The sequence below is a fragment of the Vulpes vulpes genome, chromosome 10 (genome assembly GCF_048418805.1).
Source record: "Vulpes vulpes isolate BD-2025 chromosome 10, VulVul3, whole genome shotgun sequence".
Classification (NCBI taxonomy): domain Eukaryota; kingdom Metazoa; phylum Chordata; class Mammalia; order Carnivora; family Canidae; genus Vulpes; species Vulpes vulpes.
Window position 1 is genome coordinate 24355004 of NC_132789.1, and position 239558 is coordinate 24594561.

General features: G+C 42.4%; 3 protein-coding genes and 1 long non-coding RNA gene across 4 annotated transcripts; 1 reads left to right on the top strand and 3 right to left on the bottom strand.

The window, feature by feature from the left end:
* Positions 1-14377: 14377 nt before the first annotated feature.
* LOC140594160 (uncharacterized) lies at positions 14378-63417 on the bottom strand. Its single transcript, XR_011994692.1, has 3 exons — positions 63055-63417; positions 20304-20441; positions 14378-18782 (listed from the first exon to the last, which is right to left on the bottom strand). It is a non-coding gene; the product is annotated as an uncharacterized lncRNA (long non-coding RNA).
* Positions 63418-63502: 85 nt separating this feature from the next.
* On the top strand, positions 63503-148886 carry HORMAD2 (HORMA domain containing 2). The gene is made up of 11 exons (XM_025985976.2): positions 63503-63625; positions 71304-71391; positions 78047-78188; positions 80584-80647; positions 81476-81512; positions 85697-85717; positions 86672-86698; positions 91874-91941; positions 95337-95488; positions 95658-95911; positions 148678-148886. Exons 2-11 carry the CDS (start codon positions 71341-71343, stop codon positions 148780-148782), a joined length of 921 nt encoding a protein of 306 aa, XP_025841761.1. The 5' UTR covers positions 63503-63625; positions 71304-71340; the 3' UTR covers positions 148783-148886.
* Positions 148887-209357: 60471 nt separating this feature from the next.
* LIF (LIF interleukin 6 family cytokine) lies at positions 209358-215896 on the bottom strand. Its single transcript, XM_072723154.1, has 3 exons — positions 215716-215896; positions 213707-213885; positions 209358-212973 (listed from the first exon to the last, which is right to left on the bottom strand). Exons 1-3 carry the CDS (start codon positions 215732-215734, stop codon positions 212563-212565), a joined length of 609 nt encoding a protein of 202 aa, XP_072579255.1. The 5' UTR covers positions 215735-215896; the 3' UTR covers positions 209358-212562.
* Positions 215897-230752: 14856 nt separating this feature from the next.
* On the bottom strand, positions 230753-235089 carry OSM (oncostatin M). The gene is made up of 3 exons (XM_025985974.2): positions 234620-235089; positions 232861-232994; positions 230753-232325 (listed from the first exon to the last, which is right to left on the bottom strand). Exons 1-3 carry the CDS (start codon positions 234651-234653, stop codon positions 231750-231752), a joined length of 744 nt encoding a protein of 247 aa, XP_025841759.2. The 5' UTR covers positions 234654-235089; the 3' UTR covers positions 230753-231749.
* Between the last annotated feature and the right edge of the window lie 4469 nt (positions 235090-239558).

Here is a 239558-nt window from a genome sequence, read left to right on the forward strand (position 1 = left end):
CTAGTGAAGATGTACAGAAATTTTTTTCTTTATTTTGTTGATATGCTCGCTGTTGATTTCTATGTTAGCAAAGCATATTCTAAGACTTAAAAAGGTACTGTGGCAGATTTGAAGGAGAATGAACAAGATGGTGCCAGAAGATCTGTTAAACAATATCCAGCTATCGAATATACTGAAATGGGAATCAAGGGTATACCCTTGAATAAGATCACAGGCTATTGAGAAGACTGATCTACTTTGGCTTCTGTGCATGAAGCTAGGAGGCTCCATGTTTGCTGAAGTTAACTCTACCCCTGACTTTGTATTGATCTTTTAAGAATGAGGGCTGATTTGAAGCTGTTGTAGGATTTCATTTAGCTAGTGCCTGTTCGAGTGACCTGGCCCCAGGGCTGCAGCTGTTCCCTACCCTGAATTCGTAGGGGACAGACTAACAGCACAGTGAAAAATGGGCTGTAGATTGTGGGACAGTGACTGACTCTCTGTTTGGAGTTCTGAATAACATGGCAAGAATCCCAGGTGTTTAATACCTAGTCACATTTTCTAAGGACATTTGTTCTAAGTTGAGGTTATTGACAAGTATCTTGAGGGCTGGCATAGAATATGTGAGAGGGCTCTAGCAGTAGGAGGTGGCCTCTGCCTTGTAAGCCTCTGCCTCTTACAACACAAGGCCTGCTGTCTGTCCCCGGCGTGTAACCCTTTTTCCTTTCCTCCATATGCAGAGTTCACTGCTGCACATTTTGCAGAATTAGCAGTTGCCTCCCCTGTCGAACAGGCCTCTTCTGAGCTGGGCCTGTGTTCTGAGGCTTAAGGGGAAGAAGGTCCCCCTGACATGGGAATCACTAGGTTTTTAAATGTTGCTGTTGTATTTTATCTACTACTTCTGTTCTTTTCTAGCGTACCTGAATTGGGTCACCTTTTCTTACAGTGCTCCTAGCAGTTGCATTTCAGTTGCATTTTCAAGTGAAATTTTTACATTGGTATTTAAGATTGGCCTTTAACTGTTTCCCGATTGGTTTATAAGTTTTTTTTTTTTTTTTTAATGCAAACGTAACCTGTGAGGCTCTTATGCTGTTTAAGAAACATGCTGTGTGTTGCTGCAGACAGTAGTGCTTGCCTATTGTAACAGCATTGATTTTGCTGTGGTCTCAGTGACCCTGTAAATGAAATAAATGTGTCCTCTTCACTCACAAACAGTTGTTTAGCCCCTGGATTGTGGTTGCCACCGTGTGGTTCTCTAGTCAGTGCCAGGGATGAGGCAGCTCAGCCCTAGTTGGTCTAGGAGAGGGAGGGGCCTGGCCAGGAAGGGGCAGCTGGGCTCTCTGTTTCAGAGGCAGGGGACTTGAAATCCTGACCCCTAGATGTGGAAGGGACCTTCAATCATCTAGTTTCTTCGTGGTTTTCATGCTATTTTGTGAGGTCTTTGGGGGTGGTGGGGGTGTGGTCCTCAGGCCCATTCAGTATTAGACTTCTAAATAAAATATGATTTGAAGAAAGGTTTTGGTGCTTAAAATAAAAATCTGAAAATGACTGATTTAATCCAAACTCCTGGTTTTTTTGTTGAGGGAAATGAAGCCTCAGGGAGCCGCAAAGACTTACCCATGGTTGTCAATGAATTAACAGCAGACCTTGAATAAGAAACACTCTCCCCGACTCCACCTGCACCATCTCCCAGTGCTCTTGGGCTTCCAGAAGACAACTTTAGATAAATATTTATGTTAACCTGATTCTCTTTGAGTTAAGCCAGAAATATTAGAAAAGAGCTTAGTAATTGCTACCAAAAAGGCTTAAACTATGAGCCTGCCTCATCCTCCTAACCCAAATCAAACAGTTTTGAAATTATAATCATTGTTTTTTAGCCTTTCAAATATATAAATGTTACTAGCATGAATTGTCTGAGTTCAAGTAATAACATTGTCTTAACTCAGTGCGGTGTGAGAGCATTTTTACTACAAATAGGTTAGTTGTGAACTGTCTCAGCCTCCAATTTATTTCTGAGTTTGACAAAGAAAAAAATCCTTATCATATATAGGTAAGTGGTTGCAAATGGTAATAGTCACAGCTTGTCTGCAATCTCTGGTTACTGACAAGTGAAGTAGATGCTTGAAAAGAAAGGATTAATAGAAGAATATTCAACACCTTCTTTCAATCCTTATCCTCTGTGTATCAGAAAGAAACACCCAAAGGTTGTAAATAAGCACTCCTTATTCTGCAGTGAGAGCCACTAGCATGGAGTTGCAGCCAGGCATGGCGACCCAGCACCAGGCTAGTGCCCTCTGCCATGCCCACCCTGAGACGCACAGCTGTGGAGGCCTTACAGAGAGCTTTCAGGCAGTCTAAGCTAGTGTGTGTTTTACATTTGAGTATGCATATTAGAGCTGGGTTTTATTTAATATTTAAGATATTTGAAGCGTTTGTTTGCAGAGAACCCCTAAAGCACTGCCACAGAAGCCAGTTTCAAAACCACTAATTTGGTGAGAGAACCTGAGTTTCAGAGCCCACAGACCTAGGCTTGGAATCCCAGTCTTGCAGCACCAGCTGAGTTGCCTGTGGGTGAGTGAGAAACAGCATTTCCTCATCTAGAGCAGAGCACTTGCCAGAAGAGGGGGGTGAAGGTGGTTGCTTAGTAAATGTTCCCTTCCCCACTGTTCATGGGATGAGATGGCATTTGTCTCTGGCTGCTGGCAGATACTCAATGTCTGGTAGACATTCTGTTTCACCATGTATTAAGTCTAGAAGACAACTGGCCCCACCCCAGGTCTTCCACCTTGTAAAGGTAAAATTTTGACCTTGAAGCATTCTGATCTGAGTTTTACAAGAAATCGCAAATGTATCATTACTCAAAGACTTTAAAGTTCGTATATATATTTTATTAAAGCATTAAAATTTTCTAATGGATGCAGCTGCACTGATGCATTAAAACTATATAAAAGCAGTGGAGGGGGGCTGAGAAAGAAAACTGCTTGTTGGGGTTGAGGTGGCATCTAAGAATTCCTGAGCCCTGTGGAGACTGATATGGCCTCACTTTGCAGAGATTTCTGACTCAAGACAACTGTAAGATGCAGGCCAGCTGTCCAGGCTGAGGAGCAGAGGAGACAGAGCCAGGTGGCATTTAACCTCTGCAGTGCAAGTGTATGAGGCAGAGGTCTGGCCCCAGGTTGTGTTGCTCTATCTGGCAAGAGAGCCTCCATGAGGACCCTAGAGCCCAAGGTTGGAAAATGAAGCAAAGATCTTGTGTTCATATGATTCTCCCTGGCATCTAAGGAGCCCAGGGTAGCTGAATATATTTAAGGCTTTGTCACCCACGTTAAACCAGATGAGTTTTAGTTGTAAATGGTTCCCCTGCTATACTTTGCCATTTGGAAAGTCAATCCCTAGACTGACAGTTCTTCCAAGTCACCAGAAGGTGCTGTGACCAGCTAGCATACATTCTTTACTGGGGCGGCTCCCACTCTTGAAGTCCCCATCATCCCTTGGAACAGGACAACCTCCGTGCTCTGGCAACGCTGGGTATGATTCTTTCATCTGACTTGATAAACCCATTGCTGCCTCAGAGGCTCCTCCTGCCCCTGAGACATTCTCAGATGTCCCTGAGTACTAGCCATGCACTCCAGCCCCAGCCCCAGCGCCTTACCTCTGGAAACACTTCCCCAGGAGGCAGCCTCCTGCTGGCTGTTAACACCTCTGCAGTTAGCCTGCAGGGGCTTTGTCTCCCAGTCCTTTCCCTGCTTCCTAAGTAGTGGTATTCCTGAAGGTCAGTTCTCTGCCCTCCTTTCATGCAGACTTCCTTAGAGACTTCTAAATCAAGGTATTTAGAAAGGAGACCTTTTATTAACCACAGTTCCTTGTGAGTCCTTCAGGGAGGGAGCAAAGGCCATCTTCCCCCCAGGAGCCTGGGGAAACTGCTAGAGCATCAGGTATTCCCACTAAAAACTGTTTTCAAGGTCGTGCCTTGTTTACAGGCCCTCCACTCAACCCCCCCCAACCCTCCCACCCCCCCACCCCCGTGCAGCTCTGAGGCCTTAACTCAGGGACTGTCTCCTAGGCCTGAGGGCTCTGCTAACCCAAACTTGTCAAAAGGAGGGCCAAAGGGAACAGCCTGCAGCACCTGGCCTTGCTTTTTGTCCTCTGCTCTGGTGGTTCCTTACCAACCAGTCAGTGCTTGGAGCTGGGGTGAACATTGGTGCCAATTTGCCCTTCCTCCTCCACTCCCAAGTAAGTTAACCTCTTGGCAGCCACCTTCTCTGGGACTGGGAAAAGCTCCATCATGCATTCTGGTTTTGAAGCTCAGTTTTAGAAAGTTTCGAACCATATCAGACAGGAATAAACCAGAGCACCCAACACCACCTTACACAGCTTCTGTATGCTACTTGAGGGAATGCCAGAGGAGTGGCAACAGGGACCTCTGCCTCTCCTTAACAGGGCATCCATCCCCTGATCACCCTTGACACTCTCCTGCCCTCCACCCAGCCCTGCCCTCCCGAGCACTCCAGACTTGGAGATGACTGCCAATGTCTGAAAAGCCCAGACAGAGCTGAGGACAACAGCCTGGGTATATGAGGTCATCTAGTCACCGTCATTGCTGGGGACCCTCACTATGGGTCTTTGCTTCCAACAGCTCTGTATATACTAGGACTCATTAATTTAACAAGTAGTTGAGGGGTGTGGGTCTGCACAGGCTTCACTGGTGACTCAACCATGCATAACCACCCCCACCATCCCATGAGATGATGACATGGCATTTCTGTCTTGGCACTGTTTGCCTTAGGAGTGTGCCGTCTGTTAGGGAAGATGAGGCAGATAAAAATAAATTAAAAGGTGCTCATTATCCAAAAAGAACTGAGACTTGAAAAAGTCTGAGTCAACCTACTTAAAATGAAGACTAGAGTTACATATAATAAGCAATGGAAAAGGTTTGGTTGGATTTCTTGCAAAATGAATACTAAAACTAGTATCTCGGGGCGCCTGGGTGGCTCAGTAGTTGAGCATCTGCCTTTGGCTCAGGGTGTGATCCCGGAGTCCCACATCGGGCTCCCCTCAGGGGGCCTGCTTCTCCCTCAGCCTTTGTCTCTGCCTCCCTCTCATGAATAAATAAATCTTGGGCAGCCCCGGTGGCGCAGGGGTTTGGCGCTGCCTGCAGCCCGGGGTATGATCCTGGAGACCCAGGTTCGAGTCCCATGTCGGGCTCCCTGCATGGAGCCTGCTTCTCCCTCTGCCTCTCTATGAATAAATAAAAACAAAATCTTAAAAAAAAAATCTTAGAAAAATATCAAAGTACAACTGCAACTATGGGCTAATTCTTAGAACAAAATTGTATTTCCCTCCTAAAATTATATGATTGTATAACAGGACACCATTTCCCTGGGGCAGTCATTTCTGCTAAAGTTTGTCAAGGAGTTCTTCAGTTTTCCTGAAAGCCTCTTAATCTGTTAATTCTCTGATACTCAAATCACCCCACTGAAGTACCTCACTGGTTCCGTGAAGCTCTTCATTTGTTAATGGACCTAACCTTCAACTTCTCACTTGCCAATGACTGCAATCATTTGAGTGGTTTCCCACCAATACTTCCGTGACTTTATGACAGTCTACATTCTAAAACTTAAATTGTACTCTGGCACCATTTCATTATATTGTCACTGTCAGAAGTTCACGACTTCTCACAATTGTTAAGTAGGAGATGAGAGAGATGGACTATGGTGGGGGGAAGGGGAGGATGTTAAGCAGGGAGATGTTTAAAAACACAACAGGACCCAAATGGAGTCACCTGTGCTAAGCCTAAGCCCCATGTCAGCAAATCCCGGTTTGCTAACTAACCTAATTGCACCTCTGGCTCCCCAGGCAGAACCTTTAACCAGTTGGCTTGGAATTACCTCGTCAGCACTGGTGAGAAAATCCACTTGATAGACCCCTTCCAATTCTGTTAGAAAGGCCATCTTCCTGAAATAATGCATTCCTTACTAGTCATTCCCCTTTCCCACCCCATTTCTGCTTTTTAAAAACCTTGCATTTTGTACAGCCCTTCAGAGCTTTCTATTGCTGGAGGGGATGCTCCCCAACTCATGAGTCATTGAATTAAAGCCAACTTGATCTTTGAAGTTACTCAGCTGAATTTTTGTTGTTTAACAATGTCTAAGTGGAAAGTAATTTTTTAAATGCTCAGTTGTTTACAGAATACTTTTCATGTCTGATGACTTTAGCTTTCCTCTACAACTTTAGAGGACCACTTAGATATGACTCAAAGGAGGAAGAAAGCCCATCAACATGTCTGACCAGAGAGCCGGGTCTGAAGGGGCAGCCCTGATGTCAACCAATGTCAATACTGGGTCAGCATGGGCTGAGGCAGGAGGGCAGGTCTGGGGAACTGAGCTAGAGTGCGTGTGATAGCAAATGAAATACTTGTTAAAAGAAGCCAGGAAGTATATTTCAGATTAAACAAACACTGGTCTCAATTCTAGAATTATTTGGGGTTTCTGAACAGAGAGCTGACCAAGATGATAATAATTAAGATTTATTATGGGTCAGACACTGTTTAAGTATTTCAATTAACACATTTAATTCTATCCACCTGGCAAGGTCAGTACTATTATATCCTCAATTGAAAATAAGGCAACTGAGCCAGCATTGCTGAAAGACCCTGGCCCAAGGTCACGCAGCAAATAAGCACCAGAACCATGGTTTGGGGCTGGGCCCTTTGCCTCTAGAGACCACATTCCCAGCCACTGCCCTACTCAGTCTCTCCTTAATCAAAGCCAGCTGGGAGTGGGTGGTAGGAGGATGAAGCAGTGGAAAGAACAGTAAGAGGCCATGTGCATGATAAAAGGCCTAAATGGGGCACCTGGGTGGCTCAGTTAGTTATCATCTGCCTTGGCTCAAGTCAGGTCACGAACCCAGGGTTGTGGGATTGAGCCCCCACATTGGGCTCCCTACTCAGAAAGGAGCCTGCTTTTCCCTCTCCCTCTGCTGCTCCCTCTGCTTGTGCTCTCTTTCAAATAAGATCTTAAAAAAAAAAAAAAAAAAAAAAGGCCTAAATCAGAGTAGAGAAGGCTCAGGAGTAATTCCAAAGACACCCTTTAATACTAGTGCTATTACACTGGATTTACAAAGGACTGTTCATTTCTAAAATCTAGAATCTTATTACATACAAAGCAGTCCATGTTGCAAGAAGGAATTAGCTACTTATTAAAATTTACTAAATTTCTTAAGAGGAGCTTCCTCAACTGTAAGACTTCCACCTCTAGCACAGAGACAAATCAGCATTTAAGATCACTGGCAGCACACGGACTCCATCACAGGTCACAACTCTTAGCTTGAAGAAGCTACAGTCAGGTGTCTGTCTGGGTGTGTGTAGTCCCAGGCTGCCCTGACCCAGATACTGTGGAACCTGTGTTCTGGCCCCTTAAGTTCTTATTTAAGGGTGTCACTTTGACCGCTCCACTCTGCTTTAGTTTTTCATCTCATTATGGGGATGTTTGTCCAATCAATCCACAAGGCTGTTACTGTTCCATGAGAAAACAGATCATGTTTTACAAATCTAGTTGCCCTGCCCAAATGTCTACTCTGACCGACTCTCCACACCTTACCAGCTTTCCAGTGTTGTCCAAAGTTGGAGGAGGCAGGAATCCTGAATGTTTTCCATGCAGCCTGCCCTGCTCCAAGGCAATGGCATATCTCCTCTGCCAAAGAGAGGAGAGGTCAGGTCTTTCCAGTGTCTTGGTAGAGACTCCTGGCCATGTCTAGCCAGGAGATCCCCAACATGAACTACCTCGTATTCAGCCACTATGGTTAGGAGTGTTGCCAGGGACAAGTTTTCTGGCTAGGGTGGAAACTCTTCCCTGGGCTTCTGGGAGTCTCAAAGAGATGGGCTCCATGGGGCAACCTCACTCCCAGGAGAGGTGAGGGCTGGGTGAGCAGTCAGTAGTGCTGGCTGGGCCCTTTCCTTTAGGACTCTGGCTGCTTTATATATTTATATACTCCTGTGTTGGGTACATATTTACAATGGTTATATCTTGCTGGATTGATCCCTTTATCATTATGTAAAGCCCTTCTTTGTCTCTTTTTACAGTCTTTGATTTAAAGCCTATTTTATTGGATACAGGTATTGCTACCATAGCTTTTTGTTTGTATCTGCATAGAATATATTTTTCCATCTCTAAATTTTCAGTCTGTGTCTTTAGGTCTGAAGTGAGTTCTGGTAGGCAGCACATAGAAAGGCTTTCAGGTTTTGTTTTGCTTTTTCATCCATTCCATCACCCTATGTCTTTTGATGGAAGACATCTTTTGATGGAAGCATTTAGTCCATTTACATTTAAAGTATTTTCTGATAGGTATGTTTATTAGCATTTTGTTCATTGTTTTCTGGTTGTTTTGTAATTCTCCTGTTTCATTATTCTCTTGCTCTCTTCCCTTGTGATTGGATAACTTTTTAGTGTTATGTTTGGATTCCTTTCTCTTTAGTTTTTTTGTGTACTTATGATAGATTTTTGGTTTGTGGTTACCATGAAGTTCATATATAACATCCAGTGTATGTACTCTAAGTTGATAGCCACTTAAGGTTGAACACATTCTAAAAGCATTACATTTTTACTTCTCCCTCCACATTTAGTTTTTGATGTCATATTTTATGTTTTTATTTTGTGTATCCTTAATTATAAATATAGTTGATTCTCTTTAAGATTTTATTAATTATTTTGAGGGAGAGGGAGAAAAACAGACTCCCCACTGAGCACAGAGCCCAAAGTGGGGCTCAATCTCATAACCCTGAGATCATGACCTGAGCCAAAATCAAGAGCTAGACCCTTGACTGACTGAGCCACCCAGGTGCCTCTAAATATAGTTATTTTACTACTTTTGTCGGTTAACCTCATACTAGCTTTTTTTTTTTTTTTTTTTTTCATACTAGCTTTATATATGGTTGGCTCACACTATCTTTACTATATGTTTGCTTTTGCCAGTGAGATTTTTTTTCTTTCATAATTTTCTTTTAGTTATGGCCTTTTCCACTTAAAGAAGTCCCTTTAACATTTTCTGTAAGGTCAATTTACTAGTGGTGAACTCCTTTAACTTTTGTCTAAGAAACTCATTATCTTTACTTCAATTCTGAATGATAAGCTTCCTGGGTATTCTTGGTTGTAGGTTTTTTTCCATTCAGCACTTTGAATACATCTTGCCATTGCCTTCTGACCTGCAAAATGTCTGCTGAAAAATCAGCTGATAATCTTTTGGGCATTCCTTTGTATGTAACTAGTTGCTTCCCTCTTGCTGCTGTTAAGATTGTCTCTGTATCTTTAATTTTGGACATTTTAATCATTATTTGTCTTGGTGTAAACTTCTTTGGGTTCATCTTCTTTGGGGCTCTCTGTGCCTCCTGGACCTAGAGGTCTGTTTCCTTCCCCAGGGAAGTTTTTGGCTAATATTTCTTCAAATAAGTTTTCTGCCCCTTTCCTTTCTCTCTCTTCTGGGACCCCTATAATGTGAATGTGATTATGTTTGATGTTATTATCTTCATTTTTAAAACTTTTTTCTGGGGCGGCTGGGTGGCTCAGTTGCTTGAACATCTGACTCTTGATTTCAGCTTAGGTCATGATCTCAGGGGTCTTGAGAATGAGCCCCACGTTGGGCTCCATGCTCAGTGCAGAGTCTGCTGAAGATTCTCCCTCCCCTTCTGCTTGTCCCCCACTCTCTTTCTCAAGAAAATCTTTTAAAAAATTTATTTTCTTTTGGCTGTTAAGCTTGGATGACATCTACTACCGTCTTCCAGACTGTCAATCCATTCTTTTGCATTATCTAATCCACTGTGGATTCCCTCTAGTGGATTTTTCACTTTAGTTGTTGTATTCTTTAACTCTGATTTTTAAAAAGAAATTTTTTACCTCTTTATTAAAGTTCGCACCATGTTCATCCATTCTTCTCACAAGTTCAATGAGCACTTTTATCACCACTGCTTTGAATTCTATCAGATAGATTGCTTATCTCTAGTTGACTTAGTTTTTTTCCTGAGGTTTTGTTTTGTTCTTTCATTTGGAACATCACCCTCTGTTTTGCCTGACTCGGTTTCTTTACCTTTTTTTTTTTTTTTTTTTAAGATTTTATTTATTTCAGAGGGAGGGAGAGAGTGAAAGAGAACATGTGCACAAGCAGGTGAAGAGGCAGAGAAGAAGGAGAAACAGACTCATTGCTGAGCAGGGAGCCAGACGTGGGGCCCAATCCCAGGACTCCAGGATCATGACCTGAACCAAAGGCAGACACATAACTGACTGAGTCACCCCAGGACCCTTTTTTTTTTTTTTAGATTTTATTTAGTTATTTGAGAAAGCAGGCATGAGTGAGGGAGAGGGAGAGAGATAAGCAAACCCCACACAGAGTGTGGAGTCTGAGGCTGAGCTTGATCCCATGACCCCAAGATCATGACCTGAGATGAAATAAAGAGTTGGATGCTCAACTGACTAAGCCACCCAAGCAACCCACTCTCTCTGTTTGTTTCTATTATTAGGTAAATCAGCTACATCTCCTGGTCTTAAAGGAGTAGCACGTAGAAGCCATTCTGTGGGGCCCAGAAGTGCAATACCCTGGTTACTAGACCACACATTCCAGAGTTGTCTTGTGTGGGTTGCATGTGCCCTCCTGTAGTGGCTGGGCTGCAACTATTGCAAGCATGCTAGTGGGCAGGCAGGGCTGGCCCAGGGCCTGGCTGGCTGCAATGCCCTGCTGTGGTTGCTGCCAGGTGCACTGATGTGCAGGACTTGACCCCAGTGTGGCTGGATGCAAGGCCCAGCTGTGGTTGTTGTGAATGCACTGGTAAGTGGTGCCACAGTCTCCCCATCCCCTGCCTCCCCAGGCAGGAGCTGCTTCAGGAGGGTGCTGGTCTGGCTGAGGCTACCCACTGGGTGGGACAGGGTTGTAGCCACTTGGTAGTGGGGAGCACCAGTCCTAGTCAGGACTGCCTGCCAGGACAGGAGCTATTAAGGCAGGAGGGTACTGGTCCTGGCCGAGGCTGCCCATTTGGTATGGCAGGGCAGGGCAGGAGCTGCTTTCAAGGGATGTCTACCAGGGGAGGTCTGCAAGGGACTTCCAGGGCAAGGTGAGCAGTGCTAGCAAGGTGAAGAGTGTCAGAACTAGCACCTACTAGCATCAGGCCAGCTAGACAGAGGGAGGGAAAGAAAAGTGGTGCTCGCTAGTGCTTCTGTTCTCAGAAAAACTCCCTACAGATCCTTGCTCTTCCAACACACACCCTAAAATTAATTAGTCAGGGGTACCTGGCTGGCTTAGTAGGTAGAGCATGAGATTCTTGATCTGAGGGTTATGAGTTTGAGCTCCATGTGTGGTATAGAGTTTACTTAAAATAAAAAATTTAGTTAAGATTTTATTTATTCAAGAGAGACAGGATGAGCAGGGGGGAGGGGCAGAGAGAGAGAGAGAGAGAGAGAGAAGCAGATTCCCTACTAAACAGGGGGCCTGAAGCAGAGCTCGATCCCAGGACCCCAAAATCACAACCCGAGTTGAAGGCAGAGGCTTAACCGACTGAGCCACCCAGGTGCCCCTAAAAAATTCATTTTGTTTTGTTTAAAGATTTTATTTATTCATTCGAGGGAGAGGGAGACAGAGAGAGAGAGAGCCCATGCAAGCATAAGCTGGGTGGAGGTGCAAAGGGAGAGGGAGAAGCAGACTCCCTGCTGAGCAGGGAGCCTGATGTGGGGCTCAATCCCAGGACCCTGAGATCATGACCTGAGCCAAAGGCAGAGAGGCTTAACCAACTGAGCCACCCATTCTCTCCTAAATAAAATAATTTTTAAAAATTAGTCAATAAATGTTCTTCTCATACGACACAGGCACTTTTCAAATGGCTGCCTCTGTGCTGAGTCTCAGTTTGTGCATGGGCCCTTTAAAAGTGGAGTCTCCATTTCCTACCACCCTCTGGTTCTCCTGGAGTTTAGCCCTGCTGATTGTCAAAGCTCCTTAAGTTAGCCACCACTGATTTTTTTAAAGCCAGATGTTATGGGGGTTCCTCTTCCCAGTGCAGATCTCCACAGCCAGGGGTGCCTGATGGTGGGAGGGCAGAGTTTGAACCCCTCATTTCTGAGGGAAGATTTCTGTGCCTGTGATATCCCTCCCACTGGTGATTCACTATACCAGGGGTCTGGATTCCGACCAGGACATGTCTTTGCCACTTCTATCCTTCTCCATGTGGCTTTTTATTTATATCTTTAGCCGTGGAAGAGCTGTTCTGCTAGTCTTCAGATCATTTTCAATAGAGTTGTTCTATATATAGGTGCAGCCTTGGTGTGTCCACGGGAGCAGGTAAGCTCAGGATCCTCCTACTCCACCATCTTGATCCAGTCCCTAGATTTCTTTTTTTTTTTCCCCCTAGATTTGTTTCTTATAGAAGAGATCTGCTATGATGAATCACCCCCAGTGCCCTTAAGTTTAACTTAAATCTGGTAGGATACTCTTGGTCTCTTATTTGTTGATGTAATGTGGTCACCTATCCTCTTACTTACAGTTAGTGGAGAACATTATGGGGATCCCAAGCCTGGGAACGTTTGATTATGTATGAGGATACCAGTCAAATAACAAAATATGACTTTCCACTCCATGTCAGGCCTCTCATTAGGCAGAATAAAACAGAATCCTTAGCCTAATGGAAAGGACAGTTGAAAGAAGACAGATAAGTTTGATGAATGTTGCAGAACAGTCTGCACTTCTGGGAAACTATACGGAGTCTGGCAAGTCAAGAGAGAAAGGGACCTAAGGAATTAATGTTTAAACTAAGGCCTGAAGGAGGCACCTGGATGGCTCAGTCATTTAAGTGTCTCCCTACAGCTCAGGTCATGATCCCAGGGTCCTGGTATTGAGCCAGGCATCAGACTCCTTTTCCCTTTCCCTCTGCCACTCCCCCTGCTTGTGTTCTCTCTCCCTCTCTCCCTCTCTCTCAAATAAATAAATAAATAAATAAATAAATAAATAAATAAATAAATAAATAAATAAATAAATAAAGTTTTAAAAAGTAAACTAAGGCCTGAAGGATGAGGGAAAGAAAAGGAAGGTTGCTGATTCATCAAGTACATACTGTATGCTAAGCCACTTGATTCATTTCATTTAGTTCTGACAACAGCCCTTTAAGATAGGTATTATTGTCCCCATTCTTCAGATGAGGAAACTGAGGCTCACAAAGCTGAAGAGACCTATCCGAGTCATGTTAACTACATGTGGCAGAATGAAGACTTTAATTGTAGTCAGCATGATTTAAAAGCCAATCTAGGGGATCCCTGGGTGGCGCAGAGGTTTAGTGCCTGCCTTTGGCCCAGGGCGCGATCCTGGAGACCCCGGATCGAATCCCACATCAGGCTCCCTGCATGGAGCCTGCTTCTCCCTCAGCCTGTGTCTCTGCCTCTCTCTCTCTCTCTCTCTCTGTGTGACTATCATAAATAAATAAAAAAAATTAAAAAAATGTTTAAAAAAAAAAAGCCAATCTAGTTATAAGGCTATTGTCATAGTCATGGCCAGAAGAGATAATGGCATCACTGGATATAGAGAGAAGTGGATGTGTAGACTCAAGAGGGACAATGCAAGTAGGATTGATGGGATTCAGTAAGTGGTGTTGAGATAAAGAAGGGGGAAATCAAAGATGACTCCTGGTTTCTGCCTTGATCAACTGGGTGAATAGTGATCCACCCAGATGGATCATCTACGAAAATGGAGAACAGGGAGAAGTTTAGAGGGAAAGAATCATTCATCTAAATTTGATATATTCCACTTCAATTAAAAAAAAATTGGTTGATTAAATGAAAACAAAACATGGAGAGTTCCATGCCTAGAAATTCCTTCTCATGCCTCCTTGATTCTAGTGTCCTCTATACCCATTCATCACCCCTTCCTTCTAATGTCCTAAGGTACCCTGATTCTTTTCTGATTCTTGGTCCCTCTGATATCCAAACTCTAAGCAGATCATGACTGAGGATCACCAAGAGAATGTTGTCCTTGGTTACACCATTCACTCTCACAGAAGTGGCCCTATGGCTGTCCTATGCTTTTGCCTGATCTTTTATGACACTTCCTTCTCTACTGAGGTTTTGCCAGGGAGGAGCTGCTCATGTGGCTGAACATCTTCAGGCAAAGCCCCCTCATCATCCTAGCACTCAAACCATTCTGTGTGAGCAGCCTCTGCCTCCCCATACTCAGAAAGGCCTGCCCCTGCTTTAATGGTCTTCTGTTGTGGCCTTAAAATTCCTGTACTTAATGAAGGGCCCACATGTTCATTTTTGTACTGGCTCCCACATATTATGTAGCTGCTTCTGTCTGTACATCTGCATCATGGGAGACAGGGAGTGGCATCCTTTCCTATCTTTGGGAATGAGCCTCATTTCCAACCAGGAAGACAAACTGCTTTTTTTTTTTTTTTTTAATTTTATTTATTTATTTGAGAGAGAGAGAGAGCTTGAGCAGGAGGAGGGGCAGAGGGAGAGGGAGAAGCAGACTCCTCGCTGAGCAGGGAGGCCCACGCAGGACTCGATCCCAGGACCGTGAGATCATGACCTGAGCTGAACGCAGACACTTAACTGACTGAGCCACCCGGGCACGCTAGGAAGACCCACTGCTTTAAATCAGAGGGAGATAGAGGGGGAAAAAAACCTGACTTGTTTCTATGAAATACATGTTTATGTGCAGTTTTATGTTTCTTCCTGGGTAATAATTTAGGAGGGAATCTTGGGAACAGAATACAGAAATAACAAATTATGGGCTATTGAGTGTGGTTAATTAGTTCTTTATAGCTTAGGCAGAGGCATGGCAGAGTTGCTCTGGCATACAGTTACAGGTAGGGACATGGGCCTGTTTAAATACAACTTAGGGTCTCTCAGGAGGTGGAGGGAAGAGCAACTGTGCAATCCCATCCTGGCTTTCAAAACTGAAACCTCCACCAAGGCCTCTCCTCCAGTGAGATTATGTTCTCTCACAAGCCTAATCACTCAGTAATTAGGGACCCTTTACCTGAGATCCCCTCGGCTCTGCAAGTGTGGAGGCAGTCTATGTGCTACTCTCTGGGCAGCATGCAGCAGCCTCTGGGCTGTAACTGATACTTGTGCCCAAGAAGTCTCCAAGTTGGTATCATCTGCCACTCAGGCTCCAAACAGCTGCAAGTCCTTGCTCACTTCAGTAAACAGGTATAAAAAAACAAACAAAAAAACAAAACAAAACAAAAAAACCCTGAACCAAAAAAGTTGCTTAGATTCCTTGCTAAATAGGATGGAGAAATGCTCTGCTGCCTATTACCATAGCCCTTTGCATCCTGATGAGCTAATGCATGAAGCACTATGACCACTGTGGAAAGTCTTCCACTGTTGCTTACTGACAGTAGTCGTATCAAAGACTCAATAGGCACAGAATAGAGAAAATATAATCTGCCATGAAATTCCTTGTTCCATAGCCAATATCAATTCAAACTGGTTGTCAAAGGCTTTTAGAATGTACTAGATTATCCCATTTGATCATATAAATTCTGTCCTCAGGAAGCTTAGCTGACATCCCTTGATTCACAAAAAATTTTGATTTCCTTAGTCTGATATCTGTGTGCTTCCTATTCTGACATCAACTGGCCTTTCCAGCTTTAGCTCCCCAGAGCCTGCATCCCAGCCACACCAAATTATTCTTTACCCCTACATACTTTCTCCTTCTTTTATTCTTATCTTTTATTCTTATCTGTCTCTTTCCCTCAACTTTTACATTTTTGTTTGTTGAGTGCCTACCCTTGCTAGGTCTGAGGAATACAAAAGGAGGAAAGCAGGGCGAGTCCCTAGCCTTGGGGCCTTATAGTCTTAGTGAATCCATGAATTATGCAAACCTTCATGGCAAAGTTTAAGGGCTATGGAGGAATGGAAAGGGGGCTCCAAGGGCCCACATCAGGGGATTGGTCTGGTCTGAGCATTAGGAAAACTTTCTTAAAGAAAATGATTTTATTTTTTTTAAAGATTTCATTTCTTTATCTGAGGGGGCAGGGTGAGCAAGTGTGCACAAACATGTGAACAGGGGAGAGGCAGAGGAAAAGAATCCCAAGCCGACTCTGTGCTGAGAGCGGAGCCCAACACAGGGCTCAATCTCACAACCTCAGGATCATGTCCTGAGCTGAGGTCAAGAGTTCCCTGGTTGGCTTTCAATAAAAGACCAACCCTTCAAGCCTCCAGTGGCAACCCTGTCAGTAACCCCTCTCACTCCTGAGAGCTTTTTCTGTATCCTTGCTTAATAAACTTCTATCACTTTACTCACTCTCCTTTGTTCACAAGATTCATTCTTCAACTCCATAAGACATCAGAGTTGTTTTTATAAAGAAGCTTCTGGAAGGGATGCAGGGCACTTGCCAGGCGATCAGATCAGAAGGGAAGGGAGTGCAATAAAGAAAAGTGTTTGAGTTGTAGAGAGGGGAGAGGCTAGACCTCTGTCTTGCACAGTGGGAAGGACAGTGGTGTCATCTAGTGGGGTCTGTGTGTCCTGGGAAAGTCTGGTGGCTCATTTTGAAGAAAGCTCTCTGAATGTTGTGCTTAAAGAGATGTTTGGGCTGAAATTGGATGTGTGACAATCGAGGCAGAGTTGATGGCATTGGAACAGTGGATGGGAAGGAGCTTGCCCAGCCAGATAGAAGAGGAGGCCAAGAACTAACCTGAAGACCAGAGAGAATAAATAGAGCTGGCAAAGAGGATCAAAAAAGAAAGAATGAGGATGTGGTGTCAAAAGAACAGGGAAGAGAGTACAAAGGACTAGCCCCAAAGGGCAAGTGAGCCTCACAAAGGGGAAAAGAATGTCAAAAAGAAGAGTAAATTCGAAGTCCAGAAGGCAGAGCACAGGTGTCCCTGGAGCTAGAGCTTCAGGTGCAGGTGGGACTAGAAGGTGGCTGGGGGAGAGGTGGCAGAGGAGGCCTGGAGGCCAGTGGAGCTGGATCAAGTGGGGACTCCGTAAGGAGTTTGGATGCCATTCTGAGCGACAGTAAAGGGTTGTTAAAGGTTTGATTTTGTTTGCCTTTTTATTATTATTTTTTTATTGTTAAAGATTGTACTTATTTATTTAAGAGAGAGGGTAAGTGAGAGAGAGAGAATATGAGAGCACGAGCAGGGTTAGGGGCAGAGGGAGATGGAGCGACTCTCCGCTGGGCGGGGAGCCCAACCCAGGGCCCCATCCCAGGACCCTGGGATCATGACCTGAACTGAAGGCAAATGCTTAACCAGCTGAGCCACCCAGGCACCCAGTTTGTGTTCTTAATTAGAAACAAAATGCATGCTCCTTGTAAATAAAATAAGAACCACTCTCCACCAAAACAAACTCTGGATCACCAAAGAAATGTATATATTAACAACTCAAAGTTCCTTCTGCTAAATCCCACTCCTCAGCTAGCACTTTGTTGTTATCATTCCAGACTTTCTGCCATTCACAAATATCCTTAGTTTTGTGAAAACAGGATCATGCTACATATAATTTTTGCAACTTCCCTTACACAATCAGCGGTAATGTGGGGTTTCCTTCTGGGTGGATACAAGAAGATGTGCCCCACTCGTCCCAATGGCTGCACAGTACTCCACAGCCTGGATATACCCTTGGTTACTATTGCTGTATAACAAACTGCCACAAAATTAGCAGGTTAAATGATACAAAGTTGTTACCTCACAGTTTCCGTGGGTCAGGAGTCTGGCACAGAGTGGCTGGTTCTCTGCTCAGGGTCTCCCCAGGGCTGTCCTCTCATCTGAGACTTAGAGTCCTCTTCCAACCTCTTTCACATTGTTGGCAGAATTAACTTCCTTGCAGTTTCAGGACTCGAGTTTGTTTCCTTGCTGGCTGTCAGTCAGGGTCACTCAAGAGCCTCGAAGCTTCCTTGATTCCTTACCATGTGATCCCCTCCATCTCCAAAGCCAGTAACAAATGCACCTCATGCTTCACACTTCTTTTAGGAAGAGCTGAGTCCTTTTCAGGAGCCACCTGATTAGGTCAGGGCCACTCAAGATAACCTCTCTTTCTGAAGGTCAGCTGTGCCATCTGACAACCAAATTATGAAAATAGAATCCATCCCAACCCAAGTTTCACCCATACTCCAGGGTGGGGTCACTGGGGCTTCATCATAGAATTCTGCCAACCACAATACCATACAATCGCCTTCTAATATATGGACAGGTAAATTGTTTCCCATATTTTGCTTTCTGCAAACAACTACAATTATAGTTTTTGCATATGTTTTGTATGCTTTGTAAATGTTTTTGTTGGGTTTTAAAACGTGACATTTCTGGGTTGAGCAAATCACATAATTTTTTAAAAATGTGCATAGATTTATGTAAGAGAAATGAATTAAGAGAATTAAGCCCTTTGGGGCTTAATGTGTATCAGTCCTTTTAAAAATAAACTCCACTTGGACTAATTTTCTACAGCCTACTTTTTATGTGTGATTTCTCATGATGTTTAAAACTAACATTTTATTTTAAAAAGTTTTAGATTTACGGAAAAAGTGAGCAGAAAGCACAGAATTTCCATGTACCCTGCACCTAGTTTCCCTATTACTAATATCTTATATTATACTTAACTAACGACAGTCCCAACTTTATTCAAATTTCCTTAGTTTTTCTCTAATCTCCTTTTTCTGTCCCAAGATCCCATGGAGGATAGCACCTTACATTTTATTCATCACATCTCCTTAGGTTCTTCTTGGCTTGTTTCTTAGACTTTCCTTGTTTTTGATGACTCTGACAGGTTTGAGGTACTAGTCAGGTATTTTGTAGAATGCCCCTCAGGATTTGTCTGATGTTTTTCTCAGGCTTAGACTAGGGTTTTTAAAGAGAAAGCACAGAAATAAAGTGCCATTTTCATCACAGTCACTCAAGGGTACATACTTTCAACATGTCATTATTGATGTTGGCTTTGACCACCTGGCTGAGGTAGTGTTTGTCAAGTTTCTCCACTGCAAAATGACTCTTTTTTCCCTTTCCATACTTCCAATGTTGGAAGGAAGTCACTATGTGAAGCCCACACCTACAGAGCAGGAAGTTATGGTCTACCCCACTGAGAGCAAAGTATTTACATAAATTATAAAGAGTTCTGTATAGGGGATTTGTCTATTCTCCTCTTTTTTTTATTTATACAATCACTGATTAATAGAAGTATGGACGCATGCATATTTACACTTTGGATTATACTCCTTTAAGGCTGAAATAAGGATTCTGCTTGGATACTATTAGGCTTTTGCACTGATGAATAATAATATTTCTACATGTGACAACCTCTACAGTTTCTTTGACATTCTATGGTGTAGTATAAAAAAAATTTTTTAGGGCAGCCCGGGTGGTTCAGCAGTTTAGAGCTGCCTTTGGCTCAGGGCGTGATGCTGGAGACCCGGGATTGAGTCCCACGTCGGGCTCCCTGCATGGAGCCTGCTTCTCCCTCTGCCTGTGTCTCTGCCTCTTTGTGTGTGTGTGTCTCTCATGAATGAATAAATAAAAAATCTTTAAAACATTTTTATTCATTTGAGAAAGAGTAAGAGCACGAGTGGCAGGGGGTGGCAGGTGAGGGTGAGGGAGAAGCAGATTGCCCTCTGATCAAGGACCCTGACCTGGGGCTCAATCCCAGGACCCCAGGATCATGACCTGTTTTGAAGGCAGACACTTAATCAACCGAGCCACCGAGGCACCCCAGTATATACTAACCCACGTGTATGTGTGTGTCTCTGTGTGTGTATGACATGTATAAGTATTTATACTATAAAAATCACACATAAATATTACTATATTCAACCATCTCTATATTGTTTTTAATATTCCTTTGGTTTAGTATAAAATGTTATAATTCTGTTAGCAAATTTAGTTCCCTAAGTGACTACAGTTCCTTTCTGAGACAAAGTATACATTATCATCCATCACTGTGTAAGTCTAGCAGTATCCAAACGTGCAATTAACCATATGTTGGCCCTAAAGGTCTAGTATGTGGTTTGACTTTGTGGAAGAAAAGTCTTCCCTGTTTTACAGGACCCCTATATTTCTTCCTTTTTCTACCCTGAGAGAGAGCCACTTAGCATAAGTCATAGAAATATGTGCTGGGAGCTACCAGTATCAGAAACATTAAGAGAAAGGTTTTTTGGTCCAGCACATGGTCTACTCTGAAGAACTGAGGCCCCAGGATTGTTTCTACAGTCCAGAGTAGACCAGAAACCCAGGGTGGGATGGGACAGACATGGACAGAGAAAGGGGAAGGCAACCTGGAAAAGAAATGGGTATCCAGGAATCCTCTGAAGGTGACTCTAAAGACAGACCAAAAAGTAACCAAATGGGGAAGTGAAGAAACAGTTTTACCATGAGCAGGGATCCATAAGTGCTGGAGAACGCTTTTTCTTTCTGGTGATGAACAGTTCCTTCTAGATGTGACAGGGCAACATGGCAGAGTTACAATTCCATTCTGCAGTATCTTGGATAATGAACCTCCAACTGTGTCTAAAAGGATTTTTGACATAAAAGAACAATTTCTTCAGTTTTCAGGGTTTTTATCTGGGTTTCTTTCAGAGACTTTTAGCACTTATATTTATCCTCTAAAAAAGACAAACCCAACCCATTAAATGCCAGTATAAAGATTTCAGTAAAGGTGAATGAAGACCAATTGTACTGGTTTAGGAATAAAACAAAATAAGTAAAACCCTTCTTTTCATGACTATAGGCTAATCTGACAGTATCTTTAACCACTTTAGTGATTTTCCTTTTAATAACCTTTTTTTTTTTTTGCTACAGAAACAGTGTATATCATCTTAAAGTTTTGTAACACCAATAAACAAAATGAAGAAAATGAAAATTACGCATAATTCCAAGATCCAGAAACAATCATTATTTATATTTTTGAATAGCCTTTTTTCCCCTGTGGACATATACATAAATATAATTAATTAAAATTGAATCATGTTTTATATAATGTTTAGTATGAAACCTGCTCTCTCACATCTAGCACTATATTATGAATATCTATGCTCACTTGGACTTGCCTTTCTCCAGTATGAAGAAGCTGGATCTAAACATGGAAGGTACATGGATTGAATTCTTATTTTTAATAGGCATTGCCAAACCATCCTCCAAGAAGCTGTGCTGTATAATATTCCCACCAATAATGTATGCACATTTCCTCTCATTAATATCAGCTAATGATTTTAAATCTTTCATTTGGAGAGATGGAAAAAAGGTAATCTCACTGGTGTTTTAATCTAGATTTGTTTTATTACTTGCCCCTTCCCACCTTCTAAGACCATTATCCTTTCTTTGCTTAGTTTTGGTTTCTTCCACATACTGAACTGATTGCCTCCAGAAAAATTTCTACTTACTTTTTTATTCATTCTTTGACAGATCTAACTATAAATAATCTGCATCTATATTCATAAAGGATATTGGTCTATAAGTGTCTTTTTCTATAATGTCTTCATCAGGTCTTTATAACAGGTAATACTGGCCTCACAAAATGAATTTGGAAGTGTTACCTTCTTCACTCTCTGATAAAATTTGCATAAGAGGGACATCTGGGTTGCTCAGCAGTTAAGCGTGTCTGCCTTTGGCTCAGGTGTGATCCTGGAGTACCGGGATTGGGTCTTGCATCAGGCTTCCTGCATGGAGCCTGCTTCTCCCTCTGCCTGTGTCTCTGTCTCTCTGTGTCTCTCATGAATAAATAAAATCTTTAAAAAAATTTTTTTGCATAAGAGCAGTGTAACTTCTTGTTCAAAATTTTGCTAGAAATTATCAGTAATGACTGCTTTTTATTTCTGGTATTTGTATTCTATAACTGAGGTTTCCTTCCTTGGTCCATCAAGCTGGAGCTTAACAGTTTGGTTATTCTTTTTACAAAGGACCAATTTATAGCTTTGATAATTTTCTCTCTGGTTTGTTTTCTCTATATTAATTTCTGTCATTTTCTCCTTTCTGCTTATCTTGGATTTACTTCCTTTTTTAGTTTCTTAGGCCATTGATATTAAGCCTTTCTTATTTTTCAACATAGCCATTTACCCAGCTTTACTGAGATATAATAAATATATAACATTGTGTAGCTTCAAGGTGTACAATGTGTTGACTTGATACACTCATATGCCGCAAAATGATTATCACTACATTAGCCAACACCTTCATTACCTCACATAATCACCATTTTTTTGTGATGAGAAAATTTAATATCTACTCTCTTAGCAACTTTTAAGTTTATAATCAAGTATTAATTATAATTACCATGCTGTACATTGGATCCCAAAACTTTATTCATCTTATAACTGGAAGTTTATACATTTTGACAAACATCTCCCCATTTCCTCCACCGCCCCCCAACCCCTGGCAACCACCATTATACTCTTCTGTTTTTATGAGTTTGGCTTTTTTAGATTCCACATATAAGTGATATTATATTTGTCTTTCCCTGTCTGACTTATTTCACTTTGTATAATGTCCTTTAAAAGCCCACCCATGTTGGGGCTTCTGGGTGGCTCAGTTGGCTAAGAATCCAACTTTTGGTTTTCGCTCAGGTCATCATCTCATGGGTCCTGGGATTGAGCCCTATGCTGGGCTCTGTGCTCAGAATGGAGTCTGCTTGGAGATTCTCTCCCTCTACTCCTCCCCTCTCTTTCTCTCTGTCTCAAATAAGTAAATTAAATCTTTAAAAAAAGTCCATCCATGTTGTCATAAATGACAGAATTTTCTTCTTTCTCATGGTTGAACAATATTCTATGCGTGTGTGTATATATACACACACAGACACACACACACCACATGTTATCTGTTTATCCATCAATAGACACTTGGGTTTTTCCATTATCTTGCTATTGTGAATCATGCTGCAGTGAACATGGAAGTGCAGATATCTCTTCCAAGATCCTTATTTCATTTCCTTTTGATACATACCTCAAAGTGGGATTGCTGGATCATATCATACTTCTATTTTTTTTTTTTTTAGGAAACTCCATACTGTTTTCCACAGTGGTTGAATCAATTTACATTCCCACCAACAGTGCACAAGGGTTCCCTTTTCTCCACATACTTGCCAACACTTGATATTTCATCTTTTTGATGACAGCCATTCTAACAAGTGTGCAGTGATAGTTTAGTTTAGATTTGCATTTATCTGATGATTAGGGTTGTTGAACATCTTTTCATGTTCATGTTGGCCATTTGAATGTCTTCTTTACAAAAATATTTATTCAAATCCCTGATCATTTTTAAAGTTGGAAAAAACACACAAAGTGGTTTTTTTTGTGTGTGTGTGCTATTGAATTGTTTATACGTTTTGGATACTAACCTTTATCAGACACATTTGCAAATATTTTTTCCCATTTTATAGGTTGCCTTTTCATTTTGTTGATTGTTTCTTTTGCTATACAGAAAGTTTTTAGTTTGATGTAGTCTCACTTATTTTTACCCTTGTTGTGTTTTTGGTGTCATATCCCCCCCCCAAAAAAAATCATTGCCAAGACTATTATCATGGGCTAGTCAAGACTAGCCCCTATATTTTCTTCTGGAAGTTTTATGGTTTCAGACCTTATGTTTATGTCTTTAATCCATTTTGACTTAATTTTTATGAGTGATTAAGAGAGGGGTCCAATTTCATTCTCCAGTTTTCTCAATACCATTTATTAAAGAGACTATCCTTTCCTCATTAAGTATCCTTGGCTCCCTTGTCAAATATCAGTTGACTACATATAAGAGTTTATTTCTGGGCTCTCAATTCTGATCCATGGGACTATGTTTCTATTTTTATACCACTACCATGGTGTTTTGATCACTACAGCTTTGTAGTATAATTTGAAATCAGGAATTGTGATTTTTAGGATTGCTTCTATTTCTGTGAAAATTACCATTGGAATTTTGATAGAGATTTCATTGAATCTATAGATGGCTTTGTGTAATATGAACATTTTAACCATATTAACTCTATGAACATGGGATATCTCCCATTTATTTGTGTCTACTTAAATTTCTTTCATTGAAGCCTTACGGTGTTCAGTGTATAGATCTTTCACCTCCTTGGTCTAATCTATTCCTAAGTATTTTATTGTTTTTGATGCTATTGTGAATAGGATTGTTTCCTTTTACAGACATTTCAGTGTTAGTGTATAGAAACACAACTGATTTCTGCATGCTGATTTTGTATATTTCAACTTTACTGAATTCATTGATTACTTCTAATAGATTTTTGGTGGAATTTTTGGAATTTTCTATATAAGATTAGATCATCTGCAAACAAAGACAATTTTACTTCTTCCTTTCAAATTTGTGTTTATTTTTTATTTCTTTACTTTGCCTGATTACTCTGGCTAGGACTTCTAGTATTATGTCAGATAGGAATGGGAAGTGTGGACACCACTGTATTGTTCTTGTAGAAAAAAAAAAGCTTTCAACATTTGACCACTGAGTATGATGTTAGTTGTGGGTTTATCATATGTGGCCTTTATTATGTTGAGGCATGTTCCTTCTATACCCAGTTGGTTGAGGGGTTTTATGATGAAAAATGTATTTTGTCACATGCTTTTTTCTGCATCTAAGGAGATGATCAATTGTCTAAGAGTATTCTCTAGGGGCTCTCGGACTGCAGCCAAGTGTAGCTAGAGCTAGTTCACAGGCTGCTGCAAGGTACAAGGCCAGGACTGAGGTTTATATACGTATTACCTAATGTACAGATGGGCAGGACTCCTCCCAGGTCCTTTGGTGTACAGTGCTGGATCCCATATCTCCCATAAAGGCATTTTTTTCCATGGATGGATGCTGAATTAGTGTTGGGAGGATGTACGAAAATGAAGGACATCTTATTTCACCATGATGCCAATGTCACTCCCCTATATATTTAATAATATATTTTACCTCATTTGACACTGATAAATGATATGATCTATGTGACTCACAATTGACTAGAGACTCTGATTGGTTTCTCTTAGCTTTACACCCTCCTAGATCTGTTCAGGCATACCACTGCCCTTTATCCCAGACTTATTTCCTTCTTACAACTTCTTATATGGCATACCAGATTGATCTGTTCTTAGGAATAGGCCAAGCTACCTCTCTGTGTTCTCTAAAGTGGCTGCTCTTTCTAAACCAAAAGCTCTACAAAAGCAGATATTACATGTAACATTATTCTATAGATTAAATTCCTTAGGGGAGCGTGGCTGGCTCAGTCAGTAGAACAAGCAAGTCTCAATCTTAGAGTTGTCAAGCCCCATGTTGGGTGCAGAGATTACTTTAAAAAATTAAAAATTAAAAACAAATTCTTATATCTGCACAAGCCCATGCAGATCCCCCCCTCTTAAAGATTTACTTATCTATGTCAGAGAGAAAGAGAGCAAGTACGAATTAGAGGAAGGGCAGGAGAGAATCTTCAAGCAGGCTCTCCATTGAGTGTGGAGCCCGATGCAGGGCTTGATTCCATAGCCCATGAAATCATGACCCGAGCTGAAACCAAGAGTTGGACACTTAACTGACTGAGCCACCCAGGTTCCCCAAGGCCCTTCCTTTTGCCTTGTTACTAATGACTTATTACTGTTATATATAATCTTCCTGTTTCATACTTGGAGAGCCCTCATTATTCACTGATCCACTAATTCTTGGTGTGCCTACTTGTATTTTAGCAGTGTCAAACTAAAGGATCAAGATATCTTCCAAACAAAAAGAATTATCTCCTTCTGTTGGATCTAGGCCCTAAGGCATTCTCCTGCTCACCGATGAACTCAAGGATATTTTCCTATGTTTATTGGTCATTGTGAATTGGTCATTTTTATTCTTATCTTTGCCCATTTTTATTGGGTTGTCTTAGTTTTATTGGATTATTAAAAATAATATATTGGAGTTACTCCTTATTAAGTATAATGTAATCCCAGGCTGTCACTTGTTTAAACTTTATTTTTTTAATGGTATCTTCATCAGTTACTAAGGTATTGTTTTTAGCCTTAAACCCATCCTTCTACATTCTGCTCTGCAATGCTGGGACTGATATTCTGCAAAACTACAGCTCTCTTTTTAGCCAGCTGGCTTCCTGACAAATCCCACCAATAGCACTAGAGAGAGACAAGAATACAAGAGTAGGGAAAAGGGAATTGCTCCTTCCTGATTTGCCTGCTACTTCTGTCAGTGTTGCTCTAGGATTGGTTCTTTACCATGAAGGTAGCACTCAGTTCCAGTTTCCAAGCTCGTGTAGCAATCTCAGAATGAGACTTATTACATCTCTTTAAAAAATTACTTTAAAAAATTAAAAATTAAAAACAGCCAGGTAATACTCTGTGATAGACAGTAGAATATCAAAGATCTCCGTGTCCTAATCACTGGAAGTGTTCAATATAGTATCTTACAGTGCAAAAGGGAATGTGTGGATATGATTAAGTTAAAAACCTTGAGATGGGAGATTATTCTGAATAACCTGGATAGGTGGGCCCAATGTAATCACAAGGGTCCTTTAAAAGGGGAGGAGGAGGCAGAAAGGTCGGTGTCATAGTGGTGTTATGTATGAAGGATACAAATGGCTACTGCTGGCTTTGAAAATGAAGGAAGGAGTCATAAACCAATGTGGGCATCCTTTAGAAGCTGGAAAAAACAAGGAAATGGATTCTTCCAGTGAGTCTCCAGAAAGCAATATGGCCCTGCTGACATCTTGATTATTTTGCTTAGTGAGATCAATGTCAATCTGTGTTAAACTTCTAACCTATACAACAGTAAGAGAATAAATCTGTTTTAGCCATGAAATTTGTGGCAATTTCTGGTGATTTGTTACAATAGCAATAGAAAACTAATACATACTCTAACATCAGAGGTCTAGGTTCCAGCTCTTGTTGGGACCTCTTCCAAGCTTCTAGGTACCCATAACTCCAAACTCTTCCCTTGTTTTCCCAGCTCTATGGATGGTAGCTGTTTCCTGTGGGCACTATTTCCATAACACTTCAGGGTTTCCCCTCTGCCTTTTGAGACTTTCATACTTTTTTAATGAACCACCTGGAATGAGTTCTTCCTGTTAAAATAATTAGTATGGTTGCTGTTTTTCTGACTGATCCAATATCTACTACAAAGCTTTGCTACTTTTATTATAATCACATCTCTTAGAATTTTCCTCCTTTATGCCTTCCAGGTTTTGTGATTTACCAAAGAATTTCTCTATTGCAAGATTTTTTTAATTTCATTTTTTCCAATTATATATATAGGTATAGCTCTATATTTTATACTCCCCTTTGAGCAAGGAGCCGGGTGTGGGGCTTGATCCCAGGATAATGGGATCATGACCTGAGCCAAAGGCAGACGCTTAAACAGTTGAACCACCCAGGCACCCCTAACTTTTTTTTTTTAAGATTATTTATTTATTTATTTATTTATTTATTATTTATTTGAGAGACAGAGTGGGTTGGGGGATGGGCAGAGGGAGAGGGAGAGAAGCCCAAGCAGACTCTGTACTGAGCACAGAGCTGGACTAGGGCTTGAACTCATGACCCTGAGATAATGATCTGAGCTGAAACCAAAAGTAAGATGCTTAACCGACTGCACCACCTAGGTGCCCCGGGGCCCATTCTTGATTTTGGCTTACATCATGGTCTCTGGGTCTTGGGATTGAGCCCTGAGCTGGGTTCCATCTTTAACAGGGAGTCTGCTTCAGGATTCTCTTTCTCCTTCTGCCCCACTTCCTGCTCACTTGGCTGTCTCTAAAATAAATAAATATATCTTAAAATAAGTCCCTCTGTTGTTTTTTGTAAATCTGTCAATGATTTTTGAAAAAAAATTTCTTTATCAACTTAATGAAGTTTCTTTCTATTCCCTAAGGGCACCAAGTTCTAATCTGGTTGCACCATTAATCACTGGCTTTGAGGAGGACATGGTCCCCGCTGGACCTCAGTTTCTTTATCCACTATGTGCTGGGCACCATTATCTCACAAAACAAAGTAAGTGTTAATATTTGTCATCACTGAAGTGCTTTACATAGAGGAATGCGATGGTTAGATCTGTGCTTCAGAAAAATCATTCAGGCTGCAGTATGAAAAATGGTTGGCTCTTTCTTCTCATCCATATTTGTCAAGAATTTTACCAATCTTTTAAAGGCCAGTTCAAATTTTCCTTCTTCCACGAGTCTCCTCACTATCATACCCAACTTCTTAGTCAGAATTCTCTTATTTCTCCCCATAAAACCCAGAGCTACTTAGTGCAAGTGTCAAAAGGCAGGCCACCCCAAATGGGCCACTTTGGCATGAGTTACTTTGAGTTAAAAAGTGATCAAAAGCCAGCAGGTTCAGGAAAAGCTCTTTACCTCCCCCCTCAAACTGCGTAAAAAGAATTTAGATCAAGGACCTGCTGCTCCAGGAAGAGAGATAGGCTATTATCATAGGTAACTACATTATTAAATGAACTAGGACTGGCAGACAGAGAGGAACCCAGTAAGGCCTATTTGATCAAAGTCCTCTACATCCCATTGTTTACCAGTGGCCCAGCAACCATTTGTTTACCAAACATTTACTCTTTTTCATCTTCCTGCAAATTACATTCCTTCCCTTTGAAGTCCCAGACCCCTATCCCTTTATCCTTAGTTCAGAATGACATATATACTTCATTCTGCCTGATTGTCTTGGAGTTTTATAGTTGGGTAAATTCCTGGTATATATGAAATTAAATTTGATTTTCTCCTGTAACCTATCTCATATCAATTTGTTTTTTAGTCCAGCTAGGACAATGAAGGGCAGAGGAAATTCTTTCTCTTGGACAAATGCAAACCCCTTGAAATTTGGAATCAGGTTTTCATCCTCACATGCTCCACAGGGATAGGTCTATAGGAGGACTTAATAAATAAATGTGCAATTATCCATGTACTACAAAACCATTTTAGTAGGACAAAGAAGGAATAAGTGAGCCACTCAATACTTGTTTGGGATTCAAGCCTTCTTTTGATACGGAGTTTATCCTCAAGCTTCAAGATTAAGCACTGCAGGAGTGTTTTCCCCTAGCTCTGAAAGGTTCCAACCTGCCTGGAGTGCTGATGTTGAAGTGATCATCTGGGAAACAGGTCCTGAGGCCAGTCTGGTTTATTGTCACAGGCTTTAATAATAACCTGCAAGTCTGAAGCCTGAGAGCTTCCTTTTCACCTTGCACAATACACTGAGAGCTTTGCCTTCAATGGACTATTGATAGATGGGAATAAGTGACAATGACCTGTTCGTCTCTTTCCTTCTGGAAGTTTTACCCATTAAATTTATTTTTCCAAGATCTATGTAATTCAGTATTAAGGAAATAAAATGATTGTACTGACAACACTTTGCTGCCTGAAGATCAGTTCTCCTGTTTCATAATTTAAAATGACTTCTAGGAAAAAAGTCATATATACAAAATATCCATTATTATCTAAGAAAAGACTATAAATTTTCTATGACTTCTATAGTGTAACGAACAAGGGGCCTAAGTAATCCAGAGATTTCCTAAATAATTTTATTTTTTATTTATTTTAAAGTTATTTATTTATTTATTTATTTGAGACAGAGAGAGAGGCAGAGACACAGGCAGAGGGAGAAGCAGGCTCCATGCAGGGAGCCCGATGCAGGACTTGATCCCAGGTCTCCAGGATCCCGCCCTGGGCTGAAGGCGGCATTAAACCACTGAGTCACCGGGGCTGCCCGCAAATAATTTTAGAAAAAGATTTTGCTAGGTATTTAAAAAATTATTCTCAGGGTTGCCAGCATGGCTCTGTTGATTAAACATCTGCCTTCTGCTTAGGTCATGATCCCAGGATCTTGGGATCAAGCCCAGGTCTAACTCCCTGCTCAATAGAGAGGCTGCTACTCTCTCCCAGTGCACCACCCCCCTCACCCCCCCAACATACACACTGCTTATGGTCTCTCTCACTCTCTCAAATAAATAAATAAAATCTTGGGACGCCTGGGTGCTCAGTGGTTGAGCATTTGCCTTTGGCTCAGGGCGTGATCCTGGGATCTGGGATTAAGTCCCACATTGGGCTCCCTGCATGGAGCCTGCTTCTCCCTCTGCCTATGTCTCTGCTTCTCTCTCTGTGTGTCTATCGTGAATAAATAAATACAATTTTAAAAATTTTAATAAATAAATAATAAAAGATTATTCTGAAAACAAGCTACTGACTCTGGGAGCATGGTGAGTGTGGTGAGCAGTCTCTCTGAGTGTGGTAATCAGACAGACTGAGGAGGGCCTTGAAATAACTCTCTGGGGTGATAGTAGTATTTTATAATTCAACGTAGAATACCTATGTGAATATGTCTGTCAAAATTCACCAGAGAGTGAAATCACAATTTGTCCACTTCACTGGACATGATTTTTTTTTTTAATTAACAGAAGTCCTTGTCTTCTACAGACAATTCTCATTCTCCTGACCTAATTTTTTTAAAGACTTAATTAAAAAAAAATTTTTTTTAATTTAGAGTGGTTTTAGGTTCACAGCAAAACTGAGAGGAAGGCACAGAGATTTCCCAAACATCATTTGCCCTTGCACATGCACAGCCTTCCCTATTATCAATATCACTCACCTGAGTGGTACATTTGTAATAACTGATAAACCTAATATTGATACATGATAAACACTGAAAGTCTATGGTTTACATTAGGGTTCACTCTTGGTTTTGTAAATTCTATGGGCTTGGACAAATGTATAATGATGTGTATTTACCATAATAGTATCATATAGAATGTTTTCACTACTCTAAAAATCCTCTGTGCTCTACCTATTATTCACCATGCTGCTCCCACCCCATCCCCCACTCACCCCTTTGGCAAATGTTTCACTGTCCTCATAGTTTTGCCATATAGTTGAAATCATACAATATGAAGCTTTTTTTAGTTTGGCTTCTTTCACTTAATAGTATGCATTTAAGTTTCCCCATGTCTTTTCATGGCTTGATAGCTCATTTCCTTTTAGTGCTGAATAATATTCCATTGTTTGGATATACTACAATTCATTTAACCATTCACCTACTAAAGGGCATCTTGGTTGCTTCCAAGTTTTGGCAATTATGAATAAAGCTGCCGTAAACATCTGTGTGCAGGTTTTCATGTGGATATAAGTTTTCAAGTCTTTGGGTATATTGTATATGAATTTTACCTTTAAAAAAACCCTATAAGGGGGATCCCTGGGTGGCGCAGCGGTTTGGCGCCTGCCTTTGGCCCAGGGCGCGATCCTGGAGACCCGGGATCGAATCCCACGTCAGGCTCCCGGTGCATGGAGCCTGCTTCTCCCTCTGCCTGTATCTCTGCCTCTCTCTCTCTCTCTCTGTGACTATCATAAATAAATAAAAATTAAAAAAAAAAAAATTAAAAAAAAAACCCTATAAGGGCAGTCCCGGTGGCGCAGCGGTTTAGCGCCGCCTGCAGCCCAGGGTGTGGTCCTGGAGACGGGGGATCGAGTCCCACATCAGGCTTCCTGCATGGAGCCTGCTTCTCCCTCTGTCTGTCTCTCTCTGTGTCATTCATGAATAAATAAATAAAATCTTAAAAAAAAAAAAAAGCCCTATAAGCAAATATTACGCTCTAGTTAAATATATGCATGAAATGTTAAGGGGTGAGGTGTATTTATTATGTCTGCAAATTACTTTGAAACGCATCAAAAAATAAGATGATTTATGAAATGGATAGAGAGATTGATAAGTAGATATATATGTAATAATGCAACTATAGTAACATTAATTATAAAATCTAGGTGTAAGTTTATGGGTATTTGTTATAAAATTCTTTCAACTTTCTAATATGTTTGAAATTTTTCATAATAAAATTTAGAAAAAAATCTGAAGTATAATGTCTCACTCCCTCACATTAGATGCATTTCAGAAAGTCAGCAGTATCTTGCTAACAGTCATCTGGCTGTATCCAGCAGCTCTAAACTGTAACTAAAAACACATAAGAAAGCAAGGGAGTGCCAAGTTAAGGTCCTTAATGAAGCACTTACTCTGGAAAGGACAGTGATGTGAACTGGTATGAGACAGCTATGGTTATTCAGTCACTGCCCCAAGGTGCTTCCCATACAGTCCCAGGGTGACCTGTTAGTTGAAAGATGAAACAGTCTCATTCTAGAAGCAAATTATGATGATAACTATGCTGAGGGTGGAGTAATTAAGGTTACCTTGAAATGGAGCTCAGCTCCTGCCATGCTCATGTGTTCCAGTGTTTTCATCTACCTGGCTATTGGAATATGGCCTCCACACAGAGGGGCAGGGCAGAGAGGAAAAAAAATGATCTCATCTCCATAGCTATTGAACCTAGAAAATGTAGGGGAGGCAGGGGACAGAACTGTGAAATGAGAAAGATACTAATGAAGCTGTATAATAAGTAGTAGCTAAAATGAACCCCATTCTAAACTTGGATATTTCACTTCTTGTCTAGCAACATGCTAAAGAGGCAGCATAGGTGGCCAGGTCAGAGCAGCGGCTCCTAATGTATAGTGAATGGGGCACTCCAGGGGCTCTGAGACTCAGAGGATCATGAGGTCAAAACTATTATTATAAGCTGTGATTTGTCTTTCTACTCATTTTCTCCTATATGTGTACAGCAGTTTCTAAAAGGCTGCATACATGATATTTTAACAAATTAGTTGCAGAAGCAGCTTTGAGAATCCATCCAGCTATCTTCTTTAAGCCAGACATTAAAGAAAGTTGCAAAGATGTAAAACAATGTCACCCCTATAATTTTTTTGTTTTAGAAAATAGTCATTTTTATAAAGACACTTTTAATATGTAATGTGTTATTATTTTTAAATGAGTTAATATCTAAAATTGCTCCATTTCAATTTCTAATATGGTAAGATATTATAGATATAATTCACATAAACCAAGGCTCTTGGGTGTCCACAGTAAATTTTTTTTTTATTTAAAATTTTTTTTGGGGCACTTGGCTGGCTCAGTTGGTAGAGTGCAACTCTTGATCTCAGGGTTGTGAGTTCAAAGCCCCATGTTGGGTGTAGAGATTACTTAAAATAAAAATCTAAAAAAAAAAAAAAAGAGGGGCTCCTGATTGGCTCAGTCAGTTAAGTGCCTGATTTCAACTCAGGTCATGATTTGAGGGTCCTGGAATTGAGCCTGGGTGGAGCGTCACACTCAGCAGAGGGTCTGCTTGTCCCTCTCCCCCTGCTCCTCCCCCCCAGTAATGTGCATGTGCTTTCTCCAATAAATAAATAAGATCTTTAAAAAATTAAAAATAAAATATTTTTTTACTAAGGTATAATTTATATACACAAAACACACAAATATTAGACATGCAGCTTGATTTTTACATACATATATATCATGTAACTTCCACCTAGTTCAGGATATAGGCCATTTCCATCACATTGGAAGGACTCCTTGTTCCTCATTTAATCAATACCTATTTCACCAGAGGTAACCATTATTCTGATTTCTATCATCATATGAATGGAATCATATAGTATGTATCTTTTGTGACTTGCTTTTTCCTTTCAGCATAGTGTTTTTGAGATTCATACATATCATTCTCTGTATTAACAGTCTGTTCATTTTTATTATTGATGGTAGTAGTCCAGCAATATTCCAGCAGTATTCCAGGGCACATACGAACTACTTTTCTTGACCATATGCCTGCCTGTGGAATTGTTGGATCCTACAATACATTTATGTTTGGAATTATAAAAAAATTGCCAAATAATAACGTATGAGAGTTCCAGCTATTCCATATCCTCAGCAACATTGGATAATGACTGTTTAACTTGTTTTTACCCATTCTACTGAATGTGTTACTGTGGTTTTAATTTGCATTTCTTTGATATTATTCTGAATACCTTTAAATATGTTAATAGGCCACTTGAATATCCTTTCATGAACTGCTTGTTCAAATCTTTTGCTAATTTTAAAAACAAATGTCTTATTTATTGATTTGTAGTTCTTCATATATTCTGTATTTGAGTTCTTCAGTCTATTTATTTTCTTAATGATATCATTTGATGATCAGATGTTCTTAATTTTAATTAAGTCCAATGTATCAATTTTCCTTTTTTAGTTTAGTTTAATTTTGTGACTAGATTAAGAAATCTTTACCAATCCCAAGATCAGGAAAATATTCTTCTATGCTTTTATTTGGAAGTTGAATGTTTTAGTTTTTTAATTTAATCTATGATATACTTGAATAAGAAATTTTGTGTATAGTTTGAGAGTCAGGCTTCATTTTTCTCCATATACATCCAGCTGTTACAACATCATTTACCTATGTAATTACACTGGCACCTCTCATAAAAATCAAGAGAGTACACATCTATGGATCTATTTATATACTATTCTGTTCCAGTAGTGTATTCGACTCTCCCTCTTCCAAAACTACAGTTTTATAGTAAATTTTGAAATATGCTAGTTACGTCCTCCAAGTTTGTTTGAAAACCAGTAACTTTTTACTTAAAAAATCTTTTTCTTTACCAAGATTTCTTGAGTATTCTAGGTCCTGGTGTGTCCAGATACATTTAGCTCAATGATTTTTCAGAATAAAGGGGTCCTAGCCAAAAAGTTTGAGAGCTATTAAAGATGGGCTCAAAACTATAAAACATTAAAAGACAAAAAGGAAAAGATCTGACTCTGTGTTAGGCAAAGTCTTCTTAGGGGATAAAAACAGAAACCATTAAAAACATTGATAAATTGTCTCTAAAAGAGAGAGTATTCATCAAAAATACTTTCAGGAAAATGAAAAGACAAAATACAGACTGGGAAATAATAATAGCAAAACACATTTAGGATAAAGGACTTGTATCCAGAACATTGTAAAGAATACTCGTAATTCCATAAAAAGAAGACAAACTGCCCAATTAAAAAATGTATAATATATTTGAGCTACACCAAAGTAGATATAAAAATGGCAAATAAGCATAAGATGCTCAGCATTACCAGTCATTAGGGAAATAGGAACTAAAAGCACAATGAGTTACCATTGTATACCTAGTAAATGGCTAAAATTTTAAAAGATTGAAATATTAAGTGGTGGTGAGGATAAATAACAACTGAAAATCTCATACTTTAGTAGAAATGCAAAATGGCAAAATCATTTGGAAAACCAGTAGGCAATTTCATATAAATATACTCATACCATGTAACACAGCAATCCTGCTTTTAGGTATTTACTCAAGAGAAACAAAAACATATGTCCACACAATCACCTGAACACAAATGTTAACAGCAGCTTAATTCACATAATAGCCCCCAACTGGAAACAATCCAAATGTCCAACAATTGGTGAAAAGAAAAACAAATTGTGGTATATCCATACAATGGAATATTACTAGGTAATAAAAAGGAACAAATTACTGATACATGCAACAATATGGATCACAAAAGCACTGTGATAGGTGAAAAAAAGAAAAAGAAAGAAAAGGCAAACACAAAAGAATACATATCATATAATTTCATTTATATGACATTTTGGAAAAGGCAGAATTAAAGGAATAGAAAACAAATCAGTGATTGCCAGGGGCAAGGGATGGGGAGGGTGAAGAGACTTTCCTGAAAAGTAGCATGAGGAAAAGCTTCAGGGTGAAGGAAATGTTTTGTATCTTGATGTGGTAAACATGTGTCAAAACTCACCAAACCAGGATGCCTGGGTGGCTCAGCAGTTGAGTGTCTGCCTTCAACCGAGGGCATGATCCCGCAGTCCTGGGATCAAGTCCCACATCAGGCTCCCTGCATGGAGCCTGCTTCTCCCTCTGTCTGTGTCTCTGCCTCTCTCTCTGTGTGTGTCTCACATGAATAAATAAAACAAAACAAAACAAAAAACCTTACCAAACCATATAGTTATAGTGAATTTTATTGTATATGGATTATACTTCAACAAATCTAACTTTTAAAAATAATTTAATTTCAACAATTAAAACAAAACACAAAAAAGTATTCCCTTTAAGTATAATCTGATACAGAATGCAAAGAATAAGATACAGAATATGTTGGGTGAGGTAAACTGGAAGCAATAAGAAGGAAAAGAATATCTCCTACATGCATGATTTCTACCACTTAGATTTAGAAGGCTGGAGAGGGCCATGCTAAGGTCCCAAGGCATGATCTTACTTATCTATGAGTTTTTGTACTTCCTTGCCCTTAGCAAATGATAGGCATCCATTAAACATTTGTTGAAATGAACTTGCTTGGTGCTGAGAGACATGTGGCCTTATTGCAGCAGTGGGTATGACAGATTGGCTAGCTCAACAGGAATTTTCCCCAGGACGCTCTCAGTTTCAAAAATGCACGAGAAGGATGCACTGAACTCAGAAAAAGCTGTTACACTCATGGTTATGGTTTATTACAGTGAAAAGACACAGATTAGAATCAACAAAAGAAAGACACGTAAGGCCAAGTTTAGGAGAAACCAGGGGCAAGCTTCTAGCTGTACTCTGCCAGTTTCACAGATAGCACTTAATTCTCCCAACAATGGTGTGTGACACACATGCAAAGTGTTGCCAATCATGGTAGCTCACCTAAGCCTTGATGTCTAGAATTTTTACTGGGAGTTAGTCACATAGGCATGCCTCACTTAACCTTAACTAACAGTATCCAGCCCCACATAGGTCAAACTGATATAGTGTGACCCAGGGTTTCAGGTACACAGAAAAAAGTGTTCATAATAAGTCACATTGTTAACATGATCTATCTGGTCAAACTGATACAATGTGACCCAAGGCTTTAGGCATACAAAAGCACTCTTACTAGGCAGGATATTCCAAAAGCTCAGAGATTATATTCCAAGAGCTGGTGAAAAGCCAGTCCTTTCTTTAGAATGTGTAGGACTGGAATAATGCATACCTGCTGTGTTAATACTCAGGGGATGGACTATATCAAGATTTTAAAATCAGAGTTCATGAATAGGACTGATGAATATACATACAACTCTCCCAAAATTTGTATTTTGTATTATATATATATGTATTCTTTTCCTAGAGGGACATTTCAGTTTTTATCAGATCACCAAAGATCCCACAACTCAAAAAAGTGCTGACATCACTCCAGCATCTGGAGTGATGTCAGCAAGATGGTGGAATAGGAAGCCCCAGATCTTGTTCCCCCACAGAGACACTGACTTAACAATAATTTATGGTCCAGAAAGCCTTTCCGAGAACTACAGAAACTAGTTAAAAAGTGACAGTACACCAGGCAAGCACAAAGCCAAGAACAGTTGCACTGAAGTGGATAAGAAAAAGCCATTACATTTCACTGACAATAGCCCTTACTCCAAGCCAGTATAGCATGGTGTGATCAAGAGAAAACACCCAACTTACAGCTTCTTCTTTGGGAGGTAAAGGGATGAGTAGAATATGTGTTCAATATTCTGGCTTTTGAGGGTTTGCCTGTGGGACTGGTTTCTGTCTTGCCTGACTTAGAATGCTGATAGGGATCTGGCATACTCTGGATGCCTGAAGCCACTGAGGACAAAGGAGAACTCAGTGACTTATTGCAGCAAAAGAGTACCTGCAGTACCACAGAAAGATATCAGAGAGAACTTAAATGGCTGAAAAAGAAAACAACAAATCTCTCTAATTGGGAAATTGCATGTGTAAACTCAAAGAATATGCATCCCCAGAAAAGGCTTGTAAAGCCCCTGGAGTCTCTACCTGAGCTGATTGGTGAAGTTCTTCCCTGTATAAAACAAGTCCAAAAGACTAGGTTGTTGTTTTTCAAATGCTCAAATCTTAGCAAAAAATTTACAAGACATATAAAGAAACAGGAAGTGTGGCCTAATCAGTGGAACAAAATAAGTCTCCTGAAGCCAACCTAAAACAATGGAGATCTATTAATTACCTGACAAAGAATTCAAAACAAAAGTATTAAGGAACTCAATGAGTTACAAGAGAACACAGATAACTAAATGAAGTCCGAAAAGTAATAAACAAAGTGAGAATATCAACAAAGAAATGCAAAGTACAAAAAAGAACCAAATTCTGGAGCAAAAGAATAACAAAAAATTCATTAAAGGAGTTTAACATTAAACATGATCAAGTAGAAGAAAGAATCAGTGAATTTGGAGATAAATCACTTGAAATTGAGTCAGGAACTTTCTTTCTTTCTTTCTTTCTTTCTTTCTTTCTTTCTTTCTTTCTTTCTTTCTTTCTTAATTGAAGGGGGAAAAGAAAGTAAAAAGAACCTAAGGGACTTATGGAATTCCACTAAACAGGGTAATATATGCATTATGGTAGTCCTAAAAGGGAAAAGTTGAGGGAAGAACAGAGTTTATTCTAAGAAATAATGACAGAAACTTCCCAAATCTGAAGAAGGAACTGTACATGCAAATTTATGAAGCTCAAAGGACTCCAACAAAGATGAACTCAAAGAGGTCCACACATAGAAATGTAACCAAACTGTCCAAAGTCAAAGACTAGTAGGAGAAAATCTTGAATGCAGCAAGAGAAAAATCATGAACAAGGAAGTTCACATAAGAGTATCAGCAGATTTCTCAACAGAAGACCTGCAGCCCAGAAGGGTGTGGAAAGATATATTCAAAGTACTGAAAGAGACGGACACTGAGGGGGGCACTTGACAGGATGAGTACTGGGTGTTATACTATATGTTGGCAAATCGAACTCCAATAAAATAAAAAGTACTGGAAGAAAACAACTGTCAAATAAGAATATTATATCTGAAAACTCTCCTTCAAAAGTGTAGGAATAAGAAAAAAATTCCCAGATAAATAAAAACTAAGAAAATTCATCACCACTAGATCTGCCTTATAAGAAATTCTAAAGGGAGGGGCACCTGGGTGGCTCAGTCAGTTAAATATCCAACTCTTAGTTTTGGCTCTTACAACTGTGAGATCAAGCACCATATTGGGGTCCATGCTTAGCATGGAGTTGGCTTAGGATTTTCTCCATCTCCTTCAGCCCCTTACCAAACTTGTGCTCTCTCTCTCTCTTAAATAACTAAGTCTTTTTAAAAAAGGAAATACTAAAGGGAGTTCTTCCAGTTGAAACAAAATGATGTGAGACAGCAAAATAAAAACACAAAAATATAAAATTCTCTGGTAAAGGTAAATATACAGACAAATACAAAATCCTGTAATACTGTAATGGGGATGTGTACTCACTTTTAATTCTGGTACATAATTTAAAAGGTAAAAGTATAAAATATCACTGTAACTACAAAACTGTTAATGGGCATAAAACAGAAAAAGACATAATTGATGATATAAAAAACAGAACAGGGAAGGAGATAAAGGAAGAGAGCTCTTGTACATGATTGTAGTAATTAGTTTAAAATATACTGTTATAAGATGACCTATACAATCCCCAAGGTTACCACAAAGAAAACACCTACAGAAGATACACAAAAGAAAATGAGACAGGAGTCAAAGAATATCACTACAAAAAAATTAATGAAATACAAGAGAAGGCAGCAAAAGAAGAAAAGCAAGACAAATAATTACAAGGTATGTAGAAGACAATTAAGTAGGGATGCATGAGTGGCTCAGTTGGTTAAGCACTGGACTCTTGATTTTGCCTCACATCATGAGATCAAGCCCTGTGGTTGGGCTCTGGGCTCATTGTGGAGTCTACTTTAGATTCTCTCCCTCTCCCTTTGCCTCTGCCCCTCCCCTGGCTCAGCATGCATGCACATGTGGTCTCTCTCAATAAATAAATAAAATCTTAAAGAAGACAATTAAATACATGACCATAAATCCTTCCCCATCAGTAATTATTTAAATATAAATGGATCAAATTCCCCAATCAAAAGATATAGCATAATTGAATGGATAAATTAAAGACAAAATAAAACAAAAAATAAGATCCAACAAGAGATTCACTTGAGATATAAGGACACAGACAGACCAAAAGTGAAAGGATGGAAAAATATATTTCATGAAAATGGTAACCAAAAGAGAGCAGGTCTGGCTACACTTATATTAGACAAAATAGATTTTAAATAAAAAACTGTCATAAGAGACAAAGAAAGACATTATATAGTGATATTGGAGCAATTCATCAGGAAGATATGACAGTTACAAATATATATACACTTAACACCAAAGCACTCAAACATATAAAGGAAAATTGATGAAACTGATGAGAAAACCAGACAATAACATAAAAGTAGGGGACCTCAACATCCCACTTTCAATATTGGATGGAGTGACCAGATAGGAGATCAACAAAGAGACAGATGGCCTTGAATGACACAATGGACTAATTGGACCTAACAGACATACAGAAAACTTTATCAAAAAACAGCAGTTACACTTTCTTTTCAAGACCATATGGAACATATTTCATGATAAATCACAAAACAAGGCCACAAAACAAGTTTTAAAAAATTTAAGAAGACTGAAATTATACCAAGTATCATATCTGACCCCAATGGAATGAACTAGAAATCAACAACAAGGGGATCCCTAGGTGGCTCAGCGGTGTGGCACCTGCCTTGGGTCCAGCTATGATCCTGGAGTCCCGGGATCGAGTACCACATCAGGCTCCCTGCATGGAGCCTGCTTCTCCCCCTGCTTCTCTCTGTGTGTGTCTATCATGAATAAATAAGTAAAGTCTTTAAAAAAAAAAAAAAGAAAGAAATCAACAGCAAAAGGAAAACTGGAAAATTCACAAATATGTGGAAATTAAACAAAAACACTTGAACAACCAATGGGTCAAAGAAAAATCACAAGGGAAATCAGAAAATATCCTGAGACAAATGAAAACAAAAAAGGTTAAAAATTTGATAAATAATTAAATGATTACAAGAATGGTCAAATACAAAAGAAAGAACATAAGATTTATAATATATTGATCTAGGTTTGAATCTCCAACTTTACCCCTTACCAGCCCTGTGGCCTTAAATTTTGTTTTTTAATTATTTTATTTATGATAGGCACACAGTGAGAGAGAGAGAAGCAGAGACATAGGCAGAGGGAGAAGCAGGCTCCATGCACCGGGAGCCCGACGTGGGATTCGATCCCGGGTCTCCAGGATCGCACCCCGGGCCAAAGGCAGGCGCCAAACCACTGCGCCACCCAGGGATCCCAGCCCTGTGGCCTTAAACATTTTAAGCTCTCAGCAATTCCATTTCCTAAACTATTTACAATGGGATAATCATGGGGCACCTGGCTGGCTTAGTTGGTGGTGTGTGTGACTTTTGGTCTTGGAGTTTGAGCCCCATATTGGGTGTAGAGATTACTTAAAATCTTTAAAAATAAATAAATAAAATGGGATAATCATAATTCATAAAGCTGTTGTAGGATCAAATAAAATATTAAGTAGGACCTTATAATGTAGAAAGCTGGATATAACACTATTCTTTGCCCTCTTTGTTGCCTACATTGGCACTCAGTGTTACCCTAGTTATTGCACTGCTCAGGTGCTCCAGGTCATATGTTTCAGCTTTAAAACATCACTTCTGACCCACAAGGCCTGTTTTAATATGGTTGTTAAAGTTTATAGTACAAAAAGGAGGACATAAAGCATTAAGCCTAGATTATAATATGTGATTAACTCCTCGTTTTGCATTACTATGTAGTCTGGTCAGGTCTATAAACTTTTAGTTAGGCCTTTCCTCATTAGTGAAATGGTAGAATCAATCTGTGCCTTGCCTATCTCTGCAGGTGGTTGTGCTGTCTGAGAACATTTATGGGAAAGCATGCTTAAAACATGATTATAATTGGGGCGACTGGGTGGCTTATTCAGTTGAGGGTCCAACTCTTGGCTTTGGTTCAGGTCATGACCTCAGGGTTGTGAGACTGAGCCCCACATCAGGATCAGATCTCAGCATGAAGTCTGCTTGTCCCTCTCCCTCTACTCCTCCCTCCTCCCTCACGTTTTCTCCCTCTGTCTCAAATAAATAAAATCTTTTTTAAATAAAATAATTTTTTAAAAACCCTAAAAATGATAGAAAATTTTGTAAAAAATATATCAGAAATACACCTAGTGCACAAGGATTAACTTTTTTTTTTTTTAAAGAGATAAGAGAAGTGGAGTAGAAGGAGAGACAGAATCCCAAGCAGGCTTCATGCCCAAGATGGAGCTCAATGCAGGGATTGATATCACAACCCTGAGATCATGACCTGAGCTGAAATCAAGAGTCAGATTCTTAACCAACTGTGTCACCCAGATGTGCCACCCCCCTTCACCCACTAACAAGGATTAACTTTAAATAGACATCTTCAAAGAGAATATAAGTTGGTTTCTTCAGTAAAGACCAGCGTCACTAAGAAGTTCAAAGACACAGTGACAGCATTACTGAGAATGTTTCATAAGACTAGTTTCTTATGATAAATAAATCTTAAAAAAATAAAATTATTTGAGAGGCAAAGAAAGAGCACAAGTGAGGGGTATTGAAATGGAAACAGACTCTTAAGTGGACTCCACACTGAGCACAGAACCTAGCGTGGGGCCAGATCTCAAAATCCTGAGATCAGGATCTGAAACAAAACCAAGAATTGGATGCCCAACCAACTCTACTACTCAGGTGCCCCTAATTTTACATTTCTTAACTGAGAAATCTTTTATATTTCTTACCTATTACCATTTTAAGACTTTAATACTCTCAGACTCCTAGATTACACTTAACCTTCTCACTCTGAAGAGATGAACTTTGAAAAAGAAAGAAAATTTTTATGTTCTCTCTTACGTGTCTTCTATCATTTGAACTCTATCTATACATCCCTAGGACCTTCCATAATGTCTCAAAGGATAAATCCCCCAACCCATTCCTATGTCAGATATTCCTGAACTAATTCTCTCCCTCTTCCTCTAGGACTTTATGCTACAAGTCACTCCCCAAACCATTCTATTGGCAGTCACTCTTTTGCCACAAGATTCTTCTCATTTACAAATATGTCTTATCCAACCTAATCATCCTTGAATGTTTTTTGGAAAAATTTTACTTGGTTAGGGAAAAGACAATGATTAAACCATATTTAGAAAGAAAACCAGTAGTGGAGTAGTTTAAATCAGAAAGATGGTGAACTATAAATGAGTTGTTCAGTTTAGATGTTTTTTACAGTAATCAAGGTAAGAAATAACTGGGACCTGAGCTACAGAGGTGCCATAAGACTGAAAGGAGGGAATAATAATAATTTAAAAATGCAATTAAAATGGACAGACTTTGGCACATGACTGAATGTGGGACAGAGGGACAGAAGAATAAAATAAAATAGTTTTAGAGCAGAGACTTCTATAGTCACACATACCAAAGAATATAGATTTTATAGAATTAGTTTAGGAAAGTCACTAAATAAACAAGTAGTAACAACAAACTCTAATGGGAGGGGAGCTGGTTGCCACACTTAAAATTACTTAAAATGTCTACTTTTCACACAAAAATTGCAAGACATGAAAAGAATTATGACCCTTATATACACACAAAGCAGTCAACAAAAACTGTTCCTGAGGAAGCCCAGGCATTGTACTAGACAGACTTTGAATCAGCTCATAAAATGGTTCAAAGAACTAAAGAAAACTATAAACTAAAGAACTAAAGGGAAGTATGAGAATGTTTTCTTACCATATGGAGAATATCAATGAAGGGATAGAAATTTTATATACACACATATAGTCTCTCTCTCTCTCTCTCTCTCTCTCACATACACACACACACCCTAAATAGAATTCTGAAGTTAAAAAGTAAATAGCTGACATGAAAAGTTTACTAGAGGGCTCAACAGCATTTGAGCTGAGAGAAGAATCAATGAACATAAAAACATATCACTTGAGGTTATCTGGCTGACCACCAAAAAAATAAATCAATAAACAGAACCTAAGAGTACTGTGGCACACTTAAAGTATACTAATATATGCATAATGGGAGTCCCAGAAGGGGAAGAAAAAGAGAAAAAAGTATTCAAAGAAATAATGGCTGAAAAAGTCTCAAATTTAATGACAAACATGACATCTACACATCCCAGAAGCTCAACAAATTCCAAATAGGCTAATTTCAAAGAGATCTATGCTTAGACACCTCAAAATCAAACTACTGGTAGACAGAGACAAAGAGAGAATCTTTTTTTAAAAAAAGATTTATTTATTTGTTCATGAGAGACAGACTGAGAGAGAGAGGCACAGACACAGGCCGAGGGAAAAGCAGACTCCCCACAGGTAGCCCGATGCAGGACGCAATCCTGGATCCCGGGATCACGTCCTGAGCTGAAGGCAAGTGCCCAACCGCTGAGCTACCCAGGCGTCCCACCCCACTTTCAATAATAAACAGAACTAGACAGAAGATCAACAAGGAAAAAGAAGACCCAAACAACACTAGAAACTAACTAGATTTAAGAGATATCTAAAGAACACTCTGCTCAAAACAACACAACACACATTCTTCCCAAGGGCACATGGAACATTCTCCAGAATAGACAGTATGTTAGGTCATAACACAACTGTCAATAAACTTAAAAGGATTGAAATTACAGGAAGTATGTCCTCTGACTATAACAGAATAAGAAATAAATAACCAAAAGGAAATATGAGAAATTCACAAATATGTGGCAATCACACTCCAGAATAACCAATAGGTCAAAGAAGAAATCACTAGGTAAATTAGGAAATATTTTGAGGTTAATGAAAATAAAAACACAATGTACCAAAATTTATGGGATGCAACTAAAAGCACAGAGGAAAATTTACAACTGTGCTATATTAAAAAGACCTCAAATCAGTGACTTAAACTTACACCTTAAGAAAATAGAAAAAGTGCAAACCAAACCTAAAGCAAGCAAAAGGAAGAAAATACATATTAGAGCAGAAATAAATGAAATAGCAGAAAACAATAGAAAGAAAATAAATGAAATAAAAAGTTGGTTTGTTGGGATGCCTGGGTGACTCAGCAGTTGAGCCTCTGCCTGTAGCTTAGTTCATGATCCTGGGGTCTGGGGATTGAGTCCTGCATCAGGCTCCCTGTGAGGAGCTTGCTTCTCATTCTGCCTCTCTCTTTATGAATAAATTAAAATCTGACTGAGCCAGCCAGGCGCCCCCAAAGATTTTATTTTTAAGTTATCTACAATAAATTAAAATCTAAAAAAAAAAAAGTTGGTTCTTTGAAGAGATCTACAAAATCGACAAATCAATTAGGAAGGCCAAGGAAAAAAAAGAGGTAAGACTCAAATTACTAAAATTGAAATGAAAGAGGGATATTATTAGCAATCTTACAGAAAGAATTATAAGAAAAAAATAAAATAAAATAAAAAAGAAAGAATTATAAGATAATTTTATAAACAAATGTATGCCAGTAAATCAGATAACCTAAATGAAAAAAAGATCTATTAAGACCCAAACTACTAAAACTGACCCAAGAAGAAAAAAGAAATCTGAATAGGCCTATAACAAGCAAAAAATTCAGAAAACTTCCCAAAAGAAAAGCTCAGAACCAGGTGGCTTCACTGGTAAAGTGTACTGAACCCACAAAGAGGAGTTCACAAACTCTTACAAAAATATAAAAGAGGAGAGAACATTTCCTAGTATTTTTTAAAATTAAAAAAAAAGAACATTACAGATTGATATTCCTTATGAAGATGAAAAAGTCCTTAAAATGTACTGACAACCTAAAACCAACAACATATAAGGATTATACATCATGGCCAAATGGAATTTATCCCAGGATTGCAAAGTTGTTTCAATATATGAAAATCAATCAATTTAATATACATCATATTAAAAGCCTAAAAAAACAAAAACTACATGATCATCTCAAGATACATTTAAAAAGCATCTGAAAAAAAATAAAATAAAAAGCATCTGACAAAACTCAACAATCTCTCATGATGAAAACATTCAAATAGAATAAAAGGAAATTTCATTAACCTGATAAAGGGCATCTATGGTAAACCCCAGTGAGCATTATACTTGATGGTGAAAGACTGGATGTGTTCCTCTAAGATCAAGGCAACACAAAGATGTCCACCCTTGACCATTCTATTTAGTACCAGAGGTGGGGTACCTGGGTGACTTAGTTGGTTAAATTAAGTGTCTGTCTTCAGCTCAGGTCATGATCTCAGGGATCTGGGATTCAGCTCCGTGTGGGGTTCCCCACTCAGCAGAGAGTCTGCTTCTCCCTCTCCCTTTGCACCTCCCCCTGCCATGCTCAATCTCTATCAAGTAAATAAATAAAATATTTAAAAAACCTACCAACTAACAATAAAAATCAGTACTGGAGGCTACATCCAGGCATTATGCAAGCAAACAAAATAAAAGGCACCCAGATTAAGAATAAGCAAAATTATCTCTATTTGCAGATTATATAGTCTTTATATAAAAAGCCACAAAAAAAATCTGAGAATTAATAAGCCAGTTCAGCATGGTTCCAGGACACAAGATGAATACATAAAAGCTAATTATATCTCTATACACTAGTAGTGAAAAATAGGCAAATAAAACTCAGAAAACAATTCCACTTACATTAACATTGTTATAAACTGAATTGTGTTTCCCCCAAATCATATATTAAAGTCCTAACCTCCAATCTATTTGGAGATGAGGACTTTAAGGAAATAATTAAGGTTAAATGAGGTCAAGGGTTAGGCTCTAATATAATAGGACTAGTGTACTTAAAAGAAAAAAAGAGACACTAGAGATTGACCTCTCTCTACACAGGCAAAGAGGAAAGGCCACATGAAGAAATAGAGAGAGGGTGGCCCTGATGGCACCTTGACCTTGGTCTTCTGGTCTTCAGAATTGCGAAAAAATACATTTCTGTTATTTAAACCACCCAGTCTGTGGTTCTTCTGTTATGGCAGCCCAAGCAGGTGAATAGAAGCATCAAAAAGAATAAAAAACCAAGGAATAAATTTAACCAAAGAAGTTCAAGACCTGTGCATCAAAAACTATTAACATCATTGAAAGAAACTGAAGATCTAAATAAGTGGAAAGATATCCTTGTTCATGGATTAAAATGTCAATATTCCTCAATCAACAGATTCAATGCAATCCCTATCAAAATCCCAGTTATCTTTTGTGCAGGAATTGACAATTGATCCTAAAATCAATGCAAGGAACCCAGAATAGTCAAAACAATCTTGAAAAAGAATGAAGTTGGAAGGCTCACTCTTACCTGATTTCAAAACTTATCACAAGGCTACAGTAATTAGGACAGTGTGGTAGTGGAAAAAGAGCAGATATATATATATCAATGGAATGAACATGTGAGCACATAATATAAACCCTCACAATTATGGTCAATTATTTTTTTTTGTCAATTAATTTTTGACAAAGATGACAAGAAAATTCAATGGGAGACAGAATAGTCCTTTCAACAAATTATGCTTGGATAAGTGGATATTCACATACAAAAGAAGTGAAGTTAGATCCCTACCTCACATTATATATGAAAATTAACTCAAAATAGGCTGAAGATATAAATATAAGTATAAAATTCTTAGTAAAAAGCACTGGCATAAATCTTTGTAACTTAGATGGAAATAGTTTCTTACATAGGACAACAAAAGCAAAAAAAAAAAAAAAAAAAGGACAACAAAAGCACAGGCAACAAAAAAACAAATCAAAACCTTTTGTGTGTTTAAGGACATCAAGAAACTGAAGACAACCCAGCGAATATAAGAAAATATTTCAAAATCATATATCTGATGAAAGACTTGTATCCAGAATATATAAAGAACATTTACAGCTCTACAATAAAAAACACAAATAACCGAATTTTAAAGTGGGCATAGGATTAGATGTTTCTCCAAAGAAGAAATACAAATGGCCAGCAAGCACATGAAAATATACTCACCACCATTAGTCATTAAAGAATTGTGAATAAAAACCACAATGACATATCATTTCATATCCATTAGGGTAGCTATAAAAGAAAAAATGAGTTGGGGGAGGGGTGAGGGTGGAAATGACAAAGCAAGGATGTGAAGAAATCAGAATCCTCATACACTGCTGATGGGAATGTAAAATGGTGCAGCTGCTTTGGAAACAGTTTGGCAGTTCCTCAAAATTTAAACACAGAGTTACTATACAATCCAGCAATTCCACTCCTGTGTGTATACACATGAATTGACTATAACACTATATTAGTTTCAGGTGGATAATATAGTGATTTGACATTTCTATATATTACAAAATGCTCACCATGGTAAGTATAATTACCATCTGTCACCATACAAAGTTATTATAATATTTTTGACTATATACTGCACTTTACATTCTTGTGACATATTTATTACTGGAAACTTCTACCTCTTAATCCTCTTTACTTACTTCACTTCACCCATTCCCCAACCTTCTTTCCCTCTGGCAACTACCAGTTTACTTTCTGTATTTATGAATCTGCTTCAATTTTGCTTTGTTTATTTATTCATTTATAAATTCCACATGTAAGTGAAATCACACAATATTTGTCTTTCTTGGATTTATTTCACTTGGCATAATATTCTCTAGATTCATCCATGTTGTTGCAAATGGTAAGATTTTATTCTTTTGGTAGATGAGAGGGGATGATGGCAGCAGAATAGGAAGATCCTAGGCTCACCCTGTCCCACAAATACAATTAAGATAATGATGAAATCATCCAAAGTAGTCCAGAGATTGATTTGAAGACTGGGAGAACTCCCCAACTAAAGGTAGAGAAGAGGCCACATTGAAGAGAGTAGAAAGTGCAGGGACATGGCTTGGGAGAGAAATGAACTGTGGCCACTGTGGTTGGGAGGGAGCTGTGGTTAATGAGAAGGGTGAGAGATAGACTAGCACACAGGGAAGTGCACAGGGAAAATAAATCCCCATAGCAATTGGCTTGCAAAGTGAGAGGGCCCAAATTTAGTGAGTGCTAAAGCCTCTGCTTAAAGGCTGGAGTTTGAAAGGTCAGTGTGCTTAGCTCTGGGAGAACTCAGAGGACATTGGGGCTGCTCTGGGAGAAAAGGCAGGGCAAACAGCCCACAGACATACAGCATACAAACAATGATCTGAAAGGCACTGGGGGCACAGAGAGGGAAGGTTAGTTGCTCACCTTGGAGCATGTCCTAAAGGCAGCATTCACAGAGAGACCCCTCTAGTAACAAAGGAACTGGCCAGCGTCATTTCCCTTCCCCTCCCCTTGGCATAAGCACAGGACCATCTATTGGATCCAGCACAGCAGACACAGCCTATCTAATTTGCTTGCAAGCCCCACACCTCCCATGCTCCAGAAGAACCACCCTTCCTAGTCACATTTGCCTCAGTCCCAGTGCAGGAATTCCCCTCCCCAAGAAGTCCAGCCAAAACTCCTGCCAACACCATGTCTCTCGACCCTGGCAGTGGCAGTAGTGATGAGTCTCATTTCACAAGCAGACCAGGAGCATAGTTAGTTAAAAGATACTACACTCAGACCAGGGACCAAACACTGCCTACAACAGGCAAAGAGAGCCTCTGCAGATGACTGGCCTGAAGGATAAAGTGCCCAGGACACAACAGCAGAGCATGTGCAGCAGAGATCAGAGACACTCCTGGAAGTGCCAAGTACTGGGGAATAGGAAAAACTACACTGCAGGATCTCTTCTTCATAGAGCCATTATCCTCAAGAATAGAAGACGGAGCTGACTTTTCTAACACAGAAACAGGCATAAATATTTAGATAAAATGAGAAGACAGAGGAATTTGTCCCAAATGAAACAGGACAAGGCCATGGCTAGAGATCTAAGTGAAACAAATATAAGTAACATGCCTGATGGAAAATTTAAAGCAATGATCACAAGGACACTCACTGTAGGTGAGAAAAGAATGGAGAATGTTAGTGAGACCACTAACACAGAGGTAAAGAATAACATAGCAAAGATAAGGAGCTCAATAAATGAAATGAGAAACATGATTGATGGAAGACTGGAAGAAGTAGAGAAACAAATTAATGACAGAAGACACAGTAATGGAAAGCAATCAAGCTGAACAAAAGAGAGAAAAAAGAATTATGCAAAACAAGAATAGACTTAGGGAACTCAATGACTCCATCAAACATAATAACATTCAAATTATAGAAGTCCCAGAAGAAGAGAGAGAAAAGGAGGTAGAAAATTTATTTGAAGAAACAATAACTGAAAATGTCCCTAATTTGGGGGAAGAAACAGATATCCAGGGGGCACTTGGGTAGCTCACTGGTTGAGCATCTGCCTTTGGCTCCTGTCATGATCCTGAGGTCCTGGGATCAAGTCTCACACCAAGCTCCCCAGAGGGTGTTTGCTTCTTCCACTGCCTATGGCTCTGCCTCTTTGTGTCTCTCATGAATAAATAAATAAAATCTTAAAAAAAAAAAAGAAATAAAAGAAACAGATATCCAGATTCAGGAGGAACAGAGAACCTCCAACAAAATGAAAAGCAAATCCAAACCAAAACATATCGTAATTAAAACATTTCTTTTTCTAAAGATTTTACTTATTTATTCATGACAGAGAGAGAGAGAGAGGCAGAGACACAGGCAAAGGGAGAAGCAGGCTCCATACATGTAGGGAGCCCAACGTGGGACTCGATCCCAGGTCTCCAGGATCGTACCCCAAGCCAAAGGCAGCACTAAACCGCTGAGCCACCAGGGCTGCCCAACATATCATAATTAAAATGGCAAAATATAGTGATAAAGAAAAAAACAGTAAAAACAGCAAGACAAAAGAGGACCGTTATATACAAAGGAACCTCCATAAGGCCATCAATGGATTTTTCAGCAGAAGCTTCCCAAGCCATAAAGGTGTGGTTTTATAAATTCAAAGTGCTGAAAGGGAGAAACATGTAGCCAAGAATACCCAGCAAGGCTATCATTTAGAATAGAAGGAGAGATAAAGGATTTCCCAGACAAAAACTAAAGGAGTTCATGACCACTAAACCAGCTCTGTAAGAAATATTAAAGAGGATGCTATGAGTAGAAAGACCAAAAATGACAGTATGAGGGTAGGAAACACAAAAGTAGTAAAAAGAAATATTTCTGTAAAAAAAATCACTCAAAGAACTCACAAAATAAAAGGATGTAAAATGGAACATAATATATCTAAAGTGTGAGGACAGGAGTGAAGAATAGGTTCAAACTTAAACGACTATCAACTTAATACAGACTACTAGATGCAAAAGATATATACAAACCTAATGGTAACCACAAATCAAAAACCACTAAAAAATATGCAAAGAATTAAGAGAAAGAAATCTAAATAGATCACTAAAGAAAACCAGCAACCATAAAAAGAAGATATGAGAGAATCAGAGAACATCTTTAGAAACAACTACAAAACAAGTAATAAAATGGCAGTAAATACATATCTATCAATAATTACTTTGAATGTAAATGAACTAAATATTCCAATCAAAATACATAGAGCGACAGAATATATTAAAAAAAGAAAGAAAAACAAGACCCATCTATATGCTGCCTACAAGAGACTCATTGTAGACCTCAAGACACTGGCAGATTGAAAGTAAAGGGAATGGAGAAACATTTATCACACAAATGGATGTCAAAAGAAAGCTGGAGTAGCAATACTTACATTGGACAAAGTAGACTTTAAAACAAACACTGTAACAAAAGATGAAAAAGGGCACTATGTCATAAGTAAGGGGACAATCCAACAAAAAGATATAACAATTATAAATATTTATGCACCCAAAGTGGGAGCACTCAAATACATGAAGTAGTTCATAACAAACATAAAGGAACTAACTGATAATAATGCAGCAATAGTAGAGAACTTTAATACCCCCACATATATCAATAGGCAGATCACCTAAACAGAAAATCAACAAGAAAACAATAGCTTTGAATGACACACTAGACCAGATAGATTTAACAGATATATTTGGAATTTTCCATCATAAAACACCAGAATACACATTCTTTTCAAGTGCACACAAAACATTTCTAGAATAGATCACATATTAGGCCACAAAACAGGCCTCAACAAATTCAAAAACACTGAAGTCATATCATACATCTTTTCTGACTAAATACAATGAAACTAGAAGTCAACCACAAGAAAAAAATCTAGAGCTTTTCATAATATTCTTTTATTGTTTGTATGGGGGTTAAATAGTATGCTACTAAACAACTAATGAGTCATCCAGGAAATAAATACATGGAGGTTAAATAACATGCTACTAAACAACTAATGGGTCACCCAGGAAATTAAAAAAGAAATAAAAAGTACATGGAAACAAATGAGAGTGAAAATACAACAGTTCAGAAGCTGTGGGACACAACAAAATAAGTTCTAATACAGGACTAACTCAGGAAGTTAAATAAATAAACAATGTAATCTTATACCTAAAGGAGCCAGAAAAGAATAGCATATAAAACCAACAGAAGGAAGAACATAATAAATCAGAGCAAAAATACATGATATAGAAACAAAAAATACACTACAAATACAATGAAACCAGGAGCTGGTTCTTCCAAAAAACCAAATAAATAAATAAAATTGATAAACCTCTAGGCAGACTTACCAAGAAAAAGAAGAGGAAGGACCCAAATAAATAAAATCACAAACAAGAGAGGAGAAATAATAGCATACTCCACAGAAATACAAACAATTGTAAGAGAATGTTATGAAAAGCTATATGCCAACAAACTGGACAACCCAGAAGAAATTGAAAATTCCTAGAAGGAATGTCTGGGTGGCTCAGTGGTTGAGCATCTGCCTTTGGCTCAGGGCATGATCCCGGGGTTGAGGGATCAAGTCCTGAATCTGGCTCCCTGTGAGGAGCCTGCCTCTCCCTCTGCCTGTGTCTCTGCCTCTCTTTCTGTGTCTCTTCTGAATAAATAAATTCCTAGAAACATATAACCTACCAAAACCTAGGTAGTAAGGAATAGAAAATTTGAACAGACTGATTACTGGCAAAAAAAAAAATCTTTCTTTCTTTCTTTCTTTCTTTCTTTCTTTCTTTCTTTCTTTCTTTCTCTTTTCTTTCTTTTCTTTCTTTTCTTTTTTTTTCTTTCTCTCTTTCTCTCTTTCTTTTAATGAGAGACACAGAGGCAGAGACATAGGCAGGGGGAGAAGCAGGCTCCCAAAGCAGGACTTGATTCCGGGACATCCCGGGATCACACCCTGAACACTCAACCACTGAGCCACCCAGGCTCAGTGAAAGAAACTGAGTCAATAATTAAAAAAACTCCCAGCAAACAAAAGTCCAGGATCAGACAATTTCACAAGTGAATTCTACCAAACATTTAAAGAAGAGTTAATATCTATGCTTCTCAAATTATCCCAAAAAAATAGAAAAGGAAGGAAAACTTCCATATTCATTTTATGAAGCCAGCATTACCCTGATAACAAAACCAGATAAAGAGACCATAAAGAGAACACAGGCCAATATCTCTGATGGACATAGATGCAAAATTCCTCAATAAAATATTAGCAAACCAAATCCAACAATACATTAAAAAAATCATTCAAAAAAAAAAGAAAAAGCATTCACCACAATCAAGTGGGATTTATTCCTGGATTACAAGGGTGGTTCAATATTCACAAATTAATCAATATGATACACCACATCAATAAGAGAAAGAATAAGGACCATATGATATTTCAATAGATACAGAAAAAGCATTTGACAAAGTACAAGATCCATTCATGATAAAAATCCTCACCAAAGTAGATTTAGAAAGCACATACCTCAACATAATAAAAGCCATATATGAAAAACATACAGATAACATTATTTTTAATAGGGAAAAACTAAGAGTCTTTCCTTGAAGGTGAGGAACAAAGCAAGATGTCCACTCTCACTTTTATTCATCATAGTACTGAAAGTCCTAACCTCAGCAATTAGACAACAAAAAGAAATAAAAGGTATCCAAATCAGTAAGAGAGAAGTAAAACTTTCACTATTTGTAGATGACATGATACCATACATAAAAACCCAAAAGACTCCACCAAAAAATTGCTAGAACTGATACACAAATCCAGTAAAGTCAAGGATACAAAATTAATGTACAGAAATCTGTTGCATTTCTATATCCCAATAATGAAGCAGCAGAAAGAGAAATTAAGGACTCAATCTCATTTACAACTGCACCAAAAATAATAAGATACCTAGGAATAAATCTAACCAAAGAGGTGAAAGACCTGTACTCTGAAAAGTATAAAACACTGATGAAAGAGATTGAAGACAACAAAGAAATGGAAAGACATTCCACGCTCATGGATTAGAAGAAATAGTTAAAGTGTCATATTACCCAAAGCAATCAACAGATTTAATGAAATTCCTATCAAATTACAAACAGCATTTTTCATAGAACTAAAACAAAAAAAAAAAATCCCAAAGTTTGTATGGAACCACAAAAGACCCCAAGTAGCCAAAGCAATCTTTAAAAAGAAAAGCAAAGCTAGAGGCATCACAATTCTAGACTTCAAGTTATATTACAAAGGTATAGTAATCAAAACAATATGGTACGGTATACAGACACATAGGTCAATGGAACAAAACAGAAAAATCCAGAAATAAACCCACAATTATATGGTCAATTAATCTTTGACAAAGCAGGAAGCAATATCCAATGGGAAAAAAGATGGTCTCTTCAACAAATAGTGTTGGGAAAACTGGACGGCAACATGCAAAAGAATGTTGCTTTCTTATCTCACACAGAAAAGTAAATTCAAAATGGATTAAAGACCTAAATGTGAGACCTGAAACCATAAAAATCCTAGAAAAGAGCACAGGCAGTAATTTCTGTGAAATCTGCCATAGTAACTTTTTTCTAGATAGGCCTGCAAAGGGAAACAAAAGCAAAAATAAACTACTAGGATTATACCAAAATATAAAGGTTCTGCACATCGAAGAAAACAATCAACAAAACTAAAAAGCAACCTACAGGGGAAACTGGGTGGCTCAGTCGATTGAGCAGCTGGCTCTTGATTCTAGCTCATGTTATGATCTCAGCTCCAAGCTCAGCAAGGAGCCTGCTTGAGATTCTCTCCTTCTGCCCCTCCCCTTGCTTTTGTGCTCTCTCTCTAAAATAAATAAATAAATCTTAAAATAAAACAAAAGGCAACATATAGAATGGGAGAAGATATTTGCAAACAACATATCTGATAAAGGGTTAGAATCCAAAATATATAAAGAACTAAAACTCAATACCCAAAAAAACAATTAATCCAATTTAAAAATGGGCAGAAGACATGAACAAACATTGTGCCAAAGAAGACATCTAGATGGTCAAAAAATACATGAAAAGATGTTCATCATAATTTCCCATCAGGGAAATGAAAATCAAAACTACGATATCACCTCACACCTGTCAGAATGGATAAAATCAACAACACAAGAAACAAAGGTGTTGGAAAGGATGTGGAGAAAAACGAACCCTTTTACACCCTTGGTGGGAATGCAAACTGGTGCAGCTACAGTGGAAAACATTATGGAGGGTCCTCAAAAGTTAAAAATAGAACTACCCTATCATCCAGCAATTGCACAATTGAGTATTTGCCAAAAACAAAACAAAAAAACCAAAAGAAACAAACAAAAAAACAAAAAAACCCCACTAATTAAAAGCATACATACACTTTTGTTTATTGCAGCATTATTTACAAACTATGGGAGTAACCCAAATGTCCATTGATAGATGAACAGATAAAGATGTGGTATATGTATACAATGGAATATTTTTTTCCTACTCTTCTACTTTTATTTTTTTTTTATTGGAGTTCAATTTGCCAACATATAGCATATCACCCAGTGCTCATCCCGTCAAGTGCCCCCCTCAGTGCCCGTCACCCAGTCACCCCAACCCCCCGCCCACATCCCTTTCCACTATCCCTTGTTCGTTTCCCAGAGTTAGGAGTCTCTCATGTTCTGTCATCCTCACTGATATTTTCACTCATTTTCTCTCCTTTCCCCTTTATTCCCTTTCACTATTTTTTATATTTCCCAAATGAATGAGACCATATAATGTTTGTCCTTCTCCATTTGACTTATTTCACTCAGCATAATACTTTACAGTTCCACCCACGTTGAAGCAAATGGTGGGTATTTGTTGTTTCTAATGGCTGAGTAATATGATGGAATATTATTCAGTCATAAGAGAGAATGAAATCTTGCCATTTGCAACCACATGGATGAAGCTAGAGAGTATAATGCTAATAAGTCGGTCAGAGAAAGACAAATACCACATGATTTCACTCATTTGTGAAATTTAAGAAACAAAACAAATGAGCAAAGGGGGAAAAAGAGAGAAAGAGAGAGAAACCATGAAACAGATTCTTAACTACAGAGAACAAACATGGTTACCAGAGGGAAGGTGGGGTCATAGGTGAAATAGGTGACGGGGATTAAGGAGTGCACTTGTCGTGATGAGCACTGGGTAATTAAAGTGAAAACTCTAGGGATCCCTGGGTGGCTCAGCGGTTTAGCGCCTGCCTTTGGCCCAGGGCATGATCCTGGGTCCCAAGATCGAGTCCTGAGTCGGGCTCCCAGCATGGAGCCTGCTTCTCCCTCCTCCCGTGTCTTCCTCTCTCTCTCTCTGTGTCTATCATGAATAAATAAATAAATCTTTTAAAAAAATGAAAACTATTTTTAAAAAATGATTTTATTTGAGAGAACATGCAAGAGAGCCCATGAGCAGGGGGTGGGAAGGGGCAGAGAGACAGGGACAGCAGATTCCCTGCTGAGCAGGGAGCCTGACATAGGGCTTGATCCCAGGACCCTGGAATCATGACCTGAGCCAAAGGCGGACACTTAACTGAATGAGCTCCCCAGGTGCCGCTAAAATAAAAACTTTTTAAAAAGTATTTTTTTATCCTTTTTTCCACATCCTTACCAACACTTATTGACTTGTCTTTTTGATAATCACCACTCTGACCCATGTGAGGTGATATTTCCTTATGATTTAGATTTGCCTTTCCCTGATGATTGGAGATGTTGAGCATCTTTTCATGTGTTTCATGGCCACCTGTATATTTTCTTTGGGAAAATGTATATTCAGGAGGATTATTCTTAATAGCCAGAAAGTGGTAACAAGTCAAATGTCCATCAACTGATGAATAGGTAAATAAATAGGTAAATAAATACAATGGACTATTATTCAGTCATAAAAAGAAATGTACTGATACGTGTTATAACATGAATATCATATTTTAACTTTTATACTAGATGAAAGAAGCCAGACACAAAAAGCTATATATTATGTGATTCTATTTATGTGAAATATCCAGAATAGTCAAATCCAGAGAGGAAAAAAGTAGATTAACAGTTGACAGAGTTTGAGGAGGGAGAAATGGGGAGTGACTGCTGAGCATGGGGTTTCTTCTTGAGGTGATAAAAATATTCTGGAATTAGTGGTGATGATTATATCACTTTATACTAAAAACCATTGATCTGTACACTTTAAAGTGGTGAATTTTATGTATATGTAAATAAAACGCACATTTAAAAAAAGAGGATGCTTTCCTGTATGTACACTATATTTGATTAAAAATTTTAAAAAATATAATGATTTCAAATCAGAATAAAGGGATAATACTAACAACAAAAATAGGAAATTTGCAATGCATCTTTTGAAAGATCAACTCCATTATGCACAATTTGAACACATCCAGTATATCACTAAGATATTTGGGATTTTTTTCGACAACATACGTGCATTCATTCAATGTGTGTTTACTGAACATGTCCTATGTCCAGGCAGTCTTCAACAAATAAAGAGGGAGAGATGTCCACAGATTATTGATAAGGTTATATTTTGAATTCTCCCAATGCACCTTACTATAGTAAATCTTTCTGTGCTGTGCACTAATGTGACCGATGTTAATGTAGCCCCTGGCACATTTGAAAATATGGCTTTCACAGCAATCTGGCTTTCTGGAATAGTTTCCTTAGGTGTAAGTCATAGAAAATCTCTAAATGATGTCATCTAGAAATTCTTTCTCCTTTCGATCTTTAAAAGCTAAGTAGGTGGGTGTCTGGGTGGCTTAGTTGGTTAAACATCTGCCTTTGGCTCAGGTCATGATCCCAGGGTCCTCAGATTGAGCCCTGCATTGGGCTTCCTGCTCAAATGGGAGTCCGCTTCTCCTTCTCCCTCTGCCTGCTGCTCCCCCTGCTTGTGTGAACGCTCTCCCTTTCTGTGTCAAATGAATAAATAATATACATATATACATATATATTTTAAAGTTAAAAAAAAAAGCCAGGTAGGTAATTTTCCTATAATACCTTATTTACTTTCCAGTTGTTAAACCTTTTTCTTGGCAGAAAGGAATTACTTTTTGTTTCTTTAATGAGGGAGATGTTAGAAGAGCCTGCCCTGGGTGCACCTGGCTAGCTCAGTCAAGTTAGTAAAGCACGTGACTCTTGATCTCAGAGTCATGAGTTTGAGCCCCATGTTGGGTGTAGGGATTACTTTAAAAATAAATAAATAATTATTTTTAAAAAATAGAAGCCTGCCTCAGATGCCTTATATTTGCATTCACTTTGCACTAAGATTATAAGTATTCTGAATCTTAAATTAAGGACCTTCTCAACCAGAGGTCATTAATAATTACACATTTCATATATCAGTGGGTTGGTATAAACTAAAGGAAGAAAAAAAGTCTCTCATAGGGCTGAGACTGCACTGGGGTCTCATAGGAGTTCTAAACAATGTTTTTTTGGTTACTGTCATTTTCCAAGCATCGAAATGTGTAGAAAGTAAAGGGCTTTAACATATAGGCTGTCAGTACTGTGGTAAATTTTGAACATCACCTCATCTCAGATCTCTGTGCAGATGTACCACTGCTAAATCATGGAAAGATAGTCTAAAATCAATTTCATTTGAAACCTTTTCTATTAAATGATAAACATTAGGAGGCATAACATCATTTTACATGTCACCAAAACTTCAGAGTCAGCAGAAAAGAGAACCAAGTAGCCAAATGAAAATTTCTATAACGTTTCAGAATTATTACCTTCCTTGACATCATGTCTTAGGGCACTCAAGCAAGCAGGAGCCTGTCACTTACAGCCCCTGTCATTTCCTGTTCCAGTTCATTAAACCATACTTTCCCCAGAAATACACAATCCACATGATTCTTCTGCCAGTCAGAAAAGATCAAAAGATGCAGAAATCGATATGCAACTCTGAATGGGCAGGAAGGCCATAATAAATTGCCACCTACACATGGAATTATATTTTGTAGAATGACAGTGTGTGGGCAGAAGCAGCACAAGCTTATGTTAAGACCTTAATGTTGGGCTTATTTTATATTGACAGGCTTACTGCATACTGACTGGCTTCTCTTTGGCTGCCAAAAAATTAATCACATTCAAAAGCTAAAGCCCAGTCAGCGATCCTTTCTCTTTGCCTTTCTCTCTAAAGATTACCCTTTAGTAATAGAGACTGGGTGGCTCAGTTCCTTGAGCACCTGATTCCTGGTTTCGGCTAGGGCCATGATCTCAGGGTCTTGAGATCAAGCCCTGCGTGGGCTCTGCACTCAGCAGAGCTGGAGATTCTCTCTCTCTCCCTCTCCCTGTTGTGTCCCTCCTCCAACCCCATTCCTCCACCCCCAGGTGCATGCACACAGGATCTCTCTCAAATAAATAAACAAATCTTTAAAAAAATTAATTTAAAAATAAAAAATAATTACACTAATTAATTGCCCTAATATAGCCAGTTTCACATAGAGGCCTGATTCAAAACATCAGTTTTCTAAATCATTTTGTCTCTCTTCTGAGTGATACTTAAGATTCTAGGATTCCAGAATCACATTCATAAACATACTTATCAATACCACTGCTTCCCCCTCCCCCAAATATGTCACATGGTTAGTACATGCCCCAGTCAAAACCAGAATAAAATTACACTCTAATGTGGAAATGACAGCTTGAAATAATGCAGCTGGCACTCTCCTCTTAACCATGAATGAGAGACATTTGGGATTGCTAAGACAACATTTAGCTTTCAGAAGCATGCTGCTACCAGGAATGGAAAGAAAGGATCTTACACCTTCTTTTTTTCCCTAGTTCTAAAGTGGTGGGCAAAATGCCTACTTCTATTGGTTTGAAGTTGTCTAGCCATTGCCAAAGAATGAGCAAAGCAAATTATATACACATGCTCTCCTCCTAAAATGCTACCTCCTTTGTGAAGCTGTCTTGATTCATTATTTAGAATTTATATGGGATGCCTGGGTGGCTCAGTGGTTGAGAAGCTGCCTTTGACTTGGGGCATGATCCCGGGGTTCCAGGATCGAGTCCCACATCAGGCTTCCCTTCCTGCATGGAGCCAGTTTCTCCTTCTGTCTATGTCTCTGTGTCTCTCATGAAAAAATAAATAAAATCTTTAAAAAAAAAGAATTCATAGCTTTCTTCTCTATGTTCTATCTTATAATTTATACCTCCATTAATATTTGCATTAATATTTTCTATGAGTAATGTGTTTACTCTTAATAAACTGTAAACTTCCACAGCTCGGAGACCAAATTATTATCTCTCTGGTCCCCAAAATGCCAAGCAGAGTGCTTTAGAAATGGCAGGTGCAAAATAAATGCTTGATGAATAAATATGGTTGGTGTTAGCTTTATGATGTCTAGAAGTTATGATTTTAAGAGTTCTAATAAAAGTTGAAGATAGGGTAAAGGAGCCGCCCTTCTTTTCTCTGTATTTGTATCATGACTGTGTACACTAAAGATGGAAATGCATCTAGAGATGTTCTCTTGAAAATATATATTATAGGGGCACCTGGGTGGCTCAGTGGTTGAGCATCTGCTTTGGCTCAGGTCGTGATCCCAGGGTCCTGGGATTGAGTTCTGCATCAGGCTCCCTGTAGGGAGCCTGCTTCTCCCTCTGCCTATGTCTCTGCTTCTCTCTTGGTGTCTCTCATGAATAAATAAACAAAATCTTTAAAAAAAAATACATTTTATATTCGATATGTCTATTTTTGACAACCTTTGAGTAAACCATCTTTCAGAGAAGACTTCCAAGCATAAACTGAACTTGATGGGGAAAATTCCAGTCAGACAAATGGTTATCTACTTCCCGTGATGAAGAGTGGTGTTAGATGTTGCAGAAAAAAACTGCAAAATCCTAACAGCTGAGAGCATGATGCTGCAAGGCTCTACTAACCAGGTGCTGCCTAATATGAATTGATCTAGAAGAGAAAAAGAAGGAACCCTGAATTTAACTGAGAAGGAAAAATGGTCTTTAGTTCTCAAAAAAACAAGAGTTTAACTAGAGACTGATTAATGAGGAGAGGCAACTATTACAGTACCACAGAGTAAAAGTACACAGTACTTTACACAGTACTTTACAAGTACACAGAGTAAAAGGAAACGTGTCTAAAGAGAGAAAGGTAATGAAAGTCACCTAAATAAAAGTCCCCTCCCCCACTCTATTTTAATTTGTTTTGCATGTTATTTTACTACTGGATACAGGGTTTGGTCAAACTTTAACAACTGCTTATTTGGAAATTTCTACACAATGATCAATTTCTCCCACTATGTACATCTTTTCCATCCAAAACAAATAGGATACTTTGCTCTGACAGGGACAATTTCCAGTCTCTTATTGAAAGGTACAAGGAAAGATGGGTAATTGTTTGAATATCTTACAGAATTTTTGAGTTCTTTAGGCCATAATCCCTTGAGGTAGATTTAATCAAAAGATGAAAAGTACAAGCTCAAAAGCTTTTAGTTGACAAGAAACAAGTCTTTGGCTTCGGATTTTTGTATTTAAGTTGTAAATCAGCTTCACAGAAAAGTAATCAGAAACTACACTGGTCAGAGATTGGAAAGAAGCATTGAAATGAAAGGTACAACCATGGGTTGTACTTGTGACCTGGTCTCTTAACAAGTGTGGTGATCTTGCATGAATTACTTAAAACTCTCATCTGTAAAGTAAGGGACTAGACTGATAATTTCTAAAGCCCCCGTGGCGCTATCGATTTTTAATCCTCTAATATTGTTCCTTAAGTCATAGATTGGTTCATTCAATTATATGAATACCTTCAATGAACATAATAAAGGACAGTTTCTGCCCTCAAGGAGTGTATAAGTCATGGGAAAAGTGAAGTCTCTACCCATAGCTTCTAGGTGCTCATTCATCCACTCAAATTCTAAACAAAGGTCACAAGGAGCTCAACAAGAATGAGAATGGAAAGGAGAAGGAGAAACTCCACAAAAGCTCTTAGAGGAAAAAAAGAGTATTGTCTCAGTCCACCAAGTTTTATTGAGTGATCCCTGTCTGCTAGGCACTGTGCTGTGTGTTGAGCTATAGGGATCCTGGAGTGACCCAGACAGATCAGGCCTCTAATAAAGCTTACTTGCATTCTCCGTGGTGAAGAAAAACAGATTAAGAAATAAATGAAATCCAGATTGTGATAAATTTTAGGAAGGAACAATGGTAACGAGAGAGAGAATAACTGTGTGTGGGGGGGGGGGGCGGGTGAGATGAACTTTCATTAGCATAAGGTAGAGGAAGAAGGCTCTTTGGAGACAATGAAGCTGAGACGAGGGCAGATGAGAATGACAGAACAGAGGGACTAGTGGTCCCTCCATTGGGAAGTGGGTAAATACTGACGCCGAAAGGGCTGGAGCAGAGAGACCATCTGCCAGGCTGGAGCTTACAGAGCAATTTCTTCTGGAAAGTTCAGGATTAAAGTAGTTCTCAACCAAGGGTGGTTTTGTCCCTCAGGGGACACTTGACTACATCTGGAGACATTCTGGGTTGTCACAAATTGGCAGGGAGAAGAATGACCGCGGAGGTTTAGAAACCCTGAAATAAAGAACTATCGCAGCCCAATTCATGGTTTTAGCCATTTCATTATGTTATTAACTCATGTTTTTACCAGCTTGGATCTTTTTTTCCTTTACTGCAGAAACAGAAAGTAAAACAGGTGTCCAGAGGTCCCATGCTTCATCCGCTCCCAAAGAAATCCCATCGCAGAGGTTCAAGGGGGACTCCACGAACCTTCGAGAAACTCCACAAGGCAGTGGAATACGACTGAACGCGCGACGACAAATCGATGTTGAAAATAACGCAAAGTTGGATCGATCGATGCCAGGGAAGAAGTGAAGATGCCTCAAGGGGTGACACCTCTGTCGCTGGACCGCTAGCTCCCGCTGCCGGCTTCTGTGAGGACACCCGTACTCCAAGCACCTAGGCTCTAGAGGCTTCTCCCCGACACCGCCCTAAGCTGGTCTCACGCCTCTCTGTCCTGGTCCCCGTCCCAGGCTCGCATTCAGCCCGCGGTCCTTCCGGCTCTAACCCGGCCCCGCCCCATTGACCCCAAGTCCCTCTGGGCCCGCCAGGACCTCCGCGCCGCCGCCTCACCTGGGACAGCAGGCGTCTCCTCAGCGAGCTCCACGGGAGACTGTCCTCGACGTACCGGTTGCCCAGGTGCAGCGGCCCCGCGCGGAAGGACCCGTCGGGGTCCGTGGGCGGCGCCGCGAGCCCAGGGCGGGTCCCTCAGGCCCGGGAGCGCGGGGCCGGCCCTCAGAAGGGCAAGAAAGTCGGCAGCAGGGACACGGCGCCGGCGACGGGAGGCCGTGTGGCCTGAGAACCAGCGGGAAGGAGGCCCGCCCCAGAGGACGCCGGCGCTGAGGGGGCCGAGCCCGTCAGGGGTCGGTTAGCGGCCGCTCACCCCTTTTTGCATATTCATGAAGCCGAACGAGGCAGACCGCCCAGGCAAGCCTCGGAGAAATCATGAATTATTCATGAGGCAGCGTCTCGCCCCGCCCCCAAAGGGCCTTATTGACTATTCATAAGCCTAAGCGGGTTTGGGCCGGAAACAGCCGTTGGGTACTCACCCTCTTGAGAGAGGCGTCGACAGCTGAAGTGAGGGCTGTCCAGACGCAAGGTTTCCGGAGAAAGACAGTGCTTGAGCATCGTCAGTTTTCCTAAGGTTAGGTTAATTTTTTTTTCTTTTCCTTTTCTTTTTCCTTGAGGCTTTAAGTTTGATTTGAAGGTATTTTGCAGAGGCCCGAGGTTCTCTGAGGAGAAGCGGGAAGGCTGGCACTGAGGAAGAAGACTGAGGGAAGCTTCTAGATTAACACCCCACCCTTCCCTCTACTCTCGCCCTCAGCGCTCGAGTTTTGAAAAATTTCACGTACAGCAGGAAGGGAGGACGAAAAAAAAAAAAGAGTGGGGAGAATTTTTCTGCGAACACCCGCATTCCCGCTATCAAGGTAGCTCTTGAATTCAGATTTCAGTGGAAAGAAGCAATGAGTCTTGGTGAGGAAGCGGCAGGGGTAGTTAGCGAGTGGCCCAGCACTGGAGTCAGGCTAACGACGTCTGTGTATTGCTGGGGTTTGGGAATGGAGTTTTGGGGTGACGTTGGGTAGGTCGGGTTTTCGCCAGCCATGGAGGTGTTCCACCAGGATCCATGCGTGGCGCAGAGCAAGAGGTGACAGAGGTGGGGATGGGTCCCCACGGAGTCATCTTGGCTCCTTTGCCACCTTTTCCAGGACGTGCCGTTTAATCTCTGTGGACTTTAGGTCCCCGAACAGTACAAGGGCGAAAGTGTCTTGAAACGCAAGATTAGCCAATCACCGACATGTGTTCAGATGTGCAGAGCATGGGACGGAGTGTTTTCACTTCACTTGGCTGGTGAAAACAAAGATAAAGTTCGGTCCTTGTCCCTAAAAGAGTTTTTTATTTAATTAGGCTGATAGTCTCATATCTCCCCCATTGGATCATCAATCTCTTGAGATGTGAGTGGTATTTTACATCTTTGCAATCCTACATGATGTCTGGTACATTGTAGTCACCCAGTAAAGTTAGAATGAATGAATAATTGACGTAGCCCGAAGAAGATATTAAAAAACCAAAAGAGCATGAACAAATATCCGATTAATATAGTGGAAAACCATTTACTCTGAGTGAGCGTGGAAAAGGGGAATTATCAGAGCCAAATGGAATTTGTTAAAATGGTGAATAATAATTTATGGAAGCAAACTCTGTGAAGCCTCTGAATAACTGGGTGACCTCTGAAAAACTAAGTTATTTTGTTGGACTAAATTTTCCTCTTCTTTATAGTTTTACATTTTACATTTAAATCCATGACCCATTTTGAATTATATTTGTGTGCAGTGTGAGATTTAGACTGAGAGTTTTTGTTTGTTTGGTTTGGGGGGGGGGGGTTGTTTTTGCGTTTTGCCTACAGATATCCTGTTGTTCCAATACCATTTGTTGAAGAGACTATCCTTCCTCCACTAAATGACTTTCCTTTTCTTTAAAATTAAGGGATTAGATTATCTTTAGAGGACATGTCCTTTCCCTTCCAAATCTATGATGTTGAGCCCATTTATGTCAAAATGTACTTCCTTTGTGTAAAGCCATCCTTCATATCAGGCAAGAAAGCTCATCTAGTTGTATTTTAGAATTCAGCTATTAGATATTGTTCATTTGATATAAAGGGAATTTTCTTGTTAAAAAAATGGTTTTGGAAGATTGGGAAAGATGGGTGGAAATCATTAGGAAATCAACTGTTATTGTCTTTGTGCAAACATGATAAAAGTGGTTTTTACTTCACTCAGAATGGCCAAAGTGGGGGGGGGGGGAGCCAAGAAGTGGCTTAGGCTTTAATATACTGAGCAATAGCTGGTTAATCATTATTTAAATCTTGGATTCATTCGTAAAAGGGTAAAATAGTAAGCAATTGTATCAATATTTTAAATAGGGCAGTTGAGATGTAAGTCAAGAGGTTAGCCTAGTATGAGTCTTTTTATCTGAGAAAGTACATCTTGCCCTCTCAAGATCATAATTCTTGTCACAGAGTGAATATATCAAGTATAAGAGTGAATGATATTGATGCCCTGTGACATTTCAGATATTTGTGGGTCAAATATGCAAGCAAATATATAACTGAAAGACATTTGAAAGTTAGAGTTTTGTTCATAAAATCCATAATTATTATGAAATCTCTCCTAGGCTTTTAGATAATGAGTTAGAACAAGATGATTAAAAAACATCAGAATTATTCTCTTCGAGTGCATGATCTGTAGTGTCATACCTCCTGGGGCTGTCAGCTTGTGAGCTTTCAAAATTAAGCAGAGTTTGTACTTGAATAGGAGACTTCCACAAAACACCTGCTCAAAGAGAAAATAACAGTAGCAAAGGAATAATTAGAGGTTGAAAAGAGCCTGGCTATTAAAAAAAATCATTTAGATATGTTTTGCCTTTCTAAAGCAAGCTCATTCTAGAACAACAGAAAAAGACACTACTGTATTTAGAAGTAAGCAAGCAAGCTCCACAACTAGGAAAGCAGTGGTAGTGCATCATTTTAAATGGAATGCAAGCAAAAAGGAATTTCATTTTAGGGAGTCATTGTAGAAAAACTCCTAAATTGTGAGTAAAATTTTCTTAAGTTTTATTCTCAGTCTGCCAGTGTTTGTTTGACCCTGAGTAAGTGAGTTGATTTCTCTGGACCTTGATTTCCTCATCTAGAAAATTAGATGTTTGGACTGGATGACATTTAAAGTTCCTCCTATCTCTAATATTCTGTAATTCTTTTCTAGATACTTAATTCTTTCTCGTTCTTGTAGTACTTCTCTATTGACCCAGCAAATATTTATTGAGCATCTATTTTGTTCCAATACTGGAACAGTGCTGAGGTGCTGAGGATTCAAGAATGAGCTGAACCAGACATAAAAGGTGACATATTACATGATTTCATTTATATGAAATGTCCAGAATAGGCAAATCCATAGAGATGAAACATAGATTAGTGGTTGCAAGGGGCAAGGGGGAGGGGAGAGTGGGGAGTGATTGGTAATGGGCATGGAGTTTCTTTTTGGGAAAACAAGAATCTTCTGGAATTAGTAGTGATGGTTGCAAAACTATGATATACTAAAACCCATTAAATTGTACCTTTAAGGAAACCTTTAAAAAACAAAGAATGAGCTAGACAGACACAACTTTACTTTCATGTTAGCTTACAGTGGGGTGGGATGGATACATAAATGTAACCGTGATACTGTATATATTACAATGGGCACATAATCCAACTTGGTGGTGGTGGTCAATCAGGGAATAGTTCCTTGAGAACACTATACTAAGCCAGATCTAAGAAATAAGTAGGAATTGAGAATGGAGGAGAAGGTTTCAGGGAGAAGGAATATTACAAAAGCCTGAAAACTGAAGAGAATATGGTTTAGGGTAACTAATGTTAGTAAGAACAGTAAGAATACTGATGCATAAAATTGTGATGGAAAATGGTGAGAGATGGGACTAAGGAGGCATGAGCGAGATATTGAAGCCATGGTAAGGAGTTTGGATTTTATCCTGAGGGCAGTGGGGAGCCTTTGAAGAATTTCAATCTATGGAGTTACATAATCATGTTTGCAATTTAAAAAGAAAACTCAAAAAAAAAAAAAGAAAAGAAAAGAAAAGAAAACTCAGACTGCAATACAAGGGAGAGAATGGAGAAGGACAGGATCAGTGACAAGCAGACTGGTGGTTATAGCAGTCTAGGCAAAAGATGAGGCTAATCTCATCTAAAGCAGAGATAACAATAACATGTGTAAAGTGAGGAATGGACACATTTGATAAATTTCTTTTTTTAATGATTTCATTCATTTATTTATGAGAGACACAGGGAGAAAGGCAGAGACATAGGCAAAGGGAGAAGCAGACTTCCTGTGGGAAGCCTGATAAGGGACTCGATTCCAGGATGCTGGGATCACAAACTGAGCCAAAGGCAGACGCTCAACCACTGAGCCACCCAGGGGCCCCAATATTTGATAAGTATTAAGGAGACTGGATGTGGAAGTGAGGCAGGGTTAAGGTTGAGTTATAGTTTTTAGGCATGAGCAATTAGGTATTTGATATAATTCACTGAGCTAGGGAACAGAAACAGGATTTTGGGGGAAAATAACTGACATTTAGGTGTGTTGGGAACATCAAAGTGAAACTGTCTTATAGAGGTATAGATCTCTAACTCCCCATAGAGATCTGGACTCCTGACATATAAGAATTATTAGAATAGATATAGTAATTGAAACAATGGGACTGTATTTGTTCATCCAGGGAGTATGTTTAGAAGTAAGGGGGGGAAATGGAGCTCCTGAGCACCACACACTAAGAAATGGGTGAGGGAAAAGTCTGAAGTAGATGATGAGAAGGAACAACTGGAAGGCTGGAAGAAAACTAGAAGTTCAAATACTAACATAAGATTTTTAAAAATAAACATGCTTTGTTACTTATAATGAAATATTTGTCAGACAGTGTTCCAAGTGCCCTATAAGTAATGACTCATTTAGTCCTCAGAACAGATCTATGAAGCAGTTACTATTACTATCCTTATTTTACAGATGGGGACACTGAGGCACACAACTTGCTCAAGATGAAATGGCAAGTTAATTGCAGACTAAAATTTGATTGTAGGCAGTGTGGCTCCAGAAGAGTGTGTGTACTTAACCATTATACTATGTATGCTCTCCAGATGAACACATGCTCAGATAAACACTATAAGAGCCCTGAGAAGTTGGATTTATTGTCTTTATTTTATAAAAAGGAAACTGAGGCCCAGGATGACTATGTGATTTAACCAAGTCACAGAGCTACTAAGTAGTTGAACAGAATTTGGATCTAGATTCCTTAACTCCAAAGCCTCTTTCTACTACATTGTACTGTTGGTTCTTTCTCTCTTTATACACACACACACACACACACACATATATATAATTTAACTTTACTTACTTTATAAATGTTAATTCCTCAAGTATTTACCAAATGCTAATAGCGACTAGTTTGAATTCTTTTTCAAAAGCAAGTGCCCTGATTGTCTCAGAGTTTTCAGTGATAGTATCAGATTAATCCAGGTTATCTGGGGATCCCTGGGTGGCGCAGCGGTTTGGCGCCTGCCTTTGGACCAGGGCGCGATCCTGGAGACCCGGGATCGAATCCCACATCAGGCTCCCGGTGCATGGAGCCTGCTTCTCCCTCTGCCTGTGTCTCTGCCTCTCTCTCTCTCTCTCTGTATGACTATCATAAAAAAAAAAAAAAAAAAAAAAAAAAAAATTAAAAAAAAAAATCCAGGTTATCTGTACATTCCAATATAGATGTAATAATGCATTATATTCTAATTGGCTGATGCTTTTTTTCAGGGCTTGATTCTCTAGAAATGCCATCAGAATGTCTTACCATCATAGAAAAAAAAATTTCAAAGTTTATTTATTTAAGTAATCTCTATACCCAGTGTGGGACTTGAACTTACAACCCCAAGATCAAAAGCTACATGCTCCACTGACTGAGTCATCCAGGCACCCCATAGAGAAATTGAAAAAAAAATTAATGTAGTGGGGCCCCTAAGTGGCTGCTGGTTAAAGGCCCAGCCCTTGATCTCAGCTCAGGTCTTGATCTTGGAGTCTTGATTTCAGAGTCATGAGTTCAAGTCCTGTGTTAGGCTCCACATTGGACATAGAACCAATTTTAAAAAAAGAAATCAATGTAGAAATCTAAAAATTCTTCTTATTGTGATATATTGTCTCTAAGGCTAATAACTACCCCAGTAGGGAGTCGTTTACATGGTTTAATGGGCCAGAACTCAAGTTTGGACTCTTGTAGTTACATATTTTGCTCATTTTATTTCTTCAAGTTTTAAGGGAAGCAATTGATGTGTTGAGTCAGATTTGAAGGTTATACACAGAAATGAAGGCTATATTCTGAAGTCAACAAAAGATATCTTGGAATCTTTAAGGACTGAAGAACTATTAGGTGGTTTTCAGTATCCTATAAGATATTGTAGAAGAGTGTCCCCTAGTGCTACTCTGAAGAAGTAATTTGAGAGAAATTAAATACTGCTTGTTTATAATCTCTATCACCATCTTGTGGCAGTGTCCTCAAATAATTCTGCCTTCTTTTATTTGCAAAATCAACCAGGATCTTGCATTAACGTATACACCAAAAAAGGTCACAGGCTATCCTGGGTGATCCAGAATGGAATTACTTTAAATGGGCTATTTTATAAATATCTTGGTCAGAATTCCATAAAATGTTGAAAAGAAGCCCCAGTAAATTAAATTAAGGACTTAGGGGGAAAAAAGGGAAATTTGCTTCTTTTTTTAAGCTAGTGAAGCAATAGGAGTGAAAACTAGCTGTATCTTTTTACAATTTAAAGTCCTTCTGTTTTAATTTTTTATTTGTTTATAGTAAATTCTACCCCTAATGTGGGGACTCAAACCTGTGATCCCAAGATCAAGAGTCACATGCTCTACCCACTAAGCCAGCCAGGTGCCCCAAAACCAGATGTATTTTTAATGTTAATGTTTTTTATGGTGTTAAAATACACATAATACAAAATTTACCGCTTCACCCATTCTCAAGTATATAATTCAGTGCCACTAAGTGCATTCATGGTGTTATACAACCATCACCCCATCCATTCCTAGAAAATTTTCATTATCCTGAACAAAAACTGTGTACTTTTTAAAAACCCGATTTTTTCCACCCTTCAGCTCTTTGTAACCTCTATTCTTTCCGTCCCTATGACGTTGACTACTTTGGGTACCTCTACTTCATATAAGTGAAATCAGGCAATATTTGTTCTTTTGCGTCTGGCTTATTTTACTTAGCATAATGTTTTCAAGGTTCATCCATGTTGTAGCATGTATCAGAATGTCATTCCTTTTTAAGGCTTCTGTATATCATTGTATTTACCACATTTTAAAAAACCCATTCAACTGTTGGTAGACATTTGGGTTGTTTCCACCTTTTAGATATTTTAAACAATACTGCTGTGAACATTAGTGTACAAGTATCTGAATTCCTGCTTTCAGTTCTTTGGAGTATATACCTAGAAGTGGAATTGTTGGATAGTATGGTAATTCTGTTTAACTTTTTCAGGAACTGCCATACTGTTTTTTATAGCAGCTGTATGATTCCCACCACAATGCACAAGGGTTCCTATTTCCCCACATCTTCACCAACATTATTATTTTCCATTTTGGGGGGATAGCCATCCTAATGGGTATGAAGTGTAAACTTCTACTTTTGAGTTACCTTTGAAAACCAATAACAGGGGCACCTGGGTGGCTCAATGGTTGAGCATCTGCCTTTGGCTCAGGTCATGATCCTGGGATCCTGGGATCCTGGGATGGGTCCAGCATCAGGCTCCCTGCAGGGAACCTGCTTCTCCCTCTGCTTATGTCTCTGCCTCTCTCTGTGTGTCTCTCATGAATAAATAAATAAAATATTTTTTAAAAAGAAAGAAAGAAAACTAATAACTCATAAAGTTAATTCAAGAAATGTTTTGAGCCCCTGCTATATACAGAACACAGTTGCACTCTAAGGAAATAACAAGGATGAATAAAATATATTGTATCTTTAGGTGATTTACAATTTATTCTTCTCCTTCACATGTATTTGGGAACAAGCAAATCAACTTAAATTCTCACTGGGTGGTTGAAAAAACTAATCCAGAGATCTTATGCCAAATTTATGGAAAATGAGTAGTGGAGATAAAAATGTTTATTAAACTAATTTTCCAAAGAATACAGTCAAATGCTAATTATGTAGTTCTTTAGAAAATTCACAACAAATATTATGTCAGGCAAAGTCTAATTTTTTTCCCACCCCCACAGGTCTGACTTGTTAAAAGAATCCTGGTACATTACTACAATGGCCACTGCTCAGCTCTCTCACTCTATCAAAATTCATAAGGCATCTAAGGTAATCACTAAGAATTAAAAGAAAATCAATAACTATTTAGTGAGTTCAGAATCATGACTTTAATCTTTGGTGTTTTTTTAAAATAGCAGTTTTGTCAGTTAATTGGCACATATTTTATCAGAATATGTCTACACTTTAACTGCCTAATCGACTGAGGATGTTCAAGAAATTAGAATACATTCCTACAAAGTAACTTAATGGATGCTTGTTTCATGTTTATGTGTTTAGGTTTTCTAGAGTAAAAGAAATCAGAAACAAAAAAGATGTTTAAAGAGAATGATTTCTTGTTAGACATTTACTATCAAGCAGTTAGGAAATTTCTGATATGCACTGTGATGTAATTATAAGGACGGAGGAGAGGGGAACACCTGGTGGCTCAGTGGTTGAGCATCTGTCTTCCACTCAAGGTGTTATCCCAGGATCTGGGATCAAGTCTGGCATTGGGCTCCCCACAGGGAGCCTGCTTCTCACTCTCCCTTTGCCTATGTTTCTGCCTCTCTCTCTGTGTGTCTCTCATGGATAAATAAATAAAATCTTTAAAAAAAAAAAAACTGAGGAGAGAACACTGACAGGAACTTGGAGGCTGGGCCCCTGGAGAGCACGCCAGAGTCAAGCAACCCTCCTGAGTTCATAAGGGCAGGTGTATCTTGCCCCATGACATTCATTAATGAATCATTCACTTATTAATTGAGATCTCAAAATTCTATAATATATATACATACATATGTGTGTATGTGTGTGTATATATAAATACTATACACACACACACACACATATATATATAATGGTGTTATTCTCTGAGAGAATAAAATAAATCTTTATCTTCTAGTTTAGAATCTGATAAGGGAAATGGGATTTAGAGGAGTTAAGCCAATACACAAAGCAGTATATGTATTACACATATGTGAAAAAGAGTAAAGCAATATAAATTACGTGAATTTAGAGACTTTATATAGACTTGAATGGTTTGTGTATTACTCATGAAGGAAATGTGACTTAAGATAGACTTTGAATAATAAAAAGGATTTGAATAGAGGAGAGAGAAGAGAATTCTATGAGGAAAAACTATCAATATGCTTTGGCTCAAAATGAAAAATGATCATGGTATATTTTAGAGAATAATGAAGAACCCATCCTTACTGGAGTTGAGAGACATCATGTTGGACAGAAGTAGGAAACAAAATTGAATGGGAACTTTGGAAACAAATTAATATGGATCGTAAAAGCCAAGCTGAGGAATTTATACTTTATTTTTCAATCAGTGGACAGTGGGTTTGATCAGGAACGTGAATAAAATTGTTTTAGGAATATTCAGCTGTAGTAAAAAAGGACAAGATTCAAGTTGAAGAAGAATTAGTGCAGAGAGAAAGCAGTCATCTTTCTGGGTCAAATTCAATATACTCACTGGATTCCTGATCTGATTTGATTTCCTAAGTGGGCTTCTTTCCTGGAGCAGCGGGGAGAATGCTGAACTGGGTATATGAATTGCAATCAGCTTGGGTGTTATTTTTCTTACTGTAAATTAGCAAATTAACTTTTGATATAAACAGTTCCTTGTAGTTTGGACTGCAGGAACTACTTTTCCCAGTAAATTTTAAGTGACTGTATGATTTTTCTATTTAATACTTAAAGCAATAATAATAACAATTATAGAAGTTAACATTTATTTCAGACTTACATGTACTGGGCACTGTGCCAAGGGCTTTATATTATTATTTCAATTAAGCCTCACATTAAGGAGGATGCTGAAGTACAGAGAAGTAAAGTAACTTGTCTTAGGTAGTGTAACTTGACAGCTAAGCTGTCAAACATCACTTATATCATTAGCACACTATATTGTTAAAATAACTTATAATAATATTTTCTATTATCAAGTCATAGTATTTTTATGTATTAGACTTTTACAAAAACATTGATGATCACCCTTAAAGTATTAGATCAGTTGAGCTAAAGTATTAGATCAGTTGAGCTAAGAAAAAAAAAAAATCCCTGGAGTAGAAAAATAATAGAACTCTGGAGGGATTTTCCAACTATTGATCTTCATTACTACAAATGGCCTTTTAGAGTCTATATTAAAAATAAATGTCTTTATACTTTCAGGTTATTTAATTTTACAAATGGTTATTACTCTAGTACCGCCTCTGAGTTTTGGCAAGTTTTCAATTAATTATTATATATGCATGCCATGCCAGCTATTACCCAATTACTCAAAAGAACCTTAATTTCTCAGGATCTGTGGGTACAAAAAACAATTTTCTATAAAATTTTACATGCACATGCATATACACATGCACACGACATTCACACCTAATTCTCCTTCAGCTTCAATTTTTCCTACATCTACTATAGCTTAACATTCCTAAAACAATTACTTTACTCACTCACCTGATCAAACTGAGTTTCCATTGATTGCAGAATAAAGCATAAATTCCTTAACCTGGCTTTTAAGATCCATACTGATTTGTCTTCCAATTTCCTTTCATAGATGCAAGAGTAATAATTTTATTATATATTTTTAACAACTGAATATGATATAGTTTGATCATTCATTGCGACTATATGTATACCAAAGAAGAACAAAGCTTATATAGCAAAATCATGACTAGAATGTCTTTGGAATACAGATATAGAAAGCTTTTTTAGGGGGTGCTTGGGTGGTTTCATCAGTTAAGCATCCGATTCTTGGTTTCAGCTCAGGTCATGACCTTAGGGTCCTGAGATTGAACCCTGTGTCAGGTCTGCTTGAGATTCTGTCTTTCCCTCTTCCTCTGCCCCTCTCCCCTCAAATAAATAAATCCTTTTTAAAAAAATATTTTATTTATTTATTCATGAGAGACACACACAGAGAGAGGCAGAGACACAGGCAGAGGGAGAAGCAGGCTCCATGCAGGAAGCCCGATGTGGGACTCGATCCTAGGACCCTGGGATCACACCCCAAGTCAAAGGTGGACACTCAAGTGCTGAGCCACCCAGGCATCCCAATAAATAAATCTTAAAAAAAAAAAGCTTTTTGGGGGGCACATGGCTGACTCAGTTGGAAGAGCATTTAACTCTTGATCTTGAGGTCATGAGGTCGAGCCCTACATTGAGTGTAGAGATTAATAAATACATTAAAAGAAAGACAGAAAAGCTTTTGGTCATAATTGGTGAATTACTGAAAACTACATATGAAACTAATGATGTACTATATGTTGGCTAATGGAATTTAAATTTAAAAAAGTGTTATGCTAAAAAAAGAAGAAGAAAAAAGCTTTTGGGAGTTCTTCATTAAAGGCATATTTGTGGGTCATACCTGCCTCTAAGTAACAGAATTATTAAAATTTCAACAGTAGAAACTGTGTAGTATAGTAAAAAAGACCTCTGAATTTGACTAAAATAATCAGAGACTTAACCATCCTGACTTCTGACAGCATAAAAGTGGTAGTTTCACCTACTTTTGTATTTTATATAAGTGAAATCGGTAGTAATATTTTTTATCTGGTTTATTTTGCTCAGATTTATGTGTGAGAGTCATCAGTATTGTTAAGAACAGTTATAAAAAAAAAAGAACAGTTGTAGATCATTCTCATATCTGTATAGTATTCCATTATGGGGATATATTACAATTTGTTTATTCATTCTTTTGTTATTGGGCATTTGGATAGTTTCCATTTGGGGTCCGTTACAAATAAAGCTGTTATAAACGTTCTTTGGTGAGCATATGTATGTATATCTGTCAGGTGTATACCTATGAGTGAAATATGGATCATAGAATATGTGTATCTTTAGCTTTAGTGGATACCACTAAGCATATTTTCCAAAGAGGTTGTACCCATTTAGTATGCTCCTGTAAACAGTATTTAATAAAAGTTTTGACTGATTCACATCTTTATCAACATTTGATATTTTCTGATTTTTAAAAATATTAGCTGTTTTGTTAGGTATGTAGTGTTCTTGTGGTTTTATTTTATTTTTTTAAATATCAGGGAGAAGCTATTCTTTTTTTTTAAAAAAAGATCCTATTTATTTGTTCATAAGAGACAGAGAGAGAGAGAGAGAGAGAGAGAGGCAGAGACATAGGCAGAAGGAAAAGCAGGCTCCCTGCAGGGAGCCTGATGTGGACTCGATCCTAGGACTCTGGAATCAAAGGCAGATGCTCAACAACTGAGCCACCTAGGTGCCCCTCATTGTGGTGTTAGTGTGCATGTCCCTAACAAAGTTTGAGCACTATTTTTTTAGGGCAAGGGAGGGGCAGAGAGAGAGAGAGAGAGAGACACTCCAGATCCAGCATGAAGCCTGACACAGGGCTCGATCTCACAATCCTTGAGATCATGACCTGAGCTGAAATCAAGCATCGGATACTAACCCACCTGAGCCACCTTGGCACCCCATTTGAGCACTGTTTATTGGCCATTTGGATATCCTGTTTTGTGGAGTGTTTATTCAAGTCTTTTATCCATATTTTTCTTTTTGAGTGTCTATTTTTTTCTTAGTGAATTTTAGGAATTCTTCGTATATCCTGGATATGAGTCCTTTGCAGATGCAAGTATTGAGAATTCTACTCTGAAGCGAGTTGCTTCTTTGAAAGCAAAAGAAGATTTTTAAAAGATTATTAATATAATCTAATTCATCGATATTTGGAAAATACTTTAAAATTAAAATGTATTGACACAATACCAGCTGGAGTTCATGAGACATATTTTGTGTTTAAATTAAATAAGAAAGCAAAAAGCAGTCTCAGACTAACTGTGCAAAAATGATCAAAATTTTATTTTTATACATGTACACAGTAAATACTGAATGTGACAAACATGTTGAAATGGTAACTCAAGATGCAGAACAAACTCTCAGCAAATATTCTGTATTGTATTTAGTAGACATTTTTTTAAAAGATGTATTTATTCATTCTAAAGAAAAAGGGAGCAGAATGGGGAGGGACAGATGGAGAGGGAGAGAGAATCCCAAGCAGATTCCGCATGGATCCCTATACTGGGACTTGATCCCATGACCCTGAGACCACAACTAGAGCCAAAGCCAAAAGTTTGACACTCACCTGACTGTGCCACCCAGGTGCCTCTAGACAATTCTTATATACTGAACTAAAATTCATGCATCTGTCACTGTCTTATGACATTCCTAATATGGCATATGATTTCTTAGGGCAGACCTTCCAATCACTTAAGAATAACTATAAATTTTTCAATATATCATACACACATTATAAAATTTAGAAGGAAACTATTGTTAACATCCATATATTTTGTAGAAAGTTATCTGACATTTTATAGAACCTTAGTATTCTACAGAACTCTAGCTTCAGCAAAGCACAAAAGTATGGAGATACATGGTAGTAGAATAGTAAATGAATAGTGGTTCCACATAGCTAGAGTGAGGTGCATAGAAAGGATAGGGAGTAGGGGCAGAGAAGAGGGGGTGGCAGATGTGGCAAAAGAGCTAGGCAAGGATAAGACTTTGATAGTTCGCAAATCCAATACTGATACTTGAACTCTATCCTGCGTGAACACTGGTCATGTTGTAATACAATTTGTATTTTTAAAGTTAATAATGATGGTGATACGAAGGACAAGAATGAATGAGAGTTGTTGGCAGGGAGATCAGGGACCACAGCAGTAATAAAGGGAAGAAATGAGTATGCCCTGAGTCAAGGCAGTGGCAGTGAGAAGGGAAAGGAAAATATACATTTGAGGATTCCTTAAGAGAGAATTATAGGATTTAGTGATTGGAAATGGGATATGAAGGAAAAAGAGAAGCCAAAGATCCCCCTATTTTTAGCCTGAATGATTGGAATGGAAGCTGATTGATTTGTCTGACAATAAAATTTGGGATCAAGTGTCAATTAAAGATGATTGAGATAAACTGAGTATGAGCGGTCTACAAAGTGGTCTAGATACAGATGTTCACAGAACAGAAACATAGAAGTGGAGCTCAGAACAGAAAAGAAGACTTGAAGTCTCCTCTGTGTAGGCTATAGCCAAAGCAGTTAGACTAGATGAGATTACCCAAAAAGCAAGAACTGTGCAAAGAGAAAAGGACTAAAGATAGAATTTAAAGGGCAGAAAAAACTGGAAGAAATAAAAGAGACTGAGATAGATATGGAGGGATGGATGAAAAATCAAAAGAAGACAGTGGTATAGCAGCTGAAAGAGAAGAGGGAAGGTTTGGGCAGAAGTGTCAAACACTGCAGAGAAGTTACACAGTAGGAAGGACAGAAGAGATCAAAGATAGGATGTATCTGATAACTTTGGAGAGAATAGTATAGAATGGAGAGTATAAAAGACAGATTGCATTCTGAGGAGTGTGTGAAAGGGAAGGAGATTACGTAAAAAAAAAAAAAAGCAGGGCGGGGGAGGAGATGATAGTAATATTCCAATTTTGCCTCAAACCCATGGATCATCGTGAAATAAATTATATTAGTCTTGAATTACTTGGGTAACTTTCCCTGCCTTTCTGCTCTGCTTTGCCTATGGATATCAAATTTAATGCAATTTTTCAAAGCTGTGTTTCCTTTTGATTACCTTTAAAAGTATCAGATTTGAAAAAAAAAAAAGTATCAGATTTGAAGTCTTGAAAAATCTTTCTATCCTGTCTGTGGTAATGGCATGATGGCTGAATATATTAAAGAATACTAATCTTTTTCATCTTTTTTTTCCCCCAGGAAACAGTTTTTCCATCCCAAATCACTAATGAGCATGAGTCATTGATAATGGTGAAGAAGCTTTTTGCTACTTCTATCTCATGTATAACATATCTAAGAGGCCTGTTTCCAGAGAGCTCTTATGGAGAACGCCATTTGGATGGTAAAGTTTAACTAAGTAGTTACCTTGGCTGTTGCAGTCCTTTCCTCTACTTGGCAGGAATAAACCTTTCCTTTCTCACAGAGTGTGCTAATTCCAAGTCATGGCTTGTTCTTCAAGATCAATTTGCTAATTCATTTTCCATTTTAATTTCAGTATGTTTAGTGGTTTTACTTATAGGAATCATTAGTTCCTGGCTAGATACCAAATGACAGACTGAGAAGAAAAGAAATCTGTATAGACAAGCCCAGTAATTCTTAACCATACCTATAAAAGCAACAGCCAGATAAAAATCTATTTGGGTGGCTGTAGATTTGCGCTATTTTGTGCCTCAGTTGAGTTTGTTCTTTGAGGTATACTTTGGCACTGAGGCAGTTTAATGGAGTCAGGTGAAAAACTCTTCTTCCTGTTAACACATACAAATATGCTGAAAGAAAAGCATATTCGTGCCAAACCCATTTGTCGATTTGCATGATTATTCTAATCAGTTCCTTTCTTTTCTCAATTGCCAGGTCTCCTAACTTTACTCCTTTTTATTTCTTGTGTCTTACACTGATGATCTTATTTCCTAATATTACAAATTGTTTTGGCTCCTTTCCTTTTCTTGTACTGAAAGAAAAAAAATGTACCTAGGACTCTTCAATTTTTTAGAATCTTATCATTAGCCTAAAAAGCTGGATTGTGGTAACTTCAGAAAATCTTGCTGATTTGTCACTAAAATAGGAACTATCATTTGGGAAAATAAATGTAGAGAGCTATAAGTTTCCTTGTAAGATCTTATTTTTCAAAATCTAACTTTACTTTAAATTCCTCACATCTGTATTTAATGATATACCTTGGTCTCATTCCAATTGAATTTTCTTAGCATTTCATCCCCTATACTAGCATCAATGAAATGCATGTATGCTGTAAATCCAAAAGCATGACGTTTTCAGTCATGACAACTTCATTTGTATTATGTCTTCTTTTGGTCTATAGAATATAAATCTGTAATAGTGAATACGTTTATAGGTAGCACTTGGTTGCATTTCTCCTTGTTTGGAACAGAATTGGAAAAAACTGGAAAAAGATATGTTTGGGGTAACTAATTAAGGGCTTATTATGTGCCCATCACTACCCTAGGCATGGTGCGGGGGGCGGGGGGGGGGAGGTGGATGTTAAAAAAAATTCAACTAAGTATATTTGAAGATCTAATTGGTTTTATTCAATGATTCATCAATAGTGCAGCAACCAATCTAGCAAAAAGAAAGGAGCTCTGAGGAGCATTACAAATTGATAGACTGTTATAGGCAGAAACAGAGTGGGACAAGGAAGTCATTAGTAAAAGAAGAGAAAGGTTTATTTCAGGCAAGGTCACCTTCCTTGGGTGGGGGGGAAGGGTGGGGCCCTACCACGCTGATTACCTCACTAGTATTGATCAGAAAATACCAGATTGACTGGTTAAAGATTACATTCCTGCAATTAAGTCTTGATTTGCTCCTTGTGGGGAACAAGTGACTCAATTTTAGGCCGGCCCTTCCTTCTTCTTTCCTTCTTTCCTTCTTTCCTTTCTTCTTTCCTTCCTTCCTTCCTTCCTTCCTTCCTTCCTTCCTTCCTTCCTTCCTTCCTTCCTTCCAATAAAGGTAATACTATTACCTTTATAGCTTTATTTTTTGTGATAGTTTTAGTAGAAGTTATAGGTCTCCCTCTCAGTGTTTGGTCTTAAAGTAACATACATCATAAAAATGCTCAGTACTCCTATGTCACTCTCCTTTTGGTGATCTCTAAATATTATACCAACATGTGGTAATTTTCATGTACCTCAACAGAGGTAGAGGAACATCAGTTTTAGGATAGGAAAACAATATTAAAAGGTGAAGTAATATGCAAAGTCATATGTGAATCAGTGATCAATTTGGACTGATCTAAGCCAAGACTCTTTAAATATGATTTTCCTGTTCTCTAACTATAGTAAGGTAGTTGAATTTCAGTTGGAAATTAATATTTGAGAATAATCCATGGGAAAAATCTTATCTTTATTTTCATTTAGAGGGGGAGAGAAATATGAGAGAACTAATTTGAGATTAAGGTACATGTTTTAAATTGGTTAATGGAGATGGTCTCAATAGTCCCTTATGACTACTTGGAATTTAACAGAAGCAGAGAAGTGACAACAAGTCAGTTGTGTTGCATTGTAGAAGGGGAGACTGCTAGACTATGATCAAAATTAGACTAAGCTAGTTTTCAACATAGGATTTATTTTTAAAGTAGGTATTTAGAGATTCAAAATGTTTTTATAAGTTATAAAATTAAGATATATAAATAAAGTAGTTAAAGGAAATACCCTTGTTTAGCATGGACAATTTTAGTACAGTAATCATTTAGTAGAGGAAAATAGCCTGTGTTTCTATTTTTGTAGACCTCAGTTTAAAAATCCTTCGAGAAGATAAAAAATGTCCTGGGTCACTGCATATTATCAAATGGTAAGTAACTGAAATTCCACAAAAGTTGAACAACATTATTTTTGTCATGGCTGAAATTACCCATAAGACTTTATTTGAGGGATCCCTGGGTGGCTCAGCAATTAAACGCCTGCCTTCGGCCCAGGGCATGATTCTGGAGTCCTGGGATTGAGTCCCATGTCGGGCTCCCTGCAGGGAACCTGCTTCTCCCTCTACCTGTGTCTCTGCCTCTCTCTCTCTCTCTCTCTGTGTGTGTCTCTCATGAGTAAATAAATAAAATCTTAAAAAAAAAAAAAAAGACTTTATTTGGTAAGATCATTTCCTTAAACCCTTCCTTTCTTATTTTCTTTCCTTCCTTCCTTCTTTCATTCCTTCCTTCTTTTTTTCACAATTTCCTGGAAATTTAAAACAATTATTCAATCTAATTTTAAGATACTGACTTAGTTTTGTTTTTGAAGAAAATGAACTTGCATAAAGAAAAATAATTGTATTCTTGAAACAAATATAGCACTGTATGTCACCTTCAATAACAAAAATTTTAAAAAAAGAAAAATATCCATCAAAATTTGATTACTCCTCATATGCATGTCAGTATCCTAAACATTATGGCAGACAAAAAGGAATGTAAGATGGGGTTCTCTACCTTAAAATTGTTTACCTATTACCTGTAAAGATCTAACAACATATTAAATGACACTGGGAGATTTCAAAAAAGCTCAAATGGGAAAGGTAAAATGATTACCTACTTAATGTACTTAAAAACAAAAATTATAAATCAGTTCTGTACTTGGAATTTTTTTGGCTTTTACATCTGGCCCAAATTGACATCAAACATTTATTTCTTGACAGGATCCAAGGTTGTTTTGATGCTTTGGAAAAGAAATACGTAAGAATGTTTTTAAATTTACACCATAATTAAAGACTTACCTTTTATACCTTAAAAAAAAGTTTAGCTTTTATTTTGTTGTTGTGTATTAACAGCGCACTAGTGCCTACATTTGCATTTATGAAAGTTTCTTTTTATGTCTTTGCTGTCTTGTTGATGTCTTGGTTTCATCGATTAGAAAGGAAACCTTCATTTTTCTCTTTTACATACTCATATCTTTTTGACCACAGAATTTCCTCTGAAGTCACTGGAAAAGATCCAGAGGATGTGGGACAGGGGAGACAAGAATCTGGCATTTAGCACATTGAACATGTTCAAAATAGTTGTGATTCAGTTCACAGATATGAAAGGAAAAAACGGACTTGAATAATTAGTTTTTATTCTATTTTAATTATTTTATTAACTATGTTTGGTTCATGTATATAACCTGTTCCCTCAAATAGCTAGTATTGTACCTTGGATTTTTAAAAATGCAGCTTGAATTTTAAGTGCATTAGATCTTTCTTGCTGCCCAAGACAGCTATGAAGGGTGTAAAAATTAGAGGCTCTAGTCCTAGTTGAAGAGACAAAATGTATATAAGTGAACCTTCTACCACTGTTTCCCCTCTTCCTTCCCATCCAAATCTTCTTTTAAATTCTTCTCAATTTGGGGCAGTCCTGGTGGCTCAGTGGTTGACACCGCCTGCAGCCTGGGTTGTGATCCTGGAGACCCCGGATTGAGTCCCACGTTGGGCAATCTGCATGGAGCCTGCTTCTCCCTCTGCCTGTGTCTCTGCCCCTCTCTGTGTCTATGAATAAATAAATAAAATCTTTAAAAATAAATAAATAAATTCTTCTCAATTCATATTCCCTTAAGAAATTTTGAGGTGAATAAGCCTTATCTTGGATTATTTAGTTGCACTCATACATTTCCTTTTACAATAAACAGTTATTTTTTTTTATAATTCATTCAACACTGACCTGGGAAACTGAGAGATACAAAATTAAAACAGATATGGGTTGTGCACACAAGGATCTAGACCATGGCAGAAGATAAATGATATTTATATGCCTGGCTGATAAACACTGGCCCGGCTGTGCCTGTTATTAAGTTATTGAAATACTTTATATCAGGTGATAAATAGCTGTTTTGCGAGGACCCTTAGTGACCTCCACCATTGTCTCCCCCTCACCTCACCATTGTCTCGTTTGGGATCTCCCTAGTCCTATCCATAATCTAGCAACCAAAGGGTTAGCATCTGGCCCAGAGGAGCTTCCAGGAACCCAGCAACCAAAGCTAAGTTGGCATCCTTTCTGATTGGCCAGTACCTGTGCCATTTTGGGCTGTTAAATACTGATTTTTTTTTTCCACATCAGTTTGATATTTTTACATAAAAATGTAAAAATTTTTACATTTTTATATCAAAATATCAGATATTTTGACTATAGCTCTATCACAAATATAAATACCCGTAATACTCATTAGAAATATATACATGCTAAAGAAAAGATACTGATTGTGTGCAATACAAGTGTGGAAAAGGAGAGGTTGTATTTCGCAAGGAACATGAGGGAAATCTTTGGGAGAAAATGGCTTTTGAACTTTGAAGGCCCTTAGTATTTGGACAGGTTTAAATGGAGAAAGTCATCACCAGCATACAAACGCTACTCATTCATTCTCCTTCATCCATTCATTTAGCAACATTTATTGAGCATCCATCATTGAGAGGCAGTGCAAAATAGTTAAGAGCACAAGTTTTGGAATCAGTCTAAAGGGAATCCCAGTTCTGGATTTAACACCTGTGTAATCTTGGGCAAGTACTTACCTCTTGGTACCTTAGTTGCTTTATATACAAAGTGGGGATAAAAGCAGAACTTACCTCTTAGGGTTTTTTGAGAATTAAATGAACTAATCTAAAGCACTGATTTTCAAATGTTAGTTTGCATTGGAATCCCCTGGAGGACTTGTTAAAACACACATTGTCAGGCCCCACCCCAAAATCTCTGATGTGAGACTTTTCCATTTCAGATAAATTCCAGGTGATATTGAGACTGCTGGTCTAGGGACCATACTTTGAGAACCACTGGTCTAAAATGTTTAGAACAATGTCTAGCATATAATAAACACTATGTAAATGTTAACTCTTTTCCCCTTTCCTCCCTGTCTCCCTCCCTCCCTTCTACCCTCTCTTTGTCTCTACTTTTGTTCTTTCCCTCCTTTCTCCTCTCCTTCCTTCGTTCTCTTCCTTCCTCTCTTCATTTTTTATTTGATCTGTAACAGACATTGTACCTAAATACTGGATGAGATAAAAATGAGGGAAAGGTGTGATCCCTCCACTCAAGGAGTGTCATTTCTTAAATAATTACAATGTTACATGTGCTAAAATAGCAATGTGATGTAAAAAAGATTATCTACCTAGTTTGATGGATTTATTTTACTGAAATGACTACCTGTATGACTGAATTAATTAAATTTACTGTGTTGGGAGATTAAATGACAACACCTTAGATGGATGACTTAGCCTCTTAGTGGTATTTATATTTGTTTTTCAGTTGTTAGTCTCTTGATTTCCTACTAGGAAACAATAAATGTGTTAAAAATAGTTTGAGTAAAGTCAAATTGGAGTATCTAAAATGTTCTTCAGTAGAAGATGATGATTATTTCTAGTGAAATTTTGGGAGATTTTACCCTCTTTCCTTTGTAATTCATATTATGCTCAAATTCTTTAAACATGCATGCATTTTTAGATTGTTATAAAGAAGAGACTATATTGTACAAAGCCTCCTAATCTGTCTCTTACTCCCATTTTCAGTCCCCTACCATTCCAACTCACTATCCACACTACATTCTTTCAGAAATCTAATAATATCAATCTGTTGCCTGAAAATATTCCAGGGCTTCTAAAATAAAGTTGAGAGTCCTTCACAGAGAACCTGTATGATCTAGTTTCTACCTGCCTTTCTAAATGTCATCACGCTCACTATTGCTAGCCATTTTAAAGCCACACAAGGATCTAGGACATGCCAAGTGCCTTTTCCCTTTATATGGGTTGTTGCTTTTGCCTGCAAAATTGTCTTCCCTGTCCATACCATTTACATGGCTAGCTCCAATTTATCCTTCAGGTCTCACCCTAAATATCCTTCAGGTCTCAGCCTACTTTCTTAGAGAGGTCTTCCTGGAACACACACCTCTACCCCAGCTTAGATTGTCATTTTGTTTCATGTTCTCAAGTGCCCTGTGCTACTTTGTCATAGCAATTAACACAATTGTAATTATGTACCTATCTGTTTGCTTTTTTTTTGTTTTTGTTTTCTCTCCTGTTGGTCTTCATGTTCCCTGAGATCGGGGGCCATGTCTATTTTTGAATGAATGAATGAATGAATGAATGAATGAATGAACTATTAGTCATATAATATAAATTAGAGTTTTACTGTGTAGTCTTAAAATCAATTGTATGCAGTAACGAAAATAGCCACACAGTGTCACTAAAGTTTTAGTCCTTTGGGTGAGAAAGGTGAATAATTTGATATAAAATTATGGATTGGGACCTTTAAAATTTTTTATTTATATATTTAGTTTTAAAATTTTAACTAGGTTTCATGACCAACATGGAGCTTGAACTCATGACCTTGAGATTAAGAGTCATATGCTCTAACAACTGAGCCAGCCAGGCACCTCTGGTCCAGAAATTTTCTAATTTGTATTCCAGTTTTAAAATTTTTATCAGAAGCTAGATTATATCTCTATATATTGGATTACTTTTTCAAGCAGAGAGAATCTGTTTATATTAATATGTATGTAGGTAGGGCAAGGGTTTCGTAGACTTATCAGACTTTAAAATTTTTGTTTTTCTAGAATAGTTTTAAAAGACACGATTTTTTGGAGATACTGGTGGCATATTTAATGTTTAGTAATAATGAATTATTTTGTATATCTTTTGCCTCCCAAACTAAAATATAACTTATAGAAAGTACATATATATGTATGTATGCATGTATGTATTTTTTTTGCATTGCTTTTCTCCAGCAGAACTCTGTGTATGTAAATTTATACTCAAATGAAGGGTGAATTAGTATCCCTTTTTCAGATCTTCTACCCAAATCTTTGGAACCTCTTTGAAATCATATTTTAATTAGCCTTTATTTGAAATAACAGTAATATCAGTAGAAGTATATAATAACAGTGGTTTTCTTTTCTCTTGAAGCTACACATGGCAGTACTTACAGTAAGTACACATTTAAAGACCAAACCAATGTCTCTATTGTCTTTTGGCAGGTAAAACATTAAAATAGTACTATCCCCACTTCTCCCTAAATTTATCTGTCCTATGACATTTTAGAATAAAAAAATATAATTTATCAGAAGTTTTTTTTCATAATAAATTTATTTTTTATTGGTGTTCAATTTGCCAACATACAGAATAACACCCAGTGCTCATCCCGTCAAGTGCCCACCTCCGTGCCTGTCACCCATTCACCCCCACTCCCCGCCCTCCTCCCCTTCCACCACCCCTAGTTCGTTTCCCAGAGTTAGGAGTCCTTATGTTCTGTCTCCCTTTCTGATATTTCCTACCCATTTCTTCTCCCTTCCCATCTATTCCCTTTCACTATTATTTATATTCCCCAAATGAATGAGACCATATAATGTTTGTCCTTCTCCGATTGACTTATTTCGCTCAGCATGATACCCTCCAGTTCCATCCACGTTGAAGCAAATGGTGGGTGTTTGTCATTTCTAATGGCTGAGTAATATCAGAAGTTTTAATGAAAGATCACAAATTATGTATTTCTTAGGTATATTACAATACATGGGAAAATATATAAGGATATACTGTTTGCTTCATATATTGGCTATCAGGATTTCATTTTTTAAAAATTACAGCCTCGGGGTTTTTTTGTTTTTGTGGTTGTATAGACTTTTTTTGAAGTCTTGTGTGCTTCTGAGTATAACATGGTATATATAGTTAAGAATAGAAAGAAAATGAGAAGATAACATGGAGAGTCTTAAATATTTGATTTATTTAAACATTTTTAAACCATAACAAATTATCTTGAAATATGTATATCTCAGTCCTCAATTAATAGAGCACAAATTGAACTCTTCGCATAGAAAATATATTCTGTGAGGAGTAATCTAGTAAGTTTCAGAAATTGAATGTTATTTATTTCTCCTTAAACAGCTTTACACAAATCCCAAGGAACCTGAGGTAAGAATACATTGAGAGGGGATTTTATTTTAAATGTGTTTACCTGAATTGAGCCTACTGATTATGTTACTAGATTACTATATGAGCAAAGTAACTCATCATGAACTCTGTCAGTATGTTTTGTTATAAACCATCAATTCTTTATTATGAAATTTTAAAAACTACTTAGGGATGTTGAAAAAACTTTAAAAAAAACATAGAGGAGCCTATTCCCTAACATGTTAAAATTAAAAATCTCTGTGTGTATAAAAACCACATTTTATTATTTATTTTAACTGATTTTGAATCCTTTCTGTTTGTGGCCTTTTGGAAAATATGGCATAATTCTAAACTTTTCTCTTTTTTGCCAAATAAATTCTTTCCTATTTGACCTTTTTATAGAGTTTCAGATCTTTACTCCTTCTTTCTCTCTTAATTTCTTCCCTATTGAATCCTACTCATCTTCTAGGCCAACTTATGTCCAAATCTCCCAAGAAAGCTTCTTGGCCTATACTGTTCACACTAATTTCTTCCTTCTCTAAATTCCTTTTTGAACAGGACCCCACAATATAACACTCTCTGTTGATTTATGTAGATTAACTTATGTCTTCAACCAGATTTTGAATTCTTGAGGACAAATGTCTTGTCTTGTTTTCTGTCTCCCTGAGTGAATATCATAGTCCTGGACATATACTAGTTATTTGTACTACTTTGAATGGCAGCTGTGGTAATGGCACAGATATGGAGGGAAAAGCTCTTTGTTCTTTCTTTTCATTCTATTCTCTTTATTTTCTTCCTAGCTTTCTTTCCTTTTTCTTTTTCCTTTTTCTTTGCTTTCAATTTTTCTTCTTAAGTCTATGACTTTAGCCTAACTGGTGGTATTCAAGACAAATTAAGCATTTTTAGCCTTTAATATCCTTTCTTGGGTAGATTATAAATAACTGTTTGAGCAGGGTAGAGGAAAACTGGTACATGCAGGTGGGTAAAAATTCCTCAATGCTTGACTACTCCTTTTTATCTTTGTGTCTTGTTTAGTTTCAAAATGCTTTTTTTTTTTTTTTACCCTGAAGGTTTGAGGGGAAGTTCCCCAAATTAAAACTTTCTGATAAATCATTAATAAATCCATCACTTTATTAATGCAATGAATTATTTTGTTTTCTTTCTTATGCATATAAAACTCCTAATCTGAGACTGATGCTTTTGAGGTAGTGAAATGTTGAGCAGATTGGGCTTAACTACAGAAAACTCTTGGGTGGAGGGTGTGTGTGTGAGGGGGTGCTGTTAAATGAGCTTTGATGCAGGCAAAGTAATAAAGTTAGAAAACAAAAGCTTATATTATGAAGTGTTGAGCTATCATTTATAACCCAGAAAAAATATTTTGAATGCTTACAGATTGTTCCATATAGCAGTGATCCATAACTTCTATGTGTTCATGGCACACTTTTGATTGCTAGAAATTTTAGTGGCATGTTTGAAGATATTAAAAGATCAAAAGAACACCAAACCAAGTCAGTGATAAGTACAATATAATTATGGAATAGCAATGTTCATAATGCCTAAAAGTATCCTTAGGACTGCACTATTTTATAGTTGATATGTAGCATCAAGTCACCGGTACAACCACTTACCTCTCTAATCTCATTCTTTTATATAATTACAAAACAACTTTCTCATGTAAACACAGTCTTTCTTTGTCGTTTATCTGATATTGTGCTATGTTTCTTGACTCATATCTTTAGAAGTATATCCTTCCCTAAACAAAACTGAACAATAGCAATATTATTAATATATACCTGAAGCAGAAATATATTTTACGTATAGATTAAAACTTGTAGCAATCTTGTGAAGATTCTTTAACTGTACAATAGTTGCACACCTCCATCTTAAATCAAATAAGTGTGCTTACCCATTTCAGGGACCAATGGAGTTTTGGGCATTGCACAAAGCTGTGGTATTTCCATACGAGAAGTTTTGTTTTGGTTGCTCCATTTCATGACAGAGATGAACTGACAAAAGTAACTGAAGTAGTAAAGAGGGGTAGTGTAGCTTTCCTACAGATACACTCTATAACATGTGTGGAGGGTATTAATAAATTGTGTAAACCAAAATGTAAATATGTTAAGGAAAGTTTTGTAGGATGAAATCCTAATTGAGTGTGAACTCTTTCCCAGCTGAATATTTATTTATTCAGCAAATATTAATTGGTTTCCCTCTGTCTGCCTAGCACTGCTCAAGCTATAAAAACACAGGAGTTAATGGGATAGACAAGGTCCCGGCTCTCTGGAAGCTTACATTCTTATATCCTCAAGGGAGGATAAACAATAAACAAAATTGGTATTAGATAGTCCTCCTGCTATGAAGAAAATAAAAGAAAGGTAGTGTGCTGGAGAGTGCCGAGGCAGGGAAGGGAGAGGAGGGATTAGTGTGCAGCCTATGGAAGGCCTTCAGAGCTAAGCCTGAAGGGCTAGAGGAGTCCGTTTATGCAGGTCTGTGAGAGACAATGGCATATGACTAGCAGAATAGCACAATAGTTAACATTGTAGGTGCTAGGATCAAATCCCAGCTCTAACATTTACTAGCTTCATGTATAATTATGATAAGGATACCTACTTAAGAGTATTGACTACATAAGAATGAATAGATGTAGAGCATTTAGGAAGTGCCCAAATATTATCATCATCAACTGGAGATAGCATGTTCCAGAGTATAGCTGTGCAAAGGCCCTAAGCTAGCAAGGCATCTTGTATGTTCATAGACAGAAAGGGTGCCCTGAGCCTGGAGCTTAGTGGGTAGCAGGGAAAGAAGCAGAAGTGTAAGATCTCATGAGCTAAGGTAATTTTTGGATTTTATTCTAAGGGCAATGGGAACTGTTGGGATGTTTTAATTAAGCGAAAGAGTGACATAGTCTGATTTGTATTTTCAAAAGCACTTTTTAGCTATAGAGCAGAGAATGAATTACTGGAGGAATAGTTTGTAAGCAAGGAGATCAGATGAAAAGAGATAGTGGTAGTTTGGAAGGGTTATAATAATGGATGGACTTGGGATAGGCTTTGGAGATGGGCCTGGATGGTCTTGCCAATGGATTGGAATGTAGAGGAGGAAAGGGTATATATGTTGCTATTGCTTTGGTATCTGTGAATATATTCAGTATGAGTAACAGAAACCGTCGCTGAGTGGTTTAAAGGCCCCTCTTTATTAGGCAACACATTAATCTGAAAAGCAGAAAATGTTTTATGCAATGTTAAGAAGAGATGAATGTCTGCTGTAAATATCTTCTGTCATAATTGGAGTTAGATTGAAGTTATAACGGATTAGCATTTTGTGTAAAACAATTACAAACCTAACTCTCTTATGAATTGCTTCAGGGACCAAATAATGTGTTAATAAAATGATCAGCTACTAAAGGATCTACTTTTGTTATAATTAAAAAAAAAAAAAGCTCAGAGCATAGAGAAGCTAGATTTTGTTGTGAAACATGGGCAGAAAAAAAAAAAAAAAAGAAACATGGGCAGGCAGGAAGAGTAGGCATCATTTGTTTGGCAGGGCAATTACACCCAGCATGAGCGAAGGAGAGGTTAAGTGTGTATCTTGCCTGTCCTGGACGAACCTGTTGCAGTAGGCACCTCTAGCATCACATACTTCCTCTACTCTACTCACAAAGCAGCTTTCTAAATTTTGTTTGATTTCCCAAGTAGATTGTTTTGCTAGAAAAATATTTTTTTTAATTAAGTCCACTATGAATCAGTTGTCTTAGAGTTTAAGCAGCACAAGCCAGTTTACCCAGGATCTGATTACCTGTGATTAAGTTGTTTGCTAAGGTTTTAAGATCAGCAGAGCTGGGGGAACAAGTCTTAGAGTAGAGAAAAGTAACAGAAACACTAAAACTTTCTGATCAATCTAACCTCCTCATTCCCACAGTGTCAAAGACCGAATATTGAAACAGATGAATAAAGGGCATTTTTTGTGTTTGGACTTAAACTTATACCTTTTACCTGTCTTTCAGACCTTCTCCAGATCTGTGGACAAACTATACAATGTATCTGGGCCAAACATTTGCTCCAACTACAAGACAATCATTTTATTTGACATAGAGTATGTCTCTCATGAAGATATGTGTCCCTCTTTATTTCTAGCTTTCTTAACAGTTAGGAGAGCAAATAGCAGTGATCTCAAAGTTTTAAGGGCAGGATCAAAAAAATGAGACCTGATGTCATAGATCCTGGTTCCTTTTTGAATTTTTCCAGTTTTCTTGTTGCCATTCAGGTCTTCCCTGAATTACTGGAGCAGCCGCTTAATTGCTCTCATGGTTTCTACTTCTTCTTCTGCAGTATTAAAATAGCCAGGGTGATCTTAAAAACATGCAAATTACTCCCATGCTTAAAACACTTCAGCATATTTCTAGTTTACTTAGATTAAAATCCAAATCCCTTATCATGGCCAATAAAGCTTCACATCCTCATCTCCCACACTGTCTTACTTGCTTACTCATTGCCAGCCACTTGGCTTCCTCTTTGACCCTGAAGGATGCTTATTTTCCTACCTTAGAACTTTGTGTTGCTGTTACCTCTGCCCAGGATACTCCATCCTCCTCCAGATCTGCACATGACCCCTTTTGTCACTGAAGCTCAGCTTAAGCATTATCCCTTCAGGGAGGCCTCCTTGGCACTTCCAAACCAAATCAGCATTCTCCCTTCTTTTCTCTATCACAGCTTTTGTTTCATATTTTTCACAGCACTTACTACTATCTGAAATTATTTTATTATTTGTTGACTGTTTCTCTCCCCTGGCTATATATTCCAAATAACAGGGATCTTTTTTGTCATGTTCACCACTTTGACTCCAGTGCCCAACACAAAGCAGACATTTGATAAACATCTGTTACATGGTTTCTCAACTGGTTTCACTGTCACTTACCTATGCCTGGTCAGATACTTGACTCTGCATCTTAGTTTCTCTAGCTATGATACAGTAACAACAGAATTTGTCTTCTAACTCCTATTTGGCATGGAGGAGAAAAATTAAGTTATCTTTATATCTGGAAATATTACTCCTGAATAGTGTTGTGCTGTGAATCCAAAAGGTATGTAGGTAGTATAGTAGGTATACAATAAAAATATTCTTCACCTATTACCAGAAAAGGGTCTGGATTTCCTTTTTGTAAGTAATTTCTTTCTCTGTTCCCTTTGATATTTCTAGAAGGTGACTGAGATATACCAGTTCAAATTCAAATACACAAAAGAAGGAGCCACAATGGATTTTGACAGGTAGAATCTAATTGTTTAATGAACATGAGAAATAGGACTGAGGTAAACATAGCTTCTTGAAGCCATAGATAGATCTTATATTTCCTTTGTAACTTCCCCACACTAATCCTACAAAAACTCTATTAATAATAATAATAGAAATAATTGTTTAAATTTCTGAAATCCATGGATGAAGTGGTGGGAGTAGAGTCTTCCTTTGCTTCTTTTCCTCTTTTTCTCATAGGTGATGTTAGTGGGGTCTAAAGGTAGTTAAGCTTAGTGGTTAAGAGTTCCAATTCCTAAGGCAGAGAGATCTATCTTGGAATACTCTATTATTTGTCTAATTTTGGACAGATTACTTGACCTCCCTAAATATTAGTGTTCTCATCTGCACAGTGGAATTAATGATATTTACATCCTATAGTTGCTGTGGCTGTTAAATTACAATACATATACAAAGCTTTGTCCATGCCTGGCGTATATTAAAAAGCCAGTAAATGGTACCAGGTGGTAATGGTGGTGATGGTAGTGGTCCTTGGAGGCTATGGTGGTTGGTGGATATCAGTGCAGTAGAAATTATATTAATGAGGCTGTCTTCATGGTGTTGATTGAAGAACTCCTAAGATTCTATGTAGACACTAACCCAAAGTTTCTCTATTGCTATGCCAAGATATTAATCTCTGTCCTCAGTATAGCCACATGGGATCTAGAGTAGATGAAAATCCTGAACTGTTTTGCCTATAAATGCATTCTCATCTATTATCCAAGTATGTCATACAAATGTGATTTTCTATATGTGTCCCTGTATGGAAAAGATTGGAAAGCACTACATTTTCTTTTTTTTTTTTTTTAATTTATTTATGATAGTCACACACAGAGAGAGAGAGGCAGAGACACAGGCAGAGGGAGAAGCAGGCTCCATACACAGGGAGCCCGATGTGGGATTCGATCCTGGGTCTCCAGGATCGCGCCCTGGGCCAAAGGCAGGCGCTAAACCGCTGCGCCACCCAGGGATCCCTACATTTTCTTATCAAGTTTAAAATGCCAAGTTTTAGGTGTACTAACAGGTTAAAGAGCAAATACAAGGTATTTGCTTAAAAAGGTCCCCAGTACAGGTAGAGATGTCTTATTGAAGAGCAACATTTATTCCCATCCTAGTAACTTTTGAATTCAGATAGATGTAAGTTTTGCTTGATGAGAGGGAATAGAAGTAGAGGGGATGGATGGTGGTGAAGAGTCCTGGGTAGTAGAGGCTCTAAGTTGAAAGAATGAGTGCCCATGAAAGGAACAAATCTGAGGAGAAATGTGACCTAATTCTCAGTTTTCTGCTATTAGCTCTATTGTATCATTTACTGCAAGTTTGAGGATTTCTCTTTGAGATTCACTTCCTTAATCATCCTCTCATTTGTAAAACTTACAGACAGCACTAAGATGTGCAGAGGAAGTAAGTTCTAGGAATGAGAATTAAAATATTAATCATCATAAACTAGCATTTATATAGCATTGTATAGATTGTACAGCACTTTTCATAGATATTCTCCCACATTAAACAGTTGCCTTTTACTCTCCAAAATTTAAATATAAGTACTACCGGCAATCAGATTAATCTCTTTTGTTATGAAGGCACATATGCCAAGTGGAGAGCAGTAAAACAGAAATAGCCAAATCTTTCAGCTACAGAGGAGGAGAGAAGGTAATACATATTACTAATTTCCTAGAAACCAAAGATAGACATTTATTTAAATGATCAGTCATACAAAATTACCGTATCATTTCTTCCATAGTGAAGATAATTTCCCTTTTAAAATAGTGCAAGGGAGTCTTGAGTATGATTTTACATGGATGTGATTTTATGAATCTGATATATACTGAGAGATCCCATAAGCTAAAATGCTATAGTCCTTCACTCTAGTTACCTATTTCAAATTGGTTAACTCTTAGTAGACAAGACTTTGTTGTTCAAAATAAAAAAAGGAGCAAATATATTCACCTAATAATGCCTATTTTATGAATTCACATTTCTTCCATTAGCTCAGTTACTTAAGATTATTTTTCACTATTGAGTGCCTTCTATGTGAAAGGCATTGTGCAAATATATTGCACTGATAGTCCTTCCTAGAAGCAACTCAGATATAAGACCAATTTAGGAAGAAAATTTTGGAGAGAAATAAAAAGTATTTAGAGTTAGAAGGTAATTTGGTTCGACTTGTATATTCATTCATTAATCCCATAAGTATTTATTGAGTGTTTACTGTAGCTAGCACCAAAAAGTACTGTGGACATGAAATATAGAACCATGTGTAATCTAGAGGGGCCATATAAACCATTATAAACAGGAATAATGTATAGGAATTATCAGGGAAAACTTCCTTGAGGTGAGGATGAATTCAAGAGTCAGGAAAAGAAGTGGGAAAAGCACAATGCAAGCAAACAAAATGAACTCATATACAAATACCTGTGGATGAGAAGAACTGGGTAGTATATGCAGATGAGGTTAGAGGTGAGGGTGTGACTGGTCAGGAAGGGCATTGTATGCATACCATTATTTAATTTGATTGAAAGGTAATTGGTATAAAAGAAGAATTCTTTTTTAAAGATTTTGTTTATTCATGAGAGAGAGAGAGAGGCAGGCAGAGACACAGGCAGAGGGAGAAGCAAGCTCCATGCAGGGAGCCTGATGTGGGACTTGACCCCAGGACTAAAAGAATTTAAAGCAAGAGAGTAACAGAGCAGATTTTCCTATGAGGGAGGTATATTACTGCAACAGTGGCATAGAGAATGTTATTGCAGTGTGGACAAGAAGAAAAGTAAGAATAGATAACCATTGTTGCAATCCCAGTAAGAGGAAGGGATATCTTTGACAGATAACTAGACAGCAGAAAGGCCCAGAGCTGATGACTGATTTTCAAATAGAAAATCTGGGAAGATATAGAAGTGTGTATAAGCTTATCTCACAAGTGAGGTAACTGACCTAGAGTATTTAAATGACACAGGTCATTCAGTTAGTTAGCAGCAGACCCAAAATTAGATGTCAAGTCTCCTAATTCCAAATCCATTGTTCCCACTATTATGGCATGTGGTTATTTGTAACTTAAATTTCTAAAACTTCAAGTCATATTTAAAATGACTTAAGGGAGGATGAGCACTGAGTGTTATGCTGTATGTTGGCAAATTGAACTCCAATAAAAACTATACAAAAAATTAAAATGACTTAAGGGGACTTGCTATTTAAGAAATCCATTGTATATAAATTGCAAAAAGTATAATCACTGATCTAATTTACATTCTAAAAATGGTCTCCAGTGTTGTGATATTTATATTTATTTGATCATATGGTAAAGAGTTTTGTTCTTTTTGAAATAGATTTTCAATATTACATATGATTGAAAGTATGCTGTTTTTCTATGTGGTTATAGCAGTAGTGCAAGCTTTGAAAGTGGGACAAACAGTGAAGATATTAAGAAAGCCAGTATTCTACTGATCCGTAAATTATATATACTGATGCAGAACCTTGGACCCCTTCCTAATGATGTTATACTTACTATGAAACTCCACTACTATAATGCAGGTAGGTGGAGACCTCTAGTTAAATTCCTTAAGTATCAAAATAATATTTTATATAGAGAAATTTTGTAAGCATCTGAAAGAGATATTTGTTGCTACACATGAAAGACTAATTTGATTTCTTCTATTGAAACTCACAATTTTCTTGGTTTTCTGCCCTTTCCATTTTGCAGTGACTCCACATGATTACCAACCCCCTGGTTTTAAAGAAGGGGTAAACTCACACCTCCTGCTGTTCGAGGGGGAGCCTGTTAACCTGCAAGTGGGATTGGTCTCCACTGGTTTTCATAGCATGAAAGTAAAAGTCACAACTGAGGTCACCAGAGTGTCTGATTTGGAGAACAATCTCTTTCAGGAGAACAGCACTACCGAGATTGCTCATCAGGGTCTAGACTTCGATGAGGAAGAAGAGGAATGCAACAATCACGTAAGGCAAAGCTGTAGCGAATCTCCATTGATTGCTTCAGTTAAGCTAACATTTTGAATTCCTATACAGGTTATATCACAGTGACAGTCCAGTGGAGTGTGCCAGGTATAAAAAACTAAAACAAAACTAGCCTCTGCCCTCAGGTAGTCTTTATTGTAAAAAAAAAAAATACTGTCTTCAATAAGGGAATATACTTTGTCAGTTGAAATTGTCCAATAACTAGTAGAAAAAAAAAGACTTTCCAATATACTTCTTTTATGAATTTAGAAAATTTGGGATTTTCTTTTTCTTATTTATAGATAACATTTTGAGGATTTAAAAGATATTCTAGGTGTTTATTCTTACTCACTGGAAGTATAAATAAGTTCTTGATTACTGGGATAATTGAGTGAGGGGAGGTTGGGGGAGAAAAAAAGTTACGGATAAACTTAAGTCAGAGTGAAAACAGAATGATAGTCAGTTGTTTGTTATGAGGAAAGAGAGACAAGCTCCAGGGAAAGCCAGAGGGCTGGGGGGTTTGGAGCCACTAGAGCCAGATGGATAGGGCTCTGAGCCCTTTACTTTCCTACTTCCTTCAGTAGAGACTTGGAGTTGAGTACTTACCAGGGCCTCCTGTGCCCTAGTAAATCCTACCCTGTCATCTGTATAACAAAGTTTACTGTATGTCAACATTGTATTAAAAGGGTTCTGAGTTAGACATAAAAATTTTTCAGACTGCTTAATGGGAAGCGATGCTATAAAATCTTAACAGGAGCTATTTTCAAATTAGGATGCTAATTTATTTGCTTGAGATCATTTGAGTCCTACTTAAAGAGATGACTGTAGTAAATAACTTCTGAAGATTCTTTCTGGGTCTTTAAATCTGTGTTATATTTAATATATTGAAGAGAAGTCTTAATATAAATAATATAACCAAACAGGATTTTTTTTTCCTTCTTCACAATGTATTTTCACAATGTCACACATGCTGATGGCTTTAGAATTTGATGCAACTTTCTTCTGATTCTGTTCTAGGAAGCTGTAGCTAACATAGGCTGGTTTAAAAAAATTAAAGGTTAAGAAAAGAATGGGCCTGTTTCAACTGGATTTTTATCTTTTTAAAATTAAGAATTTCTCTTTTACCAATGGAAATGATGGGACACCTGGGTAGCTCAATGGTTGAGCATTTGCCTTTGGCTGAGGGCGTGATCCCAGGATCTGGGATCGAGTCCCACATCGGGCTCCCTACAGGGAGCCTGCTTCTCCCTCTGCCTGTGTCTCTACCTCTCTCTATCTCTCATGAATAAATAAATCAATCTTTAAAAAAAGGAAATGAAAGTGGACAACTTGAGAATGAATAATTCATTTGATAGATTAAATAAGGACCCTGGCATCATGACCTGAGCCAAAAGCAGATGCTTAACTGACTGAGCCACTCAGGTGCTCCTTATTTTTTATTTCATAGATTTAGAATCATGGAGTATGAGCCATTTGTTCACTCAACATTACGTTGTGAGATTTATCCGTATTCTTGCATGTTGTTGTAGTCCACTTTCACTATTCATTCCTCTAGTGTTGATGGGCATTTGGATAATTTTCTAGTTTTGACTATTATGAATAGTACTGCTCTGAACATTCTGCACATCTGTTTCAATGAATTATGTACACATTTATGGTGGGAATAGAACTGCTAAGGGTAGATTTGCTGGGTCAAGGATATGTATACATTTAGTTTTAATAGGTATTACAAAACAATTTCAAGCTCCGGAGAAAGCCAGAGGGCTGGGGGGTTTGGAGCCACTGGAGGTATATTATACTCCCATTAGCAATGTATGAGAGTTATAGTTGCTCTACATCCTTACCAAACCTTGGCATTTTCTATCTTTTTAATTTTAGATATTCCAATGAATGTGTAATTTTATGTCACTATGGTTTTAATTTGCAGTTACCTAATGACTAATGAAGATGAGCATCTTTTCCTATGTTTATTGGCCATATTGGATATACTTTTTTTTCAAAATTTTATTTATTTATTCATGAGAGACACACAGAGAGAGGCAGAGACATAGGCAGAGGGAGAAGCAGGCTTCCTCTGGGGAACCCGATGTGGGACTCAATCCTAGGACCCCAGGATCATGACCTGAGCTGAAGGTGGATGCTCAACCACTGAGCCACGCAGGTGTCCACATTATGTTGGTGTTGTAACCATAATTTTATCAAACAGCTTGACCAGGAATGTTTTCAGCTTCTTTGTTCTCACTTCTCAACCCTTTGGTTACCATTTCCATCTGTTTTGCCTTTGAAGTATTTCTTAAGTTTGGCCTTACTGCCATTGCACTGATTTGGTCTGTCATCGTTTCTTTGTGAATGACAACTTAGTCTCTTTACTGAGTCTCCTTGATATCACCATTGCCTATTTAATCTGTCCTCTGGAGTACCAGAGAATGAGAGTACTAAAACTATGATAACCATTTTCAAATATTTCAAATTCATTTATTTTATGTAATTTCAAAGGACAGAGGGAGAGGTAGGGAATGAAAATCATAGGGAGTAGTTAGAGGAGGTTGATTTTGGCTCAATAGAAGGAAGAACTTTCTCTTAAAAAATTTGAAAGCAGTATTATGACGACATTAAAATAATTTAAAAAGCAATGCAAATCTTCCAACTTTCCTACCATCCTATTGACAATGTTTTCATTTTGATATGTTCAATCACCTCCAGTCTTTTTCCACAGATATACATATTTGTATATGGCTTTAATCATGGTCTATATATATTTATTTATATACATATATGTACATTTGTTTTACTTTTATACTTAACATTAATGTTAACTTTATAAATATGTTCCTCCTTAATCTTCACATTTTTAATTTTAGTGATCTTTTGCTTTATTTAGTTTTGTGTTTTACTCTGCTCTTTCCCTACTTTTAGACATTTGTGCTCTCTCTGTCTAAAATAAGTAAGTAAGTAATAAATAAATTAAAACCCATTTAGGCTAATTCCTTATTTTGCTATTAAGATAAATACTTTTGTGTGTATGACAGAATTGTTGTTTTCTAAGGATATAATATCAGGAGTGAATTGTACAGAGCCTAAAAATTTGTATAGCCCTTGAGTGAGTATTACTGAATTATTTTCCAGAAGCTTGCTAGCTTTTCTACCTCCTCGGGATGGATTTTCTGACAATGACAACTGTTTAATAAATCTGGCTGTCTTGAGAAAAGTGAATTCCTTGTCACTAGCTGTGTTTAAGTACAGATATATACTGTGTTCAAGATAGAGTATAGATGATTGTCTCCAGGATGTTGCAAGAGAAAATCATGATTTAGGGGAAAATTTGAAATAGTTTGACCTCTGAGATCCCTTCCATGCTGAGATTCTCTGGGATATTTTAAAAATTCCTATAAAGAATAATGCCTTGCTAAGCACTGTGAGAAAAACAAAGACATACAACATATAGTTTCTGCATTTGGGAACTCTGGCTGAAGAGACAGTACTTATATAATATAATGAGAAATAATAGTGGAGAGTATATGAATGATAGAAATAATATTAACTAACAAGAGAGCATTGTTCTCAGGGTTTCACATGTATTATCACTTTTAATCTTCCCAGCTATTTTATGAAGTAGATTCTATTATTATCCTGATTTTATAAATAAGGAACACAGACTTAGAGGAATTAGCCCAAGACTACATACACAGTGAATAAGTACCAGGGCCAGAATTCAGATTAAGGCGATTGGATTCCAAAGCCTGTGTTACTATAATACAGAAATAAGGATAGATTGGCACTATGTGGGAAGGTTTCATTGAATTGGTGATTTTATGGATGAAATCTATTTCGACTGCCAGAGATTAAGGCAGAGGATGTTCCAAGCAAGTTGGAAAGTACAGTATAGTACAGAACTTCTGTCTCAAAAAAAAAAAAAAAAAAAAAAAAAAAAAAAAGAACTTCTGTCTCCTTCTGTCTCTATGACTTGTAATTCCAATACTGAATTTTCCATACCTTTCCTTATATTCTGTGTCTTTGTTACAATCTCTACACTTGATAATCTCTAACTCAAAGTTTAAAAAAAACTTTTCTAAATAAAATTTTCTATTAAAATAGAAAGTCTACAAAATCTTGATCAAACAGCTTATACTGCTTTTTTACCAGTGATCTGTAGGAAAGAAACAATTTAACATATCATATTACTGTGAGACTATTATAAGATTTAAAAAAAAAAGATTTTAATCCAATTTTCTTTTTCAGGTTATTCCTTATCTCAGTCACAGAAAGAGAAGTATAAAAACATTTCACCCATAGTTAAAATTATTCAGTATTTGTACTATTCATTTTTTGGTATGATCCTTAAGATCCAAGAAATGGGGATCCCTGGGTGGCGCAGCGGTTTAGTGCCTGCCTTTGGCCCAGGGCGCGATCCTGGAGACCTGGGATCGAATCCCACATCAGGGTCCCAGTGCATGGAGCCTGCTTCTCCCTCTTCCTGTGTCTCTGCCTCTCTCTCTCTCTCTCTCTCTCTCTCTGTGACTATCATAAATAAATGAAAATTAAAAAAAAAAAGATCCAAGAAATGCTGTAAAAGTGAGATTATAATTTGAAAATAAGTTCAAAAACAATAAAAGCACACAGATTTGAAATTTGAAAATTTCAAATTTCTGCAACACCTTCAGGACAGGTCTTCGTTCCTAATAGGGATGGTTTGGGCTTAAGACTTAACTAGTAAGGCCACACAAACACAATGGCACCTCAAAGTCTGGGAAGTTGGGCCTGTTGTCTGTTGTGTTCATTGGACAGATAGCAATAGACCTATATGCCAGAGACCCCTGGACAGGCTGCTTTAAAGAAGCCACTATATAGTGACAATCAATACATATTCTGGAATTGGATGTGAAATCTTATTTAAATTTTATGCTAAGCTGAAATACTAAGGGAAAAGTACTTTCTAATAGAGATAATTAACTCAAGCTCCTTAAAAGACTGGTAATTATTGACATATACAGACAACTATAAGAATGAAGGACTGATGTTGCCCATATCTACTTTAGAAACTGATGGTTCCAGCTTATTAAACCATTATAGCTGTTTTGGGATTCAATTTTTTATCAGGTTTTTAGATAGGGGTTCATATGCCATAATTTTCTAATTTTCTGAACTCCTTAAGAGTCTGTACCTCTATGTTAGAAAAAGTTGCTAGATATTCTACACATCTTTTCTAGTGCTTTCTTTGTACCTAGTAATCTTGATCCAGCATGGTATGTTTTCTCATCTGTGGCACATTTATTTAACTGATACATGAATAATTCACACAAAATGATGTTTTTTGAGGATAAGCTAAAGGCAGGATTTTTTTTTAATGTAACAGCCATAAGTATTTCTCTTTTTCTCTTAAAGATTTATTCATTCATTTAAGAGAGAGAGCATGCACACAAGCAGGGGGAGGGACATAGGGAGAGGGAGAGAATCCTCAAGCAGACTTCCTGCTGAGTGTGGAGCCTGACTCAGGGCTCTATCCCAGGACCCTGAGACCATGACCTGAGCTATAACCAAGAGTCTGATGCTTAACCGACCATGCCACCTAGGCACCCCCAGCCAACCAGTATTTCTTAAAAACCAATTCAATAGTTTATCATTTTGTCTAGGTACATGAACATTTTTGGATGCATTTTTCTTCCCTGTGTTAAACCCGTTTTTCACCCTTTTGTGCTAACACATTTGATTAGTGCAAATGATTTGTTTTTTGAGAAATTATAATGTAAATACATTCTAAGGTACCAAAGTATGCAGTCCCATTTAAGTGTGGACTAGAAAGATTTTCTGAATTCCTTAGAATTGCTTTGTATTCCAGCTAATGGATTGAAACAAGAGCCTTTTCATTTAGAACCTATTTTCTCCTACTAAACTCTGAACTGAAGTTTTGCATTTTTGAAGTATAGTCTGATGATTTTCATAGCATCACATCTCATGAAACATATATGCTTTGTTTGATACAATGTAGTGTTGGCAAGGATATCTTAGATTCTTGGAAGTGGAATTGATTATTGAAAACGTTAAAAAGGCCACATTATCTACAGAAAATATTCAGACTTAAAAATCACACATTATTCCCTTCATGGAGCTATAGTCCTTTCCACAAGTTTCCTTTGTCGAATAGGAAATTTTTTTCAATTAATTTTTGTTTTGCTTTATAGAATGTAATTGCTATCCTCTGTTAACCATGCAAAGAAATTCAAAGTTGGTTGAATTTCCCACAGTCTTTTAGGTCATTTCTTTTTTTATATGAATCATTCTATAACATCTTAGAGAGATATTTCTAGTGGGAAAAGCCACACTGGTGATCTGTGTATGTTTCACTTATGTAAAGATATAGAGTGTATTGATATTTATTATAGCAGAAGAAAAGTTGAGCATAGTGAATAACCTTAGGTAGGAACATTCTGGATGTACTATTATTAAGTCTTAGCATTAAAATAAATAAGTTTTGTTTAAAAAAAAACAAGAGTAAGACTGAGAATGTTCTGTTTGCTTAAAAAGATACCTGTAATAGTCTGAAAGAATACAATGTTATCATTATACTACAACTATTAAACTAAAACTAATATTAGGTTTTATTTAAATTAGAATTTCTTTTCTCTTCCCGTAAGTGGCCTCAGGTGATCACTGAAAATGGTTTGTTGTTCACTTGACCCAGAAAACCCTACAAAATCATGCAAATCAAGAGGTTCAAATCTTTGTGTTTACTTTAAGAACACAAGTGAAACTGCCCAGGCCATCAAGGGTATGCATATTCAAAAAGCCACTAAGTATCTGAAAGATGTCACTTGACAGGAGCAGTGTGTGCCATTCTTTCACTACAATGGTAGAATTGGTAGATGTGCCCAGGTCAAACAGTGGAACTGGACACAGGGTTGGTGACCCAAAAAGAGTGCTGAATTTTTGCTACACATGCTTAAAAATGCAGAGAGTAATACTGAATTTAAAGGGTTTAGATGTAGATTCTCTGGTCATTGAACATATCCAGGTGAACAAAGCCCCCAAGATTTGGTAAAGAATTTATAGGGCTTATGTTCAGATTAACCCATACATGAGCTATCCCTGCCACCTTGATATGATCTTTACTGAAAAAGAGCAGATTGTTTCTAAACCAGAAGAGGTTGCACAGATGAAAAAGATATCCTAGAAGAAACTGAAAAAACAAATACTATGGCCAGTCGTAAATTCCACATAAAATAAATGCAAATAAAAGTTTTAAAAAATTAGAATTTTTAAGTGAAGACTTTGTGGAGGTTTAGTCGATTGCATATTGGAAAAAATACAATGATAATGTTACTTAATTATCTAGAATTATATTTAGCTGTTGGGTTTTTCTAATACTTCCTAAATATGCTTCTAGTTTTCCATTTGAGGCTAAATTGTCTATTGATAAACAGATGAGATTATGATTTAAACAAATCCAGGCATCATAGGGAGAGTAATTATTTTAGCATTTATGTTAGGATCTCAAAACTGAGATCTAAGACTTCAGAAGACTGGTACTTCAGAGTGGTAAAGAAGAACTAGAAATAGGGGCACCTGGGTGGTGTAGTTGATTGGAGCATCCAACTCTTGGTTTTGGCTCAGGTAGTGATCTCAGGATTGTTGAGATAGAACCTGGAGTCCCCTGCTCGGTGCAGTGTCTGCTTCGGATTCTCTTTTCCTCTCCATCTGCCCCCTCTGGCTTGTGCTCTCTCTCAAATAAGTAAATCTTAAGAAAAGGAGAAGAAGAACTAGAAAAAAGTTATATATATACTTTATGGAGCCACAATCTCAAATTTGCTTCTTCCTGCATGATGGAGGGATCCTCCTTTGATAACCAAATTTAAAATAAGGGGAAACTTTGTAGCTAATGGCACTATTTTGATATTTAAACAAGTCTACATTAAGCTCATTATGAAGAAAGCTAAAATATTCTAAAATATTCTTATTGTAAGTTATCAACATTTATTCAGTGAACAAATTTATATTGAAGCCTATCACACATCAATCATTGTACATAGGTAGTGCACACAAAGATAAACAGGGCAAATCCCTGATTCAAAACTGCTTAGGAAAAATAACACATAAATAGCTGTCATATAAATATGAATATCACCATTTATTAAGTGCCTACAAAGGGCTATATATATATATATATATATATATATATATAACTTCAGTTAATCCCAACAACTTTGCATAACATTTTATAGGTGAAGAAATGGAAGTACATAGACATTAAATAGCATGTCCAAGATTGCCTGACTACAAACCGTCAGAATCAGTATTTGAATCTAGTTGGCTTCAAAGCTCATACTCAATCCATTAAAACTTTTTTTCCCAAGATTTATTTATTTTAGAGAAAGAGAACAGGGGGAGGGACAGAGGAAAGGGAGAGAATCTCAAGCAGACTCCCACTGAGGGTGATGGAACCTGACCTGAGGCTCCATCTCATGATTCTGAGATCATGACCTGAGCCGAAACCAAGAGTCACTCAGGTGTCTCTAAATCCATTAAATCTTATATTCATTCATAAAAGGGAGAATGTGAAAAATCCCACAGGACAGCAAAAATCCAATAAAATGATCCAATTCCACTTTTAGTCCTGAAGGAATAATGTCAATAGACTTGTCTTGGCTTAAACAACTAGGAAACTGGGGACAAAACAGAAGCAGCTGTTATCAGACAACAGAAAGTATAGAACTATGATCCTTGAGAGAAGAAAAACAGGGTGAGCTTTAAAATTGGCCTGACTTTCTGTCAGAAGGTACTTTCAGGATCACCGCCACAATTGAGGAGAACCTAAGCAGAAATGACAGTCTTGTGGAGTTGAAGAAACAGAGATTGGAGTTGGAGGAAGCTAAAGCAAGTTGGGGACAGAATGTCAGAAGGATGGGACCTATAAAGAGAAAGAACTCCAGAAACTCGTATAGGGATCCCCTGAGTCTTTGGTTGAATAGTTAGCTTCTCAAGTGTGGTTAGAAATTCTGTAAGGTTGGACAAAGAAAACTGTTGGGGAGTTTTCTCCCCAGGTGTAAACAACAATTAGTAGAGCTGTCACAGTGGTGGGAAATGTTCACAAAATTACCAGTTACATGGAACATCCCTGTTGAAAACCTGGAACATTCAGTAGGGACTCCAGAACGATTATACCTTAGCAGTGGAACTAAACCAATTCTTTAATGAAGGCCTCCAAATTTAATTTTAAAAGCTTGAAAACAAACCTTGAAAGAATCAAGCTTATTTGCCTGCCAAAACAAAATTCAACACTTTTTTTTAAAGATTTATTTATTTGAGTGAGTGAGTGTGTGTGTGTGTGTGTGTGTGTGTGTGTGTGAGAGAGAGAGAGAGAGAGAGAGAGTGAGTGGGGACAGGGGCAGAAGGAGAGAATCTAGAAGCAGACTACCACACTGAGTATGGAACCTAATCTCACAACCCCTGAGGCCATAACCTGAGCTGAAACTAAGAGTTGAACACTTAACTGACTGTACCACCCAGGAGCCCCCCAAATTCAAAACTTATTAGAGGAAGACAACTAAGTCCAAACACTGAACTGTGTAAAATTCTTACTGTTCAGAATCCAGTAAAACTTTATTGACTTGTAAAGCAGAAGGAAACATATCTTTTTAAAGTAGTATCTATGCCCAGTGTGGGACTTGAACTCATGATGCTAAAATCAAGCCTTGCATGCTTTACGGACTGAGCCAGCCAGGGCCCCAGAAAACTGACCTATAACCAAAGAAAATTAGTAGAAGAAGACCCAGATATGTCAGAAATGATAAAATTAGTATTAAAATAGCTATTATACCAAATGCAATGATAACCAATGTTTGCACAAAAACATGTATACAAATGTTTACAGTGGCTTTATTTGTAATCTCCAAAAACTAGACAATCCAAATGTTCCTTAATGGAAGGATGGATGAACTTAAAAAGAAACAAGTTGTTAAAACATGTGACAATGTGGGTCAATTGCAAATACATTTTGCTAAGTGAAAGAAGCCAGAATCAGAAAACTACAGTCTATACTACATATAGAATGATACATATGATTCTAAAAATACATTTTTCTTTCTTTAACGGCTTTGTTGAGATATAATTAATATACTATGCAATTTGCCCATTTCAAGTATATAATTGAATGGTCTTTAGTATATAGAGTTGTGCAGCCATTGCCATGGTCAGTCTTAGAACATTTTCATCACTTCAAAAGAAACCCCACATGCTTTAATTATAACCTCCATATTTCCCCATTTCTCCTCTCCTCTCAGTCCTAAGCAATCATTAATCTATTTTCTGACTCTATAGATTTGCCTTTCCTGGATATTTCATATAAATGGAGTCATACAATGTGTAGTTTTTTTGTGACTGGCTTCTTTCACTTAGCATTATGGTTCATCTATATTTTAGCCTATATAAATACTTCATTCCTTTTTGCGGCTGAATAATATTCCATTGTATGGATATACCACATATTGTGTCCATTCATCAGTGATGGATATTTGAGTTGTTTCTACCTTTTGACTGTTATGAATAATGCTACTATAAACATTCATATACAAATTCTTTTTTTTGAAGATTTTATCCATCCATTCATTCATGAAAGACATATACAGAGAGAGGCAGAGACACAGGCAGAAGGAGAAGCAGGCTCCATGCAGGAATCCTGATGTGGGACTTGATCCCAGATCCCGGGATCACACCCTGAGCTAAAGGCAGTTGCTCAACTGCTGAGCAACCCAGGCGTCCCCATATACAAGTTCTTTTTGAACACCTGTTTTCAATTCTCTTGGGTATATAACTAGGCATGCCATTGCTAGGTTATATGGTAGCTCTATGTTTAATTACGTGAAGAATTCCAAAACTGTCTTAATAAAGTGGCTGCATCATTTTACATTCCCACAGTAGTGTATGAGTTCCAGTTTTTCCCGTATTTTTACCAACATTTATCATCTTACTTTTTTATTCTAACCATTCTAGTGGGTATGAAGTAAGTGGTATATTATGTTAGTTTTGATTTGCATTTTTCTGATGACAGATGTCAAGCGTGCTTTCATGTGCTTATTGTCCATTTATATACCTTCCATGGAAAAATGTTTATTCAGCTCTTTTGCCCACCTTAAACTTAGGTTGTTTGGTTTTCTATTGTTGAGGTTAAGAATTCTTTATTTTTTCTGGGTCTGATTTCTTATCAGGTATATGATTTGCAAATATTTTCTCCCATTCTATGGGTTGTATTTTCACTTTCTTGATGGTGTTATTTAAAGCACAAATGGCTTTCAATTTTGATCCGTTTAATGGATCCATTTAATTTGGATCCATTAGCCATTTTTCTTTTGTTGCTTACACTTTGTGTATTTGTGTATTCTGTCTAAGAATTAATTGCCAACTCTAAGGTCATGAAGATTTATATGCCTCTATTTTCATGTTAGAGTTTTTTTATTTTAGTTCTTACATTTAGATCTTTGATTCAAGTTAATTTTTATGTACAGTATGAAGTAATGATCTGACATTCTTTTGTATGTAGATATCCATTTGTTCCAACAACATTTATTCGAAAGATGATTCTTTCCTTCTGAAATGGCTCTAGTGCTCTTGTCAAAGATCATTTTGACCATAGACACAAGGGTTTACTTTTGGACTCCCAATTATATTTCATTAGTCTATATGGCTTTCTTTGTGCCATTACCATAATGTCTGGATTACCATTGTTTTGTAGTAAGTTATCAATTAAGTATGAGTCCTACTTCATTCTTTTTCAAGATTGTTTTGGGTATTGAGTTCTTTGCAATTTCCTATGAATTTTAGAATTGTTTAAATTTTCAAATCAGAAATTTGTCAGTTTCTACAAAGAAGTCAGCTGGAATTCATAGAATGCATTGAATCTCTAGATCAATTTAGGGATTATTGACATACTAAGCTATTCTTGATCCATGAACATGGGATATTTTCCCATTTATTTAGATTTCCTTTGATTTCTTTCAGCCATATGTTATAGTCTTCAGAGCATAAGTTGTATTTTGCTAAATTTATTCCTAAGTATTTTATTATTTTGATGCTATTGTGCATGTAATTAATTTTTTAAATTTCATTTTTGGATTGTTCATTACAAGTGTATAGAAATGCAATGAATTTTGTATATTGGTTTTGTATCCTGCAATCTTGCTATGGTGGTTAATTTTATATCAAGGGTATTTGGAGGGTGTTTTAATAAGATTAACATTTAGATAGATGAACTTTGAGTAAAGCAGATAGGCGTTCATAATGTGAGTCTGCCTCATCCAATCAGGTCAAGGCCTGAATAGAACAAAAAGACCATCCTCCCCAAGGAAGGAGGAATTCTCCCACAGACTGTCTTTAGACTTCATCTGTACCAAGGGCTCTCCTGGGTCTGCAGATTGCTGGCCTTCTGACTAGAACTACTTCATTAGTTCTTCTGGATGTCAAGACTGCCAGCCTACAGGGCAGATTCTAGATTTGCCAGATGGACTCCATAATCATCTGAGCCAACTCCTTATAATAAATCTATATACATATATACATCCTATTCTGTTTCTCTGGAGAACTCCTGAGTAATATATTCAGTGAATTTGTTAGTTCTAATAGTAATGAATTCCTTAGGGTTTCCTATATATAAGACCATGGTATGCAAATAGATACACTTTTACTTCTTCTTTTCTTTAAGATTTTATTTATTTATTTGAAAGGGGGAGGGCCAGAAGGAGAGAGAGGGAGAGAATATCTCAAACAGACTCTGCACTGAGCACAGAGCCCAATGTGGGGCTTGATTCCACGACCCTGAGATCATGACCTAAGGTGAAATCAAGAGTTAGATACCTAACTGACTGAGCCACCCAGGAACCCCTACTTCTTCCTTTCTTACCTGAATACCTTTAATATATTTTCTTTATCTAATTTCCCTGGCTAGAATTTCTATTACAGTGTTGAATAGATGAGATCAGAGTGGACGTTCTTGTTTTATTCCTGATCTTAAAGGTGAGGCATCCAGTCTTTCACCATTAGGTATGTTTATTGACTATGATATTTTTGTAGATGTCCTGTACTGCATTACTTCCCTTCTATTCTTAGTTTCCTGAGTGTTTTTTTCAATCATAAAAAAAACTGTTGGATTTTGTTAAGTGCTTTTTATGCATCTATTGATGCAAATTATGTGATTTTTGTTTTTTATTCTTTTGATATGATATATTGCATTAACTGATTTTCAGATATTATGGTTGATCTTAGCCAAAAGGCCAAGAAGTGGTTATTAATTGATTTTCAGATATTAAACTAAGCTTGCATTTCTAGGAAAGATTCCACTTGGTTACAGGACATATTTTATGTTCCTGGATTTGGTGTGCTGTTATTTTGTTGAAGACTTTTATGTTCATATGTATAAGAGATATTAGTCTGTAGTTTTCTTGTGATGTCTTTTTCTGTTTTGGTATCACAGTAACATTGGCCTCATAGAATGAATTTGGAAGTGTTCACTCCTGTTTTTTTGGAGGAGTTTGTGAAGAGCTGGTATTCTTCTTTAAATGTTTGGTAGAATTCAGTGGTGAGGCTATCTGGGGCTGGGCTTTTCTTTGTAGATAGATTTTCTTTTCTTTTCTTTTCTTTTCTTTTCTTTTCTTTTCTTTTCTTTTCTCGTCTCTTCTTTTCTTTTCTTCTCTCTGCTGTTAATTCAATCTCTTCACATGTTATAGACTTACCCAGATTTTCTATCTCTTCATGAGTCAGTTTTGGTAGTTTGTGTCTAGGAATTTCCCTTTAATCTAAATTATCTGATTTATTGATATATAACTGTTCCTAGTATTCCTTTATACTTTTCATATTTTGGTAAAGTTTATAGTAATGTTAACTCTTTTATTTCAGGTCTAATAATTTGCATCTTCTGTTTTGTTTTGTTTTCTTGGATAATGATTTGTCAAATCTGTTGATCTTTCAAAGAACCAGCTTTTGACTTCACCAACTTTCTCTATTATTTTTGTATTCTCCATTTCATAAGTTTGCAACATAATTTATATTATTTCTTTTCTTCTGTTTTAGATTAAATTTACACTTTTTTTAGTGTCTTAAGGTGGAAATTTAGGTTATTTGAAATCTCTCTTCTTTCTTAATACAGGCATTTATACCTCTACAATTCCCTCTAAGCACTGTTCTAGTAGTGTTACGTTTTGTTGTGTTCCTGTTTTCACTTTTATTCATCTTGAAGCATTTTCTGATTTCCCTTTTGATTTCTTCTTTGATGCATTGGTTATTTAGGAACATGTTGTTTAATTTCTACATATTTGTGAATTTCCTCAATTCTATTCTGTTACTGATTTCAAATTTTATTCCATTGTGGGCAGAGAACATACTTTCTTTATTTTTTATTATTTTAAATGTATTGAGGTTTGTTTTATGCTTTAACATATGGTCTGTGCTGGAGAATGTTCCATGTGCACTTGAGAAGAATGTATATTCTGCTGTTATTGGGTATAGTGTTCTATAGATATATTAGGCCTAGTTGGTTTATACTGTTATTCAGATCTTTTATTTCCTTGTTAATGTTCTGCCTAGTTGTCCTCTTCATTATTGTAATTGGAGTGTTGAGGTCTCCAACTGTTGTTCTTGAATTGCCTATTTCTCCCTTCATTTCTATCAATTTTTGCTTCATGTAATTTTGTGTTCTATTATTAGGTATATATGCTTATAAGCATTTTATCTTCTTGTTGAATTGGCCCTTTTATCACTGTAGAATGTCCCTCATTATCTCCATTAACAAGTTTAATCCATTCATATTAAAGTTGTTATTGATAGAGTTGGATTTATGACTGCCATTTTACTTTTTGTTTTCCATGTATTTTAGTGTTTTTATTCCTCTGTTCCTCTATTTATTTTTTCCTCTGTTCCTCCTTTACTTTCTTTTGCATTGAGTGGATATTTTTAATGAAGCATATACATTTCTTTAGTGTTGTTTTTCTTTTACTATAAATATATATTTTTTATGGGTTGCTTTGGGGCTTATCATATACATCTTAACTCATCGAAATAATTTTTAGGTTTATGCTAGTTTAATTCCAGGGAGATGTAGCAATGTTATTTCTATATAGTTCTGTTCCCGACCCCCAACGCCCTGTTTATGTGGTATTATTATTATGCATATTACATCTATTAATGTTACAAACCCAATAATATATTGCTATAATTACTACTTTGTCATCTGTAGTCATTTCCTTAACCCAGTGCAGCTTTGCTCTCACTCACCTGCTTTATGTTAATATTGCCAAATATACTACATTTCTTTATGTTATAGGTTGGAAGAATACATTACATACATATTTTATGCAATTAGTTTTAAAATCAGTTAGGAGAAAAATATGCCTTTATGCTGCTTTTTATTTATTATTTTTATACTGTTATTTATTTATTTATTTAATCTCTCAACCCAACAAGGGGCTTGAACTCACAACCCCAGAATCAAGAGCTGCACACTACACTGACTGAGCCAGCAAGACACCCCTATACTACCTTTTATAATTATATAATTACCAATACCATTTCATTGTCCTTTGTGTTTTCATGGCAATTTAAATTACCATCTGGAGTCACTTGCTTTCAACCTGAAGCATTTTCTTAGTATTTCTTGTAAGATGGATCTGTTAATAACAAATTCTCTCATTTTTTGTTGATCTGGAAATGTTTCATATATACACATATAAGGTTTTGCTTGATATAGGATTCTTTGTTGACAGTTTTTCTTTGAATAGTTTGATTATGTTATCCTATTGCCTAACTGGCCTCCATTATTTCTTTCTTTCTTTCTTTTTTTTTTTTTTTTAAAGATTTTATTTATTTATTCATAGAGACAGACAGAGAGAGAGAGAGAGAGACAGGCAGAGGGAGAAGCAGGCTCCATGTAGGGAGCCCGACATGGGACTCGATCCCGGGTCTCCAGGATCACACCCTGGGCTGCAGGCGGCGCTAAACCGCTGCGCCACCGGGGCTGCCCGGCCTCCATTATTTCTGCTGAGAAGTTAGCTGTTAGGCTTATTGGGGTTCCCTTGCAAGTAATAAATTGTTTTCTTTTGTTGCTATTAAGATTTTTGCCTTGTTTTTGGCTTTTAGCATTTTTATTTTGGTGTTTCTATTTGTGGTTTTCTTTGCACCTATCTTACTTGTAGTTTGTTGAACTTCCTAAATGTATACATTAGTGTTTTTCAATAAATTTGAGCTAGTTTTCAGTCATTATTTCTTTAGATATTTCTTTCTTGCTCTTCTCTCATCGTACTTCCGTTATGTGTATATTGGTACACTTAATGGTGTCCCACATTTCTCTGAGGCTATTGTATTCTCTCTTTATTTCTTTATTCCTTCCTTCCTTCCTTTTTTTATAGGGGTAGATTCCCAGAGGGAATTTTCCTATTTTTTTAAAAAGACTTGATTTATTTATTTGAGAGAGAGCAAGCATGAGTGGGAGATGGGGAAGAGGGAGAGAGAGAAGAGAAGTAGACTCCTCACTGAGCATGGAGCTGGACGCGAGGCTTGATCCCAGGAACCTGAGATCAAGACTTGAGCCAAAGGCAGAGGCTTAACCTACTGAGCCACCCAGGTGCCCCTCTTCTTATTTTTATTTATTCTTTTTTCTCCTGGTTTTTGGATTGGATAATTTTTATCTATCTGTCTTCAGGTTTGATAAATCTTTCTTCTGTCAATTCAGATCTATTGCTGAACCTCTCTAGTGAATTTTCCATTTCAGTTCTGTTGAACTCCAGAATTTCCATTCAGCACTATTTATAATTTCTATCTTTTTATTGATATGCTTTATTGGATGTGACATTGTCATCACATTTTCCTTTATTTCTTTAATGATGATTTCCTTTACTTCTTCTTTTTTTTTTTTAAGATTTTATTTATTTATTCATGAGAGACACAGAGAGAGAGAGAGAGAGAGGTAGAGACACAGGCAGAGGGAGAAGCCGGCTCCATGCAGGGAGCCTGACGTGGGACTCGATCCCGGGTCTCCAGGATCACACCCCGGGCTGCAGGCGGCGCCAAACTGCTGCGTCACCGGGGCTGCCTTCCTTTACTTCTTTAATAATATATATATAAAGGATATTTTGAAGTCCTTGTCTGTTAAATTTGATATGATTGCTTTCACAGGTATTATCTGATACCTGCTTTTTTCCCCCCAGCGTATGGGTCATATCTTCCTATTTCTTTGAATGTCCCATAATTTTTTTTTTTTTAAACCGACAATTTAGATAATGTAGCAACTCTGGTTCTGGCTCTTTCCTTGCCTTCTGTTTCTTGTTATTGTTATTTTTTCATTTGGTGACTGGCTGGTTTATTTTAGTGAAATCTACTTCTCCCCTGTAGTATTAAGCTTCTGATGTTGCTATCAGCCTTGTGTATACCCATAATCACCTTGATGGTTTTGTCGGGGTTTTCTTTGTCTCTTTCCCTGACCTCAACCAGCTGTTAAACTCAGTCATTTGCTGCTGATTGTTTTCAATAGTGTTCTGGGCATAAACTGCTCTAGAGACTAGTCCAATCAAATTTAGGCTCCTTTGAAAGGAGTTCCTGAACTTAGTGTTTGAGGTTTGTTCTGGTTTTAGGAGGCTTCCTTCCACCTATCTCTTTTTTATATTCTCTCCTGCAAACCAGTCAGCCTATAGTTTATCTCCAAGGAATCTACCAATATCCTCTCAATTTCCTTTCAACATAACTTCCAATGTATTTAAGAGTGCCCTTTGCCTTCCATTTCTCTACATTCTTTTGCAAACAAAGTCACTTTCCTTGGGAAAAGCTTAGGACCTATCTGTTTTATGTCCTGCTTCTGCCCCCTAGTAAAATCTCTAAGTTACAGCTCTGGAGCTGGGAGTGGGGACAATGGCTTACATCTCTCTGAGTGACAGTGCTGCTTTAGGAGCTAAGTGCTAGGTGGAGGTGAGGCATTAGACTCAGATCGTCTCATTTTGTCTTTCCCAGTTTGGGACCACTGTCTTATGAGTCAGGGCAAGAGTGATTGGGTCCTTCACAGTCTTAGCAGTACTGCACCCAAATTAGAGCCTCTGTCTCACAATTGAGGCCAGGTAGAAGAAAGGCGCCCTCAACTTTTGATCATACTGACATAGAATTTAGTCTCAGCAATATATAGACAGGGCCAGGATGAGAAATGTGGATGTTTAGACCCTCTCATGAAGATACTCCTCAGAGTGAGATGTGAGGGAGACAGAGCCAAGTGTACTTGGCTATACCAGCCTGAAGTGTAGTGAAGCAGAGTGGAGTCTTACTGAGCTGGGAGGGTGGAGGGAGTAGTTTTGGTTCAAATACCACAGACTTCTTCTTACCAAATTTTAGTGAATTTTCTTGAATAGAAGTTTCTTCATTTGCTGTATGTCTTTGGGACCATTCCATAGACTTTATTTTTTTTAAGATTTATTTATTTATTTTAGAGAGAGAAAGAGAGAGCACAAGAGCATAAGTGGGAGGGGCAGAGGGTGAGGGAGAGAGAATCTCAAGCACACTCCATGCTCAGCCAATGTGGGGCTTGATTCCAGGACCCTAAGATCAAAACCCTGAGCCAAAACCAAAAGTTGGACACTCAACATAGCCACCCAGGCACCCTCAGAGACCTTAATTTTTTTATTTTTTTATTTTTTTTTGAGACCTTAATTTTTAAAAAATAGTTTCATCAATTTTTCTGGGAAGCAGGTTTATGGAGCTCCTCATACTGATATGCTAGAAGTTGATCTCTCTTACAATGATCTTACAAAGGCAAAAAAATTATTTTGGGACGCCTGGGTGGCTCAGCAGTTGAACATCTGCTTTCGGCTCAGGACATGATCCCAGCATTCTGGGATCGAGTCCTGCATCAGGCTCCCCACAGGAAGCCTGCTTCTCCCTCTGCCTATGTTCTATGCCTCTCTCTCTGTGTCTCTCATGAATAAATAAATAAAATCTTTTTAAAAATTAGCTTTTAAATATATATATATATTTATATTATTTATTTATAAATATATACATATAATTATATATATATAATTCGTTGCTCTAGACAAAGAAAACAGGTTAGTAGGTTCCAGAGCTAGGTGTGAGGTTTGGCTACAAAGGGGCATAGTGGGGTTTTGGTGGTAATGGAGCTATTTTTTAATTTTATTGTGCATATGTTTGTTAAAATTCACAGAACTATACACTAAAATGGATAGTTTTTACCACATATAAGTTATATCTCAATAAAACAAATGAGGAAAAGCTATGATAAATAATAAATATGTCAGTGATTTAAAGAAAAACATGAATATAATGAGAAAAATGAAAAGTGTTTTAAAAGTGGGGACAGGGGCACCTGGGTGGCTCAATCAGCTAAGCATCTGCCTTCAGCTCAAGTCATGATCCCAGGGTCCTGGGATCAAGTCTCATGTTGGGCTCCCTGCTCAGCTGGAAGACTGCTTCTCTCCCTCTGTCTGCTGCTCCCCCTGCTTGTGCTTGTGCGCTCTCTCTATGTCAAATAAATAAATACATTTAAAAATAAAATAAAAGTGGGGACAAATAGACAAATTTAGAATACTATGCTTGAAAATTTTAAATATCATTAGTGGGTTTAACAGCAGATTAGAATCTATGAAAGAATAGATCAGTGAACTTAAAAAATATCTAAACTGAAACATAAAGGCAAAACCCCAATTAAAACAAAATAGTGCCTCAGTGACTTATGGGACAATATCAAACAGTCTAATCTAATATGTAATTGGAATCCCCAAAAGTCAAGTGGAGTTTTGAAAATATAGTGACCATAAATTTTACAAATTTGATGAGTTATAAACACACTTTTAGCAGAAAGAATGCAGGCCATAAGTCAATGAAATAACATCTTTTAAGTTCATAAAAGGCGAAAAGCTTTCCACCTAGAATCTATAACCAGCAAAATATCCTTTGAAAATTAAAGTGAAATGGGGCACCTGGGTGGCTCAGTGGTTGAGCATCTGCCTTTGGCTCATGATTGTGATCTGGGGGTCCTGGGATGGAGTCCTGCATTAGGCTCTCTGCAGGGAGCCTGCTTCTCCCTCTGCCTATGTCTCTTCCTCTCTCTGTGTGTCTCTCATGAATAAAATAGAATCTTTTTTAAAAATTAAAGCAAAATAAAGACATTTTTAAGCAAAAAAAGGAAAGAAAAGAAGGAAAGAAAGCTAACAGAATTTGTTGTCAATAGACCAGTACTACAAGAAATAGTAAAGTAATTCTGTTAAGTCAGAAATGCATTTTATAAACTCTTAAATCATTAAAAAGTAGTAAAACTCAGTCAGTAGATAAAATGAAAATTTTTAAATGAAATATTCCTTTAAATGCTGAATCCAAGGCATAGCAAGAGAAAAAGAACTAAAAAGAGATGAGACAAATAGAAACAAATAGAAAAGCGGTAGACTTAAAACCAATCACATAGATAGTTTAACTAAAAGTAAGAGATCTGAGCACTTCAATTAAAGGCAGAGACTGTCAAATGAATACACATATGCTATTTACAAGAAACATACTTTATATATAAAGAACCAGATAACTTAAAAGTAAAATGATGAAAAAAGATATACCACACAATGACTATTTGCTTTTGGTTTTGGTTTTTAAAAGATTTTACCTATTTATTTGAGAGAGAGAGAAAGAGAGAAAGCATGAGAGAGTGAGCATGAGTGGGAGGAGGGGCAGAAGGACAGGGAAAAGCAGACTCCCTGCAGAGCAGGGAGCCCCAATGAAGGTCTCCATCCTAGGACCCTGGGATCATGAGCTGAGCCAAAGGCAGACACTTGTCAACTGAGCCACCCAGGTGCTGCTATACAAAGAAAGACTACTTGTAAGAAAGCTGCAATGACAATATTATCAGACAAGGCAGATTTTAGGATAAGGAATATTATCAGAGATAATCACAAAATAATGAGTGTATCTTAAATGTATATACAGTTAATAACAGAATTTGAAAATACATGAATCAAAACCTGACAGAACTAAAGGAGAAATCAACAATTATAGTTGATGATTTCAGCACTCCTCAATAATAGTGCAAACAGAAAATCAGTAATGATATAGAAGAATCAATACACCATCAATTTGACCTCATTAACCTTATAAAAACACTCCAACAAATAACTACAGAATATATATTCTTTTCAAGTGTTTGTAGAATAAAATTAGACCATATTCTGTCATAAAATATGTTTCACTAACTTTGAAAGGACTGTTAGTAATAAAGTAGTTCTCTGACTACAGTGGAACTATATTAAAAATCGATAACAACACATCTAGAAAATATACAAACATTTGGAAAATATTAATAAATTTGACAAAACTCTAATTAACTGACTAAGAAGTAAAGAGAGAAGACACAGATTACCAATATCAAGCATGAGGGATTGATACTGCTACCAATTCCACAGACATTAAAAAAATTAATAAAGGAATACTATGAAACCTGTATTTTGATAGTTTTAAAACTTAAATAAAATAAACACATTCTTTGAAAGACACAAATTACCAAATTACCTAGACATATGTAGAAATAGATAAACTGAATGTACTTATTGCTTAAAGAAATTGAAGTCACTACTAAAACCCTTCATATAAAGGAAACTTCAGGCTAGAGGGTTTTATTGGTGAATTCTATTAAACAACTAAGGAAGAAATAATGCTAATCTTAAATTCTATGATAACATAAAGGAGAAGTCTTCAAACTCCTCTTATGAGGCCAGCATTATCCTAATACTAAAACCAGACAAAGACATTACAAGAATAGAAAACTGTGGATTAACCAATATCCCTCATGACTGTTAATGCAAATTCCATAGCAAGATATTAGCAAATCAAACAATATGTGGAAAAGATAATGTATCATAACTAAATGAGGTTTATCCCAGGAATGCAAGGTTGGTTTAAGATTTAAGAATCAATGTAACTTATATGGTCTCATTCATTTGGGCAATATAAAAAATAGTGAAAGGGAATAAAGGGGAAAGGAAAAAAAATGAGTGGGAAATATCAGAAAGGGAGATAGAACATGAAAGACTCCTAACTGGGAAACGAACTAGGGGTGGTGGAAGGGGAGGTGGGCGGGGGTGGGGGTGGGGGTGACTGGGTAACAGGCACTGAGGTGGGCACTTGACAGGATGAGCACTGGGTGTTATTCTATATGTTGGCAAATTGAACATCAATAAAAAATAAATTTATATAAAAAAAGAATCAATGTAACTTACCATATTAACATAATAGAGGAGAAAAATTACATGATCACCTATAGATGCAGAAAAAGTGTTTAACAAAAGTGAATACTCATTTGTAATTTTTAAAAAAGAAACTTCTAGAAAATAAGGAATAGAAAAGAACTTCCTTGACTTTACAAAAGACATTTACAAAGAACCTAAACGCAACATCATACTTAATAGTGAAAGACTAAACACTTTGCACCTAAAATAGAGAATAAAACAATATCAACTCTTACCACTTTTTAAAAATATTTTATTTATTTAGTCATGAGAGATACACACACACACACACACACACACAGAGAGAGAGAGAGAGAGAGAGAGAGAGAGAGAGAGAGGCAGAGACATAGGCAGAGGGAGAACCAAGCTCCATGCAGGGAGCCCACAGTGGGACTTGATCCCGGGACTCCAGGATCATGCCCTGAGAGGAAGGCAGACACTCCACCACTGAGCCACCCAAGCGTCCCTCTTACCACTTCCATTGTACTTATACTAGAGGTCCTAGTCAGTGAATTAAGGTAAGAATAAGAAATAAAAGGCATACATATTGGAATGGAAGAAATAAAACTGAATTTCTTTGAAAATGACATGATTGCATACATAGAAAATCCTAAGAAATATACAAGAAACAAACTGCCAGGATTAATAATATGAATTTAGCAAGGTCACAGGATATAGGGTCAATACATAGAAATCCATTTTATTTCTCTATACTATCAGTGATAAATTGGAAAGTGAAATTTTAAAATACCACTTACAGTAGCATAAAAATTCAAAATACTCAGAGCTAAGTTAATAAGAGATATGCCAAGACCTGTATAATAAAAACTATAAAACATAAAGAAGAGCTAAATAAATGCAGAAATTTATCATGTTCATGGATTGGAAGTCTTGATTAAGAAGTCACTTTTCCCCAAACTGATCTATACATTCAATGAAATCCCAGTCAAAATTCCACAGGTCACTTTTGTAGAAATTGACAAGTTACTTCTAAAATTTAAATGGAAATGCAAAGGACCCAGAAAGGCTATAAAACATGTAAAACAGAATAAAATTAGAGAAGTTACTCTATCAGATAATAAGACTGTAAAACTATACTAAACAAATAAGATGACATTGTGGTGAAGATAAACATATAAATCAATGGACTAGAATGCAGAGTTCAGAATATACCCACAGAAATCTTATCTTTGTAAGATAAATATAAAAAATATCAAGAACATATTTGATATTTTTACAAAGACACTAAGGTAGAAGTCTTTTCAACAAATGATACTAGAACACTCGATATCCATATAGGAAAAATGAACCTTAATCCTTACCTCTTACCACATACAAGATTAACTCAAAATAGACCTAAATGTAAGAACTGAAACTGTAAAAATTCTAGAAGGAAACAAAATTTTCAGCAAATATTTCTCAGTTCCCTAAAAGCACTAATCATAAAAGGAAAAAAAAAGTTGACAAATTGAACTTTATCAAAATTAAAAACTTTTCTTCCAGAAACGTTGTTAACAAAATGATAATGCAAACTAAAACTGGGAAAAAAATTCTGAGTACTACCTCTGACAAAGAACTTGTATTCAGAATATGTAATTTTTATAAATACAGATTATATGTATACAGATTATTTGCAACTCTGTAATAAGAAGACAACCCCATTTAAAAAAATATTCCAAGAATTTGAACACTTCACAAGAAAATGTGCCAATGGCCAAATAAATGCATGAAAAGGTGCTCAATATCATTAGTCATCAAGGAAATGCAAATTAAAACCAGAATGAGATATCAGCACACATTCACTAAAATAACTAAAAATCGACAATACCAAGTATTGTCAAACATGTAAAGATTTTGGAATTTTCATATATTGCTGATGGGTGTAAAATGGTACAAACACTTTGGAGAATGTTTTACTCACTTTCTTATGAAGTTAAGCCTATACTTAACTATATGGAGCAGCAATTTCACTCCTAGTTATTTACCCAAGAGAAATGAAAACATGTAATAGCAAAAGGACTTATACGCAAATGTTCGTAGTAGCTATTCATAATAGCTACAAACTAGAAACAACCCAAATGCTCATTTTCAGATCAAGGGATTAGCAAATTGTGTGTACCTTTGTACAACGAATTATTATTAGCAACAAGAGGGAACAAACAATGGGTACTTGCAAAACTGTGAGTGAATTTTTAAAAATTAGAAAATTCAGATTAGAGTAAATGCTGTATAATTTCAATTACATGAAATTTTAGAAGCAAAACTAATCTAAAAGGATAGGAAACAAATTGGTTTTTGCCTAGGAGTCAGAGTTGGGTGGGGATTAATGCAAAAAGGCATAAGGAAACTTTAGGGTAATGAAACATTCTCCATCTTGATCATGGTGGTGGTTGCAAAGGTATATACGTTTATCAAAGCTCACAAAAATGTACACGTGAAATAGATGCAATCGTGTATATAATAGTGTGTAAATTTTGCTTCATTACAGTTAAATTTTGAAAAGCAGTGATCATAGTGTTAATCATTAAAGTCCTATTGATAATTGTCCCAAATTGGAAACAACCTAAATGTCCCTTCATAAAGGATTGGTTCAATAAATTTTGGTAAACCAATAATAAAATGAAGCACTATGTAGCCATTTAGAATATATGAGAGAAATGGAATTATTGATCTGGAGAAAATATCTGTATTTTTGTAAATGAATGTAAAATAAAACAAGACACCTTTTGGGAGACTTAAATAGTTTGAGTTATGTCAATAATTTGTGTTTATATTATTATAACTATATAATCTATATAGAGCTGAGTTATGTATTATTAGTAAGCCATGATTGCATTTCCTTTCTTGCATAAGTTTTTGTTTACCCTGCAGTTGATAATTGTTTTTCATTTACTTAGTTTTCTCTATTCTTCTCATTCTCCTGGAATCTCCCTTCACCAGTTTCTGGAGAATTCTTTGCTTTTCCTGTATTAGAGCTCCTATTTGTTTGTTTTTAAGTAATCTATATTCCCAAAATGAGTCTCAAACTCACCACCCTGAGATCAAGAGTTGCATGCATTCTCTACCTATTGAACCAGCCAGGTATCCCAGAACTCCTGTTTCTTATTCTTGGTTTGCTCCCTCATTTTTGTGGAGTGTATCCTGTGGTAACTTTCTTAGAGAGGGGTGATGGGAAATAAGTTTTTGAGATCATACATACCCTAAAAATATCATTATTCTACCCTTATGTTTGATTGAGGGTTTGGCTGGCAATAAAAATCTAGGAAGACATTTATTTTTAATAAGAATTTTCGGGCATTATTCCTTTGTCTCTTAGTTTCTGGTGTTGCTGTTAAGAATTTCCAAGCCATTCTGATTCCGACTTTTTGGTATTATATCTGTTTTCTCCCTGTCTGGAAGATTTTTCCTCAGGTTTCTGAAATTTTATAATGTACCCTGATGTAGGACTATTTTCATTATTTGTGCTTGTCACTCAGTGGTCCATTTGAATCTGATAATTTGGATACTTCTTCAGTTTGGGAAATTTTCTTGAATTATTTCCATGATGAAAATTATGTCTCCTCAAATTTCTCTATTCTTTCTTTCTGGATCTCTTAATATTTAGATAGTGGACCTCCTATACAGCTACTCTATTTTTAAAAAATATTTTCTCTCCAATTGTTTGTATCTTTTGCTTTTGTTCTACTCTTATGAATAACTCAATATAATCCTACTCTTTTATTGAGTTTTCATTTATACTACTATTTGTTTCCAAGAGCCTCTTGTTGTTGTTTTCTGAATGTTCCTTTTATACCATTCTGTTCGTGTTTGTGCTCAAAGAATTGTCTCTTGTCTCAGAGGATATTTATTATCTCTAAATAGATTTCTTCTCTCTGTATTTCTGTTTGTTTCCTCTGTTTGCTTGCCATTTCCTCTTCTACTCCAATCCATCTCCTCTACCTCTCTCTCCTCAGAAGTCTGAAGATGGCTGGTAGTTCTAGTTCCTTGGTTGTCTGCTCATATTTAAGAGTGGAAGGACTAGAAAGCCCTGAGCTTATTATAGATGATTGTGACTGTGGCCTTCACTATAGAATGATCTGGTCAGGACTTTGAGGGAATTCTTAATATCTATATTTAAATTTTTTTCTTAAAAAAATAAAATAAAATAAAAAATAAAAAAATAAAAATTTTTCTTCCTGAGGCCCCTGGGTGTTTCAGTTAGTTAAGTGTCTGCCTTTGGGTTGGGTCATGATCCCAGGGCTCTGCTCAGTGGGAAGTCTGCTTCTCTCTCCCCCTCTGCCCTTCCTCTTGTGCTCTCTCTCTCTCTCTCTCTCTCTCTCTTGCTCATTCTCTCTCTTAAATAAATAGAATCATTAAAAGAAATAAAAATAATAATTTTTCCTCTTGGTCAGTTTCCTCAGAATCAATGTTAGCCACCAGTATTTTGGGAGCCAAATAGAGACAGAGTCTCTGCATACTTAATTCCCTAGAATCTTTCCTTGGGTGCTTTTATCTCACTATCCAAAGACTATCACCATCTCCAGAGAATAAACTTAGGATTTTATACCCTAGTGGGCAAGTGGCAACTGTTTGGTTCTGCAAAGTTGAGGAAGGTATCTGATTTCAACTGCTTCATACTTAAAGTTGAACTTATTTTAGCTCCTCTACCCATCCTCTTACTCTCTCTTCCAAAAGTATGTGATGCTGGAAAGTCCTTAGACTAATGTTCATTTGAGTGGTCCTTGGTTTGCTTCGCTGCTGATTTAAGTTACCAGATATGTTAGTTACTTCTCATATATCTGCTTTCCAGCTTCCAAAATTTCAATGCTTCTTTCTTCCCTCTTATTCTTTCTGTCATTTGGGGTTTCTTCTCTTTTGGGGTTTAGGAAACTAAATAAATGTGTATGTCAGTCTACCACATCTACCAGTAAATACATTTCTAAAAAATAAATATGCCAAGAATTAGTTTAAAGGACATGCAATGCATTTTCTTTAAGTATTTTCTTTATTCTGAAGACTAAAGATAATATTAATTGCTTTATAAAGTAATTCTGAGAATTGGTGAAGTATTGCTTAACAATTTAAACATAAAAAACACTTCATAATACTATAAAAATACTACAAAATCATATTTAAAGAATTTAAGTCTAAACCATCTCAGGAAAAGAATATAACTCCTAGTCTTCCAGTTGGAAATAAGTACCTCAGCTGCGTAGAAGGCCACTGGATATAATAATGATATCTGAAAATATTTACATGTTTTAAAACTTCTCACTCTTGCTATATCTTCTCAGAGCTTGTCAGAATATTGTAGTCTCAATTTAGGAAAAAGAAAGTATTGGTAGAAGGTAGTCTAAAAGCCCATAAAGATACTTCCTATTAATTTACAAGCACACACAAAAAGATCAAATTCTTCCCCCTTGGTTTTGGATGCTTTGTGTCATAATCCCTGATTTTGTTCAAAAGGAAGACTAAGTTCTCAGGGGAGGAGGAAAATTTAAGTGAAGTTGTTCTAAACATTACATTAAAAAAGCCTTTACATGATCCTAATTACCCTCCTAGTTAATATGCTGTTTCCTTCCTTTCCTTGCCAGATTTCTCACAAGATTCTTTCTTTCTTTCTTTCTTTCTTTCTTTCTTTCTTTCTTTCTTTCTTTCTTTCTTTCTTTCTTTCTTTCTTTCTCTTTCTTTCTTTCTTTCTTTCTTTCTCTTTCTTTCTTTCTTTCTTTCTTTCTCTCTCTCTTTCTTTTTCTTTCTTTCTTTCTTTCTTTCATTCTTTCTTTCTTTCTTTCTTTTCCTTTCCTTTCCTTTCCTTTCCTTTCCTTTCCTTTCCTTTCCTTTCCTTTCCTTTCCTTTCCAAGATTTTACTTATTTTAGAGAGAGAGAGAGAGCACATGAGCATGAGTGGGGGATGGTGCAAAGGGAGAGAAAAAGAGAGAATATCAGACTCTGTACTGAGTGCAGAGCCTAATCTCACAACCCTGATATCATAACCTGAGCTGAAATCAAGAGTTGGACACTTGACCGGCTGAGTCACCTAGGCACACCTCACAAGATGCTTTCCATTTACTGCACCCTCCTCACTTGCTCTTTGGCTCAGAAAGCTGGTCACTTCACTCATCTTCAGTTTCCTAATAACTACTCTCTTCAGAATAAACAGCAACTTTTTAATGAATAGATCTCACAATCTTTACTCCTTTTTAAATTCTTCTTGACCTATTTTATGATGTTAGCTATACTATTTTTAAATATTCCTTCTTATTTCTATGATATTATTCTGTTCTCATTCTCTTTCCAGCTTGTGACCTGTCATCCACTTCTCTGTCACTTTTGTTCCTCCCTCCACCTCTGATTGTGGGCAAGCTCCAACAACTCCAATGTCTTTGACCATATACTTTTCAAGCTCTACATACTTTCCTTTGGAGGATTCATCCCATCTCGGCTTCAAGCATCCCATGCACGTTGTTAACTCCCAAATGGCTTATCTTGAGGCCTCTTGCCCCAGAGCTCTGGTTCTATATATTTAACTTGCTTTTGGGAATTTCCACTTTGATGTTCCACCAGCATGTCGAATCTAGTGTGCTCATCTTTTTATTCACTACTGCTCTCCCCTTTTCACACCCAGAACGAGTTTTCCTACCCAGTTTCCCTGCCTTTCAGCATCAGCTTTATTCTCTCAATGTCTTAAGTTCAGAATCTTGAAATCATTCTCTTTATTCAGTCAGTTATCAAAAGCTCCCCAAGCCTTCCCTTTTCAGTCTGATTTTACTGCCAAAACTTGAGTCCAGGCCTTCTTCCTCCTGCATTTGAATTACTGCCACAGCCTCCTGCACTATCCCTCATACCACTACCAGCCTGATCTTCTTTAAATATAACCTTTATCATATCATTTCCCTAATTAAAATATATCATAACTTCTATTTTCTACGTCAAGTTTAAACACCTCTACCTGGCTTTCAGGTTACAAATGATCTGGCTCCATGTTACCTGTCTTATTTCCCACTATTACCCAAAATGTTCCCCTTCCTTGAGTTAGGTCAGTTTTCTCACTGTGAAGAACAAGCCAAGTTCATTTTTGCCTCCATATCTTAACAAATATACTTTTCTGTTGCCTGGAGTGCCTTATTCTTTCCATTGACCCAAATCATATCCGTCTTGTGAGAGAACTGTCCATGTTTGCTCTGTTCACTTCCCTCATTTCTGTTCTCTTTAATACATTTTAACCAGGCATTCTTCCCCACTATTCCTCAATTCATATTATTTTCCTATTATTAGTCACTTCCTTAGTTAACGACATCATCATTATTTACCTAGTTGGTGTAACTAAGACCATAGCAGCCATCCTTGGCCCTTCTCCCTTATAACCCACATCTAGTCCATCAGCAAGTCCAGTGAGCTCTCCTTTCAGAATATATTTCAAATTGTACCACTTCTCACTTACCTCATTGCTACCACTCTAGCTCAAGTAAATAGTATCCATGCAGTGTCTACCTGTTTTCATTTTTGCCCTTGCGCAGTTTGACACAAAGCATCCAGAATCTTCTCTTAAAGATATGAATCTGTTTATGTCACTTCACTTTCTATGGTCTTCAAGGTGATACCTGATCTGCTCTGCCCCAAGGCACCATCTTTAGCTCCTGCCAGTTTCCCCTCACTCCTTTGTCTCTAGCTTCTTTGGATTTCTTTCTATTTTGAGAACAAGCCAAGCTCACTAACACCTCACTAACATGTGGACACATTTCAAAATAATCACTAGATAAGTTTGATAAATGTCTTTAGTTTCCACATTTATATGTATATAATTTATATAAATTATATAAATAAATATAAATATATATATTATATTATATATAATATATATATATTATATATATTATATTTATATAAATATATTTTATATGCAAAACGTTTATCAACAGGAAAAAAACAAGAAAACATGCAGTCTTTTCTCTAAAATAGTCTTTTGTATAAATTTGTTTATTTTGAAGCAACCTCTAACTTACACAAAAGCCGTAAGTACAAAACAAATGATTTCCTAAACCAGTTGCTTTATCACTTCTGAAATACTATAGTATGCAATTCCTAGAAACATGGACGTTCTCCTACATAATTATAATACAACCATGAAAATCAGGAAATTAATTCTGATACATTACTATTATCCAACCCTCAAAGTCCATTCAAGTTTTGCCAATTGTCCTAATAATGTCAATGATAGCAAAAGGATCCAGGTTATATCACATGTTGTATTAGTTGTTAAATTTCTTTAGCTTCCTTTAGCTTAGAGCTGTTCCTCAGTCTTTTCTTGATTTTCATGACCTTGACATGTCTTTGTGTGTGTGTATTTGTTTTGTTTTTATTGAAGGATAGTTGACACACAATGTTATATTAATTTCAGGTGTATAACATACAATTCAACAAGTCTATACATTGTGCTACTTGACATGTTTTTATAGAATGGACCAGTTATTTTGTAGAATGTCCTTCAGTTTGGGTTTGTCTGATATTTCCTCATGATTAGATTCAGGGTCTGAATCTTTTTCAAGAATACTGCAGAAGTGGTGCTGAGTACTTATTGTTTCCTATCAAATGGCACACGATTTTGATCTGTCCATTATTGATGGATGTTTATTTTGGTCACTTGATTAAAGTGGTTTCTACCAAGCTTCTCTCTTCTGTAGTTATCTTCCTCCCTTTGTAATTTTAAGTAGTTTGTAGGGAAGTTCTTTGAAACTGTGTAAATCATCCTGTTTCTTACCGAACTTCTTATTCATTATTTATTTATATCAGTAGAGACTCATGCGTGCCTATTTTATCCATTACTTAAGTATTGTTACTTATTTTGATATTCTTGTTGTCTCAGATTTTGCCAGTGGGAGCCCCTTCAAGTTGGCTTCAGTATTCTTTGAAATATCCCCTCAATTCTTTGAGTTCTTCCTTACATTCTGGTACATCAACTTGTTTCAGGCTCATCTTCTATTTTTCCCTGTTCCATCCCTGGAATCAGCCATTTCTACAAGGACACCTGGTTTTTTATTGGTTTCTTTTAGTAGCCAAGACATGGGCTCTCTCAGTGGATGAGCTAGAAAATATGTATATGAACACATGCACACACACACATACACATATATCTATATTTATGTCTCTATATGGAAATCCATGAGTTCACACATATACTGCCAATTCCAATCCAAAGCTATAGAAATCATTCTAGTTTTCTCACTTTCCATATTTGTAATTTCTTCTTCATTAGTGAGAAACCTGGCTTCCATTATGCTTAACATACTTTATTAGTCCCCTCAAATGTAACCAAACTCCCATCCTCCTCAGTTTCCCCTGCACACATATAGATAACAATCTTACCCCTGAGGGCTCTGCCCCTCCTTCCTGGGGTCTTTTTCCCAAGTAGATGCAATGTCCTCTTCACCCTGCTCAGGGTGCCTATCTTGCTCTGTTATACCTAACAGTGGTGTTAACACTGAACTGTTCATCAAGGGATGGGAAGAAGAACTAAGGTCAATATTTTATTTAGAAAATGCCTTCTAGTTAGTGTAGATTTGACTACAAATCTAGGGAAGGCTATAACATTTTTGTTCCCTTTCCCCTAACAAGGCATATATTATCAATATTAATGAGTTTGAAATACCATAGCAATCAGAAGTCAAATTCATTTCTTAAAGAACACCCAACCTAGATCAATGTAAAACAAAACATCCCCATTAAAATTTTTTTTTTCTTTTCATCTTTTGTTCAAATGTTTTGGCTTATGGACACAGCCTCAGAATCACTATTAAGCACTAATGGTTATAATAAATTCATGAACCTCATGTTTTGAAGATAGTGGTTTCTGATGCCAAAGGCCCTTGAATCAAAATTAATCTTTTAAAACTGAAAAATGCAAATATTTCATCACAATTACATTGCTGTCATTCAGTTATACCACAAGACTTTGCAAGGCAACGTCTACATTGAATTGATTGTCCTTTGAAACTTTACTGAAACTTCTTCAAGATTGCCCCTGATAACCATTTCACAGAGATGAAGCTGTGATGAGGAGTTAGGATATTGCCATCAAAGAGATTACAAGCCCTGGAGACTAAAATGTTCCCAGGACAAAAATACCCAAGTTTGCCTCCAAATCCTTTAAAGATATAAACTAACCATTCCAAGAAGTAGCTTTCTCATTCCTACTCTTATTCCAAATTTTCGTTGTCTGAGAAAGGCGAATTTAGCCTTTCTTCTAAATCAAGATATGATATGACTGCACTTTTGTTTAATTCTAAGTCAAAACATTCCCAAACTCCCACTGCATTCCTGAGAAGCCCTAAATGCTGTTGAAGTGCTCTCATGGCCATGTCTCATTCCTTTAGAGAGCCAAGTACTCTCCATCTGTAACTTCTCCGAGGCTGTGAAAAGAGAACACAGCCTCCATGAGTGCTCTGACCAGGTGGGTCAGATTAGCTTTACAGTCCACTTACGAGGAAGCTAACAAGGCTCCTCTGTAGGTGTTTCAGTACACCTTACAAAATTGCTGATGACCTCATGAGCCAAAGAAAGCAAGTCTCACATTGTGGACTAAGCCTAAATATTAATACTACTTTATATTTATGTAGTGTCTTTTTTCCAAGGAGCTCCAACCTCTTTACAGACATTATGTCATTAATCCTCAAAGCATCACTGTTCATACATGGCAAATATTACCCCCCTCCCTTTTTTTACTGTGATGGAAACTTGCAAGTCAGTGATGGAACCCAGCACCCTAGTTCTGAGTCTTTGCACTATATACCATGAAAACCAGATGAATAATTTTTCAAGCTTATTCATTGCTTCTTGGGTGGGATTTGAGAAGATGTCTGTTTGTATGCATTTCAATTTTCAGTGTCTCTAGGTTCTGTGTTCCTCTTTTCCTTCTTCATTTTAAGTTAAGCATTTTCAAGCATATGTAGTTCATCTTCCACTGTTGCGTTTACAGGAATACCAGAAGTTTATAGCTGAAATTTTAAATGAAAGGCTTTGTTATCAAATATGTAATCTGGCTTATCTCAGAGATACTTTATACTTTTCATACCCTAAGATAAGTTAGATTTTAAAAAGTCCCTTGGGCAGCTCAGGGCACATTTCATTTATAGCAACCACATATTCACCAAAGTCAGGTAATATTCAACTAGATACAGCCAGTTTGTAATGAGTGATTAACATGTACCAGACAGGGTGCCAAACATTTTCAAATACTTGATCTTATTTTACATATGTAATATTCCATGAGAACTTGTTAGATTAAGTCTTATGGGTATGGAAACACTTTCTTAGAGTAGGGAAAGAAAAAAAGACACTAATAGAAATATGGCCTCAGCTGCTTTATCCCCCAAAAAAGAGCTCAATTAATTCTAATTCCCTTAGTGGAAATCCCCAACATAAATATTTCCGCAAAAAGGGAACATGTGGCTAAATTCTAAAAACCACCAGGAATTAGCTCAATACCCACGAACTTAAAAAAAATAACTTAGAAAATTGGTTCCTGCATACTCAACAATTAATGCAAAGCACAAAAAGAACAAAACACAGCCATGTCTACTGATGATAAATATTTCTTGATTTCACTTAGACACTTCCTAATCAGGAATATTAGAATCAGGGATCCCTGGGTGGCTCAGCGGTTTAGCGCCTGCCTTCAGCCGGGCGTGTGATCCTGGAGTCCCCGGATCAGGTCCCATGTTGGGCTCCCTGTATGGAGCCTGCTTCTCCCTCTGCCTGTGTCTTGTCTCTGCCTCTCTCTCTCTGTGTCTCTCATGAATAAATAAATAAAATCTTTTTTTAAAAAAAGGAATATTAGAATCAGGAATTAGGGACAACAGTGGCATAACTTTAAACACAAAAATCAATTTCACACCTTATCATATTTTTCTTTTTTTTTTTTTTAAGATTTTATATATTTATTCATGAGAGACACACAGAGAGAGGCAGAGACACAGGCAGAGGGAGAAGCAGGCTCCATGCAGAAAGCCCGATGTGGGACTCGATCCCAGCTCTCCAGGATCACGCCCTGGGCTGAAGTCGGCACCAAACCGCTGAGCCACCTGGGCTGCCCTACATCTTATCTTTTATATCACCTGCTGTCGTGTTGTTTTCCAAATTGGTGGTTGTCTGTACGTTACTGAATTAGATAATGGCACTGAAAAGAAAGATATGGGGGGAAAAATCAGAAAAATTCTTCTTAAATAAGGAGAAATTTTCAACTTTTACTCATTATTTTCTGAAAGCCTCAGAGTAAAAATGTGCCAGATGCCTTGCAACAATAATACTATTCCATTCTAAATAATATTCTAAATAAATGGTGTTTAATTTGAAACTGAGCAGCCCTTACCCTATCATGGAAAATCTTTATAGGTTGGAAAATATGTACAGTATGTCATACTTTTGGTATATAATTTAGCCATATTTTAATTTAGCCATATTTTGTAGCATAGCTACACTGCAGTTTATACTCAACAACCTTTGGTTTTTAAGAAATACATTCATAACATTCTAAATGTTTGTTTTTTCTTGTCATAGGAAATGTTAGCTAAAAGGAATACCCTAACTCAAGTAAAAATTTAGTGATGGGGAAATTTAGAAAGTGGTAGTCAAAAAACTGATGTTTGTCCTAGCAGGGTTGCCATGCATAGTTATGTTGATTGTGTACTGCACAATCCCAGGGATACCTAAAACATAGACACACTGTAGGTGAGCAATTCCTGGCACCCCTGATTAGTAAAGATTTTGAAAATGTTTGTGTGTTTTTCTCTGGTTCACAACTAAAAAACAGTTGTAAGCTTCAGTGCAATTTTTATTAATATTCCTTACATTTTTGCATGTGTGCAAGGTTTTAAACTTAGTTTTCCCTCTCCATATTGGTTCCAAAAGACTTCCCTGCTGACTGAGCTGCAGCATACTGGTCTGGCATTCTCCCAGCCCTAGGTTTTCCTGAGTCAGGGAAAATGTGTGCAGTTTGAGAGAAAGCTTGTCAGACGTGTTCAACCAGCCATGGGCTAATTTATGAAGTCCTTCCCCCTATTCTTCTTTTCCCTCTACATTCCTATAGCATACTGCTTGTACCTTTATTTAGACCTTACTTCATCCTAGCTGTGTTAGATGTTGGTTAGGGTTCATTGTTTACACATCTGTGTTCCTCACTACCTTGAAACACTGCTGTCCATCCCTATTGTGCCTTCCTGTTGCTCCCATCACCACTGCAACACTTAGCATGATGGTATCTTGAATCTCTGCTTTCCTGACCCTCCTCCTTTACCCCTCCAGTCTTTGGTTCTCTTTCATTTCCTTTAGTCAGGAGGAAATCATGTGATGTCTACATGGGAAAGATAACTGGAGGCAATAGGAAGAAAAACCCACCTTTATATGATACGAGACCAGGAGTGACCCTGCAGATAGGTCTGTTGTATGGTCAGAACCCTCCACTTCCTCATGTACTCATACTGTGGACAGGCCTGGTCCAGTTTTAATAAAACAATTAGAAGAGAGTGATATTGGGAATTTTATAAGAGTTTAGTGGTGCAGTAGATTTCAAAATGAAAACAGTTTCTGGGAGGGTGTATAAGAAACTGAGAACAACGGTTGCCTTCTGGGGAGAATTGAGTGGTTCAGGTATGGCAAGGACAGTCTCACTGTCTGCCTTTATTTTACCTTTTAAACTTCTTACTATATGACTGTATTAGTTATTATTATAGAAATATAAAACCAAATACATGGAAGCAGGCAATTATATAACTAGATGTAAACTAAACTGATACCTTAGAAAATTCTGAGAAGATTCAATATGTTAAAAAAATAAAAGATCAGAAAGAGAGATATTATTTTTATTTTGTTTAGAAACTGAAAATGTTTCACCATTTACTAGAAAAGTAAAATAAAAAATTAAGTTTGGGGGTGTCTGGCTGGTTCAGTTAGTGGAACATGTGACTCGATCTCAGTGTTGGAAGTTTGCACCCCACATAGGGTGTAGAGATTACTTAAAAATTTAAAACAACTTAAGTTTAGGTGTTTGCCCTTCATGTAAAACTTATCTTTCCTCTCACCCAACTAGTTCTCTTTTGAGGTTTTCTTTTTCTTTTTTCTTTTTCCCTTCGAGTGAACTCAGGGCCAATTTAAAGTGAAAATATGACTTCTGAGTGAATGTATCGTTGCCATTCTGCCTCCAGCTTGTATGGAAGAGCTATTGGAGGTTGGGAGCAGAGCCCCTACATGCCATCTACTTTACCCTCTCCTTCCTGCCAGAAAGATTAGGCAGTTATGAACTAAGATTTGGATATCACACCTACAGATATCTTCCATTTGAGACACTCTTCATACCAGAGTGGTCTTTTTCTGTTCATTTTATGGGACCTATCTACAATCATTTCTGTACTTACAGTTATACTATGTTCCTTTCAACACCTGCTAAAACACTTTATAGAGACTCAGATTCAAGCAGCTGACCTATATAGCAAATCTATAAGAAGCAAGGTATCACATTTCCAATTCTGTTTCTATTATCTCTTCATCTCTTTTTTGAAGAATCGGCAAACCCATGTCAAGTTTAGTACATCTAATAACACCATCATGCCATTGCCTGTAGGTTTTCTTCTACATGCCAAAAACCAAGAAACAGCTTTTTCATTTTTATAATTACTTCAAGTATGTGCTTGAGTGTGTTTATATGTATGTGTTTAAGTAAACTCTACCTCCAGCGTGAGGTTCAAACTCATGACCCTGAAATTAAGAGTTGCATGCTCTACCTACTGAGCCAGTGAGGCACCCCTGTTTATGTGTGTTTTATATGTCTGCCTTTGGCTACCACAGAATTAATAGTTAATTACTCAGGCATTTGAAAATAGGAAAGTAACTGACATTCTTCTATTGAAAATATCTAATACTATTTTAGAATATTTTATAATTTATAAAGGTAAGGCAGATAAACTTGAAGTTTTTTAATGTTCTTTTAAATTTTTAATAATGCACTTTATTTATTAATATACCCAAAATATTATAATTCTACCATGTAATAAATATGAAAAATTATGAAGATTATGTTTACACTCTTTATTTTCTATGCAGTCTGTTTTATGTTCCTTTATTACCTTTCTAGTTTACAAACAAAAATAGTTTCACAATGAAACTTTTATCATATTGAAATTAAGGAAAGCAAAAAGAATATTAAGCATGTTGATTATAAACATATCAAGTAAAAAATTTTTAACAGAATTAATAAGCAAATTAATATGGAACTTCATATTTTTAATATAACTTTATATAAGTTGCACATGAATATGTTCTCACAGATAATTCAAAAACTACCCATAAAGATATCCCATACTTTAACTTTGCATTTAAAATGCACACACACACGTGCACGTGCATGCACAACACACGCACAAAATGTGCTGTCCAGTATGATAGCCACTAGCTACATGGGGCTATTAAGTACTTAAAATGTGGCTAATTTGAGTTGAGATGTGCTGTAAGTGTAAAATATATACTGGATTGTGAAGACATAGTGTAAAATGGAAAGAATGTAAAGTATCTCAATAATTTTTACATTGATTACATATTGAAATAATATTTTTGGTATGTTGGATTAAATAAAAGCAATGATTGCAATTCTTTTTTTTTTAAAGATTTTATTTATTCATGAGAGACACAGAGAGAGAGAGACAGAGACATAGGAAGAGGGAAAAGCAGGCTCCCTGCAAGGAGCCCAATATGGGACTTGATCCCCGATCCTGGGATTATGCCCTCAGCCGAAGGCATATACTCAACTGCTGAGCCACCGAGGAGTCCCAATGATTACAATTCTTAATTTCGCATTTCTTTTCACTTTGTGTTGATTTTTTCCTTTTTCCTTTTAAAAATATATTTACTAGAAAATTTGAAGTTTTATGTGGCTTGTATTTGTGTCTTAAATTCTTTTCCTTTTTTGTTTTTTAAGTTTATTTATTAATTTTTAAAGATTTATTTTTATCAGAGAGAGAGCACAGAGTGGGTAGGGGTAGTGGGAGAGGGAGAGAGAATCTGAAGCAGACTCCCCACTGAGCATGGAGCCTGATGTGGGGCTTGATCTCATGACCTTGAGATCATGACCTGAGCCAACATCAAGAGTTGATGCTTAACTAACTGAGCTACCCAGGTGCCCCAGTTTACTTATTTTTTATTGTAATCTCTACACCCAATATGGGGCTCGAACTCATGATCCTGAGATCAGGAGTCTCATGCCTCTCTGTCTGAGCCTGCAAGTTGCCCCCATTCTTTTTCTTTTGAACAGTACTATATATATATATATATATATATATATATATATATATATACACACACACACACATATATACACATATATGTGTGCATATATTTGATTTTTGGACATTAAAAAAACAATGGGATACTGTCTTTTTCTGAAACTTGCTTTTTTCTCTTAACATATGTCTTGGAGATTTTTTCTATTTTAGTGTACATAGATTAACCTCACTCTTTTTAACTACTGCATAGCATTCCTTAATAGTAAAGATCTGGTTTATTTCGATTATCTGCTATTACTGGAACACTTAAATTGTTTTTGCTTTTCCTTGGGAACATTATTTTAGGTAATGTCTCCCTGTGAAGGCACATGGAAAACATTTCTCCAGCGTAGTTGCCTGGGGTTCAGAGGATATGTCATTTGAAGTTTTTGTAGATCATTCAGATTGTCCTTTTCAGAGATACTACCTCCACAAGAAATAGTTTTTCCTTTATAGTTTCATCTTTTTTTTTTCCAAATACGTATTTATTTATTTGAGAGAGAGAAAGAGAAAGAGAGTGCATGCATGTGTGCAGATGAGCAGGGGAAAGGGACAGAGGGAGAGAATCTTCAAGCAGACTCCCCATTGAGCATGGAGCCTGATGTGGGGTTTTATTCCATGACCCATGAGATCAGAACCTGAACCAAAACTAAAAGCTAGACACTCAACTGAGTGAACCACCTAAATAATCTTTTTAAAAATTATCTTTAAGAAAAAAAATGCCACCTTTTGGGAAGCCTTGGGTGGCTCAGCGGTTGAGTACCTGCCCCTGGCTCAGGGCATGATCCGTGGTCTCAGGATCATGTCCCACATCAGGCTTCCTGCCTAGGGCCTGCTTCTCCCTCTGCCTGCATCTCTGCCTTTCTCTCTGTGTCTTTCATGAATAAAAAAATAAAATCTTAAAAAAGAAAAGAAAAGAAAAATACCACTTTTTAAAATTGTAGTAAAACATATATAACATAAAATTTATTTATAATTTTACCTATTTTTATTTTGAAAGATTTTATTCATTTATTTGACAGAGATAGAGCACAAATGGGGAGCAGCAGGCAGGGGGAGAGGGAGAAGCAGGCTGCCCTCTGAGCGGAGAGCCCAACATCGGGCTCGATCCCAGGACTCTGGGACCATGACCCAAACTGAAGGCAGATGCTTAACTGACTGAACAACTCAGGAGTCCCTATTTTAACTATTTTTAATGTACAGTTCAATAGCATTAAGTTCATTCCCATTGTTTTAGAACCATCACTACCATCAGTCTCCAGAACTTTTTCATCTTCCTAAACTGAAGCTTCATATCTATTAGATAACTCCCTATGTCTCCCTAGCCCCTGGTAACCACCATTCTACTTTCTGCCTTTATAAATTCGACTAGGTACCTCATATAAGTGAAGTCATACAATAGTTATTCTCTTGTATCTGGGCTTATTTCACTTAGCTTAGTATCCTCAAGGTTCATACATGTTGTAGCATGTGTCAGAATTTCCTTCAATTTTATGACTAAATAATGTTACATTATCTGTGTATGCTGCATTTTGTTTACCAACTCATCCACTGATGGACATTTGGGTTGCTTCTACCTTTTGCCTATTGTGAATTATGCTGCTATTGACATGGGTGTACAAATAGCTGTTTAAGTTTCTGCTTTTGGTTCTTTTAGATATGTACCTAGAAGTGGAATTGCTGGATCATATGGTAATTCTATCTTTAATTTTATCAGGAATTGCCATACTATTTTCTCTCTTTTTAATTTTTTTATTTATTTGAGAGAGAGAGAGAGAGAAAGTGAGAGAGAACACAAGAAGGAGGAAGGAAGAAGCAGACTCCCCGCTGAGTAGGGAGCCCCATGTGGGACTCGATCCCAGGGCCCTGAAATCATAACCTGAGCTGAAGGCAGATGCTTAACCAATTGAGCCACTGAGGCACCCCTTTTCTTTTTTTTTTAATTTTTATTTATTTATGATAGTCACAGAGAGAGAGAGAGAGAGAGAGGGAGAGACACAGGCAGAGGGAGAAGCAGGCTCCATGCACCGGGAGCCCGACGTGGGATTCGATCCCCGGTCTCCAGGATCCCGCCCTGGGCCAAAGGCAGGCGCTAAACCGCTGCGCCACCCAGGGATCCCTCTTTTTTTTTTTTTTTTTTTAAGATTTTATTTATTTATATGGTAGAGAGAGAGAAGGAGAGGGGGGAGGGGCAGAGGGAGAGAGACAAGCAGACTCCCCACTGAGCGCAGAGTCTGGTAGGTGGAGGCTTTATCCCAGGACCCTGAGATCATGACCTGAGCCAAAGTCAGATGTTCAACCAACTGAGCCACCCAGGCACCCCCATACCATTTTCCATAGTAGCTATGCCATTCTACATTTTCGCCAGCAACACTAAGAGTTCCCAGTTTCTCCATGTCATCCCCAATACTTTTTTTGCTTTTTTTTTCTTTAAGATTTTTTTATTTATTTGAGAGAGAGAGCATGAGCAGGGGTGGAGAGGGAGGTTTGGTGAGGGTCAGATGAGAGGGAAAAGCACACTCCCTGCTGAGGAGAGAGCCTGATGCAGGGCTTGATCCCAGGACCCTGTGATCATGACCTGAGCCGAAGGCAAACACTTAACCAACTGAGCCACCCAGGCACCCATCCAATACTTTAATTTTCTGTTCGGTCCTTAAAAAAATAATAGCCATCCTAATGGGTATGAAGTAGTATCTCATTGTGGGTGTTTTTTTTTTTTTTTTAATTCATGAGAGACACATAGAGAGAGAGGCAGAGACATAGAAACAGGTTCCCTGAAGGGGAGCCTGATGTGGGACTAGATCCCAGGTGCTCTCATTGTGGATTTGACCCTAATAATTAGTGATGTTGAGAATCTTTTCATTTGCTTCTTGGCCATTTGTGTATCTTCTTTGGAGAAATGCTTATTCAAGTCCTTTACCCAGTTTTTAATCAGGTTGTTGTTTTGTTGTTGTTGAATTGTAGAAGTTCTTTATATATTCTGGATATTAATCTCTTATCAGATATAATTATTTGCAAATATTTTCTCTTATTTCATGGGTTATATATCCACTTTTGATAGTATTATTTGATGGACAATTTTAATTTTGATAAAGTCCAATTTATTTTTTCTTCTGTTGCTTCTGTTTTGGTGTCATATCTAAGAAATTCTTGCCAAATCCAATGTCATGAGCTTCCCCTCATGTTTTTTTCTGTGAGTTTTGTGGGTTTAGCTCTTATGTTTAGATGTTCAATACTTTTTTTTTTAGCTTTTCTTTTTTTTAAAAAAAGATTTTTGGTGTGTGTGTGTTTTAAGATATTTTATTTATTTATGAGAGAGTGCACAAAGGGTGGGGAATGGCAGAGGGAGAAGAAGAAGCAGATTCCCTGCTGAGCAGGGAACTGAAGCCCAACTTCACTCAGGGCTTGATCCCAGGACTCCAGGATCACGACTTGAGCTGAAGGCAGATGCTTAGCCAACTGAGCCACCCAGGCACCTTATTTATTTATTTATTTATTTTAAAAGTAAACTCTATGCCCATCATAGGATTTGAACTCACAACCCCAAGATCAAGAGCTACATGTTCTACTGATTGAGCCATCCAGATGCCCCTTTTCAATCCATTTTGAGTAATTTTTGTATGTGGTGTAAGGATCCAACTTCATTAGTTTACATGCAGATATTCAATTTTCTCAACACCATTTGTTGAAAGACTTTCTTTTCCCCATGAATGCTCTGGACACCCTTGTTGAAAATCATTTGGTCAAGTGTATTTCTGGTCTCTCCATTCTATTCCTTGGCCTATCTGTCTTTACACCAGTACAACATGTTTTGATTGCTGTAGCTTTGTAATAAGTTTTGAAATTCAAAGTGTGAGTATCCAAAGGCCTCCCAAATTTGTTTTTCTTTTCAAGATAGTTTTGGTATTTTGCGAAGCTTTGAAATTCCATTGAATTTATGAATGGATTTTCTATTTCTGCCCAAAAAAAGTCACTAGGATTTTCACAGTGATTGTTCCCAATCTGTAAATATCTTTGTGTAGTATTGACATCTTAACAATATTGAAATCTCCAATTAAGACACATGGGATGTCTTTCCATGGTTTTATTATTTTATATCTTGCTTGAAAAGGTCTTTCCAATGCTGAAGTTATAAGCAAAATTTTCTATATTTTCTTCTAATAAGTTTATAGCTTTGCTTTTTACTTTTTCCTTCTTAAATTAGCTGGGGTTTTTTTTTTTCCTGTTGTGAGAATGTTTTCCCATTGTATTAATACTACTTAAATTTTCTGCCCTTTCCTGCTAATTTGAATGCCACTTTTATCTAAAAGTAAAGCCTCATACGTACATAGGTTTGTTTTCTGACTTGCTGTTCTATTTCACTTTTCCATATGTCTACTCCTATATTACTGCTGTCATGTGTTAATTACTCTAACTTTGTATTATGTTTTGTTATCTGGTAGGGCAACTCCTTTCCCCTCGGAGTTCTTTTATTTTTTTATTTTTTAAGATTTCCTATACATTTTCTCCTCTAGGTGACTATTAGAATCAGCCTACTAAGTTCCAACAAACATACTACTGGAATTTTGATTGGGATTACACTGACTTGATAAAATAATCTTGGGAAAATCGACATTTTTACATTTTGCTTCTGTATTCCTATTGTCACCATGGTCCCAAGGAAACTTTCTGTTTGCTTAGATTATATCCAGATTGCCACTATAAAGCAATTGTGTCCTACAGAACTTTCTGTGATGATGAAAATGTTCTGTATCAGTGATGTGTAATGTGGGTACTGAACACTTGAAATGTGGCTAATACAATTAAGAAGTTGAATTTTAAATTTTATTTAATTTTGATTAATTTAAATTTAGATGGTCACATGCGGCTAATGGCTACTGTAATAGTGCAGCTTTAGGCTATATGAACAACTATGTAATTGAACACTTTCATAGATAGTAGAGGTAGGTAGCAAAAGAGCTATTGACACCTATTGTGTGAAAGACACTGACGAAGGCATTGCAGTGTAATATTGCAGAGCCTAAAACTGTAATTTTAATACAAATGAATTCCTAAAGAACTTAAACCCAAATCCATGTAAAGGAAAAATTGTTTACAAACATTTACGTGGTCAGAAAAACACAATTACAAAAACATGATGTGGAGATTTGCTCAAGAAAGAAAGGTCATAGCATATTAAAGGAGTTAGGAAAGTCTGTGGATGAAATACTTTTAGAGATTGACCTTGAAGGAATTATTCAAACTTTAAAAGAGAATAAGTCATAGAAGATTTCTGTTTTCTGAAGTGCAGGAAATAGTGAAGAGGGAAAAGAATGAGGTGTGTTTGGAGAATGTAACTATTAGTTTCATAGGACTGCTATAACAAATTACCACAAATTTTATGGCCTAAAACATTACAAATCTATTCTTTCACTAGAGGCCAGAAGTCCAAAATCAGTGTCAGTGGCTGACATCAAGGTGTAGGCACATTCAAATTCCTTTTGCAGACTCTAGGGGAAATTCTGTTCTTTGCCTCTTTTCAGTTTCTGGTAGCTGCTGGCATTCCTTGGCTTATGCCCATATCACTCCAGTCTCTGCTTAGGAGGTCGTGTTGTTGTCTTTGTGTTCAAGTTTCTCTCTGCTTCTCTCTTATAAGGATACATGTGATTATATGTAGAGTCTACCTGGATAATCCAGGATAACCTCTCTATCTCAAAATCATTAATCATATCTGCAAAGATCTGCCCCCCCTTTTGGCCATATAAAATAATGTTCGTAGGTTCTAAGGATTAGGACATGGACATATATTGGCAGCTCATTTTTCAGCCTCCTAATCCAACCCGCCAACAATCCAGTTTTGCTAGAGTAGAGGATGCCTGTGGCAGTAGGAATGGCAACAGCTGTCAGTCACTGAATGACTTGTATATGTGTGGTGCTGCATCTGTGCTATTCCATTTACTCATTACAAGAATTCTGTGTAGGCATTAGATGAGAGAAGAATCTAAGGTGATTATGTTTTCCACCATTGATGACTGGGAAATGGTGATTAATAGAAATTGAAAAGTTATGAGGAAAAATTGGTTACAAAGGAAAAAAATGAATTCAGCTTTGGCGTCTTTACTTTAAGGTCCTGTTAGGTTATGCCCAAAAAGAGTCAACCCCAGGAGAAGACTAAGAACTCTGAATAGAGATCTCCTGCAATTTCCGACTTTTGTTTTCCCCTTTAGGATGAAGAAATAAATTGTAAGGAGCACTAAATTCGAAATCAGGAGACCTGGGTTCAAGACTTCGACTTAATAACTGTGCGAACTGAATAAGTCATTTCACTTCTCTGAGCTTCAGTTTCCACATCTGTAAAAGAGGAATAAAAACCCCTCCCTGCACTCACACAGTTATTTGTAAGGAATAAATGAGATCATATTTGTGATGCTCTTAGTGCAATATATGGTCTATTGTAAGCATCCAAATGTTTGTAAAAAGCAAAATTATTAATATGTCAAACAAATATTTTAATTTTGAAGTTATATATCTTATAGCTATCCAGATCTTAGCAACAGTTTATATTAGCTTTAAATGTCTCTTTATTGGCTGCCTTTCTCATTGTTCAAACTTTCAACACTTAAGTATCTTAAGCACCACCCAAGACCAATTCCCTCCCTAAGTGGATGACCTAAATTCTACTTTGTAGAAATAATTATGACCATCAAATATGAATCATTCAACTTCCTGTTCCTATATTTAAAAATGTACTATATCTATATCCACTTTTACTTCCTCCCAGACCTCAAGTAATATCCCATCTTTTGTCCAAAGTAATATATCTTTCTGTATGTCCTCTTGATGCCGTTTCCTCCACCCTGAGCTCCAAGTCGCGTAATAAGTACCCTGGTGGACATCTTCATTTGGATATCTCACTCCCAATTCAGAATCTCGAAAACAGTCAATTATTTCTCCGTCCATCCTCCCCACAATGTTCCCACCACTCACCCCTGGACCTTCCTCTATTTCTTATCTTGTCAATGCCATTACCAGAAACTTGGATAATTTTTGTCATTTTTTACTCATTTATTTGCTATCCCTGTATTCATTTCAGTGAATGGTTAAGTCATGTTAGGGTTTGGATTCAGGCGTTCATTCTCTCTGTCCTCAGCCCTCTGTCTTATTCGTCCTCTCCTCTCTGACTTCACTGTTGCTCTCATTATTGCTCAGATCAATTATCTTCTGAAGTAGCCTCATTGCTTTTTGTCTCATCTCATTCCTGTCCAGTGTACCCTTTACTGTCATAGGGATCTGTCTAAAACAAATCTGCTTTTAGAATCTTTCCATAACATTCCAATACAGTACAAAGTCCAAACTTCATGCACTCATCCTTTGTCACTCATTCTCCTATCCAAGTACCAGGCACAACTCTGCTTAGTTTCTGAGATCAGACAAGATTGGGCGCATTCAGGGAAGTCTGACCATAGAAAGTCCAAAGTTCAGAGCAGGACATTGTCTGATCCAGCCCACCACACTATCCCCTTTCTATTAGTCCCACTGAACTATTCCCAATTCTCCGTAGGTATTCTGCTTTCTAATCCTGTGCCTGTGCTCCTTTTGTCTAGAATGTTCTCCTGGCAACTTCAATTTCTTTTTTTATTTTTAATTTTTATTTTACTTTTTTTGGGGGGGGGGCATTCTGAAATCTTTTTTTTTTTTTTGTTAACTTTTTTTATTTATTTATGATAGTCACACAGAGAGAGAGAGAGAGGCAGAGACATAGGCAGAGGGAGAAGCAGGCTCCATGCACTGGGAGCCCGACGTGGGACTCGATCCCAGGTCTCCAGGATTGTGCCCTGGGCCAAAGGCAGGCGCTAAACCTCTGTGCCACCCAGGGATCCCTGAAATCTTTTTTTTTTAATTGGAGTTCAATTTGCCAACATAGAGCATAATACCCAGTGCTCATCCCATCAAGTGCCCCCCTCAGTGCCCATCACCCAGTCACCCCCACCCCCCACCCACCTCCCTTTCACCACCCCTTGTTCGTTTCCCAAAGTTAGGAGTCTCTCATGTTCTCTCTCCCTTTCTGATATTTCCCACTCATTTTTTCTCCTTTCCCCTTTAGTCCCTTTCATTATTTTTTATATTCCCCAAATGAATGAGACCATATAATGTTTGTCCTTCTCCGATTGACTTATTTCACTCAGCATAATACCCTCCAGTTCCATCTACGTCGAAGCAAATGGTGGGTATTTGTCATTTCTAATGGTTGAGTAATATTACATTGCAACTTCAATTTCTAATGCCATTTGCCTGGTGAACGTCTGCTCATCTTGCACTATTTAATGCAAACTTTACATCCCCTTTGAAGCCTCATCAGGCTTCCTCAGGACGAGCTAATAAGATCTTCCTAGAACCTCTGCTGTACCTTATACATGACTGTCATTTCATCTGTAATCAGTTTGTTTCTCCCTACCAGACCCACATACTTGGAGTGTGCCTTGAGCAGCTTTGTATTTTTAGTGCTTAGCACAATATCTGGCACAGAGAAGGTGCCCCCAAAGTTTTGTTGAATAACTGAATTAATTCTAGAGCTCTTAAAGCTATATGATGCTTTAGAACATATGGAGAAAAGAAGAATTGATGTAATAATAACTTTTGGAGATTAATGGAAACACATGGTTATGACTCTAAAGAGAATACATATTTACCTCCTAAATAGCCATGGTCCAGAACCCTGGTGATAAATTTCAGGAAGTCAAGAAAGCAAATGAATGGGCAAACCCTTCATAAGCCCCAGTAAAACATGAGACATTTCCCAATATAAAAGAGAGCTCCCAGATCTGCTGGAGTTGGAGGGAAGAATTTCTTACTGCTCATTCATCTCAGTGTTAACCTGAGCTACATTTATTCTAATAGTATTTATTTTGTAATCACTGTTGATTTATCTTTCATTGTGCCAAAAAAAAAAGATAAATATTAAGAAAGAGGAACCAAAACTAACATCACAGCTATAACTTATTTATAGGGGCACACACCCTCTCTGAACCATAAAATTTCTTGATCTGGGAACTTCCAAATCCAAAGATTCCATGCTTAACACTTGATTATAAATCTATACTGGTAAAGACTAGTTTTCTAAAGGGAAAACATTTTGTCAGATATGACCTGACAAATAATTTTAAAGTAAGCAAAATTCACTGCACTCTCATCTCACCCCAGGCACATAAAGTACTTACAGTATTTCCTGCTTGCCTGGGGCTGCCTCCTCCCCCTTGGCTCCCCACACAGATCTACCTCCTAATGCAAAGTATTGTACCCTGAACTGCTCTTTCTATATTGAAACTTATCTGTCTGCTTTCCAAAGCCTATCAAGGCCTGCTTTCAGCAGGCTGCCACTCGGAGACTGTTTGATGAGTTAATTTACACTAACATCATATTGAGTAATAATTCCAGGGGAATTTATATTTTTAACAGGAATATATTGGATAAATAACACTTAACCCTAAGAGCCAATCTAATGAAGGGATATTTCTCACTGTCTCATATATCTTGCATGTTTTTTCATGATTCAGTGTCTTTAAACATGCTGAACCTTCTGCCTATAATGACCTTTCTTACCCCACTCCCTCACCATCTCCAGACTGGTGAACTCCTACTCATTATTTAAGACCCAGCTCAGTGTCCCTCTTTTGCTAAGAAGGCTTTTCTACATTTCCCAGGCTGAATTGGTTACTCCCTCTTATTATTATTTTTTTAAGAGATAGGGATGGGTAGAGGAAGAAGAAGAGAATCATAAGCAGGCTCCACACCTGGCACAGAGCCCAACATGGGGCTTGATCTTAAAACCCTGAGATCTTGACCTGAGCTGAAATCAAGAGTCAGATGCTTAACCAACTGAGCCATCCGGGTGCCCTCCTCCTTCTTGACTTTTTTTTTTTTTTATGTTTTATTTATTTATTTGAGAGAGAGAGAGAGGGAGGTAGAGACACAGGCAGAGGGAGAAGCAGGCTCCATGCAGGGAGCCCAACATGGGACTCGATCCTGGGTCTCCAGGATCACACCCCAGGATGCAGGTGGTACTAAACCACTGTGCCACCAGGGCTGCCCCTCCTTCTTGACCTTTATAAAATGTTGTATACTTGCTGTCTCGATTTCTTTTATTTTTTATGTACTTTTCAAGTGACTTCAAGGTGACTTCTGCCCCCACGAATTCAATGCACTTAATAACCTCCATGCGGTTAAATCAAGTGGATATATTTCTGTCTCCATCTTTCTTGACCTCTCAGCAACTGACACTACTGACCACCACCATTATCTCTTTTAGTTTCTCCACTCCTTCTTAGAACTCTCTTCCCTTGGCCTTTATTCTTCTTTTATATCTCTTCCTTAATCTCCTTTGTTGGTTTATGTTCTACCTAATCTAAATGTTAGAGTTCCTTAAGGCTATGTCCTGGCCCTTTTCCTTCTCATGTTCTGATCTCCCAATAAGCAAACTCTTCCCCACCCCTGGCATTAATTAGCTTCCATATGCTGATGACTCTCAATTTTACATCCTCATCCCAGACCTCTTTCCTGGGCTCCAGACTTCCATATATAGCTGCCTATTCAATATGTCCACTTGGGGTTTCACATGTGCTTCAAATTTAGCAAGTTCAAAACTTCCATTGTTCTTTACCTAAGAGAACAATACCTTCATCCTTGAAGTTAGATAACTAGAAGCTGGGAGTCACTATTGACCTGCCTACCTGTTCTTTACTGTCATATCCAGTTGGCCATCCTTCTGACTTTACCTTCTAAATTTTTTTTCTCAGTATTGACTTCTCTTTATCTGCACTGTCACCCAAGTTATCACCAGACTACTACAACAGTGTGACTCATCACCCTGTGTCCACTTGTTGCTTCCAGTACCTTTCTACACTGCAGGCAGAGTACTCTTTGAAGAGTACTTCATCCATTTATTCATTGAGAAATATCTGTTGACCTCCCACTATGTGTAAGTCATGACCAAGACAGGCATGTCCCTGATTTCCTGGAGCTCTATTAAGAACTTATGATTGGGGGACCCTTACCTAAAGGTAGGGAACATTTCTTTGAGGAAATAATTTTTCACCTGAATCTAAAGAATGAGTATGAACTTACTAGGCAAAGAGATTGAGGAGAAAGAGCATTTTAGGTAGAAGGAACATCATGCCCAAAGGTCTAGAATCAGGAAGAAATCAGCTATGAGAAAACTGAGAGAGAGTGACAGGTCAAGTGAGGAGGTAAGGGTGGTATTGCTGGGCAGAGCCAGGCTTTGGGGGGTGGTGGTGGTGGTTCTAACAGAGATATTCATGGGCTTGGTAGCCCCCTCAAGCAGCCTGCCACAGTGGATGAGTGTGTGAGTTGCAGGTGTGAGCATTCTGAGGAAAGAGGACATAGCCTTCATCAGGGTCTTATAGCCAACGTGTGACACCTCTCCCTCCCTAGAAATGTAAGGAATCACTAATGGTATATGGAAAAGCCAAAGTATCGACTTTGGACTTTGTCCTAAAAACAGTGAAATGTCTTTGGAAATTATTAGGCCAAAAAAGTAACATGGCTGAATTGTCAAATCCACACAGCAGGGATTTTTATTTCCTTTGCTTACTAATGTGTCCCAAGCACCTACAACAGAACCATGCACAGAGCTGACAGTCAAGAAATAATTGCTGGATGAATGAATGTCTGTTGTGGCTCTTTTCTATTATGTTGTATTGCATTATGTTATACTAATGTGTTTAAGGCCTCTTCCTATAATACTTGATCCCTGAAAATGACTGTGTTTTATTCATCTTTATATCACTAGAGATATGGTCTGAGTGCCTAGCACAGTGCCTGGCTTAAATTCAGCTTCAAAATGCACTCATTCATTCAGCCAGTAATTTAAGAGCACCTACCAGGTGCCAGGAACTGGGACTACAAAGATAACTAAGATATTGTGGCTAACCGAAATGGGTTTATCTCTGGATGAGGAGACTAGTAAGTAGGCCTTATAATACCATGTAGTAAATGCCACAAAAGGGGTCAGAACAGAACACAGCCCTAGAGATGTCATGAAGGCCAGTAAGCAGAGGAAACTCCAGGGCTGACCCTGGGCCTGGTGAGGAAGGGAGAAGCAGAGCATATGAGTGGGCATTAAGGGCAAAGTCCAGAGGGAAGTGTGCAGGGCCCTTTTGGAGATCTGCAAACTTCAGGGCTTTTTCCAGATGTACTCCTGAGGCTTTATTGGTAAGTGGATCATAGTAGCCTCTTGTTAATCTATATAAAGGAACACTCTAAAGGCTAGCTGTTTAAAATATAATATGACGTGCATTAGAAATCACTTGATGATCATCCATTGTTGCTCACATCACACAGGTAATCTGTCTAGACTGCCTGATCACGGGCCCTTTGCTTGCCTGGTTGGCTTTGGCATCAAATATGCAAACTCAGCCATTTGGAATACACCCCAAAATGTTTGTATGGATAAATTTGTTTGTTTATATAGTTCATATAGATTATTCATCTATGTTAGAAAGTGTCCCTTGACTGATCACATACTTGCTTTTGAACCCACTAGTTTCCCATAAACCTTTGAGAGTTCCCAGGCTTCACCGGTTACCTTGAGATTGTATACATTATTAAAGATGTTTTGATTAACTCATTGCAATAAACTTACAGTTCTTAAACTTGTAATAAAACTCTGGTTTACTTTTGAGTCAAGAAGACAGAGAAAACAAAACTACTAAACCATCAGACCAACTTGTCGTTTGAGGATTTGTACATCCATCTTCCTTTCTTCTTTTTTTTCATCTCCCTTTTTTTTTTTAAGATTTATTTATTTATTAGAGAGAGAGAGAGGCAGAGACACAGACAGAGGGAGAAGCAGGCTCCATGCCGGGAGCCCAATGCGGAACTTGATCCCGGGACTCCAGGATCGCGCCCTGGGCCAAAGGCAGGCGCTAAACCGCTGAGCCACCCAGGGATCCAGGGATCCCTTTCATCTCCCTTTCTTCTCAGTATACCCAGACTTGATCGAAGTGAGGGAAATTTCATTTGAACAGAAACCGTGCCCAAGCAACATTTCTAGAAAAACTGAATTTTACCAAGTGCTTTTCTTACAGTCACACTGTAACAAATTCATCTCCTAGATAAAGAAATTGGTTTTTGTGCTTGGTTTTATGGTGCTATTTCTTTTCCTTTAGAACAAACCATTTCAAACTTTTACATATCTAAGCCAAACAGTTATTTGATGAACAGTTCTATTTATTTTCTCAGAGTTTCAGTCTTCTCTCTATATAATCGATGTCTTAGTTTAAGCCAAAGAGAATTTGTGGTTTCTGAGATCTGAAATTCAAATGCATTTTAAAATAAAAGAAAAATAGTGATTAAAGTAGGTGTCTGTAGATCCAGTCTTTGGTACTTAAGTACTTTATTGACATTTCCACTATTTTGTAGTAGTAACATATCAATAGTAACAATAACCTGTATCTATAACAGAAAAAAAGGGTAATGTTGGAAACTTTACTAGATATCCTGACCAGCCTTGCTTAAAAATATCTATTTTATTCCATTTTCCTACCAAAGAAAGAACAGAGGATATTGAAAACCCTTTCCTCCCATCTAGTGGCTGGAAAATATAAAAACTCTATGTGTTTCTTGGAATTTTAGGCATTAGGGATTGTCTGACAGATTATAATACAACCATTTGTTTACTTAGTTAAGCAAAAATAAATTTAAAAATCTTTACCAAAGCTGAGCCCAATGGGAAAATATATATATCTATGATGATTCACTAACTCTCCTTTAATCAATAACATAAACTTCTCTTCAAGCAGAAAGAAGAGCCATGGTCCTTCCTAATTCATTAATCTGAACATATGATAGAAAGGATAAGGCCGTATATTTCTGATAACTGAAATTGGGACCTCAATTATATTTGTTTCTAAAGCAATCAGAGCCCTAGATCTCTCCTGACCCTTAATTGCTCCTTATTGGCCCCATACCTTGACAACTCTTCCCTTAAGAGTTGAATGTCCTGAATGAAGAGAGCCAAAAAAACTGTCCCTGAAACTGTCTGCCTCCAGGGGACCTTAGCTCCTGAAACTTGGAATATGAGACTCTGATACTAGCAGCAGGGCCTCTATGTAGGGCCAAACCAGCCCACAGAAAGCAGGTTTGGATCCGTTATGCAGCTAGAGGGATTAATGCTTGGTCTACCTGTCTTGTATATGCCTTGTGCAGACGTCAAAACCTCTCCTGAATTGTGCCTCTCTGGTGATTCTCACAGATTCAAAGAATGAATTTCGCGTACAGTCAGCAAAGTTCTGAGAGCTCCAGGAAGAAGAGGAAGGTCAGCGAACCAGTGAAAGCCTTCATCCCTGACAGAAAATGAAAGTTAGATGCCCTCGCTGCATTTATTCTAAAATAATTTTATTTTGCAACAAACATGCATGAAGTATCTTAATTAGGAAAGTAAGTTCCAAAAAAAAAAAAAAAAAAAAAAAGGAAGGAAAGTAAGTTCCTATCACCAAAACCGTTTACTAAATTTGTTGCTCAACATTTTTAGTCAGTTTACTAAGTGCTAAATTACTGGGTAGGACATGGGTTCACTTTGCCATAAGGAAACAAGGTCACCAGGGCTGCCTTGGGATAGCATTACTTCAAGGCTGAGTTAGAGACGAGACACCCTTTATATTTGTAAAAGAACCACAGCAGCTATTTTGAAAAGAAATAAGCTGTTGTTCTCAAAGGAAGGAGGATTTTCTTTGCATAACTAAACTCCCCAGGTATTTAGTCTACTGTGAAATGTTGTAACTTGTTGTAACCCGTATACTGGAATCCCTCTATAGCTTTATTAGAATTCCCACAGAATTACATAGGATATGTGGTGGTGCTTATGCAGGTGTGATTTTTTTATGTTAGCTTCAATCACGAGATTGATCAGCTAAGTGTTGAACCAAAATGTACTCTCCCTGTAAAGTTTCTCAAATCTGGCCCTACGTCCTGCTCTCTTGGCCACCTGAGACAAGCAATAGGCTGCAGTGCAGGAGCCTGGCTCCCTTCTTAAGGCCCACATTGAATGCTTCCCAACAAACACTTCAGTTTATCATTCTGTTACCTGCAGATGATGTTATTAGTTCCCTTCATATTCTGGGAGAATTTTGATAGACTTGATGATTATTATTAGATGAACAATAAATTACTTAAAAGTGTTTTATTATTTAATAACATGGAATTTAATAATTTAATGTAAATGGATAGGACCAATAGGTTAAATGTTGAATGTATGTGCTTTCCAGTTGAATAAAACCAAGACACAAAGTATTTTTTTACTCATATTTTTTTTTCTTTACTTAGTTTGGTGTTTCTACAAATGTAGTAAGGATAATTGCACCTGGAATGCTTATTACAATACAGATTACTGGGCCTGTTTCATTTCTTCTAAATCAAAATTTCAGGGGGTGGGGTCCTGTGGAGAATTCCCAGGATTCTAAAGCACACAAAAGAACCCTGGACCTCTGACACAGACTAAGAGGAGAACCTCTGGGGCCAGACATGTACTTTAGCCAGGAGAAGGCTGCGGGTTATCATAACAGAGAGGAAAATCTGAGAAAGCCTGCCTGTCCACACTACCCTTTTCCAGACTCTCATCCAGGGCCTGCCAGGGAGGAGCATTTTCCCCTCTCCCAGCATGATAAATATACTCATATAGGCTTACTCTGCCATTGCAAGGAGGAGGGAAAGGTATTGGGTTTATTATATCCTTGATAGAATTGTAGCCTGAGTCACTGCAATTTCTTTTAAGAGAATCATATAAAGAGATTAGCTGTCTAGTAGAGGGATTAAGTTTATTTTGTGTCTCTCCAGAGAGTAGATCTAAGACCAAATTGGTGAAAGCTACAGGAGGTCAATCTGGCTTGGTATAAGGAGGAGCTTTTTAACTCCACAAGTTGCCAGAATTTTGAAATGGGCTGCTTCTCAGGTAGTGAGCATACCTCCACTATAAGTGTTTAAATGCAAAGGAGCTTCACAAAGACTCTAGGAGTCCTTGACTCAAAACAAATTAGCAATTAGTCAATCTGGATTTCAGGAGAAACGATTTTGTTTAAAAGGGGAATTTGGCTCTCAATTTATATTTATAATTTTCATAACTTAGCCTAAGATCTTTTAGGTCAAAGTCTAGAATCTGAATTTGTCTAGAAAATGTCTATAGTGATTTTATTGTCTCTATTAACACCCTTCCTCCCCCAGAGGAGCAGTCTTTTATCAATGCCAGTAGGTGGAATGTGTATGTCCTGTGTGTTTGTGTGTGTGTGTTGCCAGGCCTGTGCCCTTGGCTGGGCACGGGCACACAGAAGGAGATTTATTATAAGAGGACTTGAGGGCACCTGGCTGGCTCAGTTGGAAGAACATGTAACTCTTGATCTTGGGGTCGTGAGTTCAAGCCCCATGTTGAATATAGAGATTACTTAAAAATAAAATCTTAAAAAAAAAAAAGAGGATCTGAGAACCATGTAAATATGAAGTAGCCAGTTTTACACAGCAGAACTCATATATGCAACCACCTATCAAGATTGGAGGATATTCAATTCTATTTATTGAATGATTTATTGGGAGGAAAAATCTTTAGTCTATTCATTTCTGGCTTTAGATAGTAATGGAATGAGTAAACAAGTTCATCAAGGAGCTGGAACTTCAGTGAAAAGAATGAAAACCTAGACCCCGAGCTGGGGAGTCGGGACTGTATCACACTAGCCATCCCCTTACCCTGACTGTGCTTGGTTCATCAGCATGCTTACAAAGACTAGATGACGACAGCTTGGAAACTGGGACATTGTTAAATTAAAAGTGATGCAGGGGAAATTTGATTTCTGCTGTTTGGGGTTTTTCTGTCTTTACAGAAAATTGGTTTAGCTGGAAAGAGATGGGGTTAAGCTCACTATTGCTGCTAGCCTTTGAAGCCAGGCACTGAAACCGCACCTTCATTTCCCCTCTTGCAGGTCCCTCTGGTGTCTGGTTCTTTCATTCTCCAGCTCACTTCTGCCAGGAAGAGGCTGGAAATGTTCATCAGTGTCAACGCTGCATTTATACAAGTTCAAAGTTGTGTATGTGTTTTAAAAATAACTATTAGAGCCAGTTTCAGTGTATCTTAGAATTGTCAATTTGTGGTTGCAAATCCAATAGTATTGGATGTTTAGAGATTTCCACAGATTCTTAGAGTACAAATAATTCTCTGTGATAATCATCACATTCAGAAGGACAATCTAGATGATAAAACAAGGCTTAACATACTGCTTGTAAAAGCTAAGGCAAGGTCCTCTATACTGTAGGAATCTAGATTCTACACAAGTGGGAAAATGCCTTTGGTTATCCCAAACATATCCTCTCTTTTTCTTTTTTTAATATTTATTTATTTGAGAGAGACAGCATGAGTGGGAGGGGCAGAGGGAAAGGGAGAGAGAAACCCAAGCAGATTCCATGTTGAGTGTCGAGCCAGACATAGGGCCAGATCTCACAACCTGAAGATCACAACCTAAGCTGAAACCAAGAGCCAGATGCTTCACTGACTGCACCACCCAGGCACCCCGGAAATGTATCCTCTTTAGAAATTATTAGTTTGCATTTTTTTAAAGGCAGTATTTTAACTATTATTGTCTGTTGTGTAATGAGGCCCTGGCTGAGACTTGCTATGCAATTTGCAGTTTCTGTAGAGGATGAGAGCATCCTTGATGGCCTTAATTAATAGACTCTTGGGTCATGCAATGGAAAAGCCAAGATCCTATCCAGAAATGGAGAGGATTGAGATACTCATCTGCTCGTGTAAATTCCCCTTGGGTGCCTCTGCAAATAAGGTGTTATCTTCTGGGAGTGTCACAGCTGTTGAAACTGATTTTTGTAAGAGGTGGTGGGCTCTCAAGAACTATTAGCTGGCCCTGTGGGAGGTGGTAGGTAAACGGACCCTATAACCTAGCTGGAAATTGCATGTGAGACTTGCTCAGTAGGAGTTCCTGGGGAAAAGTCTCATTAAACATTTCAGTCTGGTCTTAATTATGCCAGGCAGTTCAGCAGTATGGGGGTTTCCTCATGTCAGGGGTCGGGAAGCAGGCTGAGGTAGTCAGAAACATCTCAGACAGACTGATGGAACATGGAACATTCCTTGGGGTCTGAAATACTTGGGGACAGAAACCCAGTGAAAGAGTGGACTTTGGGGGATCACTATTTGGGTATTGCAGAACTCCTTAGAGCTGCAGAAGTCTCAGACCTCTGAGTTCCATTTGGATGATTACTGATTAGCATTGGGGTAAGCAGGCAAAGTTAAGTCTTCATCTTCCTTTTCTCAAAGTTATATAGGAAAAGCCCGGACTGCTGGCTTCAAAACCAGACTGCCTTTTTCTAGACAAGTTATTTCACCTTCTTGCCTTCAGATTACTCAATCTGTAACATGTAGATAATGATGGGACCTACCTAGTGACCCTGTTGTGAGGATTAAGCAAAGTAATGAAAGCTAACTGCCCAGCATGCATACAGACAGTGCTTAACAGGTGTTCACCATTTTTGCTATTTTTTAACTCTTGGCATGTCCCCTCCCTTAGTCTCAGAAGCTCGTGATCACTGTGCTGATTTTTGCCCACCTGAAGAATCTGCATCAACACTCCTTCCAAACCTGTGCTAGCAATTGAACCATGCTCCCAATTGCCTCTGTTCTCAACACCTTCCCTGGTCCTTTCTCCAGATTCAAACTACCTTTTTCTTGATTTTTTTCCCCATTAGAGAGAGAGCATAAGCAGAGGGGAGAGGCAGAGATAAAAGCAGACTTCCCACTGAGCAGGGAGTCCGATGTGGGGCTCAATCCCAGGACCCTGAGCCAAAGGCAGATGCTTAACCAACTGGGCCACCAGGCACCCTGAAACTACCTTTTTCTGAAGACAGTTTGATGGCAGGGAAGCATCAGATTAGGTTTAATGTGCTGCCCTCCCACATTTGCATTTTAGAACAGAAACTTGTTAACAAGAAAAATGAATCTCACCTAGGGAATGCGATCTGAGAACAGATTGAATAAACAGAGAAGGAAGTCTAAGGAGAACTTTGTAGCTGTTTTCAAATATATATGGGGGTGTCGTGACATGCAGGGAACCACAGATACAACACAGACCCGGTGGGAAGAAGTGCAGGGAGGCAGATTTGGGCTCGTCATATTGAAGAATTTCTACCCTATGCTTTAACAAAGTGCCTGACACATGGAAGGCAATCAACATTTTAATGTTTTTGTTAACAATTAAAGATGTTAGCTGGTGACTGCCTCTGGCTGTGATGAGTTCCTCATCACTAGAGGTGTTCAAGCCAAGTAGACTAGGATGTTGTCCCTTTGGATAAGAATTGAATTTCAATGAACACCGAGATCTCTTCCAGCTGTAAAATTCTATGATGCTTTTATTTTTAATTTTTAAAAAATATTTATTGATTTGGGAGAGGGAGACAGAGAGATCAGGGAGAAGGGCAAAGTGAGAGGGACTGAGAGAATCCCCAACAGACTCCCCATTGAGTACAGATCCTGAGATCCTGACCTGAGCCGAAACCAAGAATCAGCTGCTCAAATTACTGAGCCACTCAGTAGCCCCATTACATTTCTCTTAATGGTAGAATTTCAACTTTGGAGCAAAGGGACATTTTAGAAATCCTTTCCCCAAAAAGCATAAAGTGGTTAAAACTGAGGGTTCTGGAGTTAGACATTGCCTAGGTTCAAACCCTGATCAACCTGGTTACTAGTTGTGAGACTCTGGGCAAGTTATTTGTTCCCTCTGTACTTCAATTTACTCATTTAGGAAATGGGGGCAATAAGAATGTCTTCATCACAAAGTTATTATGAGATATAATTGAGTTAATACAGGCAAAGGGCTTAGAAGAATGCCTGGCACATGGAAAATTAATGCCCACTACTTGTTTGTTATGAGGTATTACCTGATACCCTTGCTACACTCCAGCTTTTTATTTTTTTATTTAAAGATTTTACTTATTGATTCATGAGAGACACACACACACACACACAGAGATGCAGAGACAACACAGGCAGAGGGAAAAGCAGGCTCCATGCAGGGAGCTCAATGAGGGACATGATCCCAGGACTCCAGGATCATGCCCTGGGCCAAAGGCAGGCACTAAACTGCTGAGCCACTCAGAGATCCCATCTCTCCAGCGTTTTATGTCTTTTCAGTATGTGGAAGGAGATCCTTTGTAACATAATTGACCCTGACCTGGTTTTTTCCTAAATCATATGCCAGTCATGACCACTGTAATTAACCAGTGCACTTTCTATCTCCTATAAGCAAGCTATAAAGCTAACCAAGCAGACAGGGCCTGTGACGCACTGTTTATGAAGGATCCTGCTGATGAAACACCAATGATGGCCATGGACACGTTAACTCTGCTATATGCCTGGCAAGTGGTAGGTGCCCAGTAAATATTTGTTGAATGAATAGATGAACTTGGCAGGGTTCTTATTATTTCCTACATTTTATTTATTTATTTTTGATTAGGTAATATATCCACATGATTTAAAATTCAAAAGGAACAAAGGGCTATATAATGAAAAACATCTCTCCCACCCTGTCCCCAGCCACCTACTTCCCCCTCCTGGAAGGGTAACTAACATAACCACATTCTCATATATCTTTCCAGACCTATTTTAGGCGTAAATAAGTAAACATACTAGCATATGCACATTCATTTCTTTCCTCTCATTCTAAAACAAATGGCTACATACACCGTTCTAGGCCTGTGTACTGAAGAGGCCCCAAAGAGGGGGTGAGCATGGGCACGTCAAGGAGGGATTAGAAAAAAGAGCTCAGAGAAGGAAAAGTAACCAGGAGACTTTTGCATTAACCCAGATGCAGAGTGATTAGGGCTTGGACTAGCACATTAAAAAGGGTTTGTCAGGGAAAGAATTGTCTGGGTTTTTTTTTTTTTTTAACCTTACCCCAGGGTAACCGCCACCACAATCAAGATATAGAGCATTTTTTGTCACTCCCAGAAGTTCCCTCCTGTCCTTTTTGGCTGGTGCCCCTCCCTGGGCCCACACACCCACTCCTCTGCTTTGTCAGAGTTTTTTAGCTTCTGTGTTTCGGCCTACATGGCATGGTGGGACCTCCACTCAGCAGAACTAATCACCATATTAGTCAACATTGGGGGTGCTTACTCTGGGCCAGACACTCTACTAAGCACCTACATAGGCTCATTCATTTAATCCTCTCCAAAACCAAATGTGGTAGGTACTGCTGTTATCTTGATTTCAGAGGAGATACCTAAGACACACAGAACTTAAACCACTTGCACAAGGTCATACAACTAGTAAATAGCAGAGACAGAATTTTGAACCCAAAGCAATCTGCTTCCAGAGACTATATGTGAAAATAATCAAGAAAATATTCAAACTCCAAAAGAAGGACTTCATTCCTATTTCACAAGATCAAAGGAGAGGAAAAAAATCCTTTGTAGGTTAATATAAAACGGATTTGTCTAGCAGCCTTCAAGTGTGCTTTAAATGACTAGCAGCCTTTTCTCATAGGCATAGGCAGGCAGTGGACAGACTTTCATTCTCCTGCTTTCAGTGCTCACCAGCAATGCTGCTTTCTTCTAAGAAATTATAACATTTAGAACTACTTCTTTATGTTAAAGAACTGGTGTGGTCAGGGCATTACTGAGAATGACAACTATCTCTGCCTATCTATGAGTCCCAGAATATGCTTGTCATTCTGAAACCGCAAGGAATGTGGTTAAGTCCCTTGGCCACATCTCTCAACAAAGATTTATCTGTTTCACTGTTGCCTCCAAAGAGCTTTTCTCCTGGACTAAGATGTTAATTCCTAGCGATGTCTACTAATGGGCCTTCCCTAAGGAGGAGCCTATTAAAGAAATTAATTGCACTGCAGGTTCAGAAACTCGCCAGCATAATGAAATGGCTCCCCAGCTGTAACAGTATGAGAAAGAAGCCGCTGAACTAAATCATAATGGAGACAAGTTCCTATAAAGTGAGAGGCAAGTTTGCTAAGATAACTGTATACCCTCAGAGAAATAGGGTGGTGGAAATATTAATAATGAAGCCAATTTTCACTCACTGATGGGGTTTTATTAAATACAGATCATATTTTTCCAAACATTTCAAAATTTTTATTACTGCTTCTACTTCTTGTTTGAAGCCTATGTTTGCCACTTATTAACATTGCCGACTAACCCTACCATGCAATTTTAATGTGTTTAATAAGAAAATAGTTATCTTCAGTCAACATAGAATAAAAGAGAATGGGCTTAGGATGAAATCAGTGTGATTTGAATTTGAGAGAAGTTGGTAGAATTATCTTTCTTAGAAGTCTGGATTGGTTTCAGTGTAGTGTGCCTAAATCTGGGGAGTAGATTAGATGACTCTCTGGTCTTTTATTCCTCTGTATGGTCCATCTCCCACTGTCTAAATCTCCAGAAATAATACCAGAAGAAAAAGATAATGGCAAATTAACTATAGTGATAGGGATTGTGCTTGTTATTGCTAAATCACCAAGTCATTGGTTTCTAGGTTAATTGGGGAAGGTGTTGCAAGGTAGGATAATGTGGGGAATTTACTAGAGATTTGTTAGTCAAATTCTAAATTTTAATCTTGGTTCTTCCTTTATTTCTAGACAAGGTGTTTATCTTCTTTCCTCCTCCGTTTCATTAGCTGCAAAATGTGGAGGGTGACCCACCTAGGGTTTTTAACAACCATGAAGCAGAAGCAGTGGGTGGGGACAGTCTATTCTAAATCTGGTATGGTGCCTGGAATCCCTCTGCTTGGGCTTTGGGCTAGCTTGGAGGAGGGATGGAGAGCTTCCTTGGAGGGCCAGCTCATTCATCAGTGGTTCTAGAAAGAACCTAATCCTCAAGAGCCAAGGGAGACCGGACCAGTTCTCTGGCCCCTCCTCCCGACACTGAGATTATTATGGAGCAAAAACAAGATTCCTCTGAACATAATCTATGGTTAGCTGAAACATGGTATTCCATCAGAATGAATTCAGCCTTAATTAAGGATGGGGCTCAGGGGAAAGTTGTGTTTGTTTGTTTGTTTTAATTAAGGTAACTCACAGTTATAGAATACATAGAATAGCCCTTTGCATGCTATGAGCTCTTTAAGAAAGTATGATGATGACACACTGTGTAAAGTAACTTTGAAAACTTAGAGGTTGTAGGATGATAAAACACCTTTCACTACCTTGCTATTGCTTGGGTTTTAAGTGTTTCTTAGAATGGTAAGCTACATCAAATCTAACCTAGTTCTAGCTAAAAGGCTAACAGTTCTGATGGAAACTGTTAAACCAGCTCTGTAACCAAAAAGAGAAACAGCTTAAAACTGCCAGGTATCAGTATTATTGTAATATTCCCTTTATCAAAAACCTATAACTGAAATTTATAGGTAAGAATTTACAGTAAGCAGCAGGCACTTGGAAACTTGTCAGTTAAGGTTTCCCATTATATAAGAACTTCTGTTGTAAGCCTTTTAACCCTCCAAAGTCAGAAATTTAAAAAAAATAACTTTCACAATTAGTTTCTAAGGAAATTATATAAATGTCATGATACTAAGAGAAAAGCTTTAGATTGTCATTTCCAATAGGACATCACCTCCTAAAGAAAAAAACAACCTCTTTTCTTCTGGTGTGTGTGGGGCAGAATAATATATAAATAACAATCAAAATCTGTATTCTTAATAAATTTCTAAAGAAGATAGTTGACTAAGTTACTTAAAAGTGACTTCATTTCCTGCTGTTCCCCCAACCTCCTCAAAATTGAGAATACAACAAATATTTGCATAGGTTTATTATTCACATTTAATCATGAATAATTCACTTTATACAGACAGCTGGGTAAATAAGAGATTTGGAGTTTCCTTTTTCTAGACTATTTTTCCCTTGGCTGAAAGGAAACAGCATCCGTGTGGTTTTATAGGATTTTTGGTACCATCTTGTCCTCCCGTCCCCTGGCAGGAGGCACCTTCTGTTTTGTGCTTCTTTCTTTCCAGTTTATTTCTATCAGTTCTTGAGTTATACCTCACCAGCACATTTTTTATTACAAAGTAAAAATGAGCTCAATCACTCAGTTCTTTAGTCTATAAGACAACATGTATAAGTTTATGGATTTGTTTTTGTGTAGATACTCTTGATGTTGGAAAAAAATCCTTCCCACCTTGGAACAAGGTGGAACTCATTCCACCTTGTCATTATATCCTTCAAAAATTTTCTCCTATCAGTCATTAACAATTTCACAATTATTTGACTATCTACCACAAAGCCGGTTCTCATTTCCCTCTGCTCCTCCCAGGCCTACGTGAGGAAGTGTAGCACGTATCACTGAACACAGGTTTACCCACAACATTTCGTCCTGAGCAAGGAGGCAGAACTTACCAAAGGTCAAGGATCCTTCCAGTTCTGTGAATGTCGTGAATCAAACTATGATAGTATAACTTGTGGTTTGGGAGAGAAGTAGGCTTGCTATAATTCAGTTATGACCAAATGAGGGGGGGTGGTCATGGTATACCCTTGGGAAATCCCTGCTCTTTGTCATGACCTGGCAAATAACTTTAAGAATTTTAGCTACCCATCAAATGTCATGTATCCATCCTCACTATATTAGTTGAGGACAAACATAAGCATAGAGATACATGCATCCTCAATTCAGCAACACTTATTGCCATAGGATTGCCATAGGAATATGCCCAATAATATTCCAGAGAAAATTAACCACAATTTGACTAAATTAAAAATTACTGTTTTCTTCATTTAACAAATACTTGAATAGTGCTAGACATTTTCTAAGTACTTTGTACATATTAACTCTTTAATTCTCATAACAAGCCTATAAGAGGAATATGAAGCACAGAGAAGTTAAGTAATTTGCTTAATGTCACCACAAGAAGTGGTAAAGCCACCATTTGAACCAGGCAGTCTGGCTCCAAAGTCTGTGCTTTTAACAAAACACCATGCTCTACTATAAAAAATGTTTATGGTAGAAAGTTTGAAAAATTAAGGCAAATATGAGGAAGAAAAAATTACCCATAGTCCCACTAGCCATTATAGCCTTATAGTGTGTTTCCTTTGTGTGTGTGTGTGTGTGTGTGTGTGTGTCTGTGTATACAAAAGCATTGAATTTAGTGGAATCTCTCTTTTCAGTTAGCTCTACCTTGTGAACATTCTCCCACAGAAAGATATTAATTTGATTGAACATTCAATTTTCATAGTCTCTTTTGTAAAAACCAGCCCAGCCAAGTCTGGAAGCATTTACTACGATTGGTGGGGTGGGGGCTGCTGATTTAGTAGATGTATTATTTCCCCAAGCTCAAAGAGCTTTGCTGAAAATGGACTCAGCATGATTTCTTTTAAGAGACCTGAAAAAAAGTATTGTAGCCTAGAAACATAGCGTGACTTTTCCCATGAAAGCACTTTATGTTGTCTCTATTTCGTATTGTTCAGTTTTCTTAGGGGCGGGGTGGGGGCTGGTGAGTCTTGGTGCAAAGAAAAATGTAGGCTAGTCAACAGGAAACCTGAAGTCCTTGATTCGGCACAGTGGCCTCTAATCATACCCTGGTATGGCTGCTTTCTCTTTCTTTGATAAGTGTTGCAAAAATAATAATAATAAATGTTTTAAAAACCCCATTTACCTTGTAAACTAAACTATTATTATATGCTAAGATATTAAAGAGCAGTCGCTGAAGCCAAGACAGTAGTGGTCATTGCCATGGTCAACTACAGCTTTTGGCCAAGTCACATGCCATCCTGTTAATAGCCAGAGAGGTAAACAGCACAGATATGTGCTGACCTAACCTCAAAACCTCTCAGGAACACAAGGAAATTGGCTTTAAAAGACTGTTTCTCTCTTTTCCTCGTTAATTGAGTTTCTAGCTCTAATTAAAGAGGCAGAAACAGAAAACAGTATTCAAAAGGGAAAGTCAAAGAATAACTCCCATCTCTGAAAAAAAACAAGTCCATCACATTAGAAACATAGTTGCACCACTCCTCACTCTTTCCTTGAGCTGTGTTACCCATTTGCAGGTGAGAAAGTGGAGAGAGGGGCCAAGGGCCAAACTTTTCAAAGGACCTTTTCTGGGAATTTTTAAATTTCTTTTTTAAGATTTTAAATTTATTATTATTTTTTTTCAGTTCAACTGAGAATCATTCTTTCATTTACTTATTTATTATTTTATTTTTTTAGAGAGTGAGAGAGAGAGAAGGGGGAGCAGAGGAAGGGAGAGAGAGAATCTAAAGCAGACTCCATGCCCAGCATGGAGCCCAACATGGAGCCCCATTTCACAACCTCAAGATTACGATCTGAGCTGAAATCAAGAGTCAGATGCTTAACGGACTGAGCCACCCAGGCACCCCCAGGATTTTTTTTAAATAATTTTTTAAATTTTTTTAAAATTTATTTATGATAGTCACACAGAGAGAGAGAGAGAGAGGCAGAGACATAGGCAGAGGGAGAAGCAGGCCCCATGCACCGGGAGCCCGACATGGGACTCGATCCCGGGTCTCCAGGATCACGCCCTGGGCCAAAGACAGGCGCTAAACCGCTGCGCCACCCAGGGATCCCTTTTTTTTTATAATTTTTTATTGGAGTTCGATTTAACAACATATCGTGTAACACCCAGTACTCATCCCGTCAAGTGCCCACCTCAGTGCCTGTCACCCAGTCACCCCATCCTCCTGCCCACCTCCCCTTCCACTACCCCTTGTTCGTTTCCCAGAGTTAGGAGTCTCTCATGTTCTGTCACCTTCTCTGATTTTTCCCACTCGTTTTCTCTCCTTTCCCCTATAATCCCTTTCACTATTTTCTATATTCCCTGCATGAGTGAAACCATGTAATGTGTGTCCTTTTCTGATTGACTTACTTCACTCAGCACAATACCATCCAGTTCTATCCATGTTGAAGCAAATGGTGGGTATTCATTGTTTCTAATGGCTGCATAATATTCCATCGTATGCATAGACCACATCTTCTTTATCCATTCATCTTTTGATGGACACCAAGGCTCCTTCCACAGTTTGGCTATTGTGGACATTGCTGCTATAAACATCGGGGTGCAGGTGTCCTGGTGTTTCACTGCATCTGTATCTTTGGGGTAAATCCCCAGTAGTGTAATTGCTGGTTGTAGGGCAGATCTATTTTTAACTCTTTGGGAACCTCCACACAGTTTTCCAGAGTGGCTGTACCAGTGCACATTACCACCAACAGTGTAAGAGGGTTCCCCTTTCTCTGCATCCTCTCCAACATTTGTTGTTTTCTGCCTTGTTAATTTTCACCATTCTCACTGGTGTTAGGTGGTATCTCATTGTGGTTTTGATTTGTATTTCCCTGATGGCCAGTGATGTGAAGCATTTTCTCGTGTGTTTGGCCATGTGTATGTCTTCTTTGGTGAAATTTCTGTTCATGTCTGTTGCCCATTTCATGATTGGACTGTTTGTTTCTTTGCTGTTGAGTTTAATAAGTTCTTTATAGATCTTGGATACTAGCCCTTTATCTGATAGGTCATTTGCAAATATCTTCTCCCATTCTGTAGGTTGTCTCTTAGTTTTGTGGACTGTATCCTTTGCTGTGTGGAAGCTTTTTATCTTGATTAAGTCCCAATAGTTCATTTTTGCTTTTGTTTCCCTTGACTTCATAGATGTATCTTGCAAGAACTTGCTGTGGCCAAGTTCAAAAAGGGTGTTGCCTGTGTTCTCCTTTAGGATTCTGATGGATTCTTGTCTCACATTTAGATCTTTCATCCATTTTGAGTTTATCTTTGTGTATGGTGAAAGAGAGTGGTCCAGTTTCATTTCTTCTGCATGTGGCTGTCCAATTTTCCCAGCACCATTTCTTGAAGAGACTGTCCTTTTTCCAGTGGATAGTCTTTCCTGCTTTGTCGAATATTAGTTGACCACAGAGTTGAGGGCCCATTTGTGGGTTCCCTATTCTGTTCCACTGATCTATGTGTCTATTTTTGTGCCAGTACCACACTGTCTTGATGATCACAGCTTTGTAGTACAGCTTGAAATCCGGCATTGCGATGCCCCCGGCTCTGGTTTTCTTTTTCAATATTTCTCTGGCTATTTGGGGTCTTTTCTGATTTCACACAAATCTTAAGATTATTTGTTCCAACTCTCTGAAGAAAGTCCATGGTATTTTGATAGGGATTGCACTGAATGTGTAAATCCCCTGGGTAGCATAGTCTTTTTCACAATATTAATTCTTCCAATCCATGAACATGGAATATTTTTCCATCTCTTTGTGTCTTCCTCAATTTATTTCAGAAGTGTTCTGTAGTTTTTAGGGTATAGATCCTTTACCTCTTTGGTTAGGTTTATTCCTAGGTATCTTATGCTTTTGGGTGCAATTGTAAATGAGATTGACTCCTTAATTTCTCTTTCTTCAGCCTCATTGTTAGTGTATAGAAATACCACTGATTTCTGGGCATTGATTTTGTATCCTGCCACGCTACCAAATTGCCGTATGAGTTCTAGCAATCTTGGGGTGGAGTCTTTTGGGTTTTCTATGTACAGTATCATGTCATCCCCCAGGATTTTTTTATTTTTAAGTAATCTCTACATCCAATATGGGGCTTGAACTCATGACCCTGAGATCAAGAGTCCCATGCTCCACCAACTGAGCCAGCCAGGCACCCCTGGGAATTACTTATGTATGTACATAAATTTCCACAATAAGTACCTTCTGGAGTTAGCAAGCCACTGAGTTGCTCTGTCAAGCTTCCTGTCCAATGTTCTAACTTGAGTTGTGCTACCAGAAAATCAGGTGTATGTCAATTGCTAAGTAAAACTTGGCTTTTATTTTTGAAACCTGAACTCTCTAACTTGATCCCCTAAATCCACTGCATCCCCTTTTTTCCCTTTATAATTACCTTTTACTCACAATCACCAGTCCTAAGTCCTCTGGGAGCTACTGCAGATAGAAGCTGTTTGAAATTTAAGATGCAATCCCAGGCAGACAAATAGATAAAATGAAATTTTTCTTTGACCTAAAACTAAGGTCAAATCTGTATTCTCTTTCTTTCTCTTGTGAGTGTTTTGAAAACTAGTTCTACTTCTTTCTGTCAGAGTCTTCTAGTCGCAGAGGAACGACAAGGTATCCGGACAGGGAACCGATCAGCTCTTCCAACCAACAACCTTGTCACCACTTCTCTCAGATTGACAGAGACTCCTTCAAGGGAGGGGTTGAAGATCTGGGGAAAAGTGTGTGGCAAAGACCAGACTATAATAACTATGATTCAGGATGGTATAGAACTCACCTTTACCTAGGATTTACAAAATGCTTCTAACGTTTCACAATTGTGTCATGGGGTGGATAGGGACCATTCTACCCAGCCCAGAGAGGTTGCATTGACTGCCCCAAATCTGGGTCTGAGTACAGTGACATATGCACTTGGCCTTACTCTCCCCTTACCTTTAGTGTCCCTCATCCACACCTTCTCCAGCTCTCCTGTAGCACCATATGCCACATTCAAAGGCTATCTCTCCAAGGCATATGGATCTGTTAAAATTATCTTGTTAAATAGTGTTTGGTTTTGGTGTCCCTCTACCCTGTCTGAAGGCTTCTCTCCTGAAACCCCCTTTGCCCCCATACCTCCCATTCTCCCAGGACTCCCCAAGATAACAGTATGCCCAGGCCTGTTCTGGATAACCACTCATGCCTGGAACCTAGACCTCTTCTCCCACAATTAACCTCACTCTGTGTCTCATGAGGAGGCAGTTTGTGCTGAGACACTAAGAGCTGGCACTGGCCTAACAGTCTATTACCAACACCCGCCCCCCAACTCCTCTAGACCATTTGATGGCTCTCTGAGCTTGGACAAGTATGTGAGCTGCTAAAGCAGATTTTCAGGGTGTCCTGGTTACTGCAGTGGTCTCACCTTGCCCTAGATGTGATCCTAGCCACACATTCTCCACCCTGGCTGAAATTATCTTTCCAGAGTACCAAAATGACCAGAGTTATCCCCTGCTTAAACTCTCCAGCAGCACCACAGAGCCTGAGTCAAGTCCAGCCTCCCTGGCATGGTCTGTGAATTCTGCATGCTCTGGCTCTGTTCACTTCACCAGTGCTCACCACCCATGCTCAGTGCCAGGTGTGTGTCATGCTCTCATCTACCTTGAGGCCATTGACCACGCTGTTCTCTCTTCCCTCTCTAATTTCTATCCATCCCCTTCATTCTTTAGTTTAAGTGTCATTTCCTCCAGGAAGTCTTCCTGAGTGAGTCAGAGATGCCTTCCTCTGTGGCCCTCTCCTGTCCTTCCACCCATCCTAGCACCTAGAACACAGCATAACTCCTCATTTGCCCATAAGCTCCTTTGGGGCCTGAACTATTACAGGTCCCTGGCCCCACTCCTGACTCAGGGCAGGCAAGAAAGCAGTGAATGAATATTCCTGGCACCTTTCCTAAAACACATAAAGTGCTCAATTATTTTTTCAAGCATGTGACTCTTACTTGAAAGTATTTTCGTTTCAAACTCCCCACCCTCTTCTTTGCATTTAAACATTCCTCCTGCTTTCAATTCCTTATTCCAAATAATAACTTGAGAGACACAGAGAGAGAGGCAGAGACATAGGCAGAGGGAGAAGCAGGCTCCCGGCAGTGAGCCTAATGCGGGACTTGACCCCAGGACCCCGGATCATGACCTGAGCCAAAGGCAGACACTCAACCACTGAGCCACCCAGGCGTCCCATAACCTTGGGCTATTAAGTCTTTTTTTTTTAATAATAAATTTATTTTTTATTGGTGTTCAATACATACAGAATAACACCCAGTGCTCATCCCGTCAAGTGCCCACCTCAGTGCCTGCCACCCAGTCACCTCCACCCCTTGCCCTCCTCCCCTTCCACCACCCCTAGTTCATTTCCCAGAGTTAGGAGTCTTCCATGTTCTGTCTCCCTTTCTGATATTTCCCACTTATTTTTTTTCTCCCTTCCCCTTTATTCCCTTTCGCTATTATTTATATTCCCCAAATGAATTGGGCTATTAAGTCTTACCAACAGGTGCAGTATTTTTTAATCCAAAGGGGGGAAACGGAGACTCAGATAATAATGATACCATAAGATAAATTAGAATTAATACTTTTATGGCATACTCATACAAACATCCCAATTAATTCTTATAATACTATTAATTTTATTGGATTCGTATTTTACAGGACATATTAATTATATAATTGCAAGTGGCAGAAACCACCCTTTGTTAGCTTAAACCAAAAAAAAAGCAGAAAGAAACTTTTAAAAAATATTTATTTATTTATTTATTTATTTATTTATTTATTTATTTGAGAAAGAGAGAGCATGTGCATCGGGCAGGGAGCAGAGAGGGAGGGGCAAAGAATCTCAGGTGGACCCTGCACTGAGCACAGAGCCTGATGTGGGGTGGTGGAGCCTAATGTGGGACACAGAGCCTGATGCAGGGCTTGATCTCAGAACCCTGAGATCATGACCTGAGCTGAAGCTAAGAGTTGGATGCTTAACCAACTGAGCCAACCAGTTACCCCAAGCAGAAAGGAATTTGTAACCCAGCAGGGTGTCTCATGGAACCCAAGGCTCAGAGTCAGTCATTACAAAGTCTTTGAGGTTTTTGTTTCTGCTTCTTTCCACACTTGAAACTCATTCTTCTTTCTATTCATTATGCCTTTTTGATACCTAGTCCATTGGCCAAGATGGTTGCCCATGGCTCCAAGATCAACAGTCACAGGCCCAGCTACCTGAGGGGGCTGATAGACTGTCCTTGAACCCATGCACAGGCCCTCAAGGGAGATGCTCTGGTGGCCCAGCTGAGTCAGGTCAGGGAGTAACCACAATGACAGAGCAGGGTGGCAGTTGCACTGCACAGGTGCCCATTCTTCTGACCCTGTGGTGATGAAACGATCTGGGAAGGAGGGAAATTTCCAGAGAAAGGAGTCCCCTACAAGAACGTTAAGGGACTTGTCTGAGAGCAAAGGAATCCCAGGTGAAGCCAAGATGAGAGTAGGAGTCAAGCACCAACTTTGCCCAGAGATCTCCAATCATGTTTTACAATTAAGAATTAGAGGGATCCCTGGGTGGCGCAGCGGTTTGGCGCCTGCCTTTGGCCCAGGGCGCGATCCTGGAGACCCGGGATCGAGTCCCACATCGGGCTCCCGGTGCATGGAGCCTGCTTCTCCCTCTGCCTGTGTCTCTGCCTCTCTCTCTCTGTGACTATCATAAATAAATAAAAATTAAAAAAAAAAAAGAATTAGAAATATTGGGACACCTGGGTGGCTCAGTGGTTGGGTGTCTGCCTTTGGCTCAGGGCGTGATCCCGGAGTCCTGGGATCAAGTCCCATATCAGGCTTGTTGCGTGGCACCTGCTTCCCCTGTCTCTGCCTCTCTCTGTGTCTCTCATGAATAAATAAATAAAATCTTTTTTAAAAAAAGAATTAGAAATATTGGGATTAGGTACAGTTATGACATATTGACCAAAATAGGCATTTTATAGTGCCTAGGTAGTACTAAATTTACAGAAATGGCCTGATGGCAGCTTGGCAGGAAGAACATCCAAATCTCTATGGAAACCTTTTGCCAGATCTTAAAGTTAAATTAAAGCAAGCTTATGTTAAATCCCCAAAAAGAGAATCCAAAATCAATTAGTTTGTAAAACAGTCATGTTTAAAACCCAATGATAATTTCAAAAATGTAGTAATTTTGAGATTCATTTAATTTCAGTAGAAGTGGTTTTTAATATAGGTCTTGCTGGTTTTAAATTTGCTTTTAAGAATTCTGTAGACTCTTAGAGGCAAAAGAGATAAAGCAAGTAGGGACAGGGACCCTGAGTCCTGCCTTTGAATTTCCCCTTCACTCTGGGCCTCACACCCATCTATTTGGGAGTCTCCGTTGTCCCTCCACAAAACCGTGGCATTCTTCTGCATGGGTGCAGCCCAGTTTGAAAAATATGTGATCTAGCCTAGATGAGAGAATGAGGCCCAGAGCACTGGTTCTCAAGCTTCAATATATGAAAATACCTGGGAGCTTTTTTAGAGATGCAGATTCCCAGGCTCTGCCCTCAGAGACAGAGTCAAGGAGTCTGTGACCTTTCTAGGTAGCCCAGCTGGTTATAACACAGGGGCTTCTCCAACTCATTTTAGCAGAAGCCATCTGTCCAAGGTCATTAGTGGTAAAGCTGGATCTAGGGCCTAGGGTTCCTGATGTCCAGTTCAGTGCTTTTCCTACCGTATTTCACTGACTCTTCAAGCTCCCAATTGTTAAAATACAAACTTCACTACTTTAAAATACCAAAATCAATCAATGATGAATGAATAAACAAAATTTGGTGCCCACAAGAGAATATCATGTAGCCTTAAAAAGGAGGGAAATTCTGACACATGCTATAACATGGATGAACCCTGAGGACATTAAGTGAAATAAGCTAGTCACAAAAGGACAAATAGTATATGATTACACTTACATAAGGTACTTATTGTAGTCAAATCATAGAGGCAGACAATGGAATGGTGGTGGTTACCAGGAGCTGAGGGAAGGGGGGAATGGGGAGTTGATGGTTTTTTTTATAAAGATTTATTTACGTATTATTATAAAGGAGGGGAGGGGCAGAGGAAGAGAGAATCAAGCTGACTCCCTGCTGAGTGCAGAGACTGACATGGGGCTTGCTCTCATGACCCTGAGATCACAGCCTGAGCCGAAATCAAGAGTCAGATGCTTAACTGACTGATGCCCTGAGTTGATGTTTAATGGATACAAAGTTTTAGTTCAGGAAGATGAAAAAGTTTTGGAGGGTGGTGGTCATGGTTGCACAACAGTGTGAATGTACTTATTGCCACAGAACTGTACACTTAAAAATAGTTAAAATAGTAAATCTTGTGTTATATATATTTTACCACAATTAAAAAAAAACACAATCAAATTTTCCCTTGCATGTAAGTAGATTTTATTTACTATTTTGTAGATGAGAAGACATATTTAGAAATCATCTGGCTCCTGGTTATGGGTTATAGGCAGAGAGTTCACTCAACTCTTCTAACTGTATGCCTTTGCCCATTCCCACCCCCCAAAAAATGGTTCTCTCTTGTGGTCATTCCCATGGTACCACCTTTTGAGTCTCTGCATCATTACATGTTCATGGCTCAGCCTAACACCTGCTAAGAGAGTAATGAGGCAGCATTCTCTAGTAAAGCTTGAGGTGCTCACCCCAGAGGGAAAGAAGAGCAGAAGGAAATGAGAAAAGGAAAAGTGAAGCTGGAAATAAACTCTGGAAATAGTGAATGAGGACCTAAAAATACAGGGAATGAGAGCTGGGAAAGTATTAAGGTGGGAAACTTTAATGTGGCACCTTTTTTAGAAGAGCTGTAGCATTGGAATTTCCTAGAAATATGGATGGACACGTTTGAAGACAGTGAAGCACTGAATGGAAGCCTGGAAACCAGGCTTCCTTCTAATTTCTGAAATGTCCCATCACTAAGTTATAAGAAAGAAAGCTGGGACGCTTGGGTGGCTCAGTTGGTTGAGCATCTGATGCTTGATTTTAGCTCATGTCATGATTTTGGTGTCATGAAATGGAGCCCCACGTGGGGAAGTCCCCACTCAGTGGGGAGTCTGATTGAGATTCTCTCTCTCCCTCTTCTGTTATCACTCCCCCAGCTTGTGCTCTCTTTCTCTCAAATAAATAAAATCTTAAGAAAAGAAAGAAAGAAAGAAAGAAAGAAAGAAAGAAAGAAAGAAAGAAAGAAAGAAAGAAAGAAAAAGAAAAAGCTAGAAAGCTAGAGCAGGCAAGAAGGTACACATAAGTTCTTGGTCATAGCTGGGAACACAAATTCTTAGCTGAAAGAAGGGGCATGAATTACCATGAGCAAGAAAGGGGAGCAAGAAGAGAGCAAAAAATCAGGAGTCAGTGCTAGCCTTTGAGACTGACATTGTGAAGAGTTGTCTTGCTCTGCTCAGCGAAGAAGTTTATCTGGTAGTTGTAAGTTCATGGTTTTGGGCAATTGTCCAAACATTTGGGGAAGTTACTCATGAAGAAGAAGCCAACTCCAGACAGCTCGTTGGGAAATGTGGAGAGTCAGTGCCTGGGTGGCTTTCATGCTAATCCAGGATTTATTAAAGCTCAGAAAGCAAGCAGCAGAGAGGGTTTTCATGAAGAGCCAGAGTCATCGGCATTTTGATAGAAAGGTTTTTCCCTCTGGTCTGAAGGAGGTGGCAGGTCCCAGGAGCCTGAGAAGTGGAGGGGGCTTCATTTGTTTTTTGAGTGCTGTGGCAGGTCCAAGGGACTCCATCAATAGCAGAACTATTCCCTTCTGAGCCCCCGCCCCTCCAGCGTACAGAGTTTTCAATTGCAGTTGGGAGAAATTGGACTCCATGATCTAATAGAGCTAAGTTTTTCCTCTCAAATATGGTATGATGTGACATCAGCATCTCTGCCAGATTCTGTTGCTACCCAAGGGAAGTTAAATGCAGGTGGACTGCATTTGTAGCATTGATTTATTCTTTCAAAGTTATATGAAAATTAAGTCATTTTAAATCTACCAAGGTAGTTAAAGAAGCCCCACTTGAAATCTTTTATAAATCTAATAAAATTATTTAATTTTGAAAATTTTTGCTTGTAGCTCTGAATTTTGATTTGTCTCCTTTGTTGATAGAACATCCAGAATGTTGTAAATGCTGTAGTTCAGATTAATCATCTGTCGCTCTCCATCTAGATTTCCCAGAATGTTTTATCAAACAGATTTATTTCCTTTAGTGTGAAAAATTTAGTAATTCTACAGCTTCCTTGGAACTTTATAATATTTTACCATATTTTTCTTAAAAAAAAAAAAAACCTTAAAAATTTTCCAAACACACTAGGAGATCACATCATCTGACCCTTGAACACAGCTTGGGTTGAAGTTTTAATAAAGGGCTAGCTCCTGGGCATAAGTGGATGGTGATTTTCAGTGGTCAGCTCAATCCACATGCCTTACTGGGAGAGGATTCCATGCAGGGCACAGGCTGGACAACAGGACAGGAAGGCCTACACTGTTCAAGTCAGCCCAAGCAGTAGCACCAAGCCCTGAGGAGAGATGGGGTCTACAAATATCACAGGAACTCAGGACATAGACAAGCCTGCAATGAGAGGGTGACTTTCCAGCTAGATCTTGAGAGAGATACTCAAGAGTTTGGATACTCAAAAGTTAGGGAGAGCATTTCCTACCAGGAGAAGCAAAGGAGAAACTGCTCAGAGGCATGAGGGATGGAGGAGCATTTGGGGACGGAGGATTCACCAATGTGACATGGTTTCCAGAAAGGAGAGGAGGGTAAATTCTGGAAAAGTTTCAGAAAAAATTATGAAATAAAGGTTTGTAAACATTTATGAGAGAACAATAATTGTCAGGAGTCACCGAGCATGGATTCATTAAGAACTAGTCATTTCCTGTTTTTTATAAGGTTACTAGACTGGTAAACTAGAGGATGTAGTCAAGGGGGATTCTTGTGATTGGTTGGAAGTTTTAATGGTCCTGTTCAGGAGTAGAACAGAAGGCCCTGAATCCTACCATGCATATCATTTCAGTGGGGTATCTGACATAGCCAGGTGCAATGAGATTCTTGGTGAGAGTGTGGTTTGTATGACTAAACATTTATCCCCAAAGAGAGGGAGGGCAGACTCCAGTACTGGCTGGAGCTCCATGTTGGGCCCATTTCTTTTTTCCATCTTGATCATTGTTTACCAATGATGTAAGCAAACTTACAGCATGAATCTATTAGAGTTTCTGATAATATAAAATTGGAAGGGAAAAATAAATGTATCCATGGGTATACCTAAAAAGATATTTTTCAGCTAGAATAGTGAACAAAAGCAGCTAAAATACAATAGATATAAATGCAAAATACTATAAGTAGGGTCAAAAAATCAACTACTCCAGAAGCAGATGGAGAAATATATCTCTGCAACAGTCAATATGAAAGAGACCTTTTAGTTTACCATGATATGACCTAACAGGGTGATGCATTTGTTGAAAAACACAACTTAGTAGACATATAGTGTCTATATGTTCCTGAATTCAACAAATGCTTGTTTAACTCTGCCTCCCCCCATGTGTGTCAGGTTCACGTTGGGCAGGGAACACTGGAGAACAAGACAAGCAGAGTGCCTGCCCTCGGGTGGCCTGTAGTTTACTAGCAGAGGACACAAACACACAAAATATCACAACTTGTGACAGAGTCCTGGAGAGACACAAATAAAGGTCAGAAAGAGGGTGATGGGGGACCCCCTTTTCCTAAGGTGGTCATGGCAGGTCTCTTTGAAGAAGTGGCAGTCAAGCTGAGGCCATGTCAAGGGAAGGAAAAGCAGGGAGGAAGAACATGCCAGGCAGGATGAGGAGTACACTGACCCTGAGTGCAGGAGGAATTCCATGTGTTCTGGGAACTGAAAGATCAATGAGGCTTGTCCATCTTTGTGGTCACTGACATCCATTGTCACATTCTTCCACGGTGATTGGGTACACACAATGAGCTGTGCGGCTGTACTACATTTCCCAGGGTCCCTTGAAGTTGCACATGGCCATGGGACTGAGTTCTTGCTAGTGGAATGCTAACAAATGGTCTGTGTTGGGAGCTGGTGCCCAAAAGAGGTGTGTACACAACCCTGCCCCAGCCCCATGCTCTTTTTGTCTCTTCCTGGCTGCATCCAGGACCTAGCAGCAGCCAGCTTGGACAGGAACACCCCATGAAATAGCAGAGCCCCAGTTGGAAGGGATCTGAATCCCTGGATGACTGCAGAAAGCAGGATGCTTGCTAACCTGGACACCTCGGACAGTTTCTTGAGAGAGAAAAACTGTCCTATACTCTTTAAGCCATTGAGTTATTGCCACACCTCTTACCTATACCTAATTATTACAGAAACAAAGGATGTACTAGCCCCACCATCCAGTTCACCTTTAGATACTGCATTTAGTTCAAGGGGTCACTTTTTAAAGAAGACATTGGCCATTTGAAGCATATCCAAAGAAAGTAAGAACCATGACATTTAGGAATCAGAAAACCAAGTCAATGAAAATCTGTTAAAATGCTGTGGTTGTTTAGTCTGAAAAAGGGATTTCTCAGGGTGACATGATTGATGGCCATCTTTAAACATTGAGGAAGAAGAATGAGGCTGAATTGTGGTGGCTTCTCTTGGACCTATGGGCAGTAGGGATTTATGATCCGGCAGATTTTAAGTCAACATTGAAGAGAAGCTTCTAATGATGAGGGATTATTAGAAAATTCCAGATTGCTTTGAGTGTCAACAACTTCTCTCCCAACTGTTTCCAAGCAGAGCCTGGCTGCCTAGTTGTAAGGAGATATTTACAGAGGCAGTTCTGGCATTGTTATAGACATTTTAGTGAGTTCTAGGATTTCTGGATTTCTGGATTAACTAATGTAATCCCAGGTCATAATGGGATTGAATATCAGTTTGGATTGAATCCTGGAGGGAAGGGGACTCTTGAAGCTTTCTGAGTAGATCAACACGATGAAAGCAAGAAATAGCTTTGGCCAACATTGGGGGAGAAATCCTGATTATCACAGCCTGTGTTGGTCATTTGGTGCTTGCCTTCCCTGAAGCAGTAGTGATTTAAGGAAAGCCAAGAGTAAAGAATATTGATTTTCTTTACTTTATCCTTGAGATAATCCAAAAAATATTTTGGGGCTAGCATTTTTTTTAAAACTTATCTTCCAAGATGAGTGATCTTTTATAGTTCAAGGAACTCAAAGAACTTTACACCCTAGTCTCATTCAGGCTTGTCACATATCTGAACTGCTATGTCAGGGGCAAGACTGTCAAATCTCCTCTCTCAGATAAGGAGAAGGCCTCACAAAGAAGGCCAGTGTGTTGTTCAAGATCACAGCAATGAGTCAGTGGCAGGGCAGACTTCTTGACCAAGGTCTGCCACACTGCCTGGAGCCCATACTAAGGGGTACCCTCAACTAGGAATGTCTTCCACGTACCAGTAAAACCAATTCGAACCAGCAGTCTCTCCAGAGTTGGAAATTACCTGAGATGCTTCAGTGTCAATCGATTTCACTTTGCAGGACAAATGAGGAGGGTGAGGCTCCCCACAAGGCCACCCAGGCAAAGGCCTAGTTATGACTTAAACCTGGTTCTTGGGTTCCTGGCACCAGATCTTACCATCCCACCTACCCAGACAATGGTGGGCTCAGGAACACCCCACATGCAATTACCTGGAAACATTGGGGCCATCAACATTAGCTCCACTGTCTGGAAATGTAAAGGCTTATATTGGCTTTGGCCACCAAAGAGAGGAAACATTCTGCAATCCTTGAAATCTCACAGCTGAGGGGGGGTGGGGAGAATTGTTTGAGCCTTGTAACTACAAAGTCAAAAGGGAAAACATGTGTTTCACATTTGTCTTGGGATGGGAAAGAAAAACTTTTCCTTTCACTTAATCTCGGTTTAAACAAACAGAGAGACAGCCCTTTTTGTAAACTCACCGAACGTCAAATATTATTCACTAGCATGGCATCAGTTTACTAAGCCACTACAGAGGCACTTTCCTCACGTAATCCCCTCGCTTAGAAGACACTTCAGCTTGAAGCGGGGCAACTAAAATAATACATGTTTCCTCTGATGAATTGGACAAGAGTCAGCCGATGGAATCAGGTTTCCAAATCTATAACCTCCTGGTTTCAGCCAGAGACCCGAGGCAATCCGACTTCAGTCATGACTCAGGATTTTGGGAGTGAAAGCAAGCACGTCAAGTGATGTAAGAAAATTCCCCCACTCCCCCATCCCACTGGCCTCCTCCTCCCCAGGGAATTCAGGCTGAGCGCACTGGGGGGGAGGGGCTGGCGAGTCACTGGGTGCCCAGTTGCCCAGCACGCCTCCTATCACCCTGGCAGTGGCCAGCGTCAGCACTTGACAAAGGAAGTACTCAGTTACAATTACCTTCCTGTTGGCCTGCGAGCTCAGATAATTGCTTTGCGATGTGTGTGAGAGAACCTCATAAAGTAAACCAAGAAAACAGAAGGGCCAGGTCTGGGCTAAGGGGAAGTGTCAAGTGGGGGAGGCTCGTGATGCAAGCCTACCTTTGAAGTCACTTTGTTTGTGAAAAGTCTGCTGTGCTCTCTCTTAAGGAAACTCCACTGGAATGAGGTTTCAGTGCATGTGGGGTTTAGGGCTATTGTTTTTGGCTCTGATTTTCACCTCAAGCCCTAGCTAGGACATGTATAAATCCCATAACAACAGCCTGACATGAAATTGCTCACCCTCTCATAGCATCAGGGGACTTTTACTCAGGCGGATTTTGAATGCCTCATTGTTCAATAGGACAGGAAGTTTACTCTCAATGTAAATGAGGAATCTTTTTTTTTTTTTTTTTTTTCTCCTTGCGTCCTTGGAAGATTTTTTCACAGAGGCCTGCCTTGTCATCATCCCTAGTCTAGCTCCTTCCATGACAGCAGCTGCAGCCTGGCAGTGCTGTCCAGGTTCCTCCTCTGAGGAGGGGGTCTTCTTAGAACCAGAGTTTTAGGATTTTTCCCTGGTGGTGACATGGGGCGGTGATCTAAGGGACACCTAGGAACAGGGAAGAGTTGGGTCTTTGGAAAAGGGTTGGGCTTCTTTTCCCAGTTTCTTCAATTCTAATCTTGACCTAGGTTTATTTCTTATACAACAGAGGGAAGCCCCATCCCCAAACCTTATGAGGAGTTTCTTCTTTAGGATACATCACATGGTGACCAGCTCACATTTGGAACATCGAGCTAGGACTCTGATATCAACTAATTGGCATCAGCAAGTAGATGCTTAATCCAGAATCCTGACCCTACCCTCCGGTGGAGCAAATTCCAGAGAAGGATAGAAACTTATAGAAAAAGCATTGCAGGCTCCCCAATCTCCTGACATATTCTGTGGACAAATTCCTAAAAAGTCACAAGAAGAACCTTCTCAACCTTTTTGCTGATGCCCCCAGTCAAGAGACTGGTCAAGAGCGACCCTCTCAAAAGAAGGGGTTCACAGACATACATACTTTTAGTCAGAGGAAACCACATAAGGATGATGAAGAGGTAAATGACAGGGACACTGACCTTGTAGGATGAGTAAGCCTGAGGTTGGTTGCTTCTGTTATCTCCAGAATCTTTTCTTTTCTATATATCTGAAAAGAAATCAGCTTTTCTACTAAAAAAAATAAAAGCTTAAAAAAAGAATAAAAAAGTCAAGCATTGTTTATAAGCCCTAGAGATCAGTCTGAAATCAAAATATCATTGAAATTGTCTTCCACATCTTCATCATCAATACATACCCCGCCACCGCCCAGAGTCATGATGATACAGGACAGCATACGTGCTGAAGATTTTTTTGTTGTTTAAAATTGCAGTATTGAGGGATCCCTGGCGCAGTGGTTTGGCGCCTGCCTTTGGCCCAGGGCGCGATCCTGGAGACCCGGGATCGAATCCCACATTGGGCTCCCGGTGCATGGAACCTGCTTCTCCCTCCGCCTGTGTCTCTGCCTCTCTCTCTCTCTCTCTCTCTGTGACTATCATAAATAAAATTTAAAAAAAAATTGCAGTATTGACCAGGGCTTTCCCATGTGTGTATGTGTGTGTGTGTGTCTGTGTGTGTGTGTGCACATGTGTGTGTTTTTATTTGCACCAGGTCAAGTACCATTAAGCAAGAAATAGCAACATCACTCCTGGCTGGGACTCTGCTCTCAGACCTGCTTTCACATAAGAAACCCTGCAGAGATTTGTCTACAATACAGGAAAGCTTGTGTGTCTCCCCCAGAGATTCTGATTTAATTGGGCTGGGCTGGGATCTGGACACATTCCTACATCCATTACATTCCAGGGTCACCATCCACTGAACTAGTCCAGCCCCTAACACAGCCTCCCTACACTGGCTCCCAAGGCCCACAGTCACCAGCTCCTAGGACAACATTCCTCTGCTCTGGCATTTGTTTCCTCTCCCTGGTGCTAACTCTGGCTTCACCCTAGGTTTCAGCATCTGGGATCTGGCCTCCTCTGTGACCATCACCGTGGCAAAACTGTTCTCCCCAAAACGTCTTCAAGTATAAATCAGTGTTCTAAGTTACTCCTTCACACTCAATAAAAATGACTGTATTTGTAACACATCTGGTCATCCTTATGTAATGAGCTGAGGAACACCTAGCAGTAGTTAGTGACACCCGACCTCAAGGGCCCATGGCAAATCCATCCCGTGTAAGGCACCATTAACGACGTGTCAAGAATCTCGGGGCCCAGAGCCCAGCCCAGAGCTTGGCACCTCATGGATGCTCAGCAAACTTCTGATGAAACTAAGAATGTTAAGTCTGCAAAATCAGGGTGCTTCCCCAACCAAATCTGGTTCTGGAAATTCAAATGACTGAACTGAGAAGATGTCTGGGTGATTACAAAACCCCCTCTCTGGGAACACAGTGACATTTGGAAATGCCAAGGAAACACAGCAGGTACCAGCAGATATCCCTGCATGCACCTTATGCTCCCTGCCTGCCCTGCCTTGAAAGCTCTACCTTAGAACAGCATTTCATGCCATTGCAAACCCAGAACTCAGGGGGATCCTTTCCACTGAGAAAGCAACCGAGTTGATGGGGTTATAACCTACTCCTCTGGCTGGTGATGATGCTCCATGTTGTAGATTGTCAATGGTAGACACAGGAACGTACTTCAATTTGCGTAAGCACCCAGGTGTCTCAAATCCTCCAGAGTTGCTATTTTGTCTTCTTTGGGTCCTATCTTGCCCATCACACCCCACTTGGGACCCATTTCCGGAAGGAGGTAATAGACATTGAGGCAGCATCTCTTAGTTTGTGGTACTATTTTGCATCATACTCATATTTTTAGTTACTAGTATGTTGAATTTCTGCTAGGACAGGCCTCTCCCAACCCCGCCTCATCTGTTTTTTTTCAGAATTGCCTTTGCCATTTTCTCTCATTCATTCAATGTAGATTTGTTTATTTTTGAAATCAATGACTCCTCTGGGGTTTTAATTGGAATTACAGTGAATCAGCAAATTAATTTGAGGCTAACGAGTTTTTCTAAATTGAATTTCCCCATTTAGCAACACCTATTTTATTTACATCTCTTTTAAAATTTCCCAGCAAAATTGTGTCATATTCTTCACTGGAATCCCATACGGGTATATTGAGAGGTGGTTTATGGCTTCAGGTAATACTGTGACAAGGGTTCTTGGTAGCTTACTGGTATATACGGATGCCTTGACTTTTGTGTATTTATCTTGTGTCCAGTCATTTTTCTAAATATTTTTGTTATTGATTCCAGTAGTTTTTATCTGGTCCCTTTAAATTTTTTAAGGGTGCAACCATGGAGTTACAAAGGATGATGTTTTGTATTGTTATATGAATCAAGGGGTAGTAGTCTAGTATATCAGTGGGCTGCTGGGGCTGCTGAAACAAAGTGCCACAAAGTAGGTGACTTTAAACAACAGAAATGTATATTCTCACAGTTCTGAAATCCAGAAGTATGAAATAAAAACGTCAGTAGGATTGGTTTCTCCTGGAGACTCTGAGGGAGAATCTGTCGCCACCTCTCTTTAGCTTTCCCTAGTTGTCAGGGATCCTTGGCAATCCCTATATCACTCATCCTCTACTTGTGTTTTCATATGGCCTTCTCCCCCATGAGTGTGTCTGTTTATCTCCAAATGTCTTTCTTTGTAAGGATATTAGCCATTGGATTTAATCTCTAATCCAGTATGGCCTCATCTCAACTTGATAACATCTGCAAAGACTCTGTCTCCAAAGAAAATTACATTTACAGGTACCAGGTTAGGGCTTCAACATATCTTTTTGAGGGGACACAATTCTGCAACGTCCAATGTGCTTGTCTCTGACCAGGTTACTTCTAGAGTGTTGGGTCCAATTCACGAACCATATTTCAAGATGTCCATTGAAAATACTGCTCATGACCTGTATGATGTAAGGGATGGTTATTGCTACATTCAGCTTGAATCCAGGAGGCACTGAGAGGGGCATAATGTCTGCCTTCACTCAGTTCCAGGGCCTTTGTGGTACACATAATCTGTGTTGTTCCAGAGGGTGACATTCAGAAGGAAGCAAATTTTGGCTCTATATCATTTGACTCAAAGATGCAATGGATCTTTGAATTAAGGCCATCTGCCAGGGGCTATCTGCAGCAGTAACAAGTTACATCATCCTTCACCCATCTGACAAATATGTATTGAGGCCTAGCATGTGCCAGGCAGCAGGCACTGGGCCAGAGAGTAGGGCAGTGACAGGTTCCAGAGAGACACAGGCGTTGCCCTCAGGACGCTTACAGTCTAGTGGCCCCAGAAGGGCCTAGGCAAGCTAGGTGTGTGCACCACTCAAGGTGTTATGAAGGAGATTTTCTTTGAAGAGGGTGTGGCTGGATGACCACTATGTTCCCTCAGAGCTAAGGCACTGTGGTCTTTATGATCCCTGAGGCAAACTGTAAAGGAAAGCAGAGGTTTGGGGTGGGAGTGTGGGGGTGAAATGAATTTATGAACAAAAGGGAAAAAGGGTTAGATGAACCCAGAGGGGCTTTCCCGGGCAGGACACTTGCAGGAAAGCAGGCTCCCCTGCACCATTATGTATGTCTACCCACAGAACTTTATCTATCTAGACTCTTCTACCTCCCATTACAACATCCTCAGCCTTACATCGCCCACCCTGAGGAGCAGACGCTCAACAAACAAACAGCCCAGACCCACCATGGCTGCTCTGGCTGGGGCCACCTCAGTGGGGAAACCAAATCCCTTTCCCCAATCTCAGCAGACAAAACAGCCTGGGCCCTAGGTGTTTCCCCTTCTGCCGGGGACACCCAGCCAGGGAAAGCAAAGCAAGAAACTCTAAATCAAGTGTTTTCAGCAGAACCAGGCCCGGGGGTGGAAGGGAGAGGCCTCCTCTCTCAGCGGCTGCTCCTCCTTAATGAGCCAAAACAAAGCCAGTGCCAGGGAAGTTAATCTTACCCTGAGATAGGGGGAGCCACGCCCTGAGGTGGAGAGAGAGCGGGCCCAGGGCACCACAGGCCCAGGAAGCTGAGTCTGTGAGTCCTACCTCGCCAAGGTAAACCCGGGTCTGTGATACCCAGGAGAGAGAAACCCCATCTTTGCCTGATTGCTGCTCTTTGACCACGTGACAAGATAAATACATTTTTTAAAAAGATCTGTCATCAGTGCTGGGAAACGCCTGGTACTCAACACCAGAGAGGTCTCACAAGACGAAGAATCCATCTGGTCGTGATCAGTGTTCCCACCCCCACCATCCATCCCCTCCCCATCTCCCCATGCATGCACACGTCTTCACATGTGAATGTGCATGCACATGTGGGCACAGACTTTTACATTTATGCACACATGGGCACATCCACACCCATATTCGTACATTTGCCCTAAGCTTTACCCTTCCACACACACATCCCCACACATGTCCTCACACATGTATATATATGTATTTACATGAGTGTGCCTGCATTTACCCTCACACACGAGAATGCACACATGCACCCTTACATACAAATATGTGCATGCACACACTTCCTCATGCAAAGCACACATGCCCTCACATATATTCTCACACATATGTGTATCTCACACAGCCTTACACACACACACACACACACACATACACACTCTCTCTCAATCCCCTGGCATGTATGCATATATGCATGTACATACACACTCTTACACATAAGTGCACCTCATATGTGAAACCACATGTGAGTACACATTTTCACACATGTCCTCATACACATGTACCCATGGAATCAAGCACATATGTGCATCCTCACACACTCATTCTTTCGCAGACACATTCCCTCACACATGGATATATAGCCTTACAGACACATACACACACAAACCCCTATTTTGCTGATGCTTCTCCAGGAATTGATTTAACCCTCTCCTCTGTGATAAGACAAAGCCAATGACTTCCTTACTGGGCCAGATTGCAGTTTGAAACACACAGCCTGGTCCCTAGGTCAGCAGATGATTGGTCACAGAGGCCCAGGCTGTGTGGGCATGCTCCCACCATCCATCTGCCATGGAAAGAGTTGGTCTTTAGAGTAGGGGCCATGTGGTTCTCTCAGTGACCTTGGACAAGTTATATAGCTTCTCTGAGTCTAAGATTCTCATTAAAAAAAAAAAAAAATCAGGAAGCTGTATCACCTACTTCACGGGGTTGGGAAGATGGACATGAAGTGGCCATTCAGTGTAGGTGTTCAGGAGAAAGCTCCAGCCTTTTTGCTGCCCTGGGTTATTGCCACCATTTCTCAGGGTTTTGGGCACGTGCAAGACAGGACTAATGAAATCCAAGTGCAGAATACAAAAGGCAGTTCACATTGTTGCTGGAAAAGGAATATTTTATAAGATATCCAGCTGTCTGGCCAAAACATGGCCAAGGATCTTCTGAGAAAGGGACTGTGGGCAGGCAATTTAGAAAGCAAGGAGAAAGACGCCGTTTCTCATCTCTAAAGCTGTGGTAGCCAGCTGGGGAAAAGCAGAGGGGAGAGAAGCCACAGGAAAGGAGATCCAGAGAAACAGAACCTGAAAGAACTCCACGGGCTGCTGCCTGAAACATCTGGAAACACGCTAATGGGCATAGCGCAAACGCAGCGCCAAGCCATCTCTTGGCAGGAGCTCTGAGAGCTGCCTGAGGGAGCTGGAGCAGACACTGTGGGACTTTTCTCCTGAGTTCCTGTAGCTTCCTCCTCAAGCTGGCGTGGTGCGGTGGCTGCAACATGGAAACGTGGCCTGCCTTCTCTTCCCACCCACCAACACCGGGCCTTGGGATGTCGCTGGTTAAGGTGGACAGCTCATTGAAGATGAACAGGCCCGTGCTTCTGGGGGAAAAAAATATATATAATTTTGTGAGTGCCGGGCACTGTGCGGAGTCCTGCACATGCATCAGCCCAATCCTTACACTAAGTCTGGAGGGGGCGATGGTGTGAAAGGGGTGTCCCTTTTACAGATAGGATAACCACTCAGAGAGGCTGGGAGCCGGGCCGAGGTCACAGAGCCACCCAGGAGACAGGGTGAGATTTGAACCCAGAGCCCGTTTGTCTTCTAACACCTTCCCCACCCCTCCACCCCCGCCCCGGCCTTGCCCCCGCGCTCTCCTGCCGAAGAGGAGTAAGTGTTCATCTTCCCAGCTCTCCCCCACACTCAGGGCCCGACCCCCTGGGACCCGACTGCGGAAATGGATGACCTCAGCCAGCCGCCCCGGCTCACAGACAGCGGGAAACGAAGAAGCCAGGGACGGGCCCAAGGTCACGAGGGGCCCTGTGTCCTGTCCTCCTTCCCGGACTCCACTCTCCCCACAGCCCCAGGACGGAGCTGGAGCCGGGGAAGCCCTGGGAGCCGACTCCCGGGAGGAGGGCGGGGTGATGCCCGCGCCACTGCTTCCCGCTTCTGAGAAACGCTCTGGCATCAGAGTGGAGGGGGAGGCGAGAGGAATTTGGCGGAGATCTGGAGGCTGCCGTGGGGGCCCAAGAGGTGGCTGCCTGGTCAGGGCGCTGTCAGCGCTGAGCGCGGCCCAGCTGGCTCCCGGGGGCGTGGCCGCGGCCCGGGACTCGGCGCAGGAGGCAGGGACACTTCCGCGTGCCCTTCGGCGGCCTTTGCCCGCAGGGAAGCGACTCGCGTCATCGCACCAGAACCGAAGCGCGACGTGCGCGCAGACTCCTCACCGTCGTTGTCGTTGCGCAACTCCGTGTGCCGGACCGTGCTCGGGGTCTTGCCCGCATTCCCTCGCTCCGTCGTGCCCACTGTGCTCTGGAATCAGCGAGGACCACCCCCGCCTCCACGTTCCCACGCGGGGACACACAGGCTGCGAGGCTGCTGAGGTTGCAGAGGTGATAAGCGGGAGCCAGACCTCCAATCCCGGCCTCCAAGGCCCCAGCCCCCGCCGCCAGGCCACCACGCTGCACCTGCTCCACCTCCTGGCACCTCAGGTGACACCCGAACATCAGTCAAGCGGGACCGGCCGGGATCCCGGCCATCTCGACCCCCACCCCGCCACTTTCTCCTCCGATTGGGGACGTCGGCAGGGGCAGAGTGCCAGGAGATTCCACCCGTCGTCCCCTCGTGCTGGCCTTGCTCACCCACGGATGAGTCAGCTGGAATTCCTGGACATCCCAGGCTCACCAGCGGTACCAGGAGCTGTCAGGAGGCAGGAATGCACGGAATGCGGCTCCCTGCGCTCCGCCTGCACCCCCCACCCCTGCTCCCCAGGCCGAACCCACAGAGAGGCTTGGAAGGTGAATGACATAGTGTTTGTCAAGGGTTTGGGACGACAGGTGCATTGGAAGACGAAGACAAAGACCGATTCTTTTCTGGGGCTGCCGGCACAGTTTCCCATCCCTCCCACGCAAGTCCGCGTTCCGGGCCCGGATGCTCCGTGCCCCAGGCTCCGGTGAAGGGCAAGAAACCACTGATTAGGAAGCAAGAAGAAAAAAATGTCCTGGCTCGTGAAAGATGGGATGCTCAACCTCTTTGCCCAACTCTGACCGGGCCTTGCGACTCCAACGTCCTGATTTTGTCACTTGCCTGCTTAGATGCCTTTGTGAGAGCTACAGGGATTTTTTCCTGCACTTTCTCTGTGTGTGGGGTCTGTCCAGGCCCTGGGTAGAGAGCCCAGAATCAGGTGGCGACCCTCCTTCTCCTCTGGGAGCTTTCCCTCTTGAGATGGGGGGGGGATTCAGATAACAAACAGGTGTGCAGCCGCAGAAAGCAGTCAAGCCAATGAAGGAAACCAACCAGGGCAAGGATGGAAATGGGGAGGGGGACACTTTATAATGTAATGCAACCCTCAGAGCTGTGTACTGCCAAATGTGTCACCGGCCCCACCGCCTTCCCCACCCGTCCATCCCTTTTTCCTCCCACCTTTGCAGGGAGGTGTGCTTCCCTGGCCCATGGAGCCCTTCTCACCCACTTGCCACTTTGCCCTGTGGATATTGGATCACTTTCTCTCTCCCCCTCGCTCATGAGCCCCTTCAGGGCAGGAAGCATAGTTGTTTCACACACCAGCACTGTGTGGGAATTCCCTCTGACACACGTGCCCCAGAACATTTTATTTTGGTGCCAGGTACTGGGGAAATGCATAATAAATATTTCTTTAGGGAACAGGCATCCCCAGACGCTGGCTGCCTGTGGAAGGTTGGGAGGAGGTGGGGGTCTGAGCAAAGAAACTGATTCAGGAACACTTGCTGCCTGGGAGCCAGCCTGGAGCCTCATGGATTCAGAAAGTCACAGCAGCCGCATGCTGCTTAGGAAGGAGGAAGGGTTGAGGGGAACAACTGTTTCATCAGCCCCTCTTCCACAAGTTCGGCCCCACAGATGTTGCCCTGATTACCTATCAAAATGAGCAAATGCCAGAATTCACCCAAGGCCTTGCTGACGCAGGGCACTGGAGAGAAAGAAACCGCTGGGCTGATTATCTTGGCTTTATCCGCCACATCTGGTCTAGCTCAGCATCTCTGCTTTCCATCTTTAAAGAGATGGTTGCAGAGTTCGAGAATCTCAGAGCAGCAGAGGCCTAAGAAGACCTCACATCTGACCCCCTCCCTTTGTAGATAAGGGCCATGTCACTAGGAGAGGCTGTGACTCACCCACGGCCACACAGCTGGTGGGAGACCCAGCTGGGACCATCCCGTGGCTCTCCCCTCCCAGGCCGGAGCTTTTCCCGGTTTTCCAAGCTGCCTCTTAGACCTCGCCAAGTCATTTCCACATTCTCCTCCCTCGGCTGGCCGGCGAGCCATTAGTAAGAGAAGCTGGCCATGGTCCTTTCTCATTCCCTCCCCACCACTTCACCAAAAAGGAAAGAGATTCCGTTCCAGAACCAAACATGGATTTTTTTTTTTTTCTCATCATTTGCTGTATTGTACTATCCATTCCAGGCTCTCCTCCAGGGGTGCAGCTCCCTGCCTTCACATGATGCCGTAAAAGAATGTCATCCACCTTCCTCTCATCCCTGAGAACAAGAGGCCATTTCTTGGCTGGGCAATCAAGCCACCGTGAGTGCTGAGGAGAAGGAGGGATGCCGTGTGCCCCTCAGCCAAGGACTCCCTTTGGAGAGCAGATGCCCCCAAGGCATCACAACCCCATGTCCTGAGTCCCTCTCTTGAGGCTGTCTCCTCTCACCCAAGCTAGGTAGAGCGTCTCTCTGGAAGGTGCTTCATATCCTTTCTGGAATGGAGGATTGCCCATACCCACTCCATTTTTTAAAACTGATGGAGAAATTAAGTTTCAGAGAGGCTGTTACCTGCCCATGGTCACCCAGCTAGTGAGTGGCAGAGTCAGAATTTGAGCTCAGGTCTAACCCCAAAACCCGTCTCTTCCCTATGTGCCTCAAAGGAGCTGGATGCATCTCAAGATACCCCTGCACATGTGCTCAGAAATAGTGTCCCCAGCCTTCCTGAGTGCCTGAAGTGCACCTCATTGGAGTCATTGCCCAGTGACTCCAGTCATGGATGGCCAAGAAAGGTCAGAGATGGGTAGAAGGAAGGTATACAAGAAATCCCTCAGCAAAGGTTTGACTACGGCAGGACCGACCTAAGTGTGACAGCAAGGCCTAGGGACTCAGGGTTGGGAGGAGGGAAGGGAAACTGCCAGGGGGGCCCAGAGGCTGGTAGAGCAGGGTGTGAGAGCAGCACCAGCCAGAGGAGGGAGAGCCCCCCTCAAAACCCCACAGGGCCGCTCCGGGGCAGGGACTGGTTTTGGGGTGGAAGGGCCCAGCGTGACTAGGAGGCATTAGTCAGCAGTGGTGGTTTATGAAAGGAGGGATTGTCCTGAGCCTCCTTACTCACCGGGCCGATTGGGTCGTCCCCAGAGCCCGGGAGCAGAGCTGGTATCAGAGAGGACCGGGAACTCGGCGCCGCTCACTGCCCAGGTTGAATGGCCAGGGCATCAGGGGCGGAGCGTGGGGGCCTGTGAGTCACAGCCCTCGGCTGGCAGGCTGAGTGTCTTCATTGTCCACCCGGCCGTGGGACACTGGGCCCAGAGCCCTGACGGGGGGCCTGACTCCCTCCTCTTATGTTAGAGGAAGCCAGGGCTGATTCACCAGGGGTGCCTGCCCTCAGTTATCACTCTGCCAACCTGCTGCCCCCCATCAGAAATTCAGAGTTGAAGCAGACCCCTCATTCCCGGGCAGACCCCCTTGTTCACCCACCCATTTCTTCTTCAATCATTCACACGCTCTTTTTGTGGTTGGGGGTTTTCTTTTCCCTAATTTTTATTTTTTCCATTTGTGAAAGTCGTATATTGAATGTTATCCAACCTTAAAAACAAATCCTCACCTGTGCTACAAAGGGACGAACCCTGAAGACACCATGCCCAGTGAAATAGGCATATGCTTGAATGAGCCCACTTCCACGAAGCACCTAGGATAGTCAAAATCAATAGGGACAGAAAATAGAATAGGAGTTGCCAGGGGCTGGCGGATGGCAGAGAGGAGGCATGGGGAGTCAGCGTTTGATGGTGCAGTTCGAGTTTGGGAAGACGAAAAAGTTCCGGAGATGGACGGTGGTGATGGTTGCACAGCAATGTGAAGGTACTTAATGCCACTGAACGGTACAGTTAAAAATGACTAAAATGGGAAATTCCATATTTAGCATATTTTATCACAAGAAATACAACCAGGAACACCTGGGTGGCTCAGTGGTTGAGCGTCTGCCTTTGGCCCAAGGCGTGATCCCGGGGTCCTGGGATCAAAGCCCTCATCAGGCTCCCTGCAGGGAACTTGCCTCTCCCTCTGCCTATGTCTCTGCCTCTGTGTGTGTGTGTGTGTGTGTGTCTCATTAACAAATAAAACCTTAAAATTTTTTTAAATTAAAATAAAAGAAACACAATCAAAAAAGTAATCTGTTGTTCAAACAATACATAAAAGTAAGAGATAACTAGATGTCTGCACTGTTTTTAACAGTTTGGAATATTTCAAACCTTTTTATATTCCTGCACAATCATGTGTATGTGTGGGAAGAAGTTCCCCGAGGTAGGAGGGGAACACAGTCCCCAGGGGCCAACTACGTTCCTGGTCTCTCTCTCTTTGAAGAATAATGTCACATCTCCGTCTCACAAACCCTAGTAACCCCTCAGGGCCAGGCAGGAAGGCCACGGCAAGATCACAGCATTGACAACACCATCATCCAGGGAGAGGTTAGCCTTGTCTAGCTTGGAGCTAAGCCTCATGCGCATGAACCCACTTCATCCTTATACCAGTGCCACGAGGAAGGCCCACTTTATGCCCACCCCAAAGCCTGTTCCATACATGAAGACTCAGAGGCAAAAACAAAAAAAAAAACAAAAACAAAAAAACAAACAAACAAAAAAACAAAACAAAACCAAAAACTCAGTGGCTTTGGGAATGAGGGAGTACCAGGTCCCATTGCTAGAAGGAGGCTGCAAGAGTGCTTGTCCTGCTGGACTCAGAGGTGCCCCGGCTGCCTCGTGCCCCGCTCCTTGAGCAGAATGATCGTTTATAGGGCACTTGCTCACTCTGCAGTATTCCCCAGAGGGACAGGACTCCTGGAGTTTTGTCCACTGTTTGGACCTCCTCGAGCCCTGGAACACAGTAGGTGTTCAACAAATATTTGCAGAGAGAATAGTTCCCATTCATGTCTCCGTTTGATCTTCCCCCCCACACCCCTGTGAGGTAGCAAGTTAGGAAACAGGATTGCTGCTGGTGTTAGTCATCTGGCTAGTGGGCGAAATGGAGTGATTTCCTCCTGGTCACACGGCCAGGCTCGGCTGCTGAGCTGGGGCCTCGGGCTCCTGGCACCCTTCCCAGGCCTTTCCAACTCTGTTGTCAAGACCTGGGCTCCTGCCGTTACAGGACAAAGATATTAATTGGGAGGAGGAATCCTTTGAGTCATTACCAGCAATAATAATAATAATTGCAGTCATAGTCACTGTAATCTTTAACTCATGTAAGCCTCTTATCAATGGCACCAACAAGGCACTATTATGTCAATTCTACAGTTAGGCCCAGAGAACTCCAGCAACTTCCTCAACATTACACAGCTAAGAAGTGGTGGAACTGGCATTCAGACTCCATCTGGCTCCGGAGCCCATACGCCACACGCTGATGACATTTTAGGACCCGTTGGCATCCTCGGCTGGACCCCACAAGGCTCAGCTTTGGTGAGGAGTGGCGCTGCATGAAATGTCCACCATTCCCTCCCTCGTTCATTCGGCCCATCATCCAGCCCTCGCTCAACTCCACCTGCGTGACCCCCTGAGCGGCCCTGGGACATGGACTGAATCGGATGAGAGCCTCTCCCATTCCGACCGAGCCTCAAGGCTGCCTGGCAGGAGAGGTTAATGTCATAATTATGTGGTTAATTGTTTCATTAGAACCCAGATGAGTGCCACCGAGGAGGGTTAAGGTCTGCCAGTCTGTTATGGGCACAGACCAGGGCTGGGACTTAGGGAGGGCTGCCCAGTGGGGTTGACCCCTCAGCCGAGTGTAAAGGGTGGGTTGGGGTCAGGCAAGCAGAGAGGAAGAGCATTCTGAGCAGAGGGCACGGCCGGGGCAGCAGCTGGGCTCTGACCAGAGTTGCAGACAGCAGGGTAGCCAGAGCTGGTGCGGGAGGACAGGAGCTGGGGGTGGGGAGAGCCCGGGAACGAGGGCTACGCCAACTGCCCGGTGCCCGAGGCCTCCCATACGGAACTAGGGCTACTGTAATCATCTCTACTTTCACTATTAACCTTAGTGAACACGTGGGAAAGGGGACTTTAGAAATTCCCGTTCCCCCCAGCTCACTGGGCTTGAATGGATCCTCCGATAAACATTTACTCCATCACATGGTAAGTGTGTGCAGCTGTTTGCACTTGACAATGTGCTTGCTGTCCTGTTTGACCCTCTCAACCACCTGGAGGGAGGAAAGGCGAGCAGGTGTCGGTCCCTGTGCAGCAGAGGAAACTGAGGCAGGAAGAGGCAGTGTGCCTTCCCAGTGCCCCACCTCCAGCACTCCTTCCTTTCACGGTGGCCTTTTCTCCTCTGTAAGAGGCACTTAACAGCCCCTGAATTTCTGGGTTGCTCGGGGTGGGGGTGGGGCAGTTGTGTGACATAAACCAGGTAAAGGACTGAGCAGGTAAAGGCTCAAGGTCAGTGTTCCGGAAACGGTGGCTGCCATCATTATCATTACAGCCATAATCATTACTCTCTGATTCCGGCACTTGGCTTCTCCCTGAGCACCTGCTCCGCTGTGTGCCAGGCACTGTGCCAGGGCTGAGAGGCGGGTGGCGTAGGATGCATCCCCTGCTCCTGAGGAACTTACGGTCTAGTGAGGGAGGCAGTTAATTAGCAACCTGAGGCAGCCAGCGAAGCACCCAAGGAGGAGCCGGGCACGGGGCAGGCGTGGCAGGGGAAGCCCAGAGGAGATGAAATCTGAGCTGTGCCTTCACAGTAGCTTGGCCCTCGGAAGTGGGAGAGTGGGCGAGGACTCCAGAGACACCTCAGGTCAGTGGTGGGTGTCCCTGGCGCTAGAGCAAACTGAGCTGAGGCTGGCACGTTAGCGCAGGCCACACGGAAGGGCCTCGAATTGCTGCTCCATGCCTATCTCATGGTGAGCAGTATGCCCGGGGGGGGGGGGGGGGGGCAGGTGAAAGACCCTCTGCCTGGAGGACGACTGTCAACACAGCAATGACAAATGCAAACCTGCCTCGTTCAATGAAGCATTCAACCAAGCAGAGCAGATTCTTCTCCACAAAGTATTTGCAATTCTTTCCTAATTAAATGGGTAAATTATGCACAATGCAGGAAAGGATGCAAACACACACACACACACACACACCAGGGGAAAATGTCAAAATCGTTTGTCGCTTACCACCCTAGATATCCCTGGTTAACCTGGTTAAACAGTGCATTCTCCAGTCTTCTGGCAGGTTCCAAGTGCTGTGAGGGGAAGCACAGGAAAGTTATGGGGCTCCCCATAACCATAACCACTCCAGGGAGGTCTGGGATGGTGTTAGAGGGGAAGGTAGGATTTGGACTCAGCCTTAAAGGAGAGGCAGGGTTTGGAAAGACCACAGAAAAGGAGAGATATTCCAGGCAAGGGAACAGCATGGCCAAGACACAGAGCCAGGGAAATGGATACAAACCATGACTGTTTGGGCACCTGCTCACGTGCCAGCCTCTGTTCTCATGTGTATCTGTGTTCCCTCATTTGATCTTTCCCAAAGCCTACAGTACAGAGACAAGAGGACCCTCATGTTAGGCTAAAGAAGCAGAAGCACCCACTCTCATTGGCTGAGACATGGTCCTGGGCCAGACCCAAGACCCAGGTCAGTCCCAACCCCAGGGAACCATCAAGAGGGGTGGCCGGGAATCGGCATCGATGATTGTGAGGAAGGGGGAGAAGCTGAAGAGGTTGGGGCAGTAGGGAACGGGGAAGGACAGGGCATGAGGGGACCTTCCATGAGTCTGGTTCCGTGCTGCAGTGGCTTTATCAGGGCCCCACAGCTCTTGACAATCGCCTCTGCCCATCTAAAACCAGGCTTCTCAGAGCACGGGTCTGCTGCCCTCCAGGAGATAAGGAGACTCTGGTCATGTGGCTCTAACTGTTGGTGACCAAGCAGAAGCCACAGCAAGGCTGATGGCCAGCTCTGTGACCATGAGCAGGTGATATTGCCTCTCTGAGCCTCAGTCTCCTCATCTGTCCAATAAAAGCAGCAATACTGTTTCTCCTTTCCCCGAGCATGGTGTCCAACCAGCGTGCTGCTGCCTTCCTCCTGGCCCTCTTTCCTCCCTGTGGCCTCCCCCGTTCCCCAGAGGGCGCCACCTTTGCGCCGCACCAGACACCAGGCCTTTGCCAGGCTGGGACTTGAGTCAGACCTCGGTCCACCAACATGCTGCTGGGGTGGATGGGCCCAGACAGCCAGAGGATTCTTGTCCCAACTCCCATCTGGCAGCCAGCATTTGCCAGGCCCAGCTGAGGTTGTTTGAGAGGGAAGAAGGGAGAGGAAGAGGGGAGCCCCAGATGGAGAAGTTCCACTTTTGCCAGCAAAGGCTTTTGTGCTCTGGAATGCCAGGCCAGGGCAGTCAGCTCTGCCAGAGAGGAGACCGGCCTCCAACAATAATGTTTTTCCCTGGGTTTTCCAGAAGGCACCAGCTGCCTTCTAATTCAAACCATCAGGACGGGGAGGCTTACATGTGCTGAGTCTCAAAACGCCTGTAGAAAGAAAACTGCTCCCCACACCAGACAGGAGCCGGACGGGACAGCAGGTTTGGTCAAGAGGCCTCCGGACAAAAGACTGTGAGAGCCTCCCTGGGCACCCTCACATCCAACCCAGGTCCTCACCTGACACCTTCCATGGGACAGGTTTGGCACTGGTCACTCTACCCACATCCAAGAGGGCCCACCACCCACCAGGAACTGCAAGGCTTTGGAGAGATCATCATAGATGTTATTGTAGTTTACGCCGATTGAGCTTGTGTTGTACGCCAGCAACTATGCTAAGTGCTTTATGTTCACTATCTCTCGACCACCTACTATTATTCCATTTCGCAGAAGAGAATGATGAGTCTTAGCAAAGTGAAAAGCCTCTGCCTCAGGTCCCCCAGCAAGAAGGAAAGAGGTGGGCTCCCAACCCTGGGTCTGCCTCCAGGGCTTCACTGCTCCAGGGCCTTGCCGCCCAGCAAATAAAAGATGTAAGCATCCATATGCACACTCACGCACGCACTCTGTTCATGGTGAATCTTATCAATATAAATCGGCTGCCATCGTCCCGTTAAATACAATTCCTTCCTCCTTGTTAACTGTGATATCTCTTCTGTTTTATTTTTTTTTTAATTTTTATTTATTTATGATAGTCACAGAGAGAGAGAGAGAGGCAGAGACACAGGCGGAGGAAGAAGCAGGCTCCATGCACCGGGAGCCCGATGTGGGATTCAATCCGGGGTCTCCAGGATCGCGCCCTGGGCCAAAGGCAGGCGCCAAACCGCTGCGCCACCCAGGGATCCCTCTTCTGTTTTAATATGGATTTTCAAATCCATATTCATCCAACAGATTGTTTATGAAAAGCACATCTGTTTGAGGTGTTCATAAGTAAATTTTGAAAAAACTCTGGAAAAAAGGATATCAGTGTCCTTTACCAGAATGGCCAGAATCACAAAGTCAGATAATAACAAGTGATGGCCACGATGTGGAGAAATCAGAGCCCTCATAGCTGTGGGTGGGGATTCGGATGGTGCAGCTGCTTTGGCAAACAGTCTGGCAGCTCCTCAGACAATGAAACATAGAGCTCCCTGTGACCCAGCAATTCCACTCCTAAGTACCCAAGAGAAATGAAAACATATGTCCACACAAAGACTTGTACAGGAATGTTCAGAGCAACATTGTTCATAGTAGCCAAAATGTGGAAACAATCCACAGGGATAAACAAAATGTGGTCTATCCATACCACGGAATATTATTCAGCCATAAATAGGAATGAAGTCCTGATATGCACCACAACATGTTAGAACCTTGAAAACCTGATGCTGAGAGAGACAGCCAGTCACAAAAGACACATACTGTAGGATTCCATGCATAGGAAATGTCTAGAATAGAGAAATCCACAGGGATGGAAAGGAGATCAGTGTTTGCTCAGGGTTGGGGCCAAGGGGTGGGGTGGGGACCTGGGGATTGGTAATAGCCAAAGGGTACGGGCTATTTTTGAAGTTACCAAAATGCTCAAAAAAAAAAAAAAAATGCCATGGTGATAGTTGCACATATCTGTGAATATACCAAAAGCCATTCAAGTGGGTGAATTATATGATATGTGAATTTGATCTCAATAAAGCTGTTTTAAAAAGAAAAAGTTCAAAAAAAAATAAAAAAATAAAAAATAAAAATAAAAAGTTCAAGATGCAGCCTTTAAGGAGCTCACGGATGAGGGAGGGCAGAGAAGCAAATACTTTTATTCACGACAGCAGAAAGCACAAGCCTGGGTGAGGGTGAGCAGGTCTGGCTGAGGACAGGTGTTTGAGTCAGGGTGCGGAAGTAACAAGTTTTCCACGTGAGAGGAAATGAGTAGTAAGTATAGTGCTGTGGGAAGAGAGGGGAACATGTCTCAGCCTAGGGAGCTCTCTCAGCCTAGAGAGCTGGCGGTGAAAGAAGAGGCAATCCAAGGAGGCTTCCTGGAGTAGGTGACACTGAGCTGTGTCCTGAAGAACAAGTCAGGCAAGAAAGTGAGGGGCAGAAAAAAGTGTCACAGGTGGAGGGTACAGAGACATGCTCAGGGGATGTTCTCAGGGGCTGGTGGGAGTGGGAGGGAGTCTAAGACAGGATTCCTGCCTGGCACAGTGGGAAGGACAGAGGACTCCCATCTGCCCCTATCTGGCTGTGTCCCTCAAGCAAGCCCCTGCCTTGGATTCCAACAAAAACCCCTCCCATCTCTGATTCTGTGAGTCTCTGAGGCTGAGATTGGAGAGACAGGGCAAACCAATGGCAGTCAGTGGGTAGAGAGGGAGAGGAGGCTTTCTGAGTGTCAGGGCCTAGAAACAGGGCGACTGGCGCCTCTCAGACACAAGCTCTCCAGCTTCTCAGAGCTGGATGGTGACCTGCTGCCCAGGGGCCATGTGCCCCACCTTCACCTCCCCAGGAAACACGGGTGCCTGAGAAGAAATCGAAACAGAAACACAGGTGTCTCTCCCTGGGCAGATTCCAAGAAAGAAAAGGAGAGAAGCCATGAGCTTTGAAGGGAGGAAGGAAACCCAAGCCGCGAGAGGAAGCGAGGGAGGTGGGGAGCTGTGAGAGAGCAGCAGGTGCCCTGGGTGTGGTCACACAGCTCACGGCCACCCCCACCGGTTGTGTTCGGGTGAACCCAACCACGGGCACCATCAAAGGGGCAAAAGAATTGTGTGTGGAGGAGACGCAGGCCCTGGTGACGGCGGGGTGCTTCCCACGGTGGTGCCTGTAGGCCTCCCGTCTTCTCAGCCTCCCCTGGCCCCCCGGGATCTGATGTTTATGTCCTACATTTGGAGCCAGAGGCTCTGGGTTCAGCTTTGGGCCTTCAGGGTCTTCCTTGCAGCCTCTACCCCCTCAGTGTGCTTATCTGTGAAATGGGATCACCATTTGCACTCCACTTCTGCTATCAGTGAACAGGGAGGAAGACAGTCATGTGAAAAGAGCTGGACAGCAATGGATCTAGGGGAAGAGTGAACTGTGAGCGTGAGCATGAAGACGGCAGCCTTCTGAACCATCCTCTGCCGGGCTTTTTACCTTTCAAAGCATCTTCTCATGTGCTACCTCCTCTGAGCATCGTGGCCCTGAGAAGGGAAGGCCAGGGGGTCTTCTGCCCATTTGATGAGAGACAGAACTGAGGCTCAGGAAAGGTGCATGATCAAGGGCACGTGCAGCAGGCAGGAGCACACTGGGACTGGGGCTCCCTGGGCCTGGGCCTCACCACCTTAGGCCCTGTTCTCCCGGGCAGGTTTGGGGACATGCTTGTGCCTTCCATACCGGCAGCGGATCATCCCGCGCCCCAGATCAAACTTCCTGGGTTTTGTGGAGGAGGTTCGGCCTGCAGCAGGGAAGATTCACCAACATGTCTTCAACTATTTAAAGGTTTCTCAAGTAGATGCTGTATTAGGCTAGCTCCAGGGCTGGAACCAAGGAAAACTCTGAGGGATTAATAGGAATGTGGAGGAGGAACATTAGGAATACACAGACCTGGGGTGTCTGGGTGGCTCAGTGGGTTAAGCATCTGCCTTCGGCTCAGGTGATGATACCAGGGTTCTGGGATCAAGCCCCTCTTTCAGCTCCCTGCTCAGTTGGGAGCCTGATTCTCTCTCCCCCTCTGCAGCTCCCCCTGCTTGTGCTCTTTCTCTCTCATTCTATTTCTCTCTGTCAAATAAGCTCTTAAAAAAAAGGAATTCACAGACCTTACAGATGGAACAGGCTGCCTGAAAGGGTAGTGAGCTTCCCGTCACCGGGGGGTGCTCAAGTGCAGGCCTGACACAGCTCAGAGGAGAGTGAATTCTGAGTAGGGGCAGGGAGTGGGGGGGTGGGGGTAGAGGCAGGCTTCTCAGCCTGGGCACAATTGGTGTTCTCTGAAGCAGGGCTGTCTTTGCATTTGTAGGATGCTCAGCAACATCTCTAGTCTTTACCCACTAAACCACTAGCACCACCCTCCCCACACTTTGTGAGGATCAAAAATGTCTCTGGACACGGTCCAGTGTCCCCTGGGACAAAATTGCACCCCCAGTTGAGACAAATTGGCCTAGGTGAACTTTAAGATGCCCTGAGATGCCATAATTCCTTAGTTCTTGACAAGGAGCCACAAGAACCACTGCCATTGTTTGAGCCCCTTGTGGTGTGCGTGATGCTGACAGTCTTAAACACACCATCTCGTCTAATGTTGCAATCTGCCTTGGTGGGTCTGTCTTCTTACTCCGTTCTCCCCTACTCCTCTTCCTCCTTAGGTCCCAGAGTATTGCTCCACCTGGAGCCCCTTCCTGCTCCCCATCTCATTCATGCCCTTCTCTGTAATTCTATCCCAGCACCCTATTGCTCCCCTAAATAGCACAGTATCTCAGTGCCCGCCTCCCAGTCTGTCTTCTTGTTAGACAATGGGTGCCTAGAGGCCACCTGGGTCTTGCTGCCCTTTGGGTCCCCACATGGTAGGAGCTCCACGCACACGCACGGAGGGTGCCAGGGGGAGGGGTAAGCTCAGCGCGTCCCTAACCTGTCCCGGGCAGCAGGGCCGCCTGAGTCTGCAGCCCCGGTCACCTACTGCCCATGCTGCCTGAGCCAGCCCCCCAATACCACCTCGGGAAGCCACCCACTGCCTGGCCGTCCCCGGCATCTCTGAGCACAGGTCTCTGACCCAGACACTGGCCCGTGTCCAGACAGCCGGCTCCACAGGAAGGACAAGGGGCGGGGGATGTGGGCAGGACTCTCCCCTGCAGGAGGAAATGACCTGGCTAGAGACAGTGACCACAGACTTGTTCAGTAAATCCTGGGTCCCTGAGCGGGTCCCTCTCTTCAAAGCTGGAAGGAGGTCACTCCAGGATAAACAAAGGGAAACCCGGTCAAATCCTGGCCAGGGGATGGTCAGGCCAGAGGGCGGTTCTGTTAACTGGGGATTCTGATGGAGGGTGAGTGTGGCACACTCACGGGCTTAAATCTAGCCCACCCCCTGCCCTCCATGCGACGGTGGCCTGGTGACCTCGGCTAAGTGTCTCTGGTGCTCGGATCCGCAGAGATTTCTTTTGTAAAGTGAGGAAGATTTGAACTACATTGGCGGTTTCTGAGTTTGGGGGGTAGGTATTTTGTTTTTAACAAAAGCAGCTCCCCTTCTTAAAGGGAAATCTCATGTGAAAACCCAACAAAACCCAACGTGTAATAAAAACCCGAGCTCTGTCTTCCCTGCGTGCTCTGTTCTTCCCCGCCCCCAAGTAGTTCTGGGTTACCTCTCCTCCCCACAGGCTCCCTCAGGGCCAGTCTGAAACCCGCAGGGGTTTCTCCGAGCCCTTCTAGTTCCAATGGCCTGCAATTCTACAAACGACCCCACCGAATGGTGAAATGCGACCGAACATAATGGGGGGCTGGGTATATGTGGTGGCCCCTCAGGGTCTTGCAAGGCCTGGGGGTGACTGTGACTTGGGTTATCCTTGAACATGCTGAGATGGAAAATTCTGGTCATCTGAGTATTCTGTTTATTTCTGTGGGTCCCTGGATAAACAGGAATTCACAGTACCCAACAAAGATAAACTTATGGAACTCATTACCCCAAAAGGGGTTATAGGCCCAGGACGTGAGCACACCGCAGCAGGCCCCACTGTGTTTGGATGAGTGGAGCGCAGAGTAGAGACACCAAGGTCTGGTCCCAGCCTGACAGCCTGATGTGGCCACATCCCCAAGGTCCTGAGGCCGCAACTCTGCAACATCCCACAAGCCCTTTCTCACCCCTTTGCTTAAGAAACTGAGGCTTAAGGAGGTAGAATCACGTGCAAGTAGCAGAAGCCAGAGTCCTCAGCTCCACTGTCTGAGGCCTCCCACACCATCCCCATGGTGGCCAGCAGCAAACTCAGGCCTGGGCTCCTCTTCTGGAAACTGGAGGTGTTTGACTGGGGCATGCCTTCCCATCAACACCTGCAGGCCCAAATGGCTCTGGGCAAGAGACTGAGTTAGATGCTGGTAGGAGAGGAAGTGAATAAAGACACGGCCTCTGCTACATCAGAGGGACCAGAGGCCAGAATTAACTCTGCCAAGCAGCTGGTTGGTGAGCATTTGAAAAAGGTTTCATTGAGAGGGAATGCCTAGGTCTACTTGGAGGCTGAGTAGTCAAGCGGCAGATGGAGGCAGCAGGGAACCCCATTTCCCCCAGAGGGAAGAGCCTGTGCTAAGGCGGAGAGGCGCAAGAGAGGATCTTGAAGAATTTCTCCAGGTCTAACTGCCTCGGGTGTTGGGGGTCATTAGGGGCTGATAAGGGAGAAAAGGTGGGTGTCCCAGGATCAATACCTCAGAGAAAGAATAAGCGTCTCTTACCAGAGTCACCAGATTCTCAGGCTTCAGGGACCCTGGGACTGCCCATGAGAAATCTGTCTGATAATTGTAAGAATCTCCTAATCAGTTCTTGCAGGAGCTAGGAGAGCCCTTTAGAGATTATGAGTTTCCTGTGGCTGCCATAACAAGTCACCACAAACTGGGTGACTTAAAACAACAGAAATCTATTCTCTCACTGTCCTGGAGGCCAGGAGTCTTAAATCAAGGTTTTGGCAGGACCTCGCTTTGTCTGAAGCCCTAGGGGAGAATCTTTCCTTGCCTCTTCCAGGTGGCTTCTAGAAGATGGCTCCAGGCATTTCTTTGCTCATGGCTAAGCTACATCACTCCAACCTCTGCTTCCATGTTCACACATTGTTCCATATCTCAAATATCACTCTGTCTTTCTCTTATAAAGACATTTGTCATTGGATTTAGGGCCCACTTGGATAATCCAGGATGATCTCATCTAGAGATGCTTCACTTAATTATGTAAGACCATTTTTCCAGATAAGGTCACATTGACATGTTCTAGGTTGTGGACGTGTCTTTTGCGGGGGACACTATTCAACCTTCTACAGGGATCAACCATCCCATAGCCTTATTTTGAGGACACTGAGGCTTAGCCAGGGAAAGGTTTTTGCCTGTGGCTAGCCAGTCAGTGACAGAACTGGCACAGGGACACTAGTACTGATGCCATCATTGTGATCATAGCATAACACACATACCACTTAGCATAGACCAGACATTGTTCCATGTTGCACATTTATCCATTCAGAGTGATCCTATTCTACAGAAGAGCACAGAGGCACAAAGAGTTCTAGGAACTTGCCCAAGGCCACACAGCCAGTCTGTGAGCTTACACTCTGCCCTGAGAACCCCAAGTGTCTCCTGATCTGTAGGAGTCAGTACGTTTGTGAGTCTGAGCCATGGAATGGATCCTTTGTTCAACTCTGAGGCTTCAAGGGGATAGAATAGGAGTCTGAAGTCTAGGTGGAGAGATAGACACATACAAGATAATTTCATAGAATGTAGGGAAGACACCAGTCTAAGGGCTCAAGGAGGAATCTCATAGGAAAGAGACCAACATTAGGAGGCCCTCAAAAGAGGAATGAAATAGTACAAAGAAAAAAGAATGGGAAGAATGTTCTAGGCATGGGGACAGGATGCACAGAAGCAGGGAGGAAGCATGAATGAGCATGGCACAGCCTGGGGACCACAAGTAGTTTGGTTTTTCTGGAACATAAAGTGATGGAGAATGAGGTTCAGGAGAAGGCAGAGCGCAGAGCACAGGCTAAGGCTTTGGACTCCATCCTGAGGGTACTGGGAGTGCCACCAAGGATTTTCAGCAGAAGTTACATTGGTTGATTTGTGTTCTAGAAAGACTACTTGGGCCTCAGCCTTGACTCAGCCCCTGGGCCAGGCCTAGTATTGTTGGGATTAGATAGAAGAGTTTCTGCAGGGACCTCTCTTGAGGGTGCCACGTGCCCTGCACCTGACGTTCAGTTCTGGTCCCTAGCTTGGCAGGAGTGAGATGAAGCTGAGATTTGGAGCAGGGGAATCTGTGCCTGGTTGTTTCCTCCTTCCTCTCCCCTTCTGTTCTAGAAGCCCAAGCCATGCTGGAAGACTAGGGGCATGGAAGAGAAAAGGTCTACAGACAGAATTTAGCCCTGCACCCCTTTAAGTTGGGTAGGTAAGTGGTGGCTGCTGGAAAAGATGCCTAATAGGGCATTAAAGGAAGTTGGCACATCGCCATTTCCCAGACCGTGTCCATAGATGTAGTTCTGGAAGATCCATGAACGCACTGTCTGTTCCATCCACTTCTGGATGACTAAAGGCTCTGAGATGTCCTCCAAAGAAAACATTTTTTTTTTTTTAAAGTAAGTTCTACATCCAGTATGGGGCTTGAACTCATGACCCTGAGGTCAAAGTCGCATGCTCTACCCAGTGAGCCAGCCAGGTATCCCTGAAGATCTCTTTTTGATTTTGTTTAACCCAGTGTTCCCCAAACTTTTTTTTTTAATTGAAGTATGGTTGACACATAGTGTTACATTAGTTGATGCAAGGTTCCTGTATTCTCTGAACACCAATGAACTTCCCTTGAGAATGGAGAGCAGTGGAACCCATTTTGGGCCATGCTGGTACAGAAGAGGGAGCACCAGGCCAGGAGTCAAAAGGCAGAAGTAGAATTGGTCCTTGCAGAGACACCAACCACTTCTCAAAAAGCCCCTATTTCCTCCCTGCTGCCTCCTTTGGGGGCAGTTGTCTTCTGTATCACAGTGACCACATGGCCTCCCTGTAAAAGGGATCTTGTGCTTTCACCGTGGGGTCTAGTGCCCGGCACAGAGCCAGGCACCGAATGAATACATGAATGAGAGTCTAAAATGAGACCTGCCTCTGCAATAGGATTATTAGGAAATTAAATAAATGAATGCCTGCAAGATGAGTTTTACGTTAACACACTTTATAGCCCTGTTCACCTGTAAGGGACTATTTTTTATATACCCTGTAATCCAAGGGGGCTTTACCCCCCACTGACTTGCCATGTGCCAAAAATTCCACCATTAGTCACTCATTGCCTTAGGGTGCTGAAGATCCAATTAAAATGTAAATGTGTGACCTAGAGGCACCAACACAGCGTCAGACCATCATCTTCGGCAATTTGTCCATCAGATTAATCCGATCCAGATGAAAGAACTCAAAAGTGGGAAGCTCCTATTGTGGGAGGGGGAATGTGGGACATAAAATGATGTTGCTGGGGATTCTGGGGGGCTTGGGGAACAGAGAGTGGAGCTCTAAATTAAGCTTGATGGTCGTATCGCCAACCTCTACCACTGCTCCCTTACAGACAGGCCTGGGCCATGTTCCTTCCTCCCAGGACATCCAGGTCAGGCAGTTGAGAAGGGGACGGGCCAGGGCTAGGAAAAAGGCTGACCCATTTTGCCCAGGGCTGCTGGTCTGGCCAGGGGGTCTCAGCTGTGCTCTGCAAGAAACCCACACAATACAACCCTCCTGGTCCTCCACCTCACCACTGGGGCCAGGACAGTTTGGCGAGCTATGGGCTGAGGACCAGACACTCCTGAGACTGGGCAGAGAGACACAAGAAGGGAGGTAGCTGCTGCTGGCTGGCCATGGTCAGGACTAGGACCTGCCTCCCATCCTCATCTCTCCCCATTACTCCCCAGATCCCCACCCTCAGCACCCACCAGGTGGCAGCCCTGCTGGTGGCAGCCCCTCCTGTCTAGACCAGAGGATTCTCTCTTCAGGATCTTTTGCAAGGGGGTTTAGAAGAAATGTTGCCTCTTGGCACGAACTGATTCATTCCTGCCTTAAGCAACCCCGGGAAGCCCCGAGAAGGCAACAGATGGGGAAACTGAGGCTCCTCCTTCTCCAGCATGTCTCCACTCGAATGTTGCTTCTCTGGTCACCCAGCTCTGCCACAGCAGCCCTGGTATTTCCTCCAGGGCATTTCTTAACCTGCTGACATCAGCTATCGTGTGGACTCATATATCATCTCTCACCCCACCTTGAAATGAAGCTGCATGAGAGTGGGAACCTGTGTCCAGTGGCATCTAGCACACAGTAAGCATTTAATAAATATTTGTTGGGCAAATAAAGGAAATAAGATTCAGGCCCAGAGAAGGGGAAAGGGACTCTGCCAAGGTCACTCGGAAGTCGGTGGAGAGCCAGGCCTAGAACCTGGGCCCCTGGGCCCCAGGCCAGGGCTCTTTCTATTTTCTTCCAGGCTCTGTCCCTAGGGTGACACTGCCTACTTTCTTCTGCAATAATCCTCTATCCATCACCCCGAGAAAGGAGTATTTACTCTATGGGCTCCAGCCACACACGCCACCACCCTATGGCAATCATTTCCTAACATACGCCAGGGCTCAGCAAACTTTGTCTGTAAAGGATCAGATACCATTTTAGGCTTTGCAGGTCATGAGGTCTCTGTTGCAGATGCTCAACAATATTGCAGCCTGAAAAGCAGCCAGAGACCGTATGTAAATCAATGGGTGTGGCTGTGTTTTAATAAAGCTTTATTTACAAAAGCAAGCAGTGGGCCAGATTAACAAGTCAAAATACAGGACATCAAGTTAAATTTTAATTTCAGTGTCCTGCATTTTGTCTACAACCCTAGGCTGGTGGGCCCGTGTGCTGACCTGGGCTTAGATTCTGGGTTGGCATGAACCTTGGAAGGGACAGGGAAAGGAATCATCATGGAATGCCTACCATGTGGGTGGCACTGGGTTGGGCACTTTCTTTTCATCTTCTCAGCAGCTCTGCAAGGTGAGATGTGGGGTCTCCATTTGTTGATGTACGAGAACATGAGGACTTAAGGAAAGCAAGGAGCCCAGCTTTTCATAGCTGGTCAGAGACAGAGCCAGGATCTAAACCCATGGCAGTCTGGCCCCCAAACCTGTGCTCTTTTAAATCAATCTCATCTTATTTTTATGGAAACCAGTGCTCAAAGAGGTGAAGTGACATGACCAAGGCATAGAGCAGGGGGGAGTCCTGTCTGGATTAGAATGAAGGCTTTCTGGCCCCTCATTCTCGGAGCTTTCAGGGGGCACCCAGCAATTCTGTGAATGAAATTGTGTTGTTGTTGGCCTATTGGTTACTTCCTGTGTGTGTGTGTGTGTACATGTGTGGATGGGTATATAGGTGCACACATGCATGAATGCATGTAAACAAGAGCAGAAGCCATGGATCCTGTCAGTTTTGGGGGGCTGGATCTTGTCTGTTGCATATTAGATGCTGCAAAATGATGTGTTGATTGATGGATTTGTTTTGACCAGGGCTTCTCAACACTGGCACACTTGGGCCGGGGGGGCTGTCCTGTGTGTTGTGGCATGATTACCAGTGCCCCTAGCCTCTACCTGCTTGATGCCAGTAAGTAGCACACCTATCATTTGTGTGTGACACTCAGAAGTGTCTCCAGACATTACCACGCATCTCAGAGTTAGGGAAGGGGATGAGTGGGTTGGGAAGAAATAGCCCCAGGCTGAGAACTACTAATTTTGCCTAATTCAGAGATTTGAATCTCCTCGGAGGTCTCCTGGGGAAACCTGTACTCACCAACCCTCCAGAGGCCCACACATCTCCCTACACTTCTGGCCCAAACATTCTGAGTCTCGAAAATGGTACCGTTGATAAACCCCAAAAAGCAGAAGAAAGAGTTTATATTAACCAAGCCATGATAACATGGCTGTGAACATGGAATAAACCACAGTGCCTATAGCCGGGCTCCACAGACAGCAGGTGATACCTAAAGCCAGAGGTTCCGGAACCTGTCTCTGCACCAGAGCATCCTAAAGCTCTTCAAAGGCCCACTCCCGGCCGTCCTCATGGACCCACATGGACTCTGGAGGGTAGGCCAGGAGCTGTCTGTCCTGTTTCCTCCTGGCCCAACTAGCTCTGTTCCAATAGGTGTTTGGGGCCAACTCCTGAAGGCCCCTCAGAGGGAATGAAATGGAGGGAATTGGGGGCCTGGGGCTGCTCTCAGGGTGAGGCTTTGGACAGGGGACTTCAGGATGCAGGACTACTGCCACGTGGGTGGCTGGCTTCTTTGCATCAGGCCGGTCTGGTGGAGAAAATGACCTCACCTGCTTGGAAGAACCCTTGGTGGTTGCTGGGATCTGGGGTCGGGGAGGGGTCCCAAGGGCCAGACAGAGAGGAGCTTAGGGGCTGAGAACACCTCCCCCCAGCCTGGCTGCAGCCCAGCCTGGCTGCCTGTGGTCTGGCCCAGGAGCTGGGGACAGACCTCCCCCGTGGCTGGCACCCTCTCAGCGGCCTCTTCCCAGCCACGGCGGGGAAAGTGAGAGGGGCTGACGTGGGGCTGACCTCACAATCGGCTCCCCATCCTCCAGTACCTCCCTAAGGGTTTCACGGCTGCTGGGAAGCAGGACCTCCCTGGGGTCACCAGGGGAAGGGAAGTGACTAGAGGATGCCACAGGCTGAACTGGGGCAGGGGTGGGGTGGGGAGGCTTTGGGGCCTGGGTCCGCAAGCCAGGGCCAGGGGCGGGTGGGTGGGGGAGACAAAAGGCTGCCTTGTACCCCAATACCTCCTCTGCTGCTGACAGGAGATCCGAGGTTTCCCTTAGGAGAGTCATGGTAGAGGGGCTTTCAAAGTTCTAGAAATGAATCAAGAATGGATGGCCCCGGGCACCTGGGTGGCTCAGTGGTTGAGCATCTGTTTTCAGCTCAGGTCATGATCCTGGGGTCCTGGGATTGAGTCCCACATCAGGCTCCCCACGGGGAGCCTGCTTCTCCCCCTGCCTATGTCTCTGCCTCTCTCTGTGTGTCTCTCATGAATAAATAAAATCCTAAAAAAAAAAAAAAAAAAAAAAAGGTGGATGGCCCTTGTGGACAGTGTAGGGAGAGGCAGAGGGGATGTGGTTATTTAGATGCTACCTGGCCACTCAGCCTACATCCCAGACATTACTGCATCTACTTCTCTCAATGACTGTAGGAGGGCCATGTGACAGATGAGGAAACTGGGGTGCAGAGAATTTAACAAGCTTGTCTGAGCTCCCATAGCTGGAAAGATCAGAGTCCCAGCCCTGTGCCTGGTGCTTACTGTAGGTCAAGCCTTGTCAGACTCAAGTGAACAAAATCCCCTGATAATCACCCTGAAATACAGATTCCAATTCGGCCTGTCTCAGGTAGAGCCTGAAATTCTAAATTTTTTCACTCCCAGGGGGTATGGGAGCAGCCGGTCTGTGCTCTACTCATTTTACACAGGCTAACACAGTTAAGGTCCTGGCACAGGCTTTCAATACATGGAAGCTTTTATTTCTATTACCTGTGGAAAGTACTCACAATATGTTTTGTGCAGAGTAGGTGCTCCATAAACAACAGTTGTCCTTGTGAAACAAGATCACATAAAGGAAGAGCTTGGTGAACTCAAGAGCTCTTTGCGAACATATAATTAGAACTAAAATGGACTTTAAGACAGTGAAATTGAAGGAGTCAAGGAGGGCTCCATGGAGGAGGTGACATTTGAGCCAGCCCTTGAAGGACCAGAAAGAATTTTCCATGTAGCAAAGGAGGAAGGGGATTTTAGTCAAAGGGAAGAGCCAGAGCAAAAATGTATAGAGGTGAAAAGATGTGACATTTAACAGATCGCTAAGCCACCTCATAGCCAGAGGGACGGGGGGAGTGAGGGAGGCAAGCCCAGAAGGTTAGTCTGGCAGGAGGAGCTACATGATTCACAAAGTAAAAAATACAGAGCTCCTTGGAAGAGATCGGGTGTGTATATTAGGGTCCCCTGGTTGCTGTAACACTACAAACTGGGTAGCTTAAAACAGCCATTTATTCGTTCTCAGCCCTGGAGGCCAAAAGTCCGAAATTCAGAGGTTGGCAAGGCTAAGGCCCCTTCCGAAGACTTTAGAACGATCTTTCCCCGCCTCTTCCAGCTTCGTGGGGGAGGGGTGTGAGTGGGTCTTTCTTGATGTCTCTTATAAGGACGCCTGTCCTTGGATTTAAGGCTCACTCAGAACATTCGGGATGATCTCACCTGGAGGTCCTTAACTTAATTACATCTGCAAAGATTCTTTTTCCAAATAAGGACGCATTCACAGGTTCCAGGGACTAGGATGCAGATGTAGTTTTCAGGGGCCACGCTTCAAACCGCTGGAGTGGGCGATGCACCCTTCAACCCACTGGTCCCTCTCCAAGATGGGACCGGAAGAGCAGACAGAGGAGGAAGCTGAGACTTCTACCCGTAGGCTGCCCGTCTGGCCTTTGCCTATGACACACTCTTCCTTCGAAGAGCCAACCGTCCTTCTGGGGAACTGGGAGGGTTCCAGCTGGCCTGCCTGGGTGGGGGGGTGGCAGAGGGGTGGGGCCTTGGTGAGCAGAGCCAGGAGAAAGCCTGCTGACAGGTAGAGCCATTCCTGGCTTTGATTCATTGACCGTCAGGGCAAGAGCTGGACCAAGCCTCTTGGAATTACAAAAATGCCCCGCACATATTTTCCTCCCAGCCGGTGGTTTTGTTCTCAGCCAGCAGAGAAGGCCTGTCTGCTCTGTTAACCCCCGCTCAGCCTCCCATCTCATTGCCCCGTCTGCGGCTCCCTCATCCTCCACCACCCCCCTGCACCTCTCCCCCCAGAGACACCCTCTCTCCACCACCAGTCATTGAGGCTGGAGTGGGCAGGGCTTGACCACGTCCTCATAATTGAAATATTTGGCCCCTCTAGTGAGGCCAAAGCAGGGCGGTACTTCCCCTAAGTCAAAGGGACAGATTCAAGCTGGGCTCTCCCAGGCAGGAGGGGGCGTGGGAAGTGTCCTGGACACAGAAGCCAATGGCCAGCAAAAGACTTTCTGCTCAGCCCCAGAGGATCCAAGTGGCCTTGGAGCAAGGCAGGGGCAGACACTCAAGGCCCACTGACCCTCAAATCCCTGCCTCTGTCATGGTGACATCCTTTCCACCCTCCCCTCATGCACCACCTGGCATCACTCCAGGCTCACAGACTCTTCCAGGAAGGAGGAAGTCATCTGATGTCCATTTTGTGGGTATATTATACATCCATAAAAATGTTCTTCAAATCCCTGGGGACAGAGGGAGCTTCTGAAGCATGGCTAGCCCCTGCTGCACCCTCAGGACTCAGAAGCCCAATGCTGGGCTGGGCCAAATCTCTAGCTTGTGCCTGTGTCATCCTGGGCTCTTGGAGAATCCCCTCCTTTGGGCTGCATTGGATGCTGGGCATCAGCTTTTGCCAAGACCATGGGAGAAACAGCTCCTAGGGACCCACTCACTGCAAGGCCCATCACATGACTACTACCACCCTGCCGTGGGTCTCAAGGAAGAAATCACCTTTGGAACCAGTCCCAGGCTAGGCTCTGTTTTCCCTGAGCCTCAAGAAAGCCTCTTCCTTTCTGACTATGGGAACTGTGTAACAGATCACATTTCCCTTTTTTCTTTAGCTGCCAGGACTCTCAGAGCCAACTTTGAAGCTCAACCATGGTAATTATGTGGCCCCTTGTGATTTGAAACATTTATTTTTTCTTTCCATGATCTTAGTTTTCTCACTTTACTATTATATTCTCTGATGCTGATCCTCTATCTATTTTATCGATATTTTTATTAGATGCCTTATGTTGTAAGCTGTTTTGCATGCCGTTTAGAACAAAAAGGACTATAAATAAATAAATACATCTTGGTTCTATTATGACGTCAATTTTATTGTGAAAGTCAGCCTGGGTGGCTCAGTCGGTTAAGCGTCCAACTCTTGATTTTGGCTCAGGTCATGATCTCAGCCCGGGGCTCTGTGCTCAGTGGGGAGTCGGCTTGAGATTCTCTCTTGTGCTCTCTCTCAAATTGAGAAAGAGAGAGCAAGTGAGAGTGAGCACAAGCAGTGGGGAGGAGCAGAGGGAGAGGGAGAAGCAGACTTCCTGCTGAGGGGGGAGCCTAATGCAGGGCTTGATTATGACCTGAGCCGAAGACAGACACTTAACCTATTGAGTCACCCATGCACCCCAAACAAAATCTTGAAGACAGAAGAAGAAGAAGAAGAAGAAGAAGAAGAAGAAGAAGAAGAAGAAGAAGAAAGGAGGAAAGGCGGAAAGAGAAAGAAAGTAAGAAAGAGGGATCCCTGGGTGGCGCAATGGTTTGGCGCCTGCCTTTGGCCCAGGGCGCGATCCTGGAGACCCGGGATCGAATCCCACATCGGGCTCCCGGTGCATGGAGCCTGCTTCTCCCTCTGCCTGTGTCTCTGCCTCTCTCTCTCTGTCTGTGACTATGATAAATAAAAATAAAAAAAATAATAAAAAAAAAGAAAGTAAGAAAGAGTGAATGTTTGTGTGATAAGTGAATTCCCTGACTGCACAAATCTGAATTGAGGGCAGAGGTGACCTGGGAAATTATCTTTCTTCTGCCACTAATCTTTGAGCTCCTTGGGTATAAAGCCTGGCACACAGAGGCCCTTACTGGTCTTGAGCAGGTGAGTGTACAGTGAGTGTACAGGTGGTGAATATAAAGATGAGCCAACACAATGGGCATCTTTCACAAGCTGAGTGACATCAAGGTAGTGCCTTAGCCTCCTGGGGCCTCTGCTTCTTCATCTATAAAATGAGAACAGTTGGTAGTCTAGTCCCACCCTCAAAATGGTTGGGAAGATGCAGTGATGAGTTTGGAAACTAAAGTGCTAGACCATCACAGAGCCTGTGGGCTGTGTGTCCAGTGGGATCGCTGTTGACAATCATCTTCTTGGGGTGGGAGTTCCCCTGTCCAGTTGGCTCCTGAGAGCCAGAGTGGGAGGAGGCTCAGCTGTGTATCTGGGTTGTCCCTGGCTCCACCATATCCCTGAGCTCAGAAGACCGCTCTGTGCAGGTGTCCTCCAAGTTGGGGACTCAGAGCACTGTCAGAGGAGCCATCAGCCGGACATTTGTCCACTCCGCTTACGCTCTTTCCCGTTAACCCGGCTCCTTGGCCCTCTGGACTCAGGGTTGTCAGATCCCCCCTTCTGCATTCCTGGGGGGAGGAGAGGACCCCTTTCCCCTGCAGAGAGAGCACCATGTCTAAGATTCCTGCTGCTTCCTCCATCTCCACCTTGCCAGGACCTGATTTCCACAGCCCTTCCATCTCCCTGCTCATGGGCTCCCTTTGGCAGCCCTGTGAAGTAGACAGACCAGCATTCATCACCGGTTCCTCTTGCAGTCTCACAGATAAGAGAGCTGAGCTCACCCGGGAGGGTCACAGGACTGCACGTGGCAGAGCCGCTGAGGACCAGGCCTCAAGGGCAGGGCCTTCCCAGCAGAGCAGATGGCCTCCCTTCCTCCCACCAACTGATTGCTTTCGCCTATTATTGGGGCAGGACGGAAATCCAATAGCCAATCAACAGTGTTTGTTCTCTCTGGTGGGGGACAGAGCAAGGAACAGAGTACCTGCCCCCTCCTCGGCAACAGAGAACTCAGCAGGTGCAGGTGAGGGAAGTACCCGAGGCCCAGTGGCCCAGCCAGCCCCACAGGGTGGCAGATAGGGTCAGGCATTGCTGTGCTTTGCTGTTTGTTTTCCTCTCATTTCCTAGTAAAGATTTCTTTTGTGAAGTTTCAACCTCGTCTCCCAGGAGCGAAGGGGAAGCAGGGTGATGCTGGCGGGGTGTGGCCTGGTGCTGGGATCCAGCCCACTGGGAGGGGCCTTCACCAGTGTCCCAGGGAGGAAGAAACCCAAACAGCTGTGGGTCAAGCTCCAGGGACCAGGCGGCCTCTCCCTCCCAAGCAGCAGCCTGTGCTGTCCTCGGCGATTGACACTTGACATCTTCATAGGCTCAGGAGGAGTGAAAAATGGAAGGAGGGCAGGGTGGCTTTTCTCAGACTTGGACGGGCACACAAATCCCCTGTGATCTTGTTAAAAGGCAGATTCCTATTCAGCAGGTCTGGGGTGGGCTTGGGGGGCAAGATTTTGATCAGCTCCCGGGTGAGGTCAACGTTGCCCAGTGTCGTGGGTCAAGTCCCTGCACAGAGAGCAAGGGAGGACTGGCCACCGATCCCCCTGCTGACACCCGGTGCAGTGAGTGCTCTCTCTATCTTGGTCTCTGGCACCTTCTGTGTGCCTCTTCCATAGCTCACATCCTCCCGGATGCCCTCACTCATTGTCCCCATTAGCCTGTGAGCTTCCAGGAGGCCTGGGTTGTATCCTCTTCACCTTTGGAACCCAACACAGGACCTGACGCTTCTAAACATTCATGAATGAGCAAGTAGGTGACTCTCAGAAGAAAAACTGTCCAGATTCTCAAATGAATCTCAGCTGGAGAAGCCTCAAACCCAAACCCCAGGACTCCTGGCTACCTGGTTCCAACCTCCCTTATTCCCCAAGGAAGGGGTCCCAGGAGGCTGGGAAGAAGGTTGCAGTGGAAGGGGGGGCCCCAGAGGCCAAAAACGGGGACAAGACAGCTGTGTCCACTGTGGGAGGGCTGCCTAGGCTCAGAAGAGCACAACAGAAAAGCAGAAAAGCCCTGGTCTTGGCCCCAGTATCTGGCACAATTCTGGATGTGACCCTTAGATTTCCTGCTCCAGGGTCACTCATGTTTATGCCCTTTAGCTCCCCTTGGACAGTCACTGGGCCACTGAGGGCAGAAAATTGGCAACTGGTATCTTCAAGGTCCCTGGAGTTTCATGCAGCAGAAAGAACATGAGATTTGGAGCTGAGAGGTGGCCCTAAAACCAGTGACTCTGCCACTGGGACCCTGGGCAAATGGCTTCATGTCTCTGAGACTCAGTTTCCCCCTCTGTTAAATGGAGATGATGACTCTTAGAAAGTCATGGGGCTACCATGAGAGATGAGGGGCAGGGGCCTTTCTGGGCGGCACCCCACAATCTCGAATGCCATCCATCTTCTTCCCTCTGTGCCTGTTCTGCCCACCCCACCCACCCAGGCTGGCCCCCTCGCCCCCTCTTCCCAGCCTCCCTTCCAGTTCCTGGTAGAGCAGAACTCCACTCGGTTGGGTGTCCAGGATAGAGACAGTCCCGGCCCCTCCAGCCCTGTCTCCCCACATCAATACAGTCTGCAGAGCTTGCCAAGAGCAGATTCTTTATTAATTTCTCTTTTTTCTTAAAAAAAAGTATTCCTTCAGTATAAAAAATAAATATTTTAAATATGACATTGAATAAATAAAAATAATCTGTCAGTATGAAACATTCCCACAGGGTACATTCATCAAAGAGGAATTTGTCCCTCAAGGCCAAGTCTTAGCCAGTAGAAAGGAAGGAGGGAAACACAGAGGGACAAACAGAGCTAGCAGTGCGGCTGGAAGAGACACCAGGTACTGGGGTGGAGGCGCGCCGGAGGGGGTGATCTCAAAGTGAGCGCATCTGTACCATCTGAAGGGAAATTCCCCCTTGATTCTGGTCTCTGACCCCACATGCTCTATCTGTTCTGGAGAGCCAGCAAGGTGGGACTGGGCCTCTTCTGGAGCAAGGGGTGGGGGGCAGGGGGCGTCCCCCAGGAGGGCCCAAGGAGAGGGGGAGGAGAGACAAATAAACTAGCGGTGCTTCTTTTGTTTAAAATGTTTTTAAATAAATAAAAGTTCCCAGTACTCCCTTCTCCAGAAATTGCAAAACTACTGTCCTACCCCCTCCTCTGCCGACAACCTCTCCCTCCTCCTCCTCTTGACGCAGGATGCAGGTGTTGGTCAACCACCAGCAGATGAAAAAGGAGGAAAAGGAAAGCTTCCTGCCCTGCAAAGCTTTTTCCACACAAAGGCTCCATAACTCTGGGATGCTGTGCAGAGTGGTCCGCTGGAATGGTTCTAGAAAGAGCGCTAAGGATGGGGGCTGAGGAGCAGAGCAGGACATAGGGACGGTGGGGTGGGGGTGGGGGCAAAGGCAGTGGGAGTGAGGCAGAGGGGAGGTTTGGGTCCCAGGGAAGAGATTCCTTTGGCCTCTGAGCCTCAGAGGCTGCGCAGGTGGGCTCAGCATGGGGAGTCCGTGTAAGGGAGGTGATGGGATGATTAGAGACCCAGCTGGCCCCCAGCCTTCTGAGCCACTTTCACCGAAAGAGCAGAGCGCAGGGACGACAGCAGGCTACGACACTGCAAGGGTGAGTATGACCCAGATTCAGAAAACATGTGGCTGTCATGGTCTCCTCTGCCACCCACCACAAAATAGCCTTGCCTCCCCCTCCTACCCTGCTGCCTGCCCACCTGCCACCCGGTGTGTGTGTGGGTAAAGTGCTCAGGGAAGACAGAGAGGTGCAAAGTGAGTGCAAAGTACCATAATCACATTGGCTGAACCGCTAGGACCGCCACCGCTCAGGGTTTGAGAAGAAGCCAGAATGCTGCTCTTAGCAGCTGCCCCAGCTCCGCACCCCCTCCCTTGCTCCCAGACTGGAGGGCGTTTCTCTACTAGCCTGGCCCCAGCACAAAGGAAAGGATCGGGTTCCCTGCCTGGGAGCCCAGACATGGGTGGGGGTGTGGGGAGAGGTGGGGCAGGAGGGACCACAGCTTCCTGGTCGCAGGCCCAGGGCCTCCCTATGCTCTTCTCCAGAGCAGGGAGCTCCTCCCTGCACTGCCCCGGCTTCCCAGAGGGTCCAGCCAGGCCCTCTGGCCCTTTGTGGGTGTTTGGGCCACCGGAGAAGGAGCTTCCCCACTGTGTGCAAGCATGCTGGATGCTGGGTCAGGACTGTTCCAAAGCCCCTCAACTGCTGGTCTAGAGACAGTATGGGAACGAGGAAACAGCAGCAGGGCGGGCCACCAGGACTGCCTCATCCAATGCTCCAGGGCACCATTTCAACCATGAATGTTGCCCCTCACTGCACAATTCCAAAGGCCACCAGAAAACAGTGTTGAGTGAGCCCCCCTGGAACCAAGCAACATGGTGGCCCTGGGAGAAGGCCCCCGGCCACTCCACAAACTGGCCCAGCCTGCCTCCAAGCCAGGATCCTGAAACCCCCAAACCGAGTCACAGTTGGGATGGGGTACGGAGCTGGGTCCCCTGCTCCCCCACCCACAGCGACCAGTTCTCTCGGGTCCTGACCCTTGTCTGAGCTTCACCCGTAAGGCTTATTCCACTTGTAACATCTTTGACTTCTGGACCAGTCCCTGCTAAGGCTTGGCCCTGGCTCCTTTATGAGCCATTGTATTATTTCTGTTGAGTAGGAAGCAGGGAAGAGAGAGCTAATTTTGCCATGTAAAGCACCAATAAGTTAATATAAATAGGGCATCATAATAAATAGACAATCATGCTGGGTCAGACACACAGCACTCTTGGCTCTCAGGCTTCTCTGAGACCCTGACCTCAGGTCCTGCTGTCCCCTTGCTCTAGGAACCAGACATGGCCTCTAGTCCCCATCAAGTACCTTTGTGTGACCTCACGGGGCCTCCCGTGTGAGCTGCCACTCTGAATTCCCCAGTCCTTCCCATCCCTTATAGACCCTGGCCCAGAAGAAGACTCTGGGTCCCCTTAGAACCTTTTCACCTGCCCACCTCCCCAAACCCTACCTCCGGGTCCAGCCACCGGACCCCTGCCATCCCAGGCTTCAGGAAAGACTTCAGGGAAGAAGGAGAGCCTGACAAGGCTTTCAGGACCTCCCTTCCCAGGCCTGAAGGTGGGAGGCTCTCTGCCTCCCTAGGAGCCTAAGTGCCAGTGAGCTCATCCTGGGACTTTCTGCCTCACAGTCCCATCCCTAGACCTGAGCTCTTCCCAATCATGCTCAAGAGAAGGAACATCTCAAACCATAACTCTCCTAACTTCCACTCACTATACTTGTAGGGACCAAGAAGTCCTCTGGATCCCAGCGCCTCTGGCCGGCCTGAGCCCAAACTTTCTAAAGCCTGCATAAGGGGCAGAGGCTGGATGGTGGTCATTCTGTGGGGCTGGGCAATTCCTCTGACCCCAGTTGTCTTGCCCCACGGTCAGGGTCGCCATGGATAACTTGTACAGTTTTCTTACAAAGCCCCTGGCCAAGGGGCCAACTGGGGACAGAGGTCCAGCCCCCAATCCCCACAGCAGCCCAACATCCTGGTGCCTGGCCATAGTCTCCCAGAGGAAGGGGGGTCCTTCTTCTAATTGGTGCTGTAGACAGGCCCTGCCTATGGGAGTTTTGATTCTGCTTGGCTTTGTCACAGCCCACCCTAGAGGGAGTGGACTGGCCAGGAACCCCTTGGGGTCTGCCAGCAGCCCCTATGTGGGTCCGGCAATGCTCTGGGCCCTGGCCACAGTCTGAGAGCTGCCTGAGCCCAAGATCTCAGGTCGCCTACTGCACGCTTCAAGACCTCCTATCTAGAAGGCCTGGGCCACCACAGCGATGACCTGCTTATACTTCCCCAGGAGCTGACAGCCCAACTTCTTCTTCTGGAAGACATCCTTGCCCGAGGTGTCGGGCCCATAGGCCACGTCCACGTGGGCCACGTGGTACTTGCTACACAGGCGGCAGAGCACGTTGCTGAGGAGGCCCCGCATGATGTCCGCAGTGGCATTCAGCTTGCTGTGGAGGCTGAGGGCATTGGGATTGAGGACCTTCTGGTCCCGGGTGATGTTGCCCAGGGAGGCACCAAGGTAGGCGATGATGCGGTACAGCTCCACCAGCCGGGTCTTCTCTGTGCTGTTGGCGTGGAATGGTGGGAAGTCTGTCACGTTGGGACCACACAGCTTGTCCAGGTTGTTGGGGAACGGCTCCCCCTGGGCTGTGTACTGAGGAGCAGAGAGGGAGAGGGGAAGTGACGTGGGGATCGGGGACAGATGTTCCAAACCTGCCACCCAGTCTCTGGGCAAGATCTTGGGTCTCAGTTTCCCACCCCTAGCATAGAGACCCATTACGTGCCCTCTAGGCATCTCAGGATGGTCGTGAGAGCCAGAAGTAATCACGGTGCAAACACACTTCGCAGAGAATCAAGGCCTACGTCATGCAAGGGATTTTCATCACCTTCATTAGGATCATATGGGGACTGAAAGGAAAATACCACATCTCACCTCCTGCGGGTACGCCACACACACTTGCCCTTTCACCCACTGTACGCACCTTCTTCCTGGTTGGCTTTGCACCCCAGACACCCACAGCCTACTTTCTCTCTCAGCAGCATCTCCCCAGCCACCCTACTTCCTCTCTGTCTCTCACTGGCCTCCTGCTCCATGTGATAGAGAAATCCCTAGACCAGCAGTGCCAGGCCTCTCCCTCTCCCCACCCCCCCCTCCCAGCTCTGCCCCGACCTAACTGGGCACCCTGGAAAAGTGGCTTCCAGTCTCTGAGCCTGGGGGTGGGGGCGCCAGTGGCTCGGAAGCTGGGGGGGTCTGGGTGTGGTTGAACCAAGCCCCTTCCCCACACTCTCCTTCCAGCTCCAAAAGCTCTCTTCCCTGGCCAGCCCCAACAGCCCAGGTCAGTGGAGCAACCCCCCCGCCTTCCTCAGGACCTGGAAAGGGGACTTACATAGAGAATAAAGAGGGCATTGGCGCTGCCATTGAGCTGCGCCAGTTGGTTCCTGATCTGGTTCATGAGGTTGCTGTGACATGGGTGGCGTGTGGCGCAGGTGGCGTTGACAGGGGTGATAGGAAGGGGGCTCCCTGCCCCGTGTTTCCAGTGCAGAACCAGCAGCAGGGGCACAACTCCTGGGAACAGGCAGGAAGGAGCCATGAGCAGGGCGGGTGGAGGTGAGCGAGAGGGCTCATGGTAGAAGATGCGCTTCACCTCCCCAGGGACACCAGTGCCCCAGCTCCACCTCCAGCTCTGTCTTCCCCTGGCTGCTGCGAGCTTTCATGATGTCACTGCATCTGTTTCTCTCTGCCTCCCTCTCTCCAGATCTCTATCTCTGCTTCTCTAGACTTTCTCTTATTTTTCCCTTCTCCTAAGAGGAGTAAGGGGGTAGAACATGAGCTGTACCCACCAGCTGGGAGCTGGGTCCAGGGTGACACAAACCATCCAGCCCTTTCCCTCAGGATGGCAAAAGCCCCTGAGGCCTCCTGCCCCTCTGGTTGGAGGGCACTATGCCCCAGGCCCAGCGGGTCTCAAGTGGCCCCAGTGGCCCCTATCTTCCCACCTTGCAGGATGGTCCAGATTCCAGTGCATTGCTTCATGCTCACTGGTCCATCGCAGGCCAGAGCTCCCAGATCAGGCTCTAATGGGAACCCGGCGTGGCAGTGGGGGGTAGGAGGGGGGGGTCTTCAACTGACACTCTGTTCTCCCTCTTAAACCTGTCACTTGATGCTGGCTCCCTGGGTCATTTGTCTCCTAATTCCGCCACCCTTCCCCATCTCTTCTGCAGCGCCTCTTCTCCAGATGGGGCCATTCTCTTATCTAGGACATTCAACTCCACCCCAGTTGTCCAGTTCTGCCCCTTCTCCAACCCCAAACCATCATTCAGAACCTCCTGTCCCCCCAGCTCTGCACAGGTCCTGCCTCCATGCCACCCACCTCTCCTCTACTATTTGCCCCATCACTGGCTTAGGACAAGGAGAATCCTGGGGTCCCACAGGTCCTCAGAGCTTGGGGAGGGAGAGGAAATGGTGCAACCAGAAAAGAGAAAAGGGAAAAGGTCGCAGGCAGCCAGGTGGGCGGGGGAGGAAGGAAAGTGAAAGGTGACAGGAGAGCTGGGAGCCGTCTGGGCCTGTCCTGGGTCGCCCCTCCCCCCAGGGCGCCCGCTTCCCAACTTTGTTCTCGGGTCCCCTCTGAGGGGCCTTTCCCAGTGGCCCAGCAGCAGGAGCTGGGGGCGACACACCAGTGAGGCTGGAGAACCGGTGAGGCTGGGGCGAAGGGGGGCGCTGGAGCCCTGGGATCTCCCTTACTGGGACGGTGGCAGCTTCGAGTTCGCTTCTCCTGGGTCCCCTGCTCCTCCCAGCATCCCCAGGCAGTGCTGAGACCCCGGCATGGTTGGGGGGCCCCCCCACACCCCCGGCTCACCTAGCAAAGACCACAGCTTTCCAGGCACTAGCAGATGGAGGCAGCACCTGCTTCCGTCCCGGCCGGAGTTTGCAAGCTGCTCGGAGGCCGGTGCCCCTCCCTGGGCGCAGCCCGGGACACGGTTGGAAAAGAGAAAGAGGAAAGACAGAAAGAAAAGAAAGAAAGAGAGAGAGAGAGAGAGGGAGGGTGAATCGGGAGAAAGCAGAGCGGGAAGAGCAGACGGGAGAGCGGCCGGAGCGAGGAGGAGGAGGAGGAGGAGGAGGAGGAGGAGGAGCAGCAGGAGGAAGGCTGCGCGGCCCCCTCCCTTGCCCGCCAACCTGCAGGCCCCCGGGCGGGCTGGGCGCGCGGTGCCGGGACCATGTGCCTGCGCTCGCTCCCCGCCGCCACCCAGCGCCTCCGGTGGCCCGGACCGGCTGCACCGGCGCCCCAAGTGTCCGTGTGTCTGCGGCGAGTGGGTGTCCCGCTCGCGATCGCCAAGCGCCCCAAGTTGCCGCAGCACCCGCGGTGGGGCGCGGAAGCCGGCGCGGGGCGGGTGGATTTACCTGCCGCCAAGACCTTCATTATGGGCTGGACTCCAGAGGGCCTTGGAGGAGACCTTAGATGCCGGCAGTTTTCAGAGGTTCATGCTCAACGGGGAATTTGCCTGATTTATATACTGGAGCCTGTGTTGTAAGACAGAGAGAGAAACAGCTATATTTAGCAGGGATCCCCGTCCAGGAAGTTGTTTGAGGTGCATCATAGGAAATTATGAATGGAAGAAAGTGAGAGTGGGGGGGGGGCAGTGAGGGGGGAGGGTGGAGAGAGCAGACTTTTTTTTTTTCCCTCTTCTAAGAATTTGATTGATAAAATTATAATGAACTCTTCAACAAAACACCCTGTGGTTTTCCTGAGTGGCTTGCCCTAGGAGCTGTTTGAAGTTGGGGAGGGCAAGGAGGGTCCCCAGGCTAGAGTCGTCGGGGTCCCCAGGGGCTGTAGGTGCTCCAGACAGCCCTGACTCACCTGGGTTTGGGGAGGTGGCCTGACACTAGGCAAGCAGATGGAGGCTGGCACCTGTGGCCCCCTGATCAAGGGATTTGGGGGGCAGTGGGGAGGAGGCAGGCTGGAGCTCGGCTGAGAAGGAGGCTCCAGGAAGAGGGGCTGGGGCCGGGCTTGGACTTTAGACAGTAATAAAGCAGAACTGAATGTGGGCACCTCAGAGGTAGCCTTCCCCAGCCTACCCATTGCCACTAGGCAAAGTGGGGCTTCAAAGGGAGCAGGCTGCCCAGAGTCCCCCAGGGTCTGGCCTCCTGACCACCATCAGCAAGCTTACACTGCTGACCACAGGTACCTGTGAGGCTGGGAGGGGGCTGGGAAGATGGGGAGAGAGGGAGAGGGCTTTGGGGTCACTTAGTTTTTTGGGAACCGCCTAAGGAGGAGCTTCTGAGAAGGTGTTGTGTGTCTGTGGTTTACCAAAGTTCTTTGCTATCCCACCTCCCCTTTCAGGGAAAGGTGGTCCAGCATTTCCATTCTGAGGGACACCTGGAGCAGAGACCTAGGGAGGCTTAGTGGATCAGACCCAGGTTTCTTCTTCAGGATGCTGAGAGCTGGCTGGGGAGAAGAGAAATAGCCTGCCTCCCAAAACCTGCCTTGGAAGCCCCTTGGGGCTCAGTCTCAGAGCATAATGGTGACCCTCAAAAGGTGTTTCTAGAGTCTGTAAGTCAGGGTCACAAATTCTGGTGTCTATCCTGGCCAGTTAGATTTGTGAATGCATGAGGAGAGGCAGGAAGGGATGGTGGGGACCAGGGCAAAATGAGTGCGGGACTCCTCCCCCCCCAAAAAAAAACTTCCCAAAAATGATGTGAGCGAGCACTGGCCAGAGGATACATAACTGGCACCACACTGTCCCCCAAGTTTCCAGGGGCACCCTCTGTCTCAGGAGATGTCTCATTCCCCTGGGGATCCCACCCCAGCCCTCCAGCCTGACCCTAACCAGAAAACAAGGCAGGAGAGTTGGCTTTCTAAGGCCAGGGAGACTCACAGCCTTTCTCTGGCCCCTGCTCACCCCTTACCCATCCTCCATGCACGCTCCCAGCTCCTCCTCTTACCACATCCAGGACCTGCCCAGCCACGCGTTCCTCCCTCATCGTGCCAGGACGAGCCCTCATGCCTGCTCCCCCCACACACTCTGCCCTGTGCAGGCTCACTTCCCCCAAGCTCTCCCAGCAGGACCTGGGATGTGGGGTGATAAAAGTGCCCATCCCAGCTGGCACTTCCCGGCAGGGAGGAGGCTGGTAGAGTCACAGCGGCTCTCCTTCCTCCTCCCTTCCTGCCCCCCTCACACCTTGTCTCTTCCTTGGAGGGCCATAGAAGACCCCACCTGGCACTTGCCCCTCCCATACACGTACTATGGGGTCAGCCTACATCCTCTGGAGGCCCACCTACCCCAGCCTGGCTCAGAAGACCCCACAGCCCCAAACATCCCAGCTCACCTCCCTCCAACCCCCACCCCCCTACAACTCCTCTACTCTCCTGCATGAGAGCCTGATGAACACAGAGCACGTGAACATGAATGCCAGATCAGCCTCCAGTCTTACTGCCACATCTCCTAGACCCTTGTCACCTGACTCAGCCTGGTGCTTCTGAAGTGGACCGAAAGTCCATCTGACCTAGACCCCACTGTGGCCCCATCTGTGGATCCCTTCGTTCCTCCACCTGAGACTCTCACTACGTGCCCTGATTCTCCTGGAAGCTGCCACGCTGTCCCACCACTGTCCTGCCTCTGTCCCTCCCCTATGTCCCTTCTGAGTGGACCTCCAGGTCCTCATACTGCCTTCTGGCTCCCTAGATCCCATGCCAGCCCTACAATCTACCCCCAGTCACCATGGAATCTCAGACCCACCCCCACAGGAAACAGGAAGTAGGGGCAGAGTATAGAAGACACTTAACTCCCTCCCAGACTGGCCCCCCAGGCCTCAGTTTCCCCTCTCACGGTACCTGATTTGGTCCGTGCTCCCCAAGAGCTGTGGGCCCCTCGGCGCCCTAGGCCCGGCCTCCCTTTCCTGTCCATGTCCAGGCACCCTCTGCACCTGGCCTCTGGGGGGAAGCTCGGGCAGGGTCTTGGAGCCGCCAGGCCAGGAGCTGCCTGCAACGTGGCCTTGGTCCCCAGGAATCAGCCGCCCAGACCGCGCTCCAGGCCAGCTTTGGTCTCCCGGAGTTTGTTTTCTTCCCTCCCTCTCTATGCTGTGTGTGTGTGTGTGTGTGTGCGTGTGTGTGTGTGTGTGTGTGTGTTTGTGTTTTCCCCTAGGCTTCCTCACGGAAGGCATCCTCCCTTCTTGGCTGCATGCTCCCAGGGTCATGACCCCAGGCCCCACCCTGGAGTGGCAGCCCCAGCTCAGCCCCTTCCAGCTGTGACTTCATCCCCGGCCTGTCCTGCTCCTGCACACTGGGCCTGCTGGGGATTTGACCAGCCGGAGGGTGAGGGGGACAGTTAGGGTCCACATGGGGCCCTTTGCCTCGGCAGGGCACTCCTGGGTCAGGGCCCCCGGGTGCCGTCTCCAGGTGGCTGTGCCAGCCACTTGCTCATCTCCCCTCTCCAGGAAATAAGCCCATGTGTCCGCCTTCCCAGGGGCCCTCGGGGCTCTTTTGGTCCAAGTCGCTTTGCCGCATGTGGCCACCCGGTCCTCCTTTCCTGCTGATTCTCCCCTGCCATTCATAAGCCTCTCCTAGAAGGTCACGGGCGTCTTGTCTTTCAGATGGGTAAACTGAGGCTTGGAGCAGCAAAGCCACTTGCCCAGGGCTATGCAGAGGCAATCGGGTGGGGGCTGGAACCCAGAGCTCTGGCTTGTAGGCCACGGTGATGCCAGAAGCACCTCCAGCTCTGGGAGGAGCGAAGGTGAGGAGGAACACATAGGCCGCTTCTTCCAGGAAGCCTCCCCGGCCACAGCCCCATCCAGCTCGAGTCTGCCTGGTCCTGCCTGCTCTCCTTTCAAGTGGAGACAAGTCTTCTTCCTCACTCTTCGAGGGTTTGGATGGGGTCTGATACTCATTTGTACTCCTGACAGCACCTGGCTCAGGGTTACACCAGAGCAGATGCTAAGTATTTTTTAAAAGCATTTCACAATTTCCAAAAGCCGCCCATGCCAAACTTCTCATGGAGAGACGGCGTGGAGTTGCGTGGTTTAAAGCATGGACTTTGGCCTCAGTGAGAGCTAGGTTGGAGGTTTGGTTTTGCCAGTTATGAGCTGGGTGACTTTGGGGAAGTGAGCACCTCCTGGCCTCAGTTTCTCCATCTATAAAATGGGAATGATGGCACTTATGCTGTGGTTTGCTGTGAGGTGTCGGGGCTCAGAGTGGTTCTGAGCACCCCACAAGCCCTCTATACCTGTCAGCATGTATTCTTACCAGGTGAAGATCCTCACCACACCCGTGAAGTAGGGGTTTCTGTCCCCATTTTACAAATGAGAAAATTGGGCCCACTCCAGGGCTGAGGAGGGAAAGCTGAGAGGAACCCGTGCATCCTCCCCTGATGGCTAACGGAGGCAGGACATCCTGATGGGTTCCAGCTTCAGGGGCACCCCAGAAAGATAAGGCAGGTCATACGGGGGGATGGCGTGGCAGTACTCAGTCTCCTCATGTCCCATCCTGGCCCCTGACCAGCACCCCCAAGCCTGAGCTGAGGACAGCAGCTGACCCGGGCTCACCGCCCCCAGGAACTGATTCACCCCCAGGCCCCATCTGAGAAGGAAGGAGACATAGCTCAGCTCAGAGGGGCTTGAATCACCAGCCGCCCCCTGCGGAGCCCTGGGTGGGGGGACGTGGGGGCGGGAGACAGCCCCCTGCCTGTCTGTCTCTTTCCTGGGCCTCAGGGGCACTCAGGGGAGAGGGCAGTGTGGCAGTGGCCATCGGCAGGGGGGTGGCGGGGAGGTACCCTCGCAGTCAGGCATCCTGTGTGGGCAGCCAGTAGCAGTTACTCACCAGGTAAGCAGCTCTCTGGGCATCGGGGAATTCCCCAAGACCAGTGACCCAGAAACAGAGTGCTCTGGGCAACCCCCACTGCCCAGACCGGCCCCCTCCTTCCTTCACCATCCCCTCCCCTGTGCCCAGCTGAGATCTCAGTTCTCTGAAAACCCAAGCAGCAGCTGCTCTTAGCCACCAGCTCATGCCCAGCCCCTTGCCTTGATGTGCCCACCTGGGAAATGAGCACAGGGGAGTCAGGTGGGAGGAAGTCAGGGGTCAGAGGCTGTGGCCCAGGACGAGGGCTGGGGGTGGGGGGGTGCGGCAGACAGCCAGAGTTGACAGAAGCAGCTCAGGAATTCCTGGCACAACCCTGGCAGTTGGCTGTCCTGTCCGAAAGGCAAAAGCACCTCATTATTCAACACTTGAGCAATGAAGGTGCAGCTACACCCGTGGCCCAGCCTGCACCCCGTGGCACCACGAAACCATCGTGGACTTCCCTGTGGCCCATGGCGCCGTGTCGAAAGCCAGCTGTGGGCCAGCCAGGGCTAGGCTGGTGGTAGAGCTTGTGTGGCTTAGAGCCAGGAGAACCTGGGTTCAAATCCTGCCCACACCACTTACCAACCATGTGGCCTGGGGCAACTGGCTTCCTCTCTCTGAGCCTTGATTTCCCCTCTGGAAGTGGGGAACGCTGTGGTGTTGTCATGAGGATGTTCCGTGGGAAACGCAAAGTGCCTAACACATGACAGTCATTCTAACCAGACTCCGAGTGGTCACAGGAAGGGGCTCAAACCCCAGCTTGAGCTAGGGGCCTGGGTCTGAGAGTTAGGCCTGGGAGCGCTCGTGGTCCTCTCAGTTCACAGAGCATAGCATGGGTCCTGGGGAAACAGGCAGCCTTTCAGAACCTTCTCAGGGGACTAAGTAATACTTCCCACCGCAGGATCCTGGAGAGCCCATCTGTATTGGAGGCTCTTGAGGCCCAGGCTCTGGGCATAGAGTCTGCTCTTTCTCACCCTCACCCCATCAAATCTCTGGCAGGGACCAGCTACACCCCTCAGGGCCAAGCATGGGCCAGAAGCCATCCTGGCCTGCTGCCAACTGCCCCCATCATCACCCGAACATTTCCCGCCCGGTTCTGCGTCAGGAATCACCCCCCTGGAGGTGAATCAGAGTGACTGCATTTTTTTCTTCAATTCTGATAGAAATTGCAAAGGAAGCAGCAGCCCACAGAGCCCTGATTACATCCTCGGCAGGGGCAGGAGCCTGCCTCCACGGCCCAAGTTGTCGCGTGACCCGCTTCCACTGCGGGCTCTGGCCTCAGCATCTCCATCTTTAGACTAGGTGGCTCTCCTCTCTCCCCCTTCATCCAGCAGCAGTGTCAGTAAGCTCTCTGGCCTCCAACTAGCCCGAGACTATAGCAGGCGGATGTGCAGAGCGATACTTTCACACTTATAGGTTTCGGAGGCCAGCCTCTTAGCAGCTCATGGATTCAATTTAGAGCGTTGCTGCCAGCACTTTCAAAAAGGAAATGGAATAGCAAAATCACTGGGCATCACCCGGAGTGCTGCTTCACAAACTTTTTTTTCCGTTGTCTATATGTGTCAGCGCGTGCATCATCCTCTGGTTGCAAGGTGCAATGTGTTTCTAACTGTGCGTCGTGGTCAAAAACGTTTGCAAGCCACTGGTATCAATGATGAAAGCCAGGCCCTGAGGGGCTGAGGAGTGACTTGCCCAAGGTCATTCAGCAGTTGACAGCATGGGACTCATGACTCCTGTGTCACCCGCCATCCTTTCCAGCTCAGGAATGGGCAGGAGGTGCTGCAGGCGGGGCAGGGCGGGCGCTCCTGGTGTGGGGTGGAGGCTTGTCATCACCCTGTGTGGGACAAAGGCCCTCCCGGGTCCCAGCCTCCCATTCTCCACTCCCTCCCGCAGCCTCAGACCCTCAGCTCCCCACCCTCCCTGCCCCACCTGGGTGGGGCGGGGATCATCAGGAGCCTTTCCTCACTCCTCCACTGGGAACCCTTCATCCTCACCGAGGGCTAGGGCGGGGCAGCGGGAGGAAGAAGTGGCCACAGCCCGTCTTCCAGGGTAGCCTGCAACCCATAGACCGAGTCCGTGTCTGGGAGCGCCTGCCGGCCACGCCATGGGTCTGTCTGTTTGTCTGTCTGGGTCTGAATGAGCATTGACACATGAAGGTCTCTGGGTATTTGCACGTCTGTGTCGGGCTGCGTCTGATCCTATGAGTGTGCACATGTGTGTCTGTGCTGGTCTGTTTGCTTGTGGGAGAGAGCTGACGCATGCACATCTCTAGCTGACTCTGTGAGCTCTCTTTGTGATTGTGTGGATGTGTGAGTGACCATGTGCATGAATCCTGTACAAGCATGTGTCTGACCTTGCGTCCGTGTGAGTCCACATGGCAAGGGGTCGGTGGGCACAAGTGGAGAGGCATGACCCTGCATGCATGCGTGCATGCGTGCGTGTGTGTCCCAAGTGTGTCTCCAACATCCCTGCCCCTCACCCTCCAGCTCCCACCCCTGGGAACCGTGTGGCAGCCTCACGTCACGGGGGCCACCAGCAGCTGGTTTCCTCCCCACCCCGCCCCAGGCCCCCCCCCGCCCCCCGCCCTGGCCACCCTGATTCTTGGCGTAGGGACAAAGCTGATGTCAGAGCTGAACTGACAGCTTCCTTCTCCCACTGGATTTTCCAAAAGAGAGAGACCACAGCTCGGCTCCTATTAAATAATCGCGGGGTGGGGGGTGGGGGTGGGGGAGGATGTTTCACTCAATGATTTCCTGAACTCAGAGGCAATAAACAGAACAGGAAGCAGCCCCACGGACCCACTCAGCCTGAAACTGGCCGGCCAGAGGTGGGGCCCAGCCTCCCTCCAGAGTCAGGCTCACTGGAGCCACCCCAACCCGACCCCAGAGATGATGTCAGGGAGGCAATCAGGCCCTCTCTCCAAACTGTCCCTCAGCGCCTACAGGGACTGAGGAAATGTTGTGAGGACGGTGGGTGGGAGGTGATAAGATGGGGAGAGTATAGAGTGGCCCCCTCCCAGTGTGGGGGGAGGGGGGAGGGAATGAGGCCTAGTTAGGGTTGGACTGTTCTCTTCCCTGGAAAGAGAAGAAAGGAGGAGCTCCCTGAAGTCTGAGGGGGACAGGACCAGGTAGGGGAGCAGCTCATGTGGAACAGGGACAAGAAGGCTAGGTCTCCTCCCACCTCCCTCGGGCAACCTGGATACGCTGCCGGTCTCCCACAAACCCTGCACCTTTGGGCCACTCCAGCCCTGCTTCCCGCCTTTTCTGGGGCACATGGCTGGCACACTGCAAACCCCAAAGGCCATCATGGGCCTCTCCCCTACCCACGTCCTTGAAAGCAAACCATTACAAAGCACTTCCCTGAGCCTATTATCTCCAGTCCTAGCCCCCACCTCCAAGGGAGGCATTTTAATCCTGTTTCGCAGACATGGAAACTGAGGCTCAGAGGGCTGAATGTTTGCCTGATGTCACACAGGGTGTGATGGAGCCAGTTCTCTACCCCACGCCCCCCACGCCCCCCACACCCTCAGGGCTTCCCTATAACAGATACCAGGATGGGCAGTGCTCACTGGCAACAGGGGACACGGGGGTCCCCAGGATGAGTCTTCCCCAGGGAGCCCCTCCCGCTTGGGCTGGCCACTCAGCCGCTTATCAGCCACAGGACTCCATGACACAATCCTGCTCTGATCTCCTGCCCAGCGGGGCCCTTTCCACCCCCGCCCCACCCCTGGACCCCGTTTCCGCTTCCTCCCTTTCTGGGTGGGACTGGGCCAGCCCCTGCATCACAGTGGGCTATCTGCAGGGCCAGTATCCCTGCCAGCCCCTCAGCAGCCAGGAGCTCCCACATCCACTCTGGCCAATGGGTGGCCAGCAGGGGACCTTCACAGCAGGAGGATGGTGGCCCACAGTTCCCCATCCTTAGACTCCCTCCTGAGAGCCCACTTACCTCCCAAGAGGACTGGGGAGGAGGAGGGAACTTACAGAGACCATCATGGCCTCTCCTGGCCTCAGTGTCCCCACTTGCAAAGGGCACGTGTTGGGAAGATGAGATTGGCAGGTGGAGGGGAACTAGGTGGGCTCAGCAATCAGCCAGACCACAGATTGGGGTGTAGGTTCGACACTTATGAACTGTGGCCCACACACAGGGGGCCTCCTCGCTCACATGTCTACAGCATGGGACTCCATGTCATCAACCCATGAGGGTAGCAACACCCTCTGGAAGCTGTGCCCGGCTGATATTAACCTCACTGTTAAAATTTCACAGGTGTGACCCAGAGAAGGGAAGTCACTTTTCCAAGGCCACAGGACACAAGCACATCAGCGGCACATTCCCCAACGACCCGCGGGCTGCTTGCCTCCCTTGGACTCCCAGGCAGGGAGTCAAGAACCCTGATTTTTGGTTCCCGTTAGTTGTGAGAATTCCAGAAGGAAGCTTCTTGGAGTCTCGGCTTCCCCAGCTGCAAAACAGGTCTAGAGAAGGCCATCGGTCTCCAAGGATCTAGAAAAGGCTTTCGAAGGCGGGGACTTTGGGTTCTTGTGGAAGATAGACGAGGGACCGGCAGGGTTGAGGGCTCAGCCCGGCCGCCCGGCGCCCCGCTGCTTAGGCCCCAAGGCGCGGGCTGCAGCGCCCCCCACCGCCCAGCGCCGCAGCCGCGACACCAGCGAGCCCGGGCCGGTGGCTGCGCGGTGCCTCCCCCGGGGCCGGGCCGGGCGGGATTTGGGGACTGAGGAAGTGGGCGGGGATGCCCGAGGCTCCCAACGGAGGGAGAGCAGAGGCCGCCGGCCCAGGCCGCGGAAGGAGAGCCGCGGAGGGTGCTGGAGGGCCTCGGCCTGGTCCTGCCCCTCCTGCGCCGGGAGGGAATAGTGAAGGGGAGCACCGGCCGCAAGGGGGCGCCAAGGGCCACCCTCAGGGGGCTGGGGTGGGGCGGCGGGCCGCGATCCAGCGGGAGATCTGGAAGGAGGTGGGGAGACCACCGCCCCTCCCCGCCCACCTCACGTCCCAGGACGACCTAGTTCCCACCTAGGACAGGCCCTGGGTACAATGTCCCCGGCGTCCCGGAAGCTTCTCCGCGGTCAGGAACTGCTGATGGCAAGACTGGGGTCCAGGCCCTTCTCCGGTTATTTGTGCCAAGGTGCCCTCTCCTGCGGTGCCAAGCTCTGCATAGACTTCAGTTATGTTTTTCCTTTTTCTTCACCATGGCTTTGGGAACTGGTACTTTCACAGTTAGACCCATCTTACAGAGTGGACAAAGCAGAGCGGTCGAGTCCTTTGATGGCCCAAGGTCAAAAGTGTAGGGGGCCATGACCTTGACTGACCACACACCCCAGAGCCTCCCACGAGGGACTTCACTTTGGTAAAGACCCCTGCCTTTCTCCCCAACGCAGAGGCGGGCAGGGGCCACCCCATGCCCCATGACCCACCACAGCCCCTTCTGGAGGGACAGCTAGGCTGCCCCAGGCTCAGGACCCTCTACTGCTCTGGGGTAAAGGGAATTTGAGGGTCCCCTGGGAATCCAGGAATCAAGACCCCTTCCCCACAAGAGGTGACCCCTTCTGGGCTCATGCAATGCCAGGATTCTGGCCTCTCCATCTGGTGCTCTCTCCTCTGCTCTTCCATGACCTTTAACCCCTTAGTGACCCATGACACTTTCACATCTGGTCTGTCCACTTTACCTCAATGTTCTTGGTGAGATGGGCAGGAAATGCCTTACCATGCCCGTTACACAGCTGAGAAGACCGAGGCTTGGAGAACCGTGTGGGCCACCAGGTACCCCCCAGACACTGGAGGATTTGCTGGTGCTGAGGATGAATTTGGAGGCTGGCAGCTACCCCCCAGCCCTGCCCGGTCAGGGATGCCTACCGTGGTCTGTGCCCGTGCAGGACCCTCTGGAGTCTCGCAGGTGTTTTCCAGATCTTCAGTGGGACACCATCAAGTTCAGGGCCAGGCCCCCTCTGCTTCCCTCTCCTGCTGAATCTTCTCTGGAGACAGCTCCTCACACTGCCCCCCACTTGACTTCCCGTCAAGTGCCGGGTGGCCCTGAGGCTCCCCCCACTTCCACCCCACCCCCTGGCTGAAGGGCTGGGTGCAACAGAGGCAGAGAACCCCAGACTCCTGGCCAGACTGTGCCTGACAGGTGGCAGGGTCTTCAGGGTGGCCGAGGGGTAAAGTGAGGCTGGGGGGTGGGGAGGGGGCGACCCTGAGCCCAGCACCCCTACCCAGCGCTGCGTGGCAATGCCGCTGGGACCTGAGTCACAACTGACTGGGCCGCACCCAGCCTGCCTGGGTGACCCAGGCCAGCATAAGGCGATGACTGAGCAGCCCTCCGCATGACTGGCCGGGGTCGGCCTTAGGTGTTTTGACTCAGACCTGCCACAAGCCGTGTGCACCAGGGCCATGCCCCTTGTCCCCGTCCCCAGAAGAGTCACAGGGCTGCAGCCACCACCCTGGACCCAGAGCCCCCCCCCCCCCCCGCCCTGAGCCACCTCACGCTGCCCCAGCACCCACCTCGGAGCCCCGGATCATCCGGGTTGGGATGGCCCATCTGGTTGGCCCTCCTCCACAGGCTCCAGGGCCCCACCTGCCCAACCCACCTCCCCGGAAGACCTTCGCCCCTCCCTGAGCCAGGGAGCAGAGCCCAGCCCTTGGGGCCGCCCCAGGAAACAGGGAGTAGGGCTGGCCAAGCGGAAGGCCTCCTCAGTGCTGGCCGTGGACTGTGAGCCTTGTCTCCGCGTGGAGAAGGGGTTCTGTGTGCACTCTGGGTCCTGGGCTTGGGAGGCAGGAGGACACGGACACGGAGAGAAAAGCTGTGAGGAAAACCAATAAGGAAGAGACAATGAGAGAAAGTAAAGAAAACACTGCTTATGCACCTGCTCAGTGACAGCTTATGGTAACACTGAAACAACGCAGTGCGTGCGTGTGTGTGTGTGTGTGTGTGTGTGTTGTCTCCTGGGAAATCTTACAGCCAGGGAGGCGGGCCAAGTTAGCCCACTGTATAGAGGGGAAAACTGAGGCTCAACCCAGGAGGTTGCACAGGTTTAAGGGCAGAGTGGCTGGAGTTTGAACTCATTTTTCTTGACTCTCAAGTATCTTTCTCATCCCTCGAGAAGGAGGGAAAAGAATCACGTTGATGGTGGTGGACAGTAAAGGTCACAGAGGCCAAAGACCCGACTCTGTCATTGCCAAGTCCTGAGTTTGTTTTGCGGATGGATAGTAAGTCCCAGGCACCCCATGCTCCCCTTTCCCCAGCAGCTTTCCTGCCCTCTGGGCCCCCTGTCCCGGGGAACTTACCAGCCTTGTGTGTTATACGCAGTTGGCTGAGGGGCTGACTGCCACCTTGAAAAACTGAAAAAGAACAAGAAAAGCTGGCTTTGAGTCGGTGCCTGTAGCAAGGCCAGGACCCCTTTATCTTCCTGAGCCTGTCCTAGCTCCCCCGTGGCGTGTGGCCACTTGGTCCCTTCATGCAACCACTGGGAAGAAGCATACACCTCCGCCTGCTCACAGGGTAGCACCACCCCAGGGAAAACGCGCCTTGTAGAGGATCAGCTCCCTCTGTGGCACTAAAGTATTATTTGAGCCCCACTCTGCTGCCTGTCACAGCAGATGGTTGTGGGAACCCTAGTCTCCCATGGATGATCAGAGAAAGCTTATTGCAATTCTAGATGCAGATCCCAGAAATGATGGCCTGCAGGCAGCCACCTGCAAGCCCCAGGGAAGCCCAAGAAGCCCTTCTGGAAGGCAGAATCAAAGAGTAGGATGCATTTGAACTAGGGCTCAGGGAGGGAGGGTAGGAGGCTGGGTACAGGGAAATGGAGACTTCAGGGAGGTCAGGATGCTTAGATGGGTTGGGGGCCAGCAGAGCATGGATCGAACTCAGACACGCGCTGGCAAAGCTGGCCGGGCATGAGAGCAGGGGCCTGGCATGTTACATGTGATGAAGGGTTTGGAATCGGTGCCACAGCAGTAGGACAGAAGGGAGTCCCTGAAAGCTTGGGAGCAGAAGATACGGTAGCAGGGAGATTTTTTTTACCGTATCCAGGGAGCCAGGACCTGGCTGGCTGCCGGGAGAGAAGAAGGCATGTGCCAGAGACAGGATGTGGGAGAAACCACGAGACATTATGATCAATGGAGAGAGGTGAGGCTGAGAGAGGAGAAGATGAGGACTGGGCTTTTGGAACTTCTGTGGGGTCAAATGGGAAGCAGAAATCAGGTGCGGGTGAGCTTGGCCTTGAGGAATCCACAGGGCTCTCAGCAGATGTTCCTAGCAATTGGGTCTGTGGGCTTGGGAGAGCACCAGGCTGGAGGTGGCAGCTTGAGGGCACCTGCAGCTGTGGTCTCATCAGGACACAGTGTGGAGGTGACTAGTGCTCAGAGACGGGGCCCCTGAGACTCCCTCCCCAGATTCTGGAGCCCCTTGATCTGCCTCCTACAGGGTGGGTATTGCTCCAGCTCAAAGCCAGACACCTCTCCTGGGGCTTATCCACAGAGTAAGGGGGCTGGCAAGGGGCCCAGGCATGGGGGGGGGCAGTCACCCTGGGCTCCCAGCTCCTCCTCCATAGACCAACCTTTGCTCACTCCGTGGGCAACCACATGCCTGCTGCAGCACCAACCCCCTTCCGCTCCGAGAACCTGAGTGTGCCTGGCTTTCGGTGTCTGCCACTTCCACCCACAGCTTCCCAGCAGCTCAGCCTGAGGAAAGCCCCCCACCCCCGTGCCAGGGCAGGGAAGAGCAGAGAGAGGCCGGCCCCTTGCTGGCAGTGGCACCATGCAGGCTGGCCTCCCTGGCTTGCGGCTCAGCTCTCTGACCCCTCCAGGGCCCCACCTGCCCTGCTCCTCACTAGCTCCTACAGGGTGCGGGCGCTGGGATGGAGCAGAGGGAGGCAGACGCCAACTCCATGCTCAGCAGTTCCAGGCCAGCAGGGGAGCCAGAGGGTAAACCACAGCAGGTGAAGGCACCCCCCCCCCCCCCCCAATAAGACAGGTTTAAGAGAACAAATAAGCAAGTTGCTGGACCCAGACCATGGGTGATAGGGAAGGATAGCTGAGGATGTGCTGATCGTGGTGACAAGGAACAGTGTTCCAGACAGAAGGAACAGCATAGGCAGAGGCCTCGTGGTGGAGTGAGCCTGGGGCATATTGGGAGCCAAAAGGTAGCCTGTGTGGCAGGAGCCTCAAGAGCAAGGGAGGGCCCAGTGGGGGACAGCGGGAAGCTCTTACTAGGTACCTGACCTGGAATATGCTGGACACTGCCCAGGAAGACCACTGGTTGGGAGTCAGGGCCTGGAGCATTGCACCGACGTTCCCTCTCGGATCTTGAGTAAGACACCTCCCTTCTCTGGGCCTTTTTGGCAAATCAGTGACGCCCCCCACTCACTATACACTGATCCTTGAATGCTTGGAGACTTTGCCCTAGCTAGCTGTTCCCACCACCAGGAGGGAGACCCTGCCCCTTCTGTGCGTCATTCTGGTTCCAGAGTGGATGTAGAGGCTTCACCTCTTCCAGACGCCACCCTGACCACCCCCGTGGTCTGAGTCTCCCACTCTGCTACATCATACTGCGTTAGTTTGGCCGAGCTCATACTGCAATGTCCTGTTGGCTTTTCGGTGCCTCTGTTGCCTGTCTGCCCCCTAGCCTGGGAGCTCTGTGTCTTCAGGGACTCATCACACTGTTGGCCGAGTTACAGAGGCCAAAGGGTAGCAGAAGATGCTCCTACCCTGGCATCTAAAGGACCTTGAATTCAACATGTGCCCGCACTCCTGGCAAATTTGCCCTGAGGACGTGGGCAGGTTGCTCAGTCTCCCTGACTCATTCTTCTCATTTGCAAAGTGGATCATATCTATTGCAGAGAGCCCCGCATGAGGCTCTCCTCTACCCATGATGTTAAGTCCTATTCCCATCTTGTCCTTCAGTCCCAGGAGATGGGGTGGCCAGGGACTGATCCAGGTCAAGTTCATGCACTTCCGTTAGCTCTTCCTTTGTAGCTACTGCCTTAGCAGGTTATCGACATATATACAAAGTCATGGTGTGTACAACTTTAGGGTTTGCATTTAATCCTCAAGTGGTCACCTTCCTTCACCTCTGTTTATACTATGTCCCCACTTATGAATTGGGGAGGGGGCTCCTTTATATAGTACTTAATCATTAAGTGAATACCTGTTCTGTTTCTGGGATATTCTTTTTGTGCATTAAGAAATTTCAGAATTAAAAAAAAAAAGGTGAGGCCCTGAGCATCAGGAGGGAGCCCAGTTTTCTGGTGGCCAGATGAAATCCCAACCTCCTGAGGCCCCTCAGGAGGCAGGTTCAAGCACACATCAGGTCACAGGCCACTTCTGAGGCAGGATCTGTTAGTATCTTGTCTATCTCACTGAACACACATCAGCACACGGACCTAGCCACCTACCCACAGGGGCCCACAGCTCCAGCTTTCTTTCCTCTCTTCCCACTTACTCCTAAACCCTGACACCCCAGGCCCCTAGCATCTTAAGGGAGTCACATCCAGATGTGATAAATGCCCTGTGTTTGAGACACCCCTATAGTCAGAGTCCCCATCTCTCTAAGAGGCCAGATTCCCCCAAATCCTTTCCCACAAGGCAGCACAGAGATCCAAGAGCTTTAGAAACCAGGCAAGTTTTAAATATATGTTGGCACAATATTAACATTAAATACACATCATAAATAAGCCTTATAAATATGAAAAATGATAAAAACTGATAAAAATCGATAAATTAGTCATATCCTTCCAAAGAATTGGCCCAGCAGCTTTTGGGCCCCCCTTTCAGAGAACCAGGCTTTCTGCGTGAGAAAATTTCATGATGCACCACCAGGGGGAGCAGCCAGCAGCTGGGACCCAAGACCCCAGGCTTCCAGGCAGTAGTAGTAGGTCTATAGAGAACTCAAGTCTTCAGGCCATGTCCATTTGCACTGCATTTGATACCCTCTTTATGTCATAGAATCCCAGCTACTGGCAAGCCTAGAAGGCTTTGCACTGACCCCCTTGAATCACAAAGAGAAAACTGAGGTCCAGAGAGGTAAAGTGGCCTGCCTAAAACCACACAGCAAGTTAGGGGTTGAGCTGGGACCTGAGCCCTGTTCTTAGACACCCCAGATCAGTGCTCCTCCTAGGACACTCTGCCCCTGTTACAGCTGCCTAAAGTGAGGTCACCCAGATGTCCAGGTGTCTGGCCTGAGACCGGCAATGAGGCGTAAGAGGCCAGCTCAGGCCCTGACCTCCCCCTCAGAACCATGCCACCATGGAAAGGAGGAAGTCTGGGGGCAACAGCTCTGCAAGTCATGAGAGGGAAGGGCCGTCAGGCCTCTGGGGAGCAGGGCAGGGGGGGCAGTCAGTCTGGCCATGAGTCAGCCTGTGTCATCAGACCCCTGAATCAATGGAAATTTGGCCCCGCGTGGCCTGACCTGGCCACCCCACCAAGACTGGGGAACTCAGGGCTAGGGGCTCAATGGCCCGACCCTTCCCATCCACCCTGGAGGAGGTAAAGGGGCCTGCCTGGCTCCCACCCCCTTAAGTGCACTTCTGAGACGTGGGGAAGCAGGGTGGGTACGTTTGGAGGCCTGAGGCAGATACCATCTTACAGAATACCTGTGGGTCCTCTATCCTCCAGGGGCGCCCCTATGGCTACCAGGGGCCAGCTGCACCCTGGGCATGAGTCTCTTGTTCCTCCCAGAGAGCTGCATCCTACGGGCTCCCTTCAGCAGGCCCTGGTGGGGGCTGTGCCTCCGGCTCCGACTTAGACTCTTCCCCCACTCCCGGAAGACCTGCCCCACAGAGCGCATGAAGCGATGGTAGCCATGCAGGAACCTGCAGCCCTCCAGCCTGCGCTGAAAGGTGTCTAAGGTGGGGGTGGGTGATGGAGAAGCCCCTGGGCTGGTTGGAGTGGGCTCAGTCGTCTCCGAGGAGCCTGGAAGGAGCTGTGCCATGCAGTGGATGTTGTTTTTGAACCCGCGAATGTTCAGCTTCACCACACTCAGCATCTCCAAGTCCTGGGCTTTGGGGATGTCCTGCTCTAAGGCAGCCAGTCTGAGCAGAACGTGGCCCAGCGTGGTGTCGAGGGTCCGCAGGAACACCCGCCTGCTGAGCCTCTGCAGGGCATCTTTGCTGGGGAAGGCCCCGGGGCGCTCCCGGCAGTGCTCCTTCAGCCCATTCTTGTCCAGGCCTTGGCTTCTGATCTGGAGGAAAAGGAGAATCAGGGAGTGAGCGCTAGCACCCCCACCACACACACAGACAAGTCTACTCTGGTCTGCCTTGAAATATTGGACCTCGTGTACCCCATCCAATCCTCCCATTGTACAAATCAAGAAACTAAGGCCAGAGAGACGTGAGAACTCCCCAGTCACTGTAGGCAGGGGCAGAAGGATGCTGGGGGCTGGTTGGGGTGACTGCACAGGCAGTGAGTGACTGGTGTGGGGAGTGCAAGAAGGGAGGTAAGCAGGGGGCCTCAGGAGGGCAGCACTCTGTTTTGTTCACTGCTACATCTGAGGCTGAGAACAAGCTGGGAAAGCTGTATGACTCCTTGATGTTTTAGAGTTAGGCCCAGAGGGGTCAATGTGGCCCTAGAATAACACAGGGACTTGGTTTCCCCACCTGCCCCATGTGGAGTGGGGGCTGGATGAATGGGAGTTGGGCCTCATCCTCCCTGGGCTCACTCCTGCCTTAGGCCTGCTGTTCTCTGAGACTCAGATGCACCAGGGGCCAGGCGCTCACATAAAGGTCCAGGAGCGTGTTGGTGTGCTGCATGAAGTCCGCCTGCTTCTGGAGCTGCCCAAGGAGCTCTGGATACTTATCCGAACAGCTGCCCATGGCTGGCATGCTCAGGAACAGGAGTCCAAGGACCAGACCTGGGGCAGAGAAGGGGGGCTGTGTCACCGGATTTGGGGAGGTGAGTGGCTTTCAGAGGGGAGGATATCCAAGAGGGCCTCCGAGGTTGTGCCCATAGTCTTAGGCCTCATGCCATCGAGGGTGGGGCTGGGCTCTGTATATGCAGTGCAGCACCTGCTGGGGCCACTGCCACCCCCTCAGTGAGTCACTGCCCAGCATCCAAAACAGTGGCTGTGCTTCACTGAGCAGGCCCTTGAGAGGAGGCTGTGGGGCTCAGCTGAGGTTCCCATGCCTGCCAGTCCTGCCGACCTCAGGATCCAACACAGGGCAGCCCACATGGGGCTGCTCTCTGCAAAACCTCTGGGCCAAGACCCTGGGCTCCCCTGTCACAGACCCTGGCCCTCTATGCAGGTGGGCTCAGCCTGGAGGCAGCCTGGTGCCCAGAGGTATGTCTGTACAAGCAAGGGAGGCTGCCTTTCCAACTGGATTCTGTCAGTAAAGGGTGTATGGGATTATTCAGACCATAGCCCCATCCTACTGACAGGAAAATCAAGGCACTGAAGGAGAAAGGCTTGCCCAGGTCACACAAGGCTAGCACTGTCCTTGACTTCTTGCACCTTCCTCTTCTCCCCATTAGTGGCCACTTTTGTCAGGCCCACCAGGGATGCTGTAAGCCAGGCTGTGTGGGGTGGTGGGGGCATAGTTACTGCTCAGCAGCCTCCCCACACCCACCCCCCAGGAGGCACCGGCAGCCATGTGGTCGGAAGGGGCCTGTGGCGCAATGGCCCGGAAGGCAGTGACACCATGTTCCCTTCCTAAGAACCGTTCAGCCCCTTGGGGAAGAGTGGCTGGGGACAGCTGAGGGGCTGGGCACCCAGGCACCACGACCGTAGGGCACTCCTCACTGCCTCCCTGGGTATCTGCTGCCGGGCTGGCGGGGGACGGTGTGGTGCGGTGCATGTGAGCTCTCCCTGCAGGTGGGACTAAGATGTCTTCATGGGTGGGGGTCCAGGTCTGCATGAGGTGAGAGGAAAAAGTTGCCACAAACGAGCATTGGGTCCAGTCTGCCGTGGGGGCCCGGGCTGCATGTGGGGGTTCCTGGGTTGGTGAGACTGAGGGCTCTGAATGACATCACATGGCTCTGTGTGCATGTCACCCTGTGGGTGTGGCTATGTGTGCTGTGTGATTGTGTGGGCTCCAGGGTCCCCGGGCCTGGCCGACTGTGTCTATCCATCCCAGAGCCCGTGAATCAGGGTAAGAAGGTCTCATCGCCCCTCCAGGCATCACGCTGCTTTCCTGCTCAGCTTCTGCAGCTTTCTTCTCTGCGCAGCACATCACCCCCCTTCCTCCTGCTTCCCTGGCTTCTCCCACAATCTATCCCCTTCCCTTATTCTCTTGCTCCCATAGTCGATTCTCTATCACCTCCCCTTAGAAGGTTTCTGGAGATATTCCTTCTCTACCCTGTGAAGATGCTGTGTTCTCAGTGGACCACTCTCTTTGCCTGACCTCCTGGCTCTCTCCTCTTCTCAGCATCCTTCTGGTGCCTGGCCTTCCCAACTCCCAAAGGACAGAAGGTGTTCCTGCTCCCCGCTGGCACCCATGGGCACAGCAAGAGGGTGCTGGTGGAGAGGAAGGAAGTACTTACTGGGCAGCGTCCTCCACAGAAGCTGTGCCTGCATGCTGGGTGCCCGAGCTCCAGCCGGCGCCTGCTGGGGGTGACACCTCCTGGCTGGGAGCCCTGCGGGCTGGCAGCCACTTTATGCCCGCCAGGGCGATTGGCCAACACCTCGTGAGGTGGGTGGGGAGGGGGGGAAGGGCAGGCCTTCTGGGAACATGACCCCAAAAACCAAAGTTTCCATGGGCAGCCAATGGGTGCTGGGTACGATGGCCTGCTTGCTTCTCCTCCCATTTTCTTCGAATTCGTTCTTCGAGGTCAGCCCCACGCCCAAGGATGATGCAAACCGAAGCCTCAGTCTTCCTGGGGTGAGCAGGGAGCAAGGGGGTCTGCGCCATCTGCAGGGAGCTGTGCCCGGGATAGAGTGAGAGTATGCCCGCTGGGTCCTTGGAGCCCCTGCAGGCCAGGCTCAGCCCAAGAGCCATTGGCTCACAAGCCACAGTGGTTTGGGGCTGGGGGGGGACGAGACATCTTCCTTCTTGAGTGCCCTTCCCGCCCTCCTGCCAGGGCTGTTGGGACATCTGTGAGCGGAAACCACCGGGCTCTGGGCGCAGAGCCAGACCCAGGCTGGCAGCCCCGAGATTGTGATTCTGGCCTCACGACCTGCACCCTCAACAGGGCTCCCAGACATCTCCTTTCTCCCATCATGCACCCCCATCCTTATGCCAGGCTCATTCCCTGCAGGAAGCCCTTCCTTTACAGACAAGGTCTTCTGAGGGGAAACAAGCACTTAGAGCAAGAAACACAGGAAATTGGGGCTCAAGCCTGCTGATAAGCTGTGTGACCTGAGGCAAGTTAGGTCACTTAACGTCTCTGGGCCTCAGAGGCCCCACCTGTAAAATGAGGATTCGAAAAGCATTTCCTGGGCCAGGCTTGTAGCACTGCTGCTATTATGGACATAAAAGGCGAAGATCCTCTGAAAGAAAAAGAAAACTAGAAGTCTTAATTCCAAGTACTAGCTGTTGAGGGGTAGTGTTGGGGGCGGAGGAAGCTACGGGGAAGCTGTGAGCTCAGAGGGGAAGCAGGGTGGGGGAGTCGCCGTGGTGACGGTTGGGGACCAGGTTTCACTTTCTCTGAAAGATAGTGATTGTGGGTTGGTCCTCTGCTTCTCGAAGACCTTGGGACGTCACAGTGAAGGAGCCCTAGACACCACGCCTCTCTCGTCAACCTGTTACTCTGTTTAAGGTAAAGTGAGGCCTGAGCTAGGGCAGACCAGAAGGAGGAGAGGCAGCGCCAGCATATCTACCAGGCCTGAAAGAGGGTCCTTGGCCTGTCCCCTCAAGAGCCCGGTAAGAAGGAGGGCCTCAGAAGCCTGGGAAACCGGGGTGGGACCTCTGGAAGCTGCCAGCTGGGGAAAACATTGGGCCTCTGGAGCCTGGACAGGGAAGCTGAGGTGGCCAGAAAGAGTGAGGTGACACCCTCCTGCTCATCCCTGTCCGCGACACCTAACCTGACCACCAGAGGGCTGTTCCCACCTGCTCTCTCCCCTGCATTACTCATTCATTTGTTCTACGAACTTTTATTTGGCCCTACTCTGAGCCAGTCGCTCCTAAGTGCTGAGGGTCCCGTAGTGGGCAAAACCAGACACCCTCATGCCCAGAAGGCTGGTTCTCACCCCCACGCCCTCCCTGGCACCCCAGCACAGTGCTCACCACACCCACCATCACCACCCCCGAGGGCTAGTTCTGGATTCTCCTCCTGAGAATGTCGCTTCTGCTCAATTCCTCATCTCTGCCCACCCCCGCAAGACCTGGGGCTGCCACCCCCATTTCCTGGGGCCCATGCCAAGCTGGGATCCTTCTTCATTTCACATCCCTGATCTCATCTTGCAGCAGCCCTGAAAGGGAGAGCAGCCGGGAAAGGATGCTTTGGCTCTCTTTAATGAGGAAATTGAGAAGCCAGGCCACATCTGGAAAGCCACATCTGGCAGGAGAGCTTCTTGCCCCCCCCCCCCCCGCCCCCCGGAGCCACTGAGGATCAACCTCTACACTCAGGGCAAAGCTACATGCCTTTACTCCCCCACCCCCCACATTGCCCTGGGTGGGAACAGTTACGAGGAGGGGGCATTCAAACCAGGGCGGTCAAGTCTGAAAGACCATGTTCTGAGCGTGCAGCAAACCAAGGTGCAGCGTGGGGCCGAGGGCCACCAAAGGCAAAGAGGCTTATGGATTAGTTTGCTTGGGCTGCCATAACAAAAGAGCACAGACAGGAGGACTTAAACAACAAGCCATCTTGGAGCTTAGAAGTCTGAGACTAAGGTGTGAGCAGGGTCGATTTCATCCTGCAGCCTCCCTCCTCGGCTTTTAGACGGCTGCCTTCTCACTATCTCCTCACATGGTTGTCTCTCAGTCTGTGTGTCTTTTTTGTTTTTTTTTTTTTTGTTTTTTTTTTAAGATTTTTGTTTATTCATGAAAGACACAGAGAAAAAGGCAGAGACATAGGGAGAGGGAGAAGCAGGCTCTCTGCATGGAGCCTGATGCGGGACTCAATCCCAGGACCCCGGGATCATGACCTGAGCTGAAGGCAGACACTCAACTGCCAAGCCACCCAGGTGCCCCTGTGTGTCTATCTTAATCTCCTCTTCTTAGAAGGACACGGTCATATCGGATTAGGGCTCCCACCTCCATGACCTCATGGTACCTCCCCTCTTTGAGGACCCTATCTCCAAATATAGCCACATTCTGAGGTACCGTGGGGTTAGGTCTTTAACACATGAATTTAAGGGATCAACTTCAGCCTGCAACAGCTTACAAGAGGAGGGCATGGTTGGAGGGCTTCAGGGAGCAGGGACGATGGGGGAGTGTCCAGAACCTAGTGGGAGGGGACAGTGATGTGCAGGAGGACAGGGAGTGGCCCCAAGGTCCAAGGTAAGGAGACCCGGCTGGCCACCTGAGCAAAGCATGAGGGGAAGATGCGTCAGCGTTTCTGATGAGGTCAGCGCCTAGTGACGTCCCTCTCACCAGCAGGAAGGGCTTGCAACATGCCCAGCCTTATAAATAGGCTCCCCCAACCACAGGCCCTGGGCCGTCCCCTCTTCCCGGCCCACGTCAGCTGGGTCCGCGTGATTCGGAGGGGGAAAGAGGACTGGCTTGGTTCCTCAGAACTGCTGTTCCTCTGTCTTTCCGGCCCACCCTTCGGCTGTGGGGCTCTACTGCTTTAAATGCAAGAACAGGACCTGGGGTGGCCTGGAGGATGGACCAAAATTGGAGGCAGGAGGCCACTCATCTGGGAGAGAGACAGTGACCCCTGACCTGCTAGGGTGGGAGGTAGACACCAACCCAGATACCGTTCTCAATCTACAGTGTTGACCCAGTCGCATCCTCTTTCTGAGCCTCAGTTTCCCCTGTGGACTGCAATGGCACAATTTAATAATCAAGTGACAGACAACCCCATTTTTAAAAAAGATTTTATTTATTTATTCGTGAGAGACACAGAAAGAGAGAGGCAGAGACACAGGCAGAGAGAGAAGCAGCTTCCATGCAGGGAGCCATGTGGGACTCGATCCCAGGACTCCAGGATCATGCCCTAAGCTGAAGGCAGATGCTCAAACGCTGAGCCACCCAGGTGTCCCAGACAACCCAATTTTATTTATTTATTTATTTATTTATTTTATTTTATTTTATTATTTTTTTTATTTTTTATTTTTTATTTTTTTGACAACCCAATTTTAAAATGGGCAAAGGAGGGGACACCTGGGTGGTTCAGTCAGTTGGGCGTCCATTCAGGTCCTGATCCCAGGGTGGTAAGATCCAGCCCCACATCAGGCTCTGCGCTCAGCAGGGAGTCTGCTGGTTTCTCTTTTTCTCTCTCTCTCTCACCTTCCGCCCCTCCCTCTGCTTGCATGCACACATGCTCTCTCTCTCTAAAAAAATAAATAAATAAATCTTTTAAAAAATAAAATAGGGGCACCTGGTTGGTCCAGTGGTTAAACCTCCAACTCTTAGTTTTGGCTCAGGTCATGATCTCGGGTCATGAGATCAAGTGGCCTGTCAGGCTCTGTGCTCAGCATGGCATCTGCTTACTTTTCTCTCTCCCTCTCCCTCTGCCCCTCCCCTCTGCTCGCTCTCTCTCGCATGTGCTCTCTCTCTCTCAAAAATAAATCTTTTTTTTTAACTCAAAAATAAATCTTTAAAACAATAATGAAAATAAAAATAAAATAAAATGGGCAAAGGAGAAATAGATATTTCTTCAAAACAGACAAATGATCAATAAATACATAAAAAGCTGCTCAACATCATTAGCCATCAGGAAAATGCAAAATCAAAACCACAGTGAGATACCTCTTCATACCCACTGGGGTAGTCATCATCAAAGACAGATATGACAAGTGCTGGAGAGGACACGGGAAAATCAAAACATTCACATACTGTGGGTGGGAATGCAACATGGTGCAGCCGCTTTGAAGACAGTCTGGCAGGCCCTCAAATGCTTAAACATAGAGATGCCATACATGCAATGGTTCCACATCTACATGTACACCCAAGAGAATTGAAAACATATGTTCACACAAAAACTTGTGCACAAAATATTTATAGCAGAATTTATTCAAAAAAGCCAAAAATGTGGGAGCGACCCAAATGTCCATTGATAGAAAATGGATTTTAAAAATGTGGTCTATCCATACAATGGAATCTTATTCAGCCACAGAAAGGAATGAGGTCCCGATACATGCCACAATGTGGATGAACTTCAAAAACATGATACTAAGTGAAAGAGACCAGTCAAAAGGCCACATGTTGTACAATTCCAGTTGTATGAAATGTTCAGACTAGGTAAATTCATAGAGACAGACAGGAGAGGCGGGGTTGCCAGGCCCTGAAGGGGTCTGAGGATAGGAGTTATAGCTAATGGGCATGGGGTTTCCTTTGGGGTGATGAAAGTGTTTTTGAATTAAATAGTGGCGATGGTT

Excerpts from the sequence above, each read along its gene's own strand:
- HORMAD2 (XM_025985976.2), top strand. The coding sequence starts at position 71,341 with ATGGCCACTGCTCAGCTCTCTCACTCTATCAAAATTCATAAGGCATCT. Across the intron at positions 91,942-95,336 it reads GCCACAATGGATTTTGACAG|CAGTAGTGCAAGCTTTGAAA; the intron begins GTAGAATCTAAT and ends ATGTGGTTATAG. Across the intron at positions 95,912-148,677 it reads AAGAGGAATGCAACAATCAC|ATTCAAAGAATGAATTTCGC; the intron begins GTAAGGCAAAGC and ends TGATTCTCACAG.
- LIF (XM_072723154.1), bottom strand. Across the intron at positions 212,974-213,706 it reads ATGCCCTCTTTATTCTCTAT|TACACAGCCCAGGGGGAGCC; the intron begins GTAAGTCCCCTT and ends TCTGCTCCTCAG.
- OSM (XM_025985974.2), bottom strand. The coding sequence starts at position 234,653 with ATGCAGGCACAGCTTCTGTGGAGGACGCTGCCCA. Across the intron at positions 232,995-234,619 it reads TCTGTGGAGGACGCTGCCCA|GTCTGGTCCTTGGACTCCTG; the intron begins GTAAGTACTTCC and ends TCTCTGCCCCAG. Across the intron at positions 232,326-232,860 it reads ACACGCTCCTGGACCTTTAT|ATCAGAAGCCAAGGCCTGGA; the intron begins GTGAGCGCCTGG and ends CTTTTCCTCCAG.